Here is a 244,793-nt window from a genome sequence, read left to right on the forward strand (position 1 = left end):
TCAAGAAGTATGTTATGATCGACAGTGTCAAATGCAGCACTGAGGTCGAGTAGTACCAGCACTGATAATTTGCCTGAATCAGTATTTAAGCAAATATCGTTTATTATCTTTATGAGCACTGTCTCTGTGCTGTGGTGCGGTCGGAAACCAGATTGAAAATTGTCAAAGTATCCATTCAAGCATAAGAATTTGTTCAGCTGATTGAAGACAACTTTTTCAATGATCTTGCCTATGAAAGGAAGATTTGAGATCGGTCTATAGTTGCTTAATATGGTCTTATCCAGATCCTCTTTTTCAGGAGGGGCTTGACAACTGCAGTTTTCAGGGAGTTTGGAAAACTCCCAGAGAGAAAAGAGGCATTTACCACTTCTAGAATATCTGCTTCTTAACTGTTTGACACACTTTTGAAAAAAGATGTGGGAAGTGTGTCAAGAGCGCAGGTTGATGTTTTAAGGTCCTGTACGGTTTCTTCAAAAAATTTGCCATCAATTTCTTTGAAATCAGACATAGTAACTACTTTCTCAGGTGGTCTGATCTGTCTGACCCCAGCGCAACTCAAGGATGTGCTGATCCCCTTTCTGATATTATTGATTTTCTCAGAGAAGAAAGAAGCAAACTCACTGCACTTGTTGTCTGAGAGCATTTCACTGGGAATCTGGCTTGGGGGGGTTGTCAGTCTCTCTTCAGTAGCAAAAACTGTGTGTGTTGTTTAAATTGCTGTTCATAATATTTGAGAAGAAAGTCTGTCTAGCTTTGCCTAGTTCCATATTGAAAGCATGAAGGCTGTCTTTGTAGATGTTATAATGGACTACAAGTTTTGTCTTCCGCCACATGCGCTCTGCTTTTCTGCATTGCCTTTTCATATTTTGCACTGCTGTTGAGTTTCTCCAAGGTGCTTTTTGTCTGCCACTCTTTTTTCCTGACTTTCACAGGAGCAAAATCATCAATTACACTTTTAACTTTTGAGTTAAAAGAATCAAGGAGAAAATCAACAGAGTCAGCAGATATGCTTGGTGTTAAGGATATAGCCTTCATAAATAGTACACTAGTGTTCTCATTTAAGCATCTCTTCTTGACAGATACAGATCTAGCTTCAATGGCAGGAGAGATCAATATATCAAAGAAAATACAGACATGATCAGACAGTGCTACATCCTTAATAACAATCGATGAAATGTTTAGACCCTTACTGATAAGTAAATCTAGAGTGTGTCCACGATTTTGTGTGGGTCCATGTACATGCTGAGTAAGAGCAAAAGTTTTTAAAACAGTTTTGATTTATTTTGCCATATTGGTTTCTGCATTATCTATGTGAATGTTAAAATCTCCAGCAATGGCAAAACAGTCAAACTCTGAGGTAATTGTTGATAACAGCTCTATAAAGTCCTCAGCAAAGGCTGGAGAGTATTTTGGAGGCCTGTAAATAATGATAAGTAAAATGCGTGGAGCACCTTTTAACACAATACCCAAATATTCGAAAGACGGGTAATTCCCAAATGATATTTGCTTACATTTATAGATATCTTTAAAAAGAGCAGCTAGACCCCCACCTCTCTTAACAGCTCTGCAGACACTCATAAAAGTAAAGTTGGGGGGGGGGGGGGCTGTTTCATTGAGGATTGTTGCACTGCAGCTGTTTTCTAGCCAGGTTTCATTTAGACGCATAAAATCCAGGTTGTTTGTGGTTATTAAGTTGTTGACTAGAAATTATTTATTTTTAAGTGAGCGGATGTTTAAAAGTACTTACTTAACAGTCTTACTTTTTGTCCCAACAGCAATCTTAGTTTGACGTGTAATAGGCACCAGATTAGTTGGGTTTGCTATACGGCTATTGAAGGCTTTAGACATCTTGTAATAGAACAGCAATAGAGAAAGATACAGGCACACTGGGTTCCCTGAAAGTTACTGTTATTATAGCGGGGACCCAACACATATCACTGAGAGCTGGTCTCAGTTGTTTTTGGTTCACTTCGCGCAGATGGAGGAGGGTGTGGGCCCTGGCGTTGTGGCAGAGGCCGAAGAGCTCTCACAGGAGGAGGGGGAGGGCGAGCTGGGCTCACAGACTTTGGTGGTTGCGGTGCCTGCCGTTTTTTGGTTGATATCTGGGGGCTTGCAGCAAAAGAGTGGGATAGTTTGGTTCCAGCATACACCAGTTTCTGTGAGAAGCACAGAAGTGGAGATGCTGGAGAAAGGGATAAAGTTTCTGGTGAGAGGGGCTGTTGCTCCGGTGTTATCGGAGGCTGTAATATGCTGTCCTGGCTTCCCTGGCTGTTTTCCAGGAAGTTGTCCTTGGGTGCTGAATCTTGGAGCAGTTCTAATATGTCTATCTGTGGTGAGCTCTGTGGACAGGGCTCTGCTGAGATTGTGTCTGTGAGCAGAGGTTGTTGTGGCTGAGTGGTGTTATCATTGTCCTTGTGTGATGTCAACTGCATGTCCATTTTGCTGCTGAAGTGAAGTCCTGTGGTCATTCATACTGTGTCCAGGTGTGTGTGTGTGCCGTTCAGATTGAGTGGATTGGCACACACTGCAGAAGGATGATTGAGGGAGAAGTAGATATTGTCCTTAGCACTCTTGAACCAAGTTTGTTTGGGTAATGGCCATCCTGATGAAACAGTTGTCTCTGACTCCAGAAAAGATTGAAGTTGTCAATGAAGTTCACTCCTTTTATATTTCCTTATATATATATATCCTTTAGATTGGAATGAAAGATGGCGCCGTTGTATGTGGCACGCCGTCTGCTGCTCTCCTTCTCACTTTTAAATTCTGTCTTCTTATATTTTTTATGTTTGTTTTTATGCCTGTCGTTACTGACTTCGGACTGCAATATGTCATTTGTGTATGATCGTCAAACATTATTAAACATCCGCATGGCTATCGACTCAACCAAGGGTGACGTTGATGAACACTGCCGATTTCCCCCACCTGCGTGCGAGCACTTCCCTGTACAGCGGCGCTGGTGTCCCGCTGGTTTTCCCTGGAGGCGACGGCGTCGGAGGATACGCGGCAAGCGGGGTGGAATTGCTGCTCGTTTAAAGTCTCTTGCACGGTCTTCACCAGAGTGTGTTGGTCCTGTGCTAACCCGTGAGCGTCACCTTGCTGGTGCCTTTGCGTGGTCTTTCTCTTCTCATCGGTTGCTTCAACCTGTAATTGGATGCCTTTCGTCCGCACCTTCGCGCGTCATCTCACCCAGCTTTCGACGTCGTGGAGTAAATCATTCCAATCTTTGTTCGCTAACTCAAACAACACAGCTGGAGGAAGCTGCACTGCCACTTAAAATGGCTTTGATCAACGCCCGGTCAGTGGTGAACAAGACATTTTTAATAAACAATTTCTTCACGACGCAGGATTTGGACATTTTATTTATCACTGAGACTTGGATTAAGCCGGATGAGTTAAGTCCATTCACTGAACTTGTCCCACAGGATTGCTCTTTCCTTAACTCACCGCGGCTATCTGGCCGTGGAGGGGGCCTAGCGTCACTGTTTAAAAAACATTTACCCTGCCGCAGTCTAATAACTAGCCCTTGTCGCAGTTTTGAAGTGCAATTGGTGCAACCTACAACAACAATCTCTCAGGTATTTGCCTTGATTTATCGTCCGCCTCTGCCAAATAAGGATTTCTTAAATGAATTTGCCGAGTTTGTGGGAGATCTTGTTACGAGATATGACAGAATTTTGATTATAGGAGATTTTAACATTCATGTATGCTGTGATAATAACCCACTCTCTAAAGAGTTCTTGAACCTCATTGCCTCTTTTGACCTGGATCAGTGGGTGTCTGGTCACACTCACATCCAGGGACATACCTTAGATTTAATCTTAACACGTGGACTACATGTATCAGACATCAGCATCAGTAATACTGGTTTGTCGGATCACTTTCCGATTCTGTTTTCTCTGCCTCTTAATGCTTCTATACATAAATCTCATACTTATTCACGGACAACTCGAATTTTTAAAGAATCTGCTAAGGAGGACTTTGTGGCACTATATCCTGGTTTACCTGCGAATCAAGCCATGATTCCACTATTAAGCTCCCTAGATGCTGATAACCACTTGATATGTTTCAACTCTTTTTGCTCTGATGTTTTAAATGTTGTGGCCCCTATCAGAAAAAAGAAAAACAAACTCAATCATGTGGCGAAACCATGGTTAAATGACAATGTTCGCTCTCAAAGACAGATCTGTAGAAGGGCTGAATGCAAGTGGAATAAGGACAGACTACATGTCTCCTATGAACTTTTAAAGGAGTCACTCGCTGCATTTCAGCGAGTTGCAAAATCTGCTAAAAAACACTATTTTTCGGAACTGATCAGACTTAATAGTAATAGGCCTAATGTTTTATTTTCAGTAATTGACTCTGCTCTTCATCCCACCACTAATAAATTTCCAGAGATGTCTGACTCTCTCTGTGAAAACTTTGCGATTCACTTTAAAGAGAAGACCTCACTAATTAGATCTCAAATACCATCGTTAACTTTTATGCCACTTGAAGTGCCTATATGCTCTTCTACATGGTCTGTCTTTGAGCCTGTTACTCTTGACTCTCTGACTAGGATTGTCTCAGTTTTGAAACCTACCAGCTGCTTTCAGGATGTGATTCCTACTAGATTTTTTAAGCAAGTATTTTGTGCTATTGGTCCAGACTTGTTGTCTATTATAAACAAATGTCTTTGTACTGGGGTTGTTCCAAACAGCCTGAAACATGCTTCAGTTTTGCCCAAACTTAAGGGGTCTAAATTGGACTCATCAATCCTGAGTAACTATCGCCCTATTTCAAATCTGCCTTTTATCTCGAAAATTCTGGAAAAAGTGGTTCTGAGTCAACTCCAGTCTTTTTTAACTGATAGTCAGATTTATGAGAAATTTCAGTCCGGTTTTAAATCACGTCATAGTACTGAATCTGCACTATTAAGAGTCATGAACGATATAATGCTCTCCACTGATACTGGGCAATCTGTGGCTTTGGTCTTGTTAGATCTCAGCTCTGCATTTGATTTGGTTGATCATAATATCTTAATCTCTCGTCTCGAAGCGTCCACGGGTTTTCGGGGTACTGTTTTAAATTGGTTCCGCTCATATTTGTCTAATAGAAGCTTCTCTGTTCACATCGGGCAACAGTGTTCATCTAAAATGAAACTGGGGTCCGGTGTTCCGCAGGGTTCTATTCTTGGCCTGGAATTGTTTAATCTGTATATGCTACCTCTGGGCTCCATTTTATCTAGACACGGAGTTTCCTTTCACTTGTATGCTGATGACACTCAAATTTACCTGCCCCTGAAGCATGACGACAAGTTTGCCTTAAAACCTCTAATGGACTGCCTGGACGAATTGAAACTATGGCTCTCTGGTAATTTCTTGAGTCTAAATGAGAGAAAGACGGAATTTATTATGTTTGGTCCAAACGATCGTACCACACATGATATTGACCTCCAAACGTTGTCATCGTATAGTACCACCTATGTTCGGAACTTGGGGGTCTGGATTGATAATAACCTTAAATTTGAAAAGCAGATATGTGCTGTGGTAAAATCTTGCTTCTTTCACCTCCGTCTTTTAGCTAAGGTTAAGCCATTTCTGTCTGTCAAACACTTTGAGATTGCTATGCATGCATTTGTAACATCCAGATTGGACTATTGTAATTCTCTATACATCGGTATTTCGCAGAAATGCATCAGCCGTCTCCAACTAGTCCAAAATGCAGCTGCACGCCTCCTCAAAGGGAAGCGTAAATTCGAACACATCACACCAGTCCTGATGTCGCTACACTGGCTACCGGTCAAATTTAGAATTGATTTTAAAGTTCTGTTATTTGTTTTTAAGTCGCTACAGAAACAGGCTCCACTATACTTATCTGAATTGCTCCATCCAGTATCTCAATCAAGATCACTAAGGTCGGGGGATTCAAACTCTCTGTCTGTCCCACGAACCAGACTTAAAAATAGGGGTGATCGTGCATTTGCAGCCTATGGACCCAAGCTATGGAATAGCTTACCGTCGCATATTAGATCTGCAAAAACTCTGTCACTTTTCAAATCTTCCTTGAAAACGCATTTATTTTCATTAGCTTTTAAAATATCTTGATATGTGTATTTTCTGTGGGTATCTTCTCTTGTGTACTATGTTGATATTGTGCTTGTTTTCTATCTCTTTTGCCTTGTTAAGCACTTTGGTCAACGCTAGTTGTTTTTAAATGTGCTATACAAATAAAATTGTATTGTATATTGCAGGTTGTTTGCAGCCATGTATTAAGCCCAAGCAACCGTGAAAACCTGTTTGTTCCTCTTGCTGGGAGTGGTCCACTGATGAATGTTTGAACTTTCAGTGTTTCAAAAAGTTCGTTGAAATCCTTCTTAAGGAGTTCTGACTGCTCTTTATGAATATCATTCTTCCCCACATGAATGATGAGTCGATTTGCAGTCTTATGTTTCATCAGAATGTTCTGAAGTTCCCTGTTTATATCAGAAGTTGTTGCTTGTGGAAGGCAGCACGTAGTTGTATCCCTGCTGCTAATGTTTCTGATTATGGAGTCCCCCACTATCAGAGTTCTAGGCTTGGCTGCGCTCTGAGCTGAGTGCCGCTGTCTGCTCGACCTTGAGCGCTAGTTAACATCAGTGTTAGCCAGAGTCCTGCACGGGTCCGATTTTGTAAACCCGCACCGCCCGTACCCGCAGTGCTTAAAACCGCATCCGACCCGTTTTCCGACAGCAGCACTAATTAAAATCCGCACCCGACCCGACCCGCTTAAAATAGAACCGACACCCGACCCGCACCCGAAATAAAATCAGTTTAGACTATCACATTATAGACACAATTACAAAAATGTTTATTGCCAGGTCATACAGAAGTTATTACAGGACAATTAACACAAGGACAACTTCAGCCGAAGCTGTCAAAAGGCCGGTACATGAAGAACATGGCTAACGTTACCACAAAACTGAGTAGCTTTATAACATTTTACCAATCGAACAGATGCAGCTACAACACTATATCTGCCACGCAATTTGTCTAGCCTAGGCTACATCTGACAATTTTGGGTTCAAACACGCCCTGCACACCACACATACTTAACAGTGTTAAATTTGAAAAATACTGTTCGATAGAACTGCTTTGTTACCACAGTTATCTGTGTGCTTCCTCGGCGATGAAGTTCCACATTTTCGGCTATCCAACACGAAAATGCACGCAGCAAAGCCTTTCACAATATTTTCTTCAGATAACTCCAAATTTCTCCCACACACTGGACTTTATTTTTGATGACGTATTGTCGACAACTTTACAATCTCCACTAGCTATTCTTTTCTTCAACTCCTCAGCATCCATCTCGACGACTGCAAGCAGATCGCGCGCGCGCCGTTATGAGGATTTTTTAAAAATGAAAGTAACCTATACGTTATAGATTCCTGGGAGGGCGTGGCGCGTGCTGGCACAAATAAGCTGATGTGGATTTTAAATGATTTTATCAACTTGAAATACAGGCATATTTTTGTAGATGTTTTCCTAAATATTCATATATTTTTACGTTTGCATGTGATTGTTTTAAACCCGTGTTTAGACCCGTGTTTCCCCCGTGTCCGACCCGACCCGCACCCGTATCCGACACAGTTGGATATTTCTCACCCGTTTGAGCAAAATTTGCGGGTCACCTGTCGGGTACCCGCTGGTACCCGAACCCGTGCAGGACTCTAGTGTTAGCTACTGGCTGATTCAGTCTGTGTTCGATCACATTCATCACATTTGGGGATTCCTCATTTACATTCATTAGTACTTCAAATCTGTTCTCAAGATGTATAGGCGGTGGTAGGAGACCAGTGTTTGCAATCCTTGTCAGAGCTGTATCTGGGGTAGAGGATGCTACTGCGGCAATATGTGATGCTCGTGACAATCTGATGTCTCGAGTGCCTTTGGGTCTCGCTCCCTGTTTGTGCCATCAATTTGTAATTTGTCGATTGGCTTGTTTCTCTACCTGTCGAGGAGCAATAGTTTCATGGGACTCACCGGCTATATGCTCCATGACGAAGCTCTGTTGTGTGTTCCGTCTGGTTTGGTGGTCCCGTAAGTAACTTTGTTTCAAGAACTGCAAACCTTTGTAAAAGTCTGTGGCAGTTAGTGCAGCAAAGTAGATTCTTGAACCAGAAGAGGCATTTTCTCTCTTATCTTATGAATGTAGGCAGTTGTGTTTTCCTTTCCCCGGAATGTAAGCTGGTCGGGTAAAAGAATTCTGCGTTTTTGTAGTAATCCAAACTTTGTCGTTTGAGCGCTGTGCTGATTTGCTGATAAAAGCAATAGAGCAAAGCACGGAGCAGTAAGCAAGAGCGTCCGAACAGTAGCTGAGCAGGAAGTGTTAGTGCAGTATTGGAAGAAATTATACAACTAGGCTACTAGTTGACTCGAAACTGAAAAGACGCTGTTTTATCGTGAGTCTCCGTGACGAGTTAGTTGATAAATTAATTTAAATACTAGCGTTTTTTCCATCGAAATGGTGCTAAATTGCTTTGTACCGGGATGTACAGTCAAAACCAGGAAAGGACAAGCAGTAAGTTTCCATTATTTGCCGGTTAAACATTTGGAGTGGTGCAAACAGTAGCTGCGGGCTATCAACCACCCGAAGTTTGGAGAGGACACTGATATGGAGGGAGGCTGGTTGGAGTGAGATCCCACCCCTTATGGGCGGGTTGAAAACATGCAGAACTAGCTCCTACTACTGGCTGTAGTCTCTAGCCTCTGGCCAAAAAAAGCCTCCGAATATGCTAAATGACGATTTTTGCGTCATTAGAGGTTTTTTTTTTCAGACACACAATATAGAAATCTGTCTCAGGGGGACATGAGGGAGGGAAGCACGGTCATTTGAAAATACTACCGGGTTTCTACTGATACAAAGCTTAATGCTAATCGGTGAAGTATCCCTTTAATTCAATACAAAGAGCTAATGATGCAATACTCTCATACATTTGAAAAAATGCATCAAACACAAATATTACACAATGTGTGTTATTATTATCAGTGATCATTTTTATTAGTTTTATAAATTGTTGAGCTAATTAATAGTATATTTTTGTGTATTTTCTTTTAATATTATTTTATATTCTGCGAGTATGTTTGTATATGGGCTTGCAATGCATTCTGGGATTGTAATGCTGTCTTAAGCCGGGTGCACACTTTGCGATTTTGGCCACGATTTGGCCATATGAGACAATTTTTGCAAATCCTAAAAGAATCCTCTGATCCTACGCTAAAATCTGAAGTCTTTTATAGTTAGTTTGACATGTTCACAGGCAGCCGATTAATGACCATTGAGATCAAATTTGACCTCAGACGAAATTCTGGCAGTGTCAGAAGATTTGACTCACAGCCCTGCAGTTTGACTTCTCCGACGACGACCGTCAAATTGTCTTTGTTTTTCAAGACAAGCCATGACCAAAATAAACGTTAGAGATTTCTTTGTAGTCACCATTTCAATTCCGCGTGTAATGCAGCTCACATCACCGAACGCGTCATTGATTGATGATGTAAAACTTGTGCATGCGTGCGTTTTTAACGCGTCTTGACTGTCGTACAGTCTGACATTAATGACAACTGAGATCTTACAGTGTGACGTGGCTTACAACGAGGATCATGTTCGTACAGTCTGACAAGCAACAATCGTACTATTATAGGACTATATAGGATAATAGGACTCATATAAATCGCACAGAGTGCACCTGTCTATAGCTATGTTTCCGTCCACCAGTTTATATGTGAATTTTTGGGTTAAAGATGTGCATAAATTCTAAAAATGTGCATAAAAAAAGTATGTGATCAATGAAGGTGCATAATTTTTTTATTTAATAAGAAGACATGCGCATAAATGATGATGGAAACACATTTTCTGAATAAATCCCTTGATGCGCAACAAAACACTTTGCCTCAACAGAGGATGTGATTGGATACCTGGACTAACCATTGACAATTTTCATTGGACTGCATCTCAAATGTTGTTTGATCATTCCGAAATGTCTGAGCCAAAGTCTATCATCAAAATGGTTGGGTTTAAATACCTCCCAGAACCGTCTTAAAGATTGCCTTCCCAAGCAGCAGATCAGTCTGAAATATAGTGCTTGAGTCAAACGAACATGTCCTTATTTCTCATTAGAGACCTTGGCCAATCTGTTTTAAGTTAGGTTTCTGTTTAGCATTAAACATTTATGCTCCCCACTAATTCTTTGTAAGTCCTTCATAGGCTACAAAAGAGCTGCTATGTAATCATCTCTGCTGCAAGTTTGCTTAAATCCCGTCTCTAAACCATCTGCTCCATTTACTCAAGCATAATAAAGGATTATGGCACTGGATTATAGGGGGGCTTGTTAACAAACCATGATACTACAGAGCAGGCTTAGATAAATACGTATCGCTGAATTTTACGATACAAGACTGCAGTTCTACTGGATTTCTGCTCATATGGTCCTCTTTAGCCATTCACATCACTCTTGGTCTGGAGTCAAAAAAATGTCAGCACTAATAACTCTGAGATGATGCAGGAGAGAAGCGGTGTGGGGGAAGGAGGCCAAACACCTGGCACACTGAGAGAAATAGAAAGAGAGAAAGGCACTAATGGGATATTAATAAGCCCTTTATGAGGCTGAAACTACATTACTGTGCTGGCAACAATGTCCACTATTACGAAAGCAGTACAAATCTTGAGCTGTGTTTAAATTGACTTTTGTTTATAAATGCTTATAAAAATGTTCTTTAAATTATGTGCTTATGGTGGTCATGGCGGAAAAGATCGTATTTATGAGTCAAACTCACATAAAGTAAATACGAGTGGGAAGCTTGGGATTTTCTTTAAGCCCAGAGTTTAGGAGTTGAGGGCCATGGTGGAATGCCACAATATAGGCCTACTTATAGGTATTTATAAGTGCACAAAATATAATATCATTGTTATTTAACACTAAAATATGTAACAATAAAATTACATTATAAATTAATTAAAGGGTTGGTTCACTCCAAAAAAAAAAATTCTATCATTAATGACTAATCCTCATGTCGTTCCAAACGCGTAAGACTTTCTTTCATCTTTGGAACACAAATGAAGATCTTTTTGATGAAATCTGAGAGCTTTCTGTCTCTCCATTGACAGCTACACAACTACCATTTTGAAGCTTTAAAAAGTTCATGGAGATCGTAAAACTAATCCATATGAACTGAGTGGTTTAGTCAAAACTTTCTGATAAATCCAGGTAAATATCACTTGTGAACAGAATATTTTGGTGCATAATTTCCAACCAAGCTGTAATTTTTATGCAGAAAGTGTGAAATATTTATGTGAAACAGAAACAGCCATAAATGTATGCATCATATAACACAATATTGAAACTAATGGATTTAAAAGTCGCAATGTAACGGAAATAAGGATCAGTAAGTTACTGATAATTCAAGTGTCCAAACAAGTGAAATAATATACCATGTAGTATTTTAAAAATGGGGGAAAAACAATATTTGTGTAAATATGTGGTGACAAATCATAGCACATGGGGCAAAATGTATAAACATTTTAAGAGGATCGCTGTGCAAAAATACTATTTTATGAAATTTGAAACTGCTAAAACAGCGGGGAAGATGGATGGGCATTAATTTGCATTATACACACAAATGCGGAAATGTCTACATTGAAGCATTTAAATGAGCTTAAAAAGCTTGCCCTGTTACAGCAGATTTAGTGTTATTTGTGAACCAATTCAGCAGGTTCAGAGTAAATGCAGACATGAGGGTGAGTAATTAATGACAGAATTTTCATTTTTAGTTGAACTAAAATGTGAACATACATGAACTATACCTGTGGATACTCGGACAGGACACGTGTTATCTTGAGTGGAAATGACTTCATATCCATGATATAAAACTCAACTTGACACCAGTTTGTTACAATTTTAGCAATAATCCTACTTGTTTTGATATTTTGTGTTCTGATACAGTGACATTCATACATTTTCACGTTTGTCTTAAGTGTACAAATACTTTTTTTTCACTTGAATACCTAAAAAGCAAAGCCAGATGGGACATTCTTACAGTATAAAAAGAAAGTTTAGTATTTGTGTCTGTCATTAGCAGCACCCTTTCAGTTTCATATCCAAATTCTGAGATTGAAAAGCTACTGATTTATCTTTTTGGGTGCTTTATAAATTCTTGTGATCACAATTTGGATAGGCAGCTATTTCACATTTCTTGCCGTGCGTAAAGGATGTTTTCAACCTATTCTCCACCTTGAACTACCGTTCTTCATGCTCAAGGACGTTTGCATGTGACGTTGCCATCCCTGGCCTGGTGAACCAACACCATTCATAGCTTCCCTTTGTCATTTTTTTTTCCATTGCCATTTCAGAATCTTATTAAAGCAAATATTGAAGAAGAAAAAAAAACTTAGACCCCGGGAGTGGGGAGAAAAAAAACACCTTTTGTGTGGCGGGAAATGAAATTTGGGTCTAAACAGGTTTAGTAGCCTTGGGAATTATTGTAGGTTTTGCAGGTCAAATTATTATTATTTATTTAACAACATTATTCCGAAACGCACCGAAATCCCATGCACAAGGACTATTGATTTTCTAATTCAGAATTGTAATCTTTTTTTTTTTTTTTTTTCTGTGCATGCATTTAAATTCAACAGACGGTGTCACGACAGTGGAAAAGATGTCATTCAGATTTAAGGGAATGTTATAATTTGGATGTGAGGGTTGTACTGTGTGTCAGGCAGGTGGGCAGTGGGGGTTCAACTGTATTACCTTGGTTTTTCTTTGTTCCTCTCTTTCATACTCCATCTCTTTTGCGTATAAAGACGTGACTCACTGATAACTCTGAATGAAGGACAGTGCTTATAAACCATCCATCCCTCATCAGAACAACTGAGAAGCTGCCTCTTCACATTTTGGAGTATACATACATACTTATACTCACATTTTACATGAAAACCCTTTGTGTCTGTTGGACATTGGCACCTTTTTTTTTTTTTGCGTTTGTAGTGCTTGGATCCCCCTCCCAGGGGAGAAAAACCTGTGACACCAGCGTTTGAAGACCATGACATCCAACATTTCTTTCTTTCTCTGCCTGCTGCTGGTGTCTCTGGGTTCGACTGCAGTCATCACCGGGGTGAGTGACCCTTACAACTTGCAGGGCCAGTCTGGTCAAGTGGATTGAACACTGTAGAACACTATAGAACACGAGCATTAAATTATTTCTTTCGTTTATTCAATCCTAATAGTAACATTGTTTGGAAATCACTGTTTGAGTGTCAAATTTGATTGAATTATACATTTTTATTTGAGGTTTTTCTTTACAATTATTTACTGCATCTATACATTTTAGGTGCCATTGATGAGGTAGTTTTGAGGTAGACCATTTTTTTTCATTAGAACAAATTACAGTATATTTAATTTCTGCAGTGTAGAACTATCATTGGAGTAAAACTGAGGGGAGATTTCTGTTTATTATTCATGTATGTTTGTGTATATATATATATATATATATATATATATATGTGTGTGTGTGTGTGTGTGTGTGTGTGTGTGTGTGTGTGTTTATATGTATATATGTATATATACAGTATATATGTGTATATATATATATATTTGTATGTGTGTGTGTGTATATATATATATATATATATATATATATATATATATATATATATATATATATATATATATATATATATATATATATATATATATATATATATATATATATATAATTTGTTATCGGTTTGATTAGAAAATTTGGCCAATATATTAAAGCCGATGGATGGATGGATGGATGGATGGATGGATGGATGGATGGATGGATGGATGGATGGATGGATGGATGGATGGATGGATGGATGGATGGATGGATGGATGGATGGATGGATGGATAGATAGATAGATAGATAGATAGATAGATAGATAGATAGATAGATAGATAGATAGATAGATAGATAGATAGATAGATAGATAGATAGATAGATAGATAGATAGATAGATAGATAGATAGATAGATAAGTTCTGTTTATGAGTTTGCATACCCCAGAATATGGAAGAAAATGCTGATAATTTTAACAAAATAAGAGGGATCATAAAAATTGCATGTTTCTTTTTTTTTATTTAGCACTGTCCTGAATAAGCAGTTTCACATAACAGTAAACACTAAATGTATACATTATGTATGTTTATATGATTTATTTATTATATTTATTTATTTATTTATTTGTTTGTTTGCTTTTGATTTGTATCTGGTTCAGGGACAATACAGACTGTTGATTTTTTTTATTTTATTCATAATGCTCTTTTTATTTTGTTATGTTAACTTATTAAAAGAAGTCAAGTCATTCGTTGTCATCAAGCCTCAATCTTACAAAAGTTTTACATGTTAATTGAAAAAAAAGAGGATTTGCTGGTCATTATGTATTAATAGAAAAGCAAAAAATGCATGGCAGTTGATTTCATAAAAGGTACAAAACAATTTTTGTTAACATCTTGACTGCCTAGAGAACCTTTCTTAACATAAATTTGACCAAAATCAGTTTGCTAAAGGCTGTTAACTCCAATAGCTGATGTTAGATTGTCATTTAGACAAATCAAAGTTTTGCATTTCACTTTTAACATGGCATGTTTCCAGCTTTTAGTGCACACACAATTCAATAATGTGATGTAATAATAAAACATTAAAAAATTTGAATTTAGATTTATCGGCCAATGTATCGGTTTTTGGCTTTCAAATATAAAGAATTATCCAAAATTTTCATATTGGTGCATCCCTAATATTCATGCATGCATGAAATCGATCGTTCCTTGCCATTGTAAAGTTTAAAGTGGGGGTGAAATGCTCATTTTCACTCAATCTCCTGTTAATCTTGAGTACCTATAGAGTAATATTGCATCCTTCATATCTCCAAAAAGTATTTTGTTTTATTATATTTTTAATTGAAAGATAGGCTGTACCGAGTCTTTCCGGAAAACGGCTGGGGGCGGGCCGTGTGGGCGAAGTTTAGCTGTGCTAACGCGCTGAGCTAGTAACAACACACAGAGACATTTGTTCAACAGTTTTACTCACCGTTCCAACGCACGACCGCGAACCTTTATCATTGTGACTGCTCGATCCTTAAGCATTAGACGATCTGCAAATCCGTCGATCTTTGTTTATAAAACAATCATCGTCGAAATGCAGGGAACAACAGTCTTACACAACTCCGTTTATGCTCAGGAAAACAAACTCCATCCACTGGTCCCTTAACGCTGGGTTCTTTGGGAATCTGTGCAGGGTTGTCTTGCCCTGGCAACCAAAAACACACTTCTTTGGTGACATTGACTTCCCAAAAGCCGGGCAGGGCGCTTTGATGGCGAACTGCTTTCACTCTCTTGCTCTAGTCTACGAGTGCGCGCGCGCCCGCGATCTTACCGGAGAAGTGCCCTTAGGACCCATATAAGGAAATTCCGCTCTATCTTACGTAAGACAGAGCCATACTCGAAAAAAACTTTCCGAAACTTGTGACAAACCGGAAGGAGTATTTTTGGAACAAAAATACTCCTTCAAACGTACAACTTAGTTTTTGAAACTTTGTCCATGTTTAGCATGGGAATCCAACTCTTTACCAGTGTAAAAAACTCAGTATGCATGAAATAGCATTTCACCCCCCCTTTAAACTCACAGAGCATTTCTAGGGTCAGCAAAGATGCCGTGCTGTTTGACAAGAATGTGTTGGGATGCTCAAATGCATTTCCTTCACACCTGTCAGGACAGTAAAAGTCTACAGCGCTCTCAAAATATGCGAGGGTGCTGTCAGAACACCCCAGGCCTAATGGAGATGGAGGCATGGCATTTTCAAACACAATGAGACCATCATCCTACATGGCCTGTCAGGGCAAATCAGTAGCCTGGATCCATGAGAGAAAATCCTATACCACCCATGGGCTTATGCTCACTATACATAGCTTTACAAACACATTATATGGTGGACACACTGAACATTTCATCACTGATATGCTTGCTTACTAGAGTGAAAAGTGGACATGTTGATGTATTTATAATGAGAAAGAGCCCTAAGACCTGTGTGTGTGTGTGTAGGCATGTGAGAAGGACTCTCAGTGTGGAGGTTCCATGTGTTGTGCAGTCAGCCTATGGATCCGGAACCTGCGAATGTGCATCCCAATGGGTCAGAAGGGAGAAGACTGTCATCCAATGAGCCACAAGGTTCATTTCCTCACTTTCCTCCTCACATTCATTATGATTTTTTTATGTTCCTGTTTTTTACAATCTTTGATTTCTATTTAGGTGCCATTTTTTGGGAAGAGACTCCATCATACATGCCCATGTCTGCCCAACCTAGCCTGCATCACCACAGACGATGGCACGTCCAAATGTCTCCCGCCATTTCCTTTCCAGGATCAATACCTGTGATGAAGATGCCTCATCGCTCTATAGCATGCTATGTTTGTATAAAGTGTATAGTTGTAAAAGTGTTTTAGATCTATTTATTGAATGTATTTAATCTTCATGGAAAATGAATAGAAAGTAAGAAAATAGAAATTATAAAAAATAAATTAGCAAATGAGGTCATAAAATGCAAACAGTATTGGCAAAATGTCGAAATATGACCTAAATAATATATTTCCATTGCACAAAGGGTTCTTTTGATTACTAAAATGTTCTTCACAGTAAGAAAATGAAATGGTTCTTCTAAGAACTGTTTGCTGAAAGGTTCTTTGGGGAGCCAAAAATTGTTCTTCTATGTCATCGCTGCAAAAATCCACTTTTGGAAACTTTTTTTTTAAAGTGCCCCTAAGCTTTTTCGAATATCACCTTTCATGCAGTGTGTAATATAGCTGTTTGTGAATGTGAGAGGTCAGGAAAGTTTTAAAGATCAAATTGCACAACAAATAAAGTTCCTAAAAGAAAGAACTGATTCTGAACTACCGAAATGAGTCGTCAGTAATTCCAGTCTCGCTTCCTGTTACATACCTCCGTAATAATGCCAGCCTACGGTCTTCATTGGCTGCCCACGAACAACGTCTACTTTGGCCAGCCCTCAAACGCTGTAGTTGTAGCTGAGGCCTGGAAAAGTTTGGTTTGTGTCGTCAGCATGTCGAGAAGACGCTGTGAATCCACTTTGCAAGCACTTCATGCAATTCTCGCGCTGGAATTGATACAGAAATAAAAATACGCCATCGTTACTGTTTGTATCACTGTGTTTACAAGCACTGAGGAAACCACAGGAGCTGAAATTCAAATATGGTAATAGGTGTTTCGTTTCGTAGACCAATCACAACAGACTGGGCTGTCTGACCAATCAGAGCAGAGTGGGCTTTTGGAAAGGAGGGGTTTAGAGAGACTGAATCTTCGAACGAACCGTTTTAAGACTCTTTGGGAAATGAGATGATGTGCAACGTATATTATGAAAACATTCAAGTATTTTTTTGACTTTGGATGCATGTAAACCTATTGTAGGAGACCTTCAAAACAAAATTAGAAACCTTTAAAATAGCATAATAGGGGCACTAGAGTGTAGTATCAGATTATAATTGTACTTTTATAAATACCATGGTACTAAATGATTACTGTATTTATTTGCCATAGTATTTACATGACACTCCAAGGTACTTCAAATAATAGTGGTATTAGTATGGAACATGTGCAAAATATGCATGTTTGAAAATGCAATCATTTGCAATATTCTTTTTTTTTTTTTGGTGCATTTATCTTGCTATTTCACAGTAAATATAATGCAAATCAAATAACAATGAATATCTATTTAATTCCTGCTATCACAAATAACTCTATTTAAAATAGCTATTCAACTGGTTTAAGTATCCAAATACTCCGTGGCATTTTGTGTAGATTAGTGTTTGAGCTTATAGAGGATGTGTCAAAGCTCGGGCAGTACTATTCTTAAAATGCTTACTCTAGTATTCCTCACTTCAGTGTGTCATTGTGAAGGAAGTGTCCTGGGAATGGGGCCACTGTCACTTTATTTACTCTCCATTGCAGCACTGAAGAACACTGAGTGCTGGAGCTGGAGCGCTGTGTAAAGCTATTGTGTCTTTGTTAAATAACAGACACACTTACAGAACAAATATAAAGAAAACTCTTCTGTAAGTTTTAAATGGGCTTTCCCTTTTGAAGAACCCTTTAAGTCCACTAAGGTCCATTTGCTTGAACAAAATAAAGTGTGCGTCGCATCCATAAATTGGAGAGAAGTTACACTGCGCTGTTGCATGGATAAAATATTCATGGCCTGCTTTTCAAGTAAATATGTCTTTCCATCAGACTATAACCGCTGTTTTAATGCACTAGATGGAAGGAGTCCAAAAAGAAGGCAATATGTATGGTGCATCTTACACAAGAGGGGAATGCAGGGCAAATAGAAATGCTTTTTTGTTAAAGCAAATGCCTTGGTCTATATGTTTTCCCTTGGGCGGTGCAGCCACCATTCTGATCAGCATGGCAAGACAGAAACTGCTCTAAAAACAGTTTGTTCATATATAATATGGTTGTGTTAACAGCTCAGCAGATTGTGGCCTATTTCTATCTCTCCTCTGGGTCTTCCATAGATGGCAAAGGCCATTTAAATAAAACACTCCAATTAGCCGATGGAGCTTTTCATTCTATTGCTACATGTATGTAGAACGATCACAACATGAGTCAACAATGAGCAGTTTGTGTTTCTTTCTCAATGACATTTTCATGTTAGGATGACAAGAAAGGCTCTAAGAGGGAAAATTTAAAGGGATAGTGCACCAAAAAATGACTCACCTTCATGTCATTCCAAACCTGTATGACTTTTATCCTTCTGTGGAACACAAAAGAAGATATTTTGATTGACTGAATATTAAAATTGGTGAGAGATTTATCAAAGAAGAAAGTCATACAGGTTTGGAACAACAGTGATTTCTTTTAAATTATCCTGTTAAATGTATGTTTTTCCCTCACTGCAAAAAGAAAAAAAATATATATATGATCAAGAAATGTCAACAAATGTTTTTACATTGCTTTAACTCATCAAAACAATTTTCAACCTTTTTATAAGTTATACAAGATTCATCGCGTTTTTTAAGTCCGTTTAATGCAATTTAAGTTGAAATGACTTATACATCCAATTTGATTGTACTTAAAAAATTAAGGCAGCAACTTTTTTTTTACAGTGGTTAGAATTCTTATGTAAATACTCAGGATTGGACGGGATGTAATGTAAAAATGTAAGAAAAAAACAATACTTGACTGCTAACCTAAATATTAAGGGCAACACGTCATCTTCATGTCTGTGGTGTTTATGGCCTTGTCTCTTTCTGATCCCTTTTTTTAAACAGAATTGTTTTCCCTCTTCAGGTATTTCCTGCTTTCATGTATAAAGCAGCTCTCTGGGATGCACTGTTTACATTTATTGAAGACAAATGATCTTATTTCACATTCATTTCATTCATTCTGTCAGTGCAACGCACCAGATGACACAAGGAGGGGAGGTTCAGGAAAAAAGGGCTCTGTATTATATAACTGTCTGTAGGAAGGGTGGGGGGATGGAAACGCAGCCAAAAAAATTCTCCCTGGATGAGTGTGTCTGAAACATCACATTACGGCTTGGGTGTTTTTTTCCCCTCACAACATCTAATGAGATGGAGGCTTAGCACAATATGTACAAAAAGCACATGTTTTGCAGTACGTCAGTTTAGTCTGACATGCCAACAAAATCCCCTCTTAAAGCCTTGTTGGCCTTTTGCTTGCATTTGTCCTCAAATTTGAATCATGTATTGCTTTAGCACACCAACACAGTACATTTATAATCATTTATTTTAATTAAAATACAAACCATGGTCTCCTCAACACTGACCCATCAGCCAAATTTGCATGTGTCCACTGAAAACTATTTTCCGGTATTTAAAGTGACTGTGAGAGGGACTTGATTTATTCACATTTAGTCCGTGTGATTGTAAAAAACCACTGGCCGTTTTGTTCACACAAAAAGTCATAGCAAATATATTACATATCAGTTATAAAGAGTTCCAGAATATAAATAAATCATCTTTTTACATTATTTACATCGATATGTGGATTGCATAAATGTGGATATGGATCATCTGATATGCAACGTTGGTCTTTTTCACCTGTTACTGAAAGAAAAGATCACATGCTACAGTGGCCCCCCCCCCAAAAAAAAAGTATCAGGATATGTATTATGCCATTGCATTAGATACCAAAATATCAAGTGGCATTCATTTAATAAAAAAGAAAAGCACATTAATGCAACAAAATTCAACTGGGTTTAAATAGGGGAGACTGGAGAGTGTTTTAACACAGAGTGAGTTTAACCAATCAGAAATGAGCTCACTATTTTACATGATATTATACCATTCAAAAATATGGATGATTTAGACATTTATGTTTATATTTTATGTATTTGTATATATTAATATTTGATTATATTTTATATTTCATTGTTTTTCTGTATGACAATTATAAGTTTTTGAAAATATATGATATAAATATTTCCCCTTTGTTTCCCTTTTTGTATCGAAATGGATTTGGCAGTTAGTGATGGGGGTGGCATAATCATGATTTAAAGAAATATATCTGATTACCACAAGAAATTAATGCATAAAAGTTAAAACATACTACATTATTTATATTAATGTTACACCCATTCCCAGTAGAAGGGTGGCTTGTTAAAGCTGTAGTCAAGTAAAGTTTGTACTTGACATGAATACTGTTTAGGGAGAAGTATTAGAATAATAAACTGCTTTAATTTGAAGAAGACAAATATGGGAATATTATAATCAAAAATATGACGTTTAAACACTCCTCGGTCTCACTACTTTTTGGGGCCACTGAATGTCGACGAGCAGGCAGAGCCGGTGAAAACAAGTGAGTAGAACACTTCAAATCACACAGTAGGGCTCCATGGGTGTTTGTGTAGTCAGGCAACACGGCAAACAGGCTTTGAATCTCATCCTCAACTCCTTATTGAATATGAAACATATGATGGGATTCGCCCCCGCTTGGGCGAACGTCAACCACACGGCCGCGGTCAGGAACACCTGAGGAAGCGCGTTTCCCTTCACAAACACCCGGATGTAGCACGAGACAATGTAGGGCGCCCAGAACAGCAGAAACGCCAGCGTTATCATGTAATACATCTTTCCTATCCGTTTCTCCATCTTGAACTCGTCCAGCACGAGCAGCCTCCGGTTGGCGTTGTGTGACGCTTGTCTGATGCCCACCAACGTCGGCGGCGTCGGACCGCGTCCAAACCCCGCGATCCAGTTGGCAGCGGCCTGGCCCGTCGCGCCAGGTCCGTGAAAGGTCCAGTTCTGGCTGATAGCAGGAACCAGCTGCGCGGGTTTCATTTTACGGTGGTCGTAAACAAAACACAGCATTTTGACATACACGACGTGCGTCGTGGCCACAATCACAGCCAGCATGAGCATGAAGCCCAGCGTGTCGTTGGCTTTCACGTATCTGTGCTCGAATACGCACTGCTCTTCCTCGCGAATAAATTTGTAGGTCCCGACATCGAAGACGGGTGGAAACGCCATGGCGACTGAAAGCGTCCACACCATACATATCACCGCGACGCATGTCCATAGCGTCATGCGTTTGGAGTAGAACCTGTGGTGCGCGATGGCCATGTAGCGCGTAACGCTGACGCAGAACAGAAGAAACGCGATGTGGAAGCAGAACAAGACGGCCATGAACGCAATGATCTTGCAGCTGAGGATGCTGTAGCTCCATAGGGAGCCGCTGTTGATGGAGATCATCACGAACGGGAAGCACACAGCCGAGCGGATGATGTCTGCGACGCACAGGTCGAGGAGGAAGTAATATGGAGCCTTGTGGAGCGAGCTGTCTTTCAGCACCAGCGCGGAGAGCACGGTGTTCCCGAGCAGACTGATGCAGGTGATGAGCCCCAAAGACGCCAGTTTGACCGCAGACGCAGTGATGGCATAATTCTGGAGCGAGGGGATGCTTCCCCCTGGATCACTTGTGTTCGCCATCTGTGCAAGCACAACCCAGCCTGGGCTTTGTAATCCGACATTAAGCAGTCCTGGTCCCCCAGTTTGATGTACAAAATATCAGCCGTTAACAATCAGTTGAGTCTTTTATATGCCCATACCTCTAGCCGTTCGGAGATCCAAGACATCGTTTTGTTCATGTCAGCAACGCACGATTCTTCATTCTTCAAACCAGATGCTGGGTAATCCATTATTTGTTGAAGAAAAGACACCCTAATGAACACGTATCCTTCTCACTCTCCATTGATCCGACGATCTGAAAATCGCGCTCGTGTAGGCCGAAAACAACCCAAGACGCTTCATCGAAATATTATTTTTGAATAAACAACAGCCCGCATAGGCTACGTACGCATCCAGTCTATTGTGGAGATCGCGGCGGAGCATGTAGTCGTCTTGTCTGGTGCGTTCTTGTTTTAGGGGTGATGAAGGGGGGAGTATAATGGGAATCTCCGATGACAGCAACGGTGGGTCCGTCTGGAGAGCGGTGCGATTCTGACACAGTCTACACTGGAAGCAGCCGATGACGCCTCGCGACGCGTCGCGCCGCAACGGCTCGAGGCTGTCTACACTGAAGCCGCACGTCATCTTGGGACGCTCGCTAACGCGGGCCAATCAGCTGTTAGCTCGATGACTTCGACAACAGTTAAATAGATGAATCCATCTTTACATAATATGGAATGATATTCCGGACATTATTCAAAAGGAATTGCAAATTGTATTTGCAATTGCGTTTTCAAATTGTGGACGCATAAAATGTGACATAATCCAAACGCAAATGCAAATCGCGCATTAACGTTTGCATTTTCGTTTAAGCGAACGCACAGTGACTGCCAAATTTAAAATGGAAATGCAAAGTCCGTTTGCAACTGTGTTTCCCATATCTAACGAGTCTTGACCCTGTCATATTTAAATAGCAATTTCAATTACCAAGTCTGCTTTTTCACTTTCTCAGCGTCGCGTATGTAGCCAGCCAAAACTCAAATGAAATCGCAATTCCCTTAGTATTTCCATTTCCGATGCCTTACACAGAAACCTGTCAATCAGCGTCAAGGGTGGGATTATGCTATGGGGCGTGTTCGTGTTGGGACGTGACGTCACTCACAGTCGACGGTTAAGAGGTGATGCCCTGAACAGACAGACGCCGATTTAAGGTAGTTGGTGAAATTGTGGAGGACCTGATGCTCGCGCAGCAAGTTGATGACAGTACATCCTCTACAGATGTAGGTAATGTAACAAAAGTCACAAAATTCCATGACACTGAGATAAAGATTTGGTTTTGGTTTAGTTTAAAATGAATATTTCTTAAACCATCATGTTGTCTTTGGGTTCTGTTTGGATCTCATTTGATATTTCCCCCCCATTCAAAAAAACATATCTCCCTTATCTCAGTGTCATGGAATTTTGTGACTTTAGTTACATTATTTGTCTAAACACACAAAAAAACCTGGGTTTGATTTAATTGGTCTGAAAGTAGCCTATGTATAATTTTGTTTTTGTCCATTTCACAGTTGAGATTAATTTAAAATGATTAAATCCCACATAAATCTAAACAAATAGACTACACCATAAATGTAAAGTGGAACAAACATTCTCTCTCTCTCTCACACACACACACACACACACACACACACACACACACACACACACACACCAGCCGCGGCGCTACATTTTAGGTCCGGGCCCATCCATTTCTACTATGGTTTTGTACGTTTCTTCATTCGGATCTATTTGCGATCCATTCAATTCTAAACAACGCAGTTTACATGCTTTGTCCTTGTTACATTATTCATTAAGTGATAATAATAATTAGTGATAATAATAATTAGTGATAATAATTATCAGTGAACTTGATAAATGTTGCAGATATGTTTTACTATGCATGCAAACAAATGCCTTTCAACTTATGCGTGCAAAATTCAGAATAAAATGAATGTGCAGCAATTTGTACAAATAGAGAGTCTGTACTATACATGTTGTAGCCATTAAATAAGCTCATTTAGTTTCATATTTGTTAAAATATTATAATGTTATTTTTTCATCTATGTTGATTATGAAAAGTGAACCGCACGAGTAAGATAGGATGCGCAATATATCGAGAGATGTGGGTCAGACATGATTTTGACCACTTTTTGTTTTGTAGAAATTGTATCTTAATTTTAATATATTTTTTTATCAACCAGTAATTTTTTATTGCCTGGATTTAATAAATTAAAAAGGAAATATAGCAGACAATAAAATCATTGAGGCGCCCGCGCGGTCATTGCATTGCTCGTGAACAGGAGCGCATCTCATCCTAACTTAACGAAACTCAACGTATGCCTCACAGACATGAAATATATCTTAAGAAAGCCCAAAATGTATTTTTAACAATTTAAAACGAAAAGAAAAAGGCTAATCTCTGATTATGTAATCCATGATGTGCATTTCTCTCTATAGGCGCGTTCACTATATGGAGATGACGATCGTCAACTTCATCTTTACAGCTGTTGTTGCTGTTAATAAACTAAAAAAAATAATAGGCCTATAATTTTATTAAACAATAAATTAAATTAAACTGTAATTGTCTTAAAAAAGCAGCAAAAAAAAAAATTTTTTTTAAACCTATGCTAACTACGCATTAAATTCAGGTATAGTTAGTCGCTGTCCTCGGTGCCGCAGAAAAGCACTGAAACGGAGATGAAGGGGAACCCGTTTTTTGTTTTTGGCTTATTTTAACTGGCCCATCCAGTTTTCTGGAGGCCCACCTACAATCAAAATCCTGCGCCGCTAGTGACACACACACACACACACACACACACACACACACACACACAGGTTTAACTGCAACAGACAGCATTTTTATTGAATTATTTCGCAAATTGAGAACACTTATTTGAAGGGGTGAGACCTAGCACCGACACTCATCTCTTGTGCTATGTCCAGTAAAGGACGTCCAGGTTCTTTAGTTGTCCTGTCCTTCACAAAAAGCCTATTATTAGCTACTTCACTGAGGTTGGCGAAGACAACATTAGGCTACTGATGTTGATGTTGGTCAAGGCCACGAAAACATTTAACTTATCCAAAATGAAATGGCTTCTGAGTAAGAGGACATCTGTAGAGGATGTACTGTCATCAACTTGCTGCGAGCATCATAAGGTCCTCCACAATTTCACCAACTAGCATTGTTTAAAATAAATCGGCGTCTGTCTGTTCAGGGCATCACCTCTTAACCGTCGACTGTGAGTGACGTCACGTCCCAACACGAACACGCCCCATAGCATAATCCCACCCTTGACGCTGATTGACAGGTTTCTGTGTAAGGCATCGGAAATGGAAATACTAAGGGAATTGCGATTTCTTTTGAGTTTTGGCTGGCTACATACGCGACGCTGAGAAAGTGAAAAAGCAGACGTGGTAATTGAAATTGCTATTTAAATATGACAGGGTCAAGACTCGTAAGATATGGGAAACACAGTTGCAAACGGACTTTGCATTTCCATTTTAAATTTGGCAGTCACTGTGCGTTCGCTTAAACGAAAATGCAAACGGTAATGCGCGATTTGCATTTGCGTTTGGATTATGTCACATTTTATGCGTGCACAATTTGAAAACGCAATTGCAAATACAATTTGCAATTCCTTTTGAAAAATGTCCGGAATATAAAGCTACTTTCTATATAACATAAAAGTCTTTGTTATATGCATATCTGTTGCAGTAGGCTACTAAAAATAAATATATATATATATATATTTTTGCAAAATGCTTACTAAAAAATAGTTTGCTACAGATTCATGTGCATAAAAAAGTTAGGAAAAATAGTTGATTTAAATCAGCAAGCTGGATCTCATGAAACGGCCAGTTCTTTAAATATATTAGTGATTCAAATTTATCGCCATCTGAGAAGGGCTGTGGTTTAAAACCACAATCTTAAACCAAGTGGTTCTGCTGACAAACTAGAACTTTTCTCAGAAGAACTATATGTTAAGCTACTTAAGCCATTTTTGCAATTACTTTTAAGAAACGGGTCCCAAGGTCAAATGTAGTGGATGTACGCCTAGAGTAGGCCTATTTACATTACACATAGTTCGCGCTGGCAGTTCATGCACTGTCGTTTAAGGTGGACGGAGCGCTGTCCGTGGTGCTGAATGTTATTATTACTGATACCTGTCAGTCAGCGCGCTGTTGACTTGATAAAGTCACTAAACCTGAGAACAGTAATAGAAAGAAACCATTTGAAGTCACAAGAGAGGGAATATATCAAACAAATGTCCAGGGCAATGTGTGTGCCTGAATCGATGGTACTTTCATTTCCAGGAGAGTCAGTTTTGTGATGAATAGCGTCATCTAGTGTTTAGATATTGTCATGCAACTAAGCATTATTTCAACTATTTCGATAGATACATTGCATAAAATATATCTAATAGCAATCCTGTTAAAACAAAATATTAAACCAAGTGACATTCATTGTAAAGAAAGTGACCCCAAAAATATTTTGACACTTAAATCACACTTTAAAAGCCATTGCATTAGATAAAAAAAAAATATTAAACCAAGTGACATTTATCGTAAAGAAAGACAGGACAAGCACAACATTAAAGCAAAACATTTCTCAATAAATACATATTTAAAACAATATACATATTGTTCAAAATGAATATGGAAAATGTTCTGACACTTTCTGTTGTCAAACATGTAAAATGTCCAGTTCATGCATTGAAGTTGAACCACACCTGGGTTTAACCTAGCAGGGTTTAGGGGCTAAATGACTTCATACACTAATGAATTGAAAAAAATTCAGCAATTTATGACAAAAGGGGGGTAATAATCTATGCTTCTAAACAAATCATTAATCCTGGCCTTGAAATGAAAAGGCAAAACAAAACCACAGACAAAGAACAAACAACCAACAAAAGACAAATACTCATTTGAACAAATTGATCATGTGATCAATTCAGTAATTAAACATCATAACTATTATGAATGTGTGTGCAGATAAATGAGGGGCCCTTCTTCCTGACCAAATGGTATAGTCCAGATTCCTGCTTGAGTGACTTAAAGGTGGAAGGCCCCGTTTTTAACTACAAAAGGACTCCAAAAAGGGAAGTCAGTTCTGAGAAAAACTTAATATATAATTGCAGATGCCACTTGGTCTGAAATGGCATAATGAAATTAAATTCATACATTCATTGTGGCTTAAGTGTGCTTTTTGAGGCACTGTAAAAGCATAAAGTGCCTTCTTTGGATGCAGTTATTAAACACAAATGTTGAACTAGTTTATAAAGATTATGCTTTCTGGTTCACATAAAGCATTTATGGAAACTTGTTTCCGCCAGTAAATATAAAAAATAAAAAAGGTAATTGCGACTTTTTATCTCACAATTCTGACTTTATAACTCGCAATTGTGATGTAAAGATGTAAAATCTGAATTGTGTGGAAAAAAAAGTAAAAGTGGGATAAAAAGATGCAATTATTTTTTGCATTTTTTTATTCCATGGTGGAAACTAGCTTCCATAATAATGACAGGCATCAGGAATTCACTTTTTTTTTCTTTTTTACCTTAATTTGATCATGTGTACCAACTTTGTGATTTGTCTCATAAGTTTGATATTAAATGAACTCACAGTACAGTTAATAGGCTCTTTGTATTAACACTTATGTTCTGTCCATTTTAATAGGTCAAAAGCAAGTACATTTTTAGTTTATGCTTAATGACATTTTCTAGTCTTAATACTTTAACATTATGAAATGATTAAAGTGTCCTCCATCAAACTGTAAAAGGTACATTGCCTATGATCAGAGTCTCAGAGACTGCAGGTATAGGCCTAAAAAACATGAATAAATACAGCATTTTAACAGTTCTCTCAAATATTTGATTTGTTTCATTGTACTTCTCTGCAGTGGTGGACAGTAACAAAGTACATTTTCTTGAGTACTGTACTTAAGTACACTTTTTGAGTATCTGTACTTTACTTGAGTATTATTTTTTCTGGAAACTTTTTACTTTAACTTCACTACATTTGAAAGACAAATATCGTACTTTTTGCTCCACTACATTTCTGTCAAGGTCCTTGAGTAGAAAGTAGCAACGTCAGTCAAGGGATGATTTTGGTTGGAAATGAAAGTCGGATTGATGTCAGAACCCGACGTCGGACAGACGTATGATTTTGGTTGGAAATGAAAGTCAGGGGGTGGGGTTGACGTCAGAACCCGATTGATGTTGGTTTCTGGCGTCAACCTGATTTTCATTTTCAACCACAATACAACGTCTGTCTGACGTTGGAGATTGACATCAACCTGATTTTCATTTTCAACGTTGGGTTTGGTCTTCTAAATGCGAATTTTGTCATTGTTTTGGAGCACACTAGCTTATAGATTAAGGCTAACATATTCATTCTAAAAGCCAAAAAACATTTCATTTATAGATTTTAAATAGGGCAATATTTGAGGGAACAGCCATTTGGGTGTCCGAAACCATTGTGGACATTATTGAGTGCACTTATTCAATCTCACATTCAATCCCACTACTGGAACTGTGTTCTAGAAATAAATTTGATATTGATATGAGGTTATAGGGGCGATTTCGGACAAAACCCATATCTGATTAACATGAATATATTACTATTAGATGTCACCTTTTTTTTTTTGTTGTTACAACGGGGTCCCTTTTCTGCATTGTGTTTTTCCTCAGAAACAGCTTCTTAACTGGTTAACAATCTCTGAAAAGTTGAGATCAATAGATAGTTTCAATAATATCTGCCTAGTTAGACTAGATCAGAGGAACAAAGAAATTAAAGGTGCAGTAAGCAATTTCTGAGAAACACTGTTGATGTCTGAAATCAACCCAATCAATCACACCCTTCCCTTCATTGCTCCGCCCCCAAAACACACAAACACGCAACGCAAGAGTGGATGTCTCTTTATCATAGCTGAAACAAAGCAAAATAATGCTTAAAGTGAAGATGATGAACGGATGACAAGGATGAACAAAAAAAGAACATACAGTATACAAGCGTGTATACAAGCAAGAGTTTGTTGTTAGTCGCCGGCTGCACATTTGGGGCCTGTACCTTGAAGCCGGTTTATGTGGCTAGCCAGTTATGTTTCAGTTTAGTCTTCACCAAACCCTGGGTTTTAAGCACCATGAAAGCTCTCCATGGCTATCCTGCTGCGGGGCAGGTTATGTTCCAGGTAAGAGATCTCAAACTGAAACTGGACCAATCTACTGTGAGCAAAGTGACACATCTCTGATGCAGTAAAGCCACTCCCCCTGTTTCTACTCCAAATTAAAGGTCACTGCAAGACAACATCTTCTGGCTTTCTAATTTTGTATGGTTTAGATATTATTTATGTAATTATTATACCCTTAATCCATTATATATGTACAATTTTAGTTTATCAATTATTATTAAGCACATAGTTTAAATGAATAAAGTTAACATAGCCTAAATAAGATTTAGAATCAATAGATAAAGCTATAAAAATGACTACATGTGAGCTTAAATGTTCAATTCTCTCTATACCAACTTTATAAACTAACTATTACTTACACTAGTATTGCAAGATATTTTCTTGTAGTTGTCCTCTTTCATAGCTCTTTTCTTATATTTTTCAATCTCGTAATATTCTGCAGAAGAGCGAAGTGAATCTCAGTTTCACTGTTCCTCAGCATGTGATTGGCTGTTCTCTACTGATGTCACACCTATAAACTCCTAAACTCAGCTTCAAAGCCTGAGCTGACAGAAAAAGTTGATGATCAACGTCATGGTACCAACAAAGCTTGACTGGATTGGTTTGGTTTTGTCATCTCGGAACTAATCCTAACCCTGAGTTTGTTCAACTACCATCATGGAACAGGGCCCAGTGACAAACATTGACACTCAAAACTATCCTGTTACCAGTGTTGGGCAAGCTCCTTGGAAAAAATAGTGAGCTAAGCTAGCAGTTACTCTACATTAAATGTAGCTTCACTACACTGAAGCTACCACACTGGGAAATGTAGCAAGCAGCAATATGGCAAAAGTAGTTTAGACATACATCTAAGCTATTTTTTAAAAATTCATTTTTATATTGAACCAACTTAATTCCATGTCAATGCTATCTCAGTGATCAATAAAACCATCAGTCAAGCAGATAGGCAGGCATAATTTGTCAGTTCAATTGTTTATTCAACAACCAAACCAATTTGGCAACAAAAAACAAAACCATAACTATATAAAACCATACAACTATATAAAACTATAACAAAACCAGGTTTTGAGAGTGTGTGCATCTTTCCATTAAGTAAATTTCTCACGTGTCAGCCCAAGGATTGAAATTGGTATGTGATGTTATTTTTTTTTACTCCCATTTTAATGATTAAATTTTTGTAATCACATAGCATGTCTAATTAATTGAAATCATGAAACTTATATAATTTAACAATAATTTATTAAAGATTTAAAAAACAAATTTAATACATTTTTTTTTTCTTGATTGCATTTTAATGGTTTAATTAAATTGTAATAACCAATGATTTAAAATGTAATGATTTAAGCAGAACTTTCTTCAAAGGTTAAACCAACCTTTTATTTCGACGGGTTACCGTGTACTGTAGACCTTTGAGTCTCTCTCTGTGTTTTTATGATATGACGATAGTTTTTCTCAAATCAAGCTAAAATGCTGCTGAAGTGACTCTGTAGATGAAGTTCATGCATTCATGTCCTCATATAGACTGAAAACATCGCAAGCGTGCCTCAGTGTGTGTGTGGTAAATTAGTTAAACCGCGCGTCTGCGCCATTTATTCACACACGCAGAACATGCACGATTCCTATTTAAATAGTCTTTATGTGGTTTACTATTCACAGACACTAATCTATATCACGATTTTATTTAAGTTTAGTGACCTACTTTTCATCCAAGATCTGAGAAATTCCGTGAAATTCCGCGTTATAGTAGGTAAATTCCGTTTTTGGGTGATTCTTAGACTATGGGCACTTTTATGTTCTTTGGTCATATTTAAAAAAAAAAAAAAACATATAATTTCTTTCTTTGTCAAACTAACAATAAAACCACCTTAAATTTTTTTTAAGTTTTGCATTGCATTGCGGGAATGAAATCATATGGCCCTATGTTTCCCAATGCCAACCGCCGTAAAACATGAAAAGGAAGAGGAAGAAGAAGATTTGAGCTTGAGCTTTAGAGATGCTTGGGAAAATGTAGCTTGTGTGGACGCTACCGCACTACTTGATCAAAAAAAGAGCTTCGCTACTGAAAAGCTATTTGATTCAGAAAACAGCGACGCTACCACCACGCTACTGAGAAATGTAGTTAAATAGTAGCGCAACTACTTTTAGCGACGCTACTGCCCAACACTGCCTGTTGTTAGGCTACTATAGCTAACATTACAACAACAGCATATCTTGGTTCTGTGAAACATAGCAAAACCAATGTTACTCATGAATAGAGCAGAAACAGCGAACATTTTGTGTTCGTTTTCAGGATTTCCCCCTTCGGACTCTCCAGCGCTGGACAGCTTGGAAACCTAAAGCTCTTGCCTGATCATAAACCTTCTTTTTCCAGTGATATTCCTCAGAACTTTTCTTTTTTGTAATATCTCTCAGCCATCTGTCTTTACAGTCTTTCTTTAAATCTCCCTCTTGCTCACTCGCTCTTTTCCCTCATCATGTGTGGACACGCCCCCTAGTGCTGATTGGCTACAGTGTTGTGGCGCTCGGTCTGATCCACTTTCAATTTCTCAGAAATCACTTACTGCACCTTAACCCTTTAAAGTAAAGAAGTTAATTTTGGAATTATTATTAATATATTTTATCAGACAGCATTGAAGTCTTTGAGACTCCAAAGATAAGGGTGAAAAGTGAAGTCAGTCTCAGCAGAAGATTAATGAATAAATGAAAGGATTCCGTCATGATAGGCTACGTGTATGTGAACACATAAACTTTGTCTTTATGTGGTTATATGTTTTCCTTCACTGTTGTGTCACAGGTTTTATTTATTTATTTGATTTTGGCTCCACCTTGTGGTCTTTGTCGGAATGAACGTGACATCTTTGGGCAGTTCTAAATAAATAATTAAATAAATAACTGGTTACAGTATAAAAACATTTCCCCTAATATGGCTATATACATTTTGACCTAAAATGTTGTTTGTTGTTGGTACAATACAACTGTTTTCTGTGTAATGTTAATTGATAATTGTCATTCATTCCGTTAAATGTCAATATGATTGAGAGTTAAATACTTAATAACTAATAATGCTTAATAATAAATACTTAATAAATTAGATTTTAGGTGTATTTTTGATTATATTCATGGTTTTCATTGCCATTAACTTAGCATGCTAACAGGAATGCTCTTTTTATGCTCTGCATTCTTATTAAAGATAATAATAATAATAAAAAAGTCATCTTATTGTTCAAAGGTCATGAAAATATGTGAAATTGTCCTACCTGTGTCATGTCAGAAGGAGATAAAGGGCTCTTTGTTTTTTTCTACAATAGGCAAATATAAGCTATTGTTCCTTTGTGTCTCGGGGACGGATAACGCTTGTGAGCCTTAAGAAGGACAGAGTCCTCTCGTTTCATTTGCTTAATTACCTAATTAACACAACTCTAATTACTCCCTTTTTGAGCATGAGTGCATATTGAGAAGATGTTACATAACGTATAGTAATCCTCAATTAATTTGTTTTAGAGTGCCACTTTATCACAACAAGACCTAATCCACAAGGGCATCAGTCATGCCAAATCTACATGATGTCAATACGATCCGAACAAAATAGGCTTACTTTTATTTTCGTTTTGGGAAACACGCTACAACATGTCAGTCTTGAGAAAACGGCCTGGATTTTTCTGGAACCATCTGGAATATGTATTAAAGTTGTGTTTTATTATAGTGGTGACCTTTTAACCTTAACGGGGAATGTTATTTACTCTATACTACTATATAAAAGGTTAGAGAAATTCACATAGACAAATTATTTCAAAGTCAAATAAAGGTGTACAGATAAAATATAATGTGTTATTTTATAGTGTGGTGTCATCAGTAATAATGAGTCCATGCATTCATGACTGTACTAAGTTAATGAAATGAAATCAAAAAATCTATTTGACCTAAATAATTTGGATAAGCATTAAAAAGGTGAAAAGAAAGAGGCTAAATTAATTAATAAATTACATTTTTTAAGTATATTAAAGTAAAAAACTGTTCTTTTAATGTAATAATAGTTCATAATATGGTTTTACTGTATTTTTGATTAAATAAATGCAGCCTTGGTGAGCATAAGATACTTCTTTCGAAAGCATTTTTTTTATGTTTCCAAACTTTTGCATACTGTATCTTCATCTTTTAATGTTTTTTTTTTTCTTTTCTTTTTTTTTTGTAAGTCAGAAGATTTCTGTCTCTTTCTTGAAAGTATTCTTTGTTACTGGACACAAAGTAGAAAAATAAGTCAAAATGGAGTATTTCTCCATGAAGGGTGTGTCTGTGATGGATGTATCCGTCTCATGCCTGCAGGCGTGCAGTTTTTCTGGATAAGAATATAGGCCAGTGACGCCCCTTGACATTAGATTTCATACCATTAGTAATATGTCCTGGGACAAAGCATTGTAATGCATCTCCTTGTGCTCTGCAAATGTCAAAACAGTGTTTATGAGGTACATTTGATTTTTGGAGAATTCTTCAGATGACAAGAAATGTTATTCCAACAATCAATTTAATAAAATAGATTTTAAAATATATCTGAGAAATAAAGGTAGCTCTGGAATGTACATGTTTTGCTACAGGGTTATTATCGTTATCTAAAACTAAAAAATATATATATTTCTGTTAATTGAAACAAAGCTGAAATAAAATAAAATATAAATATTATTTGAAAAACTTAAACTAAATGAAAATTAGAAATTAGGAAGTAAGTTTAAGTTGAAGCACTAAAAGTATTAACTGAAATAAATCAAAACTAAAACTGAGATAAATAAATAACGCTACAGTAGATAGCAAAGTTATGAAATGAAAAGAATGACAAAAGCACACAACGAAATTAATTAAAATTAACTGGAAAACTCCAAATATAAAGCTAATTCAAAATATTAATAAACTATAATAAAAATAACAATGCCATATTCTAATTGGCTTGTCAGGTGATTGAAGTAAAAAAAAAAAAAAAAAGAGTCCCAGATTACTTATAATTCACTGGATAAATTATTTTATGATAAAAATTTAATTTTTCACTGAAATAATTTGAACTCACTTTCCACTGTTAATTAACTGAAATGAACTGTAATTACTTTCACTATAACTATTAATATTCTTTAGCAACCAATGTTTCCCTATGCATTTATTTTATGACAAAACTATAAATTTAGCTCCAAGTGTCTGCAGGAAACACAATATTCCAGAGGGTGGCGCTCTATATCCGTGAAACACCTCAACTTGGGCCCATAAAGCAACTCTTCTTTCAAAAATTACTGTGCATTTCAGTCCTTGATCAAGGACAGTCAGATCTCTCCCTTATTCCAAGATCTTAGATGAGTGCTGCTCACACTGAATGCTAACCGGCCTACCGAACTGACCAATGATTATAGCCTACTTTTTCTAAAACATTTTTTATCTAATTATATACGTTTATATAAGGTTTACTTCACACCTAACTCTGTTCCCTGCTCACTTTTGGGATTCCTCTTGACATTTATTTGTGGGTAGCTGATATGAAATACTTTTGGGTATGTATCTATATATAAAAGTATTTCATATCAGCAATATATATATATATAATTTATGTAGCCTATATATGTTTGAGTTGCAGTTTATACATGTATTATACTCTTATACATGCATTTACATTTTAATATAAAATATTTTGTGCTACCTTTATTTATTAGTTCCAGGAAACTTAAGTGAATATTGTAATATAGCATAGGCTAATATTATGAGAATTGTGAATTTAGTTATGCCTGGTTATAACCACTGTGTAGTTAATAGACATATGCTGATATTTAGACTTAAATCCCTCCACTCTCTGCACTTCCCTTCTTATGGGTTGTCCTTCTCCTGAACTTTCACCCCCCCACCTTGTCTTGCTTCACTGGACAATTTCGAGGAAAAGACAGACAGAAATTCTGCATTTACATCAGTTGCAACTACCAAACTAGCTAGCAAAATTGATTAGAATTATGTCAACCTTGAAAAAAGGTTACCCTATCGTCTATGTAACTCACGTAGCATATCTGGGACTTTTTTTTGACACACTTTTGTTTTGCAGCGCAAAGATCTGCAATGAATGTTGTTTACAGCAGGTGGATGTGGATATGACGTCACGGGCGTAGAACATCAAAAAATAACAACATCCAAATCCGCGATTCTCTCTCTTTTATGTGTGTGAGCAAAGGCGCAATAAACTGTAATAACATGCGAAGCAGCTCCGTGTAGAAAGGCGGCGTGAAACGGGCTCGAAACTGCGGCGTTGCTCCCAGTCCAGTGTTTGCAGCTGAAGTTAGTACCGCTGGCGGAGTGATATATTTGTTGGTTATTTACAGTGCGTTTAATAGCACGCGCTCATGGTATACAAGATCGCGTGAAGAGTTGAATTTGTTATCGTGCACAAATTTCCGTGTCTATCTCGTCCCTGTCAAACCCCGGTAAGTTCATTCACCTCCTGCATTCTGTAACATTTTAGGGCACAATATGGACACAGTTTGTCTTTGTTATCTAATTGTTGCCTTATTGTTTTTAAGCAATATTGGCGTAATGAGCAAATTAACACACAACATTATTGTTCGCGTGTATAATAACTACTGTCCGGGCGATGCATTTTATTTGTAGTCTTTAAGTACTTTTCAGAAGTTAGCTCTTTAGCTAGCAAGTTACGCTGTTCGTTTTTTTGTTTGTGTAAACAACATATATCGTTACATATGTGTGACAGCTCTGGTGTGACGTGGTGCGTAAAAACAAAGTTATTGAAATCGCGATTCGTTGCTATCGATGGCGTAAAAGTTTGCGAGCCGAGATTTCTTTCGGTGTTCAGTGCTGTATAGGGGGCTTTTCCCCACGTGTTCCCTCAACCACAAACAAACTTCTACTGGTGCATCTCTTCGTTTGGAGTTAAATATAACATTAACAGTGCAAAAGAAATCTGTTGAGAATATCGCGACAGTTTCCCCCGTGCATTAAAAAAAAGAAAAGCTCAGTGCAGTAACGTTACTTATCATCCGGTTGAGTTATGGAGTTCAGAGCAGAAGCGTTCAGAATTAAGTGTTCAGCAAGAGCAGGCTGTGTTTCAAAACCTAGTGAGTTGCCTAGTTAGACAGCATTTTGAGCATCATATGGGTTATGAACGTCCGAACGCGCCTGTGAGTACCATAAACGCTGTCATGTCTCAGGGTTTGAATTGGAGACACAGCCGAAGTGCAGCTCGAGTAAAATTGGTTTTCAACATCACTGTGTTGTAACAAGTGCTCGAGATAAATGTGCCTTAGCTCGTACTTTCTGAATGTGAACCACTCAACCGGTGGATAAATAGCCTACATTTAGGCTACTTAATAAAAGACAAAAGTTTGAAAAAGTGCAGGAAATAAACTTTTTAATCGTATGTAGCTGTCTTGGACTTCAACGCAATAAAAGTAGCTCTTTTCGTTTAGAAAAATGTCAGTTTAAATTTAATTATAATTAGCCTGAAATATTCCTCAAACAATACTATATTTGCTCCCACTAACGTTTTTTTTTTTTTTTTTTTTTTACTAAATATATATTTTAAATATTACATTCTGTTGTTTAAACATTCACAAATTAAATAAACAGAATATTTCTACATCATACTTACAATTATTTTACAGTGTTATATTTTATATTATTTATCTGTTTGCACACATACTCAATGGATCCAGATGTAAATCAGTAAGTGCAGATTTTTTATTTTGAAAGTGGAAAGTGGAAAATGCACTTTTTTTTGCATTTGTTTATGTATATTATTGTTATTATTATTATTAAAGGGCGTACGCTGAAATTACTAATCATTAATTGTATTATTTACCATTACCATTTTTTCCCCCTCATTGATTCTCATAAATGTAACTTTTGAACGTCTTTTCAAATCACACTTTTAAATGGGAAAGCAGCAGCTTTAGCACCCAGCGTTGGTAAGGCTCAGTTCTTTGGATTAGTCATTGTCTGAGGGAAGGAGAAGACGAAAAAAAAGAATGCTTTTTTTTTGGTAGGAGAAGTAAAGTAAACAGCCTCCAACAAGCGAACCTTGACAACCCAGATTAAGGAAAACACTGGAGATCAAACAGTGCTGCTGCTGGGCCGTTGTCATGAGCTGCCTGAGAGGGAGAGACAAAGAGAAGGGCAGAGAGAGAGAAACTGTTTGAACAGGCACTGGAGTTTGTGCTCACTTATGCAGAAATGGACCTCTGCAAACGCAGACTGACCCAGGATTAAAAGCCCTGGCTGAACTTTTCTATACAACTTTTCGGCCTTGATGCTCAACAGCAGGAGAGCCTGAGTTATTTCATCCGTTTCATGATGGGAGCACACTACTGTACTCACCAAGTACCTGTAGTAAAAAAATACAAATCTTATGCCTACATGCTGTATTTTCTTTCCCCATATATACTTTTTCAGATTCCAAAAATAGATTTGTGCGTAATGTTACTCTGTCATGGTATTACAGGAAAAGTGTGCTAATTTTTCATTCCAAAGCTAGTATTTTCAGATTTACTCGCAATCGTTCAGAAGATCATGATGAGTCAGATGTGTGTGGTGGTTACGGCACAGAAAGGTTTTTAACATCTTCACTGAGGTAAAGTGTATTTAAATGAACTGAAATCTGAGAATCGTAGAGGTTAAAGACAGCTCGCCGAATAATGCTTGAAGTTGTGATGTCTGAATTATAACATGGGAAAGAGGTTGCTGCGTCCCGTGTCTTGCTGTGTGTTCGGGCAGCTGTTGCGTCTCTTTAGCGTGTGGCTTTCATGCTGGGTTGCCTGGCTAGAGAAGCCAGGCCGTTGGCCAGTCGCTGGACGGCTTAGGCTGAGGATGCAGCCAGGGTCTTGTTTCTATGGCAACTCTGAACGCTGTCAGCGTGCAGCGATAAGTTTTTTTTTTTTATATAAGTTAATTATAGCTTGTTGTTGTTGTCACCTCAAAGTCACACTGAGGAATCCAGGTACTTTATCATTTGTGTACTTGCAGGCAGTTGAAAATTATACAAGTGGACTGGAAGTTGCCACTTTTTTTCATTTTTAAATATCTCACCTAATGAATGCAAATAAGTTTTCGGGTGAAAATGTGATGAATCTTTTCTTTCTTTCTTTCTTTCTTTCTTTCTTTCTTTCTTTCTTTCTTTCTTTCTTTCTTTCTTTCTTTCTTTCTTTCTTTCTTTCTTTCTTTCTTTCTTTCTTTCTTTCTTTCTTTCTTTCTTTCATTTTCTTTCTTTCTTTCTTTCTTTCTTTCTTTCTTTCTTTCTTTCTTTCTTTTTTCTTTCTCTTTTTTCTTTCTCTCTCTTCTTTCTTTCTTTCTTTCTTTCTTTCTTTCTTTCTTTCTTTCTTTCTTTCTTTCTTTCTTTCTTTCTTTCTTTCTTTCTTTCTTTCTTTCTTTCTTTCTTTCTTTCTTTCTTTCTTTCTTTCTTTCTTTCTTTCTTTCTTTTTTCTTTCTCTTCTTTCTTTCTTTCTTTCTTTCTTTCTTTCTTTCTTTCTTTCTTTCTTTCTTTCTTTCTTTCTTTCTTTCTTTCTTTCTTTCTTTCTTTCTTTCACTATATACCAGTCAAAATGTTGAACACATTTATTTATTTACTTGTTAACATGTTGGAATAATAGTAAAATCATTAAAAAATATAATAATAAATATAAATATCACTAATGGAAGTATGAGATTGTAAGTGACAATTTAATTTATTTTTAATTGTATAAGAATCATCAAAATCGCCACCCGTGTCTAGATTTCAACTGAGGTGCCATCTGGGATGCTTTTTAAATGGTATTTAAGGTTTATCTATTTATCCAGGACATTTGACAGCTGCTTTTCCTTCAGTATTCATACCAACTAATGGAATTATTTTCATATTTAGCACATAATCACATATATCTGCCAAAGTATTTTTTTTTTCCCAAAAATGTAAGCATGAGCCTTTAGATCAAATGTTTTTAAGATGATGTGAAACTTAAATTCATTCACTTCTGTCCAAATGTATGACTGGTAGTGTATTTATATTCAAAACAAGGTACTAAAATTGAATGAAAAGAGTTTGAATCAATGCAAAAATGTTTTAGTGATCAATGTACAGTAAAGAGGTCACTGATTTGTTAACATCGAAATTGTTGACTTCTAGCTATAGTCATCTTGTATGTCCTTTTATTGGATTGTAAATCCAAATGGATCGGATTAGAGGTTGGATTAAATGTTGAAATGGTGTGATACTCACAAGTCCCTTTATGTCAGCTGTGAAGTTGACAGCTGAGCTGGGATCAGCTCGTTGGATCAGTTTCTCACTGATCTAGACCCGAAGAGCTGAAGAGCAGCAGCCTGAACCTCTGAATCCTTAAGCAATATAGATGCTGCTCTTTCCAGGAATTCGAATCATTGCATTTGTTGACATTTATGTCATGCATAATGTGCAAGAATTCTTTCCAGCATTCTTTCTGTGCAAAAATTGGCATTGATATTGATAGCTCAGAAAGAAACAGCTGGAAAAGCTACGGCATGCAAGAACTGCATACAGTGGTTTTCATTTCTTGTGTGAATTTTTTTATTTCTTTTTTTAAATCTGCTGTAATATACAAGAGTTCTGCTCGATTGGTTTACCCAGTAGTTCAGAATCAGATTTTTACCCATAAAAATGAATTAATTAGATACATTTAATTCATTTTAGGTTTAATATATTTTTATTATTCTTATATCTACATTTTTTTTTTAAATAAAATTAGTTGGGGATGGGCGATATGACCAAACTCTTATATCTCGATATGAGTCATTTTATTTTACAATAATGATTTATGACAGTATAGTTATTTTTGCTTCTGATATCGAAAGTTGATATTTCATAAATCTCATCACCAATCACAAAAAAACTAATACTAGCCTAACTAACATAAGTACAAATTTAAATAAAAAATGAAAACTCAAGCTCATTGAAAATTAAATAAACAGTGATAAAATAGGATCAAAGAAACTAATATAAAACAAAGATACAAATGAAGTAGACCTACCTGAAAAACTGCTAGCACTAGATACAGCAGGTCTATAAAAATACTACACAAATTGTGTAATCAAATGTACAAAAATCACTACATTGTCTTCACTGTGTAAATTAAATATACATTTATATACAGGACTCCCTGGAAGAAGAGATTTTATATCTCAATGGGACTATCCTGGCAAAGTAAAGGATAAATAATAAATAAATGTATTCTTATTAAAGTTACAAAAGTGATTCTGTCAAGAGCAATGAATTTGTTTGATTAAAGTTAATGGCATAGACGGCATCAGATATATTAGGCTGCTGTCACTTTAAGACCGAATGCACTGATCTAAAATACTGATAAACATTAGGGTGACCACCTGGTTATTGCTTCAACACGATCTCATGAAAGTGCGTATCTATAGCACCAATGATATTTCTCGTATCATTTATACGGCAAAACGAGTTTTTGCGCTGTAAACCCCTTGGGTAGGATTAGGGATGAGGAGGGCGTGCATATTACACGCCATAAAGTGCGTATCATATGCACGTGAAAACGTTTCGGTTACTCACGTAACCTCTGTTCTCTCTAGAAGAGGGAACGAGTATTGCGTAGTTGCTTACGCTACGGGAAAGCCTTTCTTTCTCGAGATACTGAAGCCAAAAATTATCCTTAATTTTTATAATCTTGTCAACGCAGTGCGGCAGCCTGCAGACCTAGGGCAAGCTTACTAGCGTGCCCATTGGCTGCCCTGCGGCAACTGCAGCAGCCTACCGCTGAGCCCTTGGCGTGACGTCACGACCAATGAGCGCGCTTGGCGCGCTTAATGCGTCACAGCCCGCGAAAAGGGGTGTGGCTTAGCGTATATAAACAGGGCTCGGAGGCTGCTTCTCTGGTTTCTGTCGCATGAAGCGAAATGAGCTCGTGGTGCGAGCACGGCGGGCTACGCAATACTCGTTCCCTCTTCTAGAGAGAACAGAGGTTACGTGAGTAACCGAAACGTTCTCTTACGAGAGGTTCTCTCGTATTGCGTAGTTGCTTACGCTACGGGAACGCCCTTGTCAACGCCGTGCGCGCCCAGCATCCACTGAATGAGTCCCAGGGAGAGCCCGGGGAACGTGACAGCAGAGAGCCGGGCGGCCCGAAGAGGGCTAGCGCCGTACATAAGCACACACTAGGGGGTTAGGAGCGGCATGGCCGGTCCGAACTGACAATTCCCTGCATAGTGCAGCTCAACCAGTAGAGCTAAATCACACAACGTAGCCCGCGCACAGATAGTGGGCTGGCATACGCGAGACTTAGACTGATAACACTTTCGCCTGCAAGGCGGGAACATCCAGGCTGTAAAACCTAACAAATGTGGAGGGGGAGGCCCAGCCAGCCGCTGCACAAATGTCATGAATGGGAATCCCGCTGGACCACGCCCACGACGAGGCCATGCCTCTGGTGGAGTGAGCTTGAATGCCCAATGGGCACTGCAGGTCTTTAGACGCATAAGCAGCAGCAATAGCGTCCACTATCCATCTGGACAGGCTGTGTTTCGAGGCGGCGAGACCCTTGGTGCGCCCGCCAAACGAAACAAAGAGCTGTTCCACCACTCGTTTGACTGAAGACAGTGCTATCAGAAAAACGGTTTTGAGCGTGAGGTATTTCATATCCACAGTTTCCAAGGGTTCGAAGGGATGCGCTTTCAGGGCCTCCAAGACCAGTGAAAGATCCCACATAGGAACCGAGGGGGGTCGCGGGGGGTTCATCCTCCTGGCTCCTCTAAGGAAGCGGATGACGAACTCGTTCCTTCCTAATGCGCGGCCCAGCTCTGAACAGAGAGCGCTGAAATGGCCGTGACATAGACTTTGAGCGTGGAGGGGGACCTGCCCGCGTCCAGTAACTCTTGAAGGAAACACAGTACTCGCGATACCCCACATGTCTGTGGATCGAGCCCCTTAGCAGTGCACCATCTGTTAAACACTGACCATTTCGACATGTAGAGCCGCCTCGTAGAGGGGGCTCTAGATTGTATGATCGTGTTCATGACCCCGTCTGGCAGATCAGCGTGTAATCGTTGAGGCTCCACGCATGCAGAGACAGCGCTCTGGATGGGGATGCCATATCGAGCCGCGGGCTTGAGAGAAAAGGTCTCTCTTCACCGGTATCGGCCAGGGGGCTGAGTCTGCCAGCTGTATTAGATCCGGGAACCAAGCTTGGTTCTCCCAGTATGGGGCTAAGAGGAGCACTGTGTGGCGCGCTTCCCTGATTCTCTTGATGACCTGAGGCAGCAGAGAGACCGGGGGAAAAGCATACAGCGGGCCGCTGGGCCGGGTCTGGGCCAGCGCGTCCTCGTTCTTCGAGAAGAACTCTGGGCAATGAGCGTTGTCTTTTGACGCAAAAAGGTCGACTTTCGCTTACCGAAACGGCGCCACAGTGACTGGACTGTTTGGGGGTGTTGAGACCACTCCCCAGGGGGAACGCTGTCCCTGGACAGTCTGTCGGGGCCCTCGTTCAGGTGGCCAGGCACATGCGCGGCTCTCAGCGAGCGCAGAGAGTGCTGAGCCCACACGAGGAGGCGTTCCGCCAGGGTGCAGAGCGTCTGATCTGACACCGCCCTGGCGATTCACATAGGCCACTACCGATGTATTGTCCGTGCGGACTAGAACATGGTGACCGTGGAGGAATGGGAGGAAGTGTTTGAGAGCTTTCTCAACCGCGAGCATCTCTAGACAGTTTATGTGTAGGAGATTCTCCTGGTCTGACCAGCGGCCATAGACCGGTCTGCCTTCGAAGAGCGCTCCCCAATCTAGGTTGGAAGCGTCTGTCGAGACAACTTTCCGGTGTGAAATCACTCCCATAGTCACTCCTGTGTGATACCATTCGGCTGCCAGCCAGGGCTGCAGGGCTGAAAAGCAGCTCTGATTCACTCTGACTCGCAAGCCGCCGGCCGCCCAGGCTCGGTGGGGCACGCGCGCTTTCAGCCAGCGTTGAAGCGGGCGCATGCGCAGTAAGCCCAGCTGGAGCGCTGCTGCAGCTGAGGCAATATGCCCCAGGATACGCTGGAATGTCCTCAGCGGAACCCGGCTGCCTATTTGGAGGAATGCGGCGAGGAGGCGGATGCGGCGCGCGCGCTGCTCCAACAGTCTGGCCGTCATAGCCACCGAGTCCAGTTCTATTCCAAGAAGGAAATTGACTGACGGGGCGATAGCGAGCTCTTGGTCCAGTGACCGAGAGACCCAGATCCTCCAGATGGCTGAGAAGCGCTGTTCCGTGAGACACAAGTTCCGTCTCTGACAGCGCTAGAATAAGCCAATCGTCCAGATAATTCAGTATTCGCATTCCCTGTTTTCTCAGGGGAGCGAGAGCCGTGTCCATGCATTTCGTAATGTACAGGGTGCCAAAGACAGGCCGAAGGGCAGGATTGTGTACTGATATACTCGACCGTTGAAGGCGAATCTCAAGAATGGCCTGTGACGGGGAGTTATCTGGATCTGAAAATATGCGTCTTTTAGATCGAGAGAGATAAACCAGTCTCCTGGGCAAATCTGCGCGAGGATTTTTCTGGTTGTGATCATTTTGAACGGCCGTCTCATGAGGGCTTTGTTCAGATGTCTCAGATCTAAAATAGGTCTTAACGCTCCGTCCTTCTTGGGTACGAGGAAGTAGCGGCTGTAAAGGCTCGACTCGCTTAGAGAAGGATGAACCTGTTCTATAGCCCTTTTGCGCAGTAGCTTCGCTATTTCGGCTTGAAGCAGGTGCGCAGCTTCTGAACTCACTTTCGTCTCCGTCTGTGCTAGAAAGCGCGGAGGGCGACGAGCGAATTGAAGCGAATAGCCGTGTTTTATAGTACTCAGCACCCATTCTGACGCGCCCTGAATAGCTTCCCATGCTTCCGCATGCATAGCTAGGGGTCGAATGGTCTCTGGGTTCAGATCGCCGCGCTGCGCGGGATTGGGGAACCTGTATCAGAGAGGATGGAGCGGCGTGCGCGCCGCTGGTGCTCGAACACGGGGGCTGGTAAACAGTATTGGCCGGCTGTACAGCGTTCGGTAGCTCGGTCCCAGAGGATGGAGCGCGATTTGCTGACAAACACCCCTGGCGCGAAAGCGGCGTGGGGATTGTAATGTCTAAAAGTGAGTGCGCGTGCACCTGAGCGGGCGCAGAGTTTACACTTATGACACGGCCAGAGTTTGGGAGCTTAGAGGGTGTGCGACCCGAGGTAACTGAATGGCAGAGCGAGCAGCGGGTAGGTGTGAGCACAAAGTTGTGGGCACATTTACTACACTTAGTACTCGAGCGGCTTGTGTCCGCTTTATGAGAGAGCGCTCTATGCGCGTTACCATGGGGACCATGTTTGTGTGAAGCAGTGAGCACATGGGAGTGGGCACATTTTCTACACTTATAACACCCTCGGCTTGAGCCGCTGTTGCCCGGGGTAACCGAGTGGCAGAGCGAGTTACAGGTAGATGTGAGCACAGAGTTGTGGGCACATTTACTACACTTATTACTCGAGCGGCGTGTGACCGCTTTATGAGAGAGCGCTCTGAGCGCGTTACCATGGGGACCGTGTTTGTGTGTAGCAGTGAGCACATGGGAGTGGGCACATTTTCTACACTTGTAACACCATCGGCGTTATAGAGCAAATGCTTTGATGGCTCATATGTTTAGACGCTCATAAATACTCAAGCACCATCCTGTGAGATGCGGGTTCGCTTTCTGTATGTAAGAAAGCTGGCCGCGAGCTCGGAGAAGACAGCAGAAAAAATATTTTCTGCCGCCAGAGCCGGATTTGAACACGGTTCTCCAGTGCAGAAGCGTAAAATTCTGCCACTGAGCCACAGGGGCACACATGAGCTTCCAGTTGGTGCGAGCATATGACCGAGCGTCGTGTTTCGGCGTTTGTTTGCAGGCGCGCGTGTATTAAAACAGGCCCGTTTACTGCAGCATTAGTATTTCCAGCCGCCTAACTTAGAGGGGACTGAGAAATATGTATCCCGTGAGATGCGGGTTTGCTTTCTGTATGTAAGAAAGCTGGCCGCGAGCTCGGAGAAGCAAGCAGAAAAAAGTTTTTTTCTGCTGCCAGAGCCGGATTCGAACACGGGTCTCTGATGCGGAAGCCTAATGTTCTGCCACTGAGCCACAGGGGCACACATGAGCTTCCGGTCAGTGCGAGCATATGACCGAGCGTCGTGTTTCGTTTCGGCGTTTGTTTGCAGGCGCGCGTGTATTAAAACAGGCCCGTTTACTGCAGTATTAGTATTTCCAGCCGCCTGAACTTAGAGGGGACTGAGAAATATGTATCCCGTGAGATGCGGGTTTGCTTTCTGTATGTAAGAAAGCTGGCCGCGAGCTCGAGAGAAGCAAGCAGAAAAAAGTTTTTTTCTGCTGCCAGAGCCGGATTCGAACACGGGTCTCTGGTGTGGAACTCTGATGTTCTGCCACTGAGCCACAGGGGCACACATGAGCTTCCAGTCAGTGCGAGCATATGACCGAGCGTTTGTTTGCAGGCGCGCGTGTATTACAACAGGCTCGTTTACTGCAATAATAGTATTTCCAGCCGCCTGAACTTAGAGGGGACTGAGAAATATGCGAGGATTGGAGGAAGTCCGGCCTAAGCGGGACGAAAACACTCTCTCTTCCTCCTTTCGCCGGTGCTCGTGACGTCCGCTCTGATATCCCTTGAGAACGGCGCAGTTGCGCGGCTCGAACAAAGGGAGAGAGAGCGGGAAGATGTCATTATGTGCTGTGACATCGTTTGTTTGCAGGCGTGCGTGTATAACAGGCTCGTTTACTGCAATATAGATATTTCTAGTCGCCTGAGCTAGGAGGGGACTGAGAAATGTGTGAGAAACGGAGGTGGCCGGAGAGTGACGCGCGCGACCGAGACGCGGGGTAGCTTTCTTATAACGTAAAGGAAGCCAGCCCATGACCGTCTACTTCTGACATCCCTTGTGAGCGGCGCCTTGCGCGGCTCGAACAGAGGGGGAGAGGGCGTGCGTCATCCGGGGGGGGGGGGGAGCTTCCTTGTAACGTAAAGGAAGCTATAGCCCGTGACCGTCCGTTCTGACATCCCTTGTGAGCGGCGCCGTTTGCGCGGCTTGACAGAGGGGAGTAACCAGCTGGTCTGCTTCATCCCCTGAGGCGACGGCAGTGCGGGCAGAGGCCGGCCGCTGCGCGTCGGTGAAGGGCGGGGGAGAAGGAGAGAGCGAGGCTCGCGGGAGGGGCTCCGGCGAGCGCTCAGCTATAACCACCGGCTCGGAAGGCCTTTGAGAGCGGCGTTTTTTCTTACGCGGCCCGGAAGAGGCAGCCGGAGAAGGTGGAGGATCGTGAAACATGGCGAGTCGAGCCCGCAGGGTCGACATCGGCAAGTCCTCACACTGTTCGCAGCCGCCCGTGAAGGGCGCGGGCTGCGTGGTCGAAACCCAGGCAGAGAGCGCAGATCACGTGGCGGTCTCCGTCGCTGAGCGCGGCTCTGCACGAGCCACAGGATGAGCGAGGCATTTGCAACAACGCCTCGCGCTCTTTTAGATGCAAAGTGTGTCGCGGGGCGAACACACAAACACATACAACACAGAGCAGTAAAAGGATATATTCGCCGGATAGCGAAGCAGGCAGGGAAAGCTGAAGGTGGCGAAGGCGGCCGGCGTCCTCAGGCTGAGATCCTCGGCGTGCTGGTCGCTTGATTCGACGGCGGCTTCCTCAGAGAGCAGCGATGCGTAGAGCTTCGCTGAAAAGACAGAAACCAGAGAAGCAGCCTCCGAGCCCTGTTTATATACGCTAAGCCACACCCCTTTTCGCGGGCTGTGACGCATTAAGCGCGCCAAGCGCGCTCATTGGTCGTGACGTCACGCCAAGGGCTCAGCGGTAGGCTGCTGCAGTTGCCGCAGGGCAGCCAATGGGCACGCTAGTAAGCTTGCCCTAGGTCTGCAGGCTGCCGCACTGCGTTGACAAGATTATAAAAATTAAGGATAATTTTTGGCTTCAGTATCTCGAGAAAGAAAGGCTTTCCCGTAGCGTAAGCAACTACGCAATACGAGAGAACCTCTCGTAAGAGAACTCATTTTGGCGTATACAGGGCTTGAATTTCGGTGCGGGATTGCGGGTATTGCGCATATTTTTTATCATTCCCGCAGGTCTCCCATTTATAATGCGGGAAATTCCCGCAAACATTGATTCACTTTAGCATGTAGGTTCAGGTTGTATTAGTAAATTAATCCACGCAGATGGAAAATCAAATCAGTCATTTTAAAACTGTCTGCGAGACGCAATTTCACAAACAGCGTGAGTGATTCAGCGGCGCTGCGTCTTCTATCTCGCGTCTCTCAAAATGGGTTGCACAATGCAATCGTTAAAGGGATAGTTCACTTTGAAATTAATTTTTGATATGTTTTAGCTTACCTCAAGGGCATCCAAGATGTAGGTGTCTTTGTTTCCGCAGTAGTTTCAATTTTGATATTTTTAGGTCAAACCGTTCTTGTCTGTCAGTCATATAATGCAGGTCGATGGTCACTGTCTCAAAACACAAGCACAGAGTCCAAATTAAAACAATTCCCCATCGTCCAAATGAAACAATTCCCCATCATAAGTACACATTGATGGCCTAAGACACGAAACGAGCGGTTTGTGTGAGAAAACGAACAGTATTTATATCGTTTTTAGCTCTTGAAAACAGCACACGTCCAAATGGTCTGACGGCGCGGGCGGGTATAGATATATTCATAGATGTCGCCTTGGCTACGGTTTCGTTCCAATGAACTGCAGTAGCGAAGGCGACATCTAGTGTATACATCTATACCCGCATAGATATATACACTAGATGTCGCTTTGCTACGGTTTCGTTCCAATGAACTGCAGTAGCCAAGGCGACATCTACGTATACATCTATACCCGCCTGCGCCGTCAGACCATTTGGACGTGTGCTGTTTTCAAGAGGTAAAAACGATATAAATACTGTTCGTTTTCTCACACAAACCGCTCGTTTTGTGTCTTAGGCCATCAATGTGTACTTATGATGGGGAATTGTTTCATTTGGACGATGGGGAATTGTTTTAATTTGGACTCTGTGCTTGTGTTTTGAGACAGTGACCACAGACCTGCATTATATGACTGACAGACAAGAACGGTTTGACCTAAAAATATCAAAATTGAAACTACTGCGGAAAAAAAGACACCTACATCTTGGATGCCCTTGAGGTAAGCTAAAACATATCAAAAATTAATTTCAAAGTGAACTATCCCTTTAAGCGCGCAGCAGGCGGCGGAAATACACTCTCGCGTTTCGGGAGTCGATCGGGCCAGCATTGCATCACGAGTAACTAAAGTTTACCATTTGCACGTCTTTTCAAGTCTCACCAGTTTAAACAGTCACGCGATTTTAAACTCTTCGGTACTTGCGCGCTGTCTGAGAGATGCTTTTTTCTCTGCACACATACATAGAGTAAAGCAGCCTCACAAACAGCTTGCGGGTAACAAAAGTTATTTTTCGTGGATTATAAATCGCTTTAACAGTCAAAAACATAAGAAAATGATGTCAATTTCGGTCTTGGAGAGTATCCTCTAATCTAAACACAGTCGGTTATGTCTTAAAGGGATAGTTCACTTTGAAATTAATTTTTGATATGTTTTAGCTTACCTCAAGGGCATCCAAGATGTAGGTGTCTTTGTTTCCGCAGTAGTTTCAATTTTGATATTTTAGGTCAAACCGTTCTTGTCTGTCAGTCATATAATGCAGGTCTATGGACACTGTCTCAAAACACAAGCACAGAGTCCAAATTAAAACAATTCCCCATCGTCCAAATTAAACAATTCCCCATCGTAAGTACACATTGATGGCCTAAGACACGAAACGAGCGGTTAGTGTGAGAAAACGAACAGTATTTATATCGTTGTTATCTCTTGAAAACAGCACACGTCTAAATGATCTGACGGTGCGGGCGGGTATAGATGTATATACATAGATGTCGCCTTGGCTACTGCAGTTCATTGGAACGAAACCGTAGCCAAGCGACATCTAGTGTATATATCTATACCCGCCCGCAAGCGGGTATAGATGTATACACTAGACGTCGCCTTTGCTACTGCAGTTCATTGGAACGAAACCGTAGCCAAGGCGACATCTATGAATATATCTATACCCGCCCGCGCCGTCAGATCATTTGGACGTGTGCTGTGTTACAAGAGGTAAAAACGATATAAATACTGTTCATTTTCTCACACAAACCGCTCGTTTCGTGTCTTAGGCCATCAATGTGTACTTACGATGGGGAATTGTTTAATTTGGACGATGGGGAATTGTTTTAATTTGGACTCTGTGCTTGTGTTTTGATACAGTGACCATCGACCTGCATTATATGACTGACAGACAAGAACGGTTTGACCTAAAAATATCAAAATTGAAACTACTGCGGAAAAAAAGACACCTACATCTTGGATGCCCTTGAGGTAAGCTAAAACATACCAAAATTTATTTTCAAAGTGAACTATCCCTTTAAATAAGCATAAATCGCACGTGACCGTATAATGAAAACAGGATCCGTGCACTAGCTCTTAAAGGGACAGCAGCCATATGTGTCTGTCATTAATTTGTTTGTCAAAACAACAAAACATAGCTTTCATTTTAAGGAATCAGGATTAATAGCCTATGAATTTAATTTAGTCAGGACTAAAATACTACCCAGTGTTATTTTACATTTGATTAGGCTACTTTATTCAGTCTCTGTAGTATTTCTGAATAGCCTACTAGTTTTAGACCTAAGCAAAAACTTTTCTCTTTATTTCTCTTTATTGATATCTTTATTCTATTGTATTTATTTGTGCTACTTTTTTCAATTTAATTCAAAGATTGAAATCAAGCTTCCTTGAGTTGTGTAAATTCTTAAGAACAAAATGACCCCATTGTAAAAATGCAATGAGTAGGCTAAGCATACATTTAGGCGAGATAAATGTAATTAAAAAAAAAAGTCTAAACTCCCCCCTCAAATTAAAAATTCCCCCCCATAAGAATCACCTAAGGGGGGATTTCCCCCCCATTTTCCAAAATGAAATTCAGGCCCTGGTATAAATGATACGAGAAATATCATTCGTGCTATAGATACGCACTTTCATGAGATCGGGCTTTATTGCTCTGTTGCAGGACAGTTGTGATTTTGTGCAATTTGTGGGAAATGTGTGTGAGATAAATGTACTACTATTATACTATGTAATTGATTTTTATTAGTTGGAAAGACTATTTGGAATCATATTGAATGATAACGTATTAAATCGTCAATAAGCTTTGTTAATTGTGACCGGTTCTGTGACTGGGACTCAATTTGCCCAGGTTCAATTGATACTACTAAATACAGTAGTCAACATTTGAAGTGAATCAAAACAGTTCATCAAAGTTGTCCTAAGACAAGAACGGGCATTGTTTCAAATTCATGTATAACTTTGAAAGTTTTTGATCCACTTCAAATGTTGACTACTGTACAGGGCTGCACGATTATGACAAAAATCATAATTGTCGATTATTCCCTTGAATTGTAATCAATTATGATTACCACAATTTACATTGAATGATGTTTTGAATAGTTTGGCCATGGGACCCACATTTCCCCATGGTCATCAAGCCGCGACCCACCTTTTTAGGAATTATATAGGCCTATAATACACTTGTTTACACAAAAATTGTTGACAAACACAAGTTGGCTACTGTCCCCCTTTACTTAATATACAAATAAATTGTAACAATATGACCAATAGGCTACTGATAAATAAACAGTAGGCCTACGAGTTTAAGATATTTAAATAGCAGTCCCAAACTAGTTTTTGTTAATACAATCTTGGTATGAGCCACCGTCATTTAAAAATATACAAAATAACCAATAAGTAGCATTATGGGGTTATGGAAACAACAGTTACCATGGTGATACACAATACTTACATGGACTGTTAAAGTGAGTGCAGGCTACGAGCTGACAGGACATGAAATTTTGTTTTTCTGAGGTGAGAGACTTTATTTGTATCAAGTTATGAAAATAACTGTAGAATAATGACACTGACATATAGCCTGACAACATCTCATCTGACTGCAGACACTGAATCTAGACAACGCGTGTTTTTTTCTCATTTAAAACGTAACGACGTTGCATGCTTGTAGTTTATTTTGCGCTGTATATAAAATTAAGCGATATACAGCGCGCTCCACCGCATTTGCACGTGCAATTGAAGAGTGCACGCTACTGCAGTTTAGCGGCTGACAGGACAGGAAAGTCCGTTTTCCTGAGAAACTTTTTATTTCAGCATACGTCTCTGGTAGTTCCTATTGTGCTGGGTTCTCTGAAGTAGTCGTGGTTGCCTCTCATAAGGTAACATGCTCAAAACACACCACGCAGAATAATGTAAGCGGCTTTTTTTTTTTTTATCGCGGTTTTGAACGATTAACGTTACGTAATCGTGGCATCCATAATCGTAATCGTAATCGCGATTAGAAATTCGATTAATTGTGCAGCCCTACTACTGCATAATGAACTGAAAACCAGGCTATAGGAAAAAAATCACATTTTATACTAAAATAAATTTCCTTAAAGTTGACATGAAATCAAAATTGACCCTATTTACTTTGTCAGCGCATATTACTACTAGTGTTGTGGTGAACAATTAATATGTGCAAGAAGTTAATACACAGAAAAAAATTGTTTGCCGTGGTAATCTTTAATCAAAATCTGAAAAGTTACTTCCAGTCTGGAATTGCGTCAGTTTTCTGATGACGTCAGTTTCACGGCTTGGGTTGAAAACATAGACTGGTTGAAAACGCTTTAACCACTCCCCTTAAACCGTTAGTCTGCTATGAGCGAGAGATGGAGAGGAGGAGCGCTAAAGTAAAACCATGCCCTCTGTTCAATATTCCGTTTCACTTGTAAATACATCACAACACTGGAGAAAAGTCGTTTCAACCCAACTTAAAGTTTGTCTCGACAAACTTTTTAATCTAGTTTTCCTTTATTAGACTATGGAAACAATAAATGTCTTTACCAGATTCAGTTCATCTTGAAACTTTGTTTTTGTTGGATCTGGGCAGGTTGAATCTGGATGTTATGCAGTACGAGTCTAGAAGCAGTCCTGGCTGTCGTAGCCATAGATATCATATAAAGGCTAGATGTCTCGTCCGCGCTGCTGGCCAATGGAGGTCGACGTCCGCACACGGCGGCCATCTTACCACAGGGTGCTCGCTCACTCGTAACATGGTGCATGTACTTTTAAATAACCATAACTTGCTCAATTTTCTACCGATTTTCAAACGGTTTGGTTTGTTATAAACGTCAGAGATGTAGCTATGAAACTGCATACATATGAAAAATTATACAAATGGACTTCCATATGAAAGAATTATAGCCACGGTAATGACGTTTGTAAGAAACCAAACCGTTTGTAAATCCGTCAAGATTTCACCGAGATAAGAGGATTTGTGTGCGTGCTGATCACTCACCTTAATTCACAGAGCCCTGTGGTAAGATGGCCGCCGGTGATGCCGGAAGTGACTCCGCCTTAAGACATCTAGCCTTTATATGATATCTATGGTCGTAGCTATATTTATGAGATTTGATGTCGTCTACACTGGTTCCTTTTCTTCGCCTATGCAGTCGTCATCAGCAGAAATATACATAGATGTCTCATTAGTGGCTTTTTCTATGGCCTGCTATACGTAAGCCATCCGCCATATTGGAACAGTCAAGATATTGGAACTCTAGCTACAACTGTAAAATGCGGGACAGGTGGTCACCCTAAGACACAAGTGTTTTCTTTCTCAACTGTTTGCTTTCACTTAAGAACTAAATGACGGTGTTTACAAGGTTACTCACAAAGACGGGCATTTTGGCACATACGTGTGTTTATTTGACCATTCAAGCCCAATAAGGCACCAAAAATAATTCAGTTTATGTGCCAGCATTTCAGGTGCGTGCGCTCTGAAACGGTCTTGTCCGTTATACCAGTTGAGTCCCTTTTTTGCTGCTTATTGCGCTTGAACGGTTGAAAATCAATGGTTTTTAAACCGTAAGGCTTAAAAACAGATTCAAATAATACGCTTTCATGACGGTGCAGCACGGTAACATCACCTGAGCTTAACCGCGATAGTCCAAAATCTCTACCGGTTGACACATTTCTTTTTTCAAGATAATTTTTTTTTTTTCACATTGTAGAAATTAAAATGTGTTTGTTTACAATGCATAAAAAACATGCACATGATCAAAAGATGTAAGACATGCACAAGTACAAAAACTCTGAGCCATATGCTTTAACATGAACTCAGCTGGCTATGGAGACCTTCACACCAGTTTTCATACCGAGTCGGTTCAGAAATTACACATCATAACCTCTCTTGCACTTCTGAAATCAGAGCAGTGTTGCTGCACTAAATAACAGAAATGTATATGATAAATCTAAACTTCACTGATTGCCTTATCATGACACGTTAGACATTCAAAACCTTTTCACATTGTTGGCTCTTGACTTTGGTATGATCTCAGATCCATACTTCACGGCCAGTAGTTCAGATTTGCTCCAAAGCAAACATGATGAATAGATATTATTAAAGACATGTTAGAAAATAAATATTTAGATTTATATGTATTCTTTTATATTTTATGAATATATATAATGTTTAATTTTAATAATAATAATATATTATTATTATTATTATTATTATTATTATTATTATTATTATTTATTTTAATCACTTGCCAAGCCATCAGAGTAACAAGTTCTGAAAATTATTTACAATGCCTGAAGAATACTTTCAAAACTTATTCAAAAATATTTCAATTTTTTTTGGAAAAGGATAGAGTAGATGCCGATATTGTTGACTGGTAATTAATGTGCGTTTTGTCTCAGCCTTTGAGACGTTTTGTCTCTGTTTAGGTGTTTGTTAAAGGGACATCGTTTAAGTGCCCTCCAAGGGAATCGAGTTTTTCCTCCCTCTCAATAGCAGCATGCTCTCAATTAGAGTATGTTTAATCAGGAAACCGTCTCGAGTACTAATTACCTTATCATAGCATGCATGTTAATTAGTTTTGCGAGAAGGTTTCTTTTTTTCCAATTGAATGTTCAAATGAATTCAAAGGAGAAAAAAAAAAAAGAAAAAAGATAGAACTTTTCTTTGATCTTCTGTTTACAACTATATGTATGTGTGTTTATACCAAAATGTGGCCTATTTGCTGGTTTGAACTTCGAAGCAATTCTGGTGGTCTTAATTGACGTGTTGCTTGTTTATTTGATATGTAAGGTCTCATCTGATGGATCATTATGAAAGCACGGCAATTATCTTAAACGCTCAACTCGGTAGCAAACCTGCCTCGTTCACATGAAAGCGCTCACGTACGGCCTTTTTTTGCTTGCCGCTTTGAGAAACTGACTGAAAGTGAATCATTTTGAGTCATTGTAACCTCACTTCAAGAAGCTGTTTGAAAGATGTTCCAACATTTATTTCAGGTCCAGAAAGTTCCTGACAAAAATCTGTACTTTGTCAAACAGGTGGTGATATCCAAGCTCTAAAGAAAAAATCAAACTCTGTAACAATGGAGCAGCATTTGTTGGTTCTTTGTTTTTCTAGTGCAGAGCGAAGTGTTGAGAAAGAGGCCTGAGAAATGTACTTGGGGATTACTGGATATTTCTCTAAAAGCATTTTGATGTTATGAATGAGCATAATGTAGCCTACGATCTTCTGAAGCGTGGACTGATCAATTGGCCAATGCCGAGTGAACTTCAAAGCTCGAAAATGAGAGAATCAATCTTTTGATTTAATATCATAGAGCGGCGAGATGGGAATTTTGAGTGCATTTCTGTGTACTTGATATACAATTGTTTACAGTGATTAAATGGATACTTTCAGGAGGGTTTATCACTTGCAGTTTATTGGTACAATACACTTTTTTTTTTTTTTGCTATGATTTAGTGTAATGGTTAGAGCAAATTACACTTTGATTAATGAAAAATGGATCCATATACAAAACCAAATGTCAACCTAAATTGAATTCAGATTGTGGAACCTTTTTTTTTTTTTTCTTGATTGATGGTAAAGTCATGAAATAAAATCATATTCCTCAGTCCTGCAACATTGACTGTTGATTGTTGTATATTTGTGGTTTCAGACACCTCAACGAGACTAAAGGGATTTAAGCATACAGTCTACGATCACCTGTCAACTTACCTTCTGAAACAGTAAGAAACTTCATACTTATTCTTGTTACACAAACTCTTTTTCATTTAAAATGGATTTTAATGCTACTTAAATGGCCTTTTTTTTTTCACACATTTCTTTTTTCTACTGATATATCAGCCCATATTTATATATTTTGAGATCATCAGCATTGGACGATATTTTGTTTTTGTTGAGGATTATTACCTATAGGGCCTACATTATATTTGCGTAATATGGGCAATTGATCACCCCAATCAGCCAATAATAACCCATTTTGGTCTGTGTGTCACCGTTTTGCATTTGCTCTAAAAAATCAGCAGATCTAGCAGTAAAAATCTAGCAGAGTACAGCTTGCAACCAAATAATAATAATACATAATAATAATGTTTATTTTTTATAGTGCCTTTCAAGAACCCAAGGTCGCTTCACAAAATAATACAAACATAAAATTTCAATTCAATTTCATACAAATGAATTCCTAAGCATGAAAGATATGACATCTGAAGTTATCATTATTGAGAATTACTATTCTCCTTAAGTTAAGATGGTCCTCCTTTATTCTGCAATTTCAGAACCGCTTGCTTGGATAAAAATGTGTTTCTTGTCATAATTCAGTAACATAGAAAGTACCATCCTTAAAAAAGTATTTTGTAAAAATAGATTGCAAGATGTAAATATGCTTATGCATTTTGGCATGGTTAAACATCACAGGCCTGTCCTTTATCAGTGCGTTTGACAGTCTTGCTGTTTGTCGCGTGCACCGCACCATTTGGATGACAGTGGTAACTGGCAGTCGAATAACCAAATTATTTAGTCATGGGTTTTAAACGGGCACGACGGCAAATGGATGTCAAGTAAATGATGCAATTTATTCCCCTTTTCCTCCTCCTCGCCAGGCGGGCTGCCACGGGACTTCTGCCAGCCTTAAATAAGTGTTACCCAGATGGCACTCGCATGACGCCCACTTGGTTACAGAATTGTTCCGCGGGAATAACTCGGCTTGCCACAACAAGCAATAGGTCAATTGAGCAGCGAGTGCCTGTTGCTTGACCCGTTTTGCATATGCAAATCTGCTAATGTTGTGTCATTTCGGTAAATTCCAGGGGAAGGCAGGCTCTCGGGGCTTCCTAAATGAATTGGAAAGGAGCCCAGTTAATGAGGGCGGAGGGGAGAGAGGTAAAAAGAGACGCTTACTTCCTCAGCTCGCTTCCTTGCAAGTACATCACTTCCAAGTGTCTCGGCTTTGCTTGAGCTGTGGTAAAGGGAAATGTCTGTAGTTGGGCTCTCGTGGTAATGGGATAGTCCAGCGAGCACTTGGATAAGTGATTTTTCTTTTCTTTTTTTTTCACCTCTCTCGCTCTATAGTCTTCTTGAACAAAATTCTATTTTTAGGAGGTGTGGAAGACAATGCCATGGTGTTTTCTCTCTCTTTTCACTCCATCGGCATCCCCTTTCGATACCTGTTTATTTATCTCTCCTTTTCTTTCCGCTTTGTCTATCCTTTTCTCACTTTCACTTTCACCTTCAAACCCAAGCTCTTTTATTTTCTGCCATTGTACGAAATGTTCCCTGTGAAATCTTGGGTAAAGGTCAGTGCGATACATGTCTTTGTTGAATTTGGTCACAATTAACAGTGTTGTTTGGCTGTTTTACTGCACATCAGTCATGTCATGTTTTGACATCCTTATTGACAAACTTAATTGAAATGGTACAATGCTGATATTGGCAATGCTTTGCCTGGAAAATACAAAAAAGAAGTGTTACAGGAATCTCTTATCATTCTCAAAATTTGTCAAAACTTGTACAGCGTGCGCCCGGGCTTAAGTGAACTGTGTCCTCTGCATCTCCCTAACGTGCTACAGCTGCAATCGATGCTGCCCGAGCCGACAGCAGGAGCAGGACAATGTGGAGATGATTTTCTGCTGCCAAGACTTAAGTAAACAATCCAACAATCCATAGCCCCGATTCCCTCACAATACAAGCTCAGCTTACAACAACCCAAAGACCTTGTTTTCATTTCTCATGCTTTTTACTAAACAAACGCTCACACTGCATATCACAATTTTTACCCCACTGGCAGCCTGTTACATTTTGTAACGTTATAGTTTCACAAACAGAACATTTTCAGTTGCATTTAAATCCCTTGAATACAAAGGTTTGAACTGCAGAATTGCAATTTGAATTTGAATGTTGAAATAGATGGATTTGTATTTAGTATGTATATCACATCATATTTAATAAATAGTTGGACCAGGATGAAAGAACTCTTCATTTTCAAGAATGCATTACATGTGTTGATTTTTCTTTCCATTACAATTCAGTAAATTCCTCTATTTCAAACAAGTTTCAGTTCAGTGTGACTAATTTTATTTAAAATTCCAACTAATGAATTGAAAGGGAGCCAATTTAGTAATCTAGTTTTAACAGTTTATTGAAAGTCTGCTTTCTCAAAAAAGAAAGAGAGCATGTCTGTGGAGATATATTTGTTGGTGTTTTGCATTAATATTCAGTTAGAAAAAGAGAAACTGTAGTATAATAAAGTTGGCTGTCTAGAAAGTGGTCTAGTTTGGGCTTTTCTAAACAAGCGGCAAATTGGAGAGCGGTTTGAATCTGTCCGTTTGCATTCGATTTTGCAATCACTCCTCTGTACTGTAAGATGCCATTGTGTAAAAGTCAAGCCAAAGAGTTTTTTTTTATTTTTATTTTTTTTACAGGCAGTAAAATTGATTGTTTTAGCACCTTACAAATAACAGCAATAATTGGATGTGCATATAACCTCAATTATCAAAAATTAAATGCTGTGGATTCTCCTTTGGAATTTAATTATATCGCAGCTTGTTATCGACTATAAACCCAAACAAAACAATCAAAACATATTAACAGGCTCAGCGTGATAAGGGAAACAATCTTCTAAACTGAGATAAACCATCTCATGGATTCCTCGAGCAACCCCCTCACCTTGTATTTGCTCTTGTGTGATCTCTCTGAAAGCATCAAAGGATGCAAGCTCTCTCTAATGTTTCTCTTCCTTCTGCCCAGAGAATAACCCCTCGATCACACTGCCAGCATTCTTTTTTAAAAGCGCAAAGAAAGATGAATTTGGGCCGTAAAGGCGCGTATCACAAGGGCTTTTTATCCTAAATGGTCCTTAGAATTGTTATCTATAGGGATGGCGCATTCCCAGCACTGTCGTGTTCAATCAAGTGTCCACTTAGCCGCGGCCAGGAGTAATTGTCCCCAAGTGGGCCACACACTGACCTGTTAATGTCTGTGTTGACCCTCTAACCTTGTCAGCACGTCTTGGAGAAGAGCTCTAAATCATCTCGATCTCCTCCGGCTCTTCCCGTGCTGCCGGGTCAAAACGGAGACCGCCTCAGGCAGACCACTCCCTTAAATTGTCCTGTCTTTGGTAGGTCATTGTCTTGAGGATGAGGTCCAGATTCAGGATTCACACTTCTTTATCGCTGCACAATCATGGTGGTGGTAATTGTTCAGTGCTCTGTAGTGCAATAGTAGATGAAACACGCATACAACTGTATGATAATGCAGTAAAACTATAAAAACATACTATAAAGAGTATTTACTGTGTGTGGAACACTTATAATTGGATTTTAGTGTGTCTGTGCAAAACCTGTTACCACGATGCTAGTTTTTGTGGTTGGCTGCAAGAGCATTGCTGTGTGGTTGCTAAGTTATGGCTGATGTTTACACAGTGATGTTTAATAATTAAGTGTGCAGATTTTGAAAAACCACCAGCACCACCAATAAATGTTCTTCGGTGGTTCTTTGCAACACCTGTAGTTCTTAGGTCTTTTTTATCAAGAATCATTTTTCACTGTATAGGGCCAGAGACTTTATAAGGAGAAAAGATATGGGATGCTCAGATCAGGATTTTTGCAGCCGATACAGACTGCCGATTTCTTATCATATGATTGGCCGATATTGATACAGATTGCAATCATTCAAGTTTTATATAATATGTAAGCTTTCTGTTGACTCCTTACACCCTGGAAGTATGACTTCCAAGTTGACTCCTTATACCCTAAAGGCATTTTTAATGATTTCATGTCTAATTGGCATACTTGAAAGTAATGGCTTATAACTCTACAAAAAAGTGTCATCAAGTACATGGTCTCATTTGATAGAAAACCTTTTAAATTTAGAAGAAAATAGATTTTGATCTATTGCTTAGAAAACCCTAGAAAAAGTGATTTCATTTTATTGATTTATTCATTTTTGACATGAGTATTAGAAAAAGTAGCCTATATCTGACAGGCCATAAAATCAATTTTGGACTTGTTCACAATCATGTCAACTGCATCTGGGCCGAATTTGCACTGGCAATAACGTCAGCTGCGGTTCTTGCTCTCTTCTCTCAGATAGTGAAGTGACACACACCCGCCTCCTCTCACTCACTCGTCTCATTCACTCCAGTAAATAGTGCTTGTATTGCACATAATTTTACTCATTCCTGCAGGTTTGTTGCTCAGACCAAAAGCGAAAACCTCACGACGCCCACCCCTGTCGGTGATTGGTTGGAACACTATTTATTTTGGTTTTGAGTGGTTGGTGAAACCAACTGTTTTTGTGTGCAGATCTCAGAGCCTAGGCTGCCTACAGAGACACGTTTTTTTAGCCTTAGATGAATGCGTCATTCATGTTTGGGCCTGAAATCGCTGATACAACCTTTTAACTTTCAACAACATCTGTAATAAGTAGGGGTGTAATGGTTCACAACATTCACGGTTCGGTTCGATACGTTTTCGATAAAGCAAAAAGAAAGAAATGCCTGAGAAATTTCTTTGATTTAAAAAAGAAAAAAGTAAAAAAAAAAGAAATAATTTTTAAATAAGTGTGAGTTTTCCTACATCTTGAAACTTTTAGTTTTATAAATGGGGGTAATCTTTGAAGGATGAACAAATAATGTTTTGGTCATCACATTAAAAATAACATTTAAATATAATAATATTTTAGTTTTGAAGTGCTGGAAAAAGATGTCACTCCGCCCAAGTAGCAGTGCTTCGCCTTCTGAGAATATAGTTCCCAGTTTGTATAAGGTTAGAAGATGGCTGTGTCTCATGTGACCTTGTTATTTGTACACGCTGTGACTATTACAAATCACAACATGTAAATAGGAAAATGTTGATGTTATTTTGTCACTTATTGGGAGCATTATGTTAGCTGGAGCCATTTACCTCCAGTCTTTGTGCTAAGCTAGGCTAGCGGTGGGTGCCCACGCACGGATATGAAAAGGGTATGCATGGAGTTATCTAATACATGGGGATACAGTGAATAAGCTAAAGTCCCAAAAAGTTGACATGTTCCTTTAAAGCCTATAACTAGTTCATTCATGGCACAATGTTTCTCCTGTTTTCCACGTCAGTGCTGGAAATCCGTTAATACCGGAGAAATCTCCAGCAGTGTGTAGAAACAGTGTAGCTTGATCAAGATCGGTTCGTGCTCCACTGACATTGATAGTCCAAACTGATAAACGGTCCGTGAAGCACAAAACAATGAGTTGCGCAGTTTCGTTACGCTTTCATCACGTTTGCCATTTGATGTTGGGCAACATTGTGGTGGTTGCACCAGAGATGCGCGCGCATTTTAATTAAAATATCGAGCGCTCTAGACCTTATGTAGCCCCGCCCCTTTTTAGCGCTGCACTCGTTGTCTTTGTCTTTCGGTCTGTATTTTCACAGCGATCTTGCGTATTTATGAATGAACGGCTCGTTTTAAAACCGGGGATCATGTCCTGCGTGTCAAGTTTCCTAAACCCAACCGTCCCGTTCTTTTTTTCCTAAACCCAACCGTCCCATTGTTCTTTTACTAAACCCAAACGTCCCGTTCTTCTTTTCCTAAACCCAACCGTCGTCCCGTTCTTCTTTTGCTAAACCCAACCGTCCTGTTGTTGTCCAGTGTGTCATGGAAATGTAAGCCCACCCACGACCTTTTCCTAAACTTAAGGGGCCGTGTTCATTTCATGGAATTTTCGTTGATTCTTGCAAAGCTGTATACAGCTTCTCTGCTGCAGCCTGACTGGCAGAAAGAATCGTGCTACTTTTTCCCCCCCTTACGTGCAACCTATTGGAAAGCCCGGATGAGTAATTAGTTGAGTTAGTAAAATAACGAAATTATTTATTTTATTAAATTATTAAATTATTACTTAAAGGGATAGTTCACTTTGAAATAAAATTTTGGTATGTTTTAGCTTACCTCAAGGCCATCCAAGATGTAGGTGTCTTTTTCCGCAGTAGTTTCAATTTTTATATTTTTAGGTCAAACCGTTCTTGTCTGTCAGTCATATAATGCAGGTCTATGGTCACTGTCGGTTTCTCACACAAACCGCTCGTTTCGTGTCTTAGGCCATCAATGTGTACTTACGATGGGGAATGGTTTAATTTGGACGATGGGAAATTGTTTTAATTTGGACTCTGCATGCTCTTTGAGACAGTGACCATAGACCTGCATTATATGACTGACAGACAAGAACGGTTTGACCTAAAAATATCAAAATTAAAACTACTGCGGAAAAAAAGACACCTACATCTTAAATGGCCTTGAGGTAAGCTAAAACATACCAAAATTTAATTTCAAAGTGAACTATCCCTTTAAGAAGTCTGCTCAGAAGTCTGCAAACAAAACGTGATTGTCTTCATGAGCGAGTCATTGAATCATTCATTCAACACAGATTCATTCAGTAACAAAACTCAACTACTGAATGTTTGCTGGATAATTCTGCTGTGGCTTTGTTTGGAACTATTTCATTGTGTAGACCATAGTTTGGGACAGGACAAAAAAAAATAACAGGAGAGAAAACAAGGATGAGAGGGATAGAATACAGTGCGTTTAATGGATTGTACTGTTGTTTAACAACAATTCTGATTGTTCAGCTGTTAACTTCTTTCTGAAAAAAAAAAAAAAAAAAAAAACTTTCAGTAGACAAAAACTCCAAAGATTACGCAATCTATCCCTAACAGCTTGTTTTCATCTGCATTCAATTTAATTTAGCGCCTAACCTGACTACGGTCAATTAACTTCTTGTTTATTGTACTGTTGTGTAAAAGCAATATTACACATAAGCATGCGAAGGCTCAGAACATAGCATATCAGATTGCATTCTAAGATTAAATAATTACGATTTTGCAAGCTTAATATGCAGAGATGTTTATAAGTAAGCAATTTCTAGAATACATTCTTTGAAGTTTAAAAACTGTGACTCCGTGGTGCTTTCCAAACATTGCTTTATTTGTTGGAGAATCCTAGCCAGCCTGGCATAGCAACAGTGACTCAATGAATGGTGTTAGTTTGGGGCATGGCTATCTGTTTGACTGACCAATGGCAGCCGTGGAGGAGTGTTTTAGGAGATCTGTGTGAAAACAGTCATTTATGCAGTATGTTGTTAAGTGATATGCTTCACATTAAAGAGTTTTTTTTTTTGTAATCGTGTCATGTAAAATATTTGGTAGCAGGTTAAATTGCTTGAAAAAAATTATTTTTTTCTCTTTTATTTTAGATAATGCGTCTCATTGTAATTGATGGGTAGACAGCATCTTTGATATAAAGCAGAAACAATATCATGAGTGTAGTACATTTTATCACACACAATGTGACTTTTCTCGTCTTTTCGCAATTGTGGGAAATTTGACACACAAATAACTGGCAATTATCAAACTACTCTAAAGTGGCTGGTAACTGGTTTCTGTCTGAGACTGACAGTGTTGGCAATTTGTGTGAAACGTGTGGATTAAAACCACATGTTGGAGATGCCGAGGGCTGTTGTATTGAGCAGCTGGTATGCCACCAAAATTAAGTAGCTGAGTCAAACCTTTGTGAGTTCTTGCATGCCTAGAGATGTTATTGCTTTTAGGTTGATCATTCATACATTGAACATACATGTTTTCACATGAATCTACAGGCCATTCCTCATCATGACAAAGTCAAGCCCAGATTTATGATAACTTAGCATATATATATATATATATATATATATATATATATATATATATATATATATATATATATATATTAGTAGTGGGCCGTTATCGGCATTAACGCGAGACTCTTATCGCGCGATAAAAAAAAATATCGCCGTTAATCTATTCTCCAAGTTGGGTTGGGTGCTGGCTCAAGCTACACAAGCTATGATGACGCAATCTACCCGCGGCCGCGAGGAACACCCGGCCGCAACGCATCATATTCGTCGTCATCTTAAGTAAACACGGTTGAAAGTTAAAGCTGGTGTAAAAGATCGGTGCAACATCCATTATTTGGACTTGGTTCGGATTTAAGCCGTCCGACGTAGACTGTGTGGTGTAACAGTTCGGTAAGTTAACACACGACTAATCCGTTCTACCACCTCAAATTCAAAACGAAACATATCACTGAATACCAGCGTGCGCGTATTATTCCCAATATATCTGAGTGGTGTAGCACATAATCTCTGTCTGCGCCCGATTTAAAGAATCGTTGTTGTGTTTCTTTTTAACTGAAAAGACATCAGTTAGAATATTCTAATTTTAAATTTGGGGTTTCATAAGCTCCAAGCCATAATAAACATTAGACCTACTTAAGTCTCTGCAGCTAGTGTACTTAAATTTTATTTATCTGCAAAATTATGTGGTATACTTACAGTTTTGCACAATATATGTTCTCAAAACTACATGCACCCTTAAAAAAATAAATAAATAAATAATCATTTAGCAGTTGTTTAGCAGGGTCTGTGTAACCTGTTCTGAAATGGTTTTATTATAATATTGTTATCGCAAGAGGCTGCAATGTATATCACAATACGGATTTTAGGCCATATCGCCCATCCCTAATTGATAGCCTATAGTAGTTGATAATAACATAGGCCTACCTAATGTTGCCTACGGACGGTAACAGTACAGTAGTAACTTTTTACAGTCTATGAGTAGAACAGCTTTCTCAAGCAGTTTGTGATGCATTTTGGAAACAGGAGATGAGCCCCTGGTCTAATGCGCCACCTGACTTGAGAAACCCGTAGTCATTATTTGGGTAGCACACATATTCTGAATGCCTTCGGCAGAATTCAAATGAGCCATTTTAATCTAGATTAATTTCAAAATTAATCTAGATTAATCTAGATAAAAAAATGTTATCTATGCCCACCTCTAATATATATATATATATATATATATATATATATATATATATATATATATATATATATATATATAATATCATATAACATTGACATAAGTATTTGGACCCTTTGTTCTGACACTGGATCATCTTCGATGATGTTATTGGAGTCCATCTGTGTTAAGAACACACACTCATACATTATAGCCTATATACAGCGGCTTGTGGAAGTATTCAAACCCCTTCATATTTATCATTTTGTAATGTTGCTGCCTTGTGATAAACTACTTTAAATTACTTTTTCACATCAGTCTACACTCCATACACCATAATGACAAATTAAAAAACACATCGATCTGTGACAACTTTGCAAATTTATTAGAAAAGAAAAACTGAAATAAGTGCATAGCACTGAGTTAAGAGTTTAAATACTTAGGGCCTATGTATAGTTAAAGCACCTTAACAGCCTTTTTGGGTATGATGTGACAAGCTTTCCACATCTGCATTTAGCGATTTTCTGCCATCCTTCTCCTCAGATCCTCTCAAGCACTGTCAGGTTGGATGGTGACCATTGGTGGACACTGAACAGCCATTTTCAGGTTACTCCAGAGTTGATCGATTGGGTTCAAGCCTTTGGCTGGGCCACTCAAGGACATTCACAAAGTTGCCCATAAACTGCTCTTGCATTGTCTTAGCTGTGTGCTTAGGGTCATTGTCCTGTTTGAAGGCAAACATTCTGTCCAGTCTAAGGTTCTGAATGCTCTGGACTAGGTTTTTTATTAAGGCTAACTCTATATTTTGTATGGTTGAGCTTTCCTTCTACTACTCCAGCAGGTTGCCAGTCCCTGTCTCTGAAAAACACCCCCATAGCATGATGCTGCTACCACCACACTTTACTGTTGGGATGGTACGGCATTGTGCAGGTGATGAGCAGTGCCTGGTTTTCTCCATACATGATGCTTGTAATTGAGGTTTGCCAGGCCAGAGAATCTTGTTTTTGTCACATTCTGAGAGAGTCCTTTAGGTGCTTTTCTTTTTTTTTGCCAATTCCAAGTGGGTTTTCATGTGTCTTCACTGAGAAGAGGCTTTAGTCTGGCCACTCTGTCATAAAGCTGAGATTGGTGAAGTGTCCTTCTGTAAATTTCTCGCATCTTCATTAATGATAATGGAGCTTAAGTAGAGTGACCATCAGCTTCTTGGTCCGCACTCTAACCAAGGCCCTTCTCCATCAATTGCTCAGTTTGGCCAGGAGGTCAGCTCTAGGAAGAGCCTTGGTTGTTCCAAACGTCATCCATTTAAGGATAATGGAGGCTACATGCTTCTGTGAACCTTCAATGCAACATAATTTATTTTGTAGTCATCCCCAGATATGTGTCTTGATACAATCCTGTCTCTGAGCTCTATAGGCAGTTCTTTTGACTGCATGGCTTGGTTTTTCAGCTGTTAGACCTCTTATTGAGATGTGCGCCTTTCCAAATTATACCCATTCAATTGAATTTGCAAAGGTTACCTCCACTCGATGTGTGGTAACCTCTATATGTGAAATTGGAATGCTCCTGTGAGCTAACTTTCATGTGTCCCAGAAAAGGGTATGAATACTTATGCAATGTAATTTCAGTTTTTTGTTTTTATTAAATTTGCAAAGTTGTCACATCTGTTTTTTGTTTCATCATTATGGTGCAGTATGGAGTATAGATTAATGGGAAAAAAAAAAAATAATTTAAAGTAGTTTAATATAAGGCAGCAACATAACAAAATGTGGAAAAATGAAGGGGTTTGAATACCTTCCCAAGCCACTGTATACATATTGAAGATAGAAGCCTATAGATGTCTCAGACACAATGTATTTCTCACTTGTTTAATGTATCAAGTTTGTCTCCGTTTTCCCCTCATATATCAGGAGACTTAATGAACAATAAATCAATTAAATGTCTTAAGATATATGAAAGAAACAGGTGAGAAAAACTTAATGCCTGCTTGAATATAAATTATTAATTAAATGATTAGGTTTGTCTAGTAGTAAAAGTAGCCACAGTACAAATTTAACTGTTGCTGACATAGAGTTTAGAACTATAAAATGTATGTGGATATACACTGGTTGCCTTGTCATTTAAGAATCAAGTATCCTGCCAAAAGATCATGTTTCTTTAATTCTACTTCCTGTTGGTAAAGATGTCAACATTTTTATTTAAAGGTATATAAATGTGGCTGATTTTTACTCTCTTCCTCTCTTTCAAGGAAGTTTGAATGATCCATCTTTATCCTGGAGTAGTTTCCACCTCTTTTTCACTTTCGTGTGCTCTAGCTGTTCTTCAAATACTACAGTACTCCTCCCTCCTTTTCTCTCTCTCTATACCTGTAGCTATGTCCTATTGCTCCTTTTAAACTCCCTATTTTTGGAGTTCAGTGATGTGAGAGTCATAAATACCAGCGAGGGGTCTTTTGGGATCGTGTATTTTCTGCAGCAATGACAAGAACGCGGGCGGCTAATCAGAGCGGCTCTTATCTGAAGCTGCTCAGCGCCCGACACGGAACAGAGGAATTCGGCCAACTAAGGGGGTTAGAGCTTGCTGAATTCCATGCAGAGGAATTACATAGAGATGAGCTGTAATGCAAGGGTTGATTTTTATTAGGTCTGTTGGGGGCAGACTGTGAATATTTGGTCTCTAGGTGGGGATGGGCCTGAGTTTGTATGTACCAGTTTTTTTATTTTTATTATTCAAATCTTAGCTTTCTGATGTGGGAATTTTTATTCTATTTTATTTTTTTATACCTGTGTGTGTGTGTGTATATAGAGAGAGAGGGAGAGAGAGAGATATAAATATAAAAAAAAGTCTCATAAATTCTTTATTTTTTGACATTGTTGCTAAATTGATTCAAAATATTTGAAATAAAAATAGTAAAATGTAGTAAGACATGTGGTTTTTCACTAAATAATCAGTATTTTATTATTTTTATTCCTGCACCAATATAAAACTGCAAACCAAAAGTACAAAAAAATAATAAACAGTAATATTAATAAATGTATAAACTGTTTATTAATAAGCAATATCACTAAACAGCATATATTTTACTAAGCTTTTTAAAACAAGAAATATGTTTGTTTTATTCACACAAATTTCCCAATTCAATTTGCATTTGCTAGTCATGTTTAAGCACTATTAAGATATCTGTCTTGGCTCTATCATTCTGACAAGAGTAACCGGTGTGCTGTAGTCTTTTGGAAAAATAATAGGCAAATAAAAAGTGCATTAAAATCATTGCAATGTTCACAATGTTGGTTAATTTTATATTGCCATCAAAATACTTTCAGATACATCGTAAATATTAAATGTATCGCCTAGCCTTCTGTTGAATAGCATGGCATCAATAGCAAAGCAATTTGCCCTCACACTAATAAAATGACACCAAGCAGACCTGCGCCGGGTTAACGGAGGACAAACACTCCTCTCCGTTTTCGTCACTTTCTGTTCTCTCTCTTTTTTACCATCTCACATTCTTTTACCCCCTCCTTTTTCTGTCACTCTCTCTTTTTGTCTCCCTGTCGCTCTTACTGAGAACACACTTGAGTAACTGCTGACCTCTGCAATAAGCGTTTTACTATGCAAATCACCTCCACTGATGCTGATTGGTCTAAGCCACGTGTCACCGACTTACGGGATCTGACAAAATGTTCCAGAGAATTCTGTCAAGTAGTGTGTGGCCGCAGAATTTTCTTAGATGAGTCGTCCCTCGAGTCACTACCATTCATCAGAACAGCACTGCAGATTTGAGCTGATTATCAGATGTTCTGTATAAATATCACAAGTGTCAGAAATGCTTGCCGTTGAACATCTGAAAATGCGTTAAGATGCATTTAGGTCAGTTCTGGAATTAATTTGTCACCAAATTAAGCATTTGTGGTCGGATTTCATCACGTTTTGCCTTTTTCCTTTCTCATTTGAGTCATCATCCAGGTTTATGTGGGTTGAGTGAATTTAAGGGACTTCCCCCACCTTTAGAGAATGGTATCAATTCCTGTGTGTAATTTTGCTGACCTTAATATGCACTTGTGTCTTTCTCTTGTCTTTTACTCATTTTGTATTTCAGATTTAGCTGGCTGCACCGTATCCAATGGTTCCGCCCCTGTGTTCCCTTTTCTGAATTCTGATTGGAACAATGGAATGTAAATCTCATCCAAACAAGTGACTGTGGTATGTTCTCTTAAGTTTTTCTTCCTTGAAACCACACGATTGAATATTATCTGCTGTGCTGCATCTTTTTTCTTTTTGCTTTGCATTGCAGTAATAACGATGTACATATTTCACTACACCCGGATGATTGTTTTCTTTTAATCACTCTTTCATATCTCAGAAGACATGATTTGTTGCATGTTTTTTTTTTTCACATGCACTTCAATTAAATATCAACTTTGTCTCAGAAGTTTCTCATAAAATGCCCTTGAAAAAAAAAAAGAGGAAACAAATGAAGCATTTGTTGACGTACTGTAAGTGTTTAGTTTTGGAAGAATTTGAAGAAAGAAAAAAATCCTGACACATTAAAGAGATCTCCTATGTCTTGTCTACGAGAACAGTCATCCTGAAACCTCAAACTTTCTCAAAATATATATATTTTTTTATCTGGGCTGGGTTTGTTTTCTTCTACTCAGTGGTTGATACTTCTGCCCATATGCCTTTGCCCCACTTTTTATGTCACTGTCCCTTCACACTTACACTTGGGCGTCATTCATGAGCCTTCCTGTCTTTTTCACTTTGCAGCCTCGTGTGAGCGTGCTTGTATATTTGCGACTGGCAGAACACTTTTCTGCGCTGTAGAACTGGCACGGTGCCAGTCCCTGCCTTTGCCACTGATCAGAAGCAAACGTGACATTTGTGCCGAGGTAATGGAATCCTTGCACAATTAAATCCCCGACTGCGAGGTGAAGTCGCTCCTTCCATCCCTCCATCCTTCTCCTTTCCTTTAATCCGCAGGAGGGACGGCTGTGATGATGAGACCGTCTCAGCACGTCGCCCCTCTCTTTTGCTCTCCGTGCCATTTTTTGTTTTTAACTTCTCCACATAAACATCTCTCTGCCTGGCAATTAATTACCACAAATGTCAATTAACCCCCTCCTTCCAAAAAATAATATCGTAGGAGAATTAAATTTCAATTATAAAAATTACGTTGGAAGGCGGCAACGTTAAATTGCTTTAATGAATTGTGCTGAAGGTGACAGTTGTTATTTTGCAGCCCGTCGTGGTGGGAGACCTTCCGCCTGCTCTGATACAATGTGAAGTGGAGGATGAATAGAGGAAAACAGAAGGATGGGAATGAAATGAGTGTTGAGAGAAACAGAGAGGACGCATTTCCTGCAGTAACCGCTGTACGTAATGCCTCATTTGTGGGATACAGCAGGCAATGGCGTGAATCATTGTTCTGTGCCAGCGAGAGAAAGCACTTAGGGGTCTCTTTCTTTCTCTCTCTCTCTCTTCCTCCCTTCCTTATTTGACTTGCACAACTGCTGATGGTGCATTTGCCCACCGGTTTTGCTCCAGGACCGTTCCTCCATACGTTATCATATTTAAAGAAATAGTTCATGCAAAAATGAAAATTCTTTCATCATTTACCCACCTTTTATGTTGTTCCTAACCTGTATGTTTTTTTTCTTCATTCTACTGGTTGTTCTTTCCCATGCAAATAGTTCACATGGGGACTGGTGGTTTCGAGTTTCAAAAAGGTCACAGAGAAAGGTGAAAGTATCAAAAGCATGGTCCATATGACTCACATGCTATATTACAAGTCTTTTAAATTCTTACAATGGGTTTGTGTGAGGAACGGATCAAAAATAAAAGTTGTTTTTCACCAAAATGCTTCCTGTGCAGTGAGCTGTTTACCTTTGTGAGTTAAATTCGAGAGAAATTCTGAACTCTGTTCAGTTTGAGTTCAGTTTGATTCAGTCGTCATTTAGTCTTGTTCTGAGAGCTAGATTAACCGATTCTGTCTCAAAAGAATGATTCCTTCACAAATTGTGCAGTTGTTGTAGAGAGGAGTTTTGTATTTGTCTGCCAGACTATAAAATGGCTGAAAATATACTTGCATTGTGACTTTTTAACCTCTTTTTACATAAGAAAAAAAAAAACGTTAGTAACCACCCAGAACACCCTGGTAACTTCTAGGGGTGTAACGGTTCTCAGTAAAAAAAACTTACTGTTCTCCACCCACGGTTTAGCATGCACTTGCATTGTGGTTCATCTCAAATCTAACAATGCATAGGCATCCATAATACGGTTTATTGAAAATAAAGTGTGAAACAGAGTTAGGCTGTTTCTGTCAATGGATGCACTTTCTGTCTCATCCTTTGCATGAGACATTAAACCGAGCTCCTGATTCTCTGTGGTCATTAAAAATCCCAGGATTTCCTTTGAAAAAAGAGTAGGGGTGTAACCCCAGCATCCTGGCCAAATTTGCCCATTGACCTCTGTCCATCAAAATGGCATCCCAATAATCCCCATATAAACTGATTGGCTTCATCACTCTGTCTCCTCTCCACCAATTAGCTGGTGTGTGGTGGGATTTCTGGCGCAATATTGCTGCCATCGCATCATCCAGGTGGATGCTGCACATTGGTGGTGGTTGAGGAGATTCCCCATTCTATTTAAAGCGCTTTGAGTGCAAAGAAAAGCTCTATATAATGTAATTAATTAATTCCCCATAAACTTTGTTTTATGCGAGTACCGTATGCTGTAATATGACCTGTCATTTATGCCGTCATCACCCCAGGTGTTGATAGCACGCAAGTGCAGGTAAGACCTGAACAGCACACATTGCGATCTGTGTTTAAACTAAATTTTTATTTAAGCCTGGCCAATTTAAATATTCAAGCGCAAGAAGACATGAACGAGAACTCTGGTGCGCTGTAAGAAGAATTGTGCATGCACTCATTCGAAGCGTGCAAACCTGCGTCTCGGACAGAGCGCAAATATCGCGTTCTCTTTCAAGTTTGAATGGACAAATTCACACAAAAATTATTTCAACATGCCCATCTTGTCGAGTATCCTTGCAAACTTAGGTTATGTCTAAACGTAAACAGTCGAGAAAAACAAACCATGTGTACATTATATCTCAGTGAGAGCAGCCTAATATTCCTGCTCGCTGTGTTTTTAATGTTTATCAAACAACAAAAGACAAGGAAATCACTTACTACTCTTGACTGAATAGCTTTTGTAACTTTAATGATAAATCTTTATTTAATTTATACAGTGAAGATTATATGCAATGTTGTTTTACATTTGATTACTTCAATTTCTGTACCTGAACACTACTGTTAAATACTAGAAAAACATGAAAAGAACTCTTATTTTATTTGTATCAATGATCTATTGTATTTGTTCTTATTTTAATTTTATTTTTTAAATTACAGTAGTCCCTGAACACAGCACATATCGTACCGTACTGAAACCATGACCCTAAAATTGCGATTAAAAACTGAACTGAGTTATTTGAACTGTTAATGTTACACCTCTAGTAACTACCTAGCAACCACTCATGTTGGAAAACACAACTCTCATCAAATGTAAAAAGTTAGTTACTACATTTCTCATTTTTTGTTTAGTAACTAGTTACTAAAATGCATCACATACTGTAATTTCTCACCATAATTTATTGTAACTTGTGTGTTCAAAAGGGCTCATGATGTCTTGTGTGTGTTGGTATGCCCTTTGTGTCTCTGACATTTCACTATGCAGAGTGATCGTATGCGTGTGTGTGTGTATGTAGGGAGGCATGAATAATATCTCCCAAAATAGAGAGGTCACCCAACCATTTTTTTTTTCCAGAGTTGAAGGTTAATTTGAAGCAACAATAAAACAGATGCTACCATTTCCTCATCATCTACTAATAATAAACTTAGAAACAATCGGTAATAAACTTTGGACAATCTCAGCACACCCCTGCACTTGAGTTGGACTAGCCCAAGACCTCTCCACATATTCTCACCATCAGTGATTAACATCTCACTTTGCTGACAATGATTTTCTTTGTTCATCTGATTGTAAAGTGATAGAGAGAAATATTAAATTGGACCTTGATGCTCATCAAAAGCAAATTTCATCCTATAGGAAAGAGAAATCAGGAATGAGATCTCTATGACATCTCTTTATTTCTCATTCACAGTAGTTAGAATAAATGGAAAGTGACTTGACTCCTGTTAGTCAGAATTTTCTCCTAATAAACACCCCAGAAGCATTACATGTACATTATTTGCTTTAGAGCAGTGATTCTCAACCTTTTTGACTCCATTGTCCAACACAATATTCAGTGGAATTTTTACAAAATTGCTTTTTTCCAAACTTTTAACAGAAACTGGAAATGTTAATATATTCAATTAATTATTCAATTTATGTCATTCTGAGACCTCTGCCCCCTTGTTGAGAACTACTGCTCTAGAGTTTCAATCCATGCTATCCAAAAAGTCAGAGATACCAATATGATCTAAAAAATTCTCATAAAATTCTCCCACAATCACGTTATCTGACCTATTCAATCGACTTTAGCTCTATACACTTACTGTATGACAGTTTGTCTTTTCATTCATGGAGGAACACTTGAGACAAAGTTGAACTTTGAAGAGTAACTCCATGTCTCCAATTCTCCGGAGCTATAAAAAAAAAAAAGAGCAACCCTTGAGCGATAAAATTATCCTCTGGGATTGGTTTGACAGATAGATTAAGCAAATCATTGTAATTGTACCATTGCCCATCAGTCAGTCAAGCAGAAAAATGCTGTTTAGTGAATTGAGTACAGATTGAATCATGTTTTGGCCAGTTGCATATTTGTGGCTGTGCAATTAACAACAGCTTAGGAGCCCCCCACACACAGTTCAAGACCACCCCGACGGGCATGGAAATGCAAGTACTGTGTGATGTTTTTCTTTTTCCAAGCATCTGGTTATTGACGGCTATCCACACACACACACACATACATTTACATTAGGCCTACAGCCCTCTGACTGGGCAACTGAAACTCAACACTCATTTAGCAGTGGCTCAACATACGGCCTGCTTCACAACTTAACACAGCACACACACACACACACACATACACACTAAAAAGTTCATTAGATCAGTAGCCTGCCTTAATTGCCTCTGTGTAACACACACTGCAGGCTAATGCAGGGGGTCTCAATGCTGTATGTGTCCACCTCACTCAGGGCTGATTTTATGAACACCTTTGTTGTACGTCCTTGTAGTTGCAGCAAGTTTGTTTCCCATCCTGTTATATTTCTCTTGATTCACTTCTCTGTAATAAGACTTGATTTGATAAATGAATCTGCTTATGTTCGTTTTTTTAAATGTGTCATTTCCTTGAAAAGGTCAGTGCTAAATCAGTAATTAGTCATGCATTTTCACACAAATATTTCTTTCTTTCTAGATAAACAGGAAAGAAAGGTCTTTAATATCTCAGGAGACGTAAATGAAACATAACTGAGAACTTCAAGTAATGACTTGGTTTCAGAGGTTTTTTTCTAAATAAAAAGACAAAAATGAGCTTTTTTGCCACATACACACTGCAAAGTCTCAGGAGTGAAAACCACATTTAAAAGCGAGAGTGAGTCCCCTAAATTATCGCTCTGTGTGTACGGAACACGACTCATTCCAGAAACTGTGAAAGTTTAAAAATATTATTTTAATTTTTGGTCTTGTTGTTTCAGCTTGACCCAAAGCGATCCAGTCTATGGAGTTATTAAAGTGAGCAATATTTCGGTCTTAAGCATTTCCATTTATTTTTATTTTTTTATGAGCTTGTTCTTGTTTGCTGATTTGCTTGCAAGATCTAGCAACACGAATGAGTCAGGCTCTTAGCGCTTTCCCAGTGATTTCTTACACAGCACATATAGACAAGAGATAGGCTACATGCACATTAAATTACGTATTTTAACATGCATGAGAGATGTATCAAATTTAAACAATGTTTCACCTTCAATTTATTGGGGGGGATTTTAAATAGAAACAAGGGACAATTATAAAGGTTAATGGCACAGCTCAATTTTCAATTTGATTAGAAATGTTTGAGATCACATTGAAATCTCTGACTTTTGATTACAGACTTACAGACTGATTACAGACTTACTAGATTGTATCCTGAGCATATTTTGAGACATTCACTCTTAAAAAAGGTTCTTTATTGAAATCTATGGTTGCAATAACATCCATGGATGTTTCCATTGCACAGTTTATTTATTTTTAATGTGGAAAAAGTTTCTTTAGATTATTAATGTTCTTAACACTAAGAAAAAATGGTTCTGTGGAAACTGTTCAATGCACTGTTCTGTTTCATTGATTTCGATGATAACCTTGTTTTGGAACCTTTAATTTTAAGTGTGTTGAGATCTCTGCTGAACTCTTGCGACAGGTCAAATATTAGTATTTTTCTCAAGAGAAAAATCAGCAAGGCAAACATCTTCAGTTCCTCTCCTTTTAACCTCATTGCTTTGTAGGAGTAACAATTGAGATATTAAAGAGATCTCATTTATGACTTTCTCTGTTGGATTAGCTCTGCAATATAACCGCAAATCAGTCCGATATTAATGACTGCTTTAGTGGTGTTTGTTCAGTCTTATTCACTGTCCCTTCTCCGCCTTCACAAAAGCTTTGTTACACCTAGCTTCCTAACTTCCTGTTTCGCTGGCCGGCGGTGGGCCGATGTCGTAACAGTGAGCATCAGGAAAAGAACAAGTCCGGGATGGAGTCCCAGGCAGCTGGCCGTGTGTGTGTGTGTGTGTGTGTGTGTGTGTGCGTGTGTGTGTGTTTGTAGGAAGCACCAGAGCAACTTGCAGCGAGCAGCAAATTAACGCCCATATCTCCTATCTCTCCCCTCTCTTTTCACTTTCCTGTTTGGACTCGAAGGTGATTGGAGGCACAGGCTGTGACAGTTGACGGAAGCAGAGAGAGAGAGAGAGAGCAAATAAAAGAGAAAGCATTTATTTACAGTGTGATGCTAGCTAAGAATGCGGTTTCACACAGGATGTGCCCCCCTGCTTCGGTCTGATGGGGGCAGGCTGGAGATCGGGGTGGTGGCCTGTATTGTGGAGCTGGTCTAGATTCTGGGCTGGATCCACCAGCACACCCTCAACGCTGTTTCCTGTCTGGGTGAAGAGAGATGAGAACAGGTTAGTGCAGGTCACTGGGAAAGAGAGCGGAGGATGAGAAGGACAGTCGAGGGTGTGTGAGTGTAGGGGGTGTTTAATTGTCTCAGATATGTAGAAAGGTCATGTGTTACGTTTTTTGGGCCCTTTACCTTTCTAGTCACCGCAGTGAACCAAACGCAGTCCCACAAGAAGAATCAAACATCCTACCACTGCTGTATAGCATTGAATCAGCGATTAGCATGTGACGCTCATAGTCATTTGAGGTGGATGTCTTCCACAAACCCCAGAAACAATCAACAGGCCGATGTAAATCAGATACACTTCCTTCGTCATATTCCTGTTTATGGGACCAATTTCAACTTCTTTGTCATACATCAGAGATATCAGTGTTTTTTTTTTCTTAGAAAAGGAGAATAGTGAGTTTTCTTCTTTTTTTTTTTTTTTTTTTAAAGGCTGTGAAATCTATTTGTGATATGCAATGGGAAACCAAGTGACTTGTTCTTTGACATTAAAATTCTCCATCTAATCATATAAGGTTAATGGCCTTAATGAGGCCTAAAAACGCAATGAGACATCAGATCTACTTTTTATTCACGGATCGCTTGTCTAAATAGGAGAAGTGGCGCACTGACCGTTTAGCCTTGCACTAATGACAAATTCTGTGAAGTTTGAGCTGAGAGAGCAGACTTTGGGTAATGATGAATACATTGAACATCATGAAAGCTTTATTAAGGAGATATGGTATTTTGATTTCAAGGTGTTATGATTTGTCCTTGTTAAACTACTTTCTGTAGTGGATGATGTTCACTGTTTGATATAGCACCTAATTTTCCATATTTTTGTGGATTTAATTGGATGCACCTATTGGATTTCCTATACATATACACAAAAGTTCAAAAGTTTGTGATCAGTAAGATTTTCTTTATGCGACCAAAAAATGAAAAAAAAAAGAAAAAAAAAAAATTACTATTATTATTTTTTTTAGCAAGTGAGTCAGAAGATGATTCACAAGAGCTCTGTCTGATTTAGTGAGTTCATTCAGTGAAGGATTTGTCAAACTGATTTAAAACAGGAACTCCTTGGTCCACACTGGGCATACTGTACATTTGAAGTAAAATATGATTTTTTCCTATCCATTACTAACTATCTTTTTTATAATATATATATATATATATATATATATATATATATATATACATATATATATATATACATATATATATATACATATATATATATATATATATTATAAAACTAAAAAATATATATATATATATATTTGTCTATACAATGTCGTTCAAAGGTCAGCAAACATTTTTTGAAAGAAATTAATACTTTATTCAGCAATATATATATATATATATATATATATATATATATATATATATATATATATACATATATACATATATACATATATATATACATATATATATATACATATATATATATTATAAAACTAAAAAATATATATATATATATATTTGTCTATACAATGTCGTTCAAAGGTCAGCAAACATTTTTTGAAAGAAATTAATACTTTATTCAGCAATATGCATGAAATTGATCAAAATTTACATTAAAGACTTTTACATTGTTAAAAAAATTACATTTCAAATAATTGCTGATCTTTTGAACTGTTAAAAAAAATCCTATAAAGTATCTGTAAAAAATGCGCAACTGTTTTCACCATTGATAATAAGAAGAAACATTTCTTGAACACCAAATCAGCATATTAGAATGATTTCTGAAGGACCATGCGACACTGCGGTCTGAAGTAATGATGCTGAAAACTCAGCTTTGCCTTCATAGAAATTAATTCAAATTTAAAACATAGTAAAATAGAAAACTGTTATCTTCAATCATAATAATATTTTACAATATTTCTGTTTTTACTGTATTTTTGATGAAAGCCATGGGGATCATTGGAGACTTTCAAAAACATTAAAAGATTTTACTGACCTCAAACTTTTGAATGGTAATGTAATTCTATTTAATAAAAATGTAATAACATTTAATTCATATAATTTATTTTGAATGGTACACTAGGAAGTAATGCAAAGAAAAGGGGCAACAGCATGCAAAATTACACCAGCAAGGCTCAAACTTACAAACCCGAAGTGTCAGAGCATGTGCCCTAACCACTAGGCTACGGCTCGACTAGATCTTCATGTAGCTGACGTGTTTGTGCCTGTCCCCTGGAGAGCAGGAACAGGAATCTGTCCATTAAAGCGGTCTCTGAGAACACTAGTGTACACTAGGCCAGAGGGGACAGGAGCAGTAAATCTGTGAAAGTGGATCTAGACCTGACAAACATGTGCAGAGCTGAGAAATCCAAACAAACAACAGGCCTGTTTATCTCCCGGTTGGGTTACAGAAACACACACACACACACACACACACACACACACACACACACACACTACAGCTTATGCTTCCTGAGTAGAGTTGTAGCATTTCTGTCATGTGGCTCTTTAGTTTCGTCTCTTGTAAACACAATTCACATCTTTGTTTTTGAGTCCATTATCTAGCAGACCCAATAGTCAGTCAATACAGTCTTTCGGACCGCACCATTTTGCATCGATGTATGTATTTATGTGCTGTATGCAGAAAAGAGCGGCTCTTTTGTGAACATGGTGTAAACAGCCATGTCAATAAACCCATAAACCGTATCAAGCTACAGTAGCTATATATAAAAAAAAAAGGCTAATATCTGTGGCTGAATTTTTTTTCTCACTCTTTTTTTTAAATAATGTTAACGTGGCATTGTAAAAGAGACGGATGATCTATATGGCAGATTGATCAGCGGGTAGAGACCCCATTATCTCTTTCCGTGTTAATTACAGTGTGCTCAGCTTGCGTGTCAAAAGACGGATAACTGACGAAGGTAAAATACCTTATTTATGCTTTCGTACTCAGCTGGCGGCAGCTTTCCTCTCTTTTTCTTTTTTTTCGCCTCCTCAGCGCTGTATATTTATCGTCCAGTAATATTACACTGTCAAAAACTATCATCTCTGTGGAGATATTATTCTCTATCGTCACCTTCACAGGAATCCATTTGGACCAGCTCGATCTCAAGTTACCGACTCTTCCTCTGCATGCGGAGTGGCTGAGCAAATTTGCTCAGAGATTTTTGGTCGTCCCCCGGGACGGCAGAAAGGTAATTCGGGTTGCGTAAATCAATATGTGGGCAGCCCAGTCATACCACAACGAAGAGACATGGCACCGATCTTGGAATGCCCTGACGTTTTTGTGGCTTTTAGTGGGGTCACATTTTGCTAACGGAAAAACAAAAGCAGAAAGATGCAGGGGGAAATTTCAGTCGCAGACACCCAGATGCAGTCGATGCTCACCTGAATAGTTTTAAACTCAACTAAACCTTTTTTTAACTTTAAATAAATCATTGTTTTTTGTTTTGTTTTTGTCAGACAAATCTGTAAATGGTTTTAAGGCATAGTTCACCAAAAAATTGTTCCAAACCTGTATGAGTTTCTTTCTTCCTCTTACCACAAAAGAAGATACTTTGACGAATATGAGTAGCCAAACAGTTGATGGGCCCCATTGACTTCCGTGGAATTTTTTTCTTTTCATGCCATTCAATCAATGGGGCCCATCAACTCATTGGTTACCCATATTCTTCAAAGTATCATCTTTTGAATTCAGCAGAAGAAAGAAACTCATACAGGTTTGGAATAACATGAGGGGGAGTAAACTGACAACATTTTCATTTTTGGGTGAACTTTGTAACTTGTAATTTTACCATAAAATACTGTCAAATAAAAACTTTTTTACCATATAATTTACCATGAAAAAAACTAACAGGACATTCCAAGATGTGTGTGACATCACATATGATTATATTTTTTAATTAAATAGTTTTGCTTCTTCTCCTTTTTCTTATAGGTGATGTACATTAGCTTGCTTTGTTACATTTTATGAATTTTTTTTTAGTGTTGTGTGTTACCTTGATGATGCGTTTAATATGCTAACTATAGTAGCTTGTATTCAACAAGCTAGTTTTTAACTATTACGTTAGATGTCAGCAAACACAAAACAAGATGTGTGATGTGTGAGAGTTTATGAAGACAGACTGAAAACAGTCACGTTTGGTAGACCTTACACCAAGATCACGCAGCATATTTATTGTTTGCGCTGTGCCGACGGGCCCTTTCTTCTGAAACACGCAGCAGTGAAACCCCCATGAAGGGACTTTTCAACCCTGTGTTACAGATCTCTTCCTTTTTTTTTTTTCTTTCTTATCACAGAGCGTGTGGTGTGAGAGGTAACATCAAAACAGTCTTTCCTGTGGTTTTGTGTAAGGGTGTCTGTCAGACCTGCAATCCTCAGGCCTTTGTTTGCACCTCTCACCAGAAAAAACACACTGTTATACATACACACTTCAATACACACACATTGTCTCGCTCTCCCTTTCAAAACCATTTATGCTTTTCATCACTTCCTGTCTGTTGACCACACCGAAACAGTTTTCTGAAAGGCTGTCTGGAGTCAAGCTTGATAACTAGAATTGGGTAAACAACAACAACGAAAAAAGAAAAAGAAAAGTTAATTCGCTTGGTTTCTTTGCACAGAACAGACTTTCCTGGCCAGGACTGTTTGAATTCAGCATAGTGCAAGGTGAATGTCATTGTTTTACCATTCCTGCGATGATAGCATTATCGTCTATTACTGCACCACATCGGTATGGTAGATATTTTGGTATTGTGTATGCAATACAAAGGAATTTATTTGGTTTTATGTCTGTTGAAATATTTGTGTCTCTGTTATGTGTGGATGTTATCATGTTATCAGGCGTCAGACGTTACGGTGAGATGTCAGAGCATCACCTGGTGGACTAGCACAGAACATAGGCCCTTGTTTAAATGGCAAACCCTCACATACTGTATAACTATGAGAAATCATATGGACATTTGTTTCTAAAGTGACTTTATTTCAAGTAATTGTGACTTTATGTATCTCTGTGACAATTAAATCTCACAATGTGATGTTTTAAAAAAAATCTTTCCTATTTTTTTTTTTTATATTAGGTAAAATATGTAACTTTTTTGTTCAAAATTAACATTTTAAATAAGTCAATACATCATTAGTTCTTGTTCCAACCATGTTTTTGTCTCACCCTGATTCATTATAGTAAGCCAGCCTATTATAAGTGTTCATATTATAGACCTAGTGAGATGGTTCCGGGGAATCACCTGTAAAAAAAAAAGCAGAATAGATGCGAGTCTGCCGGCAAAAAGAGAACGCGATCTCTTCGCGTTCGTAATAAAGAGCTTGTAATAAAACGAGAATCGACATCGGCGAGGGATATGAAATGCCATTTTTATTTCTGAACAGGATAGTAAGGTATTTTATTGAACTGATAAATCACATGTGTAGCTCTCTATCATATTTCATTTTAAAGCATTATTGTTAAGGGTGATTTCATTATGATTGTTGTAGCACTGTGCTGGAATTTATTTTCAAGTAATTACTGTGTCTATTAACTCTTTCCCCTCCATTGACGAAATTTTCTGGCTTTCCGTGTTTTCGATGTTAAATGGTAGGGGGCGCAATTACGCATCTTCTGAAAGAGTAAAGAATCTCCGGATCAAAACACAGGCAAAAAAAAGAGCAGCAGAAACAAGCGAATTTTTTTTTTTTTAAGATACTTTCCATCTAAATTGGTTATATTTCTTAAGCCTAGTAGTGAATGTTTTATGAGCAGTAGGTTAACCATATTCGTCCGCACAGACACACCGAAGCACAACCAAAACGATTTTATTCCGCAAAATGGTTTGGGGGCCAGAAGTTACATAGTGTACCTTTTTAAATGTTATCTTACAATTACCTTTTATTTTTTAACTGAGGCGGGAATGGTTTCTGTAAACTTACTTACAACTGATTTGTGTAATTTCCATGGCACTGTAGCGACACCAAATATAACTGCGAAAAATGATTGTTTCCAAACAAATTGGCGGAACACCCCTCATCTTCTATTGGTCAGTCTGGCAAGTGGTCCCGCCCCCAGACTCAAGCTATTGGTTGAACCATAAGTTATGTTTTCACTCAATATTCTTAAAATACTGTACAGCTGTTTAAAATCTTTGAAAAAATCCATCAACAGAAGGTGTACTTAACATATAAATAATGAAATAAAAATATTATCGATATTGTAGTATTGTATAGAGATATATTTACGTTAGGCTCAGACTGAAATGTCTGTCCATTTACTGATATAGTGGTAGAGTTGGTTCTCCCAAGGTTTTTTTTTTCCATTAGGTCACCTGATGGAGTTTTTCGGTTCCTTGCTACTGTTGCCTTTGGCTTGCTCATTCGGGGATATTTTATTTAATTAATCAATCAACAATACTATTGATCAGCATTACCAAACGTGGACGTTTTCCTCTAGAAACAAACATAGATGTATTATTTTAATTTACTACTGTGAAGCTGCTTTGATACAATCTGTATAGTGAAAAGCGCTATATAAATAAACTTTACTTGACTTGACTTGACTAGAGTTCAAGCTTAGACTGAGAGTAGCCGCCGGAATAAGATTGGGGGAGGCCTGATGGGGCCAAGAAGCAGGGCCGTGCACAGACATTTTAAGGGGCAGTGGCCTAAACCAAAAAAAGGGGCACTATTTTGTTTTTTTGGGGGGGTTGGCACACTACAAAGTTATTTTGCAGAAAATTTTGTTATTTGTATTAGATCTGATCAAGAGTACAATAATTTGATTAGACAAGCAGCTAATTCTAAGAAGGTGGATATGTTGTATACAGGGCTGGACTGGGAAAATAAATAAATAAATCGGCCCTGGCATTTTGGCCCAGACTGGCCCACTATATGATCATAAACACCACCCATCTTTGCACGCCCTTAAATATATGCAAACCAACTCCAATTCCTTAAAACCACTAATGCCATGTAATGAGTGAGTATATGAACGAGTGAGAGTTAACAGATGAAATAAGTACAAATTTGACATTTATTAATACAGTGATGATGCCTAAAACAAAATATAAGCTGCATTGGCATAGCAATACCAGTGTTTCTCACAGGATTTTTGGTAAAACCGTGGTGGGTGGACCTCGGGTCCTCTAGGGGTGTTCGGGGGCATGCTCCCCCATAAGAAAATTTTGTGCATTTTAATGTTAAATTCATCAATCTGGTGCACTTTGAGAGTTAAAAATTAAAAGCTCCAACCCATATTCAGTGTGCAAATTAAACAAAGAAACATTCAAACCTCTTTTAGTTACAGTGTCTATTTACATTAAACCTACTACATAATAATAGTTATAATATTAATCCAATGACAGTTATAGCCATATTTTGTAAAACAAATGCACTAAAACAATAAAGGAAACTTTCAAAATTAGTTTTGTACCAATTTCTATACTTGAAAGAGATAAGCACATGATCTTTTATTTTGACGCAAACTGCATCAAGCTTTTATTTTGGCGGAAAACATGGTTTACAAACGCCTCTCATTAAATTTCTAGTGAATTGCGGCAATCGTCAACTATGCATATGTGGAAATAATCTGCAACTGGGTTATGGGTTCCTACACTCAAGTGTTTTGAAAGTAGTTCTGCTTACCGCAGGCTTTACACTTTCTCATCTCTCTCCTGATCCTCCTCACTATCATCATCTGCCATAGGAGCTGATGAAGGTCAGGAAACATACACTACCGTTCAAAAGTTTGGGGTCAGTAAGATTTTTAATGTTTTTAAAAGAAGCATCTTCTGCTCACCAAGGCTGCATTTATTTGATTAAAAAATGCAAACAAAAACAGTTATATTCTGAAATATTATTCCAATTTAAATCAGCTGTTTTCTATCTGAATATACAGTAAAGTGTCATTTATTATTGTGATCAAAGCTGAATTTTCAGCATCATTACTCCAGTGTCACATAATCCTTCAGAAATCACTCTAATATGATGATTTGATGCTCAAGACACATTTATGATTATTATCAATGTTGAAAACAGTTATACAGTTATTTACATTTTTATTTCAGGATTCTTTGATGAATAGAAAGCTCAAAAGAACAGCATTTATCTGAAATCTAAAGCTTTTGTAACATTAAACACTACCGTTCAAAAGTTTGGGGTCAGTAAGAATTTTTATTTTATTTTTGGGGGAAAGAAATAAAATAAATCAATACTTTTATTCATCAAGGATGAGTTAAACTGATCAAAAGTTACATTAAAGACATTTATAATGTTAGAAAATATTCTATTTTAAATAAATGCTGTTCTTTTGAACTTTCTATTCATCAAAGAATTAAAAAAAAAATTGTACACACCTGTTTAACATTGATAATAATAATGAATGTTTCTTGAGCATCAAATCATCATATTAGAGTGATTCCTGAAGGATCATGTGACACTGAAGACAGGAGTAATGATGCTGAACATTCAGCTTTGATCACAGGAATAAATTACAATGTAAAATATATTAAAATAGAAAACAGTCATTTTAAATTGTCATAATATTTCACAATATAACTTTGTTTTTTATCAAATAAATGCAGCCTTGGTGAGCAGAAGATACTTCTTTTAAAAACATTAAAAAATCTTACTGACCCCAAACTTTTGAACGGTAGTGTATGTTTTGACACATTTTACAGTGTCTGCTTTAAGGGCCTGTTTCTATTTTTTCACGCTGTTTTTCTGCACATTCCTTGCGTTTCTTCTCCATCTCGCTGACTATTTTGACAGATACACACTGACACTGCTGCACGCTCGCTCACTCGTTTAAAGTTGTGATTGGGCCAGCCCAATGTCAATCAAGAAAAGAGCCAATGGGCCGCTGATCTACGTGTTTCATGAACTGGTCTGTCAGAAGAAAAAAAAATAAAAACCTAACGCTAACTTTTTCTGACCAATGCATTACACCGGCACAAACCCAGCACCGCCAATTAAGCAAAACAAAACAAAACGAATGGGCCGCCGATGTACAAATTTTATGGGCCATTAAAAAGAAAAAGAAAACAAAAAATTAATAAAAATAATGTATGAGTATGAGATCTATTGGCCTAAAAAGCACGTCGGCCCACCAGGAAAGTGCGCGGTATCCCCGATGGCCAGTCCAGCCCTGGTTGTACAAGTTGTTAGCACTAGTAGAAAGAGCCAGAAGACCAAGAGCAAAACATTACCGACATAAATACAAAAACAGACTAATTTCGCAGATTCAGCCACTGTCTTGCATAGCCTACCTGTTAATGAGCCAGCTTTCGTGAATTGTCCTATACTGTGAGTGACGCTGCGGAACGAGCGGGAAAACCTGGAGCGGATTAGTGGAATCAGCGGAATACTTTGAGCGGAGCGGTGGGGGTGGGGAAGAGGGGCACCTCAGTCGATGAGGGCAGAGGGGCAGTGGCTCCAGCCACCGGGCCACCCCCCTGTGCACGGCCCTGCCAAGAAGGGTCGTAATCTTAACAGATGCCACCTCACTTCACCATCGACACGGCTCCCACAAACCACAGTCCCAGTGTATTCAAATGTAGCACGTATTAAAAACACTCACGCTCACCTCTTATCAGATTACCATGCCTTACGATTGGCCTTCCATTGGCCTCTTTATTTAATAGAAGGTTCCTTTCTTCTTTGAGATGCCATAGAGTGTTATATCACTGCGCTTGAGCACTGTTATCTATGTTGAGGCCTGTTCTTGTAATGGGCTTTATTGATCTAAACAACATCAAGCTGGCCGTGATGTTATTAAGGTGAAGATAACTTCACTGTAACTTCCACTCAAACAATGTATTAGTGTTTTATTGGGTTTAAATAACTTTGGCTTTTAGACGCTAATGCAGCCGGTTAGTCACCCCGCTCTTTTATGGCTGCAGGATCTTAATAAAGCTTTCCTCTTTACATCCTGCTGTGTGTGAGTGTGTTTGTGTGTGTGAGAGAGGACAGGAGATGCCAAGTGCTTGCTGGGAAGTTTCTACGCCTTCAGTAAACAGCAGGAACTCTAAATAATCTGAGTAATTATATGTTGGCGGTATCCGTATTAAGCACCCCGTTATCAAACCTTATATCGCGCCGACCCGGACCTTTAAACTCGATTCACATTGCTGCTTTTTTTTCTTTTCTTCCTTTGTCAAATTAAAATATGTGGTAAGAATTATTTGTGGTTTTAGAGTCATTTATTAACTGCGTTTCGCAGTGAACTTTTTAAATGGATGTTCGGATGTGTGTTTTTTTTTTTTTTTTTTGGTCTTCCAAGGGCACACTGAATCCAATATTTATGAAATAACGATCCCATTCATCTACAGGCATATTTTCTGTATGAAATTTAATTTGCAGCTATTTAAAGCCATGCTTTTGGTAATGAATTATTTTGTCATCCTGCTTCTGATGAGATTCATCTTTAATAACTGTAACAATTATTTTATTAAAAAAGCCATGCATTATGGCTATCTCAGTGAGGTCTACAGCGAACGAGGATTCTCATTAGGAGGCTATTATTACCCCTGCTGGGCTTTCATTCACACTACCCAACTTAAATTACATTATGTGTCAACAATGTTTGCATTAAATTTAAGCAGTCATATTTACCAATTTTTCCCTCTCTCTCGCTCCCTACTACTGACACATTTAGATGTATTAAAAAGATAAAACACAGTTCTCGATCTGATAGGATGGCTTATTGAACGTTTACCTCAGTGCTGACTTTTAATAACACAATAATATTGAATTTGTATGCCAGTTGTTTTATATTAAAATGTTTTTGAAGGCTGTAGCCAGACATATTGTGGTCTTGAAGTTGCAAACTTCTCTGACACACAGGGAGAAGATGGAGGCATGCAAAGCAAAGCTTCTTTTGACATTGCAACCACATAGCAATGCAATAACAACTGCTCAGAACATCTTAGCAGCCATTTAAAGAGAGAGTTCATTTAATAACACTCGTGTCGTTCCAAATTTGCATGACTTTCTTTCTTCTGCAGAAGCTGTTTTCAAAACAACATGGGACCCATCTGACTTTTATTATTTGGACTAAAACACATTTCACAATATATTTAGTGATTCAGTGAAGAAAGAATACATGTTTGGAATGACACAATAAAACAACTTGGTGTAGGAATTCATTTGAAACTATTTCACTTTGAAATTAAATGTGAAATTGTGAGGCAAAAAGACTAGTATTTTCTTGTAAAACATGCTGTAATGCTTTGTTTTATTTACAACTTTGAAAAATAATTTTTTACAGAGTAAATGATGATAGAATTTTCTTTTTGGGGTGAACTTTCCATTTAACAGTGGACTGACAATCAGTCAAACACTTTTTTGTGTATTGTGGGAAGATTTGCATGGGTAATTGCATTCATTTTATTCAGAAAATTATAAATAAAATTCTATTTTGAAGAATATAGTTTTGTCTAGCAGGTGTATTTGGTAACAAATTGTGGTCTGGTAAGGCCTATGCGACGTGACGTTCTTTTTTGTGAAAACATCTGATGTTGTGCTAAAACGGGGCTTTTTGGTGGAAACTGATCTATAGGTGCATGACAAAAATCACAGCTGTGCACACAAAAAAAGCCGGACTATTTGCATATTAAAAGCACACCCAGCATTACTGTATGACAAATGTTGCAATTTTTGTTCTCCAGTCTCTCAAGGAAGTCGGAACGTTCCAATCGGAAACAAATAATGTGTAATACCTATTTTAATGCTTCCCCAATTTTTTTTTTTTTTTTTTTTTTTACCTGATTCCACTGCACATGGAACCATCTGCAAACATGGAAACCAAACATTGTAGGCTTCGTTCCGCATTTTACCACGGCACACTGTACACAAACAAAATGTTTATGGCTCACTAAGCTGAACCTATCCTGGCCCGAGACAGAAGCGAAATTACTGAATGTGAGGTAATCGGTTATTTCAGTTTGACCACTTCCTTAAACTCCTGCTATTACATAGTTATATGTGAGGATATGTTTCCAAAGAAAACCTCTGACTCTCCTGTAGGTCTAATGGCTTGGTTGATTGTGCAAATCAAATATTTAGCTGGACTTAAAAAGTAAAGTGGAGACTATGATTATCTATACCTGGAAATTGCAGTGTTGGGGAGAGGGCACAGTGATGTAGTTGCAGGACAGTTTGTCTTTAAAGTTAAAGTTTTTTGTCCTTTTGCAACATCTAGACTATGACCTGGGAATTTTGCTTCTGTTAATATAATGATGCATTGTATATATCACAGTGATAATTTAATGTTATGCAGGAAACAAAAAAAAAACAATGAATAAAATCACCATTTGAAGCTGTTTTTTAAGCATGAATAAATATCGAGATTATATATTGAATACCAGAAAAAGGCTTTTAGCTATATTGCCTGGTAAAGTAAAAAATTACTTTCTTTGTCTTTTTTTTTTTTTTTACATCATTGGAAATTTGTCTTGTTTTAAGCAGAAGCCATGAAAGAATAAAAAAAAACATCATGCGTGATGTTAACACAATGGTTGTAAACCTATATCGATACTCAAACACAGTTTGATCCTGTCCATCCTTTCAAGTGTCACATGGTCTTCATTATCGTCACTCCACGAGTTACGGTAATCTGCTAAATGTAGCCACCTCTCCCAGCATATTACTTGGATGTTTAACCCTTTTCTCCCTTCTTCAAGGACAAACAGTGTACGTGACGGGAGATCTCTGTGCGAAAATCCCCGAGCTCTCTTGAAGCAGCAGATCCCTTTTTCAACGCCAGCTGTTCTTCCAGATAAACTCTGCGGCGTGCTCGCAGATTCTCTTAATATGATTCCGCAGGGTCGGGCTCAGGAGAATAGACGCGAAACAAGCGTGCCAGGAGAAAGAGAGCGTTGAATTTTTCATCAGCAGGCCCTCGTAGTGCTGCAGCACTTTTTTAGTAGGCGGCCGGCTCATTCATGAGCAGATGTTCAGCGCAGGTCCAAGCTGCAGTTAGCATGAACTCTGCTGCCCTCTCAGCCGTTGGCTGCAAGGACGTTGGCAGCAACCCCGGCATCTGAGAATTCATTCCCGGCAAAAAGCGTTGAGCGCCGCTTCGACCAGACCCCTTTTTTTAGCCGCGTTGCCCAGCCCAGGAGCCGGCCAGAAATGGAGGAGGGCTTTTCTTTTGACAGGCCATCAGTCTTCGCTCTGACACTGATGAAAGACTCGCCCGGGTCAACTCAGGGGACCGGCCCCAAAAATTCCTGAAGACAATTTTGCTCAAGTTTATCATTAATTTTTTATGACGTCCTCTGTATGAAAATAAGCCACCTGGCACGAAAACCTAAACAGCCCCTTTTTGAAAACAAAAGCAGCCTTTTTTGCGTCATTTGCGTGAAGGTACCCTTGAAACGGGGGATTGGTATATCAGATTAATGCAGGTGGTTTAGGGGAACGCGTTGGTCAGGCTGGTCGCTACACTAAAGCCCAGCTGCTGCTGTGGTTAGCCAGGTGGTTCGGTTAGTGTGGTGACCTCAATACAACCCAAGAGACTTGAATAACAACCAATACAGATGAAGCCTTATCGTGTTTCATTTACATAACACTGTTATGTTGCCATACGTCCATGTAGCCTTTTCCCGTCTGAAAAGGCTCGAACGCCAAACCTGCATATGTTCCGCATGGAAAGTGTGAAATGTTTTTCTTCTTCTCCGTTGCGACGCATGTAAAGCTGTAATTGAAGGATGATGAGGTTTTTAGTCGTCTCTTTTTTTTTCTTCTCCCCCTTCAAGCACTTGTTTCTTCAGCACGTCTCCTACTTCACACTATCTAATTGGCCATTTTCAGGTTGGGTTTATGAGAGCAAAACTAATTAGTGTTTCTAAATTCAGAGAGCAAGAAAAAGGGAGGAAAAAAAAGGAAAACATGGTTGAATGGATTGTTCTGGTTTCCTCTCTGGTGTCAGGCTCATAACAATGAAATAAAGAGTCTAATCACTTTTAAACTGCTGTTTTTTTAGTTTTTTTTTAAACCAACACTGAATGTCACTTTCTCTCCTGGCATTTTGTTTGGCACGATCACAAGCCGGGAATAAAGCGAGTGCTTGCCCTCTTTACAAACTTTTTCCTTTGTAATTCGTGGGAAGGCAATGCAGGGGGAAAAAAACAATGCTCATGTTTTTAGGTGGGGTCGTTTCTTCTTTTGATTCGGAACGTCCTGGTGAAAGATGGGGGAGGGTGGAGAGTTTACAGTAGCGTTGACTTTTCGCCCGTTACCTTTATTCAGAGAGCTCCAGCTGCAGCTCGCCCTCAGGAAGGCCACAGCGGGCACGCACACGCACACACGCCGGCCCTGTTTGAGTTGGCACTCGCAACTTTTGCTGCCTCTGCAAGACAGACACCAGCGGCGTCCGCGCTGGCCAGGCGGGCCGCCGTTCTTCTAATCAGGATGTGCCTTTTCCACCTCTCTCAGGAAACACATTTCTGCCTCTCCCTCCCCTCGGCGCTAAAAAAGCGAGGGACGGACTTGAGGGAGAAAGTCGGTGAAAATGAGTGACAGGATTGGAGTCCGAAGGGGATTGGGCTAATCTGAGTTTAGTAGCACTCCCTCAACACCTCACCCTCCCAGTCTCCACTGGGCCTTCATTTATATTGAATAAAAAAAAGTTTATAGGTCAGTTTAACAAAGTGCCGTAAAACTCGCACTATTTTTATTTTTCTACCTTGCTGCCGGAGGGATTTGCGTTTTGAGGGCCAGTAATTAAGAAGCTGTGAATCCAGGGTTAGGGAGGAAGAGTGTTTAAATGCAATTAGAGCACCCGCTCGAATCAATTTGAACCCAATTACAGTTTTCGTAAATGTGCTATTATTTGTTTAATCAAGGAAATTTTGCCCTCTTAAGATGCTAAAAATGTATCGCGATATTATTTAAACACGTAGCGAAAATAAACTCGACGGAAGCGGTTAATGAACAATTTCAAAGTGACCTCTCTCCGTGTGCCCTCCCTCGTTACCTTGTTCTTCTCCGAAAAGAAAACTCCATTTGATTTGTCTGGAGATAAAGCTATCACAATATCGCTGGATAATTAGCACAAAATCCACATCAGTTTTTTTTTTTTTTTGGGGAACTGGATGTGGAGCACCAGTCTCTGATGATTCAAAGTTTCAGTAGATTTCCTCATTTCTCACTGATGTTTTTCCTGTATGTCCTTCTCTCGTCTTTGTCTGCTCAGTCTTTCTACCTGCTGTCTGTTCTGCAGGCAGGAGCGTGCAGTGGTCCAGCCCTGTGGATGCTGAACGGTATGTCTTACGGTTTTAACTGTGTCAAAACACATTTGGACACTCTAGCCACACTTCTGAATTGATTTCATTGCAATAGATAACTAAATATTAAACCAAGTGGCATTTGGAAGCAAAAGATGCGCTACTCAAAACCACACTTTTTATGAGATATTCTTGTAATTACTTTAAACCAATTGATCCCAAAGTCATTTTTGTGACTAAAAAAAAATTTTAGTCAAGTCCCCCCCCCCCCAACACCCCTTCAATTACTATATGAACAGCAATTCTGCTGTATGTAATTTAAACAATCCAACAAAATTTTTTTATGTAATGTTATAATTTATTTTAATTAAAATAAATACCTTTTGTTTTAATATTTAATTCCTACATAATGCATTTAATTCCTACATAATGCAATTAATTCCTACATAATGCAATTTATTTAAAAGAAATGCCACTTGCCAAATGCCAATATTTAATTCCCATCAAATGCTTTTATGTATTTCTTTAGAATAAATACCACTTGATTTAATATTTAATTCTTTATTATTATTATTATTTAATATTTTATTTATTTATTTATTTATTTAAAAATTAGCTTTTTATATTTAATTCCTGTCTAATGCATTCATGCATGTATTTCTTTATAAATAAATAAATAAATAAAATAAATGCCACTTTTATTTATTTAAGTGTTTGGTAATGCATACCAAATAATATAAATCAAATATGTAATATATTTCTTTATATATATATATATATATATATATATATATATATATATATATATATATATAGAGTATTACAAACTTGAAAAGTATTAATTTAAGGTACATTTAGAACAGATAAAAAATGTGCGATTAATCGCGAGTTAACTCATGACAATCATGCGATTAATCGATTAAAAATTTTAATCGATTGACAGCCCTAATATATATATATATATATATATATATATATATATATATATATATATATATATATATATATATATATATATATATATATATATATATATATATATATAAAATTTCTTTATATACCAACTGTATAAATGAATTCATATTTATTTAAATGCCACTTGGTTTAAAATTTAATTCTTACCTAATGCAATGACATTCATATGATGTAAGTGTCACTTAGTTGTCTAGGCAAAACACATCTGTTGGAAAGTGCTCACAGTTTAGATGTATTTCGGCATGCTGTCAGCATGTATGCAAGGTCAGTTCTAGTTGAATTGTCTGAATTCTAGTCTGAATTAGATTGTACACAGTTAAATATAGTGTACCACCACAGTTGTTTTTGATCCATGTCTCTCACGGCCTTCACTTCCTGTGTGATGTGTAAACAAAACAAACAAACCATGACACTGCCCACGTCACAGTGCCAGTCTATGTTCAAACCCTGTTGTTTACAGTAAATGTTCATATGTTCATGACCTTCAGTCACAAAAAGCATCCGTTTGCGGCACATGGCATGCCGTATTAGTGCTTATTAGCATATTGTCTGTGAAACAAGTGCTCAACAAACATTAACCCACATATGCATCTAAATGTTTCAATTCTGTCATCAATGTTTGATGCGAAATATATGTTTTAGTCAGTCTTTTGTGATGCATTGTGAGTTTAATGGAGCTTCTGCAAAGTAGCTTGGCCAGACAACGTTTTAGAAAAGTGCTTCTAACAGTTTTACCCGCTAGTAAAACTGTGTACCTTACTGATTGATAGTAAATGGAAAACATGAATGTAAATTGTGTCATTTGATAATGTAAATGGAGAGCCGAGCTATTTTCCCCCACCCCCATAAAGAAATCAGCCCTATTTACATAGTCAGTTGTGCTTATGAGACTTATGGAAATCAATCTCTTGTCTTTTTCCAACTACACAATTTCACGTTAGTTCAGAGAATACCCATTTGAAAGTCAATATGGTGACATTGGCTCGGCTCCATGTTGGTAACATGAATTAAACATAACAAACAAAACAACATGCTCTTCCAACAAACTTTTAGATGAGTTGTAATGCATTAATCCCTCACATTGCATGCGAATGAACTCAAAATGTATGATTATTTCCTCTTGAATATTGATTTTTTTGATGGCGTTTAACGGAAATTTAGCTCTGATGAAAGTCCAAACTTTTGGCGATCTGAGTTAAAAAGCACTCCAAATATGTTTAAGTGCAGGTTATTATTATTTAGTTATTCAGATTTATGACCATAACAGAAAGCGAAAGCAGGTGGATTCGAGCTTGTCCATTAAAGTGTACTTTGCAGGGTCCAGTTTTAAAGTGGCCAGCAAGGCAGCTGTGACGAGAGTAATTGAAGAGGGTCTTGGTTTAAACGTCTTGCACATGGTTTTCCACTTTCTTTAAAAGCACTTTTAGGACTCATAATTGTTGCAGATGGGTTATGACTAATGAGGGGACTACATTTATGACTCAACATGAGGACATGAAAGCTGTTCTTGCTGTTGAATTTAACCTTTTTAATATTGACTAATTATTTAGGTTAGGAAAGATCTTAAGGCACAACGCGGTACTTTAATACATTCCATTAGTTACATTAGTCGACACCTTTCAGAGCTTTTCTACCTCTTTTTTTGTAATATCTTTGACTGTAGCCTCACATGCTTGTGCAGAATATGACATTTAATAATTGAACTGTACAGGTTGGTTGACTGTTTAATAAGACCTTTGAGCAGTGATCACACCTTGGCTGAATGTGGCCCAAATCTTTTTATTTTTCTTGAGTAGTGACATGTGAACAGAAAATATTGAACAATTATCTGCTTTTTTTGAAGGCGTGAAAAGTCTGTTCAGAATCGTGCCATTTGCAGTGTCTGTTCCCTGACTAGTGTTTGATATAAACAGCGTTTTCATTTTTTTTTTTTTTTTGCAATTTTGAGGCTTTAATCCATGTCTGTTAGCTTTGAGGTCATCTATATGCAACTATCTGTATGCTTTTAAAAAGTCTATTGGCTATTTTAAAAAAGGACCCCTTCGTTATGTTCCGCCCCAACTTCCTGTGTAAATAGGAAATACCTCAGCACAGGAAAGAAAACTGTGCTTGTCAAGCCATTTCTTTAAAAGATCATGCAAACAACCATACAAAAAAGAAACTGAGCAGAAAATTGGACTTGCACACTGTGGTTTGTGCTGCGAACTTTGGTTTCACATATACAGAGTATTCTTCTTTTTTTCCGTTTTTGTTATTTATGCTGGTTCAAAAGTTTGGGGTCGGTAAGTTTTTTTTTTTTTTTTTTTTTTTTTTTTTTTAAAGACTCTTGTGCTCTCCCATGGCTGCAATTATTTGATAAAAATACAGTAATATTGTGAAATATTATCACAATTTAAAATAACTGTTTTCTATTTTAATATAATTTAAAGTGTAATTTTTTCATGTGATGGCAAAGCTGAATTTTCAGCATCAATCCGCCAGTCTTCAGTGTCACATGATCCTTCAGAAATCATTCTAATATGTTGATTTGGAGGCTCAAGAAACATTTCTTATTATTAGAATGTTGCTTTACATTTTTGTTGAAACCATGATGCATTATTTTTATAGAAATAAAAATTTAAATAGAATAGAAACTTCTAAAGAATTTTATTTGAAATCTTTTTTGTAACATGATAAATCTCTTTACTGGCACTTTTAAATAAATAGTTATTCTTAATGTGTCCTTGCTGTTGCTTAAAAAAAAAAAAAATACGGATCCCACACTTTTAAAAGGTTATATCTATGTTTATGTTCGCTTTAATCACTTCAGGTGAAATAACGTTTTTATATTTCCTCCATAAATCATTTTTTGGTAAATTTTTTCAACATCTTGCATTTAATTAACACTAACTAATTTAATTTAGTCACTGTCACATTGTCTCGTTTTTAGTAGTTTTGAGATTAAAACTCCAGATGCAGTCTTTTTTTTTTTTTTTTTTTTTTTCTTCTACACGCACACATTGGCAATGTCATTTTGTCCAGAATGGTGACATAAGGGTCAATCCCATCTGTCCTCCCCCTCTCTCCCTCTGCTCGGTGGTGTTATACGCCCCTGCTTCACGCAGCTCTGCCAAAGCGACTCACCCCAGCCTGTTTGTGCCCTGTCTCTGTTTGTAAATACACAGACGGAGGATGCGGGTGCCGCTCGGGGTCATGACTGCCTCGCGGACGCTCGAAACCCAATGTGACAAGCAACAGATGAGTCACAGCACCCCGAATCTAAAGAAGCAGATAGTTTCTCTCTCTCTGTCTCGCGCTCTCTCTCCCCTTGGGTCACGTAAAGATTAGTGACACCTTCGCTGGCATCATATAGGCCTCTGCCAAATCCTGCCATATAATCCCGCCTCAGTGCCATTGCCCTCCCCCTTCCCTTTTCTGTGTATCTTTCTTTCTTTTCTCGCCCAGTCATAATCAGAGCTTTGTTCTCGTTTAAAGCTATGTTTTCTCCATGCCAATTAAACATGAGGCATTGGATAATTTTATATAAATGGGTGATTGTTTCAGTTTGTTGTTGTTTTTTTATGTCAAAATATATGCATGTATGTGTGTGTGTAAAAAAAAAAAAAAAAAAAAAAAAATTTATATATATATATATATATATATATATATATATATATATATATATATATATATATATATATATATATATATATAAGAATGGATATATGTATATGTGTGTTTAAGCACACTAATTATATCATTAGTAAAAAAAAGATATATATATCCAAATTATTAAAATAAAAAGAAACTTAACAATACACTCTATTAATATATCAAATTTAAAGGACCGTATCTTTTCCTAAAAAAAATATACGTTCATCATCTTCACTATTCTGACATTTTTGCAAGATATTCAGTCATATTTTTTCTTTAGAGACAGATAGACAGCACCGAGTCAGTATCTCCCTCTCAAACTCAAAAGATCAAAGCATCTCTCATCTTGTCCTTCTCAAAATCTGAAAATCCAGCTCGCCTTTTTTTTTTTTTTTTGCCAGCCGCACAAAGTAACAAACGCTAGCCGGCACTCTTGGGCCCAGGATTACGATCCTTCCGGAATAATCTGTCCATCTTTTTAAGCAAATAGCTTGGCCTTCCATAACCAAGGAGAACAACGGGCGTGCATCTTTCTTGTTGACCTGATGAAGGTGTTTAAATGCTAAGCTGGATGGGATGATGGGCCCTGAATCTATTTGCCAACTTCAGCTGCTAATTTGACCTTGAGGTATTGACCCACATTGGAGTTTTTTCAGACGCTCTTGTAAGCAACCTGTGTTAAATTCATGTGTGTCTCTAGGCTGGTTTTCGACAATAATCACCCAGAGCTTGCAGTTATGTTATATGTAAATTTACTATTATCAACGCATCCAATTTGGTTAAATGGCGTAGTGTGGGTGGCTGTTTTGATCCTTGTACCTACAACACTTACTTCATACTTTGGGCACTTGTTGTGTTAGTTTGGTGACCTTAGTGTTTCTAAAAAATGATGTCACAGTAATAGGAATTGTGACTGTTTGGCATGTATCTGATTGATCTTTGTCAGGCAGGAAAGAAATGACAAACCGCTATCATGTAGTGTGTGTACCTGCTTCATACTCGTATGGAAATTGCTGCCATATATCTAGATCTAAAGTGAAGCATTTAAATATTCAAATATGGATCCAAAACAATTTGCAGGCATTACTTTGCATAGAGTGTTATTTGTTGGTGTAGATTGTGTTGGAACAAAGAACGAAGGCTGGCCGATGGGAAGCAGAAACGGATACGGCCATTTCTCAGAATAGCGGGAGATAAAGGTGTTGAAGTGTTGAGGCTACATATGAATACTGGTAAGTTCTTTAATGGAAACTAGTTAAAGTATTGGCTTGTGTTTTACAGCAATGGACAGTGGTTATAAGTGCATTTTTGTATACTTTTTTTTTTCTCATTTCAAAATATATATTTTTTTAAACTTTGGAGTTTTGATTCAGTTGCATTTGGAATTTAATGGAGCAAAAAAGAAGGTTTTCATAATTTACTGACCCACATGTAGTTCCAAACCTGTATGATTTGCTTTCTTCCTTAGAAAAAGGGATATTTTGAAGACTGTTTTCCATGCTCTTTTCCATGTAACCACAGTGGAGTGTTTAAGGGTGAAAAAATATGGAAAAGCACCATAAAATGTCAGCATTTCAATAGTTTTTCACTGAAAATCTTGACATCCTGTGTAGCATTCCTTGATGCTTTCATCAGAGAGGTAGCAATATTCAATTCTTGAATGATTCATTTGAATATTTTAAGTTAATCTAGGCTATTAATGATTCATTCACAAAGCAAAATTATTTGTTCTGGCATTCATTTCAATGACTCAATTCAGTTCCAGTGGTTAACAAGGTATACATTTTCTTAAAAGTTTCTCACACAAAGAATATATCATATTAGCCATACTGTATGGATAACCTTTGTGATGCTTATGGTGATTTTGTGTTCTTTTTCAAAGCTTGAAAGTCCTTTATTGTAATTGCATGGTCTTCAGTCTTCAGCATTTCTCCTGTTGTGTTCCACAGAAGAAAGTGCATCATACAGGTTTGGAACGACATGAGGGTGAGTAAAGGATGACAGAATGATCATTTTTGAGTGAATAAACCTGCTTGAGAGTTGTGTCCACGTTGCTGCGGCGCTGAAAATGGCCCTTAAAACATCATCATTTCTCTCCACATTTCAACACAAAAGACTCTATTGTGGCCATGCTGTGCTGATGTTTATTTAAAGTCTCCTCTCTCACACAGTAACGTACGTTTCACCCAAAGAAAACACACCACCCCCCTCTTCACAGTGTATGTGAGAGTGTGTGTCCGTGAGTGGGAGGGAAAGAGAGGGGGATAAAGGAGAGAAAGAGTGGAATAAATTAAGAAACATCAAGTGGTAATTTAGTAGGAGAGATAGAGACAAGACAGAATGTGCTGGGGATGGGACGGATAGACAGGAGAAATAAAGGGGGTTAAGAGATGGAGGAAGACTGGAAAAAAATAGGCTGGCTGAATGTTTGACAGGGTTAAACACAGTGAAAGATTACCAGAGAAATCTAAGACATCTGTAGCGAGTATCAGCGAGAGTTTTAATTAGGAGGAATCAGCGGTTTTTAATTCTTTTCTAGGTGCTTGGCAATAACGTAGAGATGAGTAATTGAAGGGAAAGAGCTGCCTCAGAACACTGTTTAAAGCTAATGTCATAGTCCAGCCACTTGATGTAGTCATTTATGTTATCAACTTCAATTTCAATGAAATAATTGTAGTCATGCTATGTTGCAGAAGGAATTTCTTATAGGAAAACAATCTATAATATTTTTTTTAATTGATGCAATGGAACAATATGTTAAAATGTTAATAAATATGAAAAGTAGGTGTTTTGGGTGGTTGCTAGGGCATTTTAGGCTTTTAAAATAAATCAATTTTATTGTCTACAAGGGTAAAATTGTAAGTCTGATCATTTTGTAATGTAATAGACGCATGATTTGAGGTACAATTCATGCTCATATCAGTCAGCACTAGTTACATATTGAAGCTCATTATAGAGGTTTAGAACATCCCCTAACCCACAAGATGAGCAATAATCATAGTGATTTAGCCTGCTATGGACTGTGGAAGGAGATGAATCTACCCTAAGTTTTACTTGAATGGTGTGAATCTGTAAGTGTCCAGAGGGGAGGGGTTTGGCATTCAAATTAGGTTCTAAATTATTCACGTAATGCATGATATTCCCCAGTAGAGGTGCAGCACGTCACAGTGAGTCAACTAATAGCATTTGATTGTGCTGGTCTTGTGACCTTAGTGTAAATGAACCAGTTTTACAATCATATCCGTAACGTTGACAGTCTGATTTATGCTTTAAGCATACTTTCGTTGTTTTGTTAACCATATAAACCAATAAAGAGGGAAGGATCTCGATTGCTCTTTTAAAGCTGCTTTAAAAATCTCCCATCAGCTCCACTGATCATTCCTTTTGTTGAATAATTGATTTTTACTTGCTTTTTGAGTAATTAATATCTGATCAAATTAATATTAACACTGCCTGAAATATTTATGATGAATGATAAAACTATGAACTATCTGCAAGATGATAAATGGCAAGAAAATTCCAAATTAAGATAGAGCCATTTCATTTTCATCTCGAGTTTAAGAAATAAATGAGAATCATTTTTTCAGCTTCATGCAAATTAGACTAATTCGGCTCTATGTTGGACAGCTAAAGACCTAAATGAAGTTTGTACTGAGGGGGAGATGACGTTTGATGTTTTTTTTTTTTTTCATTTGGAAGCTTGATTTATACATGATTGCAACCAAGAGAGTTAACTGAATTTGTTTAACCCTTAAACACATTTTCCCATTCATCCAAAAACAGTATAGGGTTGCTAACGATCCAAGGTGTGTAAAGCCTGTTTTATACTTCTGCGTCGAACTGCCGCCGTAGCTACGTCGTAGGCTGTGTGTAGCGCGCGTACCCTACGGCGTACCCTGACGTGCACCTCTCCAAAAATGTAACAACGCGTCAATTCTACGCGGACACAAGCGCGGTGATTGGTCTGCCAGAACCCCTCCCTCGGGGTTTCACATGCTCCCTAGGTGCGCGTCAACGCGGACAACGACACAGAAGTATAAATTAAAACCAACACGTTGCGTACGGCGTATAGGCTCCGGCGTAGGTCCGACGCAGAAGTATAATGAGGCCTTAAGAGTGCAAGTATATATTTTTTTCTGCACAACAATAATTTAATCTTTGATGACTGAATAAGTGCAATTCCCCTTGTCTGATACACACACTCATAGTTACCGCAGGCAGAAAACAAACAAATAGGAAGTATCATCAGCAAAACTTGAAATGTCTCAGCGATTTACTGCAGAGCAAGTACTGAACAAAATCAAATATTAGTGTCACTGTCACTTGATGGTTGATCTGCTAAAAAAGCTGTCAGCGATCAAAATCGAATATGATCCAGATGCTGAATGTACTGGGAAATGAGCTGTGATGAGGACAGTTATGATGGTATAAACATCTGCTCAAACTGAACCCTCCAAAATATGCTTTATTTTATTCTTCTGTAATTGTTACTCTAATATCAGGAGAGTTTTGTATTACTCCATCCGTGATCCTTCCGTGTTAGATATAGATCCGGGTCGCTAAAGACCCGGATATGTAATAATGATTTGCGAAACATTCATGCATTTAAGGGTTAAATACCAAGGTTAGATGACATCATATCACCCTTATGATACATAGTGGGTACATGGAGATGAACAAAACCAATGATGTCCTGTGGAGGCGTATTCAAAGCAAGAAGTCAACCTAAAGCAGTTTTTTTTTTTAGATCTAGTTGTTTGTAGGCAATGTGTGATTATAGGATGTTGCCATTTGAAAGTTTTGCCTTTATGGTGCACACATCGTAATTAAACATATTAAATGTGAACAAAGATTTTAATATCAAAATTCAGTGGAGTTATGAGTTATTGTACAATGTAAATGTACAAAACATCCTGTTTCTTTGACTGTTTGGATGGAATTTATTTATTCATGGTGCGGGAGCTCTCATTGTGGATTTTTTTGCATAACAATGCCTTGTCAGAATTAAATATTCATAGTTATCTGAAAACAATCCATGGTTTGGACTGAAATGATAGTTGCTACAATAAATATAGTCACTTGTAATGATAGTTCTGAATTTTAATGCCGGTTTATGAACATAATAAAGGCGACATGAAAGACTTGCCATTCAATATCAGATAGCCAAGGAGAAGCAAATGATTTCAAATATTAGATATTTAAATTATTTTCAAATGAACAGAGAAGTGAGCAGAGAGAAGGGCGAGGAGTTTCCCCCGGTGGTCCTTCGGGGGCTTTGTTTCTGTGGCGTGGCTCATTAGCGAAGCGAGCTCATAGAACCGGCACACACACACCGAGCAGAGGCCCTGAGCGTGCCGTCGACATGCGCACGCTTTCTCTTTGCGGGAATGCTGACCGAGAAGCTGTCCTGATTAAAATGACAATAGTCTAATTAACTCGACCTCTGTGTCAGTGCACAAAACAGTGTGAAAAAAAGGAAATTGGCAGGCCAAGCGACTATTTCTTTGTCTCCGTCCAGAAGTGAGAGATTTTCTCTTCCTGTCGCCGCGTGGTGCGCCAGACCATTTCAGAGTTGTGTTAATGGCAATTATTTTCATAAGCTAATTAAATCCAGGGCCTGCTCTGTGTTTCTGGTTGCGAACCCTTGAGAGACTTAACTTAGGGCTAGCGCTACAAGCACCTTTAAGTAGCAGTCTGTTAGTAATTGAGAAAAATGATACACTTATAAAATGTTTGCATTTTATCTGATTCTAATCTGGAATTTGGGAAATTGCTCATTTTTAGGCAGAGCCAGGGCGACTTAGCGGGCTAACCTCCCTCACCCCGTTTTTCCTCCACCCCTTTCCAAAGTCAGCGAGAGAGAGATAAAGAGGAACAGAGATGCCAGACGAACGGAAAGGAAACCATTTCGCTGACAAGTAGAAGAACACTAAGCCAGATAACGGCGGATCTTTAAAGCTCTCAAACAGACACCATTCTGAAAGTTGTATTTTCCTCTTGCCCCCGCAATCTGTTGCCATTATTCGATTGGTTAATCTCATCTGAGGGCGGAGAAGAAAAAACAAGTGGAAAAAAAAGAGAGAGAAGAAGAAAAGAACCGCTTAGATGAGTGGAGTGGAAAGTGCTTTCAGTTCTATTATCCTTCTTTTGGTGATTGCGGCCCATAGGGAGATAATTACGCTTTAGTCTTGAGTTAATGAAATGAAAACTTTCTTTCTTTTCTCTCGGCTGAAAAGGAACGGTTGATCTTTTGTGCCACTATCTGAAGGCATCTCCCACCCTTGACAGGGGCACATTGAGGATGCGTTTTGTTTTAGGCTGAAAAAGCCCCCCCTCTCCCCGTACGCACACACTTGGGCTGTCAGTTGAGCAGCGATATGACACATCCTTCAGCATATTGAGTTGCCCGTTCCTCTCGCTTCAGATGCTCTTCCCTGTAGCTCTGCTGCTAATAAAATACACCAAAAAAACAAAACAAAACAGAGAAATACTCTCCATATAACACACAGCCTTTGCTCAATAGCTCAAAGCAAAAGCAACTTTTTGATGCAATACAATTATGCAATTTCGATTCAACAAAATAACTCATCTCATTAGCAAATTCGTATTATTATCATTTTTTTATTAAATGAAAAACCGAAGATTGTAGGAGAAATTGAAACTACATAAAATGTAATCAGGCTTAAATCATTTGTTTTTTTATAAAAAAAAGTTATCATTTATCATCAAATTTACAAAATTAAAAACTGAAGCTTGTTGGAAAAACTGGAATGATAACAATAGTAGCTGATGTCGTTGTTGTTTGCTCTTAATACTTTTAGCTTGAAGTCATCATCTAATCGTCATATTTGTGGGACAGTTTTGTTTGTTGGTGTCGGCGTTTATTGAAGTTTATGTGGAAAATGCAGGTTTGAATCTCAATCATGTCCCAATTGCATTCTTGCCCTCTCTCTGCTGTTTTCTGTGAAGCAAAAATTGCAAAAATAAATAAATAAATAAATTCTAGCAATATTAATTGAATCATTAAATATAAAAAGATGAATATATGTCATAGAGCTTTTAACTAGACATTTCTAGCTTCAAATCATCTTGTGTTTGTGGTGAAAGTTTGTGTTTGTGCACCGTCCCCGTCCACATCTGGTTTGGGACTTTAGGACCGGAGTAGTCTGACCCCTCCTCCTCCTCCTCCTCCTCCTCCTCCTCTCTCACATTTCATCATCTGTTCTGCAGCTCTCCACTTCTCACTCACTCGTTCTTTGGCCTCGCTGGATCCATCTGCTGTTATTATTTGCCTCTGATAATTGGCTTGAACAATGGAATGCCTGTGTGTCCCCCTCGCCTTTGAAACAAGACACCCTGTTTATTTTCTGGAGGTCCTTTCTGTGCTCTCTCTGTTTTTTCCCCTTCCTCACTCACCTCATCCGTCAATCCGTTCCCTTCCCCTTTCCATTTTCTCTCCCCATCTTTCTCTATCTCTCCTCCTAAGGTTTTTGCTCTCTGCTCTTTTTTTTTTTTAAGCGAGTTGTTAAAGTCACACATGTAAGTGCGTTTATGAATGAGTGTCAGGCTCGGGATTCTTTGCAGGAATGAGTCGTGATTGCTCAGCTTACCATCGATCATGTGATGTTACATTTCTCAACAGCCACTTTAAAGTCGAGAGAGGCGGAGAACTGCAAGAAGTAAAGCACAGCATTACTGAACTGCACTGTCCTTTTCACCTCCACCTTTGTCAAAAGTTGTTTTCATTCAAATTTGTAAGGTTTTAAGTTTGCAAGAAATTTGGAAACATCCGATGCAGAAAGAAGGTTCTACAGTATATAGAATCTTAAAGGGTTCTGTCAGTTGCTTCATATATAGAACTTTTAGGGGTTCCCATAATGGCATTATTATGGATTAGTTAAAAAAAACTTTTTTTTTTCTTTTTTTTTATGCGTTGAACAGCTTATAACATACTTTATCAGTACAAATAATTGAAATAACCTTTCAAATAAATGAAAGGATTGTGCAATTATTTAAGACATTTTCTCCTTATATAGAACCTTTTTGCCATAACGCGTCCTTTAAAATTGAGTAAAGAACCCTGGGGATTGGAGAAATTGGAACTATAAGATGTAATCAATTTGTTTTTAAGAATTTTCTAAATTCAGAACTGAAGCTTGCTGGAAAAAATTGATTCTAAATCTAAAGAACTTTTTGTTGGAGAACTAGAATGAACTATGATAAGGTATAGTTAATAAATGTTTCCAAATGAAGTAAAAATAATGCACTTACTCCTTTGGGAATCATCAAACCAAACAATTCGTTTATCTCCACTGTAGTCCATTTAGCCTCAGCTGTAGTTTGATTAAAAGTAGTCCAGGGCCAGGACAGGACAGGTATGCGTTTCCCAGCAGGCACTGGTGCGATCGGTGCCAGCCCTTCATTTGCTGAGTGTTTGTGTTTATGCAAACGGAGGCCCTCTTCCTGCATATTCAATCTTCGACTCAGGCTTTTGTTGTGTTTAGTCCACATACCTCCAGCCCCCGAGACCAGAGTGCATGTGTGTGTGAGCCAGAGAGCGCGAACGGGGCAAGGCTGCCGGTTGCACACTGCTCGCACCTCACTTACAACTTGATAAAGAGGCAGCTGGTGAAGAGAGGACTTTTGTTATAGTGTGGATCAAAGTGTGGGACGCTGGAGTTGTTTGGATTTGGCTTGCGGAGCACTGGGTTATGTTCATGGGTGAGTGTTCAGAGACTTTAAGCGATGCATTTATTCTCCCTCTTCCTTGTCAAGCTAAAAATACTGAGTAAAATTCTTACGTTTCTGACTGTGCATCTCAGATCCCTGTCGTTGTCACACGTTTCTCTCTCTCTCTCTCTCTCTCTCTCTCTCTCTCTCTCTCTCTCTCTCTCTCTCTCTCTCTCTCTCTCTCTCTCTCTCTCTCTCTCTCTCTCTCTGAGCAAACCACACGGTATCTGCCTCCGCTCTCCTGTCCAATTAGATCTTTCTCACAAAAAGAGAAGTGAATCTGTATTGGGAGATTTTGCTCTTTCCTCAGTCACTACGCTCACTCTCACTCTGTCTCTGCACAGGGAAATGGAATTTGTGGGTTATTGATATTAATAGTACACAGGATCTGTGGTCAAAAGAGAGAAGAGAATGGATGAGAAAGAGAGAGAGAGAAAGAAAGAGAAGGGGATTGGTGGGGAGAAAGAGGAAACATGATGTCAGAGGGGATGTTAAAGCATTGCTGATATAAAAGATATGAGCCTTAAAAATGTGTGACATGATAAAAACAGAAGTGGTGTTTTGTTTGTGTAATGTTTAGTATAACTACAAAAAGTTTTGTATTTAGCCCTATATTGTTAATATTGTTGAATAAAATACAAGCCATATAAATATGCCTACATATTATTTGCTTTATATTGCTATGCATTATATCAGCCACGATTCTGTAGATATTGGTGTTGACCGAGGTCATTGCATAATCAGAATGTTTCAGAATGGATAAAGTAAGTAGTTTATTAATGAAATGAGTGATGGACATAAACTATCGTTCAAAGGTTTGAGGTCTGTAAGATTTTTTTAATGCAATTGAAATAAGTCTCTTATGCTCACTATAGCTGCATTTATTTGATCAAAAATACAGTAAAAAATGAAATATTGTGCAAATTGTTAAAATAGAAAACAGTTATTTATTCCTGTGATGCCAAAGCTGAATTTTCAGCATCATTACTCCAGTCTTCAGTGTCACATGATCCTTCAGAAATCATTCAAATATGCTGATTTGGTGCTCAAGAAACATTTCTTATTATTATCAATGATGAAGACAGTTGTGCTGCTTAATATTTTTGTGGAAACTGTAATGCAGTTTATTTTTCAGGATTTTTTTTATGTTTTGATGAATAGAAAAGTATCAATTAAATGATGAATGAAAAAATTGCTAATGAAAGCTATTGTGTAAAATAAGTATTTATACTTTTGTTTAAATTCAGCAATTTTGTGTATATATTATTTGCTATATATACTGTAATATTAATCAGCAATATGTAGGCAACCCTGATATCGGCATCGGCAGCAGCCATTAAAAATTGGATGATGCATATTTTCTTTTTTCAAATAGATATTCTCCAATGGTTTCCAATTTTTTTTTAAGCGTGTTTTGAGTAAATATCATGAAGCTGAAGTACAGTTTTTTTTTTTAAGTACAGTACGTATTTGTGTGATTAAATTGAACATTACTGACCCTAACCTCTAGATATCCATATTGGCATTTGTCATTAATAAAACTATAATATTTCACTGCTTAAAAAGATAACATTACATAACTGGGTTAGAACCCACAGTGACCAGTGTTAACCCTCATAGCCTTAGGCTTTAGCTGAATAAATGTCATCGGGGGAGAGGAAGAGATTATGAGAAATCGCTTTACAGATATATATATATATATAATCCAATTACAAAAAAAGAAAAAGAAAGAAGAGGGGAAGGTGAGCTCAGAAAAGAAAACAAGTGCAGCTTTTTATTTATCTTTTGGATGATTTCATTAGAATGTGTTTTGAAAGTCTGGCTGGGCCGTTTCTGGTATCCAGAGTGAAAGAATGCTCTATTCAGCTTGCGTTCTTGCCTGTTAACATTTAAATAGTGTAAAGAAATGCACTGCCTTGTTTGTTTTGGGATAGGAACGAAATACCGCTGCCTTGGTATTAAGACTGTGAAAGCTGTGTGTGTGTGTGTGTGTGTGTACTCTGTGTACTTTGTTCTTAGCTCAGCAAAACGTGAGGGCAGGTCTGAAAAAATGTCTAGACTCAGACAGCCTGACAGTCAGCAGACTATGTACCGACTCGCTCGGCCTCCAGAAGCTCAAGTGACCCACGTACAAGCCAAGATAAATTAGGTTTCTCGTCTGTTTGCATGTCGGAAACCGCCGTTGTTTACACGAACGTGGACGTGCACAACAATGGGCGAAGCCTGCTTGTAAGTGAATTATAAAAATGACTTTCAGGTTTTTTTGGGAATAGTTGAAATGAATCAGGCTCTGGTGAGAGAGTGAGTGGGAGAGAGAGACCTCTGTTCAGTCACCTTTTTGTCAGGCTTTTGTAAACAGCTGCATTTGTCTCAAAGTGAGTCATGCAATTTTCCTGTATTTCAGAGCACAGACAGTGACTTGGAAAATCATGTGCACACACCCTAAAAACAAACACAAATGGACTCAATATAGATATCACAGCCTGTCCTCTGCTCAAGTCTCTTTTTTGCTGTCTCTCTCTTTCTCTCTCTCTCCATTTTCTCCTTTTCTGATATGATTGTATTTTTTAAATCAGTGTTTTCTTCAAAATATTAAACGTTCATAAAAGTAGTTCACATGACTTGCTTGCTATCTGAAGTCATACAATAGCTTTGTACATTAGTGGAAATGACTGAAATTTCACTGTACAATCTTTTATCTCTCAAATCTCATTCGTCCTTTTAGCATATTCAAACTTTGAGCGTTAAGAACATGTGAGAACCAAAATAATTTGGTGTCATTTACATCAAACCTGAGTTTGAATTTGTGCATACACAAATGAGGTTTGAGAGGTGAGAGCAACATGATTGGAATGATATCAGTAAATAATTTTAGTCTGTTCCTAACACAAAGCTATAAAATACATCAGAGCCCGGTTTCACAGACAGGGCTTAGATTAAGCCAGGATTAGGTCTTAGTTCAATTAGGACACTTAAGTAGCTTTTATAAACATGCCTTAGAAAAACACATTGCTGGTGTAAATCTTGAGATGAAACAATGGCACTGGGCTGGCATATTTTAAGATATTTTAAGATTTGTCAGAATAAGTTTCTTTCAGTTAAAACAGCTCAAACATGCATTTTAGTCTAGGACTAGGCCTTGTCTGTGAATTGTCCACAAATTGGGTATATTGCAGTTAACCTGGTTAAGAATTTAATCATATTAGATTTATTAATGTTAATACATAATCCTGGTTCTTATGAATTTGAGTCAAACTGGATATATTGCTACTATTACATGAATCTCATTATTATTCTTATTTCATTAATGTATTATTGAATATGCATCGCATTAAGTTTATTTGTTTGATTTGTTAAAACTGTGTAATCCAAATGGATGGAAATTTGATATACAATCAAAATACATAAATCTTAAATATTAGGCCTGAATGTTTTTTAAATGTATTGTATAACTTTTTTAAAAACAAATTTTTATCATTTATAATATTTTATGATTTTACGCAAAAATAACCAAGAGTGTTAATTTGAAAGTTCTTTGTTGTTGTTGTTGTGTGGAATGAGGGAGAGTAAATGATGACAGAATATACATTTTTCTTTTAATAATCTTTACACACACTTTTGATACTTTATCACAGATCACACCCTTCTACACTATTTTTGAGCACGTCAAGCCTGCTTGTTAAAGGACACTGGATAAATTTGCTTTCTTGACCAATAGGGGAGGAGAGGAGCTGGTGGTCACAGCCTATGAGCTACACTCAATTGCTGCATAAATGAATATGCTAATAAGCAGGAATGTTCATTTATGACCCCACTGCAGAAGTAGCCACAGATATGCTATTTAAGCGTTTGCAAACCGATTAATGGAATGGATTTGCTTGGTGGTAAATATTCATGTGCTCTTGTGTTTTTGGTGAAGTGAGCAAAGAGATGGTCCATTAGATGGACTGAAGAGGCGTTCATAATGACCACCAGGGCCTTTTCCGTTAGGATTGGCTTAGTTTTAGCCAGGAATTGGCTGGAGTGTGTGATTCAACAGCCTGTATGATGTAAATGTGGCTGAATAAGAACAATATTTTGTAGAAGTCCTCTTCAGGTCTGGATTTCCAAATGAGATTGTTGATATTCATGTGCATGCTATCATTTTTAGCCATTGTTGTCATGTATGACCAAAGTTTTTGCTGGCCATATGTTTGCGATTCTAGGTCAAACGCAATTAATAGAGATGCACCAATATGACATTTTAGCCAATAACCGATATATTGGTTGATAAATGTAAATCCAAAATTAGCTCAGCTACTCTACAGCTAGGCAACTACCATTATGACGCTTCAAAAAGTTCATAAAGAGATCGTAAAACTAATCAATATGAACTGAGCGGTTTAGTCCAAATTTTCTGAAGAGACACAATCGCTTTATATGATGAACAGATTTATCTTAGGCTTTTTATTCACATATAAACATTAATCAGCAAACATAAACTGAAACTCGCCCGAAACGTCTTGACGCGCGAGAACAAACCTCTTGCTGAAGCTCAAATGTGCTGTGTAACATGAGAATGAACCTCATTGGTTCTTGCTGAAGCTCAAATGTGCTGCGTAACACATGAGAATGAACCTCATTGGTTCTTGCTGAAGCTCAAACGTGCTGCGTAACACATGAGAATGAACCTCATTGGTTCTCACACATCAAGCGAACATGCTTGAGCTTCTGTTTGCCACAAATGATGTGTGAGTTGATTAATATTTATTTTATTTACTTACTTATCCACCCGTCCAGTGAGTTTTCTTAAATGATTAGTTCACCCAAAAAAAAAAAATTGTCCTCAATTACTCATCAAATTGTCATCAGCCTACACAACTACCACTTTAATTCTTCAAAAAGTTCATAAAGAGATCATAAAACTAATCCATATGAACTGAATGGTTTAGTCCAAGTTTTCTGAAGAGACTCGATCTCTTTATATGATGAACAGATTTAGAATTTGTTTACTGTACTTTTTATTAAGGTAAATATCACTTTTGTGCAATTATGCTATTTAGAAGGGAAAAGACTTTTGGACATTTTTAGCGAGTTACCAGCACAAGAACTTAAAGGGACACTTCACCCATTTGCATTAAGCTTTGCATTGTTAGAAACCCAGTCATACTATTGAATGGTCGTGCAACACTCTTTCATTTTCCCCTGATACGGGAGAAATCTGTTATTTACCTCTTACACTTCCTCCTACAATGACGCAAAAATCGTCATTTTGCGTCATTGTAGGAGGAAGTGTTAGAGGGGGGGATTTCTGTTAAGACTACAGACACTAGTTTCTCATCTTTCCCAGGGTGGGGCGCGCTCACGCTACAGACCTATTACAGATCATTGGGTGGGACTTTACTCTCTGAAACTGAAAGCAATATCCTCCATCTTGTTTGAAGCTAAGCTAACAGGCGCTGTGGAGACAGATGTAAAGTTATGACAATAGCGGAGGAGAGTGCTCAATATGATATAGAAGAAGAGGATTTCGGAAGTCTGATGCTTGAATCAGGTGTTTGTGGCTACCTTTACAAGCCGCATTATAGCGAAGAGCAGCCGAGGCAGAAGACCTGCCTGCCGCGGACGAGGAGCCCGGACTGGCTCGAGTTAGGGCGGACTGGTGGCGCCGGTGATCTCACAATGCAGCTACGAACCGCTACGAACACAGAGATAGAGTCCGTCTGCGGCAAAGAATTTCAACGATGACAATTTCTCCTGGACGAAATCTCTGAATCAGACGAGGACACGGACGTTTGTGTTGAGAACTAGTTTCGCACCGCATATGTTCTGACTGAACATCCAGGTACCATGCAATAATTCACCTTTTCGAAAGAAATACAAACGAGGAGTAATGCACTATATGAGTTCGCCAACTAACTAGACATTTTGTGTGAATGTGAAATGAATTTCAAGCTCTGGTAGTAGCTAGCCTTGTAGACGGAAGAGTGATTTCTCTTATAGGCAGATATGCGCTTTCTGGATTAGTGGGAGTGGCTTGCGGAGCTGTGCAATGTGGTGCATTGTGGGAGTTGTTGTCTTTCATACAAATGCGTTCTGAAGTTATTTTTTGTCTTTTCTCGGTCACGAAGGCACCAAATTCAAAAATTATTTTACATTTCGACTACATATATGACCCACTTTAAATAAAAAACAATGTTCAAATGGGTGAAATGACCCTTTAACGTTTTTTCTGTCTGTCTCTTCGCTATCATCTTTAGACAATATTTAGTCCATGTGATCATTTAGTTGTCTCTCCCGCCACGTTCCCTCCATAACACACCCATGAAGCCGATCATCTCAGCAAGTTCCCCGAGCACCAGAGTGCTGGTTCTTTTCCTTCTCCAGCTGGGTCTAACAGTATGAGTGTATTTATTCACTCCCCAGGCCTCCTCCACCCCACTGCTCAAAACACCAGCATTACCACCAACTGCATGCATTCAGTCTGGACTGATATCGATTTAGCAACACATTACGGTGCTAAAAACTAAAAGGTAACTGCTGTTGCGAGTCTCTCTTCCTATCCCCCCCCCCCCCCCCCCCGTTCTTAATGCAAAACGTTCTCATCATTAGAATGAGAGAACATTTGTCTAAATGAGCGTTAGGCATTTCAGTAAACTCATTTAGCACCTGAGACCTTAGCAGGTGATTTGAATAAATGATGTTTAGCTTTTTAAGCTGAAAAATTCATCACTTGTCACCACGAGCTATTGATTCATAACAGCAGGGATGACATGTTAATTGAAGTCTAATGAATTAGAATAAGAGAAAATGGAGTCAGCACAAGATATGCGGAAAACTCATATATGGTCCTGGTGGTGACTGGTGTTTTTAGTCATTTTTAAGTAAATGCTGACCACCCACCTTAACAAGGGTGTTTAACAGATAATTGATGCAGAGACATGGACAGGCTGTACCAATGTGTTTTATCTGCGCTCACTTTACCTGAGATAAACAGATTCACTCTGCTCAAACGGCCAGCCACTGTTTTGACTGGCAAATGTAAACTGCATATTTGTTCACGTTCGGCTAAGCTTTCATGCTTTTATTCAAATGCCCAAGGGATGTTGGCCTACAGTATCTTTCTCAGTAGTGTAGTATGAGAATATGCTCTTAGAGTATATTTTTGAGTCCAGACTATAAATGCGAGCTTATGAACCTTTTGGCTTTTGGGAAGGAGTTGCCTTATAAAAAGCCACACAGTGATGGTAATACTATGATCCTTTGAAACTGGCACCAAAATATGTCCAAAATATATATTTTTTTGTTGATGGTACAATATTTAGTTCAATGGAGTAATGCTGTGATATACAGTATACTATGGTACTGATTTGTTGCCATAATTATATACTATGGTATGTACTTGGGGGTGTTACAAATGCACGCCACCGTTCAGAAGTTGGGGGTCAGTAAGATTTTCTTTAAAAAAATGAATACTTGTATTCAGCATTGATGCAATCAATTGAACAAAGTGCCATTTTCTAATGTTACAAAACTTTATTTTTCACATTAATGCTGTTCTTTTTATATTCAAAGAATCCTGAAAAAAAAAAGTATGCATGTATGTACGTATGTGTATATGTGTTTCCACAAAATATTAAGAATCACTTAACTGTTAACATGACTTATTATATTTTTGATAATAATAAGAAATGTTTCTTGAGCATTAAATCAGCATATTAGAATGATTTAGAATAATCATGTGACACTTAAAACTGTAGTAATTGGCTGTTACAAATTCAGATTTGCCATCACAGGAATAAATTACATTTTAAAATATATTAAAATAAAAAAGCAGATATTTTAAATTGTATTAATACTTCACAATATTTCTGTTTTTACAGTATTTTTAATCAAATAAATGTCGCCTTTGTGATCATTAGGACTTGCCAAACCAGTACTTTTGTACGATAGTGTTTATGTCCAAAAATAGGATAATACTATGGTATGTTTTGGTACTTGTTTTGGTACCTAATTAGTTTTTTGCAACAGGTGTAGCATAGACTCTGTAGTGCAATCAGGGCTTGATATGAACTTTTTGGCTCACCAGCCACGGTGGTTAGTGGTTTTTCAAAGTTACTAGCCTCTCAGCATTTTCACTGGCCACAATTTCGACATCGATTCCATGGGAATGCTCTTTAAGACCGTCATTTTGAAATTTTTTGACTGTTAAAGCGCAATAAGCAACAAAAAAGAACTCAATTTAGTACTGAGAGGCGGTTCTGTGTGCGCACACTTTGGGTGTGAGCACAAAGTCTGCAGGAATGAGTAAAATTATGCGCAATACGCGCAATCGCATGCCGAAATTCAAGCTCTGTAACACCAACAACATTCATTCCGGAGCAAATGGTACGAGTGAGTAAGAAGAGGCGGGTTTGTGTGTCAACTTGCTGTCGGAGAGATGAGAGAAAGAAAGCACAGCTGGTATCGTGGATCTATTCTGTGGAAAATTAGTCTTGTAAGTGTTTCAGATATTTCAGTTTCGATTTGTATTGAAAAATCTATATTTTTGACAAGTCCATTGCACTTAGTTAATTATTTCAGATGCCTTTTTAAAAGATTATAAGTGAAAAATGTATATATTATGTATGTATTTCAACCTGCCAAAGTGGCAAGTGACTGAGTTACACGCCACTGCTGGAATCCACCCGCATTTGGCGGGTTGGCCGGTGTTAATGTCAAGCCCTGAATGCAACTTTCGCTTGATATAAAGGAAAAGTTTAACCCTTTATGGTTTGATAAGGTTGATAAATCACTCACTTCCATATTGTAGCTTATGGTTTAGTAATGCTGTTTTCTGCTTCTCTCAAGTTTTGCCAAGTAGATGATGTGCTTCTGTATGTCCGCGGTTGAGTTCTCATTGGTTTATCTGCAACATCACAACTGTAAAATAGCTTACTTTAATGTAATTTCGTATGCACAGAGATGACTGATGGTTTGTGACAGCAGCAGTAATTTTACAGCTACAGCTTTTTCTGTGTGTTTGTTGTCTCTGCAGGGCAGGGAGGTTAAACGCAGCGCTGGAACTGAAGACGGCCGCAAATAAGCAAGTCCTTGGAGAAGGTAAACAAGTGATTTGTTATTAGACTCCACCTGAGCCGAGAGTGTGTGTGTGTTTGTGCTTGTTGACTGACTAGAAAGGGCAGGACTAGTGCTAGTATTCTATATAGTTTCTTTATATCTTTTTGCCAGCAGCCACATCACCCTGTAGCCCAAGACTGGTTGCCCACTGAAGCTAAGCAGGGTTGATCCTGGTTAGTACATGGATGGGAGACCTCCTGGGGAAAGTAGTTTGCCGCTGGAAGAGGTGTTAGTGAGGCCAGTAGGGGGCGCTCACCCTGTGGTCTGTGTGGGTCCTAACACCCCAGTATAGTGATGGGGACACTATACTGTCAAAGAGCACCATCCTTCGTTTGAGACATTAAACCGAGGTCCTGACTCTCTGTGGTCATTAAAAATCCCAGGATGTCCTTCGAAAAAAGACTAGGGGTATAACCCCGGCATTCTGGAAAAAATTGCCCATTGGCCTCTGTCCATCATCATAGCCTCCTTATAATACCCATATAAACTGATTGGCTTCACCTCTCCACCAATAAGCTGGAGTGTGGTGTGTGTTTGGCTCAATATGGCTGCCGTCGCATCATCCAGGTGGATGCTGCACATTGGTGGTGGTTGAGGAGATTCTCCCCTTCTATGTAAAGCGCTTTGAGTGCCGAGAAAAGCGATATATAAATAAAACAACAATTTGATTTGTTGCTGCTCTTTTCTTTGTATACTTTTCTCAAGGTTGAGAGAAAAAGAGGTTGTTTGTTTTTGTCGAAGTTTACCGCTAAACAGGACGGTTTATTTGCCCTACTGCACAGGTCTTTTTGAGACATGATTTGGCTAACTTGCTGAGTCAACATATCTTAAATGGTCATTGTCAGTAATTAATAGGACTTTTTGAGTTATCCAGGTTCTACGACAAGGAAAATTGTATTTTAAAACGATATTTGATTTCTAAATAGGTTTCCCAACCTGTCTGATTCAGAATGGAACAGCCCTAATCAACTGACATGGTGACCAGAGCAAACCATAGAAGTGAATTAGTACAATATTACTGTGTTCTCTGACAGTATGGTGGACAAGGAAGGGACTTCCCATCCTTTCCCATGAGCTCATGCTTACAGACACATTCACACACACCCACCCAAATACACAAACCTGGTTCACTATGTGATTGATTTCTATTTTGTTGTTTTGCATGTTGTTCTTTCTATTTTTCTCACCATAGAGCTTCTTAAAAAGCTACTGTTGATCTCCCTCTTGCCATTACACACTACAAACACTGTAAAAATCTTATTGTAATCAGTATCTTTGTCTAGTTTTTCAGCAAAAATATGTAAATAATCTTAAAACAAATTTACATATAATTTGCATTACAGGCAGACTTATATAAAACATAATAAGATTTGTTTTCAGTGAAAATTTCCTTTTTTTACTCCATTGGCAAATTTTTTCGTAGTTATAAGTATGACAGAATAAATTGTTGATTTATGATTAAACTAAATGCCCAACATTACCAAAGAAAAAGTTGTCTTGCTTTTGATATCCATTACATCCCTAGTTTTATTGTTTTTTTTTGTTTGTTTTTTGTGCTGCCCACAATGCTATTGGCTTCAACAAGATTAGATTTTTTTATTGGAAAACAGGAATACTAGTCATATTTATTTATTTATTTATTTATTTATTTATTTATTTATTTATTTATTTACTTAACCACCCACCCAGTGAGTTTTCTTAAATTGTTATTCACCCAAAAATAATAAAAAAATGTCATCAATTAGTCATCAGATTGTCATCAGCCTACGCAACTACCACTTTGATGCTTCAAAAAGTTCATAAAGAGATTGTAAAGCTAGCCTAATCCATATGAATTGAGTGGTTTAGTCCTACTTTTCTGAGGAGACACAATCGCTTTATATGATGAACAGATTGAATTTAGAATTTGAATTTATATTTTATATTTTAATTTATATGTGAATAAAAGCCTAAATTCAATCTTACATCAAATAAAGTGATTGTGTCTCTTCAGAAAATTTGGACTAAACATCTTGATTCGTATGAATTAGTTGTACGATCCCGTTATGAATTTATGAAGCATCAAAGTGGTAGATGAGTAGCTGTCAATGGAGGGACAAAAATCTCTTCAGTTGTGTTACAAAGATGAACAAAAGTTTCACGAGTTTGGAGCGACATGAGGGTGAGTAATTAGTGATAGAATTTTTATTTTTGGGTAAACTGATGGGTGTAGGGTTTGGCCATACCATTGGATTTCTGGGAAGGGTGTAGGGCTATCTCCCTTTTTTCTCTCCCTTTTAGCAACTGGCCAGCCTGAGATAAACCTCATCATACTATACGTTTTTGCACAGGATTTGCATATGTCGTTGTTTAAAAACCAGTTTGAAGTGCAGATTATAATGATAATGATGCAAGTATAACATGATTTTGATAATTTCACACACTTTCAAACTTTTTAATTTATCGTGCACTTTGGTATAACGCAAAATGGCTTGCTTATACATTCAATTCAGTCCACTTTCCAACAGAAATGCCTGTTTACTTCTGTATGGATGCCTGGTATAATCTTATCCCCACTCAACCACTCTTACATAAGTTAAAGTAAGTGTATATCCACTTAAACCCTGAGTACTTTTTCAGAGAGCTAAACAGCAGGGGAAAATATAATATTTGCATGCTGTGTGGCGCCTGCCAAGGGCTAAATTGGAATGCCTCTGAAGATCATACACTTGATTATTTACTTTATTTGCCTCATCCTCTCGTTTTACGGCAACCACAAAGATGGAAATTCTGAGGTAACACCAAATGAAAAGTTGTATATTGATGCATGTTAGGGCGCAGAGGTGGATTAGGGCCCATGTAATAGCTCTTCCGAGTACATTTATTGCTTACTACAAAAAAAATGTAATTCTGTGTATCAGCATCAGGTTGAAAATTGCTTTGTATTAGCATTAGCATTTGGTAAGCCCCTAATTCCCCTGTTTCTACAGCTGAGTGTGTTTCTATGCATTTACAAGTGCTTCCGATTTGTAGGAGTTCACTTAAATCTCTTTTTCTGCCAAAGCTATGAACATAATAAACAAGCCAGCATGGCCAAAGCGCCACACGGGGGAGATTGCTAACGAGAAAGTTAAATGCTTACGCTAGTCACACGGTTGTTTATGCGCCCGTGTGCATAACTCCAGAGAGGATTTTAATATGCTGTAATAAAAAGTTTTTAAAGCGGTAACATTTTGAACTAAAGAATTCGCACTAGCTTCGTTTTCTGTTAATTATGAAATTGTCAGCATTTTCTTACATTGAAGTACTGTGGAAGTGTCAGATGTAAAAATTGTATGGGTGATTAACACAATTATACATAGCAGTATTACCATGGTGTCCAAAACATACTTTTTTGTATGTTTTGTGTATTTGTACAGTTTATAACTTGAATATAAATTGAATAACAAAATGATGATGTTGTATCAATTAGATTTTTGGAAACAGTCGAGGTCAAAACAGAGGTGGAACAGATCCAAATTGGCATTTAAATTTTTTTGATGCATTTAAAACTGGCTACCTTTCTTTGCCGTGCCTCCGTGCTTAAAAAAAGTCACGTTTTTTTTTGTTTTACTTGATGAAAGTGTACTTCTCTGAATGCATATAGAAAATCAAAATTACAAATCCATTATGTTTTTCATGGTATTGATAACTTAATGAATTCTGCTCTCTTAGAGGTGGAAAGGCTTTGATATAGTTGGTCTGCCACTGCGTCGGAGCGAGTCTTCGTGACAGGATCTTTGTACTGAATGGAAGTGATGGCAGTCAGGCTGGCAGCAGTCTCTGCTTCTGTCAGAGGAGTTGTCTTCAGAGAGATGAAAGGAAATCTGTCCACAAAAACGCTCCGTGAGGAGTGTGTGCGAGAGTGTTTGTCACGTATATCACAAAGCTCAGTTTGTCTTCTTTTCATCTGAAGACATTCGCTGTTTTTCCTTTCTTTCTTTTTTTGCATCACTTTTCAATTTCTTCATCCAGCTGAAAGGAGATGACCGTATTTTAAATGGGTCAAATTGAATGAAAGAATGATTTTTAGGTGGTTCTTTCAACATGAAATGTATGCATTTGCTTCTTTTATTGCTTAAGTAAGGTCGACCCCCCCCCCCAGTCGTTTTGTTTTCTTTGTACTAGCAATGCAAATACACCACACGGTTGAACTCATTTTGGTAAGACGAAAGTGAAATCATTAGCACATTGTTGAACATAAGCAGCGAATGGGCTTACTCTCTATATAAGCATACTCTATGGGCTTAGTCTTAGCTTGCCTTCCTTAAAAATACAGCAGATCAAGTTCATAAATCATCATGACAATTGAAAGTATATGTCCTTAATGACTTACACAGGTTGATGTTTATTGTTCTCTATCTGACATTCGCTATATTCATGGTCAATATCATTTTGGCAGTGTCTCGCTGCTGTATTTATTTGAGGAAGCAAAATCCCTTTTAGGGATGAAGCACCTGGGCTTGGATGCTTAATGGAATAGCTTTAACATTAAGTAAATAAACAGCTTGCATTTGAAAGGTGTGTGTGTGTGTATCAGAGACAAAGAAAGAGGGGGGGTGTATTTGTGCTGTGGGTAGGAAAGGAGATACGCCTACACTGGTTAGCTGAAGTTTTGTTGTGGCTTTTAAACTGAAATAAGAGTTTGACTTTGGACTTTGTTAAAGGTGAAATGTGTGATTTCTTTGCCACTTTCGGCACCAAATTGAATTGCGAAAATTTTATTATTGCAATTACTGTAATGCATTTTCCTTTGTAAGGGAAAGTAATTTACTGATTTCACAATGGCATATATCAGTGGTATCATTTTGGTTGGCGATTTATGCAAAGGTCCTACTTTTGTACTATTTTTATGGTTTGTAAGTTAGCATTTTTCAAACTGGGGGCAAATTTTCAGGGTGTCTGCTGAACATTTCAGAAATGTATTAAAAATCCATTGATTCATTTGATTCAAAATAGTAAACTGAAAATCTAAAAGTTGTAAAGGAATGAACGACTGTTCATATAATCAAATATGGAAATAATACTAGACTACAATAATAAACTGTTGGGTATAAAGTATAAAATGCAATATATTTGAGGCCTGCGAACAGTTTGTGGTTATGAAAGGGGCCTTTGGTTTAAAAAAAAAAGTCTTTGAATGCTTTGCTTTGCCTTGAATGAAACATGTCTTTTTATGGGGAAGTTATCGCTTTTTAAATTGCTCTCTTTGCACTTGGGCTGTAATATGTAATTTTTTGGGCTAAAAAACTAAATTACAAACTGGCATGCATTTTACTTGTCACTTCTCTGGTTGAAGTCTTCTTCCCTGTAGACTGAAAGCTAATTCAACATAATAAAAAATAATAAAAAAGTGACCAGGCACGTTAAAAGCAGATCTGTTTACTGTGTGTTTTGCAGCAGGTCGAGGACTGGCTGCTTTAGTTGTTATTCATAAACACAGTCCTCCCAAGCTCGGGGGAGGGAGGGAAAAAAGAAAGAAGACATGGAAAAAAAGAGAAGGAAGCAAAGAGCTTAAGTCCAGGACTGAAAACAGGAATGACAAACACCATTAGCTGAAAAATTTCCATCTCATTGCAACTATGTTATTGTTTACTTTAGCATACACATCCTAATATGGTTTCATCTCTGTTAAAACAGTGCAGAAGGAAGGCCAGGGGCCTGGCCCGGGGTAGGGGCCTTTAAACTGACACTTAGACAACAAGAAACATATCTCACAGGCCTTGCCCTCTCATTATTACATTATTCAACCTTATGATCGCTAATGATAATTAGGCTTTTTCCCTGACTGGGTTCTCTTTTTCCCTGTTCACAGCCGTTCATATTTCATCTTTTCCTCACAAGCTTGCTTAACAGCGGTTTGTTTGTCGGTTTCCTATTAGAACAGGAAATTGGGGCAGGACATATCAAAATAGCCAATAGCCTTTAGTTGACATAATTTACTACTTGCGGATACAAATGAGTGTAGGAGGAATCTTAAATATTTCTGATTCAATGTTGTTTTTTTGTTGTTTTTTTGGTATAATGATAATTGAGAAGAAAATGGAAACAATACTGTAACAATTTTCTTAATTGTCTATATATATATATATATTTATTTATATAAACATTCATTATATTCAGAAACATTCATTATTATTATCAATGTTGAAAACAGTTGTGTACAATTTTTTTTCAAAATTCTTTGATGAATAGAAAGTTCAAAAGAACAGCATTTATTTAAAATAGAATATTTTATAACATTATAAATGTCTTTACTGTAACTTTTGATCAGTTTAACTCATCCTTGATGAATAAAAGTATTGATTTATTTTATTTCTTTCCCCCAAAAATAAAATAAAAATTCTTACTGACCCCAAACTTTTGAACGGTAGTGTTTAATGTTACAAAAGCTTTAGATTTCAGATAAATGCTGTTCTTTTGAACTTTCTATTCATCATAGCATCATGAAATAAAAATGTAAATAACTGTTTTCAACATTGATAATAATCATAAATGTTTATTGGGCATCAAATCATCATCATTAGAATGATTTCTGAAGGATCATGTGACACTGAAGACTGGAGTAATGATGCTGAAAATTCAGCTTTGATCACAGGGATAAATTACACTTTACTGTATATTCACATAGAAAAGAGCTGTTTTAAATTGGAATCATATTTCACAATATTACTGTTTTTGTTTGTATTTTAATCAAATAAATGCAGCCTTGGTGAGCAGGAAATACTTCTTTTAAAAACATAAAAAATCTTACTGACTCCAAACTTGTATATATTATATTATATTATATACTTGTATATATAACTTGTGTGTGTGTATGTATGTGTATATATATATATATATATCAAATGTATAATCATATTTTTAATGACAATTTATATATATATATATATATATATATATATATATATATATATATATATATATATATATATATATATATATATATATATATATACTCACCTAAAGGATTATTAGGAACACCATACTAATACTGTGTTTGACCCCCTTTCGCCTTCAGAACTGCCTTAACCCTCTGAGGTCTGAGCTGTTTTCTGGGCCCTGGAGGTGTTCTGACATGCTCTGACATTTGTGGTTATTTCTGTTACTTGTGACATTTTCATGGCTAAAGTCTAATTACACTGTATTCAGCACAAACTCTGCTACAATAATATATCAGCAGCACGTATGTAAAAGTTTGTAGTTTTGAGATAATGACATTTATGCATGGTTTGTGAAAATACAAAAATAAATTCTCACTGAAATAAGGTCATGAAACCCATACTGATTATTTCTTCACAAGACTTTTGAAAATTGTATCACGTAGCCTAGAATATTTGCTCTAAAACTATGTGAGAATCACCCTGACTGCTCATTCAGAGAAGACAATATATTGATTTAAAAATTTTACGACGTGTTTTGTGTTAGAAAGCAATATGCGAAGGGGCGGATCACCTCATTAATATGAAAGCTTTCCACACCTGAGAAAGACAAAGAACCTCCCTAATGGCCCTATTAGGAGCTTATCAGGGCCCATCATTCTGACCAACCTTGCACAAAGAATGAGGAGATTTAAAAAAGAATGGCTTTTAAAATTGTTTGGATTTATTTACAACACAACATAATCCAAAGATACACAACAAAAAAGCACTTATTGAAGAAAGAGACCTTTGTGCCATTCCTAAAAACATTGTACATACCTTTCATTTTCTAAGGTGTTTGATTTTCACTTTACCATGTTCATGTACAGAGACATGTACTGTGAATGTTGAAGTCAGCAGGACTCAGTGGCATCTGGGCCCTGAAAAAAAAAAAAGTGAACATACTGATATCAAGAGAAAGGCCTGCACGATTTTGGGAATACATTTTAGATTTTTCTTGTTAAAATTGCTTTTTAAAATTCACAGAATACACACACACACTCACACAAATGTTTCCAACAATATATAATGAACACCAGGTTTGTTGTGCCTTGTAGGTATAGGCTATGCGCAGTGCTGCATAAAATAATAACAATATAGCAGCCTATATATATTTTCAAAAAGATTTCAGTAACAACTAAGCTAGAGAAAAATATATTGATTATCATGTTACTTCAAATGTTTCCATTCGTTATGATGATATGAAATGAGATAATAGTAAAAACATGAAGCCGTTTGGAGCGTTTTGCTTTTCCAAAATATGATACGTTCAAACGCGATCGCGATCAAAAATATGATACATTAAAACGCGATCGCGATCAAAAATATGATACATTAAAACGCGATTGCGATCAAATATAAAACATTATGGTTAGGCCTACCATATACATAGCCTATCTACGTTTGAGCAGATATCCACAAACACAGTAACAGTAAACACGGGTCTGAATATTATAATATTCACCATATATCTAGCAACAGTTCAACTGCAATGTGAAATTTATGCAACAATAGCAAACTAATATGTAAGAATTTCTTACCTTATCTTTCTTGTCTTCAAATATCGTTCTTCTTCTTCTGATGTAAATCCAATGTAAGCTCAGGCACGTCTTTCAAACTCGACGAAAAGTGAAGTGAAGTGTTTTGTTGTTGAGGTAATGAGGGCGATCGCGTTCCATGTGGAGATTTGCATGTGAATATCTTTTGCGCGAGTGGGCGTGGCCGAATTAAAAATAATTAGGAAGCGTTTGAGAAGCTGGAAATCTTGTTGGTTTTATACAAATTACTTAAACAGAGAATATTTGTTTTCGTTTTGAATCCGATCATTTAAAAGTACACACTTAAATGTTTATAAAGGTGTATGGCTCATAAATGTGTAACAAGTATTCGCTGAGTTTTGTTTCAGTTTATAGACGTGCTCAAGAAAAAAAAGTTCACCGCGACGGAGAGGCAGAACGCACACACTGTTTATTTTCTTTATTTTACAAAAGCACAATGTTTTGATTTGATTGGAAGTGGACACATACAAAAGTAGAAATACCACAGATTCTTTTTTTATATTTATTTTTTCTGTATGACCATAAATGACGGAGAAATTTAAGTTTAAAGGGGTGGTAAAACATGATTTCACTTTTCTAACTTTAGTTAGTGTGTAATGTTGCTGTTTGAGCATAAACAACATCTGCAAAGTTACAACGTTCAAAGTTTAAAGCAAAGGGAGATATTTGCTTTTAAAGAAATCAATTTCTAAGAACTACAGAAACGGCTGATAGGGACTACACGACATTCCTGTGGGCTTGCTGACATCACTAAGCCCAATATTTACATAAACCCCTCCTCTGGGAACACAATACATAACGGGGGCAGGGCCATTTTATGTTGCTTTGAAAAAGAGTTGTTGTGGTAGTAGCGAATCACAACACACTGGGCCAGCTAACCAATCTGAGCCCATTGCGTATTTTTTAGGGCGGGGCTTCATAGAACCAGGAAATCATCCGACCGTTTTTACAAGGAGGGACAGAGCAGTGTAGAATAATGGTTAAATATGTGAAAAATAATGTGATATTTTAAAAACGAAGCATGAACACATATTACAGTGCACCCCACAAACACAATCAAGCCTTCGAAAAAAGGTGTTTTACCACCCCTTTAAAGTGCTACAATGTGGAGAAAATCCAGCAAAACGCGCCGGCGCGTTTGTCGACCTCAGAGGGTTAATTCTACGTGGCATTGATTCAACAAGGTGCTGAAAGCATTCTTTAGAAATGTTGGCCCATATTGATAAGATAGCATCTTGCAGTTGATGGAGATTTGTGGGATGCACATCCAGGGCACGAAGCTCCCGTTCCACCACATCCCAAAGATGCTCTATGGGGTTGAGATCTGGTGACTGTGGGGGCCATTTTAGTACAGTGAACTCATTGTCATGTTCAAGAAACCAATTTGAAATGATTCGAGCTTTGTGACATGGTGCATTATCCTACTGGAAGTAGCCATCAGAGGATGGGTACATGGTGGTCATAAAGGGATGGACATGGTCAGAAACAATGCTCAGGTAGGCCGTGGCATTTAAACGATGCCCAATTGGCACTTAGGGGCCTAAAGTGTGCCAAGAAAACATCCCCCACACCATTACACCACCACCACCAGCCTGCACAGTGGTAACAAGGCATGATGGATCCATGTTCTCATTCTGTTTACGCCAAATTCTGACTCTACCATTTGAATGTCTCAACAGAAATCGAGACTACTCAGACCAGGCAACATTTTTCCAGTCTTCAACTGTCCAATTTCGGTGAGCTCGTGCAAATTGTAGCCTCTTTTTCCTATTTGTAGTGGAGATGAGTGGTACCCGGTGGGGTCTTCTGCTGTTGTAGCCCATCCGCCTCAAGGTTGTGCGTGTTGTGGCTTCACAAATGCTTTGCTGCATACCTCGGTTGTAACGAGTGGTTATTTCAGTCAAAGTTGCTCTTCTATCAGCTTGAATCAGTCGGCCCATTCTCCTCTGACCTCTAGCATCAACAAGGCATTTTCGCCCACAGGACTGCCGCATACTGGATGTTTTTCCCTTTTCACACCATTCTTTGTAAACCCTAGAAATGGTTGTGCATGAAAATCCCAGTAACTGAGCAGATTGTGAAATACTCAGACCGGCCTGTCTGGCACCAACAAACATGCCACGCTCAAAATTGCTTTAATCACCTTTCTTTCCCATTCTGACATTCAGTTTGGAGTTCAGGAGATTGTCTTGACCAGGACCACACCCCTAAATGCATTGAAGCAACTGCCATGTGATTGGTTGATTAGATAATTGCATTAATGAGAAATTGAACAGGTGTTCCTAATAATCCTTTAGGTGAGTGTGTATGTGTGTGTATATATATATATATAAATTGTCATTAAAAATATGATTATACATTTGATCATTTATAAAAATGGTCTAAAATTGTTAAATCAAATTTATAATCAGTATTTTTATTTTATATTATTTATTTATTTATTTATTTATTTATTTATTTATTTATTTATTTATTTATTTATTTAGTTGATAAGAAAATGGAAACAGGACTGGAAAGATTTTCTTAATTTTCCTGAAAATATTATTATAAATGGCCAAATTTATAATCATTTATTTTATTTTATTTTATTTTATTTTATGATATTTGGGAAGGAAATGGAGACTGGAACGATTTTCTTAATTGTAAATAAGTTATAAATAAATTTGGTAATTTATAGAAATGATCTAAAATTTGTAATCAATTTTATTGATTTATTTTAAATTATTTTTTTATATATTTATTTATTTATTTTTTAAATTGTTATGGTTATTTATATCTTTAGTTTTGGATTCATTTTTTTTATTTTTTTATTTATTTATTAGTATATCTCTCTCTGTTCTTTTGTCTTGTATCTCTCTCTCTCTCTCTCTCTCTCTCTCTCTCTCTCTTTCAGTCTTTCACTCTTTTGTTTGTTGTGGTTGCCTGTTCACTGGTTGTCTGTGTTTGTCTTGTTTAGGTATATATCAGCAGGGGATAAGGGTTGGTGTGTTTCAGAACAGATTAGTGTAGTCACAGGTTGTGTCCCTCCTGTCACCACTGCGCCCTCATACATGAGACTCTTCAAGCGCTATATGACCAATCAAGCTCTTTTATCTTCTCTGATTGGTGAGTAACTTTAGGACTTTTATTCTGCTCATGTCTGTAATGCGTTTAAGAATCCTGTCGATTTAATGAAGATGTTCAGAACACATGGCTTATGTGATTAGTCAGATGAGCCTTCATCAAAGAGACGATGAAAAACGCTAATGCCAAGACAAATGACAGGACATGGATATGGCTTCTTTTTTATGTGTGTTTTTACAGCAGATCCTTCAGGAAATGGCGCTTAAAGGCTAGATCTCTTTTCGCCCTCTTCCTTGTAGGTTAAGGATGTGGCCGGCCTCACCTCAATCCTAAAATCCTCATGCTCATGATATTTGCTCAGCCTTATCTGCAGCTGTAGATGAATGGCATTCTGGGACATTGAGGAATGTTGAAGGTCATCCACTGTAACCTTATATCTGAATCAAGCAGAGCTTCAGTGCAGGCTCACCTTATCTATGGACATATTGTCATAACATGGATTTAAATGGAGATTACAATTTTGGGGTGTTTTTTTTTTTTACTTTTACTTTTTTTCTTTACCTTTTGATTTGGACATTAAAATGTGCACTTTTTTGAATCGATAACATTTTCATTTCAGTTTCATATCAGTTTGAAAATGAGCTTTACATTTTTTCAAATGTCTACAGTATCTGTCGTTCGTTCTATCTTTCTGTCGTTCGTTCTATCTAGCGTTCTGTCTGTCTTTCTTTTTTCATCTATCAATCGTTCTGTCTGTTTTTCATCCATCGATCTATCGTTCTGTCGATCGTTCTATCGTTCTATCTGTTGATTGTTCTATCAGTCTGTTGATCGTTCTGTCTGTCTTTCTCTTTTTTCATCTATCTATCGATCGTTCTGTCTATTTTTCATCCATCTATTGTTCTGTCGATCGTTCTGCCTGTCGATTGTTCTATGTGTCGATCGTTCTATCGTTCTGTTGATTGTTCTATCTATCGTTCTGTCTGTCTTTCTCTTTTTTCATCTATCTTTCGATCGTTCTGTCTGTTTTTCATCCATCTATCGTTCTGTCGATCGTTCTGCTTGTCGATTGTTTTATTTATGTGTCGATCGTTCTATCGTTCTGTTGATTGTTCTATCTATCGTTCTGTCTGTCTTTCTCTTTTTTCATCTATCTTTCGATCGTTCTGTCTGTTTTTCATCCATCTATCGTTCTGTCGATCGTTCTGCCTGTTGATTGTTCTATCTAAGTGTCGATCGTTCTATCGTTCTGTTGATTGTTCTATCTATCGTTCTGTCTGTCTTTCTCTTTTTTCATCTATTTCTATCCATCTATCGTTCTGTCGATCGTTTTGCCGTTCTATATCGATCGTTCTATATATCCATCTATCTGTCTAAAAATCTATTGTCCCATCTATCGTTCTATTGTTCTGTCGATCATTCCATCTTATCTGTCTGTCATCTCTTAGACACTACAGACAGTAGTAAATCAGTGACTATATTTTGCTGTCGAGTGTTTTTGCTACTTTCAGGCTGGAATAAATTTCTTTGATTAGGTTTGGTTGTGTGAGTAATGCCATATGAATGGGCCCACATAGATTAATTTTTAGATCTTTTTTTTTCCAAACGCTGTCTGGCTCAATCCTGCCTAATAAGTGCACAGACAGATACACTATTGTCACCTCACTGAATGGAGGCGGATAGGACATAAGTAATCCGTATTGATTTTGACATTACAATGTTGTAAGTGATAACTACGTTAACAGGCGCTATAAAACCAAAGCCCTAATTAGGCCGTATTTCATACTCGCCATTAGGTAGGCTTTTTAATTCAACGATGATACCCAAGTGATCAATTTTCCCTGCGTTTTGTGTTTTAGAAAAAGCAGTGTAAAAAGCCAGCTTTGTCTTTGAGGCAAAAGGGAACGGCATTGTTTTTAACCTCCTCTTGATGAACTTTGTGTGGCCGTTGTTTGCAGACTTCAAGGTCGAATTCGTAGAATGGCTGCACATTTTTTGTAAACATGTTTACATGCAGACATGTGTCAATACAGTAAACGTGTACAGGCTCAGAGAGGCCATACCGGTTAACTCAGTGTTGTTGTTTTTTTTCTGATTACCTTATATGCACATGAGTCTGTTTGTGCAAACGTCTGTGTGGCCAGGCGCTCATGCACCTGCAAAAAAATATAGTTTCACAACCCCATAATGATGCTTCTGCTCACAGTGAGCATCTGTTTGTAATCTTTTCCACAAGTGTTCAAAAAAGAAAAGAAAAGAAAGAACTAAAGGCAAAAAAAAGAGAAGAATGCTTGAGCAGCAGTGGTATTAAATATGAATTAATGGAATGAAGCCTAGACACGGTTGTAGCGACAAAAAAAACATTAATAAAATTTATGTTACTGGCACGTAGGTACATTTGGACTTAGTATCCTTTAATTAGAAGTGAGATATTAGCATTTCATAGGGATTTACACAGGGAAGACACTGCCACAGACAGGAGCACTTTCATTCCGCTCTGTTCTGCATGTAATGAGCGGTGTCATTAGTTGATGGAGAGGATTCTGCCCCGACTCTACCTTGAAAGGCACGTCATTTACATACTTCTTAGGAATACAGTCTATAATGGATTCCTCAATGAATAAAATAAAACAGCACTTCTTTAAAATTTCAAGAGTAATGTGCACAGGCTCTGATTCGTTTGTTGGTGCGGTTTGGCCAAGTCAATTGAGATGAAGTCCTGGCGGGTTGGTGAGGAGAGATTGACTTATGTCTGAGAGTTAAGACCTCAGATTTTGCTCTGGGAACAGAGAAGTGCGTCATAAATTCGGAATGAGATCAATAATGTGGTGACATGAAAGTCTTAAAGCTGCGGATCAAAAACAGGGGGAACGAATGACACAAACTATGTTTGTGTGATCCGTCGAGTCCGGGTTTGATGGTTTTTGTGGGATGATTTGGGTTGCAGTGCTGTCATTTTTGGTGCAGTTGCTTTTGGTAGACGGCAATAGTTAAATGTCATTATTCATGATAATTCGACTGGAAAGTGGAGGTGTTTTCCTTCCCCTTTCAAACGCAAGTTCATAAGCCCTCAGATGTCATCCCTCCCCCATCTGTCTCACGTATTACTTTCACTTTTTTCCACCCATCGAATCAGCAGTGAAGTGATTTTGTATTTTATTGATGAGCTCCGAAGTGGCAAGTGTAGGAAATGGAACCTTTGATCAGAGCGTCTCTAGGAAATGGAAGTTGAGGGTGTGAAGTCCGCCAGGTGAGACACATCCAGCCTCTGTAAGCCCCTCCCTCATACATTTGAGCGAGACAAGAACCCTCTCGCCATCTTCCTGCCCTCCCCCCCACCACCGAAAACACATATTTGTTTAGGCTGTTTTCACTCCAAGTTACATGAGCGCCGATTACAGCTTTTCATTAGCGAAAATTGGGTATTTGTTTTAAACTTTAACCAGTCACTTTGATATGCTAATTACGCTGTAATTTAATTTGAGTCCCGTAATGATGATGCCGTTATTATGGACATAAATGATGCAGTTAAGCAGAGAGTAATCTCATTTGCATACTGTACATGCCAGTAAATTAAAGCGTTTCCTGCTTGGCTTCAACTTTAATTTTCCACTTCTTTTCACACAGCCTCTCTCCCAGCCCTCCATCTAATAACAGGCCTTTGCTTGTTTGATGTGGAGAGCCACTGTTACGCTCCGAGTCTAGTCACAATATGTAATACATAAAGGGGCTCGTTAGCACACTGAGTGTGCCTCTAAGATGCTGCCATTAATAGGAAGAGGTGGGTCTCACTTCGGGCTTTTTTCGTAGATACTTGCACCCCCCCGATATTCTTTTCTCCTGGCTGTCTTTTTGTATTTCCACTTTTTGTCACCTCAGAAAAGAAAAGGGGAAAAAAATATATTAAAGAACTGAAGGTTAGTCGTTTTGCGGCAGGCGCCGTTGTTTTGATCATGGAGAAGACTGGTTTAAAGGGCGATTTGTGTGCCGGTGCATGATTCATGGCCATGGGATGAGCAAGGTGCACGTGTTTATTAAATCCCTTTTTACCCTTTCACGTTTATGTTGACAGCTCCTTAATGCACTTGCAGTAAATCCTACAATGTCACCGTCTTAATTCTCATAATTGATTTGTTCTGTTATTTATGTATATATTGTTTTCTGTTATTTTATATATATATATATATATATATATATATATATATATATATATAATATAATATAATATAATATATATATATATATATATATATATAATATAATATAATATAATATATATATATATATATATATATATATATATATATATATAATATAATATAATATAATATTATATTATATTATATATATATATATAGCCTTGTTGGAAAACGAAAAAAAAAAAAAATAAAGTGATATATAAAATGCTTATCATTCTGAATAATTCTGAATGCACTTCCTTTTTGTAATTTAAGAAAGATTGCCGGAAAGTTCTCTCTCTCTCTCTCTCTCTCTCTCTCTCTCTCTCTCTCTCTCTCTCTCTCTCTCTCTCTCTCTCTCTCTCTCTCTCTCTCTCTCTCTCTCTCTCTCTCTCTCTCTCTCTCTCTCTCTCTCTCTCTTTCTCTCTCTTTCTTTCTTTCTTTCACTGGGTGGAGGGGATATTTTATGGACTTAATGCTGACAATACAATTGCCCTTCAGCGCGAATGCTTTTCCATTTTGTACCATAAAGAATATTATTTTCCTGCCAGCCAATTTTCTCCGTTAGTCCCTAATTGGCTCCATAAATCTGGTGGCGTGGAGGGTGAGGAATGTTTCGCTGTCGCAGAGTGTAATCCTCACCCTTATTTACCAATTCATTAAGATTCATTGATGCAGGATAGGGTGAGAGGAAATGACAGCATAAATCAGGGTTCCAACATAATGACCCTAATCAGCTGGGAATTGCAGAAAATGGCATGATGAACTATGTCCTTGCGTTAGTGCCCACTGTACGTTGTCATTGCGCTTGCTTTATGGGTGGGACGCATCTCCCTGACATGGACTGTATTTAACACAAAAAAAGAGTTGTTAAAAAGCCGATTCCATTAAAGCGCTCATCGGTTTCACGCGAGGTCTTTTGCCGTTTACCCCCAGCATGCCCTTTACCTTTGGTTTAACTGCTTAATGGAAGACAGGGGACTCAACCCTTTCTTTTTAACCCTTTCAGTATACTGTATTAATATGTTTTATCTTAATACACAAACCTCTATAGGAAGAGGTGCATGACACCAATGTGGCAGAATGGCTGCCATATGTCCGCTCATTTTCTAGTAAACATTCAGAGAGATGTTTCACTTTTGAGCACAAGTCTTTAATTTTGGCACCGGCACCTCACAGCTGTGCAATATCCCTTTCTCGATATTGCCTAAGTATGCAGGATGGAAAGTATACCAAACGATGTTGTGGTTTGATGTCTGTGGTGAAGAATCTTAGTTGTATAAAAATATAGAGAGGTCATGTGATTCCTGAATGCTGCAAAGTAGTCTTTCGGGGTTCCCCTATGGTTTTTGCTTTTGATCATAAGACGTAAGCTGTGACGCCAAATGTTTTCGTGCAGAAATTAGGTTTTGTGCATGCAAGCACTGAAAATTGCTGAGATTATACAGCATGTTTATACCCGATAAAGCCAAACGACTAGTTGATCAGCATGATTTATGCCTATTGTGTATTCTGTAATCAACACAGTATGAATCAGAAAGAGTGTTTATAGAGTGATTGTGTTAACATTTTCTTGTCATGTATTGACAAATCAGAGGGTAATTATGGTTGTTATTAGATCGTTTGATAATAATTTCTCATGTAAAAAACGTAACAAACTGCAACAGTTGACCAGTTCTGCGTAGAACTTGCTTATTTTGAATGAACTTTTTGCTTTCTTTCTCCCTTGTTTGAGTGTGTGTGTTTTTTTTAACAATAAGGTCACAGTAAACTATCTTATAAACTTTTATGCGTACCTTATTTATTTTTGCTGCTTTTCAGATGCCTTTTCAGACCTTGTTTCATTGTTATAAAATGTCCCCTTAATTGTGTAGTTTTGACAAATTACCCAAATAATTAATATATTCACAATTTTTGCATGTTTTTTCAATTCATAGTAATGATTCATATCCATTACAGAATGCTGCCAAACACGATACATTGTTCGAAATGTGATGGAAATGAATTCATGTTTGTTTAGTCAAAAGTATATATTTAATTTACTTGTTAATACATTTTATATCATTTCAATCAAGCGTTTAAATGATGATTAAATTTGCTATTTTTTTTAGCAAGCAATGTTCATATGCTACTGGGCCTGCAAATCAGGTTCCTCTGCTTGACTGTAGTTATGTTGTTGCCTTTTTCCATTAATGCCAATTGACACTATGGCAGTGCAACTGGGTAATTTACCCCCAAGATAATGTTTCTAATAATACAGGCCCTCTCATGGTTTAGACTGGAAATATTAATTAGACAAAGTTCGTGGAGGCTAAACTCCCCGTCCCACAAATACGCGGTTGACACATTTCCTCTGCGCAAAAGTCCGCGTTCGCTCCACCCATGGGAGTGCTCGTTGCACGAATTTCAAGTAACAATGATTAAAAATATATGACACACTTTTAAATAATATTAAAACAATATGCACTTTGGCCAGTCCCAGAGGATGCGGGAGATTGAACGCCTTGTTTTCTTTGCCGAGTGCGTGCGGGTGTTTGACAGTTGTAATTTGTCCGTTGTGCTGTGGGGCCTTTTGAGTGAAGGCCTCCTTCCCCACGGCTCGATGCCTCACATGCGCACGGTTGAGACCCGGCTCACGGTTACTGACTCTTCGCTGCTGTGCTAATCATCCCAAGCTGTCTGTGAACCAATCCTTCAATGTCGCTTGAAGGAGAGTCGCTCAGGAGTTTGTCGTAAACCGCTCATGACTGTAGTTCCACATCCCAAAATTGGCCTTTCTATCCTGGTAGCGGCTGCATTAAAACTCATTAGACTTCTTCTTATTTACTTTGGTCTCTATTGGCTGTTTCGCTAAAAATACCGTGGCCTGCCTTACTTTTGTGCGTTCCATCATAGTCTTGGCACAGCAGGGCCTTAAACGCAGCGCAGACTTTGTCGTAAATTCATTGAGGAGACAAACTGTTTTGTGTACGTCTTGAAATTATACATCTATTTAGCCTCTCCGCTGGAGTTGTCTTCCGGTTGACGGCATCCTGATTGTTCATTTCTTGTTCATTTCTCAAGCTTGTAGTGTGATAATGGGTTCATATTTGTTTGAATCATGGTGCGCAGCATTAAGGAGCACCGGCACTGGCTTGCGGTGATGGTCTGGTGATATGTTTCAATCTGGATTTCACGCGCAAGGATCTTATTACGTTTCTCTCAATGTGTAATAAATATATGTTTAGACCCCTGTATCACTCGTTTTTGCAGCTCTTCAGAGTAGGGATAAATCGATTTGGAGAGGTAAATGAAATGAATGTGAGAGCGGTTGGACTGAGAAGACAGCAAGTTGAAAAAGCAACTGTTTCTGAAACTGAAAAGGACTTTTTCAATACTTCAATACACTCTAGAAGAACACTCTACTCACCATCTTGGTGCTAGAAAAACTAACCCTTCTCTTTTAATATATTTGAACCCTTTGGGGTCTGAGGTGTTTTCTGGGGGTGCTTTTTTTCAGTTACACTAAAAAAAACAAGGAACTTCCACACACTAGCAATACTTGCAAATGAGTATAAATTTTTATTTATTTTTTTGCAACTTTTCGGTCTCACGACCTTCATCAGGCATATCATTCAGTTACACTCCTAAATTTTTTTTCATGGCTTAAAGGGCCGTACACACTGGGACGAATATCGGCGCGCGCGTTATTCGCCAGCGTTTTTCAACGCGTTTTTTGTGTTCACACCCAAGCGATTTTCGCTGACGATGAGCCGAGTGAACATGCAAATTCATTCCCTGACATTAGATGGCGCTTAATACCACTCCATAACAGATCTCTTTTATCAAGATTTTTGTAGTCGCTGTCGCGTTTGTCATATAGTTCTTTATGTTCCGACACCAACGAGACCAGCAGCTCTACATTCATCTTGCCTTGCATCTTCCTCGTCTTATTTCTTCCAGTGTAGTGGAAGTGTAGACGCTACTTGGCGTATATCTTCTTCGCCGTTACGTATGTTACGTATGTGTGCTCGGCAAGACCGTTTTGTGTTTGATCGCCCCCAAGTTGTGTTTTACTGTAACTTCAGAAGCTCCAGAAACGTGAGCAAAAGCGCCAATCTCATTAGTCGGATAGTTTTTGACGCGGCACGTCAAACCAAAAAAACGAACCCGAGGCGTTTTTTAAAAAATGACGCTTTTACGCGTGGCGTTTTTCGCGTCGGTGTGCACAGTCACATTGGCGCCCTTTGTTTAGTCACGAGGCGTTAAACATCGGCGAATATCGCGCGCGAAATTCGTCCCGATGTGAACAGGCCTTAAGTCATATTACACAAACTGTGCTACAATAATAGTTTATTCCTGTGATGGCAAAGCTGAATTTTCATGATTAACATCACTGAATATGATCCTTCAGAAATCATTATAATATGCAGATTTGGTACTCAAGTAACATTTCTTATTATAATCGATGTTGAAAGCAGTTGTGCTGTTTAATATTTTTGTGGAAACCATATTTTTTTTCCAGGATTATTTGATGAATAGAAAGTTCAAAAGATGTTTTGAACTGAACTGATAAGAATGTAAATGTGTACCTTGAAATGCAAGTCGCTTTGGATAAAAGCGTCTGCCAAATGCATAAATGTAAATAAATGTAAATGTTTTTGCATTTAATGCATCCTTGCTGAATAAAAGTATTGATTATGCACCTCTTCCAGTAGATATAATGAAGCATATCCAAGCTTCTGTTTTCAAGGAAAGAGATTTGTGCAGTCAAATTCCCCAAAAGGACAAAAGCACCATACTAATTATCCATATGACTCCACTGGTATATTCCAGTTCTTCTGAAGCCAAGCATTTGGATTGACTTCAGGGTAAGTCATTTTAGTTGAACTATCCCTTTAAGAGAATAGTTGTTTATGCCTTCACCACCTATCAAATACTTGGTTTGTACAATACCATTGTGAATGTTAACAGTACAATCAAACTCGACGCATTGTAAATAGAGTATAGACAAGAACACACAGCCATAATTGATATGTTCCGAGCACTAGTTACTGAGTAATTGACTGATAATGTTTAACTGGTTTTACAAGTTCCTTGTGCTGTTTTCGTGGAGGCAATAAGGATGATGCAGCGTGTCTGTTTGTTCCGCAGACCGAAGCCGGACTTATAGGAGGAACGTGAGGTCCTGTTGAGTGACACATTCCCACCCCTATCTAGTTCACATTCACGTTGACCGTTAGCAGCTGTAGCCCACTCGTCCTAATGCTTCTTTAAATGTCAGGAGAACGACTGTTTGTTTGTCTTGAGTTTGTTTATTCAAGACGGGCTGCATTTGCATTGACCTTGCTATCCATACATGCTTGCCCGCCGCCTTCCATTCTCTCTCTTTCTCTAAAGAATGTTTACATTTCGGCTCGCCCTCTGTGTAACCTATGGGATCTGTTGATCATTCCACCTGGTTAATGTTAAATTGCTCTTTGCGAGAAGATGTTTGTTCATAAACAGAAAGAAAAGGCCCTGTTCTCCCCCTTGTTTACCGTAGTCATGGCAGCAATCAGTTATTAAACAAATAGCGAGCTTTGTTTGTAGGAGCTGCCGGACCGGCATTAGCCCTACAAGGTCTGGAAGCAAACTGAAGAAAGCACAAAAGAAAAGACGAAACCCGTCTGTCCAAACGTGGTGGGGTTTGTTCTCAGATTGCCGCCACAGTAGTGTCGAGATATGTTTCTGGCCTGGAGAGGCCCGCTGAGATTAGAGGGGCTGTTTGGTCTCGCTGTGAGATCTACTTTTGGCAGAATGTCATTGCTGCTGTCATTTCCTCTTTGAGAGGGTGACGAGCAATTCTTTTCCACGAGGGCGAGTTGCTAGCCCTGATTGTGCCAACACGTGTGAATGATGCAAAGTTGCGCCTTGAGACGGAAGACCCAAACTGAAGCTAACACAATGCTTGATATCTAGATAGTGATAGACAGACTTTTGAGGAGGCTTGATCGCAGTCATAAGTAATTATAAAACGTATTATTTTACTTTAAAAAAAAAGATTTTTAAATGTACCCCTGGGATTTATTTAATGTGTGTGTGTGTATATAAATTTTATATAATATACATTTTTCAAGTGTGGTCTTTTAAAAAGGCATCTGAAATAATAAACTAAATGCAATGTAGTGTTGTCAAAAATATAGATTTTTCGATACATATCAATACTGAAATGTCTGAAACTCTTCCAGGATACACAATACCAGCTCTTCCTCACGCACTCGTTTCATTTGGTCCGGATGAATATTGTTGGTGTTACAGGGTTTGAATTTCAGCGTGGGATTGCACGTATTGTGCATAATTTTACTCATTCCCGCAGATTTTGTGCTCACACCCAAAGTGTGCGCACATTAAAGGGGGGGTGAAATGCTCATTTTCACTCAATCTCCTGTTAATCTTGAGTACCTATAGAGTAGTATTGCATCCTTCATATCTCCAAAAAGTCTTTAGTTTTATTATATTTATAAAAGAAAGATAGGCTGTACCGAGTCTTTCCGGAAAAAAACGAGCGGCTGAAGGCGGGCCGTGTGGGCGGAGCTAAAGCTGTGCTAACGCGCCGAGCTAACAACAACACACAGAGACATTTGAAGCAGTTTTACTCACCGCCCAGTTCCAACGCACAACCGTGAACCTTTATCATTGTGACTGCTCGATCCTTAAGCATTAGACGATCTGCAAATCCGTCGATCTGGGCTTTGTTTATAAAACAAGCATCGTCGAAATGCAGGGAACAAACAGTCTTGCACAACCTCCATTGATGCTCTGGAAAAACAAACTCCATCCACTGGTCCCTTAACGCTGGGTTCTTTGGGAATCTGTGCAGGGTTGTCTTGCCCTGGCAACCAAAAACCCACTTCTTTGGTGACATTGACTTCCCTAAAGCCGAGCAGAGCGCTTTGATGGGCGAACTGCTTTCGCTCTCTTGCTCTGGTCTACGGTCGCGCGCGCCCGCGTCCTTCCGGGAGAAGCGCCCTTAGGACCCGTATAAGGAAATTCCGCTACATCTGACGTCACACATGCCCATACTCGAAAAAAACTTTCCGAAACTTGTGACAAACCGGAAGGAGCATTTTTGGAACAGAAATACTCCTTCAAACGTACAATTTAATTTTTGAAACTTTGTCCATGTTTAGCATGGGAATCCAACTCTTTAACAGTGTAAAAAACTCAGTATGCATGAAATAGCATTTCACCCCCCCTTTAAGCCAAGTATATTGGCTATATAAAACAGTATAATAGGCCTGTGCGTCAGGTCTTAAAGTGACAGCTGCCTAATATACCGGCTGCCAAATTATGAGATATTAAAAATATCTATATGGCAGTTTTTCGCTATGGTATCAATAGCCGCTTTCCAACCGGAGGAACTTTTTCACAGTTCCTAGAACTATTGGCTAAAGTACCCGGATGTCGGCGTGTTCGCACCGCAGGAACTAGGAACGATTTTAGTTCTAGGAACTCCATTTGGAGGAACTAATTTAGGTCCTACTTCGGAGTAGGGTCTAAACCAGCACTATAGGAACTACCCATGACGTTAGTGTACGCTGATTGGCCGAACGCACGCGGAACACCAGCACCCGCCATTTTTAAAACAGCTATAATGTAAACACACAGATTATAGCCTATATATTTACTCCAGAAACTAACTATACAAACATGGAAAACAGTGATAGATGGGTCTCTAAACCTTTATGCTGAAGAGAAAATCCAACGCAACTTTGAGGGGACCAAGTCAAACATGATTATGTATTTCTGCCCAGGTAGCAACACTGGACATCAGCCACACGGCATAGGCTAATAACCTTTTTTTCATATACTGTCTACTTTCTATAACAGTTCTATTTAATAACATATTAAACAGTACTGTGTTAGACAGATCGCTAACTAATAAACACAGAGAATGCGAGCATTGTTTGCTCTGGCGTTCTCAGCGCCGCCAAAATAAAGGTCCGTTGCGCCGTCAAAATAAAAGTCACTGTGCTTGCGTCACTCCCTTACCCCTCCTACCAGTTCCTATGGCCACTTGGCCAGTGCGAACGCAAACAGCAAAACCGAGTTTGGGGGAGAGTAGTTCTTAGAACTGTTTAGAAGTGGACAGTTCCTAGAACTAAGTTCCTGTAACTACTTGGTCGGAAAGCGGCTAATGTCAAAGTAGTGGCCAGTGAAAATGCAGAGTGCTAGTAGCTTTGGAAAACCACTATCCACAGTGGCTGATGAGCAAAAAAAGTTTGTATATGTATACAGTGTATATATATTGTTTTGTTTTTTTGTTTGTTTCGACCAAATAGTGCAGAATTTTAATATTGTCCATTTATTGATCTTTATATCAGTAAATTTCTACATTCATATATAAATAATTGGTAACACTTTATTTTACAGTGTCCTTGTTACATATGTTACATGTACTTACCACAGTAATAACAGTAAATTATGCATAAACATGCAACTAACCCTCAACCAAACCATAATCCTACCCTAACCCTATAGTAAGTACTTGTTGTTAACAATTAATACTCAGTACTTAAAGGGTTAGTTCACCCAAAAATGAAAATTCTGTCAGTAATTACTCACCCTCATGTTGTTCCAACCCCGTAAGACTTTCGTTCATCTTCGGAACACAAATTAAGATATTTTTGATGAAATCTGAGTGCTGGATCACTCCTCCTGGAGGCTTATGGACACTATAACTTGCTGGCCCAGAAAATGTATTAAAGACATTGTTAATATAGTCCAAGTGACTCCAGTAGCTCAATCTTAAGTTTATAAAGCGACGAGAATACTTTTTGTGCGAAAAAAAAAAACAAAAAACGACTTTATTCCACTTTTCATTTCCTTCTCTCTGGACCTCGAGTTTTTTTACGTAGTGTTTAAGCGTAGCGCGTCTGTGTTGCACGTCACCACGTATCACACATGACCAGAGTCGCCCAATAGTGAGCCTACGTGGTGACGTGCAACACAGACACGCTACGCTTAAACACTACGTGAAAAGACTCGAGGTCCAGAGAGAAGGAAATGAAAAGTGGAATAAAGACGTTTTTTTTTTTTTGCGCACAAAAAGTATTCTCGTCGCTTTATAAACTTAAGATTGAGCCACTGTGGTCACTTGGACTATATTTACAATGTCTTTAATAAATTTTCTGGGCCAGCAAGTTAAGGTGTCCATAAGCCTATGGAGGAGTGATCCAGCACTCAGATTTGATCAAAAATATCTTAATTTGTGATCCGAAGATGAACTCAAGTCTTAAGGGGTTGGAACAACATGAGGGTGAGTAATTACTGACAGAATTTTCATTTTTGGGTGAACTAACCCTTTAAATATATAATTACACTGTAACAATGACACCTTAAAATAAAGTGTAACCGAATTATTTTACCTTTTGGTTTTTGTCCAAGTTCCAAACAATACTGCATGGTTTTGTAATATAGAAATAATTTTGGGGTTGAATTTCATGCACAACTATTTTGCCATATAAACATATTTAAAAATGTCACACACTGTATTGTAATATCAGGTCATAATTTTGTTCATACTACCCATAGCCAAAATACAACTGTCTGCATTACTCATCATGAATCCTTGAGAAAAGATAAACCTCAAGATGCTCTCACACCTTTTCAGTCGAACAGATTATTGTGTTGTCTAGACAAGCAACAACGTTGAACCTAAACAACAGTGTGATCATGGGGTTTTGTCGACCTTATTGTGACTACTTATCTGAAGCGTAAGAATGTTGTGCTTTTGTTGAGCGCTTGTGTAAACAGGGGTGGTGTGAGAGCAAAGACTTGTAAGAGCAGGTGGGCTTTCATAACTTACCGGAATGACAGCATCTTTTTAACGTTGATGGAGTCTGCTTTCCGGCCTGGTGCACGACACACACAAACAAACTCTCGCCATAAACACACTCACTGTCAAATCCTGGGAAATAATAAATAAGGGAGAAAGCTCTTGATTTTTCTGTATCTGCTCATGCTTTTATGTAGGCCAGGTGTGGTGCGCACATGATTTGGTGTGTGTGTGTGTGTGTGTGTGCTCGCAATATCAGATGAACCGAACAAAACGTCAACATGCGCAAATTCTGACCTTGTTGTATTATCTGTTGTTTGTTCCAAACACTTGTTGTGTTTAGCAAGCAAGCGTTTTGTGGGGAAAAGGCGCAGACATGTGATGATGGAGGTTGTTTGGTAGGTGCCTGGTGGCGGGGGCTTAATCTCTGGGAATTTCCATTATTTTGAAGTTTTTGCCTTAAGTCTTTGTTTTCTTTTTATTTAAAGCCACCATAAACACTGTCAACAAACACATCTGTTTCTTGTCAACCCTCGCTTGTCTGTTATTCATGTTTATGTTGCATGCCTTTTTTGCACCGAACTCTAGACAGAAAATCACAAGCAAAGAATTGCACTTTTATTATCAAAATGGGTCGAAACTCAAAGCTGGAATCATAATGATGATACACTAAAACAATAGCTTAATTCATAAAGCCGTTGACATTATTAATGCCCTTCCACTAGATTATTTTTTCCCCTCCATCTATTTGATATTTGTGATGGATAACAGGCATTTTCTTTCATCCTTTTTTTTATCGTGATATTGCTGCTTTTGAATTATTCCATGGTGAAATTTAATGAGAAACTAGATTTATGGGTTTCATTTGTTTGTCAATTCCGAAATTAATTGGGTGTTAATTTTAGCTGGCCCTCTTCAGACGTGGAATTGGGCGCGTGTGCATTACTTTGCATTCGTTGCAGCTTCACGTCTTTATTGTGGGTCACTAGTTTCGCATACATTAAAATAGCCCCCCGGCGCATTCTCATGATTACTTTTAGAGATGCCACGCATTCGCAAATTTACGCCCTTCCTTTATAATTATGAAAATTTAGTACGGAATGACAGTGCATGCATAATAGCCATTATCACCCTCTTTTATGGAACACAATGAAAAAAAGGAGAAAGAACAAATGAGACCGTAAAAGAGACAGAAAGGGGGAGAAGCTTGCTAAACAAGCCTCAGCTTGTTTGTGGGAGCACCAGGTACTTGGTCCGTTTATCTCTAATTGAAAGGATGATTTTGAGCATAGAGCAGTTTATTTACACATGTGATTTATTTACATGGTGTATTCAGGGTGTTTTAGAGATAATATGTGATTTAAGGGGTTAAGAAATGGACAGGGCTCCCTGAGATTTTAGTCATCGATGTAGCTCAGTATGTGTGTGCATATATACTTTTTTTTTTTGTCTAGTAGTTGATGTGGTCCAATTGGTCCCAGTCTTCTTGTTTACATCAATAAATGGAATAGAAGAGCCGCAGCCCTTCGGGGGTCCAGATGGGTCAATCCCCAATGTGTTCTCCTGCGTCTGTAACCGCCTCTCCCCTGCAAACCTGGCTGAACAATTATCAAGCGCCTTATTACTGTCTGAGAGGGTCAGCATTATAAATCTGAATTCTTTTCAATTTTCACCTGCCTATGTGATTAGCACCCACCGCTTTAAGGGCATTCATTCTGCCTCATATCAATAATTAATAAGCCAAGTTAATTTACTTCTGCCCGACTTGGTCAGCTTCATTAAGATGGTCTGAAACAGGGCTACAAGGCACTCCTTGCCAACGAGTGCCACGATGAATGCAAAAGATATAAATCTAAGAGTCTATCTCAGGACGACATGGACAGATCAGGAGAAAAGTAGTATTTTTAGTGTTATCGCAGGATCGGTCTTAGATGGGAAGCGTTGGAAGAACAAAAAGTCTTTTTGAGAGCCTGAATAGGCAACATTAAAGTATAATGTATTATTGGAAATACTTTTGGAAGTACATGGGAATATTTTCAGGTTTGTTTATTTGTGTGCGGGCCCAGGACCGCGGCGTTAACTCAACACCCTGGATGCGAACGTTTGCTGAGAAGTTTTGATTTTTGAGATTTGTAATCCGACCAACTCCCCTGCCCTGTTTCCCATTAAAAAGCCATCGCGCTGTGGTTCTTCTGGGAGCAATGCGAGTAAATATATCCATTTCACTTGAACAAGTTTTGTTTGTGAGCGAGTGTGTTTTCTTGGGCCTCTCTGCTGAGACGTGACCGAGGTTTGGGTTCCCATTCTGTTTTGCTTTTTTGCTGTTTCTTCATTCTTTCAGGCCCAGCAGAAGGATGGAAAACAAACAGAATGTGATTGTTAGCGTCTTTTAAGGGAAAGATGGGAAAGGTGAAATTGAGCGGGACAAAAGGAAATTGACGTTTGCGTGGAATTGTTTTAAAATGCTTTTTTGTTTGTTTCAACAGTCTTTTTGCATCTCTGCTGCAGGTTTTTAAGTCATGATGCAAGAGTCGGGGACAGAGGCGACAAACGAAACAGCCAATCAGAACGGCGCCGCACCTTGTGTGGAGAGACACAGAGAAGCCACACCTTCCTCTGACATCACAGCATCTGACCTCGTGAACTTCCAGCAACAGCAGGTCTTTACTTTTTTCCTCCTTACTTTAATCATCTGCTCATTCGTTCACATTTTCTTTTTTCATTTTTATTCCTTTTCCTTTATTCCTTCTGTCTTTTTCCTACTTTCCAACTTTTTATTCATTTACTTTCATCCATTGTTCATTCGTTAGTTAGTCTTTCTGTTCGTCTTTTCTTTCTTCCTTCATTCCTTTCTTTCTTTTTTTCATTTTTAAACGATTCCTTCCATCTTTTGATTATTTGTTCGTTACTTTGTTCCTCCCTTCCTCCTTTTATTTCTTCCTTTCCATTTCTTTCTTCATTCCTTCCATCCTTAATTTGTTTGTTCATTCCTACCTACGGCCCTACCTTTTCTTTCTTTCATTGTTGCACCTGTCTGTTATTAACGCATGTCAACGGCATTCTTCTCTCCCCTCTTTAAGTGCTTGTAAATATTTAATCGTCGCCCCCCCTCCAACCAGAGTACATAAACACATTATTATGATTATTTATGTATATTGAGAGCAGTTTGAATTTTTAAACGCACTAAGTGCTCTTTCTGTGATTGTGTTTTTGGTTGCCAATGTGTTTATCCCGGCAACTCGGCATCTGCATTCAGGTGAAATATTTATCAACAGACAAATGCATAGGTGCAATGGAATTTACAGACAGTTGTGTATGTGTGGAGTCCATCCAGGTGCCACAGATTTCACCTGTCGCTTTGTAAACATCCCTAACACTCAGGTGGAAATTTTGGAGAGCTTCCATTCAAAGCACCGGAGCGTGGAGTGTTGCAGCAGTTTTTTATTATATACCTAGAACGCCCAAAGCATTCTCACTCAGACTAAAATAAACAGACAAGCTCTTTCTGTCTGTCACACGGCAGCGTGTTGAGCCGGACAGCATTGAAAAGATCAGCCAGTCGTATGTTATCTGCACCCCACGGCATGATGGGAGATGTTGTCAAGGGTTGTTTGGTGGGGGATGGGGAGCTTCTGAAGTAACTGTCTGCCGGAGTAACATGGCTGTCGTTGAACTGAGGAGAGCGATGCCTTGATTTTAATGCCAAACAGGACAGGTCTGCGTGACGTCTGGTTTGAGAGGAGAGAACAACCCAAAACTGATTTGTTTTGGTCTTATTTCATACATAGGATATTGATTTTGTATTGTATGTAAATTAGTTAGATGTTGGTTGCAAATTGGAATTATTATTTTGGATAACGAATAGGAATAAAACTTATTTGACATTTAGATTTTCCCTTCAGTCTTCTTGAGATCAATCTGTAACTAGAGTATATCGCCATCAATCAATAATCTGAAGCATCTGTGATTGGTTCTCGCTTTCGCCTTCTCCTGTCCTCTGAATTGCTTCAGTCTGTCGTGTGCTTCTCTGACTTAGCGTGATGTTGTCGGTTCGAAAATCACAGGCATGCTGAATTCATTACCGCAGTCGTCACACAAAACCATGGATAAGATTTCAATAACTGCAGGCCACAGTTGAGTAAACAGTTGCACTGAAACTTAATTCCTGTTGACTTTGCCTTCATTCTGTGCCAGGGGCTCAATCTGATTCACTCGGCTGAGACAACAGGGGTTACTACTCTGACAAATGCAAGGAAATGGAGAGAGAAAGAAGGAAGAGGAGATAGAGAGAGGCTGAACGCCAGAGTGCTTGACCGAGTCAGGGATGTGCACTTGACATTGTTACCAAAAAAATGTTTTTTTAACATTTACTTCGTAGTTTTACTGTCACTGTGATGCGTGGAGGAACAGTTGCTTAACTGCATTTTTCAGTAACATAGTAGAATAGTCTAACTTAAAACTTTACAACAAGTAGTCACATTTTGCACCTTCAAATTTAAGAAAAATATTTAGTTAAACGCTGCTGTTTATCACTATTTTGGAGTTACATGTATTCTATTTTTTAGCTTGAGGTGATTGAATTCTAAAAGTTGATTTATTTTTGGAAATATTATATAATATTAAAAGGCTTCTCAGAACAGAGTTAATATTGTAGTCTAAATGTCAGAGCTTATACTGTAAATGATATTTTGCTTTTTTTTATCAGCTTTGATCATTACAGGTTCTTTGTTTTTCCCCCTAAGAACAAGGATTCAGTTGTGTGATAATTGACAGCTTTTTTACAACACATCAGTCTCTTTGCTTGCGTTGTGCACACAATACATAAAACGTAACCTTTTTAAACCTCCAAAAGCCCAGTTTCTCCCCTGACAAGCTGTAGGGTTTTATTATCTTTCAATTTATAAACTCCTACGACTCCTTAAATACGTGAAAAACAACAAACCTGGAGGCTGACATATCATCTATCCTGATTAGTCGACATAACTGTGAAAGACAGTGCTCATTAATAAAGACTAGGGATAAAATAATTGTAATCTGTTTGATCATCTCGACCTTGACAGGGGAATTTATCTTCTCGAACTAGTCAGATTTGGGGGGAAGTAGACCATAAGCTTCATTTAAACATCTCCATTAGGAAGTCAAATCCCCAGTGCTATTACCTTATATAAAAGAGATGTGTCCCTAAATGGGAGTTCTCTAGATAGAATAGAGCCTTTAGATTCAAATAAAGCCACCTCAAATGTCTTTCATCCTTGTACTAAAGAATTTAGGTCCACTCTTTAAATGGTTTATGCATATAATTCACCAACATTAAAGGAACAGACCACCCCTGTCAGCATTTATGCAAAAGATTTCCATTATGGCACAAGCGCCATCTCCAATGAGCAATTCATTTCTCTGTGGTCTGTGGTCGACAAGATCAGGGGAAAAAAAACATGTCTGTGGACATCCTTATGATGTAGTTGGGATGTGATTCCAGGAAAAGCAGTGGAGGAAAGAAAATTGTGCATGTATCAAGATGCTGGTTTAGGGAAAATATCAAAAGAAATTGTATGAACCAAATCCATTTACCATGTTCATTAAGCACAGTTAATTATATATACATACGTATATGTATATATAATTAAGTAAAAAAAATAAAAAACCATGACCTCATGACAAAATGAATTGGTCTGGACTGCTGTTAGATTTGTTTTAATCAAGAGTCCTAGTCTAGAGGGTCCTAATAAAATCATATATTATATTATATATTTTCTATTGTATGCATTGCATTGCATTCTGTTTTATGCAGCGAGGATTGGTTTAGATGTGTTTTGTACACATATATGTGTTATGTAGTTTTTTTTTTGTTTGTTTTTTTGCATGTCAGCCATCGCTCATTGCAGCAGCGACTGCACCCACAGGAATTTCCCCATTCACAATACAAACATCCTTCCACAGCCACACAACCAAGACAGCCATCTGATTGATCGCATCTCTCATGTGCTTCCCAAAAATATGACACAATTGTGGCCCAAACAGGGCATCATACTGACCTATATCTGATCTCACCGAATGTACAGTACACTCTGTACAACTTAAAGCAAGAACACCGTCAATCCCGAACTGATTGCGTTCCGTCACAGACTGCTATTCGGGGGCCTCTTTAAAAAGCACACAGAGTCTTGTCTTGCACTCAGCGAGGCAGAAAGAGAAGTTGTGGTTTTCAGCAACATCTTTTGACGAGGAAGTGAAGAAGATCTTAAGAGATAAAGATTTAAAGAAAATAATGCCAGCCTGCACTTATGCAAGCGCAAAACAAATTTTGGTGTTTTTTCTGCTTTCTGCAAAAGGGAGTCAACATGTGTGAATCGCACTAAAATAGCTGGACAACAAGGATGTTGTCGTACATTTCTGATCCAGGCTAAGTTTCCAGGATCATCCTTCTGTTTTCCAGAAATTCATGGCAAAAGTTTAGCTCAGATCATTTGGCAAATGAAGAATCTGTCAATAATTTGGTCAGATCATTTAGTCAATGATGATGATATATAATGTACACACAAGTCAGACTTATAAAATAAGACTAGCCAATTAGGATTTTATTCTTTTTTTTTTGGATTAGTCAAAGTGTTGTAAAAACTGTTGCGATTGTTGTCTCTCGATCTTGAATGCTGTGATGACACTGATAATAAATGTACAAGATTTAAAAAATGTATTTACAGTACATCCTGTTTATGGTCTGTCAGAGGCTGATTGACATTCGAAGAGGGTGTTAGCTCAGCGTAGCTCAGATAATTTGGTCAAGAAGGTGTGACATATTTGAGATTGTTTTGAGATTTCCGCGATTTAATTGCGTAATTTGGTATCTTGGACATCAGAGCACTGTTTGAGTCATTGAAATCTCTTCTAAAAGTTTCTGAAAGAGGAGGCACATATGAGGTCATTGGGCTTTTTGATTAACTCCCAATTAATCTCAATGCTGCCTTGGAGAAACTATTGAGATTTTAAAGAGATATGTATATATTTTTTTTTAATAAACAAATAATTTGCTATTTTCTTTGATATTCGCATTCTTAAGAATATGTGCATCCAAGCCTCTATATGGCACAATTCCTGATGAGTTATGAGTGATTAAGTTGATGTGTATATATAATCTCTTGCATGTTTAAGCAAGCAGCGATTGCCAGGAATCCTGCTCAGCTGATGCTGCTCTTAAATTTGAAATATTAATGCCCTGTCTCATGGCAGACTTTTTTTAATCACATTTTAGAGCACCCTCACTCAAAGGCATACCAACATCATCTCAATACCACAAAAAAACAAAGAAGACTAGACATATAGACAGACAAGAAAAGCTACAGCATGAGTAAGTGCTGTTCTTTGATGGGAGGGCAAACTCATCTGTTCATTCTGACAGAATCGTGCTTTTTTACAAATCATAAGATAAGGATGCAATTAGCAAGGGCTTTTTCTTCTTGTTGTTTTCCTCTGGCCCTTAAGCATGGTTAGGAGCCGGTGAGGTGATGTCTTCGGGATGGTCACAGGCAGAACAGTCTGAGTAAGCACAGGTGCTTGCATTATGCAACGTGTAGCAAAACCTGGAACCCACTGGAACAAGAAACAAACTCAGAGGAGTGACAAAGCATGTATGGTGATGAAGATACAGTGCTGGTCAGAATTATTTCCCCCCTTGGTAAATATGATCAAAGATAGCTGTAAAAAATAAATCTGCATTGTTAATCCTTTTGAGATTTTATTTAAAAAAAAAATCTGACCTTTCATTGAAGTAAAAGAATTGAAAGTGAGGGGAAAATCACATTATGAAATAAATGTTTTGGTTTTGATTTTGATGTTTGTTTTTGGATCACTGTCCTGTTGGAAGATCCAAACATGGCCCGATTTTTTTATCTGTTGGTATTTGATCAAGTCCATGATGCCATGTATCTGAACAAGATGTCCAGGACCTCTGGCAGAAAATTAGGCCCACAGCATTGAAGATACAGCGGAGTATTTCATTTTACACATAGGGTACTTTTTTATCCCTGTGTGCACCAAACCCATCTTAAGTGTTTGCTGTCAAAAAATTTTTTTGTTTCATCTGTCCATAGAACGTTTGAAAAGTCATCATTCAGAACTGAATTGAGAATACATTTTAACATTTTCAAAAATTAAATCTCTAAAAATTTGAATACAGGCATACAAAATACAAACATGTAATTGGATTGAATTTTAAGGAAGTAGAATTAAAATGTAATATGCAAAGAGAGACATATAACCAATTTTATTATTTTATATATTGATCTTGTTAATATTGTTTAAAAATCAAAAATTAAATTTAATGTTGAAATATGTATAAATTCGTATTATTTAAAAAAAATACTATTTTTATGTATTTATTGTAGACACTGTATTGTTGTCAGTATACATATATTGCATATTGTACATATATATATTTTTTAATTTTGAAAACAAAAACAAGCTTCCAACTTCCCTATATATGTGTGTGTGTGTGTGTATGTGTGTGTGTGTGTGTGTGTGTGTGTGTGTGTGCTCTTGTTTTCATGACAACTGAGGACATTTTTATGATAACACACCTACATATGAGGACACTCGGAAAAATGAGGACATTTTGGGGGTCCTCATTTTTCAAATGGCTTTAAAAACATACTAAGCAGTGTTTTTTTAAAAATGCAGAATGTCTCCTGTGATGGGTAGGTTTAGGGATAGGGGCAGTGTAAGGGGATAGAATATACAGTTTGTGCAGTATAAAAACCATTACGCCTATGGAATGTCCTCACAAAGATAGTAAACCAGACGTGTGTGTGTGTGTGTGTGTGTGTGTGTGTGTGTGTGTGTGTATATATATATATATATATATATATATATATATATATATATATATATATATATATATATATATATATATATATATATATATATATATATATATATATATATATATATATGTGTATATATGTATATGTATATATGTTTATGTGTGTGTGTGTGTGTGTATGTATGTATGTGTATATATATATATATATATATATATATATATATATATATATATATATATATATATATATATATATATATATATATATATATATGTATATATGTATGTATATAATATATATGTATATATGTATGTATATATCTATGTAAATGCATGTGTGTGTGTGTGTGTGTGTGTGTGTGTGTGTGTGTGTACATCTATGTAAATGCATGTGTGTGTATGTATGTATATCTATGTAAATGTATGTGTATATTTTTATATATATATATAAAGATAACGTAGTCTAAATGATATTGTATATGTTAAATGTTAAATAAATTCCTTTTCTTGTCATTGCAATTCCAATTCAACATCCTGTAGGCCTCAGATTCTAACTAATGAATAGAAAAAAAGAGCAAATTCTTAAACTCATTCTTAAAAGCATTTTAGCAACCCTGCTCAGAGGAAAGATGTAAGATGGTGAAGAAAACACACATTTGTGCTCTTTTTCACTCTCTTTTGGCTTTAAGGTATCTGCTTGTAAACTGTTAATATTGTCAGATTGCACTAGAGAAAGGCAGAGCCTCCAACTTATTGCAAATCCTGAGCAGGAGATTGGTGTTATGACACCACATATTGCCCCAAATTGCTTTATTGGTAAAACGCTAGTGCTTCCTTCAATTTTGATAATTTTATGGAATCCCTCGTTGAATGGTTTAATTATGTTATCACCCAACTGGCAACATCTGTCTTTATCCTGGAACAGGTGACAGTTTTATTACGGGACGAATCTCTCGGCTGGATCTCCCGATTGATGGCCGATCTGATTCATAATCGTACAGATGGAGATTGAAATTGTACATTAATGTGCTTGTACGTAGAAGAGAGGAGAAATAATTATTTGCAAAGCGGGAGAAAAAAAAAACAGAAACACGCTCTGTGTGATTCTCCAAAGCCTGCTACAATTGAAGCATATTGCTTTTTGGGATCGTAACTAATTGTTGCAGGCAATATATCCCTCTGGCAGTGCACTTCTCACCCCCCGATACCCCCGATGCTTTAGCTCGCTCATTTACAGAAGTGACATTTACAGCAGGCTGTCTAGAATCTTCAGGACTTAGTCGCATCATCGCAACAGCATCTCTGATCTCCTCTGCGGCAATGACATGCAATTCGCCAGCGATAAATGCATCTTCAAGTAGTTTACATCCTGTTTACCGGGTTTGACTGACGGCTCAGCGATGAGGAGCGCTCCTCCGCAGTCGGATCGTCCGGAGCGCTGTGGAGAGCCTCTATGTTAGAGTGTGTGCTGGAAACTGCTTTACTAATGGATCTCGGGTCAGATGGTCAGCAATGGAGACAAGTAGTGGAGTGAGTGAATGTGTGCATGCATTTGAAGAGGCTGCCAAAGTGAGCCCAAATGTGTGCGTCCATATGCGTGAGTGGGTGGGTTTTGCATCACTGCATGTGTATAAAAAGGAACATCCTATTGTTCCACTTCCCATATACCCTTACCCTTGGTCAATTTGTATGCGTGCATACGTATGTGTTTGCTATGCTGGTACCATTAGTGAGTATGAAGCAGTTCTTATTGTCTGCTGAGGCCGGATGGGCTTTGATGCCAGCGTGTGTGTGTGTGTCTTAAAGAGGGGAACTCTACACTCGGAGCAGGTGTTCCCAGCAGCTGTCAGACTGTGGCTGCACTGGGAAATGCATCCGTGTTGTTTTAGTATTAGATGGCTTATTTGGAGTCCCGAAAGCAGTAAGGGAGGATTTCTTCTTAACGCACCGCTTGAGTTTTCTCATGAAAGAATAACCTCTGTCTCTCTATAATACTTCACGCTTTTCAAACAATCAAACATTGCTGCGGCGTGCATGCCTAAATAGAAATGCATGACGACATCATTTCATACTTTTGAAACGCACATATTCCCATTTTCACACGATCTCGATGTAGTCGTCGTCATTGGATCAGAATGTTTACATACAAGCAAATGAAAAGACTATTTAGCGGAGGGCGTTTCTTTTTGTTTCGGCTAATATGACCCAATTTATTAGGGATGAAGTTAAAAGATGCCACAATATCATGGGGATACGTTTGAGCGTGGGGCTTGTGCAATTTTAATGAGTGTTTCTCTTTAAAAAACTTCACAGAATTAATATGTATCAAGAAAAGTATATTTTTTTCCAAGGACCAAAAACTTCTGGGTAATTAATATTCATAGACTGTGCTTGTTAACACCCCCAATGCAAATGCAGTGGAGATCCAATTAACATAGAATGGTCCCTGAGGAATCGGGACGATAAGGGTTAAACGAGCTATTGAAATTGAAACTAGGCCTTTCTAGAAACACTTATTTGTTTCAATAAAACGGTAAGTCGTGTAGCTGTGCGTTTCTCAGATTAAGGCATCTCAGTTGGGCTCTGGAGGCTCAGAATGAAGGTACTGATGTGTGTGCGCTCGTGGTGCCCACCCGTCACTAATGCAGAAGTGCTGTAGCTGAGGTAGCTTTTATTTCTTATTCATAATCTGCCGGCGCTTGGCGGATAATAGACGTCAGTGTTCATTCAGAGAGCGGCACGTCAGCCAGACCGCGGCTGACAGAGCAAAGTGCTGGGGTTCTGCGCGTCTCTAGCTAGCTACCGGCTCTTCCCGTATCGCTCCCAGGGGGGCCGATGAGAAACGCACCTGCCGAAGCGCTACAAGCGTCTTGAAGACTTAATAATACCAATAAACGTGATTGTCGTGTGATTTGATGATGATGTGCTGCAGCTGTTTGTTTTGTTTATATCTTACATGCACATATTGCCTCGCAGAATCAAATCTTCATCAGTGGATTATTACTGTAGAGAGGGTTTAAAACGTGGGAAGGACATTATAAAGACGTTTATGACACACATAAAGATGCTAGAAAGCATTATTGGTAATTATAAGCATCACAGGACAGCTTTTTTGCACTTGTTTAGTAATTGTTTTGAGGAGGTAAAGAAATTACCCTTGACATTCAGAAGCTAAAACACAGATTTACTGTAGTAACCATAAAATATCATATTTACAACTTTAACTGTGGTAACATATAAAAATGTCTTAGGTCTGATAGGTGTCTTGTTAGGATCTGATATGAATTCATCGTATTTTGTTTTATATTCACAGTCATTTGTATCAACAATAAAAAGTACTGTAAAAACAGTAATACTGTGAAATTTTATTACAATTTAAAAATAACTATATTACAATATACATTTTCTTCAGCCGTTACTGTAGTCTTATACAGTATTATGTATGTGATCAACATATTGTAGAGTCCCTTTTTAATAGTTGGTTGAATGTGGTTTTAGGGGAGGGACATGCTCATTCATTTTTATCTGACAGAATCTGTGTAGTGTGAGATGAATATTTATTTTCCGTATTCCCAGAAGAGAAAGACTTTGCATTTTAAATATGCAATGTGCATATCTGCTAGTTTACAGTAAAACAGATGATTTGTGAGTTTAGAAACTAATAGACACGAACTCAAAGGATTTCATGGAGTTTTTTAAGGATCAAATATCACATGATCCTGTGTAAAAAGATTTCAGGAAATAAAAAAGCTAAAATTTCATTCTGTTAGTCCAGAATGAACAAGTCTGACCCCTCTTCCTCCAGCAAACCCAGTTATGTTCATCACAGCCCTTTCATGCCATCACTCCTGCCAGTAATAACCACTTCCTAGGTGTGCGGCAGTGATGTGGCCTCTATTCCAAAGAGAAATGGTGCTGGCCGCTGACTGCTTGTGTACCATTTGGAGAATGATATTCCCTGTCAGTGCCGTGATGTCTTCCCATAAATATCAGTGATGGCACCTTGCGTTCTAGGAATGACGCCCACCATAAATAGTTCCCCTTTTGCACACCGTACACATAAATCCTTCATCCTACCCTCCTTTCCTTTTTTTTTTCTTCCATAAGAAAGGAAGGAGGGAAGGTAGAGATGATGTATTATTTACATGGGCAATAAAGAAACAAATGTTTTGCAGCATGGAAGAACGCAGAGAGCAATTCCCCTCGCTGTGGTGGGCCGGGAGACGCTCTGAGCGTCAGTGAGCTGTTGTTATTTGCTTGTTTACAACCTCTGACATGATGTAATGGGACGGGCCGTGAAAGCACTAGCCAGCAAATGGCACAGAAAATAAGACGAGGTCTTTATGTCCGCACACACTCGCTGTCTATCCCTTTTCTCACACTCGTTCTCCCAGTTTTTTTTCTTCTTACCCACTGTACACACAAATATATTGTGCTTTTGACTACAGAGACATGAACCATGAATACAAGTCACTGTTTTTTACATTAAGATCTCCCAGAGGTGAATAGAGAGAGAAAGAGGAAAATATCATGTCCAGCCATGAAATGCAAAAGTGAAATCTAGCAGAAAGAAATATTTATGACCATTTTCTGCTTGATTAGATGTGGGCGTCGTGAGCCGGGAAAGACAGAGACGCTGGACAAAGAGCTGTGCGTGGCTTCTGAACAGATGTTTAGAGAGAACACAAGAGCAAGAGTTTGATTGTTTGAATGGAAACAGGGTTCGAATGATTGTACTGAAAATAGGAATTGGAGAGGTTTAAGCATCCATCATTAGTCCTTATTCTCAGGCTGTACGCACTACGCCGCTACTATTCCCAGCATTCCCTGAAAATAGGTCTGGATGGTACGACAGTATATATCGTAGATATGTCAACTTCTAGGGTTTCTGTTGCAGCTTGTTAGTTTTATGTTTAAAATTGTTGTGTTATAGATTTTTCTGTGTTAGATTATCTTTTAGTGGGCGAAACGTTTGTCAATAGCAAGAAAAGCTGATACTAAGATAGATATCTAAAAACCTCAATATATTTTATATAAACTTAAAAATATATATTTGTTCACCGGTCAAAAGTTATGAAAAAAGTTTTTTTTTTTTTTTTGAAAGAAGTCTCTTATGCTCATCAAGCCTGCATTTATTTGATCAAAAAGGAAAAAAATGTAAAATATTATTAGAATTTAAAATAATGGTTTTCTATTTTAATATACATTAAAGTACAAATTATATCTGTGATGCAATTCTGAATTTTTATCAGCCGTTACTCCAGTCATCAGTGCCGCATGATCCTTCAGAAATCATTCTAATTTGTTGATTATCAATGTTGGAAACAGTTGTGCTGCTTAATATTTTTTTATGACCTGTGATACTTTTTATTCTTCAAAGAATCCTGATTTATTTTTTTTTTTATTTATTTTTTTATAACAGCATTTATTTAAAATGTAAATCTTTTGCAGGCTTGATGAGCATAAGAGACTTCTTTGTTGATGAGCTTAAGAGATTTGACCGGGAGATGCACCGCTACTAAATTTCTCTGCTGATACCGATTATTCAGAATGATATCTGCCTATGGATAGTTTGATTTTCTTAAGGAAAAAGAATATCTTCCAACTGATGCTGTAACTATACAGGGAGCCCTCTCATTTGGAACATTACTATAATATTAGTGGTTAAATTTATCAACAGAGCCCAAACTATTATATTCAACTGCTATTTTTTTATATATAATAATTGCTCTCAAATAAAAACTGAAATGTTTGTATTCAACTCAGTTGCACATAATAAGGTAGTTGTCATAATCACTTGTTTTAATGACAAATTTATTCAATCATACATATATAGTTAACAGTAAATAAGCTCCTCTCTTGTGGTTTTTTTTTTACAGCTAACTAACAAACTGTGAACATAGGTTTCCAATGCAATGTGAAGTGACATTGCTCAGAAACTGTTTTATTGATGCATTTCTGCAGGTAAGAAACCGATTGAGCGATTGATTACATGTAAGTTGTACTGTATGTTTCAACATACCTTCTGATGTTCATGCATGTTTTTTGTGCTATAACTTATATTAAAGGAACCGTATGTAAGATTGTGGCCAAAACTGGTACAGCAATCACTTTCAAATTACTGTAGAGCGGTGTATCCCCTCCCCCTCCCCCCTGACTCGAGGTTGCCAGATAGGCTGCAGGATCCAGCAGGAACGTAGACTGACACGTTTGTAGCTGCAGTTGTGGTAACTAGAGCAGAGCTGGCAACCCGGATGCTGAAACACTACTGACTTCGTGATTGGTAGATAGGTGGAGGGTGGTGCATCAGGCCAAAACACAACATGACAACATCAACATCAGTTGAGGGCTGCAACTTCACTTTTAAATGACAATATCCTGGCCGGACTACTGTAGTCAGTGATATAAGTATTTGAAATGAACATGATTTCTTAATCTCTAGTGACATATCAGGGCCATTTTATGATTAACTGAAATACATTTCTTACATACGGTTCCTTTAAATTGGAAGAAAAAACTTGCTGCTTGAACTACAGTTATCTGTCAAGTCACAGATAACTGTCATTTTATGTCATTTTATGTCATTTTATGTCATAAAACATAAATGTCATTTTATTGTTTGGATTTTGTGATAAAATGGACAGAATTTGAAAGCTGAGACTTTGTTTCTTATTAGATGTAACAAAGTACAATGTTTGGTGTAGGGAAAAACCGTGGATCTGGCAACCCTGTTTTGAACTACGGGTGATTTATGAGGTCAAATAGAGCCTGCTGTAACGTCCCTATTTTTAAACTGTTAATGTGTTATTGACGCGGCGTTAACTTCGACAGCTCTTATTTTCTTCACACACAGTATGAGTTGCAGTGTGACCGTTTTTCTGCCCCCTTTTGATTGACAGGATATAATCGACCCTGATCATTGGCTGTTCTTCACCAATAGTTTGCAGCTCTTGCGTGCATATTTTTCATAAAAAGCAAGACTGTACGTAAATGCAAATATTATCTTCCTGGGGGTTTTTGCGAGTGATTCTTTTTGTGTGAATCTGCACTGGTCGTGTGTTTGTTACGGGGGGTTGTCATTGGTTTGTGGGTAATTTCCCTGATGTCTTCTCAAATCAACAGAACTTCCTGTAATATAAGACATCTTAGTAAAATGGTCATATTGTATTTGACTGTAATCTATCTTCATAAACGCTTTGTTATGGTATGATAAACATTTCTATTATCATTAGATCTTACAGCACAATAATTTAACTAGCATGCGTGATGATGAAAAGCAGCGCTTGTAAATAATCTCTTAATTGCAATATTAATGCAATTGTTTTGTGCACAAGCAGTCTGTTCAGCTCTCCGGATGGCGTATTTGATCCGCAAGCATGTGACATTTCTCAAGGAACAGAGCATGTGTAAAATTATGAGTATGATTAATTTTTCAATTTCTCTCCGCGGATATCTAATAATTGTGCCCCCAGATTGCCAAAGGCTGCTATTAAACATTAAAATGCAGGGAAAAAAGAAACCGCAAACAAAACGAAGGAAAGTTAGCACTTCTGTAGGGCAACAGATAAAATAAAGCAAACTAGTCAAGGTTTGTTCAAAGCCTTTACACTTTATACTACTGTAGGGTTTAAAAAAAAATGCAAAAATGTTATTTAATTTAATGCTGATTTAATTCACTTTTAAAGGAATAGTTTACCCCAAAATTATCATCTTTTAATAATTATTAACTCTAATTTTTCCCAAAGGCTTAAGACTTTTTTTTCCTGTTGAATCTAAAAGAAAGCAAAATTTGAAAAATATTGTCATTGCTCTTTTCCAGTGAATTTGAAAAATTTTGAACTGGTCAAAAGTTATGAAACATTACTATTTTTTTAAGTTCTCTTATGCTCATCAAGCCTGCATTTATTTGATCAAAAAATTTTAAATAATGGTTTTCTATTTTAATATACTTTAAAGTACATATTATTTCTGTGATGCAATTCTGAATTTTTATCAGCCGTTACTCCAGTCGTCAGTGTCGCATGATCCTTCAGAAATCATTCTAATTTGTTGATTCATCATCAAAGTTGGAACTTATTTTTTTTTTATGACCTGTGATACTTTTTATTCATCAAAGAATCCTGAAAAGAATTTAAAAAAATAACAGCATTTATTTAGAAAGGGAAATGCAACAGGTTTGATGTACTGCAGGAGATTCCTATAAGAGCACACTGTAGTGTGTTTTGTGTCTATACATTATGCGCAGATGTTTGATTGTATTTGAGATGATAAAAAGATTTTATCTCTCTGCATGTCTATCGTCATCATTCTCCCAGCCTCCATCTTTCCTAAATCCCCAACCCCCTCCTGCTTAGCAGTCTTTATCACTTTGCTCTTTCCTCTTAATATCATCTTCATCTCGGATTGCCATGGCACAGGGGAGATGCGCTTGTTGATCAAATTTGGCTCGCGTACTGCTCAGCGATCCGCTTGGCTGAAGTGTCCGCAATGTGTGCTGAATGCTGAGGACGAGCGCCGCGGTGGTGCGGTGATTGATTGATTCAGTCTGCCACAGGACAAGATAACAGCATCAGTAAATACTGATGGAGTAGCTCGCTCTACTCCTCCACAGCAGGCCACCATGGGGCAGCAAGTGTTTCAACGTGCCCTGGCCCCCTCAGGAACTGGGTTATATCGAGGGAGAGGTGTGTGTATTTCACTCCAATGATATTTATTTAGAGTGTCGCTCTGTTAAAAGAACAGTTCACCCAATAATGAAAATCCTGTCATTTTTTACTCATGTCCTTATAAACCATTTTCAGTGCTCAAATTTCATTTGGGTTTCCACAAGAACTGAATTTAAGTTGCACAACTTAAATTTGTGTTTTTTTCTCACCTTCTGAAGACTTTTATGGTACTTTTTAGGAGTCCAACAGGCCCTGAATACACTAAGTTTCGGATCATTTTTTTTTTTTTTTTTTTTTAAGAAATATACACTTTTATTATTCAGCAAGGATGTGATAAATTGTTCAAAAGTGACAGTAAAAACTTGTGAGTATAATGTTTCAAAAGATTTCTAAATCCTAAACTTTTAAATGGTAGTTTGTACTTTTGTTGTACAGGAAAGAGCAGTGTGAACATCCTGCTGAACATCTCATTTTGTGTTCCACAGAGGACAGAAAGTCATAAAGGTTTGGAAATACATGAAGGCTAATAAATAATGTCAACATCTTTTTTGGATGAACTAACTCCTACCTCAGTGTGGTCTAGTTGACAGGTCTTAATCTTGATAACACTACTTTAGTTAGTGTTAATCAAATGCTCTTTTGCTGGCTTCTCCCTCATTAATCAGCTGCTGATAAAGCCATGTTAGGATTTGCACACAAAAAAAAAGTGAAATTGTGTACAATAAATTAGTTCTTCATCTTCTTAATAAAACCAAAGCGGGCATGTGGAATGATTGAGGTTATTTATAGGCCATTGGGGAGATAGACAGACACTGGGAAAGTTCTGGGCAAGGAAGCTGGAGTTGAAAATGATGTCCAAGTGAAATATCATCTCTCCCTCCACTGTATCTTTCTCTCCCTCTCTCTTTATAATTCACACCCTTAAAGGAATAATTCAGGAATAAAATGAAAATTATGTAATTTTCTCACCTCCATGCTATTGCAAACCTTTATGACTTTCTTCTGTGGAACACAAATAAGGGTAAAATGTCTATGTTGTTTTTGCCCATATAATTCAAGTCAATGGAGTCCAATGTTGTTGTTGACCTCTCTGTTGTTCTGAAGAAGTAGTTTAGTTCAGGACTTAAGCAGCACAGTTTAATTGTGAGCAAATGAAGGCCTCCACATATCCCACAATCTTCAGCTCTTGAGTACAACTCAGTATACTGTTCATACTAAGCATTTCAGCTGAGGCAATCTTTAAACTGCTGGAAGAAAGTGCGTTTCCACAGAGTGTGTATATGTTGTGTGTGTGAGTGTGAGTGTGTGTGTCATCTGTTTTTATCCATCTTACTAAAGCCAGAAGCACACACATATTTCAAACAGATGTTGAAGTTAGGAGGAGCACAAGATCCCGCAATCAAAATAATTATCCTTACAGCCCAATGTTTATAAAGTGTTTATGTGACACTAAGCATTGGGTCTCACTGAAGTAGCTATCATGAGTTAAACACGTTAAACTGCTTGTCAATCTCTAAACACCTTTACACTGTGTGGCTTCACACAATTATTTATCATTATTAAGAAATAATTCATTTTGTACACTGCAAACAATTTACAAAACGTCATTTTTGTATTCATAATTGTACTAAATGTTATTGTTCTAGAACAATTTTAATTGCTAGTCACATTTTATTATTAAAATATATATTTATTTATATATCATTTTAATTATTAATTATATATAAAACAATTATGGGAGAGTATTTTAAAGGGTTAGTTCACCCAAGAGTTAAAATTGTCATTAATTACTCACCCTCACGTCGTTCCAAACCCGTAAGACTTTCGTTCATCTGCAGAACACAAATGAAAATCTTTTTGATGAAATCTGAGAGATTTCTGTCCCTTCTAGTGTTGGTTTTGGCAGCCTGTTTTAATTTTAGTTTTAGTCTAGTCTTTGTAATTTTAGTTTTTATTAGTTTTAGTCACATTCATACTCTTTTTAGTCTAGTCAAGTTTCAGTTGACTAAAAGTCTGAGCATTTTAGTCTTATTTTAGTCAGAATTATCCATGACTATTTTCGTCTAGTTTTAGTCGACGAAAACTGATGACATTTAGTCTAGTTTTAGTCATTGAAAATTGTATTTGTCTCTTTTTAGTAATGCAATTCTGTTTAACCCAGCCAATATAGTTTTTTTTTACCACCACGGTGGTAATGGACCAACTTCCGGCGGTGGTTGGGGGGGGTGTTTAAAAAAAAAAAAGTGTTTATTTGAGCAATTCCGTCAAAGAAACAACACACATTTTTATGCATGTAAAGCATTGAAATTAATATCATAAGCAGAGAGTAAGCTCGGTTTCTTTTCGTTTTAAATGGTTTTGTTTAAAAGTAGACAATTCAAGCTTTCTATATGGAATAACTAATGGAATATTGTTCAATTCGCTGATAATCGGGTGACCAGATTGCAAACCAGAATTCAAAGCCGACAAAGCTTTTATGGGCTCACGCACAACTCTCTCATTCGTCGTGACGTTATAACATTTCGTCTCGTCTCGTTTTGGTCAATGAAAATGAAGAGACATTTTAGCATAGTTTTTATTTTGTAAACCACATTTAGTCTCATTTTTATTCATCAACAATATTGCATTATACATTTAATTATAGTCATCGTCACATGAGCAGCACTTACGTTGCGTCTCGTTTTCGTCAGGTGATAAAGGTTCGTTGACGGCGATATTTAATCATAATTTTCGTTGACGAAAGCAACACTAGTCCCTTCGTTGACAGCTACGCAACTACCAAATTTTCTGATGAGACAATCACTTGAAACATGAAAACAAACCTCATTGGTTCTTGCTGAAGATCAAACGTGCTGCGTAACATGAGAATGAACCTCATTGGTTCTTGCTAAAGATCAAACGTGCTGCGTAACATGAGAATGATCCTCATTGGTTCTTGCTAAAGATCAAACGTGCTGCGTAACATGAGAATGAACCTCATTGGTTCTTGCTGAAGATCAAACGTGCAGCGTAACATGAGAATGAACCTCATTGGTTCTTGCTGAAGCTCAAACGTGCAGCGTAACACGAGAATGAACCTCATTGGTTCTTGCTGAAGATCAAACGTGCTGCGTAACATGAGAATGAACCTCATTGGTTCTTGCTGAAGATCAAACGTGCTGCGTAACACGAGAATGATCCTCATTGGTTCTTGCTGAAGATCAAACGTGCAGCGTAACATGAGAATGAACCTCATTGGTTCTTGCTGAAGCTCAAACGTGCTGCGTAACATGAGAATGAACCTCATTGGTTCTTGCTGAAGATCAAACGTGCTGCGTAACACGAGAATGATCCTCATTGGTTCTTGCTGAAGATCAAACGTGCTGCGTAACACGAGAATGAACCTCATTGGTTCTTGCTGAAGATCAAACGTGCTGCGTAACATGAGAATGAACCTCATTGGTTCTTGCTGAAGATCAAACGTGCTGCGTAACATGAGAATGAACCTCATTGGTTCTTGCTTTAGATCAAACGTGCTGCGTAACACGAGAATGATCCTCATTGGTTCTTGCTGAAGATCAAACGTGCAGCGTAACACGAGAATGAACCTCATTGGTTCTTGCTGAAGCTCAAACGTGCTGCGTAACATGAGAATGAACCTCATTGGTTCTTGCTGAAGATCAAACGTGCTGCGTAACATGAGAATGAACCTCATTGGTTCTTGCTGAAGATCAAACGTGCTGCGTAACATGAGAATGAACCTCATTGGTTCTTGCTGAAGCTCAAACGTGCTGCGTAACATGAGAATGAACCTCATTGGTTCTTGCTGAAGATCAAACGTGCTGCGTAACACGAGAATGATCCTCATTGGTTCTTGCTGAAGATCAAACGTGCAGCGTAACATGAGAATGAACCTCATTGGTTCTTGCTGAAGATCAAACGTGCTGCGTAACATGAGAATGAACCTCATTGGTTCTTGCTGAAGATCAAACGTGCTGCGTAACATGAGAATTAACCTCATTGGTTCTTGCTTTAGATCAAACGTGCTGCGTAACACGAGAATGATCCTCATTGGTTCTTGCTGAAGATCAAACGTGCAGCGTAACACGAGAATGAACCTCATTGGTTCTTGCTGAAGCTCAAACGTGCTGCGTAACATGAGAATGAACCTCATTGGTTCTTGCTGAAGATCAAACGTGCTGCGTAACATGAGAATGAACCTCATTGGTTCTTGCTGAAGATCAAACGTGCTGCGTAACATGAGAATGAACCTCATTGGTTCTTGCTGAAGCTCAAACGTGCTGCGTAACATGAGAATGAACCTCATTGGTTCTTGCTGAAGCTCAAACGTGCTGCGTAACATGAGAATGAACCTCATTGGTTCTTGCTGAAGCTCAAACGTGCTGCGTAACATGAGAATGAACCTCATTGGTTCTTGCTAAAGATCAAACGTGCAGCGTAACATGAGAATGAACCTCATTGGTTCTTGCTGAAGATCAAACGTGCTGCGTAACATGAGAATGATCCTCATTGGTTCTTGCTGAAGATCAAACGTGCAGCGTAACATGAGAATGAACCTCATTGGTTCTTGCTGAAGATCAAACGTGCTGCGTAACACGAGAATGATCCTCATTGGTTCTTGCTGAAGCTCAAACGTGCTGCGTAACACGAGAATGAACCTCATTGGTTCTTGCTGAAGATCAAACGTGCTGCGTAACACGAGAATGAACCTCATTGGTTCTTGCTGAAGATCAAACGTGCTGCGTAACATGGGAATGAACCTCATTGGTTCTTGCTAAAGATCAAACGTGCTGCGTAACATGAGAATGAACCTCATTGGTTCTTGCTGAAGATCAAACGTGCAGCGTAACATGAGAATGAACCTCATTGGTTCTTGCTAAAGATCAAACGTGCAGCGTAACATGAGAATGAACCTCATTGGTTCTTGCTAAAGATCAAACGTGCAGCGTAACATGAGAATGAACCTCATTGGTTCTTGCTGAAGATCAAACGTGCAGCGTAACATGAGAATGAACCTCATTGGTTCTTGCTGAAGATCAAACGTGCTGCGTAACATGAGAATGAACCTCATTGGTTCTTACTGAAGATCAAACGTGCTGCGTAACACGAGAATGAACCTCATTGGTTCTTGCTGAAGATCAAACGTGCTGCGTAACACGAGAATGAACCTCATTGGTTCTTGCTGAAGATCAAACGTGCTGCGTAACACGAGAATGAACCTCATTGGTTCTTGCTGAAGATCAAACGTGCTGCGTAACACGAGAATGAACCTCATTGGTTCTTGCTGAAGATCAAACGTGCAGCGTAACATGAGAATGAACCTCATTGGTTCTTGCTGAAGATCAAACGTGCTGCGTAACATGAGAATGAACCTCATTGGTTCTTGCTGAAGATCAAACGTGCTGCGTAACACGAGAATGAACCTCATTGGTTCTTGCTGAAGATCAAACGTGCTGCGTAACACGAGAATGAACCTCATTGGTTCTTGCTGAAGATCAAACGTGCTGCGTAACACGAGAATGAACCTCATTGGTTCTTGCTTACCCCTTTTCCACCAAGGCAGAGCTGGTGCTGGTTTGGAGCCAGAGCCTAGTTTCAAATCGGTTCTTTGTTTTTCCACCGCCAAAGCACCAGCTCCGAACCAGTAAAACTGGTTCTTAAGTAGCACCAAATCATTGCAGGGTCTAGAACGGAGCCAAGAAAGAACCGCTTGCGTCAGAGGCTGGGGGCGGGGTTACCGTGGCCAACAAGACTGAAGAGAAACTTGTGACCGCCATTTTTAAATAGCAGCTAGTCGAGCTAATAGCAGCTCGATTATAATATCCGTCTATGTAAGTTACGGCGAGCTGCACGAACGCGTTGGATTCGCCGTGTTTGGATGCCGATTTATTTTCGCAAACCCATGAGCATCCATAGTAACGCAACGTCTATTATTGTTGATGCCTTGTTCGAGATGCATCGGAGCAGCGTGGACCGATCAGAGCTGCGGGAGTGTTTGGAGATCATACGACTCCTTGTGCTTTTTGATCGCTTTCGCAGTGCTTTGATTTCATGTGCTGATCGTTCTGCGAGAAGCCGATGCATCTCGAACAAGTCTGGTGTGTTTGTGTTTGGCGCTGCCGCACGCGCGTTGCTGAGCAACATGATACGTATGCAGTGACGTAAGATATAGCTCTCTCTGGCCGGTGGAAACGCAAACCGGTTCTTAGTAAGCTCGTCAGTCGAACCAACTCTGAACTGGCAATAGCTCTAGCTCTGAACCAGCACCCGGTTCTTGTTGGTGGAAAAGGGGTAGCTGAAGCTCAAACGTGCTGCGTAACACGAGAATGAACCTCATTGGTTCTTGCTGAAGCTCAAACGTGCAGCGTAACACGAGAATGAACCTCATTGGTTCTTGCTGAAGATCAAACGTGCTGCGTAACATGAGAATGAACCTCATTGGTTCTTGCTGAAGATCAAACGTGCTGCGTAACATGAGAATGAACCTCATTGGTTCTTGCTGAAGATCAAACGTGCTGCGTAACATGAGAATGAACCTCATTGGTTCTTGCTGAAGATCAAACGTGCTGCGTAACATGAGAATGAACCTCATTGGTTCTTGCTGAAGATCAAACGTGCTGCGTAACATGAGAATGAACCTCATTGGTTCTTGCTGAAGCTCAAACGTGCTGCGTAACACGAGAATAAACCTCATTGGTTCTTGCACATCAAGCAAACATGCTTGAGCTTCCGTTTACAACAACTGATGTGTGAGTTGATGAATGTTTATATGTGAATAAAAACCTAAATTCAATCTGTTAATCCGTTGGACTAAACCTTATGGACTGAATTCATATGGATTAGTTTTACGATCTCTTTATAAACTTCTTGAAGCTACAAAGTGGTAGTTGCATAGCTGTCAATAGAGGGACAGAAAGCTCTCAGATTTCATTCAAATATCTTCATTTGTGTTACGAAGATGAAAATTATGTGTTTGGAACGACATGAGGGGGAGTAAATGATGACAGACTTTACATTTTTGTGTGAACCATCCCTTTAAGAAGAGACTAATGAATGTTAAGAAGGGATGGGAGTCAGATTTGAATTTGTATAGTCTGCATGAGCTCCACTGTTCAGTGGGTCGGTGCACTTACCACTAAGCCACAGCTCCAACATTCATAGTGCACATTTACACATTTTAATTCATGTTCAGCTTTAAATTAATTTTGCTTTTTGTATCGTTTTTTTACCTGCTTCTTTCATTGTTTAATCGAATTGTCTCACATTTCAAAAAGAACTTTTCTCATCTGTTAATGAACACACCTTTTGTTGAGCAGAAAACCCAGAGAACTTCATATTTCACACCAGCAATGAAATCTTGTGGTGCTTTTCACAGCCACTGAGATGATGCACAATATAAGTGCTCGCCGTAATAAAGTCAATTAATTGGCGCCCGTGGCTATAATGTGGACATTGTGTATAGATGGAGATATTTAATTTAGGCCAACAGTCCCTGTGTTTGTTCCATGGGGATCGAGGGACAGTGGTGCGTCCCGAATGAATCAAGCAGTAAATGACGAGCAGAAAAATAGGTAATTATGTTAATCTCACAAATGAATGAGACGCTGACCTCTCGCATTAATTGATTTTATGCGCCTGAATCCTATTTATCTCTCTTTTGATATATTTTTCCATTAACATTTTTGATGTAATTAAAAAGGTTTTATTTTGAAGGAAATTAGCCCTGGATGCCAGCGACCATTAAAGGAAGAGAGTCACTTTTATGCCGCGTTAACGAGACAGCGGCGTGTTGGCGGTGTTTTAGCTGCGCCACGCTTGCCCGCACAAAGACCTTAAAGCTTAAATAGCCCCTATTCTTTAACCTTAATCACCGCGTTGGCTTGCCAGAAACTCTGCCTGAACGCGTACACGCGCCCCATCGCGAGCACCTCGTGTGCGCTTACGCCCTTTCCGGTTTCTCATTTTTGCACCTAATCAGCAAAAAATTAAACTCGTTGTGGGCTTTGCTCCATATTAAATGGGTGATTATTGGTAATAAATACTTTTTTTAATACTCACTTATTACATAGGCAGTTTTCTTGCTCAGTTAATGAGTGTAATTTGATTTGCTTGAGAGATTACGGTCCTCTCAGAATTAATGCGGCAATCCCGTCCCCTGGATTTAAAGACATCTCGGATTCTTCACAGGTCGTGTGCTTATGCGAAGCTTCCTCTCTCACATAGCAGCTAATGGAGTTGAACAGCAGTCTGTCACTTCACTATATAGCTCATGTGCCCTTGGTTCCTGCCGAGCTTGTTGTTTAGGGCTCCGCTGTCGTTTGAGTTTTAAATGGGGTTTACCAAACTGGTTCAAGTGGATGTTTTGCCATTTAAAGGCTTTTGGGGGAGATCCACTATATAAGCTGAGAAAAAGTGTGCCTATAGACCAAATGATGGTGCACAGCTTGGTGTTAATCGCACACAATCAAACCACAAACGTTACTTCCAGTCTTCTGAGAGGTGGCACAAATTTCTTCCTTGATCTGACAGTTTCGTATTTTTATCACACATCTGGTGTAACGCTTTCAGTCCGCCGCATAACTCGCCTTCAGCTCTGAAGGTGTTATCGTCTAAGGCTGAGGGAATTTTGACGTCGACCTGATGCTGACAAGCTTTTTGTTAGTCACTTTCTGATGTCTGCTAAATGTCTCTTAAAATAAGCATCACCAAAATATTTCCAGTAACTTTTTACCGAAAAAAAAAGGTTTACCCTCAAAACTGTTCTGTTCTGTTTAATTCAAGTATAAATCACAATGTCAATTTACTGTCTCATGTTGAGTCATTTTGCAAATCAAAGCACAGTTTGAGACAAAGTCTGTATTAGTAGGAAAATAATTGAATATGCACTACCATTCAAAAGTTTGGGGTCAGAAATATTTGTTAAGAATGCTTTTAATACTTTCATTCAAGGCTGCATTAAATTGTTCAAAAGTGACAGTAAAGATTTCTACAGTATTTCAAATCAATGCTGCTCTTTTGAACTTTCTATTCATCAATGAATCCTGAGAAAAATGTATAATGGTTTCCACAAAAATATTAAGCAGCACCACTGTTTTCAACATTGATGATGATAATAATAATAAGAAATGTTTCTTGAGCAGCAAATCAGCCAATTAGAATGATTTCTGAGGGATCATGTGACGCTGAAGACTGGAGTAATGATGCTGAAAATTCAGCTTTGCGTCACAGGAATAAATGACATTTTAAAATATATTAAAATAGAAAGCAATAATTTGAAATTGTAATAACATTTCACAATATTACCGTTTTTCTGAACTTTTGATTAAATAAATGCCGCTTTCGTGAGCATAAGATTAAAAACAATAATTAAAAAAAAATTACTGACCCCAAACTTTGGAACGGTAGCGTAAATAAGTTCTCATCAAATTGTTCCAACTCCAAGAAAAAATTGTCTTGGCTATGTATATTTAAGCTAATTTCATAACAGTGTTTACTGCAGGTCTTGTTTGCATCCATTTTTATGACTTTTTATAGAAGCAACTGAGACTAAATTGACACTTACTTAAACCATAAGAGGAAACTTCTGACCTTTTTTTTTTTCATCTGAAAAATCTGTTTTTATTTTAATTTCTTACTTTTTTTAGACAATTCTGCAGTCCATCCCAAAGCAGTAGACACTAGGGGTGCACCGATCCGATATTCGGTATCGGTATTAGTCCGATACTGGCCAAAATCACTGGATCGGATATTGCATGAATCGCGGGAGTATAACCCGATCCGATACGATCACGTCCCTTAGTCCTAAATTGTCATACAAATGCTTAACAACACCTGAGAGACATGCCGTAAAGAGAGATGAGCAACACACGTCACGCAGGGTTGCCAGATTTTCACATACAAATCCCGCCCGCGTTTCGGGGTGGGAGAGACCACGACTTCATCTGGCTGGAGTTTCACGGTACTTTCTCCCGGATGCCTGTTAGATCACAACACTGGAGTAGAGAGCACTACTGTTCAGAAATTAAAACTGTTAAAAGGCTCAAACTAATTGCATAATATAACACTACGCATCAATATCTCTTCCCTTTGTGCTTTGAACTTTTCAATGCGAAGTGCTGTCGCTGTGCACTGTGACTCCATGTCGCTTCAAGCGCATCATTCTGCGCACGAAATGCGCATAAGCGTTTCGTGCCGCTTGGAGCCTTTCATATTACAATACTTTTGAGCAGCGAAAGTTTATTGATAGCTTTAGTTGTTCTGTCCTATCTATCATATGTTGCTGCTTCATTAAAAAGTTGCGCTTAAAATTTTAAAAGAAATGTTTTTTAATTACATAGTAGCCTATATATTTTGTCCGTTTTTTGTTTTAGTTAGTAAAATAATGTTTAAGTCAAGCTTAAAAGCCTTTCTCAAAAGAATAATCACAGTCTCTTCCCCACAGTCAAGCATACAGATACAGTTTATTAGGTAATTCAGCACTTTTTTGAATTATTATTATTTTAGTATCGGCTTGGTATCGGAATCGGTATCGGAGGCAAAAAAGGCGGATCGTGCCAGCCCTAGTAGACACCTTCAGCATCTCTTTTTTTCATCTGAAAAATCTGTTTTTATTTTAATTTCTTACTTTTTTTAGACAATTCTGCAGTCCATCCCAAAGCAGTAGACACCTTCAGCATCTCTTTTTTTTTATGACAAAAGCAATCTCGTTCTTTCCCTCCCTTCTCTCCCCCCCCCCCTCTCTCTCTCTCTGGGATAACATTACCCAAGTTGGAATGACTTGAGCCGAGTCTGTAATTCCCATGAAGCTGCTCCCTCTCTCAGCAACTCAATCCCAGACCGTGGCCAATCGCACTGTGATATATCAAGAGCTTTCTCTCCGGGCTCACTGCCTAATGACACCAGGAGCTGACCCTTTGTGTCGTCTTCAACCAAGAGCAGCACACACACACATTGATAAAGCTGACTTCAGGTGAGATGAGTCTATGAAAACGATACCACAGAGATTTGGCAGAGGGGCCTGTGAATTATCGTGCCTGTGTGCATCTTTGTCAGTTACAGAAATTGGCCTTTTGGACAGATAAGTACTTGACTTTAAGTTGGATATCCTGTGGGAAATTATGAAAAGTGAACCCTTTTGCCAAGTCAGAAATTTGTGTTGTTCAAAAGTATTTATTTATGTCATTTTAATTTGACCTTTTTTCTTATTTAGAGTATTTGTTTTTCTGAGTTGTTCAGCAGGTTGAGGATGGCTGAAAATGAAAGACACTGCAGAAGTGAGTTATTACATTTTGGTGAAAAGCTATGAAGATAAATATTTGTTTTCTTTGGAGTAATATCCAGTCATTCACTGTAGGATTTGATTCAATTTAGAATTTGTTGATTTGTGACTTCCTGTTGACTTCAAGCTGGTTTGAAATCTGGCCAACTTGTCCATGCTCGTGACCCTTCTTTCGAACAATCTGCCAATTTTGCCACAAACTAGTTCATACATTTGCATGCAGATTCCCTTTATTTGATAGATTTGCTTTTTGTAACAGCAGCCCACCACTTTCACTTTGACATGCTACTGTAATGACAACGAGACAGACATTGCTTAATACAAAACCCCAAACCCGTTTTTGATTTAAAAAATCTAAAATTAAGGCACTAAAATCTAAATACTAATCTGAGTCAGCCATCGCTGTGTTTGCAAGCACCTCTCGCACCCGCTTATTCTCCTCTCTCATACACCATACAATCTGATGCAACATCTTGAGCATAAATGCAATAACAGAAAAAGAATAAGTTCTTATATTCCACATTCTCTCTAAATCCCCTGCACTGTTTGCATGTTCTGACCATTTTCCATGTTGACAAATGGATTACTGGAGAAAGCAGTGACAGGTTTACTTGAGCATTACATCCTCTAAAAGAAAATTGTCAGATGGCATTGTGTATGTGTTTGTCTGTGATGGAGATGTAACCTCAACTTACTTCTTCTTAAGTTCCCTTCCATCAGCCTTCCCAGCAACCCATCACAACTGACATCCTCAAGGTTCCCACGCTGATGGAAAACCTGGAAATATTAGTGAGTTTTAAAACTGTGATTATTCCTGGCATTACGGTTAATTTCGTTAACAAAATCTGTGACAAAATGTTCTTCGACAACCATGACCGTTTTTTCCATGACTAAGATGAGATGATGATGAGACCACCAACACAATTAAACGCTAAACGATAACTGTGACTATGGGGCTGTTTACACGACACCGTTTTCAACTAAAATGTAAAACTTTTTATGCATGTTGGTTGTTCATTTACAGGACAACAGCGTTTTGGGTGCCTGAAAACGCAAACTTTTAAAACGAGTTTCAAAGTGTCCAAAAGTTTTTGAAAACGGTCTCTGTGTAAACAACAAAAACGCATTGTATAGTATAGTGTTTCATCGCCATCTAATGGCCTGGCAGCAGAATACAGGTTTTTTTTTACGTTTTTGCGGATCCGTGTGAATGGCAAATAGGCCTGTAGTCAGAAAACTCAAAGGAAAACGTATCCATTTTAAGCATATCGTTTGTTGTGTAAACGTACCCTATATACACATGCAATGTCGTTGACGAAAAAAATATAAATTTTTTTGCCAAAAAAGAGAGGAGACAAAATATGGTACCGATATGGTACCCTTTAGGTACAAAAGGGTATCTTTTGAAAAGATACTGCCCCAGTGACAGCTTTTATACCTCTTTTTTCTGAGAGTGAGAGAGATTGCGATTTTGGACACAGCCATTCTCTAACATAATGACCTGCATTGCTTTCTACTGGCTTGTTTCTCCCAATCATGTCCTGCCATCTCTTTATGTCTCAGTCAATGGTGGCAAAGTCAGTGTCACACAGACACCTCACCACTAAGAAGGTGGCATCATCATTCCTTATAGTACCGAACTGCACTCTTAACGGCACATATTTCTATGTGGCAGGTTCCCCGCGCCTCTCGTTCCCTTCTCATTTTTTTCTACTTGTGGTTAATTCATCTATTCTTATGAGTCATTTAGTTCTTTAATTACCGTTAGCAGCAGATGCACAATGGAGTATTAATGTGAGTGGGTTTTACGGCCACTCCATCACCGCGAGACTGTGAAGTCTAAAGACATAATTGACATGGAAGAGAGCTTGGAGATGAGGAGACAATATTTTGCAGATGGCTTTTCTTGTATGCTAGAAGGATGTTTATGGGTATACATCACACTAAAGGGGCAATAAACACAATCGTAATTCAATAACTCTCTTGATAGACGGAATCTGGCGTCGGATGCTGGATTGAGGTGTGTATTAAATGACAAGGGGAATTTAAATTAAATGATAGGGTGCGTGTGTCTATGCGACTGTTTCAGTGCATGCTTGTGCTTTTGTGTGTTAGGCATGGATCAGGATGGTCAACTAGTCATCTAATAACCAACTAATGGGTTAGTGAATTCAATAGGTAATTTCCTGTCATCTTTTTTTTTTTTACTTAATTTTTTTTTAGCTTAATATTAGGGATGCACCATATATTGGTGCGGTATTAGTTATTGGCTGATATTAGAGTTTTTATTATTATTATTTGTTTCATTATTAACGTTATTTTATCAAATAAAATGAACATAATAAAATAAATAATACAGTTTTAGGTAACACTTTATTTCAGTGTCTTTGTTACATATGTTACATGTAGTTACTATAGTAATAACTGTAAATTATGCATAATTACATGCAAATAAACATGCAACTAACCCTAAACCAAACCCTAATCCTAACCCTATATTAAGTACATTTAGTTACTTAATATTACTCAGTACTTAAATGTATAATTACAGTGTAACAAAGACACCTTAGAATAAAGTGTAACTGTTTATTTTGCATTATTTCTATGAACCCTAGCACCCTTTTTGCTGTCACCTGGGTCCCATCAACTAGTCTATTTTGAAAATGTCATTTTGTACATTTCTATGTGTGTCTTCATTTAAGGCAGAGAGAAAACAAGCCAACATTCATGCACAGATCTCAGCATACATCACCTTGTGTGTGTGTTTGCGTATGTCTCCTTATGTCCGGCTCCATGAATGGATCCCCTCTCTTGCCATCTGTTGTTAAGCTGCTCCTGAGGCGGAGCTTCGGAATCCAAACAAACTGCAAACTGAGGCTGTCAGAGGCGCATAGCTGAGACGACCCCCAGGCCCGGGGTCACACATCCGTACCAGGCTCCACACAGCGCCCTGTTTACTCTCCCTATACCTCCTTCATCATCGCTCTCGTCCATCCATCAACAGTCATGCACCCCCACCTCCCGCCTTCCACCTAGAAGCAAATACACAAACACACACATGCAAACACTCTCCCTTCATATCTTCATGCACCCCCTCGATCGTTTTTTATTTTACTTGCTAGACGGAATGCTTGTCAACCCTAACCGTTACCAGTCAGTGTTTTCTTTTTTTTTTCTTTTTTTTTTTTAAGACAGTGCTTATCTACTGCAATCATTCACCGAGCCTTACATGGTTTGAGCACAGCAATTTGATATGTTTAGTGTTGTCATTAATATTAATAGATTGGTAGAAAAGTGCAGCCATGGGAGGGAGTAGTAATGGTTTGAAGTGGGTATATAACATTGATTTATTTATGTATTCTACATGAATTAGTTTAGAAATCTAAACAGCGAGCGTGTTTCCAAGAGGCCGTGATTCTACGAGCGCCTGTTTTCCATGTGAAGAGGCTTTTTGGAAATTGCATCAATTAGATACTTAACAGGAAGCTGACCGGCCCTCTTTTGCATTGCAGATAAATGTCCAATCTAGAAACCGAACAAAAGAAGGCAGAATTAGCAAGAGAAAGAAGAACTCAATTAATACAAACAGTCCTGATCTTCAGTACGCACATTCTCATGCCAGTGAAGGAGCATTCCTGTAGCATATGAATTTTAATTAGGTGACACTGACAGTGAATGGAGACTAACACTGTTTCACTTTTCACATGTATTTTTAGTTAGGATATTATAGGAATAGTTCACCCAAATTGTTTAACTGCAAAGATTAATTAATTTTGTCAGTGGTATTTTATAAACAATTATTTCTGTTTCTATTTCCATATTCTGTTACTTTAGTATTGTCTTTATTATAGTTGAGGCCAGTTATTGGATTGCACTTGTGTTGCCTCTAAAACACTGTGAAAATTTAACTTTTCTAAGAATTGTTTTGAATGTATTCATTATTGAATTTACACTACCATTCAAAAGTTTGAAAATTACATTTTAATTACATTTTATTTATTTGAAATTGTAATAGTATTGAACAATATTACTGTTTTACTGTGTTTTCATCAAATAAATGCAGCCTTAGTATTCATAAGAGAATTCGTTCAAAAGCATTTCCGTAAACTTCTGAGCAGCAGTATATCTCTTTAAATGTTGCCCAGAAAGGACTCAAATGGGTTTGGAATGACACGTACTGTAAATAAGAGTGAATAAATAACATCATTTTTATTTTGAGGTGTACCGTTTCTTTAAGGATCACTCTCACAGCCTACTTTGTCATTTTCAACTAAAATGAGACAGCGATGGATTGGGACTGGATTAAAATAAGCGATTGGGAAAGCAGTATAGTGGTGTATCCGGATATTTTTTTTTTTCCTTAAACTTTCTCATAAAACCTTGACAACTTTTAAACCTTCCCAGGAAGCCCTTAGGACCATCCTGCCAAAAAAAAGTCAATCTAATAACTGTGACATTTAAGAAAAAGCCCTCCAGCTCTGTGGAGAACAAGAAGATGTGCTTAGTCCACGACAGTGCTATGCGCTAATCTATTAGCAGACTTTTCTGTGTGTCGTGTCTGAGGAGCCCAATCTCCAGACCTCTTAACGCTGTGTAAACAGCCTCCTCTACTTCGCAATGGCCTCTGGGACACAGTTTCACCTGTACGCACATCTCCCACCAATCAAAGGCCCGATTAGTCCGAGTCTCATTTTTCATAGTCAGGCCTGCCTTGATGTACACAAAACCAGACCCTCAGAGGTTAACACAAGCTACTGTCTTTACATATGTCCAGCATTTACTGTCTCAGCAAAGTTTTCATATCAGTGAAAAACATTTTTTGTTCATTTTTGCCTCCTGACAAACATTAAACAGATAATTTTTTCTTTGGGGGTGTTTGTTATTTTGCTAAATTCTGGGGTTAACAGCCACGTTTACTAGTTAACAGTTCTAAAGCAAATCAATGGAACTGTGTGAGAAAGTCCTTTTCTATGTAACTTATACAGTATGCTTTTAAATTTGACATTTCTGCTGTCATTGCCAGGCCAGATGAAATATGCAGACTTTTTCTGCATTTTTGGTGCTGAATTTGTGTAATATTTCTATTTAGCAGGTCAAACCAAATGGGGGGATTTGTCATAATGGAATATGCTGTCATTTAAACAGTACAACAATTATGAAAACGGAATTTTATTTATTTATTCATTTTTAGGATTGTTATGTTTTATGTACTTTATCCAACAGATATTAAAAAAATGTTACTTTTTTTTAGTTTGCATTTTTTTTTTTTTTTTACTGTATTTAGACCGTTTAGACGTAAATGTTTGAAACTAACATACAAAACCACGGTTAGAGACGAATTGGAATTTTTATTCAATCTTAGTTACTGATATATACACTGCAAAAATTATATTCTTGATGGGTAATTTTGTCTTGTTTTCCAGTTTAAAACAATTTAAAACAATATACATTTACTTGAGAAGCAACACTGATTAAGATAATAACCTGAATAACTTTATTTTTTAGACTTCTTGAACAATTTTATACGATTATACGTCTTGATATGTTATGCAGTGTTGCCACTCAAGTAAATTATTAAGGATTTTTTGATATTTTGACTGAAAAACCAGTCAAAAAATATTTGTTTGTAATATTGACCTTGCGATAGCTAGTCCGGACTCCCCTATATATACCCCGTATATAACATAGAAACTTCCTCTATCATTTTCCATTTTTTTCTGGGTACAGTGAATCCACATATAGGGATTTGTGTAGCAAGCCAATCTGGTTTTATACAGAGGGAACCCCCAAAGCCTGTACATAATCCACACATGTGCTAGTGACATAAAGACACACACAAGTGCTGGCTTAGATATTATACTCTACACTTGGATACAACATGTAAACAGATGTGTACATGCACAAGGATGCTGTACAGTGCTATGCATAAGTTTAGACACCCATGCTAAAGTTGACTAAAAAGAGGAATAAAAAAATCATCTTTTGGAAATTGAACTTAATGCCTTAATTAAGAAAATTAGGAAAAATCCAACCTTTAAGGACACCAATTTTCTTTGTGAATGAATAATGTATCGTAAATAAATAAATGTTCTTCCTTAAAATACAGGGTGCATAAGTCTGGACACCCCTATGTTAAATTCCCATAGAGGCAGGCAGATTTTTATTTTTAAAGGCCAGTTACTTCATGGATCCAGGATAGTATGCATCCTGATAAAGTTCCCTTGGCCTTTGGAATTAAAATAGCCCCACATCATCACATAGCCTTCACCATACCTAGAGATTGGCATGGGGTACTTTCCATAAGATCATCTCTCAATGCAAATCAAACCAACTATTAGGCTAACTGAAATAAAACCATGCCAATCTCTAGGTATGGTGAAGGCTATGTGATGATGTGGGGCTATTTTAATTCCAAAGGCCAAGGGAACTTTATCAGGATGCATAGTATCCTGGATCCATGAAGTAACTGGCCTTTAAAAATAAAAATCTGCCTGTCTCTATGGGAATTTAACATAGGGGTGTCCAGACTTATGCACCCTGTATTTTAAGGAAGAACATTTATTTATTTACGATACATTATTCATTCACAAAGAAAATTGGTGTCCTTAAAGGTTGGATTTTTCCTAATTTTCTTAATTAAGGCATTAAGTTCAATTTCCAAAAGATGATTTTTTATTCCTCTTTTTAGTCAACTTTAGCATGGGTGTCTAAACTTATGCATAGCACTGTATGTGTGGAAGTGTGAGCGTAGGGGATGACAAATAGGAAAAATATTGCTGTCACTGTCAGCGATTACGCAGGGGGCCTTGTTGGCTTCTCAAGGGTTGTTTTCTAATCACAAACACCTGGAGGGGTTATCGCGTGTGTTTGCGTGTGCGTCGGCGGAGCCATGACATCAAATAATCCTAACAAGGAATTTTAATGAAGGATTCGCAAGACATCAGATGTCCGGCGCTCGACGAGTCGCATGAGTCACTTTCAAGCAGTGTTACGGCGCAAGAATTAAAAGGACTAGACAGCCACTGCTGACCTTTTCTTTTGCATTAAGTGATTTTAATGAACGTGTTTTCTATCCACTGTCATCAATATGTATTTTCGCTGATTAGCATCAAGTTGCCCATAGCGAGGCACGCTCGTGCTCCGTCGGCAGCTCAGTCATCTGTTAGCTTTATCTGTCTTTGAACCGTTTTTGTATCCGATCAGTTCAGCCTAATACGTCTCTTGATTCGCTATTGTAGCGCCCAGACAGCACGTTGTTCTCCTCACTTTAAACGTGCCTTCAGATGCCTGGCCTGTCATCGTCTGGCAGTTTATCGTGCTTGTGTCTGGAGCTGCTTTTAGCCTAGCGCGTCTATCAAACCCCCGCTACCTTTGAATGCCAGATCAAAAGATGAATTCCAGGCAAAGAGATGGAAAGGGGGAGCGCAAGGGGGCTGTTTGTGCATGTGTGTGTGTGCGTGTGTGGGGACGGGCGCTTTGTAAACATCACAGTGACAGCTCACAATGGGTCGCTTTACCCTCCGCCAGTCAGCCGCGCTCGCTAGCTTGTTAAACAGCAAATAATTCCTTCGCCCGGGGCCCGTGCTCACCTCGGAAACGGTGCCAAGTTCATCCTCTCTCTTCTCATTAGTTTTGATCCTGACAGAGTCTTTGAATCATCCCTTCGTTGCTCTTTTGTCTTAATTGCCTTTTTTCCCGTCCTTTTCGATGAAGACGTATCTTTTAGCTAGCTGCATTAACAACAAGAAATTTGTTATTATTAAGGTGCGCTTGTGAAGTCTTAGTTGATATAGAAGATGTTCTCCTGAAAGCGTTCTCAGCAGGAAGCAGACTTGTGGTTTTGCGTAGCCTAATGTTGGTTTTTTTAGACCTCCGTATCTCCTGATTGATCATCTGGTTTGTTTGTTGACAGCCTTTCTGACGCAATTAACAACTGAAAGCAACACATTGTACTTTATGTCCTCATCTTGAAGTGTCTCAATATCACATCCTGTTGACTCAAATATACTTGTTCCAGCGCTGTCTCAGTGCAAACTGTGCACACCAAGTATTTTTATGTCATAAAAGTTTCTGTGTAAACAAAGCGTGTGCAGCGTCAGTGCTCATGCAGTAATCTTTATCTTACGGTTGAGGGAGCGTCTTTCTGTTTTATGTTCCGTCTGGCATAACCACCAGACCTGAGAGTGAGAGAGTGAGTCGTACGCAGCAAAGTATTACTTTTTATAAAAGAAGTCTGACTCATTTCAACACTTTTTTATCTTTGGTCACATGGGACTTTGCAAAATGCTGAGAAAGAGCACCTGAGAGGAAACGCATAAATTAGTAATATATACACATGGTTTCTTGGCATATTTTTTTTTTTCTTTCTTTTTTTCGGATTGATTAAAAGAGATAAAACATAGAGAGAGGCATTAGATTCAAATCTTGTTTCCGCTTATCTTCATTTGGGTTTAAAAACATTTAAGAAAATAAACATGTAAGCATTTTTATAGACACTTTAATTCATTGCGTGTGTATGTGTGTGTATATAGATAGATAGATAGATAGATAGATAGATAGATAGATAGATAGATAGATAGATAGATAGATAGATAGATAGATAGATAGATAGATAGATAGATAGATAGATAGATAGATAGATGGTTGTGTGTATATATACACACACATAGTAACATTATAACATTATTGTAACATATAAAACACAAAATAATATACATTCAAATTAGTTTTTCAAGCAGAACTTTTCAGAAGACTTTTTCCTAATCAAACCTACATGAGCACAAAATTTCACTTGTTTATATCCACATGTCCCTTTCTTTTGAGTTCATACTGGATGGGTTTTCTCACATTTCTGCTAGTCACCCGAAATGAAGAGTTTCAGTCCATTCATGGCACTGGAAGACTTTAGTGTCATATTGTCATCCATATTTAATTATGCTTCTATAAATAGGGTATTTATTTTTTCTGCTGCGTGCGAGCGCCTGGCTGGTCAGTGTGGGAGGGGGAGAGCGTGGTGCTGGTGGTTTGGGTGAGAGAGTGGCTTAGGGACTGTCCCTTTCAAATAAGCCTCCGTCATATTTAACGGGCCTCAGGTCCGCATGGAAATATCGCTCATTGATTTATTTGATGAAGCAAGTTTTTTTTTTTTTTTTTTATTACTGGAATTTAAATCACAAAGAAATTGGAGGGCAGAGTTGGTATGTAATGCGTAAACTGTTAAGTTCAGTCTGAATAGATCAGAGACCTTGTTTAAAACTTCAGCAGATCCTTCAGATATTCGGCACAGTATTCATGCTGCAAGGAACAGAAGGTTTGATGAACTTTCCCATATATTCTCTTTCCCATAAATTATTTAGGAATAATAATTGTAATTGTTTAGAGCATAAATCTTACAAATTCATGCTTAAAACAAGAAAGAAAAAACTGTTTTCTCATGGTGTACTAAAAATATAATTATATTTTCTGTCTTGAAAATAATTTTTGCAGGATATTTCAAAAGGTCAAGGAAAATATGATTCATCTTGATATAACCCGTTTACTTCTGTGCTGTGTATATATATATATGGTAATATATGTTTTAATGTAATATAGTGTAGCGTGATCTGTTTTTGTCCATAATGATGACGGTCAGTGTCAGACGGCACTGAAGTGGCCCCTCTGTAGCCTGTTATTATATTCCTGCCTCATGATGTCATCCCACAACTCCAGTGCATGAGAAGGTCACTCACTTACACACACACACACACACACACACACACACACACACACACACACACACACACACACACACAAACAGCTGGCTTCTCCAGCCCAGCGCTTCAGTCCTCATCTCCATGGCTTCTTTATTGAGCTCTTAGAGAGCAGGACCAGACAGTAACCCTTTACTCTCTAAGTCAGCCCTGCACTTTATCTCAAAACCACCCCCTTTTCCTCACTTTTTACATGAAGTGATGTAAATTTCATCTCATTCAATGCAAACCCACGTGTTTTGCACACTTTCTCGAGTACTTTATAGCATCAGGTTGCTAATAACAAGCCACTAATATCAGATAATATAGTCTAAACTCCGCCCACCGAGAAGCCCAAGGGTTTTAGATGTTCCTGCGACTGTTTGTTGAATTGTGGGAGTTTTTGGTGTGATGAGGGTGGAAAGAATGAAGCAGTTATTTACTCAGATGGTTCTCTGGTGTAGGTGTGAGTCTGCCCCTGCTGTTCTATGGGAACACGCTGCTTGCTTTTCTTGGTATTGGTGCCCTTTTTTTCTTCTTCATTTTTTTTTTTTTTTTTTTTTCGCTCAACTGGAGAACTTTTATTTTTCCGAGCACTGCTGTTGCTTTTGTTTGCTCTGGATGGCATGTCTGATTATTTATGGTGGGGGGGAAGGGAGTAGTCCAGCCAGTAAACATGTGACTGCACTGTATTTTGTTTTCCACTCACAGGGCCGTGTCCTTTGACAGATATTTTGAAGGCTAATAAACTTTTTATTTGCTTTATGATCAGGGGAAGGCGGGGGTAAGCAGATGAACAGATAAATGGAGAGAGAGAGAGAGAGAGAGAGAGAGAGACTGCATACCACACTAACATTTCTGTTGCATATAGATAGAATATCCAGACCAACTACTACAGTTGTCAAAAATTACAGTAGGCAACAGTATACAGTGCTGGGTAGAGTAAGTTTTTTACTTATTATTTACTCAGCACTCAGGAATTAAGAGATTTTAACACAAATTTGAATTGTTTTTGTATTCTATTACATTTAAATTATAATAAAAAATATTATATTTAATAATACATTTATATTTATTTTATTGATTATTTATAAATAATAAATGTATTACCATCTAGTTGATTTTTACCTTAGCAAGTACATTATTTGCTAAAAGTTTTTTTTTTTGTAAATGTGTGATTATTTGTTTCCGAGCTGATAACACTCCATTCGCTAAATTACGCGTGTAACATGGTGTCGTGTGACAACATTGTAGTGTATGTTTAATGCCATAATGTGCTAATTTCCTTTTTTTAAATAAAAGTAGTATACAGTATATACTAGGGTTGTTAGACGTACTGGTACTACTAAAATAATACTACTAAACTACTTTTGACGTACCAAGCACCGGGTATATTCAGCACCCGCTGATAGATGCTGCTTTCAAACACTCTCGTTCCCGTATGTTTGAGCACTCTCTGAGCGTCAAAGGTTTCTATTTAGACTGTGTTTTTACAAGCGTTGAGCATAATTGCCAAGCGCAATCATATCTGTTGAGCATGTGAAGTTACGCAATGGCCTATCAACTGTGCTGCTCAATAAGTAGTCAGAATCCACTTGATACCACTGAAAACACACAAGGTTTTGTTTTGCTCAACGCGAGCTGCATGCTCACCAATCCTTTCGTTATAACCAACTGTAAACACAATGTATTGTACAATTAGAACGGCTTGTTTTAACGAGAGTTTTCGCGAGAGTGCAGAATTCAGTGAGCTTGCGCTTTATACATTGACAGCCTTAGTTATTATAAAGGGAGGATCTTCTCTTGCTTTTGGCTCATTACCCATTCACAATTTGAATACAAGTTTAGTTTCTCATGCTGTTAAGTACTAAGTTTCTGGATTGACAACCGTATTTAAATACGCGCTTGAATGGGAAACTGCGATGATTGACAGTGATAACCAACGGATGAGACAAAACAGGGCAACATTTTCTTAAAAGTTCTTAATTCAACAGTTTTGTACCAAAAATTGGTACCGAGAACCATGAAATTTCACTGGTTTTGGTACCGACTACTGAAATTTCGGTACTGTGACAACCCTAGTATATACAGTAGTGTAGAGTTTGCTAATATTTTATTCTGAACATAGTCATATTAAACAACAGCTTGTGTCCTCTCTGTTCCCTGCAGCTGTAATCTATTCACTGAAAATGTTTTGTTAACTGTTTTGATTAACATTTTTGATAAGTTTCCTATCAACTTATTTTCACCTACTTGTTTGTTTTGGGGACTAATCGTTGCACATGTGACCAAATGAAGCTGTACATTTGTTTGAAAACAGAAGAGATGGAAAAACAGTATCTTGTCCAGCTGTAAGAACATGGCATCATTTGGATTACATCTTTGACGTCAAATAGCAGTAGGGCTGTTCTCAAGGGAGTGTCAGTCCCCAAACACAACACTATCCAAACTGTTGTTCATGAACGTTTGTTTTCTCACACCGTTTTTTTTTTTTTTCTCTGTGTTTTTTCCTCACTCAGGCCTTACAAGTTGCACGGCAGATCCTTCTCCAACAGCAACAGCAAAGCAGCGCCCTCAAGTCCCCTAAAAATAATGACAAACAGCCTGCACCACAGGTATGTGTGCATGTGTGAAGCTCCGATGTTGCTCAAATGTTGCTTTCTGATTGCTCAGGAGACTTAAAGCAGCACCAGGTAACTTTTCAAGCTTCATAATATATTTCCAAGACTCTTGTGATGGTACATCGACTTACAATAGGTTTAATGACACGTCTGCCATAGCCTGACGGGGTCTGTATCGTTTTTAATCGTACTTTTAAACTTCGGGGATCGGGTAGTAACCCGAGCACAAAAAGAACTACAAAATTCGACTGCTTTACGGCATAGGCTACCTCACTTCCCCCAACACGTCCTCACATGCTGTTGGACTTGTAAGTATATTGCTTATATTGCTTACGTTCTTGTTGATAGATTAGTAACTTAGACATCTTCGGAGGCTAGCTGTGCTTGTTCGATGTCCGACGATTGTAACGCGTTGTGTTTATTCCCCTATCGAACTCGTGTAACTGTCTGTCACACGTTCTACCGTCCACAGCATTACTTGATAGACAAAAATAGGACAAGAATGAGCATCAAACAGAAACAACCCGCTTACGGGGTGTTCGAGCCGACAGTTAAACAGGGCGCGCAGCTCTTAAAGGGGACACACCTTATTTCCACTCGTTACAGCTTCCATCCGACTGAACAGGGACCGGTATACAGGGGGGAGGGGATCAGGCCGTGAGTGAAGAGACTGCTCTGCGTGAGTGGTATTTACGACAGTAACGTTAAATACAAGTAGTCCACAGCGACTCTAGGGGTCGTTGTTTGACCAAAACGGAATTCCTACCTAGTGGGGCTTTAATGGAGTTCTCAGAATGTTTTAGTAGAAGTGTCAACTGTCTCAGATGTTTCTCCTCAAATACGTTATGAGAAATACAACAGAAACAAATGAGAAAATTGCTGAAACACTATGTCGACCTGTAAAATGTATGTGGATATAGGTCAGATGATTCGATTTTAGCAGAATTAGGTGAAAAATGTTGTGGTTCATATTATTATCTTTGGTGTCTTAGATAATCTGAGCAATGTTTGAGATCGTGCGATTTTCTTGATTTTCTATTTCAAGTGTGATGAATGAAGCCGATCGAGGCAATATCAGCCACAATTTAAGCTGTTTTTTGACCCATTATTCATTTAAAGATTTGAATACAAAGTTGGATTAATATATTTTTTATTATAATAAATCTATACACTTTTAATTGTTATTCATAAATAATGCATTTATGAACAGCTAGTTAATTTTTTTTTACATATTTTCTGATGTGTATGTGTGTGTGTGTTTATGTGAGTGATCAGGCATTATTTGTTTACATTTATATATACAGTTGGTGGTACAACATGTACCTGTCAAAGCTCGACAAACAGGAAATTAAGGCAGACAGGGCTGAAGAGTTGAAAGCACATTAGCGTAGTGTTCTTTCATCATTCACAGTAATCTAACATATCACGCACAATGAAATCCTGTCAGTTTTAGCACATTATGAGCACATGGATATCTAACGTGTGTGCAAGTGTGAAGAGCAAACAACATTAGCTTATTTAATAGAGGTACAGTAAGTATGGCATTCTATCTCTGTCTCTTTCTCTCTGATTTCACACTTAATTCTGTCATCAGCAGTTAAAGGGGGCGCCCGGGAGCATCCCTGTCTCCCGTCTCAGCCTCCGGGCTTTCTATTTGCCTATCCTTTGTGATGCAAAGCAAATCCGGCCCTTTTCATTTCCCCATCCGCGCCCCTTTAAAAGAGAGCAGCTAGCCGTGTCTGATGCAATATTTACGTTTATTTGAGATCATTCTCGCTCAGATCCTTATCTTTGTTTGAGCAAGGTGGATGTTGTTTGTTTCATGCTGGAATCGCAGGAGACCAAGGGGCATATTTGTTAATTAACGCACATCCCTGCTTTGAGTGAGTCTGTTTGTGTGTGCAATCACTATATAGGCAGGATTTTGCGTGGTACTTGGTAATGAAACGGACAAATTATGCATTTTCTAAGCAATTTGACTGAGGAAAAGGAGGAAAAACATCTTAGACTTGCGTTGAAGGAGTGACTTGAACATCAAAGGGGCTTGGAGTTTGGCTCTTTTCACCCAAAACACAACATAGCAACGTGCTAAAAAATACTCTAGCTACCACATAGCAACACCCTAGAATCATGACGCAAGTTTTCTGCAGGCATGCACCACTCACATATTCTTCATCAAAACTAGTTTTTACTGAGGTGTTGTGGTAGGGCTGCACGATAAATTGAAATAAATCCAACATTGCGATATGCCCTAGTGCTATTATCAAATTGCAAAGGCTGTGATTAAATGTAATGAATAAATGCGCTGCATGTTTCAGAGTGAAGCGCGGAAACTGTTCTTTTACACGCGAGCAGCTCTTGATCCGGTGTTTTCAGTGTCTCAGAACGGATCACAAGGAACTCATCTCTGCATCTGAGTTTGGCTTGATTATAATGTGTGTTTGGGAACGTGCAACATGTGCCAACCATCTTCTCAAACTTGTAATGAGAAGCTCTTATAAACTGGCTGTTGTCAACAAAAGAGAAGCTGTGATTTTCTGACAATATAAAAGCTTAAGGATTTAACATTTGAAAGTGATGAAATTAAGGCAACCATACATTTTAGCATTGTAATTTTACAGTTGCACTGTGAAATAAAACTAGTAGTAGTTGTATATTTTCCTTAAATGCTCTTTTTTTTTCTTTTTTCTATTCTACAGTGAAATATTACAATAGTTATATTTCTTATAGTCATTACGAATATAGCGCAATCACAATTTTTATCAGAAACAAAGCAATACAATTTTAACCCCCAAAATCATGCAGCCTCGCTTTGTGGCATATCACTATCATGCCATGTATTCTAAAAAAAACTTGTGTAGATATCACTGGAAAAATAAGCCACAAGGGAAGAAATACGGTATCTGTGACCTTTAGGTTCTGTGTGAATTTGCCGGCATTGAGATAAAGTCGAGAGGATCAAGCTAAACCGTTTCACTCATAAGGCTGAGGGGTCAACGGCCGGCAGATTCCACTATCCGGACTGTTAGTAAGTAGAGGAGGAGCAGACCAGCCTCAGCACACAAAGACAGAATTAAAATTCTAATTTATGTATGTATACAGAGAGCATGGCCAACCTGTCACTCACACCAGTGAAAAAGAAAGCATGTGTGTTTTTGTCTTTCTCCCTCATGCTCTCTTCAGAGTGGAATCCTAGTGTACTGCATAATAAATACTGTATACTGCTTGCTATTTGTTTTTAAGTTTGCAAATCAAACATTTCAAACATGTAGCCTACAGTATGCTATGTTGTATGTCTCTTGCTGGTGCAGTACTCCTTAATGTGAGGTCTTTGGCTGCGTCCAAAAGCTGAAAAACCCTGCCTTCGGTTTGGAGGATGTATTCCAAGGTAGGAACGCATCAAGGAACGCCCAAATTCAATGTTGGCTTCACTTCCTGTGTCCTGTGATCCCTTCATCTAATCAATTTTTTGAAGGCAGCATAGATATATCCTTCACTCCCTACGAAGTCATTGCCTATAAAGCAGCAAGGCAACAAGTCAGCTGCCTAAGTTTTCAGACGCAGCCTTTAAATCAAGTGGTGAAGTTGAGCACAGTGCATTATGGGATAGTTCACAGAGTGTGGTGTGCTTTGTTGTACATTTTGGCACATTCGTTCTTTGCATATAGAAAATATTCTGACACTGCATAGTATGCATATTATATACTGCAGAAATAGTATGGTAGTATGCCATTCTGGACAGAGCCTGCATCTTTTTCTCTCCTTCGTTCCGTCCAATAACTCTTTAGCTCATTATATTATCTGTGCACCCAATAGCTCTTGCTGTCTTGTGTGATCTATCTATCATTAGATGCTGATCTATATTAGGTGTTATTGCTGTATTGAGGCGCCAGAAGCCAGTGTCAATTTGCTTTCCTTACTCTAGAGCATTTTATTTGATTTGTGACCGTTTTCTCACCAATTCAGCATTTCAATCACCCTCCACCTAAGACTTTGAAGATTTAAGTGTTTGCACATTATTTATTTTGGTCAGCAGTGAGAAATGTAATTGTAGTACACTAATTGTTAATTGTTGGGCTTATAGGGATCACAGGGTATGGCAGTAAACTCATGGGAACCTTTGCTAATCGATGGGCGTCTCTAACATACAGTAAGTAGTGCATTGGATGCTGGACAATTAACAGACAATAACTCTTATATTTCTTCATTAGTCATACTAGGAGATTTTAAAAAATTAAATTAAATGGGGGGGGGGGGATCTTTATTAATATGACACACAACATAGAACACCATAAACATCTGGTGTAGTGACAGACTGGAGCAAAGGCTAAACACACTCGGCTGGTCAAAAAAAACGTAAGTAAATCACTGACAAAATGACACGCATAATTAAGAGTCCATGCCACTTTACCACTTTACACCTACAGCAGAGAAGAGAGAGTCAACAAGAGAAAGAGAGAGAGAGGAAGATCGAGAGAGTGCAACTCCCTCCTTGCTAATTACGGTTATCACTGAAATGGTAGGGCTTGAGTCATTAGTTCCATGTGCATTTAATTAGAGGCAGTCTGAAATTGGATTTAACTTATTACTTTTTCATGGATCGCTTTCTTGTCATCACTTCAAATTGGATTGCAGCCCCAGGTAACTAATTATGCCCGCCACAGGATCAGGAGTGGAGAAATAGGTAATTAGGAACAACACTTGCGGACCTTCCTTGATAGTCCACCCTTTCCATGAAATGAGGGAAAATAAAAAAAAGACCAAAAAAAGAGCGAGGATTATTTGCGGCAATGCTGTGAAAGCAGGTGTGGTTGACTGTCCGTTGCCGCAAGGGATGATGGGTAGGGAGCTGCCACCTATGGAGGATTACAGCTGGGTTGGCTGGGTTATTTTGACATGATTTTCACCCGCCAGCATAATGCCTGTACTAGACACATTGTGGTTTAGTTGATCATTGCACAGTGTAAATGTCATGCCTATTCTCATGCACTCGTGAACTTTTGCCTGTAAAGGCCGCTTGAGCGTAAACTTTTGCCGTTCACGCTTGACTTGGCAAGAATATATAGCAAAACAAATGTGGTGTCAATAGGCAGCCTGAAAAGAGAGGTTGTTTGTTTCCTTGGAAAGTGTTGGCGCTTGTTGAGATCAGCTGGTCTGTTCGCTTATTTTTGGTGTAAACATGTGCAAATCATCTGGAGTTTGTTGCTGTACCAAAAACTCAATGATGGAGAAGCTTCAGCAAGTGTGCTATTAGTTATCTAAGCTGTCAGACTTTTTGTCAGGTTGACACTAAAAATGCATGAAAAATCTCAGACTTTCAGTGAAGAAGGGACTTTCCTAGGGAACCGAATGTTATCGAGATTTAGACCAGTAAGCTACAATTCAGATCACAATTAAAAAGTCAATGCGAAACCACTCAGAACACGCTAGCAGTCTCATAGACACAGCCATTCAGAACATCTTAGCAGCTGTATAGCAACACCCTGGCAACCACCCAACATAATACTGCAACATAGTAAATGGTTTAAATCTAATTGTAAAAATGATGACCTGACCTGACCTGACCGTGTGTGTATGTGGGATGGATGGATGGATGGATTGGATGGATGGACGGACGGATGGATAGATACGCCAATATGTAAGATAAATAATACAACAAATTTACAAAAAAAAATTTGTAATTTGAAATATTTACGTTTATTTAATTATTTTTCGTTTTACTAACCTTTAGCAATTTAATGTTGGACCCTGATCACAGGATTCCGCTCCTACACTAAGACACCAGCAGCTGAAGTAGTTTTGGAGCATTTTATAACATTCATTGTTCATTAAATGTCCTCTGTTGTGAACTAGACTCGCTTGTTCTCTCGGGCCTCAATGGTCAAAAATGTCAGTTTTTTTCAGTGTTTTGATGATGTCACAGGAAGTAATCAGTAGAGCTGTTTTGCACAATCTTTCTCCTTCTGTTTCTCTTTGCCTTTCTTTCATGATCATATGCAGTCGTTGGGAGGGCAAGTGGAGGTCAAGCGATAATGTCCTCTCACTTTAACAAATGATGAAGGGACCGCACCACCCCCCCACCACCCCCCTTCCTTCCACACACACACACACACACACACACACGCATACAGACTGCAATTCCTCGTCTTCATAGAGTGCTGCATGACACAGTGCAGAAGTCAGGCCTTGGCTCTCCTTCACTATGACCCTCTTTCTTCTCTGCAGTTTTTTCCCCTCCAGTCTTTTTTTGAATTACCGTTTTTTTTTTGTGGGGGGTTTTTGTGTGTTTTTTTTTTTTTTTTTTTGGTGGAGACCCATGGCATTGTCCTGACACATGTATACCACAGTGTAACAATCTGTAACTCATTAGCGGTGTGGTGTGCTGGGGCTCGCTGGAGCTCGGCCAGAGCTTCCAGCCTCTCTTACAGACAAACCCAGCACAGCATATAGAGCCCAGCTCAGCCACGAGAAGCCAGACGCGGGCTGTGAAGTCTGTCAACCCCTGCGCTGATCTGGACATGACAATGAGGCTGTTTGCAATCCAACAACTCTGATAATGTCAGTGTGGATGGGTGTTTAAATGTTTGGGATCGGTAAGAATGCTAATATGATGATTTGGTCCTCAAGAAAAATCTCTGATTATCAGTGTTGAAAATTATGGAAGCTTGTTTCTGCCACGTAATAAAACGATTTAAGAGATTATTGTGACTTTTTATCTCGCAATTCTGACTTTGAGGGAAAAAAAGTCAGAATTGCGAGATAAAAAGTCGCAATTACCTTTTTTATTCTGTGGCAGAAACAAGCTTTCATAGAAAATGGTTGTGCAGCTTAATATTTTTGTGAAAACCTTGCTACTTTTTTCAGGATTCTTTGTTGAATTAAGTTCAGAAGAACAGCTTTAATTTGAAACAGAAATCATTTCTAACATTATAAATGCCCTTACTATCACTTTTTATCAATCAAATGCATCATAATAAAGCAGCATCCACATAGACACCCAAGTATTTATAAGATGACACTGTTTCAGTCTGAATGTTATGTACAGCCACTGGTGTTATATATATCCTGGAAGTCCAAAAATCATTTCCTTTGTTGTATTTCCATTTATAATAAGTGAGTTCCTTTCACACCACTCAACCGATCTGTCTGTACAACATGATGAATACTAGAATCATCTTCAATATCTAAAAAAAGACAACAGCACAGAACAGCTAAGATATTCCGAAAGTCACTTTTTGTGTCTCATAGAAAAAAAAAGTCAAATGGTTTTGGCAGCATGAGGATTAGTAAATGATGACACAATCGTCTTTTCTTTAAAGTCATAATCGTTTTGCCGTTTTTTTGTTTTGTTTTTTTTTTCGCTCTGAAGGACCTCAGAAGGAACCGTCTGCGTATTTCTCATTCCTCCATCTGTGGCTGTAGCCACGTATCATTCCTGTTCTCTTCAGCCGTTTGTTTTTTTTAGTCACATTGTAAGAATGCATTATGTGTAATGTGTAGATGAGAAACAGGTTTGGATGATGCTGTCACGATGAGGTCATCACGCTTTTTTCCAGACCGTCTGGCTCAGCCAGTGAGTAACGTCCAACCATCAGATTGCTGTCGCATCAACTCCGAGCGCCAACCCTTAAAGCAACAGTGCCATTTTAGAGACCTTTTCACTTCAGTCATGTTTCTTTTCTCCCCCCGAGCAGCCCACCAGCCCCTTCTTCTTGTCTCCTCCCCTTCTCCCCTCATCCCTCAAATCTTTCCATCTTTTCTTCCGTTTTTCCGCCACGGTATGCAGATGTGTGGTCCGTGTTGCTATGACTGATTCATTCGTCCTGCAGGGAGTTTATGGATAGATGTGATTAGGTCGTATTTGAGACTCCAAAACACTAACAGCAATATGAGAAGCTTGGTGAAGTCTCTTGTGTGAAGCCACATCTGACGGCCTGTGGGTTCACTGGAGAACTGACGGTTGTCAGTGGTTAGCATGAGAGGCTTGGGACAGAGGAATATGGGCTTTTGTGATCAGCGCATGTATGTTTAACTGCTTTTAGTAGTTGAGCTCTTTCTCGCTCGCTCTCTTTTTCTTATTTCTTTCTAAAGTATTAATATTGTCATTGAGAGTAGACAAAACGCATATGGTGTGGGTTTATATTTATTACAGATGTTAAAATACCTTGCTGTGGCCTTGTGCTGCTTTGTTTGGAAAGGTCGACTGAGTTTAGTAAAGCAAAGATGTTCACTAGATGTTCGCTTGCATTTGGCTGACACTCCTTTAGCATGGCAGTACATTTTTTCTTTGATCTCAGAGGATGCCAGAATGTATAATGAATATATTAAAATTATTTTATTTGTGATATACCATTTAAGATTAAAATATTACTACATTTATTATTACTTTTAGTTTAATATATTGTGTAATTATTATTTATTTAAATTATCTACATTTTTCCAATATTTTATTAGTTAACTACCGTTAAAATGATTTTTAAGGTGATGTAGTAACATTTTACTTAAGTTCTGAGTAACATTAATTAACTACATGTACTATAGAGTTACAGTTAGGATTAGGATTTTATGCTTAGTTACTTGAAATGATGCATCATTTACTGTTATTACTATAGTAAGTACATGTAGTAACGTGTAACTACGTCACCTTAAAATAGTGTTAATACTTTTATTCAGCAGTTACAAAACCTTTGTAAAGTTTCTTTTGAACTTTCTATTCATTAAAGAATCCTGAAAAAATGTATATTACGATTTCCACAAAGTTATTAAGCAGCCTGACTGTTTTGAACATTGATGATAATAATAAGAAATGTTTTTGGTGCACCAAATCAGCATATTAGAATGATCACAGGAATAAATTACATTTTAACATATTTTATTTTATATATATATATATATATACAGTAAATAAGGCCTCCTTTTGCAGCCAAACATCATCAATTAATCTTGGGAATGACAGATACATGTGTTTCACCCCACGCCAGAGGGATTTTGAGCCATTCCTCTTCTAGAACAGTGGCCAGGTCACTATGTGATGCTGGTGGAGGAAAACGTGTTCTGGCTTACTCCTCCAAAATACCCCAAAGTGGCTCAAAAATATTCAGATCTGGTGACTGTGCAGGCCATGGGAGATGTTCAACTTCACTTTCATGTTTATCAAACTATTCTGTCACTAGTCTTGCTGTGTGTATTGATGCATTATCATGCTGATACATGGCACCCCCTTCAGGGTACAATGCTTGAACCATTAGTCCTCCGGAAGGGTTGGGTCGTGACGTGCCCATCAAGCACAGCAGGGAAAGCCTTGATATTTCAGACCAAACCATCACTGATCCACCCAGTGCTTCACTCTGGACAGCAACAGTCGGGTGTTAAGCCTCTTTGGGGCCTTCCACACCGTAACTCCCAGGTATGTGGGAAAGACAGTGAAGATGAACTCCAACAGACCTTGGTTTGGTCCAAGGTTTGCACTGTTGGGACCATTGACACCAACATTTTGCATTGGCAAGAGTGACCAAATGTTTGGCAATAGCAGCTTGACCATGAATATTGACTTTGTGGAGCTCCCAACGAGCAGTTTTTTTTTTTTTCATGTATATACAATCCCTTTCAGACAGATTCCTCTTGCGTCGACAGTTACTCCTGCTGGATGTGGTTCGTCCTACAGTACGTGTTGGTACGCTGATGTTACCCTGGATATTATCGCTCTCGATGCACCACAAAGACTCGCCGTCCTGGTCACAGATGAGCCAGCGTCTCGCTGCGCACCAACAGTTTTTCCTCTTTTGAACTCTGATATGTCTCCCATTATGTTGTGTGGGGATTGCAATATTTTATGGACAGCTGCTACTGCTCTGCTAATTCAACCTTCACACTCTGCTCTTACTGATGGAATGTAAAATCAGTGAAGATTCGCCACCAGGCCACGCATATATAAGCGTGAAACCTCCAATACTAGTTTCATTGTCCAACTGGTATTAATATACACATTTCAGTAGCACTTTATTTCACAGTCCAGTTCCCCATGTACATACTATGTACATGTTATAGTTATTACAATTACTGGGTAAAAACTAGCCCTAACCCAAACCTAACCTTAGCCCATGTAGTTACCTTAAATTAACCAGTACTTTCTGAGGTAAATAGACTGTAAGTACGCATAGGTGTGCGTACTGTAAAAAAATAATAATAATTAAATGCAAAAAACTACATAAATTAAATGAAAAGATTTTTTTTTTTTTTTTTTTTTTTTACACTGTTCAAATATGGTAGTTTGTTTCTTAAGATTTTGTTTCTTTCCTCTGATCGAAATGTTTTGATGACGCCTCCAAAAAATAGTGTCTGACTCAAAAAAAGGACACGCTCTGAATCAATCACAATAGAACATAAAGAAAACAGCATTCCCCCACCCACTTCATTTATGTCAAACATCACCAACAAAAGCTTGTGTTTTGACTGAAGTCAAAGCCGCAGCGAAGCACAGACCGTGGTGGAACAGTTTTCGCTAACGTATCAGCACAGGATTAGCAAAACAGGATCTGCTCGATATTAAGCAGCTTTTGTCATAGTGCAAATTGCTAAATGCACATATAATCATTTCAGAGTTTGTGGCTTCTGTAGTGATTGTTCCTCATTACCTGTGCCAAATATCAACACCGCACACATACTGTACTGAAACTGCTGCCGTCATGATAGTCAGAGGTCAGAGATGACTGTTTGGTCTCTGCTCATTCATTAATAGAAGTGACATTCAAGATGCGTGTGCGTGTGTGTGTGTGTTGGTCCTTCAAAACGAAGGTTGTCGCCTACAGCACCAGCTGTTTTCTGTTAACATCACACCTGTTCATGCTAAAACCTGTAAACAACAGATTACGTTTAGTCACAGGACAGCGTTACTAATGAGTTTATTTAGACCCGCACAAAGGTCTAAGAACGGTCTTTAAACAAAGAGATCTCGTCATAGTAGTAGTACTAGAACCCGTCACATCTGTAGTGGTTTTGTGATGACTCTTCACGAGAGGATTCGAATGACTGTGCGGTTCAAATGCTAAACTCAAGCAGGTTACCAGCAAACACTTATCTGGGATCAGTCTCTCCCCCCCTCCCCCCCCCCCCCCCCCGGCACATTGTCACCCTGACAGTCATACGGGGAACCGTAGAGCTGATCTGAGATGGAGCGCGTTATTGTTTGTGTGTCAGTCTTGCAAAGGAGTCAACCTGTGCTTTCCAATTATCTGTAACAAGACATAAATGAATAGTGTTGGTTCTGTGACTCACAAAGTGATGGAGTGAATAAACAGCAAGATCTATTAGACGGCTTGGATAGAAAGAGTATGGGTAATTATGGCGTACAGGCCTGAACACAGCACAGATAGATGGAGAGAGAGCGAGCGAGAGACAAGAGGAGGAGGCTTGAACTGTATGTCTGCTAAATTTATCATGAGCCCTTTGGGAGCAGTGAAATGAGAACAGTGGCCTATTACTGCTAAGAAGGTGTTTTATTGAGAATATGCCGACATTCTGCCCAGGGGAAACGGCATGGGAGAGGGGGTACGACCGTGTGTGTGTGTGTGTGTGTGTGTGTGTGTTCATATGAGCGGCTGCATGCATTATGTGTGCGTACCTTGCTTGAGCATGTGTTTTTTTTTCATAAGTGTGTCTATGTGCCCTGAGAGTGTTTGTCAGAGAAACAATGAAGTATTTCATTGTATCATGTATAGACTTTTAACTCTTCATTTCTTTAGGTCAGTAATTAAGACACTTTAGGTCAGTCTCTTGTGGACTACAGAAACCACGGTCCCACAAACTGACACTACAATGTTTTTTTGTGAATATGATCATTATTTTGTGTTGTTGTTTATGTACAGTACCATAGCATGATGTATTATTATTTGATACTACCACAATATTTTCTTCTAAGGGTATTACTTTTATAAAGGTATTCATTTAATAATCATATATGTTGTTTATTTTTATTTATTGTTGTGCTTGTTTTTATATTGCTATTGTAATGTCTTTACTGTTTCATTTTGATTTTCAAATTATTATAATCTTTCATACATTAAATGTATTATTAACATAATGCAAAATATAAAAAGTACTATTATCTTGCCTAAATATGATTTTTTTTATTATCATTATTACATGCAGGAGTTTAAAATAATGCTTATATTCTAATTTAAAAAAATCTATTGACTAAGGCAGTAAGTATAAAATAACACACACCACGGCTGCGAACGGTTAGAACATAAGTGCTCAGAGCTAGCAAGTGATTAAAACATCACCACCTTCTCACTTTTTTTTTATTATAAAAGAGGGAAGTTTAGCCTTGGGTTTTGAGTGTGTCATATAAAATTTACCAGTAGAGGGCGAAGCAACTTTTCTGTGTTTTCCCCCTCTTTTTTAATAAAAAAAAAAAAAAAAAAAAGTGAGAAGGTGGTGATGTTTTAATCACTTGCTAGCTCTGAGCACTTATGTTCTAACCGTTCGCAGCAGAAGTGGAGCTGCGGTGTGTGTTATTTTATGCTGTGGAAATTAGTGGATTTGGAAGGAGTTGGACTGTGAATTGAACCCACACACAGTCAGTCTGTGAATTGAAACAGCAGCCTTTTCAATATTTAAAGTTTGACTCTAAAATAGATTAGAATGTACACTTTAAAGTGTCTGAAAAATTGTAGATTTATCCTAAAATTTTATATAAAAATTATGTAAAAAAAAAAAACTATTTTACATTTAAATAACTATAATTTATATACTTATAATATGAAAGAGAGCGCAAAATCCTCCTTTTTTTCTTATTCAAATGAAGAGGTGTTACTATAAACAATTGCACTTTATAAGAACAAAAACAACTTGCAGATGCTCTCGGTTTCTTTCTCTCTGTCAGATAGTGTTTGCTTATCTGTTGTTTAATTAAAGGGGTCTCTTTTCTTCACTCTTCCATTGTTTCACCAGCACGGACAAAACCTTTACTAGGGTCAAAGGGTTAATAGCCATCAACTGTGCTGCTTTTTTCTTTTTGTTTTGTTTTGGTTCTTTTTGTTCTCTCTCTCTCTCTCTCTCTCTCTCTCTCTCTCTCTCTCTCTCTCTCTCTCATTTTAATAGGGTCCCACACAAAGGCATTGCTTCACCTGCCCCCTCCTCCTCCAAACACACACACGGCCTGCGGCGGCCCCTGCCGCTGCTTGTGTCCCCATTTGAATTGATTATGTTTAGAGGGCTGCTTGTGATTGGTGGAGAAAGGGCGTGGTTGATTGGATAGTTTTGTATCTTGTCAGCTAGGGAGCAACCTTGCGCGTGCAATCTGTCCATATCCCCGGGAAAAAGGCTCGAGACGCGGCAGCACACGCTCACTGTAAACGCCTCTCTCTCTCGCTCGCTCGCTCGCTCGCTCTCTCTCTCTCTCTCTCTCGCGCTCTCTCTCTCTCGCTCTCCGCACCGCGACTCGTGTCTTCTCATCTTCCGCGATCCTCCAAACGGCCCAGCTTCACTCTGTTTACCCTGCCAGCCAAATGGAGTTTGTCAGGTTTGTCAATATGATTGATTCTGTAATTTTTCAGTGAAAGAGCTGTTTCTGTTGCCGTAGAAAAGTTTTACAATGCATTGCGTCCAGGGGAAAAGGAAAAGAGGTTTCTCTGCATGCTGTTTAGTTTCTATCATGCTGGTTGGTTAGGAGACGCTGTGTAAACACTGTGATGCGATTACAAGTTGATGTTTGAAGCTTCTCCTTTCACTTGCAGCTTACAAGCGCAGGATTTTTACGAGGCTTTTGTTAAATGTCATTCTGTGCTGTACATATATGTTTTTTTTAAAGACTTTTATAGTTATGCAGAAACTTATGCAGCTTTTTTCAGGTGTAAAAATGTTTTTAGATTGCACATGCTATTCAATGTTGGATTTAATTATATTTTAAGTTAGATTGTTTAGTTCTGTGTTGCATTCCTGTGTGTGTGTGGGGGGGGGTGGGGGGTGAGGGGGTGGGGGGTTGCTCCCCTTCAGGATTTGACACTTGTATCATGGGCCCTCGTGTGTGTGTGTGTGTGTGTGTGTGTCAGTGTGTATCAGTGTGTGTGTGTGCACATGCCAGTGGTTTGATCACTGAAACTAAGGCAAAGTTTTGACACTCTCCTTTACTAGTTTTGAATGCAGTTATTTTCTTTGATTGCTTGTTTTAAAGATATTTACGTTTAAAATACTAGTTTTATATTTTAGTGATGCATTTAAATGTTATTAAAGGAAATGATTTAAATGCTGAGATGCATTAGTTAGGACAAAAGTTTGTGGTTGTCATCATTATTCAGAATGCAATGATTGTGAAGTTTGGGACTCGAGGTCAGGGGGGACGCTTCAGTTCGAGGATCGAGAGAGGGAACGACTGGACGTGTGGAAAGTAAAGGCTAAACAGGGAGCCCCGCGGAGGGTAACGCCACACAGCTGTGACCACCGGGCCCCTTCGTTTAGAAAGCGTGAGAGCTGATTGGGCTGACAGTTTGTAATCAGACTTGATTTATTGTTCATTAGTAGTGCATTAGGGTCCGCTCTGGCTGGGGCCGAACCGCATTTATGTTGTGCCCTGACAGGCCGTGAGCCTGCCAACACCTGTCATTCCTACCGCTCGACACGTATTAGCGGCCACGACCATGTTGGTGTGTGAGAGAATATTCACGTGTGTGTTTACATGAGACTGGAGAACAAGCAAACTGTGTGAGTTAAATAGATATTTTCCCATAAGAAAGGGAAAAAGGAGTTGGGTGGGGGGGTTATCTGGTCAGTCGTTCATGTGGCTGACCTCTTTCACAGACATATTGCTCTACATTATGTGGTAAGAATCGAGAATACTTTGGTGATGACACACGGCATTGCCAGCTGTTCTTTTCTGTTGTCTTTTTTCCTTCATTCTCCCACAGAGGAAAAAACTTTAGTTTTTTTTTTTTTTTTTTTTTAAGATGCATTTGTTCTTCCTTTTCTCCTACTCGGTTTCCAGAAAGCACACCAGGTGAGCATTCTCTCAGGAAAGAGCAGCATAGTGACGAATTGCTCTGAAAGACAATTTTATGATATACAGCAAAAAAAAAAACATTCTTCCTCAACTCACACATCTGCAACTTTTTACTTTCTAAACTAATTTTAGGGCAGAACAGAGATTTAGAGATTACATTCGGTAGAACTTATTGGCACAATTTTTGTAAAAGTTTTGATTTTATTTCACAAATAAAACAAAGGTAAACTCAGTTGTGTCGTCTTTGTGCATATTAGCTCATGCAACATGCCAACAGTTTCTTCCACTCAATATTAATCAACCCTGACGAGGAACATCACAACGTGGCCGATGAAAAGAAATCCCAATTTACCGAAACCTTCATGTGATGTCATGGAAACACGGATTAGCGTTGTTGTCGTTTGGCGTTGTGCAGAATGAGACCTCTCCCGTGCGAGGATGTGACGACCATTGTCTCGAGTAAATTCTCAATTTGAGGGGGATTTGTGTGGCTGTGATCTTAATTAAATCTCCACCGACTCCAATAACACATCTGAAGGCATGTGCGACGTTGCGTAACCTCGCTGAGCTGGTAAACCATAAATCATATCAGTGGGATGAGTAGAGCAAAAGAGAGAGAGAGAGGAAAGGGCGTTAGGGTGTACTGGAAAGGTGTAAAGTGGTCGAAGGCAGTTTGTCGACACCATTGTTTTTAGTGGCACGTGTCAGACTGAGTTGAGCGGGAGACGTTCAGCGGTTTTGCTTTGTCTTGTTTTAGTGTGTGAGAGGAGAGTCACGTCAAGGGTCACTTGGGGTTGTGTTGAGGTTGTTAGAAATGATTATTGCTGCCAGTCATGTCTGTAAGGTTGCTTTTACAAGATCTCCACCACAATGTCATATTTACCAGTGGGAAACTCTCTGAGCGTGTTAGTTAAATAATCATGGTGGTAGAACAGTGGATTTGATTATAAACTGTAATTGTAAAACATGTTGTAAACTGCTTATGAAGAATCGTTAGAATGGCTTGCAAAGAAAAATATGACTAATTTAGTCTAGTATTTAATTAAACAGAAATTAGTCCCATAATTCTTTGTGGCAGCATATTTAATGTTTAATTTAAAAAAGAAATATTAAATTAATGATAATAATACATTTAATATACTTTTTTTTTCCGATAAATTTCTTGTGATGTTCCTCATTTGTAAGTTGCATTGGATAAACGTGTCTGCTAAATAAATAGATTATACAGTATATTTAATGCTCATCCTTTGCTGTTTATTTAGTGGTGCTAGAAATAAACAAAGCAGTCTTTGTTGGGAAGTGAGAACTGGGGAAATAACTTTGAATTTGGCCAAAGCGTGCATTTAATTCTGACCACAGTCACTTGAGCGCACAGCACATCGTAATTTCTGAACGCATAAGTAGGCACTTCCATGAAGGCAGTAGATGCCAAGGGTCAGGATATAAAATATAAATATATGAATTCAATATGCAGGTTTTCATTCAAGTTTTTGCATCCTAAAATGCAGAAAGATGAGAAAAAGTAAAAAAAAAAAAAAGCTTTTAAATCTGGGTTAGTTTGTGTGATTGTGTTTATTTTTTTGTGCTCGAATCCCAGGCAAACACTTAGCAAAACATGCACATGCCTGTGCCACATCCGTAATGCATCCACCTTCAGTTTGTGTGCAAGATTAAGTGAGTATCCCCTGAGTCCCGGGGCTGATGGTCCACCCACCCCTTCGGGACACCCACCTGCAGTGGGGTTGAGTTAGTGTGGGAAAGGCAAAGCTGAACCTCATGCTCTCCTTTGCCCCTGCTTGTTTGTTTTACGGCAGACCGGGCCAGCTCTACTGAGAACTTGTTTGTTTGTGGTTTAGAAGTTAATTAAAGCGCAATCTGGATTTTTGTTTTTACAGTTGCCTTGAATGGACCGCTTTCCCCCCGCAGAATCTGCTCGGTAAATGGGCAGAAAATGTGACTATGATTATCCTGTTTATGTGAACTGTAAACGGGCTGCGCGAGAGCCAAAGCGAGGAAGAGGGAATGGGAATTGTTCGCTATTCAGAAGCGGCTGGGGGAGATTAATATATCTTTGCTTCAGCCCTAGAGATTTTTTGGTTTCATAACAATAATAATAATAGTACATGCATGTTTTCATAAATGCATTAATATTAGACAAGACTATCTCCATTTAATACATTAGGAATGCAAATTCCATGTTAAACTGGATTTTTTTTACTTTCTAAGCAGAATTTTTTTACTTGTTAAATGAATTGTTTTAGAACTTTTAAAAAACATTTGAGCAAAACAAAATTTCCAGAAATGAAAATTGTGCATTCAAATGAATAATTACAGCTCGCACGTAGTATGAAATCCTTTTTTTCCACGGCACTCCATGCCAAATGAGCGTACGGACAGTGCTATTCCCTATATCTCTGGACAAGGTAAACCAAGAGGCTTCAAACACACCAAACCTCCTCTGATTTCTCAAGGGCTTGTTATTTTGTACTTCTCAATTCTATTTGATGTCCTGACAAAACAAGATGACACCGGGGAGCTGGCATTAAAATTTGATTTTCTTTTTTTTCTGCCCTCTTTCTTTCTTTCTGTCTTTCTTTCTTTGCAACCTGTTTCCGTGCGTCCAGTTCAATGTACGAGACGCTCTGATTGAAGTTGCCCCCCTTCGCTCTTCATCTTAATTGCCTATCTCTCTTTCCCTCTCTCTCTCTTTTTTTTTTCTCGTTCTCTCCGTGCATGACATTTTGCTCTCTCAGGAAGAATGCGTTCTTCATTAAGTCAGTATCAGTGTTTCTGAGGTTCGTCAGATGTTTCCTCATTAGAGCCGTATTTTTGGATGGCGTTTCCTGTTCATAGTCATGGACTGAAGATGAACTGGACGGTGGATATGAGCGCCAGGCTTACGCTCCATCTCTCAGCTGGCATCGTTTTGTTGTATCCCTTGTGATTCATCATTCACATTCACAGGACTGTTTCACATCGTGTAACATCATTCATTTTAATGCCCACAAATGTTTGCACTTTATATTTGATTGAAGAGGCAAAGTGATTAAAATATATATATTTTACGTATTATTTTTACATTTATTTTAATGATTGGTCTTTTTTGTTACATTGACATTTTATGGTGTTTTTTTTTACATTTACATTTTTACGTTTTCTTTTTGTTACATTTACCTACTTTAGGTTTTTGGGAGTTTTTTTGTTATTTTTTTTACTTTTCATTATTTTATTTACATTAGTGACCGCTTTCACAGACAAGGCTTAAACGTAGTCCCAGACTAAAATGCATGTTTAAGCGGTTTTAACTGAAAGCAACTTGCTCTGACATATCTTGTATGTGCCAGTGCCACTGTTTTGTCTCAAGATTCACACCAGTAAGTTTTTTTTTTTTTTTTTTTTTCTAATGCAACTTTATAAAAGCTACTTGAATGTCCTAATTGAACTAAGGCCTAATTCCTGGCTTAATCTAAACCCTGTCTATGAAACTTGGCTTAAGTATCAGCTTCACTTGTTGTTAATTTTTGCACATTGCAGATGTTTGCATGTGTTGGCATGCGAATGTTGAGTGTACAGCATATGATGTGTGTGTGTGTGTATGTGTAGTTTGGGTAGGGCCTGTGGACAGCAGGCCTGCGCTAGCACATTGCCTACAGTACAGTCACATAGCAGCTGTTTGAGTACGTTTCACTTTCTGTGTGTTAATGTGCTACACTCACACCTGGCCTACCTACACCTCTTTCTAGTGAAATTAATAACCTTCAACTTTCTGAACTATGCTCACTTTTCTTTTCTCCTAACAATTCTTTCTTGGCAAACAAGTTTTGTTCTTTTTAAAACTTGTCCACATGACAGCTGAAATATGCGTTCATAAAATTCCCATCTCGTTTAACCAGATATATGCTTTATCTCATAGCGCTTTCATTATGAGACGACTTGAAATATGTATTTGTTCTTTCCTCACCTCTTATCAAGCGATACGGCCATTTACCGCAATTCATAATAATAATTTCATTCCGCACACTTCCACAATTACGGCCAGAGGAGAAGAGCGAACAGCTCTGAGCAGTAAGCAGTGGTATCCCTCACTCCTCTTAAGTGCTGCTGATATAGTGGCCAGGATGATATTTTTCAGCTGAAGTGCTTCTCTTCTGCGGCAGGCCTGTCTTAAAGAGATTCCAGCTCATTCACCAGCGGATTAAATGCTAGTAGTTACAATGATCAATAGGTTAAGAGGAGGCCCATCCCTCTCTCCACTAATGACCTCAGTGGTAATGGGCAGTAAAATGTGAGCTGTAATAGCCTTTCCGCTAGAGCTGAGGTTTGGTAGAAGTGGACACACACACACACACACATGTTCATGCAGTAAATGAGGGTGTGAAGCTGGTGTCAGTGTGTCTGTAAGGTGTAGATATAAAGGGTTTAATTGGAACAGGCTGGCATCGTAATTTTTCGTGTCCAGAGAAGTTAGTAAATGTTTAGTTGTTAGTTTGTTTTACAAAGCATTTACATTTTTACTTCAGATGTTTAAAAGGATTTATGTGGTAGTTTCAACTGTAAATTTAATGTATTTAAAAATTTTGATTGGTTTCGAGAACATTTCCACCCTTCACAAAAAAAAAGAACTTAAAAATGGTAACACTTTACAATAAGGTATCATTCATTAACAGTTAATTTATTAACTTACTTGAACTAACAATAAGCAATACATTTGTTACAGTATTTATTAATCTTTGTTAATGCTAGTTAATAAAAATCGGCCGTTCATGTTAGTTCAAAGTGCATTAACTAATGTTAACCAATACAACTTTTGATTTTAATAATGTATTTGTGAATTCTGAAATTAACATTAAGATTTTGTATGTCTAATTGTCTAATGCTGTAGAAGTGTTGTTCATTGTTAGTTCATATTAACTAAAGGGGAAACCGTATTGTAAAGTGTTACCCAAAAATTAAATATGTTAGTTTATTACACTTTTTACTTGGCCATTTCAGTCAAGATTTTCTTTTTTTATTCAAAACCAAAGATTGTTTTAGAAATTGCATTCATATAAAATGGAATGTTTGTTGTAAATGTTTATTCTCAAACATTTATGAAAATTTTAAAAAGCATTTTTTTTTACAAAAATGGTCAAAATCAGCAAATACATTTTTTTGCTGAGTGTAAATGTTTGTTCATGTTTTATGTTGAAAATTGAAGTCTGATCAAATGAAATTCGTTTGTAAATTTAAGTTTAAAAAATCTGTCTCTTTCAATTGTTAAATAAAAACTGATTTATTGCAATTATAAATTGGTAAGGATTTCAGTCAAGAATAAATGTGCAAACGTGCATCTGGTGTTGTCTGCGTGTTTTAGCTCGTATTGTCTCACCACCACCCACTCGTCTGCCTCTCTGACCTTCAGAATAGTTCATCAAAATTAGTGGCGCTGAGAAATAAGGACATGAGTGCATAATGACTGTGAAATGAAGAAATCAAGGGGTGCAGCCTATGCAAATGGTGCGCTAAGCCAAGTGAAAAATGGGCCGCATATTAAGACGTACCAACCGTGTGTTGCGGCGCCTGCCTGTGTGTTCAACTTTGATTCCAAGCACCACATATCCATTTTGGTGATGAGTTTATAACAAGTTCAACCCCGTTTGTGACATTGCATGTGTTTGAGGTTTTTTGTTGTTATATTTAGATTAGTTTGAAATAGGCGGAGGCAATGTGACAGTTAGCCCCGCCCCTTACACACTCATTTACATTCATCAAGACGTGACAAATTCAAACGCGTGTCAGCGGTTCTGAATCACAGATGCAATTGAGGTAACCTTGGTGAAGGGAGACTGTCGCCCTAATGTCTGGCCAATCTGCAGCAGATGTGAGACATACATCTGCGATCTCGCACACGCTTGCTAAAACACACTGGGGATATGTGTTAACAGTTGCAAATGCCCGCCGCTATCAAGTTCAGCACAGACTTGGTTTGTCACCCAATGTCACAAAGGAGATTTTAATGGCGCGGTGTATCAGAGAAAGGCTGACACTGAGACACACGCGTGTACTGTATTCACACAGCCTCTTCTCTAATTAAAGACCCCTGTCAACAGCACGAGAACCCTCTCAATGTCATCACACGCCATTTTCTTTTACGCCCATAATATGTGTACTCTTTTTATTCCTCTTAAGCTTGTTTGTGTGCCCTTAAATGTGTTTTGATATATTTTTTAGAGAGGGACATTTTTTTTCGGTACTTCCGCACTAACAAAGAACACAGTCGACAACACGTCCTGCATTGACACGATTACATTTGTGTTAATTGATATTCAGCGATTTTAAGTTTACGCACACAACAAAACGGTACACCGTGAGAGTTGTGACCCATTTTAGTGAAGTATCGCAGGGACAAGAAGCTTCACGCTGATGAAGAGGGGGGAAAACAATCATGAAAAAAAATGAAAATACAAAACGTATTCAAACAGTCAGAAGCAAAACATGGACAGCACTCCAGAATAATGGCCAGTGGCCTTGTCTCTAGAGTGGGGCGTTTGATGATGGGGGACGCTCTGTGGTTGTTCAAGTGTGTTTGTGTGTGTGTGTTAGGGTTTTCTCTTTGTATCTGTCAGTCTCCCATCAGTCAGCAGCTTTGGCTTCTCATATCACTGGTTCTGAAAGCTCCTCAGGTGGTTTTGTTTGAGAACAGATCTTGATCTCATAGCACATTCATCTGGTGACAAGCTACTGATAAGACATTTGACACGTTATCTTTAGTGTATGTATTGTGAGTACGTTTTTATGTGATTATCCAATTGCCATTGTATTCATATGTCCGTCCTCTTTCTGTGTTTGCGTAGGTCCCAGTTTCTGTTGCTATGATGACACCACAGGTCATAACTCCTCAGCAGATGCAGCAAATCCTCCAACACCAAGTTCTGAGCCCCCAGCAGCTCCAGCTGTTACTGCAACAACAACAAGCACTGATGTTACAGCAGGTACTTGCCCTCGTTCTGTGTCATACCGGATATATTCCTTCCGTTTGAATGTCTCAAATATTACTCAGGTTTAAACAAACACTATGGCATTACAAGAATTCTAATTAAATTATAAGCCTTGAGGATCTTTGCGTCACGATGTGAAGCGGAGTTCAATAAATAATCTGAATAAACAATCTGGAATATAATATATAAATGTATTATAGTAATAATCTATTATAATAATATAGAATCTATTATAAAATGGCAACAACAGTTAACTACTTATAAATTCCTAATTGCCCTACAATTAGTTCCTTTCTCTTTTAATGTGTCAAACATACAGTAATTCCTCCCTTTCAACTGGCTTAACTGTTGCTCAGTCTATGTGACAAAGAGGATTTGTCATACATGTAGTAGTGAAGCAATAAACAGTTTGGTATATCTGTGACATGTGACTCAAAGAATTCCACAGACACTGTAGGTTAGTTCTTCCTGATTCTTGTGAAATTTGACTTTTGAAAGTTGTAAATTGTAAAGGTTATATATCATGAAGAACAGGATTTTGTATGTGGCAATGTGTAGACAATCTCGCAAATGTTCACAGCGCGAAACGTCTTCCTTATTCCCTTTCATTGCTATTCAATGTGATTTAGAAATGACAAAAATAGTATTATGCCACACGTATGTTAATGTTGAAGGTAATGTTAATGTTGAGGTATTTTACAGTACATTACTCTTTTAATTCTTAGGATCATAGTAGATGAAATCATCTCTTTTGTAGCATAATACTTGGTCTTCAGAAGAAAATAAATAAAACACAGCAGAAATACAGAAGAGGCGTCTTTAATTTATGACTCTGTGATTTTGCAGCAGCAACTCCAGGAGTTCTACAAGAAACAGCAAGAACAACTCCACCTTCAGCTCATCCAGCAGCAGCATGGCAGCAAACAGCAGAGTAAAGAGGTATGCTGACTGCATTACTTTACACACACACTCAGCCCTGGTGTTCATTACCTGCCCCCAGTGCATCAAGCAGCTGTTTCCCACCAACACAAGTACAGAATCATTCCAGCGCATTGGTGTCATCTTATTTTTGAGTTGAGTCGACAATGGGAAGAACCCTGTCCTGCTCTTGTATTTCTGCTCCGCGTCCTAACCAACCGCATCACTATAATGCAATAAGCACTAAAATCTTCCTTAATTTAATTCGAGTTCTTGTTCTAACCAGAGTCGCAAGATAAAACATTGATCTAGTTGTGTGACGTCGCCCCAGCATTATAATCTCAATGGTCCAAAATAATTCTCTAGATAACTGGACACTAAAATATACACTATATATATACTAGATAAAAAAATAAAATAAAAATAACTGTCACCAGCTGTGTTTCTGGCTGCTCTAATGACAGCAGGGGAAGGCAATGCTCTGGACAAAAGAAGCGATTATTGTGCGGTCAGAAGCAGTTCAAAGACAATCAGAGTTTCACTTCTTAACTTCCCCACTGAGAGCTTCGTTCTGTAACCGGAGAGAGCGTATAAATGAAGGCGAATGTTGTAAAACACACACACACACAGCCGTACACACACTTTCACATGCTTACTTCAAAGTCCCGCAGCTCGCTAATTAATGAACTGGGGGCTTCAGTTTGGACAAGTTGTGGTGCGTTGCCTCCATAAATCAATGCGACAGGACTGTTTCTCTTGCCTCTGACAGAAGCTGTCACTCTTTATCTCTCTCTATCTCTCTTTCCCTCTCTCTCATGTCAGAAGGACAGATGAGGGGAAGGGGACTCTAGAATGGGAGGGGGGTTGAAAAAAGGAGGGTGGCACCGTCAAAAGGAAAAAAAATTGATCAGCTGAATGGAACGTGACGAACAGGAAGGAAAAACACCATTTTAAAGAGTATTATGTATGATCACAGGAATTTGATGCAGCCCTCGAGAGGCTCTCCTCCGTCTGTGCATGTTTTTCTCTCTCACGCGCTCCCTCTCCCTCCCCCCCTCCTTCGGCTTTCTCTCGCGCAGCCATCAAAAGATGGAATACGAATTGTTGCAGCGACTCCCCCCACGGGGGTCAGACAATAACCCCCCGCTGCTGCTTTGTGCCTCTTTTATTTAAAAGACAACAACATTTCTTAGGTTTTCAAAGATTTTTAACTTTGGATTGGAGGCGAGGCAATAAAAGGGCCTGCCAGCGTCAGTCTGGATCATGTTGTCATCTGCTCTATTCTCGCCTCTCTCGCGTGCCACTCCGAGTTAACCTCCCATTCGCTATGCCAGGCTGGCGTTAGGTTAGCGCTCGTGCGATGAGGAAGATCTCAAGCTCATCCTTCAGGGTGACGTACAGATGAAAATCAACACAGTTTATGATACGGTTCAATTTGTTAGCATGAAGTATGTGTCTTGAACATGCAGTGAACAATATTTTTACATCTGAATATTACACTAATAAATGCTGTAGAACTATATACCTTATGCATCAATATTAATGAATTTAACTTTATTGTAAAGTATTACCAATTTGTTTTAAAAACAATTATAGTCTGCATGAAACGGAAGTTGCAATTTGTCTTTTCTTCTCTATTGCGACTTATCCGAGTGAAACTGCTTCTCAAACGACATCAAATGTAGGGCGGGACTTGATTTTTCCATTGGGATTTGATGGACTGCCCTCTCACTGGTGTACATGTCATAAGAGAAGAGAAGAAATGCCGTTGCAAGGGGGGAGAGGAAGTTATTTTGATTAAATATTAAAAGGGGAAATAAAAATGTTTAAATGATGGATAAATTGATTGTCATGTTCCATAAAAAATAAGAATTGTCTATTTTGATTTCATGATGACTTTAAAGACATCATGAAATCAAAAGTAACCGAATTTATTTTATTAATAAAGGTTTTTATGTGCACAATTCACAGTATTAAAAAACATGTTCGTTTTCATAGTCTTTCATAAAAAATAGATTTTTCTCCACCTTTGAGCCTCGTGATCAGGGTTAGAGTGGAGAGAGAGAGAAAAAGAAACAGACCTTTGACAGGCAGATGAGGATGGGTGGACCATGAATGAGAGTGGAAAAAAGAGCAAGCACTTTATCAGGCTGTTTCAGATCTGTTCTGGGTCTAAAGGTTGACCTGTCCGCGCCTGTGCTGCGGGACCTTTTTTGTGCGCCTTCTGTTTGGAGAAGTAAACACAAAGTGAAGCATCCTGTGTTTGGGAAGAGGGTGCGGCACAAAGCTTGGCAAAGACACGTTTGCACTTTAATGTACCAACAAACACGTGCACACACAAACACGTGACCCCCCCCCCCCCCCCCCCCCAGTGTCCAGTTTTTCACCGCTGGTCCATCAGAAACATTCAGAGGAATGTCCCGTGATTATGGCTTATGTTTAGTCGTTGTCATGAAACTGTCATAATGCATGGAGGAGGTCATAAACAACACTGTTAGCGTTGAAAGGGGTCAATGCGAGGGTTCAATAGCCCTGTATCTCCATAACATCACCCATTAGTTTTGACTGAGGGGTGATTGGGGATGTTAGATAATTTCCTCCCATTTATCGTCCTGACGACGCAGCAGTTCGTTTGCCCATTCCTCCCTCTCCTTCTGTCTTTCAACACCCTCTTTTCCCTGTTTCCCTTCCACTTTTACTTACTCACTCCCTTCTTCCTCTCAAAATTTCCCCAGTCTTTTGGCACCTTCCTTTCTCTCTATACTCAGTTCCATCTATCCAGATGTGAGGGTGTATATTACTGTAAGATACTGAACGCAAACTTCCTCACAAAATGATATAAATTGCAATGCATTTCATGATTAAAAAATAAGTCAATTCAATAAATTGTTAGGCCTAAACATCACATGTAGATAAATGTGTGCAACTTTTATAATGTCCAATGTATTAATGAATCACAAAAAATAAACATATTTATAAAAAACTAATGAAAATGAAATAATATTGAGATTAATCAATGACTGTGTTTACATGCTACCAAATAATCTGTTAGTAATCGGATTGGCGGATTAATCGGACTAAAAAGCCTTCACGTAAACACCTTAATCGATCCGAATGAAATTTTGATTGGATTGGAAGGGGTGGTTTATTCCTTTTCTAATCCGATCGATAAGACATGTAAACACTTGATCGGATTGAAAAGCGAAACTAGAAAGTACTGTGCATGTGCAATGTAGAAATGGCATAATGACGTGTGACCCATGGAACGAGCTCTTGTAGTTGTTGAATATAGTGTCATGAATGACTGTTGTGTCATTCTAAAATTCTCCTGGCTACCACTTATTATCTGTGAAGTGGAGTTCATATCAATGAACTCAACCTTTTTTTTAAATGTTACCTTTTTTAACAATTAAAAACATGAAATTAAAATTGACCCTGTTTATTTTATGCATAAATGTTTTAATGTCCACAATTCATTTTATTATATTTTTTATAATTGCATCTAAATGTAATTTTCTTTGCCTCAGAAATAATTGTATACAATGGCATGATAAAATTGGCACATACACTGCTTAGCTCTCCTCCTATTGGACGGTTCCCCTGTTACTTCACACCCCTGATTTATCCAAAGGAGACAACGGTTGGCTCCCCCGGCTCTGCACTAACACGCTGCTGAATATTAAGGAGCTCCTTTCAGTCACAGGTTGTTTGCGGAGTTATGAATGGCCATAATTAAAATCCTGTGGCTCTTATTAGGAATGATTAACAACATTTCATTATTTGTCACGAGCCTCCCCGACGACTCGTTAATTAAGAGGGTACGGGAATATGGGAATGTACCTGTTTGTGTGTGTATGTGTGTGTTTATCTGCCCTGAGTGAATAAGTATGTTTGTGCACGTGTTGACATAATTGTTTGTGAGAGCGAGGATGATATGTAGACCCCTCATCCTCTCTCCGTCTCTCCCTCGGCAGGTGTCTGCGCAGCAGTTGGCGTTCCAACAGCAGCTGCTCCAGGTTCAGCAGCTCCAGCAGCAGCATCTCCTGAGCCTGCAGAGACAAGGGCTGCTGTCCATTCAGCCCAACCAGACTCTGCCCCTGCACTCCCTCACTCAGGGTAAGAACAAGCACATCTATCACCCCGCAAGGGGATATTCACACTGAGAGCAATGGGAATTGCTGACAAATATCTTATGAAAAGTGCAAGGAACTTATTCTCAAAATTACAATGTGGTTTTTCATCAGCCTCCAAGAAAATATCACTTCTTTTCACACCGCTTGCCTGCAACGGCTTTTTTGTAACATCTGTGTAAAAAAAAAAGAGGATCCCGTAGGGTTTCGTTTTCGGGATCCATAGGGATGCAATATGTATGTATAGATTTTTATTATTTTTTGCTAAATGTGGGGTGGGGGGAACCATGGCCAAGATTACACACTCAGCATGAAGAGGTCTTATGGGGATATTATGTTATTTTGCACCGAGAACAACAGGAATTGCTGACAAAAAATCTTAAGTGTTTTGATTTACAACAAAAAAAATTCAAAAGAATTACCTACGAGAAAATATCACTTTGTAAATATGTGAGGAAACACATTTACACACACATGAAGAGGTCTATTGGAATAAATTGTTTTGTGCAGGAAAAGCAAAACAAACAAAAAAAGTTTGCACTTTTGAACATTTTACAGAAATTTTTATAAAAAATTAGACCAAATATTGCTCTCTGAGAGAATAGGCCTTTATGTTCTCTTTGCATTATAATTTCTGTTGCTTTTCTCTTTTAGAATGAGAAAATGTGTCCTAGATTTTCACTTTTCCATTGAATACATATATCTCTGTTTTATCTCTATTGTCTTATGTTGGCTCCTCGTCAGCCCCTAAACATACTAGCACCATTGTTTTCTAACTTCAACCCACTAAACTAGTCAAAGATTAATCACTTCACAAGCAGTCAGTGAGTCAAAAGGTGTTTTTCCAGGAGGTGTATTGCTTTATTTTCCTTGTTATGTTTACTTAAGGAGCAGCAACAGAATAAAGACTGCATTCATACCAGTTTTGTTTTGAGTTTTGTTTTCTTTCTTTCAAAAACTGACTGTACTCTCTCCGGCTAAGACAAACAAGCCCACAACAAGATAAGGCTGTATAAAGGCTGGGGGGGGGGGGGGGGGGGGGGGGGGGCTTGGGTAACAGGCAAATACAAACTGTGTTTGTTTAGTCTTGTTATTGTTTGATCAGGGCATAGTCGGAAAGCTGAGCAACTCCACATACCCACGTTGCCCTGGGGCTGGGCGAGGCGATGCTTTACAATGCGAAGCCATAGGCTAGTGTCAAATAGGAGGCCATCTCAGAGAAGAACAATTTTATTTCTTTAACAAGTGATTGAATGACATCTCGAGCAGTCGTTACCCAGGGAACATTGCGAGCATGTAATGCCCAATCAGAGGGCAATAATGAAAAACACAGAGAATACATGCTGTGGTTCTACTGCAGAACACAAGATATTGTTTAGATATATAATACGTTTACTTGGCAGTAAAGGGTAGATTATTTCCTAGTTTCCTAGAACCTGTCTGTCTAGTATTAATCTGGGTAACTGTAATGGCCCGTGGCAGATTCCTTGAATTGGTGGCTAAAAACAAATTGGTGGTTAAAGCCAGAGTACAAATAAAATAAACTTTTGCCCAATTTCATTAGCCAATTTTACATTTATTTTGGAACCCAGTTTAGGCTTTTGATTTTTTTCTGTTCATCAATATAATCAAATGTGTTTCTTCTGTGTGTGCGTCTTTGCCTCTAACTAGCAGCATTTCTTGTCAAACATCAGTCGGAGATGTCCTACAGGTCGCCTGGCACAGTGACTGGTAAAATTGGGCCCAAATTTGACTGGCATAGGGGGTAATTTCATACCCTGATTAAAACACTTGTCAGTTTGTGTGTCAGTGTGTGTTTGTGTGTGTCCTGCACATTTTCTGCTTCACTGTTAAAAGTTATTGATGACCTTTTTTTCTTTCACACTCCACTGCATTCTTTCATGCTCCAGCAGCCCAGTTTTCCATTCGCAAGATGTAATCTACAATATTCAGTAGTTAGCTAAGTAGTTAGCATTGGTGTGATAAGTTATGTTACCTCCTTATGTGTGCGTGGTGATTATGTGCTTGGGCAAGCTACTAAGTAAGATTACTCGGCCAGCAACATGGGCTGAAATTGGCTTATTTATTAGACTCTGACTTTGATGCGTGAATAAAATATTTTTACATCACGGCTTCACATTTAATGTACAGGCACATGCAGTCATTTTCTACCCGATTTCTACCCTGTTTACAAGCGTGCTATCTAGCTCTCTGTCATGGCGCAGGCATCTGAGACTTCAATCAAAACAATGTGTTTTAGTCTGTTGAATTTGGGGTTATATCACTTATTTGACTTTTTGACTTTGAAGTTTTGGAGAGGGTCAGCTGAAGTCTGCTATGAATTAGAACAATGTGTTGGAGGAGATGAATATAATAAACGGGGTCCAGAGAGAGAAAACAGAGGACTTAGGAGTGTGAGTAACAGAGTGAGAAAACAAACAGAGCAGATGAATATTCAAGAAAGGCAGAGAGATGTGGAGTAAAACCAGTTCTGGCTTCTTTGCTTGTCCCACGTACACAATGCAAAGTTTTGGGAGAAACAACTCATTCCGAGTATGTACGCAATACAGGAGTCACTCTGGATCCTGATAGAACATTTTTTTTGGCCTTTTGAGATATAAATATAACATAAAAAAGTTATTTTTAGTGACTTTTGTTTTATTATTTTTAAAACGCTTAGGTGCAAATTTGTTTTTCACTTTTTAATCTTTTTTTGACTGAATAAATCGATAGGGATCCATTGTTGACATTTTGACTAAATTCTTCGTGGTACATGAGGCTAAACCTTTTCTTGAATTAATTTGCTTTCACTTTTGTTAATAACTCAACTTTGTGTGAACAGAATGGGATTAGGCAGAAGAGGCCTGGTTGTCTACATTGTGGCTGCCGGATTTATGTTTGTACCTCATTTTCCACTATTAGCGTGCTCTCGTCTAAATCTGTGCTCTCCTACACACACGTTGTGAATCCCTCAAGTTCTGGAGTTCATTCTCATCCCCAGTCGCACATTAGTTGTCAAGTTGTCCAGTCAAGGGCCACAGGACACCGACAAGACAAATTTGCCACTAATATGAAAGCAGCGAATGTGTCCAGGCATGATGCGCGATGTGCGCGCGGACCCATCAGGGGACTCCGACCCCTCGTCCGGCCTTGCTGGCAGTGATTGATCGGCTGGCAGTGTGGCACTGTTTAATAGCTTCTGTAGCATTAGGGAGGAACATATTTTAGGCCTAAGGGCTGCATATCGAAGGCCCCAGTGATCATAACCCCTTTAACAGGAGGGAGAGAAGATCTCTGCCTCACAGAACAATAAACTAATAGTAGTGTCAGTTTGCCCCCAGTGGTGCCGTGGCAGTCTCATCGAGGAAGACGTGGTCACTGATTTCCGCGGCCCCAGTGCGCGACAGCATTTTTTATCGGGCTGCTGATGGGCCACAACTAATGTGGTTGTGAACCTTAAATCAACTTTCCGCTTGCTCGAACACGGTCACCAGGGTACCGGGGTACAAGGACAGGAAAAGGTTGAAGCGAGAGTTCGGTGCCCCTGTCTGGGTGTCGCCGCTACCTGCTGCGGTAAAAATTGAGTTGCTTCGCCAGCGATCAGTCAAACGTCTCAATGACATCCATTTTTTAAAAGCGCAAGCGTGTATCTTTGGCTTTTAATGAGAGGAGGTGCGGTGTTGAAAAATGACTTTAGGGCCGTTAAAGCGATCTGGAGTTTGCAAGACGGATTTAAGGACAAAGAACTGTTTTAATGCTATGTGTTATCTGCGAAATGTTACATCCATCATCGGCTACTAAATGAGGATAATGCTGTGGCATTTGCCAGATTGGTTGAGAGGTCATGTGAAGATATATGCAGACAGTTTGGGAGATGCATCTATGAAAAAGATGGATACGGGATGGAAACCGAGGCTTAGAAAAAGGCTTATAGGGGGTGTCAGACACAACAAGACAGCTTCGTCCCACTCTGTTACCCCTCTCATCAGCTCCCTTCCCCCCTCCGGCTTGGATTCGTTTCAGTAAACAGTGGTGTCGGGGTCACCTGGACTTGTGGGTAATTGAGGGAGAGTGGGCCGCCCTGTCAAGCACGTCGGCTAAAAATACATTGCACACTGTCACTGCGCTCCAAGTGGGGGGAAAATGATTGTTCCCCTCTATGTCCAAACCCAAAAACAATCACCAGCGCCGTGACCTTCTTGAATCCACACGGGCAAGTTTTCCCTCCCTCACAATGACAACAGCAAAGACAAAAAAACAAGCAAGTCGATACCTTCGGACACCGCTGTCAGTTTCATGAGGACGTTAAAACACTGCAAGATGGCACAAAAAAAAAAAAAACAAGGAAGCGAAAGATGCCACGTGGCACGTGGGAAGGTTATTGATTCGTCCTGCAATAATTTCCGCTGGCTCTTTTATATGCAAACGATCTTGTGCGAATTTATGGCAGTCCTACCAGACTCATTTCACAGTTTTTAGTCTCTCTCGCTCTGTCTCTTTGTCTCTCTCTCTGGAGTCTTAGCCGCCTCATTAGCTTACTGTTCTCCATTACTGACATAATTAAAATCTTTAGTAGCTTATCAAATTAAAAATATTTTCTGCTGATCGTATTGAGATCTTCACCTCGCCGTTATTTTGCCACAACAGGAATAAATTAAGACTAAGCGATTCTCGCACAAATGCATTGCGCTGGAGCGCTTGAAAGAGGCCACTTCTGGTATCTGTAAAGAGAATTATGAAGGAGAGAGAATGAGAGAGCGAGGGGGGAGGAGGAGGGAAAACAAGGAGACGAATGAAGATAACCAAGACAAAAATTGCTCTCCATTTGCTTTCGCTCATTTCGAAAATCGATTTAATTGTGATGTTAAGCGATTGATCCCCCACCGCCCAAAACAGCCCCTTCCTGTTTAATTTCACAAAACATACAAAGAAATGTATAAAGTCACACAGTGGGTGCGATTCATTCAGCGTTCCATTCACATGCCCTATTCCTGAAGCAACATAATGGTAATCAGATGTGTCAGAATGTGTTTGTGTGTTTCTGTGTATATATTTATATTATACACTATTGTTCAAAAGTTTTTATTAAGCAAGGACACATTAAATTGATCAAATGTGACTGGACAGACTTTTATAATGTTGCAAAATAAATAAATGCTGTTGTTTTGGACTTTCACGTTATTAAAGAAGACTGAAAAAAAGATTATCGGTTTAAAGAAATATATATTAAGCAGCTCAACTGTTTTCAACACTGAAGTGACACTGAAGACTGGAGTAATGGCTGCTGAAAATTTGCCTTCACTAAAATAAATTACATTTTAAAAAACATTTAAATTAGAAAATCTATTATAAATTGTAATACTTTTTCACAATATTACCATTTTTACTGTATTTTTTTAGCAAATAAATGCAGACCTGTTAAGCATAAGAGACTTCTTGAACATAAAAAAATATATTTAATATGGAAATTTAACAAATATAATTCATAGCTTCAATTCATATTCAATATTTAACACTTCTGAATATTAGGGAGGTCCAATGGGCTAATTTCATTGTTAGCCCTTTCTAAATCTCAGCCTGCTAGCGTTGAGTTGTACAGTCAGCTACATGAAACACTTTGCGTTGCGTATGTGGGTGTGCATGTAAGTGTTTGTGTGTCTGTCACAGAATTGAGGCAACATCTTGTCTTCAAGCCATTTTTCTTCCCACTTATCTTCTTCTCTCTTTTTTCAAAGGACGTATGAGCCGCAGTGTGCTTGACTTGTTAAATGAGGTTTAAGTCGTCTGTGTCAATTGGAGGCGGTGCAAAACTTTAAGCATTTTGCACATTAACATGCTTTCGAGAGTATTACCCTGGGGGCTTGTTCGTTCTTTCACTTTCTCCCTCTCTCTCTCATGGAGAGGGATGTTTTTGTGGTCTTGTTTTGTGTGTGTGAGAAAGAACTGGCTGAGTTCCTTGTCAGAGAAATAATGGTGATTATTCAGATTTCATGCCTTGTCTGTATGTTAATTATTTACTTCAAGCATGAAATGTGCGTGAATGCCAGGGAATTTTTGTACACAAACACGCTTCGCAAAGCACGTAGGGGGAAAAGAGCGAGAGAGAGAGAGAGAATGGCAGAGCGAGAGGGCAGACGCTGCGTATCAGCCTGTAGTGGAATAATTAATGCCCCCTTTTGTTTACTGAGCCCTTGTTTTTTATTTAATTATGCCATGAGTAGAACCAGATTAGCTGTTAATTGATTTAATTATCCAATTTGTTTGTGGCAGGCATGATTCCAGTCGAACTGCAGCAGCTGTGGAAGGAGGTGACAAACAGCTATGTGAAGGAGGAGAACAGCGCGACCAATAACGGTCACCGGGGTCTGGACCTGTCGTCCCCCTCCCCCGTTCCCCTCAAAAACCACAACCAGCATGGATCCACCAACGGCCAGTACATCAGCCACTCGCTCAAGAGAGAGGGGTAAGATCGCACAGCCATTGACCTGAGATTTGGGGAGAATTGGAGGAGAAGAGTTTGAGGTCACTTTTGGTCGCAGACTTTGGTTTCTTGGCAAATCTGAGCACAGTTTGAGATTTAACTCTTGTTAAACTCTATATATTCAGTTGGATTGAGTTCTGAAGGTGGAAATCGCTGCAAGGGAAGCCAAGTTGATTGACAGGTGCCAATAGGGCATTTCCTGCAAATAAATAGTCATTTATTGCCTCCAAGTACCTAGGAATTTTCATTAAGGACCGGGCCTGTCTACTCAATCCTGTTCGTCAGGGAATTCCAGTCAGACACCTAAGATAATGGAGCTGTTACAAAGGTTAGATTACTGTAATGAAATTCCTTTCTTTTTAATTATCACAGAATTACAACAGGCATAGTTTAGCTGTATTGCAGTTCAAGGGATGTTTTACTTTTTCTGATTGATTTATTTATGTATGTAGAAATTTGAACTTTTTAAAAAATATATTCATTCTGCTTCTTATAAGATATCAAATTTCAAATATCGTAAACTATATTAAATAGTTATATTGTAAATATTTTATATCGATTTGTCATCAAAACAGTTAATTTTTTGCCGAATCATTTCATTTTGTGTGGCAAATAAAGAGCAGTTAATTTAATACAGTAACAGTTGCACAACACAGCACAACTTTGCTAAATAATGGAAAGCCTCTTTAAAGCCCTGACACTTTAAGATTTATTTGGAGGAAGTGTTGCATCACTGTGTCTTTAAGGAAGAGATTAATTTGGTTTATAACACATTTGCTTGTTTTCATGTGCTCAGGCCTGATCTTTGAACCGCTGGTGAGAAGCCTCCAGGCACTGTGAGCTCATTTATTTGTGTCTCTCTCTCTTTTCACATCTGACTCAGATTTGGCTGATCAAAACCAACGTGTCGTTATGAAAGCAATGCGAACGAAAACACATTTAGCCGAAGGTAAAGGGAGAGTTCATGTACATGTCTATCTGCTTATGTACCAGTGTAGAGCAGAATGGATTTCATGACGGGTTTGCTCAACATGTCAGGGTTATTTAACTGACCATGATGTCACTGATGCTGTAGAGCTCATACAAGTTGCTCTTTCTCTTTCTTTCTTTATTTTTATCTTTCTTTCTCTCGTTCATTCATTTGTGCCACACAAATAAGAGACTTGAATCTCTATTGGTTTGTTTTGATGTCAAGTCAAGGCACCTTTATTTATATAGTGCTTTTTACAATATAGATTGTTTCAAAGCAGCTTTACGGTTTCAAAACAGCTTTACAATGATGTTAACATGTTGCTACGCTAATGACACAATGCAACATTTTATGGTCCACAGATGTGATGTATACATATAAATATATTTAGACCATTTAACTTAGTGATTTCTATCAGGATGTGATGAGACTTTTAACCAGCATGGCAAAAATGTTTCTGGAATAAATCGCCTACCCTGAAATATAAGTATAATATATTTATAATGAATGTTTCTCTCCTGCACTTTGGATGGATTTTTTTACTGAGCTTGTTGCAGTGCATTCTGGGATTGCCTTCTCGATGAATGATACATATATGCTGCATTAATAGTGTGCAGCATAGTTGAGTAATATTTCATTTAGGAGCACTTTAAAAAAAAAGATTACAAAAAAATTAACTTCTTTAAAACCTCTTCAAAAGTTTTGGCTAACATTCTAACTTTTTTTTTTATTGAGTGGAAAATGTAATTGAAGAAAAAGTTTTAAAGCTCTTTGAATCTACTCTTTAAAACTAGAATGATTGTTTGTTGTTTTGTTTTTGCTTTGAAATCATACCAGAGGACAGAAAATACCCCCTAATAATTGAATAATTAGGCCTAGGTAGGCAGCTCACTAGGTTTTGAAACCGAGAAACTCACTCGTATGCTCACTTGTTCTATTTTAGTGGCTCTTTTTCTCCAGTCTATCACCCTTTTTCCTCAAAGTGCACAAACATCCACTCCTCTATCACAACACCACAACCCTTTTCGTGCCATAGCAGGCTTGAAACGCTCAAAAAGACATGTTGGAAAGCTCACTGCTTCTCTCTCCCTGCCTCTCGTTCGGTGTCAGAGATTAAAGAAGACGTCAACAGCAGTTTAGCACTCATGCTGTGAAGAAGGCGTTTTGTAGACTGAGTATCTTAGATCTGTCAGAAAAAAAGGAGCAGGTGATCAGCCCTCTCTCTTCCTTCCGTTAGCTGCAGAATTATTGCTAGAAATGCTTCCAAATCATTACTATTCAAATGCAAAGGCAAATTAGAGAGACGCTGCTAATAACTTAGCACTTTGATAATTTTCCATGTAGCATTAATATCTTTGTAGTTTTATTAGTAAATGTGCTTTATCACTACACCCAATGGACCTCCAAGAAAACATAACACTGATTTCTAATCCATCTACGGATTTCCATTGCTCGAAATCCAGGGTTTTGAGTGTGAGAAAAGAAATGTGGACTCCTCACACGCGAACGTTAATGAACTTTTAATTGATGTGGTTTTCCCAGGTCCCTCTTGTCGTGAAACAGACGGGCGGCTGCGCGCTGATGGACTTGCTCTGCTCTAGCTCTCTCAGATTGGTTTACCGCCGGGGTCTTAAACACCGCACAGGCCGTTTCATGTGTCATATCAAATCTGGCCAGTCGCTGCGACGCCTGCAACTAAAACCTTAAGTGCATCCAGCGGCATCATTCACTGTCTTTTCACTTCCGTCTTAAAGGAAGGAGAGAGAAACTCAATCACTCTGTACATGTTTAGACGCGATGCTACCCTGCTTTTAGCAGCCTCCATCGGCTCCCACTGGTGCCTGCACAGAGACATCCACCGCATACACACCCAAATATGATAAAAGCCTTCAACGTGTCAGTCCACCCGACCCATCGGCGCTCAGATAAGGGACAAAAAACACTCATGGACCCGTGTGAACCTTTCTAAGGTGATTGAAAATGAGGTGTCGGCTATCTGACCAACAGGCCCATACCTCTTCTTTTTTTTTTTTCTAGTAAGGGTCTAAAAGATATATATATATATATATATATATATATATGAACAAGGTGTCTCTATATTTGTTAAATGAAATAATAATAATAATAATATCTATAAATTATTATTATTATTTCATTTAACAAATATAGAGACAGCTTGTTCAGCAGTTTTCAGTTCTCCTCAATGGAAGGGACCCAGTTTGAGTCACCACTCTTCATTCTCCTCCCAGAATCCTTCAGGAATGCTACGCTCAGGGGGATTAAAACCTAGACAATTTGTTTTAAAGAGATAAATAATCAGATTTGCCCCCCCTAAACGAGCCCCTTAACCTCCCTTTTAATTGATCTTCAACTCTGCAAATGATAATTAAAACATTTTTGGGGGGTTGGGAGGGGGCTGTGTGGTTGGGCATACTCTAAAGGATTGAGTCGTGGGGGTCTGGGGATTTGATAGTAGACTTGGAGGAGGAGTGCGTCTTTGATTTCTTCCCACATGAAGACGTGAGGGAGAGTAATAGTGTTGTGACAAAGTGCTCAGTTCCTGTCTGAGCTCTCCAGACGTCAGACCGCTCTTCTTCGTTAGGTCAGCAGCGATGATACTTAGGTACTCAGTGCGTGATAATACGATCCTAAACCATAATGTAATGAAAGATGATATGACAGAGCCTCACAGGAAAGCATTTAGGCTGGTGCTGTAAGAGCCGATCAAGTGTATAAATGCACATGTAGTGGTGATTTTGATATGCTGGTTTTTTTTTTGCTATTATTATTATTTATGGCCATTTTTTACTTAACCTTGAATGCAAAATGTCACCTTTTTATTTGCTACAAGATAATTTGTTTAGATTCAAGTCTGTCTGTCTTTTGGTTGTCACTCAAAAAAAAAAGCTTTTTTTTTCCATAGCCTAAAAACCAAAGAAATTACCACACACTTCAAAAGACAGACAAGATCACTGATCTTTATTGTTTTGTGTTTGGAATAAATGAGATCCGGCTAGAAAGAACACCCCTGTAGTCTGTCAGTCTTCCTCTGAGTTGTTCAAAAACCGTTTGGTCATCCATTGTTTAAAATGAGCCTTGTTTCCTGATTCACAAGTCTTTAGGCTTTTCATAACTTAATTCTTATTAATAATGCTATAGCCAATGTCATCTGTGGCATGGCACATTTCTTGTTTAAAAAGAAACTGTAATATATTTTTGACATACATTTTAATTTAAAAATGACATAAGGCATGAATATTAAGACAACTGCTTTTAAATAAGCCTTAAAGCCTAAATATGCATACGTTCATGTTTTGTCTTTCACTGACAAATCCCATTTTTCTATTATTTCATTCTTGCATTGATAAAAAACCTTTGTGTTAATAGTTATTAAATGTTGATAATTGGAGATGATGAGGGTTTACTGTTCAGTAAGGTCTAAACTTTATGTTCAGTTCAACTAGATTTTTAAATTCAACAACTGCCAATACATTCTCTTCTGCAGATAAAACAACACTGTTGAAATTGAGAAAAAATAGGTGGCTCTTCACAGCTAAGCTTTATAGTGCCTGCAGTGTAGTTCATATAAAAGCGTGCTGTTCTGAGCTGTTGATGATCCTGTGCAAGCGGATAAATTGATAACAGGTGGGGTGTGTTTACTGTTTGCGCTTGGCGGGAACAATCCAGATGGATTTGGGAGCTTCCTGTTGTGGGAAACACTTGTTGCTCCAGGTGGACGGCAGAGGCCACGGTTCAGTGGTCAGGGCTAAAGGACATGCTGTCTCTCAGAGCCCCGTGCTGCCCTGATCAAAGCGTTCCTCCATGTGCATCAGAGGAGACCTGTAATTGGCTATTGATTGGCCAGCACTGGGCTGTGATAGGCTGACAAGCAGAGATCACATGGCTGGGAAATGTTCCTGTAGAAGTCAGTGGTCAAATGAGAGTTTGTGCTGTGTCAATAAAACCACACGCTGCAGTGTTTTTTTGTGCTGAAGGGGAAGGTTTCTTTATTAGTTGTCATATTTTAGTGGATAAGCCATTAATATTACATCTAGTAGTATTATGGAGATTAATTACTCTTTAGCCTCTTTCATAAAAGTCCAATGATGCGTGAGTGTGTGTCTGTGTGTGAGTGTGTGTCTGTGTGTGTGTGTGTGTGTGTGTCAAATATCTGCAGTCTGGATATCACAGAAATGTGTCTTTTCTTCTTATAGATCAGCGTTGGATGATCATTCCCCTCACAGTCACCCTCTCTACGGTCACGGCGTCTGTAAATGGCCAGGATGTGAAGCTGTATTTGATGACTTTCAGTCGTTCCTGAAGTAAGTAACTCTCACACACACTCATACATACACACCTGGGATGGAAAAATGGGATGTATACATGGTTCGAATTGGAATTAGCCTTTGGAATTGGAATTATATTTTGGAACCAATGCTAAAGGTTGTTAATACAGTAGGAGTTTATATGAAGGATTCCATAGAGGATAGTTTCATATATGATTCCAATGCAAAACTAAAACTAAAGCTCTTAGAACATACATTTCCCACTATGAAGTGTAATTTTGATATGTTGGAATCCTATTAAATATTGGGAATTATTTCTAAATCATAAGTCCATAACAATTTTTTTAAGAAATCATGTACATGTTTCAAACTGTAATTTTTTTTGCATGTTCTAAATCAACCTAGTCAAACCTAGTGTCCCATCACAGTATTTTTCAATCCTTTTCCTCTTGATCTTTCTCTTTTTTTGATTTTTCCTCTCGGTGTGTGGGCTGGGTTCTTGACGTGGGTGTGTGGTGTGCTGCTCTTTGCCTGCTCTCTGTGGTGTGGTGTGGTTTTCCTCAGGGTTCTGTGCTGCCTGTGATAACTGCAGTCCCCATGGTGATTACTGACACTTTGTCCCAAAACAAACAAGTGAGGATGTTTATCTACGGTGGGCCACATTCTGAGAGTACAGTGGGTTTGCCCTTGTCTGCCTTTTTACTGACAAAGTAGAAGAGATTTCTCTCTTCTGGTTTTTAGAAACATATCATTGGTGCTTGCTATTCATATTCCTCATACTTGAGGATTTTGACAAACTTTTTAACATGGTCCAATAAGCATCCATCCAGCAACCACTCAGAACAAGCTAATAAGTACTTAGAACACTTCAGCAACCACTTAGCGACAACCTGACAACCACCCACAATACACTGACATTTAGGAGTCCGACGGGGCCCGACTTATTTACGCCCCTAGGGCTGGGCTTTAGGCCAATTTTCACGTCATAGCTCACACGCGGGCCTGTTTTAGGCTTCTCTTTCTTTTTATATTTTCGACATTAATTAATTAAAAGAAACTATGAGATCTGCTGCGCTGGTGGAAACCCAAACGAGACCATGTATGTTTAGTGTTCCTGCCAGCAGCAGTAGCAGCGAGCGTGCCTTCAGCGCAGCTGGATGAGTTATAGGGCCTTTTACACCTGGTCACTTCATGCATTTTCTCTGATCGGACATCTATCTGATTTGTTAAAACGGTTACATTTACTCTTGGCCACATAAATGTGTCTCCGCAAAACGAATATAAATCCAATCCAACCAATTCCCGTGCTATATGCAAATTTACTGGAGTTCACGTCAATGAAAGCAACAGATACGAGTTGCATTTTATTTATCGTCAGCTAATTTCAAGATCAGAGACCGCAATAGGAGAGAGAGCGGCATAAGCACTGGTAAGATCATTTAGTCTCATTACTTCTAATGAAGATGATTGTGTTTTGAGAATCTGTGACTTTCAGTTATATTCTCGTTGTCTTGCTGAATAGCTACTCAGCTACTCTACTGTGGCAATTCGTGTTGTTGTAGCACTGTCATATCTGGCTATAGCATGTCATATAGCCTATAACACGCTTAAAGTAAAATTTACATATGTGGTTTCAACAACCAGATGCATTTACACTCGTCCAGTTTCATCTGGAATGAGTCCCAGACCACCACCTGAAGTGGTTTGAGTGATTGGATGTAAATCCGTCTCGAAAGTGTTTCGGAGGGCATTTACACTTGGTCTTTTCCCTTCTTTTTTTTTTTGTCTAACTGTTGGGAACTCTTGAACAGTGAACGGCCATGTTCTGTGGTGAAGCCTTGATTTGTAATGCATAGCCTAGGCATAAGGTCAGACAACCTGCTTTTTTTTTTCTTTCTTTTTTTTAGATTGTATAGCCCGTTTCGTTTACTAGCGCCATTGCGAGCAGCAGAGCAGCCTGCCTCAGCTTGTCAAAAATGCCTTTTTACTGTGGTGGTGATAATAAATGTTTAAACTAACATTGTGATATGCTTGAAGTGTTTTATATCTATGAATTGTATTGTAGGCAAGTCAAGTGTTGATTTGAGAGGCTAAATGGATTAAACATGTGGTCAACTCCCTGTCGGCCACTTGGCCGCTTTAAAACAAAAAATGAATTGAACAAAAAAAAATGCTTCAAACATTTTAACTTAATAAAGAAACGAAAAGAAATACAACTACTTTGCCATTAAAATCAAACCTGAACTATTTTAATGGCTGCAACAGTATCATAGGCTGTGTAATGGGGAGGGGAAAAAAACACAGACTCCAGCCGGGCCGAGAATACTAATAAGCTGTTGGACAAGCGCCGGGCTAGGGCCTAGATTTGAGACCCGTGCAGGGATTTACGTTGAGCTGTGCCACTCACATTTTCATTGTAGTTTTTTACTACTATGAAAAACAAATGTGTAAAATACAAAAGTTTGGGTTCAGTAAAAAAATGCAATGCAATTGCTTAATAAAATCAATCTGCATCACCCTCACAAGCACTACACTGGTATCTGAAGCACCACAGCTCTAACTGTTGCATTGGTTTTACCTGCAACCAGTGTCTGTTCACCTGCCCACTATGTATTAACTCAACTGAATCACGCCTGACCTGTCCATGCTGTTAAAGTCCATTCTATACTGGCCAACACACAGCGGCACGCTCCCTAAATAACACAGAAACCAAAGATCAGGCTAAAGGTGCACAGTTTACACAGCGTTCACCCTGGTCCCTTCTCTGAGGAAGACCTGGTCTCACTTAATCTCCACTATGTGTGTGTGTTTGTGATGAGATGATGAGAACATGTGCCGTGTGGCAGCAGATCAGTTAGTGTGTGTCAGGCTGTATTAGTCCCACTCTAAACAAGATATGACACTGTTCCATTATCCCGGGTTCAAACTAAAACAAGCCCGGCTCAAAGACCCACAAGTCGAGACCAAGGAGAAAAACGAGTGGTAAGCAGAACCACAGCTGCACTCCTACCCCTTTTCTCAGTCTTGTGTGTGTTTTTTTTATTTTTTATTTTCCACTTCTGTTTCTTTCAGGGTCGAAGCTTGGGTTTTAAACAGCAGGCTCCTCGTGGCAGTTTATTTGAGGGCATGTTTAAAGCTGGCCCAGGCTCTTTTGCCGATAGTAACATCAACTATCTCGAATCTGTTTACCTGTGAAGAAAAATGTGAAGAAGTGCATTCACTCTTGTCCACCAGGAGTTAAGAAAGTTTGCTACACTGGAGTTTCTAAACCACGGATCTCATATGTTTTTGGATTGTGGTTCACATCGTTGCCTTTTTTCTATTGGCCAAACCCATGATTCACCATTTGCTTATTGAAATAAGAGAAATTTAGCATTTCAGAGCTGAAAAAGAGAGAGCCAGAGAGAGAGAGAAGTTCTCTCTTTAAGTACACTCTGCAATGTTTACACAAGTGTTTTTATCGTGGCAACATCTTGTTTACTTTTCTTGCCTGCACTAAACTGCTTGGAACATGCTGAGAAAACATTTGGAGATGCTCTACAAAGCTGCCTTTGTAAAAAGCGAGGCTGGGTGAGAGTTCAGCTGGCACGCTGAAGGTGTTAACCGTCCATGTGCTAAACATTCCCACATGTACATCCTCCACCCGACAGGCCTGAAGAACCATAAAAAGAAATCAGGGAGTAAATTAGCTGGATGATAAGAGTTTTCTGGGTAGCTAGAGATGGGGGCCCGGGGCGACGTAGCGAGGAACGGTGAGAGATGCGCCCTAACGTCACGTGGATCTCCGCCAGCCGAGCCAGCAACAACAAACGATAACGTGCGGCAGTGTTGTTTTAAACCATATGGATATTTATTATGTCTTTAAAGGAAAATATCTCGTGCTGGATGATAATTCGAATAAATAAAAAAAGGAAACCAGTCACAATGTGTGTGTTTCCAGCAGAACAGGAAGGGTGGGGCAACGGTTTATATAACAGATTGGACGCTTTTACAAAGGTCCAGGGCATCTGTAACCAGTGATATTTGAAAGGTCGAACTCTGTATTGTGAGTTTTCGTGTCGTCTTATATTTATCTTCTTTAAAATTCACATTGCTTAATGATTGGAATACAGTTTTTAGAGTATTAGTCTTAGAACTGGTTTCTGCTTATCGCCTATCGCAAACACACACATTGTATTTCCCATCCTGGAAAGTGTGTTTACTCATCAAAGACAAGCAGTATGAGTAAACAAAATCAGTAGATAAGCATAATTCTTTTACATAATGCAATAAGTTAAGGAAAAACAGGCGGATGTTTAGCTATTGAAACAGCTGCGTGTGTTTGGGAATAGACAATAGTTCGTCCCGCCAACATTATACTAGAAAAGACCTTTCAGGGCGTCACCCTCCTAGAGCATCATTAAAACCTGGGCAGCTAGCTTCAGTGATATGTAAAATGCTGACTGTTTAAGTAATGTCTATTTAACTTGTTTTATTGTGGCCATTTACATTAGGGGCTGTCATCCTGCCAGAAAGCTTTTAAACAGCCTTCCTTTGAAGTCCAGAAAGTGACACATGCCAGCGCTCATAGTCTTTCCGATGTCAATTCTGCCGTTCTCAGGAGCTCCTCTTGTCCAGACACTCTTCCGAGAGGCTGCATTAAGGGCCATTTGAATATTTCATTTCCTATTAATTATGCACTGTGACTCTACATGTCATTAGACGGAACAGAGGAGAGGACGGGGGAAAAAAGAGAAACGTCCACTGTAACAAAGGATGAAAAGAGGTAGCGGGGGCTCGCCGGGTGATGCGAACTACGAATTCCAAAGCATGTCACGTCCAGCCATGTTCATTGAAAATGCGAGACGCCCTGCACCTATTTTATCTCTCCGCAAATGAAAACTGGGTGGTTGTTTTGAAATGTTTACATGATCCCTCTTCAACCTTCCCTGACTTCAAAAGCGGCTTGTTTTCAGTTGATTAATGTTGGAAGCCAGAACAGACATAGTATAGTTTTAAACAAGGTGTGGATTCATTACATTAAAACACTCGCCGCCTCTAATCCTTGTGTTATTTCTACGAAAAGATCTATTCAGAATATCTTTAAAGGTGCATTCGTGCGGTGTCAACGTTCAAAAAGACACGTGGTATTTATATGCTCATTCTGAAGGAAAACAGAGTCCGTTTGACGCTCGTTTAGATCATTTCCCTTTCAAGGTTGAGTGCTCCACTTCCCAAGTCAAAACCGCTCTCTGTCACGAGTGTTGTCGAGTGTGTTTTCCCCACATGTATCTTCAGCCGCGCACGTATGTTGTATTTATTCTTAATAATGGCGCCGCTGCCATCATGTCACGCCACCTCGCCAAATTTATTACACCATCAACATCAGTTCTGGCTCCCCTTGTCTCGGCCCCTGCTCAGGTCCGGGCACGACATTTTGATTTGCTGCAGAAGACTCTAAACGCACATTTGGCAAGAAGAGCACGTGGAAAACGCTACTGTTCCGTTCCACCAGCCTCTGCCTGGTGACAGTGACCTACATGGTCAGCGAAGATGCGATATAATTTATGATATATATAATATATTGGATCCATTAGCGGGCATAATGAAGTAGTGAAATGAAAGGGTATTTGTGAAATCGGTTCAAACATCCTGCACGGATTATGATTAAATGATTAATGAAATGCCCCTGCATAAGCATTTTCAAACCATAATTCATGCGAGGGCTGATAAAGATCCTCCAATCATATTTCCTTCAGTCGTGAGTCTTATCTCCACCATTTTATATAAATCACCATAAAAAAACTAAGAAGAGGTAAAAAAAAGGAAAGCTTGGCCCGCTTTGCCAAGGCCAGCTACTTATTTAGATTAGTTATAAACGTGCGAGGGAGGAAAAAAAGGTATTGGCGGTATAAAATAATCATGCATAATTATATTCATAATTCAAGTTTATGACAGATTCCATCTCTTTTCTCCTTGTTGTCCTTTGCCTTTTTCCTCCTGGCTTCATTTGAGTTCTTTTAATCTAGATGACATAATTAACTGCGGAAGGCACCAAAAATAAGAAGAATCCATTTAATTTTAAAAGCTGGGAGGGTTGTGGAGTGCACGTCGGACAATTTATAATATCGTTTTATTCACCTGAGTTTTGGCAAGGCACTTTTCCCATCCGCTCAACTCCGTTTCTGTAGGTTTGCATGAAAAACGGCGACTTCGTGAATTATGCATGAGGCATGTAAAGAGCGCTTCTATTTCTGGTAATGCAGAGATCTTGTTAGAACACTCTTCATTTGTGTTTGGGGAATTTGATATTTGTGGATGTGTGGACATTGGCTTTATTTACTTTTTATCATTTTAGTATGTGCGCATCTCAGGCCATTTTCACTTTTCCAATATGGAGAAATAAATGACTGCCCTGCAGAATGTGCAGATAATGTAATTCAATATTTTACCATGAAAGTTTTATCAAATGTTTAATAGATGGCTGTAAAATATGGTACTAAAATGAAGGCTTCTCTCTCTCTCTCTCTCTCTCTCTCTCTCTCTCTCTCTCTCTCTCTCTCTCTCTCTCTCTCTCTCTCTCTCTCTCTCTCTCTCTCTCTCTCTCTCTCTCTCTCTCTCTCTCTCTCTCTCTCTCTCTCTCTCTCTCTCTCTCTCTCTCTCTCTCTCTCTCTCTCTTCTAGACATCTGAATAATGAACATGCCTTGGATGACAGGAGCACAGCGCAGTGCCGGGTACAGATGCAAGTAGTTCAACAGCTGGAATTGCAGGTATCATCGCATTTCTCTTCATTCATCTCTTTTTCTGGCTTCATCAAAACTTTGATTCTTGCCTCCCCCTCTCTCTCTCTCTCTCTCTCTCTCTCTCTCTCTCTCTCTCTCTCTCTCTCTCTCTCTCTCTCTCTCTCTCTCTCTCTCTCTCTCTCTCTCTCTCGCTTTCTCTCAAGTAGCAGCTCAGAGATAGAAGAGGGAGGGATAAAAATGAAATTATTTTGTACATTTGTGAGTAACCAGTCATTAAAAATGTGTTATGTTCGCATGACAGCTAGGCAAAGATATATGGAGTGCCCTAGGGCTAACTCCACAAGATAATTACATTTCCAATTTTACTGGGTTTTAAAGTCGTTTATGACTTTTAACTATTTGGCACCACAATAAAACACTTTGTGAAAAAACCCAGGCGCACCAACAATGGTGGGTGCGCTACCAGTCATTTCAATGGATTCATTGACTCATTTCGTTTATCGTATTGCATTGCTTGTTAATACACATTAATCGTGACAAATACTCACCGAATGGCATCATAGAGCTGAGGATATACGGTTAGTGTAGAGTTTCGGTTTTAAGAGGAGAAGCGAGATATATTCTCTCTTGGATTCAGTCAGATCTCACTAGAAAGTGCCAGAGCTATTGTACAGCAATTAACACATTGAACTGGTGTGTTCATGCGGGCAATTTGAGGTCAAATCCAGCTCTATATGTTTATCAATATTTTAATTTCTTAATGTATACAGCTTTTTTAATTATAGGACCTTTATGCATGCTGGGAAAATTCACCCCAGGCATCAAAGTGCAGTGATCATTCTCTATCTACTGTACATGCTCATCCGTCCATATATTAGCCATTTATACTCTATCCAAATGCTCGAAATATAATTAGGCTTTTATACGAGTGATTGTCATGATGCCGATAAAGTCTTTAAACTTTTCTTCTATTCTACACCAAAGCAGAGAGAGAGAGATTTAAAGAACCACACATACAGTGTAGATTCAGAAGTAGTACGGTATCAGCTAAAAGGAGCAGAACTACATAGGCTGCATTCCTCAAAAGCAAGCCTAAGTAGACCATAGAGACCAAGTCCATTGGTGCCAATGGTTTCTATGACCTACTCAGACTAACAATGTTTTTGGTCCAGATCAGAGTGTGTGGAGGTCCTCTAATGTTGATTGTGGATTCACTTTGGCTGAAGTAATCATGACTGAAGGCTAGTGTGTGTGTGTTCATTCTCATTTGCTAATAAACCCTTAGGGTTGTGTATCTGGATCAAGTGTAAAGGTCACATGCACATTCTGAGAACATGTATGTCATGAATAAACATACATATGTCAGTTGTCCTTCCACAAGGTGTTATTTTTTCTACTGATAGCTGCGAGAATATTACACTAAAATGCATGTAAAAAATCTAACCTTTTCTAATTTTTATTATAATTTTTTTCTTCTTTTTTTTCTTCTTTTTTCAAAGTTATCAAAAGACAAAGAGCGTCTCCAAGCCATGATGACTCATCTTCATGTGAAGTCTACAGAGCCCAAACCCACCCCACAGCCAGTGAGTACTCATATCTTTGCATACTATCCATCCTAAATAGCATGTTAGATAGGAATTAGAGCACACAAAATGATATTGTTGAATGTGCATAGATTATATACTTTATTTTTTAGTGCATCTCTGTTTGCTTTTACGGTTCTTTGTCATTCACTTTTGACTTTTCTTGTTAAAGAAAATTTAGCATGGATTGAAAAAAAAAATATATTTTTTTTTTTATTAATAAACTAAACTTTAGTGAAAATGCTGATGTTATTTTTTAGTCCTAATACTTGCATACTTTACGTACTGAAACAAATGAAAGTACATACTTTTAAGGCAAAGTATGAGTTTTTAAATTGGGATGCACCATGTTGTTACTTTCTTTTCCCACATTATTTTTTATTTTTTTGGCTGGCCATCTCTCCCCATGGGCAGCTTGTAGCAGAGAGGAGGACCCTTACAAATAATTCACTTTATTATGAGCTGCTATTATTGTTTTTGTGTACTGTATGCTTGATGGTCAGAAGCCATTATTTAATAATGAGCTTCCATTTGGTGACGTTTTACTCAACAGCATTGTTGTGCTAAAAGCCTTGACATTTATTTCAAATTAGCTTGGCTTATTTTGGAATGTGTCTTTAGTTTTAGAGTCACGATTTTACTCATGAACAAATTAGATGTTTTTTTGCGGTCTGATATACTGCTCATTAATCTTGCCCCAATAACATTCATATTTATCAACAGCTCATTTTAAGAGATATTTTGCCTCAGGCTACAGTTGTTTATGTGTTTGTGCGTGCACATGTGCATGCACGAGTTTACGAACGAACGTGTCACTAAGCGTTCTCGTCAGTGATCTGACCTTTTCACTGTCCATAATTAAACAGCAGATTTTTTTGTTGTTGTTTGTTTAGCTTTTTTTTAGCAGCTTGTCTTCTGTTTTCCATGGCAGCTTGGCAAGTCAAAGCCAATATAATTAGATCACCAATTACCATTTAATTATTTTCAATCTTAAGTCTCATTTTGCTGGTGTATTGGAGAGCACCCAAATGGTAAAGGAAAACAAAAGGAGGGCCATTACTCGCCTGTCTGGCCTATTGTAGAGGCTACTCACTGTGGATGAGGAATATAGGTAACAAACTAGCTGATGTGCACAGAGGTTGAATGAGTCCATACTATTCAAAACCCCTGGCCCAAACTGAGTCCCTTTTATTAGTCCCCCTATTTGTGCATGTCATTTTATCCTTGCAGGGAAAGCCTGATAGGTCGTATATGCTCAGGCTTAGGCTGTATCTTTTAGTGTGTGTGCTTAATGGAATCTAAAGTTACATTTTTTCATTTCAAATTTTTACGTTTATTCATTTAAAAATAGCTTTCGCATTACTTTCCAAATTTTCTTTAACAAAAAAAATTAAGTGAATGACAAACAACCAGTGTTATTTTAGTATCAATAATATACTATTATCATTTTTGTTAATATTTTAGTTTATTTTAGTTTATTCGTTTTATTTTAGTTTAATTTTAGTCGTTTTATTTAAACATTTCTCAAGGTTTTTTTTATACTTTTTTTAATTTTATTTTTTAGGTATTAAAAATGGTTTTATGGTTTTAGTTAATGATGATAACCCTGCAAACAACTCCCTTGCCTTCCTAAATTATAAAAATATGATCTGTATTTTTTCATTATAACATATAATCCCTGACTAAGGCAGTGCAGTGATACAGTAGCAAGGAATCATAACTGGTGAATTTTAGCATGACTGGATCCCGTTATTGACCAATCAGCATCAAAGACCAGAACTGTTGGTTTTCTAATGTGATTTTAGCACAGAGAGAAACCAGTTAACAACAAAAAAAGGTTAGATAAGCATGAAGACAATGACATGTCAATGACATGTGAAGTTTCTGTCATCCCTCAAATTTCTTTATTATGTACCTGTCTATCAAACGGAGCATCTGTATGGTAATGACCGTTAATAGGGTGTGTGATAATTGCGTGGCCTGCGACGTATCTGCGTGGCGGGGGGTTAGATGTTAAACACTGTCTGTTGGTTTTCACTCGCCTCGCCGCCGTCTGCACTGTCAGCGCCGCCATTATAGAGCAAAATTAGACATCTGATACCTCCAAAGCAATTGACAGCCTTGACATTTCATTAATTTGTTCACCCAATCTGTAGGCGATTGTGGCACACGACGAAAAACCCACCTCCGCATGCCCTCTCGTTGTTTTTTTTTCTTTGCTCCTCTCTGCTTGTCCATGCATTCATCGCTTTTCCACCCTCCCAGTGAAATCATGTTTAATTTGGTAACAAGGCCTCCTTTGGCAAATTAGCAATTAGAACAATTTGGTGGGGAAATATGTATGTGTGTCATTAGCTTTTTTCCCATCGCCTACAAATTAATAGCAGGAGCATCGGGTCAGGATTGCGTTTTCCACTCCAGTAGAAGAGGAAATCTGACACTGACGACTCAACGCAGCTGTTGGTAGCAGGACTGCACCTTTACGAACCCACTGGTTAATTAGTTTACCTTATAGCCATTATTACTAGACCCCCACATCGTGCCACTTGATCAGGGAGGAAGAAAGTATTTTTCTGGAAACTATTTCTCCAGAAGAACCATCTTATGCCAAACCGTCGGGCTGATGAGGGTCATTCAGATGTGACGTTTAATTGTAGTATCACCCCTGTAAGTAGCCACTAATTAGGGTCCTTACAATACAATTTGAGCCTGTAATTAGTGTAGATTGACCTCTCTCTGTCTGCGGCTTATTAGGAGCCTCTTAGGGCTCGGTGAGAAACTCATTCCATCAGCCAGCAAGACTGCTACAGTCGCCAGAGAGCAAAGAGAGTGAGCTAGGCATTCTGGGAGCACGCCAGCAGACCAAACAAAGAGGCGACCAGGGGGGCTGTACGCTATTTGCTCGCAGAATGATGGACGCAGAAAGCGAAAGCATGGTGTTTACAAATATTTACAAACCAACATGCTCCTCTGTGGCGCAGAGATTGATTGGATGGTGTGTTAACAATTAGCATCCGCAGGCATCAGTGGTGACTAACAATGCTCTGTGCTTCTTTTCAGCTGAACCTGGTGTCCAACGTAACTTTGTCCAAGACGGCTCCCGAGGCCTCGCCGCCCCTCAGCTTACCCCAGACACCCACCACCCCGACTGCCCCCCTCACGCCACTCTCACAAACCCACTCTGTTATCACCCCCACCAGCCTGCACAGTGTGGGTCCCATGCGCAGACGCTACTCGGACAAGTACAACATGCCCATATCTCCAGGTACGGGCAGACTCTGAAGCTTCCTTGTGACATACAATACATTGAATCAGTGGGTGAATCTTACGATAATATGCCAAATCACATTTCCCCCCAAAACCAACATAATAATTAAATAATTATATGAAAATGTTTTTTTGCTTTCTAACATTATTTTATGGCAATTAAACTGCACAAATTAAACACAAAATGTTATCTTGATTTATTTTATGTATTTATTTTATTTTTGTAATTATTTTCAGTGTTGATTCTCATTAGATTTAGTATTATTCTATTTTACTACTGTCATTCTTTTATTTTTAATACTACTATGATGTATAAATACTATGGAATTTTAAATAGGACATGATTACTGATTACATGATTATTTATTGATTTATTTACTTTTTTTTTTTTATCACAGTAATGAAAATGAGATGTTTATGGAAACATAGCTTTCCGGTCTTTTTAGTTACAATTTACCCTATACACTGTCACAAATTACAGTTTAATGTAATGTAAATTGTGACCAGGTTTTCTTTAGTTCAATTCTTCATATTTTTTTGTCTGGTCTTTGTGAACAGATATTGTCCAGAACAAAGAGTTCTACATGAATGCTGAAGTACGACCTCCTTTCACATACGCTTCGTTAATACGACAGGTAAGACCACAGCAACTTTCACATGATGCATTTAACCCATCTATTGCATTGTACTTGAGCATCTACACTTTAGATTTTACATGCATCTAACATGCTCCACTGCAAACTTCTTTAAAGACAAACCCCTAAACCCCCACCTACGCAGCCATTAAATTTCAGATGCAATTTAATAGCAGAGCTCAAGATTAGCCATCTGCAAATGAGCGTGAGAGCACTTGCTGTTCATAGAGGGGCAAAAAGCCCATATATAACAATTGCTTTTGATTAAGTATTACAGCCAATGTGATTATTATGGAATTCATTTCACACAACAGTAGGAACGGGGCGTCTTTGAGATGCCCAGTCAATTATCAGGCCTGAACCGGTAATCTGTGATCACACGGGCATTAATCTGGGCCCGGGATAATTGCCGCTTTATAATCTGGCTCTATAAAATAGTTTTTTTTTTTTCTTTTTTCTTCTTCTTGTTCTGGTCGTTTAGCGGAAAAGGATGTGCTCAAATTGCCACATTTGCATAAGGAAGCGTTCAGTAAACAAAGTAGCTCCCATTTGAGAACGGAAAAGCGTGGAGCTGTTTTACATGCACCCTCAGATCAACTTTAACTTGACATACCATGTGCATCTCACTTTGTTTTTGCTCCAGGTTTGAACGGAAATGAAACAGCTTTTTGCTTATCAGCATTTGTGTGTGTGTGTGTGTATGTGTGTGTGTGTTTTTCCAGGCAATACTAGAGTCGCCGGAAAGACAGCTAACACTAAACGAGATCTACAACTGGTTCACGCGAATGTTTGCATATTTCAGACGAAATGCAGCGACGTGGAAGGTGATCTCACCGTTTTTGTTCTCTATTTCCTGCTGTTACTAATATGCAATTAATTTTGGAATTTTCCCATTAAATATATATAAATATTTTTTTTAATTAAGTAGAAACAAAATAACTTGGTTGTTGAAGAATGTGGAACTGTTAAGCCCTTGGCAGTAGAAAACCACACCCAGAATTCAGCACACACCACTCTTATTGGACCACACAATTCTTCGCTTATTACAAGCATATATGAGATATATAGGGAGATACAGTAGAAGTCTGAGACTACATTACAGTTCTGGAATTTAAAATCCAAAATTTGTGAAATTTACCATATGAACTCTTTTGTTTAGATGGTCAACTTATCATAACTTTTCATAATAATGTTATGCTGCTTATATAATTTGTAATAAAAAAAATGATGAAATTAGATCAAATTAATATTTTCACTAGTGTTCTCAGACTTTTAGACACCACTGTATATTTTAGTTATTTAAACACTGTCATACTGGCAAACACATTCCTGTTTCCAGGAATTAAGATATCACAGCATAATGACCATTAAAAAATATCTGAATTATTCCAAACACCACCAGCCCTCAGAAATACAAACAGGAATCATGTAAAATTGCTGTACTTTATATCATTTTGCCCAGTGAGATTTAGTTAACAAGTTCAAATTACCCAGAGAAAGTATGCATTTTCCCCCAAATATGATTTATTTCACTTAATGGTCCTTAGAAGTTTCTGGAAGAGACCTCCTCTTCATTTGGATTTATTTTGAAAGTGTTTTTTGGTTTTCTCTGGAAGAATTTCTTGAGTTTTAAGGGGAAATCTGGTCATTTGAGTAGGATGTTTTCCCCTGGCTGAGTTTGTTGAGCATTGGCATCTAACTCAAGCGTTTTCAGTTTCCGTTTTTGAAGTGAGGCAGAAAATGATGAACTATCTGTGACTTTTACCAGAGTTGAATGATCAAGCACCAGAGTGACAACACCCACACAGACCTCCATCAATCAAGGAGGGCTTTATTTGCTAAATATCACCCTTATGTTGTACAAATGGCCTGATGAAAGGGTCATTTATAAGGACGCAACAAGCAGAGCATGTTAGAATTACTTCTCTTCCCCTCATTGTTCAGCTACAGTGCTAAAGTCATAACTGCCAAAGAGTCGTGTTTATCAGACTATTTGTGCAGTCTGGAATTTTGTTGGTAGTCCAAGGTGCTGCTACAACTGGCTCTTGATCAGTGCATTTCTTTGTTTAGGGAGTGTTTTGGAAATAGCAAACTATTCTGCAAAAACATTTTAATATTATGCTCACCAAGGCTGCATTTATTTGATCACAAATACAGTAAGAAATATTATTACAATTTAAAATAACTGTTTTCTGATCAAATATAATTTATTACTGTAATGGCAAAGCTGAATTTTCAGCATCATTCTTCCAGTCTTCAGTGTCACATGACCCTTCAGAAATCATTCTAATATGCTGATTTGGTGCTCAAGAAACTTTCTTGTTACTATCAATGTTGAAGACGGTTATATTTTTGTGGAAACCATGATACTTTTTTGTCCAAAATTCTTTAAAGATTAGAAAGTTCAAAAGAACAGAATTTAGTTGAAATGTATTTTTTGCTGGTACTTTTATAATTTAATGCATCCTTATAAATAAAAGATTTAGTGTATATAACATCAAAACAGCTAGTAAAAAACTGTGGGAAATGACATGGTATTTGATATATTGTCTGGAAAATGTTTTAATATGTTCTGCAAGTTTGCTTTTCAGGTATATATATCTTATTTTAAGGATGTTTTTTTTAGATTCTTAAAATTCTGTCATCATTTACTCGCTTCAAAATGTTAGCATTTTTTTCTTCTGTGGAACAAAAAAAAGATGTTATGAATAATGTCCCTGCTGCTCTTTCAAGCTCCAAAAAAACACCATAAATGTCATATATGGCTGTGTGTGACAAACAGACCCATATGTAAGTCATTGTTCTCGTAAAAGTCCTGCTGTAGCTAACAAATATCAGTTCAAACAAGAGAATCAGTGACGTTTGGTTTCATTGACATTCTGCAAAACATCTCTTATTTTGTTCCACCGATGGTGAGTAAATGATGACAGAATTTAAAATTCCTTATTGGAAATGTATTACAATGTAAAAAAACAAGAGAATGTGGGTTTTATTTAAAAAAAAAAAAAAAAAAGCTGTTGTACAAAATATTAAAATGCCTTTTGCACTCATAGCTCTTTTCTTTCTCTCACACCAACTGCAGAATGCAGTGCGGCATAACCTTAGTCTTCACAAGTGTTTTGTGCGAGTAGAAAACGTTAAAGGGGCGGTATGGACCGTCGACGAGCTAGAGTTCCAAAAGAGAAGGCCGCAAAAGATCAGCGGGTAGGTGTTCCAGTGCCATCCCATACAGCATGGCTGAGCAAACCCGTGTCTCGTGGTGTTGATGGATGGGCTCCATGTCATTGTCTCTGTGCTGTGCCGCCCATTTACCCCCTACTAGCTTTAGCGTGCGTCTCTGTGCCTGTATGCGAGTCATGTGCTGGCTGTATGAACCGTAACCCCTGGTCGCTTGTGCTTATCCATTCATTCACTTCATATCCTCTTCTTTATCACTGTCTGTCTGTCTTACTACATCCGCATCTGGCTGCTTGCTGCCCCTCTCCCCCATCCCAGGGTGCTGTGCGCACCAATCTCTCCCTGCATAAATGCTTTGTAAGAGTTGAGGATGACTTTGGGTCCTTTTGGACCGTAGACGATGAAGAGTTTAAACGCGGCCGCCACATACAACGAGGTCGCCCGAGGAAGCATGCGGCGGACGAAAGCTGTGATGATCTGCCTGTACAGTAAGCTCTGCTTTCTGCCCCACCCCCTCCCTGCATGCCCCGCCTCCATGTGCTCGCTCATCCTGTATGTATCTTGTGCTTTTGTCATATCTGTTTTTCATAATAGATGAAATTGCTTATTTGAGTGCCAACTGATTTATATTAATATGTGATTTTAAAATAAGACCACTTGTAAATATAAAAGCTCTGTTCCAAAACGTGGCGAGCTTCCTTGTAATCTATTGTCTACATAGGCAATTACCTTCTAAGTATATACTGTAGAAAGAAGTAAACATCCCATTCTTTTTCTCTATCCACCATTTCCCTACACCTTATGATGCTTTGGGATTCATTTCTGTTATAAACCATCAGCAAAAGTTTCAATCTTTGAATGAAATAATAAGCATTTTCAAAAACTAGGCACCATTATTCTGTTCACATTAAAAGGAAATTTAAAAGTGTAAAAGCATTAACAAATAACTACAAAAGACCAGGATTAACCCCGAAAGCTTGATTATTTTCTCAGCAATATTTCGGCCGAGTTAAATATCACTGTAGTAATATATGTCTGTATTATGTAACATATGTTGTCTTAATCAAAAATGTGATAATATTTCAAGGAGATCTGTCATTTTAACAGACAATAAATCTTGTATTTACCTGCTTTAGAAACATTCCAGCAAACACTAGGATTAGAAGTGAAAAGGGGAGACTATTACATTTTAAAGCATCCGTGTGAAAACAAACCTGGAATGAGACGCGAGGATTTGGTGAGAAAACGAGAACTTCTTAGAGCATTCCTGTGAATTATTCATGGGATATATCGTAATATAAATCGGAAGAGCGGACCACAAATGCGCAGTATATGGTGTCTTTTTCATACTGTTACAGCGGAATGAAAAGGAGAAAAATATTCTTGCCATAGATATTCTTGTTATACCATGTCACATTAAAATACTAAGCATTGTGTTATTCCCCTGACTTCTGAAAATAGAACATGAAGGAAATTTTACAGCTCATTCAGTCAAAATTGACAGATAATGATTATTTCTAGCGCAAGCTTTTCGAGTGGAACTTCCCCAAACTGGAAGTGCCTCCCATAATCTAAAAGGCAGTAGGGTCGTTAGGAAAAAGGTGGATAGTGGAATTTATTTTTAACAAAATACTTCCTCAACCAAGGCTGCTGAAAAAGTTTTGCACTCTGTAAGATCTGATGCTAGCATGTTACTAAGATAACTACACAAGTATAAGAATACACAGAAATATTGGGTAAAATTTAAAACAATCTAATTTAAATGATATTTTTTTGATATCGACTGAAATAAAAAAAATTCTCTTAACTTGTCACAGTGCATTCTGGGATTCCCTATTCCACAACTGACAGATGCATTGCTTTAGATATTGGCCAAAACAAACTAGCATTATTACAAGGCTGCATTATTATTTTGAAATAGCCTTCGCATTGGAGGTGAAGTAGGCAGCTAGTTTTGGGACAGAGCCTCCAGTGTTAAAGAGCTTTTGATAGTTTAGTGCCATCTATTGATTTTGCTATTGAGTTTCATTGGAAATCAGATTGTACTCTAAATACTGACTTCAGTGTAAAATCAATCTGCTCAGTAGAGCGGAGACAGTATGACTTTTCACTACTGAGCTGAATGTGTGTTTATATTTTTGTCTCTACAGAAGTCCAGCTCTGGTAAAGAACATCCATACCACTTTGGGATATGGTCCCGCCCTTTCTGCAGCCTTCCAGGTAAAATCACAAGCTTGCAGCATCCAATCCTGATCCATCTTATTTATATGTTTCAATGTTTAGTTGATGCCTTCATCCAGTCATTGACTGTACAATATAGTACTGTATGTACTCATTTTGTGTACAGTTCAGTTGATGAAGCAATAAAGCTTGCCTGAAAATATTGCTCTTTTAGCTGGTTTATAAGGTGACAGTCTTGCATGACGAAACTACAGTTTTCTATTATTCCCTTGAGGGCACTACGAGAATGATAAAACACAAATATATCAAATAATTATCGAGTACACACCTAATGTGTATCATTTGCATTTCATAATCATGCCATCATCACTTTAAAAACTTCGAAATAGTTTCTATAATAGTCTTCTAAAAATGGCTCTTTTTTTTTTGGATGAGCACAAGTATCTGAAGGCCATCGAATGGTCCCGATGTTTTGAAGGAATTGGTCTCACCGAGTTCATCTCCTCCATTTCGTTTAGGCTTCAATGGCAGAGAACAACATACCTCTATACACTACCGCTTCCATCGGAAGTCCCACTCTTAACTCGCTTGCCAGCGCCATCCGAGAGGAAATGAATGGGGCCATGGACCACGGGAACAGCAACGGTAGTGACAGCAGCCCTGGACGCTCGCCCCTGCCAGCTATGTGAGTGGCTCACATCCCACCTTCAGAATGTGTGTGTGACTGAGATAAGAGCGCGAGGTACAGGGAGATGTCCAGGAATCATTAGGCTCACCCGCATGCAGGCCGACGCTCATACAGCTTAGGTGGTGGACGTTTTTCACCAGGTCGCTAGGAGTTGAAAATAGTCTCCGAACGCACAGTAGGGTTCGATGTACATTACAGTAGATGTTTAGCCAGCCGTGAAATTATATAGAAAACTGCAGTTGACAGAGGAAGCACGAATTGTGAATGCAGTCTTAGAAAGGAAACCCCACCTTTGGCAGGTTTCGAGGCTGGGGGAGCTCGTAAAGAAAATAGTCTCTCCATGTTATTTCGAGGAGAAGTTTATAAACTGGCTTTTATTACGGGTCAATAGTGTGCGGCGTTCTACGTTTAGTTCCTCCCTAATTATTGCCTCCATTTTGTTTAAATATTTACAAAAGTGGTGAATAGAAGATGACAGAACTGGCCTCCTTTTTCCACCCAGACAGGACTCGCAGCACGTCCGAAAACTCTCCGAGCTGTCGAGAGTAAAACAACGAAGGGAGGGGTGGGGGGTCGTAATTAGCCTCGACGAAACTGCTCCAAGATTTCCATGTAGCTGAGCTGCGGTCGGGGTTGGAAACCACAGCTCCCCATACACTTGTTGTATGGGAGGGGCCGGCGTTTTGTTTGAAGCTTAAAATAATACGGTGCAGACAACATGGTTTCCAGATGTTGGAGGACAGAGCACTGATTTGTTGCTCGGCCAGATTTATTGCCGTTTCTGTGAAACATCAGCAAATCGTTTTTTTTTTTGTTTTTTGTTTTTAAATGGCGCGGTAATGAACTCGTGAAGATGTGGATGAGAGAAACGCTAATGACAGGTAACATAGCTGCAGGCCTGCCCCATCCGCAGGATACAGAGAGACAGGATGAGGCTGTCTGCCTCTCACCTCTCCAGGCATTTGCCAACTTAACACACTCAAAAGCAAAGATGTTGCCCAAACACGAGCTGTACAAAGTGTGAGAGAATGTACGAGCATACATAAAACATTCACATAAAAACCACTGAGGTTTATTAAGTTAACCAGATTTATGGATCATGTTATCAAGGGCATCGCGTTTCAATTTCGGTGAAAAACTTCTTTTCTCAGTAATGGAAATGGGTTGGATGTCTCTGATAGATTAGGCAAGGAATCTGTTCAAGCATTAATTACTTTTCAATGCAAACAATTATTTATAACTGTAATTAAAATCTCAAATAGTATTTCCCAAACATTAGTTTTATAAAGTGTGTAAATGTATGGCCCTGCATAAAGTAGGAAAAGGAAAAAAAATTCTGAATATTCTGATTAACATTTATTTTTATGATTATATTTTCAAGAGCATCATGTCATGAAATAAAATATTAGTAGCATGTGCTTTAGGCAAGTACCATGGTAATTCCATTTCTATGACGTATTTTGGATAACCATGTAAATGCCATTGAACGTGAATATGGTTAACACCCACTACCATGGTATTATCATCTGACACCATCACTACTTTTTTGTAAAGTGTTACCCTTTGCAAAAACTTTTTTTTAAATGTTTTTACTTGGGATTTTCTCAAATCAAACGTTTAATTAAATGTCAACTATTAAAATGATTACATAGTATCGTCAGTTCAAGTATATAATTATATCCATATTAACATGCTATGAAGTAAACCAGGCCTGTAATTATGTTGTAAACACAAGTACATTATGATAATAGAACCTCTGTATGTTAGCATTATTTCTTTTGAATCACACGCTGCCCTATGATTCAAAGTCGTAAATAATAACATCTAACAAATGGGCTTCCATCTGCCTCACCTGTTTGTATTGTTGCAGATGTCTGCGATCAGACGCTTCAGTCCCAATTACAATGAAGGCTAAAGCGGAGTGCATCTCAGTTGCATATTAATAACAATTTCATGTTTGCCCTCCAGCTAGAGAGGCAATGGGATACATGGAGATGCTTTGATCTGAAACCGATAGAATGGGGAGAGTTTTCTTATTATTCACACACAAATATGATAACTCATTAGCATGGCTGCTTTCTTAACAATCGTGGCTGAGAAGCACACGAGAGAAATAAAGATTGTGGCTAATTACATTTGCCAAACATGTCTCAGCGAAAACCTATAGTTTGCCATGTGAGACTAATTAACTTAAAGGCTTTGCTACAGCTGCTTCTAATGTTTATTCTTTCATTGGTTTCAGTTTTGGTCCTCGGTACAGTCAGCGCTCGCTCATTGGCGCTCTATTCCTGCAGTGTTTCTGTAATGAGAAATTTGGCAGATCTCATCTCTGTGGACAATCCTTTGCCCAGACTGTGGGCCGGGGTTCATGTTTTGCCTTGTTTACAACTGACAGCGTTATTATTCTTGTAAGGGCTCTGTTTCTTATCACAGGCGTTTGTGTTGGGCCCCGTCGTCAGCGCCTCCCCCTTCCCCTCTCCCCGCCTCTGCTTTTCTTCCTCTTATTGACACTTTGGTTAGAAGTTGCATTAATTTTGCGCGTATTTAAAGTGTACGCCGCGCTGTCTGGTCACAGTGTTTTTTTTTTGTTTTTTTTTGCACGCTTGAAGTTGATTAATGACGGAACCTTGCGCAGGGTCGTCCTCTAGAGACCCGCCTCACAGGTTGTGCATGTTAACAAGAGAGAAGAGCGGCACTGATCCCACACCACCGGGAAGCTGACAGGACGTCCGCTCGCTCGTTCCTACGCCTGCCACCGTTCTCCGCGGTCCATTCTCTCGTCGCAAAGTCGTATGTTATTAATCTCCCTCATTTATCAATTCAAAGTGAAAACCCTGTTGTCGGGCCAGCTGTGGAAAATAAAGCCGGCTGGTATCCCGGTGTTGGAAGAGCTGTAAGGGAAGTGTTGCTGTGCCACCTCTGTTAGTCTTTCATTATAGAAACAGCTGGTCGTTACTTTATTCCTCTTTATCTTTTAATATTTAGACAGTGGGGCTGCACTGATTCAATCATATTGATTATAGGTTTTTTTTGTTTTGTTTTTTTTTTGGTCACGATATTGCCTAGAAACTGTAGATCCATATATCATTTATTTTTATTTTTTTACCAATTTGTATAGACGTCCTCACCAAAAACGATTCTTTGGTGTGTCGTCTTAAAAACTCAAAGAAAAGAAAAAGTCAAAGCCACCTCATAATATCTACAAACAAAAGAATATTCATTCATTAAGATTTTTTTTGTGCAAATAAATGAAGGTTCCTGTTCTGTTTTTTCCGAAGGCATCATATCAGCGTAAAAGAGGAGCCACTGGACCCTGAGGAGCACGAAGGCCCCCTTTCCCTCGTGACAACAGCCAATCACAGTCCAGACTTTGACCACAACAGAGATTACGAGGACGACCATGGGAACGAGGACATGCTGTAAGCCTGGTTTCTCCCAGGTCCTCTGCCGAAGAGGCCATACTAACTGCGGTCACCTGCGAGACCACTCCAGATATAGACTGGATTCACAATTCTCTTGTTGACAGCTATTAAAAATGTTCCGATTTACTCTTAGTGCCATTAAATACAAAACGAAATACGAGATAAGAAAATCTATTCCATTTGGAAGTATTTTTGATTTGTTTCTACTTTTCGTTTAAAAGACGAGATGCATACATTTCTACTCATCGTCTGATGAAGAGACATTTGGTACTGGGGCCTGCTTCTACTTCGTTTCGGCATAAGTGTCACTGAGACCAGAGCGGACATGAAAACACAGCTGAGAAAGACTCATTGCTCTCGGAGTCAAATAAACACTGATCACAAACTCTCTCTCTCACACACACACACACACACACACACACACGAATCATTAGCGCTTCAATGAGCGTGCCACTCACAGTGTGCGTGTACGTTTGTGACTTTAATTCATTGCCTCTGCCTTCAGATCTTCTTAAAGGACGGTTCAGCCAAAAATGAAAATTCTGTCATTTACTCACCCTCATGTCATTCCAAACCCATATGACTTACTTTCTTCCGTGAAACACAAAAAGAGCGCACTTGGTTGCTTTTTCACATAATGAAAGGGAATGCTCTCCCTGGGAGTTCATGGGAGAAGTAAGCAGGGTCTGAATTGTGATTCTTTTGAGTCAAATCTTTTCAATGAATTGGTTCACAAATCACTGATTCTCGTGTTCAATCAATGACTCACAGGAAGGGAAGAATGAAGTGAATAGCAGCTTAAATTTTGGTTTGCGTCTTATCCAAATCAATCTACAACTTGGAGTATAGTAAAATGAGTAAATATATGATGCTTTTGTGTCCTTTTTAAAAGCTTAAAAGCTCTACTCCCCATTAATTGCAATTGCATGAAGTGAGTACAGAGGTAGCAGAGAGTTTTTAGGGGTAAAATGTCATATAATGATGAAAAATTGACAGAATTTTCATTTTTTAAGTGCACTTTTCCTTTAAGTTTGCTGTCATCACAGCTGGAGCGTATCTGTATGGTGTTTTGAGGGTTTCTGGGCAAATAATTTAAATGTAGTGTCCTCTCATTACCCTGTGCTGTTAGCTATATATTCATTTTGTTGGGTTTGTTTGTTTTGGTAACTGATCAGACCTCATGAATAATGACGTGGAGTTATGGTGTGCTTAGCACTGGATGAATGTTAAGGCTTCTCATGCTCTCTTTTTTCCCTCTTCCTTTCCTTTCGAAATTGAAACAGAATGTCGCATTACCGTGTAGTATTTTTCTGTCATTTGTTCCAAGCGTTTCGAATCGCCACTTTGCAGTCACATTGCCCTTGCGTACCGACACACACACACACACACACGCTCGCTCTTTCTCTCTCTCTCTCATGCTCTTTCCCGCTCATGAAGTCCATCTGCAAATGCACTACTCATAATGAAGGCTCCCTCTCCACGCACCAATGAAGTTTAATTTTCACGTGGAATGAATGACAGAGAAATCAACGCAGGTTAACGTTTATCGTTCTGAAATTATACTTTCAAAAATCCCCTTTTGTGGTGATGCATGTTAGCGTCAACCAAATCGCTGATCGAAACCATCATCTGTATTGCAAAATGAAATGTCAAAAAATGTTGAAATAAGCAGCAGGGAGAGAACTGTTAGACAAAAACTAATTGTGATTCCTGTCCGCTTATATGAAACTTTTGGGGGGGGGGGGACCCACTTCTATCATTTCAAAGACTGTCTGGAGGACTTTAAACTGCATTGCCTCTAGTTTCGGTATCTGTTTCACCACATCAGTGACCGACTCAGCCTCTGTTATTAGACGTGATAATAATTACACATGGGATTAAATGTTAAAGGGATTATAAACCGAGGCTGACGGCACAGCCATGACCACTGAGCATTACGGCACTGGGGCGGCCCACTATGACCATTCGCATCTTGCCACGTCACCTTGGAAATGACTGTTTCCACGCAGGCCAGTTGAACCCGGGAAACGACTCTGAATCGGAAGCTGCCGCCGCCGGCTAGTTTAGGTTCAAATTTTGGGACCGCGCAAGGATGAGAACAGACTTTAGATTAGGCTTCTACAAATCGATTGCGTTCATTGTTTTGTTTTTTTAATGACTGCAACCAACCACTTTCTGTGTTCTTATTTATTACTTCCATTTTTGTTGTCATTTTGTTTTTACTTAAGTTGATGTTTATGTCTCTTATCTGTGACTACCAAAGATACAAGATACTACAAGTTGATATATTCTATGTTCCATGCAATAGCTGAACGAAAGGCCAAATATCCTTATAGTGTTCCCCGCACCGGCCGGACACAAAAATTGTGAAATGTCTGAAACTGTGTCGGGCTTATTATGGTGAGAGAGAAAAGAAAAAAAAAAGCCAAAGGGGTTGTTCGATGGGCAGCTGTATGTCTTTGCCTGTGACCAAAATAGGAGAGGAGAGGCAGAGATGGAGACCAACACACGACCAAATCAAAGCAATGTTGTCTTTGGGCCAATGAAAAGGAAAAAGGGAGTGTTCTATCAGGAAATGATGGCTATAAAGGAGAAGGATATGGATGAAAGAGTTTAGGACTGTTCACTGTCGTCACAGGAAATTTAAATCCATTTGCATAACACAATGTGAACTGAACTTCGACTGGACCACACAATGATGAGAGTTTTATTTGTTCTTTTTTTTTTTTTTTTTTTTTTGCCATTTTATTATTTGAAAAGATTGTATGCCACTTACCTTGTAAATTCGAAACGGGATTCCCGATGTCCTTTTGTTAATCTTGGCAATGCTCTATGATTGTGTTTTAGTGTCTGTCAACTTATTACTTTTTTATATTAAAAAACACTCCTGTCAACCAATAAGCTGGGTACAAGGTACTTTAATGGCAGTTACTACTATTTGTAAATTTATCCAAGCATTTCTTATTGATGGGCATCCTGTGGTTCACTAAAATGAATCAAGCATCCGGGCAGCTGAGGGACAGTGGGAAGGATTCGAGCTGTTTCTGATTGTTATTCTTGAGCAGGTAGATGAGAGCATTCACCGCATGTGTAGCTCTGCATTACTGAAGAAATACAGCATGAGAAACTGTTAGTATGCATACCTCACTTCAAACCTATAGGGAATGAGTAACTAAGAAAATGATGTAACATTTCACTCGGTTGCACTTAGTCGTATGTCTTGCATGTTTAGTCCAAAACTGTAGCAAACTATTTTAAGAAAAAGGTTTTTTTTTTTTTTTTTATATATATAAAAATCAGAGCTTGTTTATCATGAGGGTCTCTCTCTCTTTTTTTTTTTTTTTTTTTTTTCTTCTTTTTAACCAATCCAAACCTCAGGATTTTGTATCGTTAAGAAACGCCATTCAGCTTAAATTTATTTTGCTCCTCACATGCGTTAAACTGTTTCCTGTCTCTGCTCTTTAGCTCATGTTGAAATAGGTTGTACATACACCACATTATAGCTTGTGTGTCCTCTCATCTTCTGATTCTTTTCAAAGAACAAAAAAATACTGTTTGTATTACCATGTTTGCTTTATCACAACTGCTTTGTATTTACTATTAAAAAAGACGGAAAAACACAAAGAAATGAGCTACTGTATGTATTCCAATAGCAAACTGTGCCGCAAATGTAATTGACTTCATAATCCTTGCTTTTCTGGGAGGAAACTTGCAGACATCTGTGAGCGAGAGGGGAGGGAATGGATCCGGGGATAATCCTCCGTTTTTGGATTCTAAAAACTGTAAAATACAAAACAGATTTGTCTCTGTTATCATTGACCGAAGCGTTTTGTTCGGTCTTTCCTTGTGTTAAGCTGTTTTTAATACGTCGGGAAAAAGATCCTGCTTTTCGTGTCTAGATTAGCTTTGAAAGCAGGTGTACTTCCTCCAGAGCGCAAGGGGAAATTCTTGCATGCAAAAATCATTTTCTTAATCCCTATTTTTCTCTTTGTCTTACTGTATTTTCCAGTAAAACTATCTAAATGTGCAATTTTGCTTAAAGTCAATTTCTTTTAACCTTTTTAAAAGTTCAAAACATTTTGCCAGGGAGGTAGGAACTTGATTCACAACGTATTCTCTGAAATAGATTTTCTTAGTATCACACAAATTGGCCTTGTTTTAAGGTACAGTTGTCTTGTTTCCCAGTAAATATACTGATAAGGAAAAAAGGTTTGCTATGAGGAAAGTCTAAGAATCATGAACACATGATATTGATTCTCTAGAAAACCAGACAAACTATGCAGAGCAAAGATGTCTTTGAGGTAATAAAACTTAAAATTATGTCTCAATAATCAGTGTTGGGGAAAGTTACTTTTTAAAGTAATGCATTACAATATGGTGTTGCTCCCTACAAAAAAGTAACTAATTGCATTATTTACTTTTTATGGAAAGTAATGCGTTGCGTTTTCTCACCTGGACTGAGCTTGCTTGTTTTTTTAATAACAAAAAAGTTCCATTTTTGGCAAATGTAAAGCCCTTTCACACCAAAAGTGAATTGAATAAGCCTCAAGTGGATG

At 38.4% G+C, this 244,793-nt stretch overlaps 3 protein-coding genes across 10 annotated transcripts; 2 read left to right on the top strand and 1 right to left on the bottom strand.

Moving 5' to 3' along the window:
- Positions 1–13,049: 13,049 nt before the first annotated feature.
- prok2 (prokineticin 2) lies at positions 13,050–16,920 on the top strand (the record flags this gene model as incomplete). Its single annotated transcript, XM_081380584.1, has 3 exons — positions 13,050–13,121; positions 16,071–16,196; positions 16,278–16,920. The coding sequence occupies 3 exons, from the start codon at positions 13,050–13,052 to the stop codon at positions 16,401–16,403; spliced, it is 324 nt and encodes a 107-aa protein (XP_081236710.1). The 3' UTR covers positions 16,404–16,920.
- Positions 16,921–20,822: 3,902 nt separating this feature from the next.
- On the bottom strand, positions 20,823–22,416 carry gpr27 (G protein-coupled receptor 27). The gene has a single exon (XM_081380227.1). The coding sequence runs from the start codon at positions 21,986–21,988 to the stop codon at positions 20,873–20,875; it is 1,116 nt and encodes a 371-aa protein (XP_081236353.1). The 5' UTR covers positions 21,989–22,416; the 3' UTR covers positions 20,823–20,872.
- Positions 22,417–35,087: 12,671 nt separating this feature from the next.
- Positions 35,088–243,133, top strand: foxp1b (forkhead box P1b). 8 transcript variants are annotated; one of them, XM_081381534.1, is made up of 21 exons: positions 35,088–35,617; positions 55,267–55,336; positions 68,508–68,611; positions 90,692–90,758; positions 113,077–113,141; positions 141,205–141,356; positions 179,703–179,798; positions 201,633–201,770; positions 202,623–202,715; positions 206,669–206,810; positions 213,095–213,287; positions 218,490–218,597; positions 225,224–225,311; positions 226,784–226,867; positions 229,928–230,132; positions 230,693–230,769; positions 231,492–231,593; positions 234,265–234,434; positions 236,097–236,166; positions 236,646–236,812; positions 240,094–243,133. In XM_081381534.1, exons 6-21 carry the CDS (start codon positions 141,216–141,218, stop codon positions 240,236–240,238), a joined length of 2,019 nt encoding a protein of 672 aa, XP_081237660.1. In that variant the 5' UTR covers positions 35,088–35,617; positions 55,267–55,336; positions 68,508–68,611; positions 90,692–90,758; positions 113,077–113,141; positions 141,205–141,215; the 3' UTR covers positions 240,239–243,133. The 8 variants fall into 8 exon arrangements, with proteins under 8 accessions (XP_081237660.1, XP_081237662.1, XP_081237659.1 ...); XM_081381536.1 differs by lacking the exons at positions 90,692–90,758; positions 234,265–234,434 and adding an exon at positions 233,852–233,973; XM_081381533.1 differs by lacking the exon at positions 90,692–90,758.
- The last annotated feature ends 1,660 nt before the right edge of the window (positions 243,134–244,793 follow it).

Source organism: Scardinius erythrophthalmus (assembly GCF_964197995.2).
Source record: "Scardinius erythrophthalmus genome assembly, chromosome: 12".
NCBI classification, from domain to species: Eukaryota; Metazoa; Chordata; class Actinopteri; order Cypriniformes; family Leuciscidae; genus Scardinius; species Scardinius erythrophthalmus.

Coding starts and splice junctions, on each gene's coding strand:
- gpr27 (XM_081380227.1), bottom strand. CDS start 21,988: ATGGCGAACACAAGTGATCCAGGGGGAAGCATCCCCTCGCTCCAGAAT.
- foxp1b (XM_081381534.1), top strand. CDS start 141,216: ATGATGCAAGAGTCGGGGACAGAGGCGACAAACGAAACAGCCAATCAG. Junction 179,799..201,632: donor ACAAACAGCCTGCACCACAG/GTATGTGTGCAT, acceptor GTGTTTGCGTAG/GTCCCAGTTTCTGTTGCTAT. Junction 236,813..240,093: donor CGCTCGCCCCTGCCAGCTAT/GTGAGTGGCTCA, acceptor TTTTTTCCGAAG/GCATCATATCAGCGTAAAAG.